A 251,244-nucleotide genomic window follows, 5' to 3' on the forward strand; every position below is an offset into this window, starting at 1 on the left:
AAGTGCGAAAAGTGGTTTTTCCACACTAATACAAGTGCAAAAGTGGTTTCCTGCACCAACACAAGTGCGAAAAGTGGTTTTTCAACACTAACACAAGTGCGAAAAGTGGTTTTTCAACACTAACACAAGTGCGAAAAGTGGTTTTTCCACACTAATACAAGTGCAAAAGTGGTTTCCTGCACCAACACAAGTGCGAAAAGTGGTTTTTCAACACTAACACAAGTGCGAAAAGTGGTTTTTCAACACTAACACAAGTGCGAAAAGTGGTTTTTCAACACTACCACAAGTGCAAAAAGTGTTTTTTCCACACTAATACAAGTGCAAAAGTGGTCTCCTGCACCAACACAAGTGCGAAAAGTGGTTTTTCAACACTAACACAAGTGCGAAAAGTGGTTTTTCAACACTATCACAAGTGCAAAAAGTGTTTTTTCCACACTAATACAAGTGCAAAAGTGGTTTCCTGCACCAACACAAGTGGGAAAAGTGGATTTTCAACACTAACACAAGTGCGAAATGTGGGTTTTCAACACTAACACAAGTGCGAAAAGTGGTTTCCTTCACCAACACCAGTGCGAAAAGTGGTTTTTCAACACTAACACAAGTGCGAAAAGTGGTTTTTCCACACTAATACAAGTGCAAAAGTGGTTTCCTGCTCCAACACAAGTGCGAAAAGTGGTTTTTCAACACTAACACAAGTGCGAAAAGTGGTTTTTCAACACTAACACAAGTGCGAAAAGTGGTTTTTCCACACTAATACAAGTGCAAAAGTGGTTTCCTGCACCAACACGAGTGCGAAAAGTGGTTTTTCAACACTAACACAAGTGCAAAAAGTCTTTTTTCAACACTATCACAAGTGCAAAAAGTGTTTTTTCCACAATAATACAAGTGCAAAAGTGTTTCCTGCACCAACAGAAGTGCGAAAAGTGGTTTTTCAACACTAACACAAGTGCGAAAAGTGGTTTTTCAACACTAACACAAGTGCAAAAAGTGGTTTTTCCACACTAATACAAGTGCAAAAGTGGTTTCCTGCACCAACACAAGTGCGAAAAGTGGTTTTTCAACACTAACACAAGTGCGAAAAGTGGTTTTTCAACACTAACACAAGTGCGAAAAGTGGTTTTTCAACACTAACACAAGTGCGAAAAGTGGTTTTTCAACACTAACACAAGTGCGAAAAGTGGTTTTTCCACACTAATACAAGTGCAAAAGTGGTTTCCTGCACCAACACAAGTGCGAAAAGTGGTTTTTCAACACTAACACAAGTGCGAAAAGTGGTTTTTCAACACTATCACAAGTGCAAAAAGTGTTTTTTCAACACTATCACAAGTGCAAAAAGTGTTTTTTCCACACTAATACAAGTGCAAAAGTGGTTTCCTGCACCAACAGAAGTGCGAAAAGTGGTTTTTCAACACTAACACAAGTGCAAAAAGTGGTTTTTCAACACTAACACAAGTGCGAAAAGTGGTTTTTCCACACTAATACAAGTGCAAAAGTGGTTTCCTGCACCAACACAAGTGCGAAAAGTGGTTTTTCAACACTAACACAAGTGCGAAAAGTGGTTTTTCAACACTAACACAAGTGCGAAAAGTGGTTTTTCAACAATATCACAAGTGCAAAAAGTGTTTTTCCACACTAATACAAGTGCAAAAGTGGTTCCCTGCACCAACACAAGTGCGAAAAGTGGTTTTTCAACACTAACACAAGTGCGAAAAGTGGTTTTTCAACACTATCACAAGTGCAAAAAGTGTTTTTGCCACACTAATACAAGTGCAAAAGTGGGTTCCTGCACCAACACAAGTGCGAAAAGTTGTTTTTCAACACTAACACAAGTGCGAAAAGTGGTTTTTCAACACTAACACAAGTGCGAAAAGTGGTTTTTCAACACTAACACAAGTGCGAAAAGTGGTTTTTCCACACTAATACTAGTGCAAAAGTGGTTTCCTGCACCAACACAAGTGCGAAAAGTGGTTTTTCAACACGAACACAAGTGCGAAAAGTGGTTTTTCAACACTAACACAAGTGTGAAAAGTGGTTTTTCAACACTATCACAATTGCAAAAAGTGTTTTTTCCACACTAATACAAGTGCAAAAGTGGTTTCCTGCACCAACACAAGTGCGAAAAGTGGTTTTTCAACACTAACACAAGTGCGAAAAGTGGTTTTTCAACACTATCACAAGTGCAAAAAGTGTTTTTTCCACACTAATACAAGTGCAAAAGTGGTTTCCTGCACCAACACAAGTGCGAAAAGTGGTTTTTCAACACTAACACAAGTGCGAAAAGTGGTTTTTCAACACTATCACAAGTGCAAAAAGTGATTTTTCCACACTAATACAAGTGCAAAAGTGGTTTCCTGCACCAACACAAGTGCGAAAAGTGGTTGTTCAACACTAACACAAGTGCGAAAAGTGGTTTTTCAACACTATCACAAGTGCAAAAAGTGTTTTTTCCACACTAATACAAGTGCAAAAGTGGTTTCCTGCACCAACAGAAGTGCGAAAAGTGGTTTTTCAACACTAACACAAGTGCGAAAAGTGGTTTTTCAACACTAACACAAGTGCGAAAAGTGGTTTTTCCACACTAATACAAGTGCAAAAGTGGTTTCCTGCACCAACACAAGTGCGAAAAGTGGTTTTTCAACACGAACACAAGTGCGAAAAGTGGTTTTTCAACACTAACACAAGTGCGAAAAGTGGTTTTTCAACACTAACACAAGTGCGAAAAGTGGTTTTTCAACACTAACACAAGTGCGAAAAGTGGTTTTTCCACACTAATACAAGTGCAAAAGTGGTTTCCTGCACAAACACAAGTGCGAAAAGTGGTTTTTCAACACTAACACAAGTGCGAAAAGTGGTTTTTCAACACTATCACAAGTGCAAAAAGTGTTTTTTCAACACTATCACAAGTGCAAAAAGTGTTTTTTCCACACTAATACAAGTGCAAAAGTGGTTTCCTGCACCAACAGAAGTGCGAAAAGTGGTTTTTCAACACTAACACAAGTGCGAAAAGTGGTTTTTCAACACTAACAGAAGTGCGAAAAGTGGTTTTTCCACACTAATACAAGTGCAAAAGTGGTTTCCTGCACCAACACAAGTGCGAAAAGTGGTTTTTCAACACTAACACAAGTGCGAAAAGTGGTTTTTCAACACTAACACAAGTGCGAAAAGTGGTTTTTCAACAATATCATAAGTGCAAAAAGTGTTTTTCCACACTAATACAAGTGCAAAAGTGGTTCCCTGCACCAACACAAGTGCGAAAAGTGGTTTTTCAACACTAACACAAGTGCGAAAAGTGGTTTTTCAACACTATCACAAGTGCAAAAAGTGTTTTTGCCACACTAATACAAGTGCAAAAGTGGGTTCCTGCACCAACACAAGTGCGAAAAGTGGTTTTTCAACACGAACACAAGTGCGAAAAGTGGTTTTTCAACACTAACACAAGTGCGAAAAGTGGTTTTTCAACACTATCACAAGTGCAAAAAGTGATTTTTCCACACTAATACAAGTGCAAAAGTGGTTTCCTGCACCAACACAAGTGGGAAAAGTGGATTTCAACACTAACACAAGTGCGAAAAGTGGTTTTTCAACACTATCACAAGTGCAAAAAGTGTTTTTTCCACACTAATACAAGTGCAAAAGTGGTTTCCTGCACCAACACAAGTGGGAAAAGTGGATTTCAACACTAACACAAGTGCGAAAAGTGGGTTTTCAACACTAACACAAGTGCGAAAAGTGGTTTCCTTCACCAACACCAGTGCGAAAAGTGGTTTTTCAACACTAACACAAGTGCGAAAAGTGGTTTTTCCACACTAATACAAGTGCAAAAGTGGTTTCCTGCACCAACACAAGTGCGAAAAGTGGTTTTTCAACACTAACACAAGTGCGAAAAGTGGTTTTTCAACACTACCACAAGTGCAAAAAGTGTTTTTCCACACTAATACAAGTGCAAAAGTGGTCTCCTGCACCAACACAAGTGCGAAAAGTGGTTTTTCAACACTAACACAAGTGCGAAAAGTGGTTTTTCAACACTATCACAAGTGCAAAAAGTGTTTTTTCCACACTAATACAAGTGCAAAAGTGGTTTCCTGCACCAACACAAGTGGGAAAATTGGATTTTCAACACTAACACAAGTGCGAAATGTGGGTTTTCAACACTAACACAAGTGCGAAAAGTGGTTTCCTTCACCAACACCAGTGCGAAAAGTGGTTTTTCAACACTAACACAAGTGCGAAAAGTGGTTTTTCCACACTAATACAAGTGCAAAAGTGGTTTCCTTCTCCAACACAAGTGCGAAAAGTGGTTTTTCAACACTAACACAAGTGCGAAAAGTGGTTTTTCAACACTAACACAAGTGCGAAAAGTGGTTTTTCCACACTAATACAAGTGCAAAAGTGGTTTCCTGCACCAACACAAGTGCGAAAAGTGGTTTTTCAACACTAACACAAGTGCAAAAAGTCTTTTTTCAACACTATCACAAGTGCAAAAAGTGTTTTTTCCACAATAATACAAGTGCAAAAGTGGTTTCCTGCACCAACAGAAGTGCGAAAAGTGGTTTTTCAACACTAACACAAGTGCGAAAAGTGGTTTTTCAACACTAACACAAGTGCAAAAAGTGGTTTTTCCACACTAATACAAGTGCAAAAGTGGTTTCCTGCACCAACACAAGTGCGAAAAGTGGTTTTTCAACACTAACACAAGTGCGAAAAGTGGTTTCCTTCACCAACACCAGTGCGAAAAGTGGTTTTTCAACACTAACACAAGTGCGAAAAGTGGTTTTTCCACACTAATACAAGTGCAAAAGTGGTTTCCTTCTCCAACACAAGTGCGAAAAGTGGTTTTTCAACACTAACACAAGTGCGAAAAGTGGTTTTTCAACACTAACACAAGTGCGAAAAGTGGTTTTTCCACACTAATACAAGTGCAAAAGTGGTTTCCTGCACCAACACAAGTGCGAAAAGTGGTTTTTCAACACTAACACAAGTGCAAAAAGTCTTTTTTCAACACTATCACAAGTGCAAAAAGTGTTTTTTCCACAATAATACAAGTGCAAAAGTGGTTTCCTGCACCAACAGAAGTGCGAAAAGTGGTTTTTCAACACTAACACAAGTGCGAAAAGTGGTTTTTCAACACTAACACAAGTGCAAAAAGTGGTTTTTCCACACTAATACAAGTGCAAAAGTGGTTTCCTGCACCAACACAAGTGCGAAAAGTGGTTTTTCAACACTAACACAAGTGCGAAAAGTGGTTTTTCCACACTAATACAAGTGCAAAAGTGGTTTCCTTCTCCAACACAAGTGCGAAAAGTGGTTTTTCAACACTAACACAAGTGCGAAAAGTGGTTTTTCAACACTAACACAAGTGCGAAAAGTGGTTTTTCCACACTAATACAAGTGCAAAAGTGGTTTCCTGCACCAACACAAGTGCGAAAAGTGGTTTTTCAACACTAACACAAGTGCGAAAAGTGGTTTTTCAACACTAACACAAGTGCGAAAAGTGGTTTTTCCACACTAATACAAGTGCAAAAGTGGTTTCCTGCACCAACACAAGTGCGAAAAGTGGTTTTTCTACACTAACACAAGTGCGAAAAGTGGTTTTTCAACACTAACACAAGTGCGAAAAGTGGTTTTTCAACACTACCACAAGTGCAAAAAGTGTTTTTTCCACACTAATACAAGTGCAAAAGTGGTCTCCTGCACCAACACAAGTGCGAAAAGTGGTTTTTCAACACTAACACAAGTGCGAAAAGTGGTTTTTCAACACTATCACAAGTGCAAAAAGTGTTTTTTCCACACTAATACAAGTGCAAAAGTGGTTTCCTGCACCAACACAAGTGGGAAAAGTGGATTTTCAACACTAACACAAGTGCGAAATGTGGGTTTTCAACACTAACACAAGTGCGAAAAGTGGTTTCCTTCACAAACACCAGTGCGAAAAGTGGTTTTTCAACACTAACACAAGTGCGAAAAGTGGTTTTTCCACACTAATACAAGTGCAAAAGTGGTTTCCTGCTCCAACACAAGTGCGAAAAGTGGTTTTTCAACACTAACACAAGTGCGAAAAGTGGTTTTTCAACACTAACACAAGTGCGAAAAGTGGTTTTTCCACACTAATACAAGTGCAAAAGTGGTTTCCTGCACCAACACGAGTGCGAAAAGTGGTTTTTCAACACTAACACAAGTGCAAAAAGTCTTTTTTCAACACTATCACAAGTGCAAAAAGTGTTTTTTCCACAATAATACAAGTGCAAAAGTGTTTCCTGCACCAACAGAAGTGCGAAAAGTGGTTTTTCAACACTAACACACGTGCGAAAAGTGGTTTTTCAACACTAACACAAGTGCAAAAAGTGGTTTTTCCACACTAATACAAGTGCAAAAGTGGTTTCCTGCACCAACACAAGTGCGAAAAGTGGTTTTTCAACACTAACACAAGTGCGAAAAGTGGTTTTTCAACACTAACACAAGTGCGAAAAGTGGTTTTTCAACACTAACACAAGTGCGAAAAGTGGTTTTTCAACACTAACACAAGTGCGAAAAGTGGTTTTTCCACACTAATACAAGTGCAAAAGTGGTTTCCTGCACCAACACAAGTGCGAAAAGTGGTTTTTCAACACTAACACAAGTGCGAAAAGTGGTTTTTCAACACTATCACAAGTGCAAAAAGTGTTTTTTCAACACTATCACAAGTGCAAAAAGTGTTTTTTCCACACTAATACAAGTGCAAAAGTGGTTTCCTGCACCAACAGAAGTGCGAAAAGTGGTTTTTCAACACTAACACAAGTGCAAAAAGTGGTTTTTCAACACTAACACAAGTGCGAAAAGTGGTTTTTCCACACTAATACAAGTGCAAAAGTGGTTTCCTGCACCAACACAAGTGCGAAAAGTGGTTTTTCAACACTAACACAAGTGCGAAAAGTGGTTTTTCAACACTAACACAAGTGCGAAAAGTGGTTTTTCAACAATATCACAAGTGCAAAAAGTGTTTTTCCACACTAATACAAGTGCAAAAGTGGTTCCCTGCACCAACACAAGTGCGAAAAGTGGTTTTTCAACACTAACACAAGTGCGAAAAGTGGTTTTTCAACACTATCACAAGTGCAAAAAGTGTTTTTGCCACACTAATACAAGTGCAAAAGTGGGTTCCTGCACCAACACAAGTGCGAAAAGTTGTTTTTCAACACTAACACAAGTGCGAAAAGTGGTTTTTCAACACTAACACAAGTGCGAAAAGTGGTTTTTCAACACTAACACAAGTGCGAAAAGTGGTTTTTCCACACTAATACTAGTGCAAAAGTGGTTTCCTGCACCAACACAAGTGCGAAAAGTGGTTTTTCAACACGAACACAAGTGCGAAAAGTGGTTTTTCAACACTAACACAAGTGTGAAAAGTGGTTTTTCAACACTATCACAATTGCAAAAAGTGTTTTTTCCACACTAATACAAGTGCAAAAGTGGTTTCCTGCACCAACACAAGTGCGAAAAGTGGTTTTTCAACACTAACACAAGTGCGAAAAGTGGTTTTTCAACACTATCACAAGTGCAAAAAGTGTTTTTTCCACACTAATACAAGTGCAAAAGTGGTTTCCTGCACCAACACAAGTGCGAAAAGTGGTTTTTCAACACTAACACAAGTGCGAAAAGTGGTTTTTCAACACTATCACAAGTGCAAAAAGTGATTTTTCCACACTAATACAAGTGCAAAAGTGGTTTCCTGCACCAACACAAGTGCGAAAAGTGGTTGTTCAACACTAACACAAGTGCGAAAAGTGGTTTTTCAACACTATCACAAGTGCAAAAAGTGTTTTTTCCACACTAATACAAGTGCAAAAGTGGTTTCCTGCACCAACAGAAGTGCGAAAAGTGGTTTTTCAACACTAACACAAGTGCGAAAAGTGGTTTTTCAACACTAACACAAGTGCGAAAAGTGGTTTTTCCACACTAATACAAGTGCAAAAGTGGTTTCCTGCACCAACACAAGTGCGAAAAGTGGTTTTTCAACACGAACACAAGTGCGAAAAGTGGTTTTTCAACACTAACACAAGTGCGAAAAGTGGTTTTTCAACACTAACACAAGTGCGAAAAGTGGTTTTTCAACACTAACACAAGTGCGAAAAGTGGTTTTTCCACACTAATACAAGTGCAAAAGTGGTTTCCTGCACAAACACAAGTGCGAAAAGTGGTTTTTCAACACTAACACAAGTGCGAAAAGTGGTTTTTCAACACTATCACAAGTGCAAAAAGTGTTTTTTCAACACTATCACAAGTGCAAAAAGTGTTTTTTCCACACTAATACAAGTGCAAAAGTGGTTTCCTGCACCAACAGAAGTGCGAAAAGTGGTTTTTCAACACTAACACAAGTGCGAAAAGTGGTTTTTCAACACTAACAGAAGTGCGAAAAGTGGTTTTTCCACACTAATACAAGTGCAAAAGTGGTTTCCTGCACCAACACAAGTGCGAAAAGTGGTTTTTCAACACTAACACAAGTGCGAAAAGTGGTTTTTCAACACTAACACAAGTGCGAAAAGTGGTTTTTCAACAATATCATAAGTGCAAAAAGTGTTTTTCCACACTAATACAAGTGCAAAAGTGGTTCCCTGCACCAACACAAGTGCGAAAAGTGGTTTTTCAACACTAACACAAGTGCGAAAAGTGGTTTTTCAACACTATCACAAGTGCAAAAAGTGTTTTTGCCACACTAATACAAGTGCAAAAGTGGGTTCCTGCACCAACACAAGTGCGAAAAGTGGTTTTTCAACACGAACACAAGTGCGAAAAGTGGTTTTTCAACACTAACACAAGTGCGAAAAGTGGTTTTTCAACACTATCACAAGTGCAAAAAGTGATTTTTCCACACTAATACAAGTGCAAAAGTGGTTTCCTGCACCAACACAAGTGGGAAAAGTGGATTTCAACACTAACACAAGTGCGAAAAGTGGTTTTTCAACACTATCACAAGTGCAAAAAGTGTTTTTTCCACACTAATACAAGTGCAAAAGTGGTTTCCTGCACCAACACAAGTGGGAAAAGTGGATTTCAACACTAACACAAGTGCGAAAAGTGGGTTTTCAACACTAACACAAGTGCGAAAAGTGGTTTCCTTCACCAACACCAGTGCGAAAAGTGGTTTTTCAACACTAACACAAGTGCGAAAAGTGGTTTTTCCACACTAATACAAGTGCAAAAGTGGTTTCCTGCACCAACACAAGTGCGAAAAGTGGTTTTTCAACACTAACACAAGTGCGAAAAGTGGTTTTTCAACACTACCACAAGTGCAAAAAGTGTTTTTCCACACTAATACAAGTGCAAAAGTGGTCTCCTGCACCAACACAAGTGCGAAAAGTGGTTTTTCAACACTAACACAAGTGCGAAAAGTGGTTTTTCAACACTATCACAAGTGCAAAAAGTGTTTTTTCCACACTAATACAAGTGCAAAAGTGGTTTCCTGCACCAACACAAGTGGGAAAATTGGATTTTCAACACTAACACAAGTGCGAAATGTGGGTTTTCAACACTAACACAAGTGCGAAAAGTGGTTTCCTTCACCAACACCAGTGCGAAAAGTGGTTTTTCAACACTAACACAAGTGCGAAAAGTGGTTTTTCCACACTAATACAAGTGCAAAAGTGGTTTCCTTCTCCAACACAAGTGCGAAAAGTGGTTTTTCAACACTAACACAAGTGCGAAAAGTGGTTTTTCAACACTAACAGAAGTGCGAAAAGTGGTTTTTCCACACTAATACAAGTGCAAAAGTGGTTTCCTGCACCAACACAAGTGCGAAAAGTGGTTTTTCAACACTAACACAAGTGCAAAAAGTCTTTTTTCAACACTATCACAAGTGCAAAAAGTGTTTTTTCCACAATAATACAAGTGCAAAAGTGGTTTCCTGCACCAACAGAAGTGCGAAAAGTGGTTTTTCAACACTAACACAAGTGCGAAAAGTGGTTTTTCAACACTAACACAAGTGCAAAAAGTGGTTTTTCCACACTAATACAAGTGCAAAAGTGGTTTCCTGCACCAACACAAGTGCGAAAAGTGGTTTTTCAACACTAACACAAGTGCGAAAAGTGGTTTTTCAACACGAACACAAGTGCGAAAAGTGGTTTTTCAACACTAACACAAGTGCGAAAAGTGGTTTTTCAACACTAACACAAGTGCGAAAAGTGGTTTTTCCACACTAATACAAGTGCAAAAGTGGTTTCCTGCACCAACACAAGTGCGAAAAGTGGTTTTTCAACACTAACACAAGTGCGAAAAGTGGTTTTTCAACACTATCACAAGTGCAAAAAGTGTTTTTTCAACACTATCACAAGTGCAAAAAGTGTTTTTTCCACACTAATACAAGTGCAAAAGTGGTTTCCTGCACCAACAGAAGTGCGAAAAGTGGTTTTTCAACACTAACACAAGTGCGAGAAGTGGTTTTTCAACACTATCACAAGTGCAAAAAGTGTTTTTTCCACACTAATACAAGTGCAAAAGTGGTTTCCTGCACCAACACAAGTGCGAAAAGTGGTTTTTCAACACTAACACAAGTGCGAAAAGTGGTTTTTCAACACTATCACAAGTGCAAAAAGTGTTTTTTCCACACTAATACAAGTGCAAAAGTGGTTTCCTGCACCAACACAAGTGCGAAAAGTGGTTTTTCAACACTAACACAAGTGCGAAAAGTGGTTTTTCAACACTATCACAAGTGCAAAATGTGATTTTTCCACACTAATACAAGTGCAAAAGTGGTTTCCTGCACCAACACAAGTGCGAAAATGGTTGTTCAACACTAACACAAGTGCGAAAGGTGGTTTTTCAACACTATCACAAGTGCAAAAAGTGTTTTTTCCACACTAATACAAGTGCAAAAGTGGTTTCCTGCACCAACACAAGTGGGAAAAGTGGATTTCAACACTAACACAAGTGCGAAAAGTGGGTTTTCAACACTAACACAAGTGCGAAAAGTGGTTTCCTTCACCAACACCAGTGCGAAAAGTGGTTTTTCAACACTAACACAAGTGCGAAAAGTGGTTTTTCCACACTAATACAAGTGCAAAAGTGGTTTCCTGCACCAACACAAGTGCGAAAAGTGGTTTTTCAACACTAACACAAGTGCGAAAAGTGGTTTTTCAACACTACCACAAGTGCAAAAAGTGTTTTTTCCACACTAATACAAGTGCAAAAGTGGTCTCCTGCACCAACACAAGTGCGAAAAGTGGTTTTTCAACACTAACACAAGTGCGAAAAGTGGTTTTTCAACACTATCACAAGTGCAAAAAGTGTTTTTTCCACACTAATACAAGTGCAAAAGTGGTTTCCTGCACCAACACAAGTGGGAAAAGTGGATTTTCAACACTAACACAAGTGCGAAATGTGGGTTTTCAACACTAACACAAGTGCGAAAAGTGGTTTCCTTCACCAACACCAGTGCGAAAAGTGGTTTTTCAACACTAACACAAGTGCGAAAAGTGGTTTTTCCACACTAATACAAGTGCAAAAGTGGTTTCCTGCTCCAACACAAGTGCGAAAAGTGGTTTTTCAACACTAACACAAGTGCGAAAAGTGGTTTTTCAACACTAACACAAGTGCGAAAAGTGGTTTTTCCACACTAATACAAGTGCAAAAGTGGTTTCCTGCACCAACACAAGTGCGAAAAGTGGTTTTTCAACACTAACACAAGTGCAAAAAGTCTTTTTTCAACACTATCACAAGTGCAAAAAGTGTTTTTTCCACAATAATACAAGTGCAAAAGTGGTTTCCTGCACCAACAGAAGTGCGAAAAGTGGTTTTTCAACACTAACACAAGTGCGAAAAGTGGTTTTTCAACACTAACACAAGTGCAAAAAGTGGTTTTTCCACACTAATACAAGTGCAAAAGTGATTTCCTGCACCAACACAAGTGCGAAAAGTGGTTTTTCAACACTAACACAAGTGCGAAAAGTGGTTTTTCAACACTAACACAAGTGCGAAAAGTGGTTTTTCAACACTAACACAAGTGCGAAAAGTGGTTTTTCAACACTAACACAAGTGCGAAAAGTGGTTTTTCCACACTAATACAAGTGCAAAAGTGGTTTCCTGCACCAACACAAGTGCGAAAAGTGGTTTTTCAACACTAACACAAGTGCGAAAAGTGGTTTTTCCACACTAATACAAGTGCAAAAGTGGTTTCCTTCTCCAACACAAGTGCGAAAAGTGGTTTTTCAACACTAACACAAGTGCGAAAAGTGGTTTTTCAACACTAACACAAGTGCGAAAAGTGGTTTTTCCACACTAATACAAGTGCAAAAGTGGTTTCCTGCACCAACACAAGTGCGAAAAGTGGTTTTTCAACACTAACACAAGTGCGAAAAGTGGTTTTTCAACACTAACACAAGTGCGAAAAGTGGTTTTTCCACACTAATACAAGTGCAAAAGTGGTTTCCTGCACCAACACAAGTGCGAAAAGTGGTTTTTCAACACTAACACAAGTGCGAAAAGTGGTTTTTCAACACTAACACAAGTGCGAAAAGTGGTTTTTCAACACTACCACAAGTGCAAAAAGTGTTTTTTCCACACTAATACAAGTGCAAAAGTGGTCTCCTGCACCAACACAAGTGCGAAAAGTGGTTTTTCAACACTAACACAAGTGCGAAAAGTGGTTTTTCAACACTATCACAAGTGCAAAAAGTGTTTTTTCCACACTAATACAAGTGCAAAAGTGGTTTCCTGCACCAACACAAGTGGGAAAAGTGGATTTTCAACACTAACACAAGTGCGAAATGTGGGTTTTCAACACTAACACAAGTGCGAAAAGTGGTTTCCTTCACCAACACCAGTGCGAAAAGTGGTTTTTCAACACTAACACAAGTGCGAAAAGTGGTTTTTCCACACTAATACAAGTGCAAAAGTGGTTTCCTGCTCCAACACAAGTGCGAAAAGTGGTTTTTCAACACTAACACAAGTGCGAAAAGTGGTTTTTCAACACTAACACAAGTGCGAAAAGTGGTTTTTCCACACTAATACAAGTGCAAAAGTGGTTTCCTGCACCAACACGAGTGCGAAAAGTGGTTTTTCAACACTAACACAAGTGTAAAAAGTCTTTTTTCAACACTATCACAAGTGCAAAAAGTGTTTTTTCCACAATAATACAAGTGCAAAAGTGTTTCCTGCACCAACAGAAGTGCGAAAAGTGGTTTTTCAACACTAACACAAGTGCGAAAAGTGGTTTTTCAACACTAACACAAGTGCAAAAAGTGGTTTTTCCACACTAATACAAGTGCAAAAGTGGTTTCCTGCACCAACACAAGTGCGAAAAGTGGTTTTTCAACACTAACACAAGTGCGAAAAGTGGTTTTTCAACACTAACACAAGTGCGAAAAGTGGTTTTTCAACACTAACACAAGTGCGAAAAGTGGTTTTTCAACACTAACACAAGTGCGAAAAGTGGTTTTTCCACACTAATACAAGTGCAAAAGTGGTTTCCTGCACCAACACAAGTGCGAAAAGTGGTTTTTCAACACTAACACAAGTGCGAAAAGTGGTTTTTCAACACTATCACAAGTGCAAAAAGTGTTTTTTCAACACTATCACAAGTGCAAAAAGTGTTTTTTCCACACTAATACAAGTGCAAAAGTGGTTTCCTGCACCAACAGAAGTGCGAAAAGTGGTTTTTCAACACTAACACAAGTGCAAAAAGTGGTTTTTCAACACTAACACAAGTGCGAAAAGTGGTTTTTCCACACTAATACAAGTGCAAAAGTGGTTTCCTGCACCAACACAAGTGCGAAAAGTGGTTTTTCAACACTAACACAAGTGCGAAAAGTGGTTTTTCAACACTAACACAAGTGCGAAAAGTGGTTTTTCAACAATATCACAAGTGCAAAAAGTGTTTTTTCCACACTAATACAAGTGCAAAAGTGGTTTCCTGCACCAACACAAGTGGGAAAAGTGGATTTTCAACACTAACACAAGTGCGAAATGTGGGTTTTCAACACTAACACAAGTGCGAAAAGTGGTTTCCTTCACCAACACCAGTGCGAAAAGTGGTTTTTCAACACTAACACAAGTGCGAAAAGTGGTTTTTCCACACTAATACAAGTGCAAAAGTGGTTTCCTGCTCCAACACAAGTGCGAAAAGTGGTTTTTCAACACTAACACAAGTGCGAAAAGTGGTTTTTCAACACTAACACAAGTGCGAAAAGTGGTTTTTCCACACTAATACAAGTGCAAAAGTGGTTTCCTGCACCAACACAAGTGCGAAAAGTGGTTTTTCAACACTAACACAAGTGCAAAAAGTCTTTTTTCGACACTATCACAAGTGCAAAAAGTGTTTTTTCCACACTAATACAAGTGCAAAAGTGGTTTCCTGCACCAACAGAAGTGCGAAAAGTGGTTTTTCAACACTAACACAAGTGCAAAAAGTCTTTTTTCGACACTATCACAAGTGCAAAAAGTGTTTTTTCCACACTAATACAAGTGCAAAAGTGGTTTCCTGCACCAACAGAAGTGCGAAAAGTGGTTTTTCAACACTAACACAAGTGCGAAAAGTGGTTTTTCAACACTAACACAAGTGCGAAAAGTGGTTTTTCCACACTAATACAAGTGCAAAAGTGGTTTCCTGCACCAACACAAGTGCGAAAAGTGGTTTTTCAACACGAACACAAGTGCGAAAAGTGGTTTTTCAACACTAACACAAGTGCGAAAAGTGGTTTTTCAACACTAACACAAGTGCGAAAAGTGGTTTTTCAACACTAACACAAGTGCGAAAAGTGGTTTTTCCACACTAATACAAGTGCAAAAGTGGTTTCCTGCACAAACACAAGTGCGAAAAGTGGTTTTTCAACACTAACACAAGTGCGAAAAGTGGTTTTTCAACACTATCACAAGTGCAAAAAGTGTTTTTTCAACACTATCACAAGTGCAAAAAGTGTTTTTTCCACACTAATACAAGTGCAAAAGTGGTTTCCTGCACCAACAGAAGTGCGAAAAGTGGTTTTTCAACACTAACACAAGTGCGAAAAGTGGTTTTTCAACACTAACAGAAGTGCGAAAAGTGGTTTTTCCACACTAATACAAGTGCAAAAGTGGTTTCCTGCACCAACACAAGTGCGAAAAGTGGTTTTTCAACACTAACACAAGTGCGAAAAGTGGTTTTTCAACACTAACACAAGTGCGAAAAGTGGTTTTTCAACAATATCATAAGTGCAAAAAGTGTTTTTCCACACTAATACAAGTGCAAAAGTGGTTCCCTGCACCAACACAAGTGCGAAAAGTGGTTTTTCAACACTAACACAAGTGCGAAAAGTGGTTTTTCAACACTATCACAAGTGCAAAAAGTGTTTTTGCCACACTAATACAAGTGCAAAAGTGGGTTCCTGCACCAACACAAGTGCGAAAAGTGGTTTTTCAACACTAACACAAGTGCGAAAAGTGGTTTTTCAACACTAACACAAGTGCGAAAAGTGGTTTTTCAACACTAACACAAGTGCGAAAAGTGGTTTTTCCACACTAATACAAGTGCAAAAGTGGTTTCCTGCACCAACACAAGTGCGAAAAGTGGTTTTTCAACACGAACACAAGTGCGAAAAGTGGTTTTTCAACACTAACACAAGTGCGAAAAGTGGTTTTTCAACACTATCACAATTGCAAAAAGTGTTTTTTCCACACTAATACAAGTGCAAAGTGGTTTCCTGCACCAACACAAGTGCGAAAAGTGGTTTTTCAACACTAACACAAGTGCGAAAAGTGGTTTTTCAACACTATCACAATGGCAAAAAGTGTTTTTTCCACACTAATACAAGTGCAAAAGTGGTTTCCTGCACCAACACAAGTGCGAAAAGTGGATTTTCAACACTAACACAAGTGCGAAAAGTGGTTTTTCAACACTAACACAAGTGCGAAAAGTGGTTTTTCAACACTATCACAAGTGCAAAAAGTGATTTTTCCACACTAATACAAGTGCAAAAGTGGTTTCCTGCACCAACACAAGTGGGAAAAGTGGATTTCAACACTAACACAAGTGCGAAAAGTGGTTTTTCAACACTATCACAAGTGCAAAAAGTGTTTTTTCCACACTAATACAAGTGCAAAAGTGGTTTCCTGCACCAACACAAGTGGGAAAAGTGGATTTCAACACTAACACAAGTGCGAAAAGTGGGTTTTCAACACTAACACAAGTGCGAAAAGTGGTTTCCTTCACCAACACCAGTGCGAAAAGTGGTTTTTCAACACTAACACAAGTGCGAAAAGTGGTTTTTCCACACTAATACAAGTGCAAAAGTGGTTTCCTGCACCAACACAAGTGCGAAAAGTGGTTTTTCAACACTAACACAAGTGCGAAAAGTGGTTTTTCAACACTACCACAAGTGCAAAAAGTGTTTTTCCACACTAATACAAGTGCAAAAGTGGTCTCCTGCACCAACACAAGTGCGAAAAGTGGTTTTTCAACACTAACACAAGTGCGAAAAGTGGTTTTTCAACACTATCACAAGTGCAAAAAGTGTTTTTTCCACACTAATACAAGTGCAAAAGTGGTTTCCTGCACCAACACAAGTGGGAAAATTGGATTTTCAACACTAACACAAGTGCGAAATGTGGGTTTTCAACACTAACACAAGTGCGAAAAGTGGTTTCCTTCACCAACACCAGTGCGAAAAGTGGTTTTTCAACACTAACACAAGTGCGAAAAGTGGTTTTTCCACACTAATACAAGTGCAAAAGTGGTTTCCTTCTCCAACACAAGTGCGAAAAGTGGTTTTTCAACACTAACACAAGTGCGAAAAGTGGTTTTTCAACACTAACACAAGTGCGAAAAGTGGTTTTTCCACACTAATACAAGTGCAAAAGTGGTTTCCTGCACCAACACAAGTGCGAAAAGTGGTTTTTCAACACTAACACAAGTGCAAAAAGTCTTTTTTCAACACTATCACAAGTGCAAAAAGTGTTTTTTCCACAATAATACAAGTGCAAAAGTGGTTTCCTGCACCAACAGAAGTGCGAAAAGTGGTTTTTCAACACTAACACAAGTGCGAAAAGTGGTTTTTCAACACTAACACAAGTGCAAAAAGTGGTTTTTCCACACTAATACAAGTGCAAAAGTGGTTTCCTGCACCAACACAAGTGCGAAAAGTGGTTTTTCAACACTAACACAAGTGCGAAAAGTGGTTTTTCAACACGAACACAAGTGCGAAAAGTGGTTTTTCAACACTAACACAAGTGCGAAAAGTGGTTTTTCAACACTAACACAAGTGCGAAAAGTGGTTTTTCCACACTAATACAAGTGCAAAAGTGGTTTCCTGCACCAACACAAGTGCGAAAAGTGGTTTTTCAACACGAACACAAGTGCGAAAAGTGGTTTTTCAACACTAACACAAGTGCGAAAAGTGGTTTTTCAACACTATCACAAGTGCAAAAAGTGTTTTTTCAACACTATCACAAGTGCAAAAAGTGTTTTTTCCACACTAATACAAGTGCAAAAGTGGTTTCCTGCACCAACAGAAGTGCGAAAAGTGGTTTTTCAACACTAACACAAGTGCGAAAAGTGGTTTTTCAACACTATCACAAGTGCAAAAAGTGTTTTTTCCACACTAATACAAGTGCAAAAGTGGTTTCCTGCACCAACACAAGTGCGAAAAGTGGTTTTTCAACACTAACAAGTGCGAAAAGTGGTTTTTCAACACTATCACAAGTGCAAAAAGTGTTTTTTCCACACTAATACAAGTGCAAAAGTGGTTTCCTGCACCAACACAAGTGCGAAAAGTGGTTTTTCAACACTAACACAAGTGCGAAAAGTGGTTTTTCAACACTATCACAAGTGCAAAATGTGATTTTTCCACACTAATACAAGTGCAAAAGTGGTTTCCTGCACCAACACAAGTGCGAAAATGGTTGTTCAACACTAACACAAGTGCGAAAGGTGGTTTTTCAACACTATCACAAGTGCAAAAAGTGTTTTTTCCACACTAATACAAGTGCAAAAGTGGTTTCCTGCACCAACACAAGTGGGAAAAGTGGATTTCAACACTAACACAAGTGCGAAAAGTGGGTTTTCAACACTAACACAAGTGCGAAAAGTGGTTTCCTTCACCAACACCAGTGCGAAAAGTGGTTTTTCAACACTAACACAAGTGCGAAAAGTGGTTTTTCCACACTAATACAAGTGCAAAAGTGGTTTCCTGCACCAACACAAGTGCGAAAAGTGGTTTTTCAACACTAACACAAGTGCGAAAAGTGGTTTTTCAACACTACCACAAGTGCAAAAAGTGTTTTTTCCACACTAATACAAGTGCAAAAGTGGTCTCCTGCACCAACACAAGTGCGAAAAGTGGTTTTTCAACACTAACACAAGTGCGAAAAGTGGTTTTTCAACACTAACACAAGTGCGAAAAGTGGTTTTTCCACACTAATACAAGTGCAAAAGTGGTTTCCTGCACCAACACAAGTGCGAAAAGTGGTTTTTCAACACTAACACAAGTGCAAAAAGTCTTTTTTCAACACTATCACAAGTGCAAAAAGTGTTTTTTCCACAATAATACAAGTGCAAAAGTGGTTTCCTGCACCAACAGAAGTGCGAAAAGTGGTTTTTCAACACTAACACAAGTGCGAAAAGTGGTTTTTCAACACTAACACAAGTGCAAAAAGTGGTTTTTCCACACTAATACAAGTGCAAAAGTGGTTTCCTGCACCAACACAAGTGCGAAAAGTGGTTTTTCAACACTAACACAAGTGCGAAAAGTGGTTTTTCAACACGAACACAAGTGCGAAAAGTGGTTTTTCAACACTAACACAAGTGCGAAAAGTGGTTTTTCAACACTAACACAAGTGCGAAAAGTGGTTTTTCCACACTAATACAAGTGCAAAAGTGGTTTCCTGCACCAACACAAGTGCGAAAAGTGGTTTTTCAACACTAACACAAGTGCGAAAAGTGGTTTTTCAACACTATCACAAGTGCAAAAAGTGTTTTTTTCAACACTATCACAAGTGCAAAAAGTGTTTTTTCCACACTAATACAAGTGCAAAAGTGGTTTCCTGCACCAACAGAAGTGCGAAAAGTGGTTTTTCAACACTAACACAAGTGCGAAAAGTGGTTTTTCAACACTATCACAAGTGCAAAAAGTGTTTTTTCCACACTAATACAAGTGCAAAAGTGGTTTCCTGCACCAACACAAGTGCGAAAAGTGGTTTTTCAACACTAACAAGTGCGAAAAGTGGTTTTTCAACACTATCACAAGTGCAAAAAGTGTTTTTTCCACACTAATACAAGTGCAAAAGTGGTTTCCTGCACCAACACAAGTGCGAAAAGTGGTTTTTCAACACTAACACAAGTGCGAAAAGTGGTTTTTCAACACTATCACAAGTGCAAAATGTGATTTTTCCACACTAATACAAGTGCAAAAGTGGTTTCCTGCACCAACACAAGTGCGAAAATGGTTGTTCAACACTAACACAAGTGCGAAAGGTGGTTTTTCAACACTATCACAAGTGCAAAAAGTGTTTTTTCCACACTAATACAAGTGCAAAAGTGGTTTCCTGCACCAACACAAGTGGGAAAAGTGGATTTCAACACTAACACAAGTGCGAAAAGTGGGTTTTCAACACTAACACAAGTGCGAAAAGTGGTTTCCTTCACCAACACCAGTGCGAAAAGTGGTTTTTCAACACTAACACAAGTGCGAAAAGTGGTTTTTCCACACTAATACAAGTGCAAAAGTGGTTTCCTGCACCAACACAAGTGCGAAAAGTGGTTTTTCAACACTAACACAAGTGCGAAAAGTGGTTTTTCAACACTACCACAAGTGCAAAAAGTGTTTTTTCCACACTAATACAAGTGCAAAAGTGGTCTCCTGCACCAACACAAGTGCGAAAAGTGGTTTTTCAACACTAACACAAGTGCGAAAAGTGGTTTTTCAACACTATCACAAGTGCAAAAAGTGTTTTTTCCACACTAATACAAGTGCAAAAGTGGTTTCCTGCACCAACACAAGTGGGAAAAGTGGATTTTCAACACTAACACAAGTGCGAAATGTGGGTTTTCAACACTAACACAAGTGCGAAAAGTGGTTTCCTTCACCAACACCAGTGCGAAAAGTGGTTTTTCAACACTAACACAAGTGCGAAAAGTGGTTTTTCCACACTAATACAAGTGCAAAAGTGGTTTCCTGCTCCAACACAAGTGCGAAAAGTGGTTTTTCAACACTAACACAAGTGCGAAAAGTGGTTTTTCAACACTAACACAAGTGCGAAAAGTGGTTTTTCCACACTAATACAAGTGCAAAAGTGGTTTCCTGCACCAACACAAGTGCGAAAAGTGGTTTTTCAACACTAACACAAGTGCAAAAAGTCTTTTTTCAACACTATCACAAGTGCAAAAAGTGTTTTTTCCACAATAATACAAGTGCAAAAGTGGTTTCCTGCACCAACAGAAGTGCGAAAAGTGGTTTTTCAACACTAACACAAGTGCGAAAAGTGGTTTTTCAACACTAACACAAGTGCAAAAAGTGGTTTTTCCACACTAATACAAGTGCAAAAGTGATTTCCTGCACCAACACAAGTGCGAAAAGTGGTTTTTCAACACTAACACAAGTGCGAAAAGTGGTTTTTCAACACTAACACAAGTGCGAAAAGTGGTTTTTCAACACTAACACAAGTGCGAAAAGTGGTTTTTCAACACTAACACAAGTGCGAAAAGTGGTTTTTCCACACTAATACAAGTGCAAAAGTGGTTTCCTGCACCAACACAAGTGCGAAAAGTGGTTTTTCAACACTAACACAAGTGCGAAAAGTGGTTTTTCCACACTAATACAAGTGCAAAAGTGGTTTCCTTCTCCAACACAAGTGCGAAAAGTGGTTTTTCAACACTAACACAAGTGCGAAAAGTGGTTTTTCAACACTAACACAAGTGCGAAAAGTGGTTTTTCCACACTAATACAAGTGCAAAAGTGGTTTCCTGCACCAACACAAGTGCGAAAAGTGGTTTTTCAACACTAACACAAGTGCGAAAAGTGGTTTTTCAACACTAACACAAGTGCGAAAAGTGGTTTTTCCACACTAATACAAGTGCAAAAGTGGTTTCCTGCACCAACACAAGTGCGAAAAGTGGTTTTTCAACACTAACACAAGTGCGAAAAGTGGTTTTTCAACACTAACACAAGTGCGAAAAGTGGTTTTTCAACACTACCACAAGTGCAAAAAGTGTTTTTTCCACACTAATACAAGTGCAAAAGTGGTCTCCTGCACCAACACAAGTGCGAAAAGTGGTTTTTCAACACTAACACAAGTGCGAAAAGTGGTTTTTCAACACTATCACAAGTGCAAAAAGTGTTTTTTCCACACTAATACAAGTGCAAAAGTGGTTTCCTGCACCAACACAAGTGGGAAAAGTGGATTTTCAACACTAACACAAGTGCGAAATGTGGGTTTTCAACACTAACACAAGTGCGAAAAGTGGTTTCCTTCACCAACACCAGTGCGAAAAGTGGTTTTTCAACACTAACACAAGTGCGAAAAGTGGTTTTTCCACACTAATACAAGTGCAAAAGTGGTTTCCTGCTCCAACACAAGTGCGAAAAGTGGTTTTTCAACACTAACACAAGTGCGAAAAGTGGTTTTTCAACACTAACACAAGTGCGAAAAGTGGTTTTTCAACACTAACACAAGTGCGAAAAGTGGTTTTTCAACACTAACACAAGTGCGAAAAGTGGTTTTTCCACACTAATACAAGTGCAAAAGTGGTTTCCTGCACCAACACAAGTGCGAAAAGTGGTTTTTCAACACTAACACAAGTGCGAAAAGTGGTTTTTCAACACTATCACAAGTGCAAAAAGTGTTTTTTCAACACTATCACAAGTGCAAAAAGTGTTTTTTCCACACTAATACAAGTGCAAAAGTGGTTTCCTGCACCAACAGAAGTGCGAAAAGTGGTTTTTCAACACTAACACAAGTGCAAAAAGTGGTTTTTCAGCACTAACACAAGTGCGAAAAGTGGTTTTTCCACACTAATACAAGTGCAAAAGTGGTTTCCTGCACCAACACAAGTGCGAAAAGTGGTTTTTCAACACTAACACAAGTGCGAAAAGTGGTTTTTCAACACTAACACAAGTGCGAAAAGTGGTTTTTCAACAATATCACAAGTGCAAAAAGTGTTTTTCCACACTAATACAAGTGCAAAAGTGGTTCCCTGCACCAACACAAGTGCGAAAAGTGGTTTTTCAACACTAACACAAGTGCGAAAAGTGGTTTTTCAACACTATCACAAGTGCAAAAAGTGTTTTTGCCACACTAATACAAGTGCAAAAGTGGGTTCCTGCACCAACACAAGTGCGAAAAGTTGTTTTTCAACACTAACACAAGTGCGAAAAGTGGTTTTTCAACACTAACACAAGTGCGAAAAGTGGTTTTTCAACACTAACACAAGTGCGAAAAGTGGTTTTTCCACACTAATACTAGTGCAAAAGTGGTTTCCTGCACCAACACAAGTGCGAAAAGTGGTTTTTCAACACGAACACAAGTGCGAAAAGTGGTTTTTCAACACTAACACAAGTGTGAAAAGTGGTTTTTCAACACTATCACAATTGCAAAAAGTGTTTTTTCCACACTAATACAAGTGCAAAAGTGGTTTCCTGCACCAACACAAGTGCGAAAAGTGGTTTTTCAACACTAACACAAGTGCGAAAAGTGGTTTTTCAACACTATCACAAGTGCAAAAAGTGTTTTTTCCACACTAATACAAGTGCAAAAGTGGTTTCCTGCACCAACACAAGTGCGAAAAGTGGTTTTTCAACACTAACACAAGTGCGAAAAGTGGTTTTTCAACACTATCACAAGTGCAAAAAGTGATTTTTCCACACTAATACAAGTGCAAAAGTGGTTTCCTGCACCAACACAAGTGCGAAAAGTGGTTGTTCAACACTAACACAAGTGCGAAAAGTGGTTTTTCAACACTATCACAAGTGCAAAAAGTGTTTTTTCCACACTAATACAAGTGCAAAAGTGGTTTCCTGCACCAACACAAGTGGGAAAAGTGGATTTCAACACTAACACAAGTGCGAAAAGTGGGTTTTCAACACTAACACAAGTGCGAAAAGTGGTTTCCTTCACCAACACCAGTGCGAAAAGTGGTTTTTCAACACTAACACAAGTGCGAAAAGTGGTTTTTCCACACTAATACAAGTGCAAAAGTGGTTTCCTGCACCAACACAAGTGCGAAAAGTGGTTTTTCAACACTAACACAAGTGCGAAAAGTGGTTTTTCAACACTAACACAAGTGCGAAAAGTGGTTTTTCCACACTAATACAAGTGCAATAGTGGTTTCCTGCACCAACACAAGTGCGAAAAGTGGTTTTTCAACACTAACACAAGTGCGAAAAGTGGTTTTTCAACACTAACACAAGTGCGAAAAGTGGTTTTTCAACACTACCACAAGTTCAAAAAGTGTTTTTTCCACACTAATACAAGTGCAAAAGTGGTCTCCTGCACCAACACAAGTGCGAAAAGTGGTTTTTCAACACTAACACAAGTGCGAAAAGTGGTTTTTCAACACTATCACAAGTGCAAAAAGTGTTTTTTCCACACTAATACAAGTGCAAAAGTGGTTTCCTGCACCAACACAAGTGGGAAAAGTGGATTTTCAACACTAACACAAGTGCGAAATGTGGGTTTTCAACACTATCACAAGTGCAAAAAGTGATTTTTCCACACTAATACAAGTGCAAAAGTGGTTTCCTGCACCAACACAAATGCGAAAAGTGGTTGTTCAACACTAACACAAGTGCGAAAAGTGGTTTTTCAACACTATCACAAGTGCAAAAAGTGTTTTTTCCACACTAATACAAGTGCAAAAGTGGTTTCCTGCACCAACACAAGTGGGAAAAGTGGATTTCAACACTAACACGAGTGCGAAAAGTGGGTTTTCAACACTAACACAAGTGCGAAAAGTGGTTTCCTTCACCAACACCAGTGCGAAAAGTGGTTTTTCAACACTAACACAAGTGCGAAAAGTGGTTTTTCCACACTAATACAAGTGCAAAAGTGGTTTCCTGCACCAACACAAGTGCGAAAAGTGGTTTTTCAACACTAACACAAGTGCGAAAAGTGGTTTTTCAACACTAACACAAGTGCGAAAAGTGGTTTTTCCACACTAATACAAGTGCAAAAGTGGTTTCCTGCACCAACAGAAGTGCGAAAAGTGGTTTTTCAACACTAACACAAGTGCGAAAAGTGGTTTTTCAACACTAACACAAGTGCGAAAAGTGGTTTTTCAACACTACCACAAGTGCAAAAAGTGTTTTTTCCACACTAATACAAGTGCAAAAGTGGTCTCCTGCACCAACACAAGTGCGAAAAGTGGTTTTTCAACACTAACACAAGTGCGAAAATTGGTTTTTCAACACTATCACAAGTGCAAAAAGTGTTTTTTCCACACTAATACAAGTGCAAAAGTGGTTTCCTGCACCAACACAAGTGGGAAAAGTGGATTTTCAACACTAACACAAGTGCGAAATGTGGGTTTTCAACACTATCACAAGTGCAAAAAGTGATTTTTCCACACTAATACAAGTGCAAAAGTGGTTTCCTGCACCAACACAAGTGCGAAAAGTGGTTGTTCAACACTAACACAAGTGCGAAAAGTGGTTTTTCAACACTATCACAAGTGCAAAAAGTGTTTTTTCCACACTAATACAAGTGCAAAAGTGGTTTCCTGCACCAACACAAGTGGGAAAAGTGGATTTCAACACTAACACAAGTGCGAAAAGTGGGTTTTCAACACTAACACAAGTGCGAAAAGTGGTTTCCTTCACCAACACCAGTGCGAAAAGTGGTTTTTCAACACTAACACAAGTGCGAAAAGTGGTTTTTCCACACTAATACAAGTGCAAAAGTGGTTTCCTGCACCAACACAAGTGCGAAAAGTGGTTTTTCAACACTAACACAAGTGCGAAAAGTGGTTTTTCAACACTAACACAAGTGCGAAAAGTGGTTTTTCCACACTAATACAAGTGCAAAAGTGGTTTCCTGCACCAACAGAAGTGCGAAAAGTGGTTTTTCAACACTAACACAAGTGCGAAAAGTGGTTTTTCAACACTAACACAAGTGCGAAAAGTGGTTTTTCAACACTACCACAAGTGCAAAAAGTGTTTTTTCCACACTAATACAAGTGCAAAAGTGGTCTCCTGCACCAACACAAGTGCGAAAAGTGGTTTTTCAACACTAACACAAGTGCGAAAAGTGGTTTTTCAACACTATCACAAGTGCAAAAAGTGTTTTTTCCACACTAATACAAGTGCAAAAGTGGTTTCCTGCACCAACACAAGTGGGAAAAGTGGATTTTCAACACTAACACAAGTGCGAAATGTGGGTTTTCAACACTATCACAAGTGCAAAAAGTGATTTTTCCACACTAATACAAGTGCAAAAGTGGTTTCCTGCACCAACACAAGTGCGAAAAGTGGTTGTTCAACTCTAACACAAGTGCGAAAAGTGGTTTTTCAACACTATCACAAGTGCAAAAAGTGTTTTTTCCACACTAATACAAGTGCAAAAGTGGTTTCCTGCACCAACACAAGTGGGAAAAGTGGATTTCAACACTAACACAAGTGCGAAAAGTGGGTTTTCAACACTAACACAAGTGCGAAAAGTGGTTTCCTTCACCAACACCAGTGCGAAAAGTGGTTTTTCAACACTAACACAAGTGCGAAAAGTGGTTTTTCCACACTAATACAAGTGCAAAAGTGGTTTCCTGCACCAACACAAGTGCGAAAAGTGGTTTTTCAACACTAACACAAGTGCGAAAAGTGGTTTTTCAACACTAACACAAGTGCGAAAAGTGGTTTTTCCACACTAATACAAGTGCAAAAGTGGTTTCCTGCACCAACAGAAGTGCGAAAAGTGGTTTTTCAACACTAACACAAGTGCGAAAAGTGGTTTTTCAACACTAACACAAGTGCGAAAAGTGGTTTTTCAACACTACCACAAGTGCAAAAAGTGTTTTTTCCACACTAATACAAGTGCAAAAGTGGTCTCCTGCACCAACACAAGTGCGAAAAGTGGTTTTTCAACACTAACACAAGTGCGAAAAGTGGTTTTTCAACACTATCACAAGTGCAAAAAGTGTTTTTTCCACACTAATACAAGTGCAAAAGTGGTTTCCTGCACCAACACAAGTGGGAAAAGTGGATTTTCAACACTAACACAAGTGCGAAATGTGGGTTTTCAACACTAACACAAGTGCGAAAAGTGGTTTCCTTCACCAACACCAGTGCGAAAAGTGGTTTTTCAACACTAACACAAGTGCGAAAAGTGGTTTTTCCACACTAATACAAGTGCAAAAGTGGTTTCCTGCTCCAACACAAGTGCGAAAAGTAGTTTTTCAACACTAACACAAGTGCGAAAAGTGGTTTTTCAACACTAACACAAGTGCAAAAAGTGGTTTTTCCACACTAATACAAGTGCAAAAGTGGTTTCCTGCACCAACACAAGTGCGAAAAGTGGTTTTTCAACACTAACACAAGTGCAAAAAGTCTTTTTTCAACACTATCACAAGTGCAAAAAGTGTTTTTTCCACAATAATACAAGTGCAAAAGTGGTTTCCTGCACCAACAGAAGTGCAAAAAGTGGTTTTTCAACACTAACACAAGTGCGAAAAGTGGTTTTTCAACACTAACACAAGTGCAAAAAGTGTTTTTTCCACACTAATACAAGTGCAAAAGTGGTTTCCTGCACCAACACAAGTGCGAAAAGTGGTTTTTCAACACTAACACAAGTGCGAAAAGTGGTTTTTCAACACTAACACAAGTGCGAAAAGTGGTTTTTCAACACTAACACAAGTGCGAAAAGTGGTTTTTCAACACTAACACAAGTGCGAAAAGTGGTTTTTCCACACTAATACAAGTGCAAAAGTGGTTTCCTGCACCAAACAAGTGCGAAAAGTGGTTTTTCAACACTAACACAAGTGCGAAAAGTGGTTTTTCAACACTATCACAAGTGCAAAAAGTGTTTTTTCAACACTATCACAAGTGCAAAAAGTGTTTTTTCCACACTAATACAAGTGCAAAAGTGGTTTCCTGCACCAACAGAAGTGCGAAAAGTGGTTTTTCAACACTAACACAAGTGCGAAAAGTGGTTTTTCAACACTAACACAAGTGCGAAAAGTGGTTTTTCCACAATAATACAAGTGCAAAAGTGGTTTCCTGCACCAACACAAGTGCGAAAAGTGGTTTTTCAACACTAACACAAGTGCGAAAAGTGGTTTTTCAACACTAACACAAGTGCGAAATGTGGTTTTTCAACAATATCACAAGTGCAAAAAGTGTTTTTCCACACTAATACAAGTGCAAAAGTGGTTCCCTGCACCAACACAAGTGCGAAAAGTGGTTTTTCAACACTAACACAAGTGCGAAAAGTGGTTTTTCAACACTATCACAAGTGCAAAAAGTGTTTTTCCACACTAATACAAGTGCAAAAGTGGTTTCCTGCTCCAACACAAGTGCGAAAAGTAGTTTTTCAACACTAACACAAGTGCGAAAAGTGGTTTTTCAACACTAACACAAGTGCGAAAAGTGGTTTTTCCACACTAATACAAGTGCAAAAGTGGGTTCCTGCACCAACACAAGTGCGAAAAGTGGTTTTTCAACACTAACACAAGTGCGAAAAGTGGTTTTTCAACACTAACACAAGTGCGAAAAGTGGTTTTTCCACACTAATACTAGTGCAAAAGTGGTTTCCTGCACCAACACAAGTGCGAAAAGTGGTTTTTCAACACGAACACAAGTGCGAAAAGTGGTTTTTCAACACTAACACAAGTGTGAAAAGTGGTTTTTCAACACTATCACAATTGCAAAAAGTGTTTTTTCCACACTAATACAAGTGCAAAAGTGGTTTCCTGCACCAACACAAGTGCGAAAAGTGGTTTTTCAACACTAACACAAGTGCGAAAAGTGGTTTTTCAACACTATCACAAGTGCAAAAAGTGTTTTTTCCACACTAATACAAGTGCAAAAGTGGTTTCCTGCACCAACACAAGTGCGAAAAGTGGTTTTTCAACACTAACACAAGTGCGAAAAGTGGTTTTTCAACACTATCACAAGTGCAAAAAGTGATTTTTCCACACTAATACAAGTGCAAAAGTGGTTTCCTGCACCAACACAAGTGCGAAAAGTGGTTGTTCAACACTAACACAAGTGCGAAAAGTGGTTTTTCAACACTATCACAAGTGCAAAAAGTGTTTTTTCCACACTAATACAAGTGCAAAAGTGGTTTCCTGCACCAACACAAGTGGGAAAAGTGGATTTCAACACTAACACAAGTGCGAAAAGTGGGTTTTCAACACTAACACAAGTGCGAAAAGTGGTTTCCTTCACCAACACCAGTGCGAAAAGTGGTTTTTCAACACTAACACAAGTGCGAAAAGTGGTTTTTCCACACTAATACAAGTGCAAAAGTGATTTCCTGCACCAACACAAGTGCGAAAAGTGGTTTTTCAACACTAACACAAGTGCGAAAAGTGGTTTTTCAACACTTACACAAGTGCGAAAAGTGGTTTTTCCACACTAATACAAGCGCAAAAGTGGTTTCCTGCACCAACACAAGTGCGAAAAGTGGTTTTTCAACACTAACACAAGTGCGAAAAGTGGTTTTTCAACACTAACACAAGTGCGAAAAGTGGTTTTTCAACACTACCACAAGTGCAAAAAGTGTTTTTTCCACACTAATACAAGTGCAAAAGTGGTCTCCTGCACCAACACAAGTGCGAAAAGTGGTTTTTCAACACTAACACAAGTGCGAAAAGTGGTTTTTCAACACTATCACAAGTGCAAAAAGTGTTTTTTCCACACTAATACAAGTGCAAAAGTGGTTTCCTGCACCAACACAAGTGGGAAAAGTGGATTTTCAACACTAACACAAGTGCGAAATGTGGGTTTTCAACACTAACACAAGTGCGAAAAGTGGTTTCCTTCACCAACACCAGTGCGAAAAGTGGTTTTTCAACACTAACACAAGTGCGAAAAGTGGTTTTTCCACACTAATACAAGTGCAAAAGTGGTTTCCTGCTCCAACACAAGTGCGAAAAGTGGTTTTTCAACACTAACACAAGTGCGAAAAGTGGTTTTTCAACACTAACACAAGTGCGAAAAGTGGTTTTTCCACACTAATACAAGTGCAAAAGTGGTTTCCTGCACCAACACAAGTGCGAAAAGTGGTTTTTCAACACTAACACAAGTGCAAAAAGTCTTTTTTCAACACTATCACAAGTGCAAAAAGTGTTTTTTCCACAATAATACAAGTGCAAAAGTGGTTTCCTGCACCAACAGAAGTGCGAAAAGTGGTTTTTCAACACTAACACAAGTGCGAAAAGTGGTTTTTCAACACTAACACAAGTGCAAAAAGTGGTTTTTCCACACTAATACAAGTGCAAAAGTGGTTTCCTGCACCAACACAAGTGCGAAAAGTGGTTTTTCAACACTAACACAAGTGCGAAAAGTGGTTTTTCAACACTAACACAAGTGCGAAAAGTGGTTTTTCAACACTAACACAGGTGCGAAAAGTGGTTTTTCAACACTAACACAAGTGCGAAAAGTGGTTTTTCCACACTAATACAAGTGCAAAAGTGGTTTCCTGCACCAACACAAGTGCGAAAAGTGGTTTTTCAACAATAACACAAGTGCGAAAAGTGGTTTTTCAACAATTTCACAAGTGCAAAAAGTGTTTTTTCAACACTATCACAAGTGCAAAAAGTGTTTTTTCCACACTAATACAAGTGCAAAAGTGGTTTCCTGCACCAACAGAAGTGCGAAAAGTGGTTTTTCAACACTAACACAAGTGCGAAAAGTGGTTTTTCAACACTAACACAAGTGCGAAAAGTGGTTTTTCCACACTAATACAAGTGCAAAAGTGGTTTCCTGCACCAACACAAGTGCGAAAAGTGGTTTTTCAACACTAACACAAGTGCGAAAAGTGGTTTTTCAACACTAACACAAGTGCGAAAAGTGGTTTTTCAACAATATCACAAGTGCAAAAAGTGTTTTTGCCACACTAATACAAGTGCAAAAGTGGGTTCCTGCACCAACACAAGTGCGAAAAGTGGTTTTTCAACACTAACACAAGTGCGAAAAGTGGTTTTTCCAACACTATCACAAGTGCAAAAAGGGTTTTTGCCACACTAATACAAGTGCAAAAGTGGGTTCCTGCACCAACACAAGTGCGAAAAGTGGTTTTTCAACACTAACACAAGTGCGAAAAGTGGTTTTTCAACACTAACACAAGTGCGAAAAGTGGTTTTTCAACACTAACACAAGTGTGAAAAGTGGTTTTTTCCACACTAATACTAGTGCAAAAGTGGTTTCCTGCACCAACACAAGTGCGAAAAGTGGTTTTTCAACACGAACACAAGTGCGAAAAGTGGTTTTTCAACACTAACACAAGTGCGAAAAGTGGTTTTTCAACACTATCACAAGTGCAAAAAGTGTTTTTTCCACACTAATACAAGTGCAAAAGTGGTTTCCTGCACCAACACAAGTGCGAAAAGTGGTTTTTCAACACTAACACAAGTGCGAAAAGTGGTTTTTCAACACTATCACAAGTGAAAAAAGTGATTTTTCCACACTAATACAAGTGCAAAAGTGGTTTCCTGCACCAACACAAGTGCGAAAAGTGGTTGTTCAACACTAACACAAGTGCGAAAAGTGGTTTTTCAACACTATCACAAGTGCAAAAAGTGTTTTTTCCACACTAATACAAGTGCAAAAGTGGTTTCCTGCACCAACACAAGTGGGAAAAGTGGATTTTCAACACTAACACAAGTGCGAAAAGTGGGTTTTCAACACTAACACAAGTGCGAAAAGTGGTTTCCTTCACCAACACCAGTGCGAAAAGTGGTTTTTCAACACTAACACAAGTGCGAAAAGTGGTTTTTCCACACTAATACAAGTGCAAAAGTGGTTTTCTGCACCAACACAAGTGCGAAAAGTGGTTTTTCAACACTAACACAAGTGCGAAAAGTGGTTTTTCAACACTAACACAAGTGCGAAAAGTGGTTTTTCCACACTAATACAAGTGCAAAAGTGGTTTCCTGCACCAACACAAGTGCGAAAAGTGGTTTTTCAACACTAACACAGGTGCAAAAAGTGTTTTTTCAACACTATCACAAGTGCAAAAAGTGTTTTTTCCACACTAATACAAGTGCAAAGGTGGTTTCCTGCACCAACACAAGTGCGAAAAGTGGTTTTTCAACACTAACACAAGTGCGAAAAGTGGTTTTTCAACACTATCACAAGTGCAAAAAGTGTTTTTGCCACACTAATACAAGTGCAAAAGTGGGTTCCTGCACCAACACAAGTGCGAAAAGTGGTTTTTCAACACTAACACAAGTGCGAAAAGTGGTTTTTCAACACTAACACAAGTGCGAAAAGTGGTTTTTCCACACTAATACTAGTGCAAAAGTGGTTTCCTGCACCAACACAAGTGCGAAAAGTGGTTTTTCAACACGAACACAAGTGCGAAAAGTGGTTTTTCAACACTAACACAAGTGTGAAAAGTGGTTTTTCAACACTATCACAATTGCAAAAAGTGTTTTTTCCACACTAATACAAGTGCAAAAGTGGTTTCCTGCACCAACACAAGTGCGAAAAGTGGTTTTTCAACACTAACACAAGTGCGAAAAGTGGTTTTTCAACACTATCACAAGTGCAAAAAGTGTTTTTTCCACACTAATACAAGTGCAAAAGTGGTTTCCTGCACCAACACAAGTGCGAAAAGTGGTTTTTCAACACTAACACAAGTGCGAAAAGTGGTTTTTCAACACTATCACAAGTGCAAAAAGTGATTTTTCCACACTAATACAAGTGCAAAAGTGGTTTCCTGCACCAACACAAGTGCGAAAAGTGGTTGTTCAACACTAACACAAGTGCGAAAAGTGGTTTTTCAACACTATCACAAGTGCAAAAAGTGTTTTTTCCACACTAATACAAGTGCAAAAGTGGTTTCCTGCACCAACACAAGTGGGAAAAGTGGATTTCAACACTAACACAAGTGCGAAAAGTGGGTTTTCAACACTAACACAAGTGCGAAAAGTGGTTTCCTTCACCAACACCAGTGCGAAAAGTGGTTTTTCAACACTAACACAAGTGCGAAAAGTGGTTTTTCCACACTAATACAAGTGCAAAAGTGATTTCCTGCACCAACACAAGTGCGAAAAGTGGTTTTTCAACACTAACACAAGTGCGAAAAGTGGTTTTTCAACACTTACACAAGTGCGAAAAGTGGTTTTTCCACACTAATACAAGCGCAAAAGTGGTTTCCTGCACCAACACAAGTGCGAAAAGTGGTTTTTCAACACTAACACAAGTGCGAAAAGTGGTTTTTCAACACTAACACAAGTGCGAAAAGTGGTTTTTCAACACTACCACAAGTGCAAAAAGTGTTTTTTCCACACTAATACAAGTGCAAAAGTGGTCTCCTGCACCAACACAAGTGCGAAAAGTGGTTTTTCAACACTAACACAAGTGCGAAAAGTGGTTTTTCAACACTATCACAAGTGCAAAAAGTGTTTTTTCCACACTAATACAAGTGCAAAAGTGGTTTCCTGCACCAACACAAGTGGGAAAAGTGGATTTTCAACACTAACACAAGTGCGAAATGTGGGTTTTCAACACTAACACAAGTGCGAAAAGTGGTTTCCTTCACCAACACCAGTGCGAAAAGTGGTTTTTCAACACTAACACAAGTGCGAAAAGTGGTTTTTCCACACTAATACAAGTGCAAAAGTGGTTTCCTGCTCCAACACAAGTGCGAAAAGTGGTTTTTCAACACTAACACAAGTGCGAAAAGTGGTTTTTCAACACTAACACAAGTGCGAAAAGTGGTTTTTCCACACTAATACAAGTGCAAAAGTGGTTTCCTGCACCAACACAAGTGCGAAAAGTGGTTTTTCAACACTAACACAAGTGCAAAAAGTCTTTTTTCAACACTATCACAAGTGCAAAAAGTGTTTTTTCCACAATAATACGAGTGCAAAAGTGGTTTCCTGCACCAACAGAAGTGCGAAAAGTGGTTTTTCAACACTAACACAAGTGCGAAAAGTGGTTTTTCAACACTAACACAAGTGCAAAAAGTGGTTTTTCCACACTAATACAAGTGCAAAAGTGGTTTCCTGCACCAACACAAGTGCGAAAAGTGGTTTTTCAACACTAACACAAGTGCGAAAAGTGGTTTTTCAACACTAACACAAGTGCGAAAAGTGGTTTTTCAACACTAACACAGGTGCGAAAAGTGGTTTTTCAACACTAACACAAGTGCGAAAAGTGGTTTTTCCACACTAATACAAGTGCAAAAGTGGTTTCCTGCACCAACACAAGTGCGAAAAGTGGTTTTTCAACAATAACACAAGTGCGAAAAGTGGTTTTTCAACAATTTCACAAGTGCAAAAAGTGTTTTTTCAACACTATCACAAGTGCAAAAAGTGTTTTTTCCACACTAATACAAGTGCAAAAGTGGTTTCCTGCACCAACAGAAGTGCGAAAAGTGGTTTTTCAACACTAACACAAGTGCGAAAAGTGGTTTTTCAACACTAACACAAGTGCGAAAAGTGGTTTTTCCACACTAATACAAGTGCAAAAGTGGTTTCCTGCACCAACACAAGTGCGAAAAGTGGTTTTTCAACACTAACACAAGTGCGAAAAGTGGTTTTTCAACACTAACACAAGTGCGAAAAGTGGTTTTTCAACAATATCACAAGTGCAAAAAGTGTTTTTGCCACACTAATACAAGTGCAAAAGTGGGTTCCTGCACCAACACAAGTGCGAAAAGTGGTTTTTCAACACTAACACAAGTGCGAAAAGTGGTTTTTCCAACACTATCACAAGTGCAAAAAGTGTTTTTGCCACACTAATACAAGTGCAAAAGTGGGTTCCTGCACCAACACAAGTGCGAAAAGTGGTTTTTCAACACTAACACAAGTGCGAAAAGTGGTTTTTCAACACTAACACAAGTGCGAAAAGTGGTTTTTCAACACTAACACAAGTGCGAAAAGTGGTTTTTTCCACACTAATACTAGTGCAAAAGTGGTTTCCTGCACCAACACAAGTGCGAAAAGTGGTTTTTCAACACGAACACAAGTGCGAAAAGTGGTTTTTCAACACTAACACAAGTGCGAAAAGTGGTTTTTCAACACTATCACAAGTGCAAAAAGTGTTTTTTCCACACTAATACAAGTGCAAAAGTGGTTTCCTGCACCAACACAAGTGCGAAAAGTGGTTTTTCAACACTAACACAAGTGCGAAAAGTGGTTTTTCAACACTATCACAAGTGCAAAAAGTGATTTTTCCACACTAATACAAGTGCAAAAGTGGTTTCCTGCACCAACACAAGTGCGAAAAGTGGTTGTTCAACACTAACACAAGTGCGAAAAGTGGTTTTTCAACACTATCACAAGTGCAAAAAGTGTTTTTTCCACACTAATACAAGTGCAAAAGTGGTTTCCTGCACCAACACAAGTGGGAAAAGTGGATTTTCAACACTAACACAAGTGCGAAAAGTGGGTTTTCAACACTAACACAAGTGCGAAAAGTGGTTTCCTTCACCAACACCAGTGCGAAAAGTGGTTTTTCAACACTAACACAAGTGCGAAAAGTGGTTTTTCCACACTAATACAAGTGCAAAAGTGGTTTTCTGCACCAACACAAGTGCGAAAAGTGGTTTTTCAACACTAACACAAGTGCGAAAAGTGGTTTTTCAACACTAACACAAGTGCGAAAAGTGGTTTTTCCACACTAATACAAGTGCAAAAGTGGTTTCCTGCACCAACACAAGTGCGAAAAGTGGTTTTTCAACACTAACACAGGTGCAAAAAGTGTTTTTTCAACACTATCACAAGTGCAAAAAGTGTTTTTTCCACACTAATACAAGTGCAAAGGTGGTTTCCTGCACCAACACAAGTGCGAAAAGTGGTTTTTCAACACTAACACAAGTGCGAAAAGTGGTTTTTCAACACTAACACAAGTGCAAAAAGTGGTTTTTCCACACTAATACAAGTGCAAAAGTGGTTTCCTGCACCAACACAAGTGTGAAAAGTGGTTTTTCAACACTAACACAAGTGCGAAAAGCGGTTTTTCAACACTATCACAAGCGCAAAAAGTGTTTTTTCCACACTAATACAAGTGCAAAAGTGGTTTCCTGCACCAACACAAGTGCGAAAAGTGGTTTTTCAACACTAACACAAGTGCGAAAAGTGGTTTTTCAACACCAACACAAGTGCGAAAAGTGGTTTTTCCACACTAATAAAAGTGCGAAAAGTGTTTTTTCCACACTAATACAAGTGCAAAAATGGTTTCCTGCACCAACACAAGTGCGAAAAGTGGTTTTTCAACACCAACATAAGTGCAAAAAGTGGTTTTTCAACACTAACACAAGTGCGAAAAGTGGTTTTTCAACACTAACCCAAGTGCGAAAAGTGGTTTTTCCACACTAATACAAGTGCAAAAGTGGTTTCCTGCACCAACACAAGTGCGAAAAGTGGTTTTTCAACACTAACACAAGTGCGAAAAGTGGTTTTTCAACACTAACACAAGTGCGAAAAGTGGTTTTTCAACACTAACACAAGTGCAAAAGTGGTTTTTCAACACTAATACAAGTGCAAAAGTGGTTTCCTGCACCAACACAAGTGCGAAACGTGGTTTTTCAACACTAACACAAGTGCGAAAAGTGATTTTTCAACACTATCACAAGTGCAAAAAGTGGTTTCCTGCACCAACACAAGTGTGAAAAGTGGTTTTTCAACACTAACACAAGTGCGAAAAGCGGTTTTTCAACACTATCACAAGCGCAAAAAGTGTTTTTTCCACACTAATACAAGTGCAAAAGTGGTTTCCTGCACCAACACAAGTGCGAAAAGTGGTTTTTCAACACTAACACAAGTGCGAAAAGTGTTTTTTCAACACCAACACAAGTGCGAAAAGTGGTTTTTCCACACTAATAAAAGTGCGAAAAGTGTTTTTTCCACACTAATACAAGTGCAAAAGTGGTTTCCTGCACCAACACAAGTGCGAAAAGTGGTTTTTCAACACCAACATAAGTGCAAAAAGTGGTTTTTCAACACTAACACAAGTGCGAAAAGTGGTTTTTCAACACTAACCCAAGTGCGAAAAGTGGTTTTTCCACACTAATACAAGTGCAAAAGTGGTTTCCTGCACCAACACAAGTGCGAAAAGTGGTTTTTCAACACTAACACAAGTGCGAAAAGTGGTTTTTCAACACTAACACAAGTGCGAAAAGTGGTTTTTCAACACTAACACAAGTGCAAAAGTGGTTTTTCAACACTAATACAAGTGCAAAAGTGGTTTCCTGCACCAACACAAGTGCGAAACGTGGTTTTTCAACACTAACACAAGTGCGAAAAGTGATTTTTCAACACTATCACAAGTGCAAAAAGTGGTTTCCTTCACTAACAAAAGTGCGAAAAGTGGTTTTCAACACTAACACAAGTGCGAAAAGTGGTTTTTCAACACTAACACAAGTGCGAAAAGTGGTTTTTCCACACTAATACAAGTGCAAAAGTGGTTTCCTGCACCAACACAAGTGTGAAAAGTGGATTTTCAACACTAACACAAGTGCGAAAAGTGGTTTTTCAACACTAACACAAGTGCGAAAAGTGGTTTTTCAACACTATCACAAGTGCAAAAATTGTTTTTTCCACACTAATACAAGTGCAAATGTGGTTTCCTGCACCAACACAAGTGCGAAAAGTGGTTTTTCAACACTAACACAAGTGCGAAATGTGGTTTTTCAACACTAACACAAGTGCGAAAAGTGGTTTTTCAACACTATCACAAGTGCAAAAAGTATTTTTTCCACACTAATACAAGTGCAAAAATGGTTTCCTGCACCAACACAAGTGCGAAAAGTGGGTTTTCAACACTAACACAAGTGCGAAAAGTGGTTTTTCAACACTATCACAAGTGCAAAAAGTGTTTTTTCCACACTAATACAAGTGCAAAAGTGGTTTCCTGCATCAACACAAGTGCGAAAAGGGGATTTTCAACACTAACACAGGTGCGAAAAGTGGGTTTTCATCACTAACACAAGTGCGAAAAGTGGTTTCGTTCACTAACACAATTGCGAAAAGTGGTTTTTCAACACTAACACAAGTGCGAAAAGTGGTTTTTCAACACTAACACAAGTGCGAAAAGTGGTTTTTCCACACTAATACAAGTGCAAAAGTGGTTTCCTGCACCAACACAAGTGCGAAAAGTGGTTTTTCAACACTAACACAAGTGCGAAAAGTGGTTTTTCAACACTAACACAAGTGCGAAAAGTGGTTTTTCAACACTATCACAAGTGCAAAAAGTGGTTTTTCCACACTAATACAAGTGCAAAAGTGGTTTACTGCACCAACACAAGTGCGAAAAGTGGTTTTTCAACACTAACACAAGTGCGAAAAGTGGTTTTTCAACACTATCACAAGTGCAAAAAGTGTTTTTTCCACACTAATACAAGTGCAAAAGTGGTTTCCTGCATCAACACAAGTGCGAAAAGGGGATTTTCAACACTAACACAGGTGCAAAAAGTGGGTTTTCATCACTAACACAAGTGCGAAAAGTGGTTTCCTTCACTAACACAAGTGCGAAAAGTGGTTTTTCAACACTAACACAAGTGCGAAAAGTGGTTTTTCAACACTAACACAAGTGCGAAAAGTGGTTTTTCCACACTAATACAAGTGCAAAAGTGGTTTCCTGCACCAACACAAGTGCGAAAAGTGGATTTTCAACACTAACACAAGTGCGAAAAGTGGGTTTTCAACACTAACAAGAGTTCGAAAAGTGGTTTCCTTCACTAACACAAGTGCGAAAAGTGGTTTTTCAACACTAACACAAGTGCGAAAAGAGGTTTTTCAACACTAACACAAGTGCGAAAAGTGGTTTTTCCCCACTAATACAAGTGCAAAAGTGGTTTCCTGCACCAACACAAGTGCGAAAAGTGGTTTTTCAACACTAACACAAGTGCGAAAAGTGGTTTTTCAACACTAACACAAGTGCGAAAAGTGGTTTTTCAACACTATCACAAGTGCAAAAAGTGTTTTTTCCACACTAATACAAGTGCAAAAGTGGTCTCCTGCACCAACACAAGTGCGAAAAGTGGTTTTTCAACACTAACACAAGTGCGAAAAGTGGTTTTTCAACACTATCACAAGTGCAAAAAGTGTTTTTTCCACACTAATACAAGTGCAAATGTGGTTTCCTGCACCAACACAAGTGGGAAAAGTGGATTTTCAACACTAACACAAGTGCGAAATGTGGGTTTTCAACACTAACACAAGTGCGAAAAGTGGTTTCCTTCACCAACACCAGTGCGAAAAGTGGTTTTTCAACACTAACTCAAGTGTGAAAAGTGGTTTTTCCACACTAATACAAGTGCAAAAGTGGTTTCCTGCTCCAACACAAGTGCGAAAAGTGGTTTTTCAACACTAACACAAGTGCGAAAAGTGGTTTTTCAACACTAACACAAGTGCGAAAAGTGGTTTTTCCACACTAATACAAGTGCAAAAGTGGTTTCCTGCACCAACACAAGTGCGAAAAGTGGTTTTTCAACACTAACACAAGTGCGAAAAGTGGTTTTTCAACACTAACACAAGTGCGAAAAGTTTGTCTTTCAACACTAGCACAAGTGCGAAAAGTGGTTTTTCAACACTAACACAAGTGCGAAAAGTGGTTTTTCCACACTAATACAAGTGCAAAAGTGGTTTCCTGCACCAACACAAGTGCGAAAAGTGGTTTTTCAACACTAACACAAGTGCGAAAAGTGGTTTTTCAACACTATCACAAGTGCAAAAAGTGTTTTTTCAACACTATCACAAGTGCAAAAAGTGTTTTTTCCACACTAATACAAGTGCAAAAGTGGTTTCCTGCACCAACAGAAGTGCGAAAAGTGGTTTTTCAACACTAACACAAGTGCGAAAAGTGGTTTTTCAACACTAACACAAGTGCGAAAAGTGGTTTTTCAACACTAACACAAGTGCGAAAAGTGGTTTTTCAACACTATCACAAGTGCAAAAAGTGTTTTTTCCACACTAATACAAGTGCAAAAGTGGTTTCCTGCATCAACACAAGTGCGAAATGGGGATTTTCAACACTAACACAGGTGCGAAAAGTGGGTTTTCATCACTAACACAAGTGCGAAAAGTGGTTTCCTTCACTAACACGAGTGCGAAAAGTGGTTTTTCAACACCAACACAAGTGCGAAAAGTGGTTTTTTCCACACTAATACAAGTGCAAAAGTGGTTTCCTGCACCAACACAAGTGCGAAAAGTGTTTTTTCAACACTAGCACAAGTGCGAAAAGTGGTTTTTCAACACTATCACAAGTGCAAAAAGTGTTTTTTCCACACTAATACAAGTGCGAAAAGTGGTTTTTCAACACTAACACAAGTGCGAAAAGTGGTTTTTCAACACTAACACAAGTGCGAAAAGTGGTTTTTCCACACTAATACAAGTGCAAAAGTGGTTTCCTGCACCAACACAAGTGCGAAAAGTGGTTTTTCAACACTAACACAAGTGCGAAAAGTGGTTTTTCAACACTAACACAAGTGCGAAAAGTGGTTTTTCAACACTAACACAAGTGCAAAAGTGGTTTTTCCACACTAATACAAGTGCAAAAGTGGTTTCCTGCACCAACACAAGTGCGAAAAGTGGATTTTCAACACTAACACAAGTGCGAAAAGTGGGTTTTCAACACTAACAAGAGTGCGAAAAGTGGTTTTCTTCACTAACACAAGTGCGAAAAGTGGTTTAACAACACTAACACAAGTGCGAAAAGAGGTTTTTCAACACTAACACAAGTGCGAAAAGTGGTTTTTCCACACTAATACAAGTGCAAAAGTGGTTTCCTGCACCAACACAAGTGCGAAAAGTGGTTTTTCAACACTAACACAAGTGCGAAAAGTGGTTTTTCAACACTAACACAAGTGCGAAAAGTGGTTTTTCAACACTATCACAAGTGCAAAAAGTGTTTTTTCCACACTAATACAAGTGCAAAAGTGGTCTCCTGCACCAACACAAGTGCGAAAAGTGGTTTTTCAACACTAACACAAGTGCGAAAAGTGGTTTTTCAACACTATCACAAGTGCAAAAAGTGTTTTTTCCACACTAATACAAGTGCAAAAGTGGTTTCCTGCACCAACACAAGTGGGAAAACTGGATTTTCAACACTAATACAAGTGCGAAATGTGGGTTTTCAACACTAACACAAGTGCGAAAAGTGGTTTCCTTCACCAACACCAGTGCGAAAAGTGGTTTTTCAACACTAACACAAGTGCGAAAAGTGGTTTTTCCACACTAATACAAGTGCAAAAGTGGTTTCCTGCTCCAACACAAGTGCGAAAAGTGGTTTTTCAACACTAACACAAGTGCGAAAAGTGGTTTTTCAACACTAACACAAGTGCGAAAAGTGGTTTTTCCACACTAATACAAGTGCAAAAGTGGTTTCCTGCACCAACACAAGTGCGAAAAGTGGTTTTTCAACACTAACACAAGTGCAAAAAGTCTTTTTTCAACACTATCACAAGTGCAAAAAGTGTTTTTTCCATACTAATACAAGTGCAAAAGTGGTTTCCTGCACCAACAGAAGTGCGACAAGTGGTTTTTCAACACTAACACAAGTGCGAAAAGTGGTTTTTCAACACTAACACAAGTGCGAAAAGTGGTTTTTCCACACTAATACAAGTGCAAAAGTGGTTTCCTGCACCAACACAAGTGCGAAAAGTGGTTTTTCAACACTAACAATAGTGCGAAAAGTGGTTTTTCAACACTAACACAAGTGCGAAAAGTGGTTTTTCAACAATATCACAAGTGCAAAAAGTGTTTTTCCACACTAATACAAGTGCAAAAGTGGTTTCCTGCACCAACACAAGTGCGAAAAGTGGTTTTTCAACACTAACACAAGTGCGAAAAGTGGTTTTTCAACACTAACACAAGTGCGAAAAGTGGTTTTTCAACACTAGCACAAGTGCGAAAAGTGGTTTTTCCACACTAATACAAGTGCAAAAGTGGTTTCCTGCTCCAACACAAGTGCGAAAAGTGGTTTTTCAACACTAGCACAAGTGCGAAAAGTGGTTTTTCAACACTAACACAAGTGCAAAAGTGGTTTCCTGCACCAACACAAGTGGGAAAACTGGATTTTCAACACTAATACAAGTGCGAAATGTGGGTTTTCAACACTAACACAAGTGCGAAAAGTGGTTTCCTTCACCAACACCAGTGCGAAAAGTGGTTTTTCAACACTAACACAAGTGCGAAAAGTGGTTTTTCCACACTAATACAAGTGCAAAAGTGGTTTCCTGCTCCAACACAAGTGCGAAAAGTGGTTTTTCAACACTAACACAAGTGCGAAAAGTGGTTTTTCAACACTAACACAAGTGCGAAAAGTGGTTTTTCCACACTAATACAAGTGCAAAAGTGGTTTCCTGCACCAACACAAGTGCGAAAAGTGGTTTTTCAACACTAACACAAGTGCAAAAAGTCTTTTTTCAACACTATCACAAGTGCAAAAAGTGTTTTTTCCACACTAATACAAGTGCAAAAGTGGTTTCCTGCACCAACAGAAGTGCGACAAGTGGTTTTTCAACACTAACACAAGTGCGAAAAGTGGTTTTTCAACACTAACACAAGTGCGAAAAGTGGTTTTTCCACACTAATACAAGTGCAAAAGTGGTTTCCTGCACCAACACAAGTGCGAAAAGTGGTTTTTCAACACTAACAATAGTGCGAAAAGTGGTTTTTCAACACCAACACAAGTGCGAAAAGTGGTTTTTCAACAATATCACAAGTGCAAAAAGTGTTTTTCCACACTAATACAAGTGCAAAAGTGGTTTCCTGCACCAACACAAGTGCGAAAAGTGGTTTTTCAACACTAACACAAGTGCGAAAAGTGGTTTTTCAACACTAACACAAGTGCGAAAAGTGGTTTTTCAACACTAGCACAAGTGCGAAAAGTGGTTTTTCAACACTAACACAAGTGCGAAAAGTGGTTTTTCCACACTAATACAAGTGCAAAAGTGGTTTCCTGCACCAACACAAGTGCGAAAAGTGGTTTTTCAACACTAACACAAGTGCGAAAAGTGGTTTTTCAACACTATCACAAGTGCAAAAAGTGTTTTTTCAACACTATCACAAGTGCAAAAAGTGTTTTTTCCACACTAATACAAGTGCAAAAGTGGTTTCCTGCACCAACAGAAGTGCGAAAAGTGGTTTTTCAACACTAACACAAGTGCGAAAAGTGGTTTTTCAACACTAACACAAGTGCGAAAAGTGGTTTTTCCACACTAATACAAGTGCAAAAGTGGTTTCCTGCACCAACACAAGTGCGAAAAGTGGTTTTTCAACACTAACACAAGTGCGAAAAGTGGTTTTTCAACACTAACACAAGTGCGAAAAGTGGTTTTTCAACAATATCACAAGTGCAAAAAGTGTTTTTCCACACTAATACAAGTGCAAAAGTGGTTCCCTGCACCAACACAAGTGCGAAAAGTGGTTTTTCAACACTAACACAAGTGCGAAAAGTGGTTTTTCAACACTATCACAAGTGCAAAAAGTGTTTTTGCCACACTAATACAAGTGCAAAAGTGGGTTCCTGCACCAACACAAGTGCGAAAAGTGGTTTTTCAACACTAACACAAGTGCAAAAAGTGGTTTTTCAACACTAACACAAGTGCGAAAAGTGGTTTTTCAACACTAACACAAGTGCGAAAAGTGGTTTTTCCACACTAATACAAGTGCAAAAGTGGTTTCCTGCACCAACACAAGTGCGAAACGTGGTTTTTCAACACTAACACAAGTGCGAAAAGTGATTTTTCAACACTATCACAAGTGCAAAAAGTGGTTTCCTTCACTAACAAAAGTGCGAAAAGTGGTTTTTCAACACTAACACAAGTGCGAAAAGTGGTTTTTCAACACTAACACAAGTGCGAAAAGTGGTTTTTCCACACTAATACAAGTGCAAAAGTGGTTTCCTGCACCAACACAAGTGTGAAAAGTGGATTTTCAACACTAACACAAGTGCGAAAAGTGGTTTTTCAACACTAACACAAGTGCGAAAAGTGGTTTTTCAACACTATCACACAAAAATTGTTTTTTCCACACTAATACAAGTGCAAAAGTGGTTTCCTGCACCAACACAAGTGCGAAAAGTGGTTTTTCAACACTAACACAAGTGCGAAATGTGGTTTTTCAACACTAACACAAGTGCGAAAAGTGGTTTTTCAACACTATCACAAGTGCAAAAAGTATTTTTTCCACACTAATACAAGTGCAAAAATGGTTTCCTGCACCAACACAAGTGCGAAAAGTGGGTTTTCAACACTAACACAAGTGCGAAAAGTGGTTTTTCAACACTATCACAAGTGCAAAAAGTGTTTTTTCCACACTAATACAAGTGCAAAAGTGGTTTCCTGCTCCAACACAAGTGCGAAAAGTGGTTTTTCAACACTAACACAAGTGCGAAAAGTGGTTTTTCAACACTAACACAAGTGCGAAAAGTGGTTTTTCCACACTAATACAAGTGCAAAAGTGGTTTCCTGCACCAACACAAGTGCGAAAAGTGGTTTTTCAACACTAACACAAGTGCAAAAAGTCTTTTTTCAACACTATCACAAGTGCAAAAAGTGTTTTTTCCACACTAATACAAGTGCAAAAGTGGTTTCCTGCACCAACAGAAGTGCGACACGTGGTTTTTCAACACTAACACAAGTGCGAAAAGTGGTTTTTCAACACTAACACAAGTGCGAAAAGTGGTTTTTCCACACTAATACAAGTGCAAAAGTGGTTTCCTGCACCAACACAAGTGCGAAAAGTGGTTTTTCAACACTAACAATAGTGCGAAAAGTGGTTTTTCAACACCAACACAAGTGCGAAAAGTGGTTTTTCAACAATATCACAAGTGCAAAAAGTGTTTTTCCACACTAATACAAGTGCAAAAGTGGTTTCCTGCACCAACACAAGTGCGAAAAGTGGTTTTTCAACACTAACACAAGTGCGAAAAGTGGTTTTTCAACACTAACACAAGTGCGAAAAGTGGTTTTTCAACACTAGCACAAGTGCGAAAAGTGGTTTTTCAACACTAACACAAGTGCGAAAAGTGGTTTTTCCACACTAATACAAGTGCAAAAGTGGTTTCCTGCACCAACACAAGTGCGAAAAGTGGTTTTTCAACACTAACACAAGTGCGAAAAGTGGTTTTTCAACACTATCACAAGTGCAAAAAGTGTTTTTTCAACACTATCACAAGTGCAAAAAGTGTTTTTTCCACACTAATACAAGTGCAAAAGTGGTTTCCTGCACCAACAGAAGTGCGAAAAGTGGTTTTTCAACACTAACACAAGTGCGAAAAGTGGTTTTTCAACACTAACACAAGTGCGAAAAGTGGTTTTTCCACACTAATACAAGTGCAAAAGTGGTTTCCTGCACCAACACAAGTGCGAAAAGTGGTTTTTCAACACTAACACAAGTGCGAAAAGTGGTTTTTCAACACTAACACAAGTGCGAAAAGTGGTTTTTCAACAATATCACAAGTGCAAAAAGTGTTTTTCCACACTAATACAAGTGCAAAAGTGGTTCCCTGCACCAACACAAGTGCGAAAAGTGGTTTTTCAACACTAACACAAGTGCGAAAAGTGGTTTTTCAACACTAACACAAGTGCGAAAAGTGGTTTTTCAACACTAACACAAGTGCGAAAAGTGGTTTTTCCACACTAATACAAGTGCAAAAGTGGTTTCCTGCACCAACACAAGTGCGAAACGTGGTTTTTCAACACTAACACAAGTGCGAAAAGTGATTTTTCAACACTATCACAAGTGCAAAAAGTGGTTTCCTTCACTAACAAAAGTGCGAAAAGTGGTTTTTCAACACTAACACAAGTGCGAAAAGTGGTTTTTCAACACTAACACAAGTGCGAAAAGTGGTTTTTCCACACTAATACAAGTGCAAAAGTGGTTTCCTGCACCAACACAAGTGTGAAAAGTGGATTTTCAACACTAACACAAGTGCGAAAAGTGGTTTTTCAACACTAACACAAGTGCGAAAAGTGGTTTTTCAACACTATCACACAAAAATTGTTTTTTCCACACTAATACAAGTGCAAAAGTGGTTTCCTGCACCAACACAAGTGCGAAAAGTGGTTTTTCAACACTAACACAAGTGCGAAATGTGGTTTTTCAACACTAACACAAGTACGAAAAGTGGTTTTTCAACACTAACACAAGTGCGAAAAGTGGTTTTTCCACACTAATACAAGTGCAAAAGTGGTTTCCTGCACCAACACAAGTGCGAAAAGTGGTTTTTCAACACTAACAATAGTGCGAAAAGTGGTTTTTCAACACCAACACAAGTGCGAAAAGTGGTTTTTCAACAATATCACAAGTGCAAAAAGTGTTTTTCCACACTAATACAAGTGCAAAAGTGGTTTCCTGCACCAACACAAGTGCGAAAAGTGGTTTTTCAACACTAACACAAGTGCGAAAAGTGGTTTTTCAACACTAACACAAGTGCGAAAAGTGGTTTTTCAACACTAGCACAAGTGCGAAAAGTGGTTTTTCAACACTAACACAAGTGCGAAAAGTGGTTTTTCCACACTAATACAAGTGCAAAAGTGGTTTCCTGCACCAACACAAGTGCGAAAAGTGGTTTTTCAACACTAACACAAGTGCGAAAAGTGGTTTTTCAACACTAACACAAGTGCGAAAAGTGGTTTTTCAACACTAGCACAAGTGCGAAAAGTGGTTTTTCAACACTAACACAAGTGCGAAAATTGTTTTTTCCACACTAATACAAGTGCAAAAGTGGTTTCCTGCACCAACACAAGTGCGAAAAGTGGTTTTTCAACACTAACACAAGTGCGAAATGTGGTTTTTCAACACTAACACAAGTACGAAAAGTGGTTTTTCAACACTAACACAAGTGCGAAAAGTGGTTTTTCCACACTAATACAAGTGCAAAAGTGGTTTCCTGCACCAACACAAGTGCGAAAAGTGGTTTTTCAACACTAACAATAGTGCGAAAAGTGGTTTTTCAACACCAACACAAGTGCGAAAAGTGGTTTTTCAACAATATCACAAGTGCAAAAAGTGTTTTTCCACACTAATACAAGTGCAAAAGTGGTTTCCTGCACCAACACAAGTGCGAAAAGTGGTTTTTCAACACTAACACAAGTGCGAAAAGTGGTTTTTCAACACTAACACAAGTGCGAAAAGTGGTTTTTCAACACTAGCACAAGTGCGAAAAGTGGTTTTTCAACACTAACACAAGTGCGAAAAGTGGTTTTTCCACACTAATACAAGTGCAAAAGTGGTTTCCTGCACCAACACAAGTGCGAAAAGTGGTTTTTCAACACTAACACAAGTGCGAAAAGTGGTTTTTCAACACTATCACAAGTGCAAAAAGTGTTTTTTCAACACTATCACAAGTGCAAAAAGTGTTTTTTCCACACTAATACAAGTGCAAAAGTGGTTTCCTGCACCAACAGAAGTGCGAAAAGTGGTTTTTCAACACTAACACAAGTGCGAAAAGTGGTTTTTCAACACTAACACAAGTGCGAAAAGTGGTTTTCCACACTAATACAAGTGCAAAAGTGGTTTCCTGCACCAACACAAGTGCGAAAAGTGGTTTTTCAACACTAACACAAGTGCGAAAAGTGGTTTTTCAACACTAACACAAGTGCGAAAAGTGGTTTTTCAACAATATCACAAGTGCAAAAAGTGTTTTTCCACACTAATACAAGTGCAAAAGTGGTTCCCTGCACCAACACAAGTGCGAAAAGTGGTTTTTCAACACTAACACAAGTGCGAAAAGTGGTTTTTCAACACTATCACAAGTGCAAAAAGTGTTTTTGCCACACTAATACAAGTGCAAAAGTGGGTTCCTGCACCAACACAAGTGCGAAAAGTGGTTTTTCAACACTAACACAAGTGCAAAAAGTGGTTTTTCAACACTAACACAAGTGCGAAAAGTGGTTTTTCAACACTAACACAAGTGCGAAAAGTGGTTTTTCCACACTAATACAAGTGCAAAAGTGGTTTCCTGCACCAACACAAGTGCGAAACGTGGTTTTTCAACACTAACACAAGTGCGAAAAGTGATTTTTCAACACTATCACAAGTGCAAAAAGTGGTTTCCTTCACTAACAAAAGTGCGAAAAGTGGTTTTTCAACACTAACACAAGTGCGAAAAGTGGTTTTTCAACACTAACACAAGTGCGAAAAGTGGTTTTTCCACACTAATACAAGTGCAAAAGTGGTTTCCTGCACCAACACAAGTGTGAAAAGTGGATTTTCAACACTAACACAAGTGCGAAAAGTGGTTTTTCAACACTAACACAAGTGCGAAAAGTGGTTTTTCAACACTATCACACAAAAATTGTTTTTTCCACACTAATACAAGTGCAAAAGTGGTTTCCTGCACCAACACAAGTGCGAAAAGTGGTTTTTCAACACTAACACAAGTGCGAAATGTGGTTTTTCAACACTAACACAAGTGCGAAAAGTGGTTTTTCAACACTATCACAAGTGCAAAAAGTATTTTTTCCACACTAATACAAGTGCAAAAATGGTTTCCTGCACCAACACAAGTGCGAAAAGTGGGTTTTCAACACTAACACAAGTGCGAAAAGTGGTTTTTCAACACTATCACAAGTGCAAAAAGTGTTTTTTCCACACTAATACAAGTGCAAAAGTGGTTTCCTGCTCCAACACAAGTGCGAAAAGTGGTTTTTCAACACTAACACAAGTGCGAAAAGTGGTTTTTCAACACTAACACAAGTGCGAAAAGTGGTTTTTCCACACTAATACAAGTGCAAAAGTGGTTTCCTGCACCAACACAAGTGCGAAAAGTGGTTTTTCAACACTAACACAAGTGCAAAAAGTCTTTTTTCAACACTTTCACAAGTGCAAAAAGTGTTTTTTCCACACTAATACAAGTGCAAAAGTGGTTTCCTGCACCAACAGAAGTGCGACAAGTGGTTTTTCAACACTAACACAAGTGCGAAAAGTGGTTTTTCAACACTAACACAAGTGCGAAAAGTGGTTTTTCCACACTAATACAAGTGCAAAAGTGGTTTCCTGCACCAACACAAGTGCGAAAAGTGGTTTTTCAACACTAACAATAGTGCGAAAAGTGGTTTTTCAACACCAACACAAGTGCGAAAAGTGGTTTTTCAACAATATCACAAGTGCAAAAAGTGTTTTTCCACACTAATACAAGTGCAAAAGTGGTTTCCTGCACCAACACAAGTGCGAAAAGTGGTTTTTCAACACTAACACAAGTGCGAAAAGTGGTTTTTCAACACTAACACAAGTGCGAAAAGTGGTTTTTCAACACTAGCACAAGTGCGAAAAGTGGTTTTTCAACACTAACACAAGTGCGAAAAGTGGTTTTTCCACACTAATACAAGTGCAAAAGTGGTTTCCTGCACCAACACAAGTGCGAAAAGTGGTTTTTCAACACTAACACAAGTGCGAAAAGTGGTTTTTCAACACTATCACAAGTGCAAAAAGTGTTTTTTCAACACTATCACAAGTGCAAAAAGTGTTTTTTCCACACTAATACAAGTGCAAAAGTGGTTTCCTGCACCAACAGAAGTGCGAAAAGTGGTTTTTCAACACTAACACAAGTGCGAAAAGTGGTTTTTCAACACTAACACAAGTGCGAAAAGTGGTTTTTCCACACTAATACAAGTGCAAAAGTGGTTTCCTGCACCAACACAAGTGCGAAAAGTGGTTTTTCAACACTAACACAAGTGCGAAAAGTGGTTTTTCAACACTAACACAAGTGCGAAAAGTGGTTTTTCAACAATATCACAAGTGCAAAAAGTGTTTTTCCACACTAATACAAGTGCAAAAGTGGTTCCCTGCACCAACACAAGTGCGAAAAGTGGTTTTTCAACACTAACACAAGTGCGAAAAGTGGTTTTTCAACACTAACACAAGTGCGAAAAGTGGTTTTTCAACACTAACACAAGTGCGAAAAGTGGTTTTTCCACACTAATACAAGTGCAAAAGTGGTTTCCTGCACCAACACAAGTGCGAAACGTGGTTTTTCAACACTAACACAAGTGCGAAAAGTGATTTTTCAACACTATCACAAGTGCAAAAAGTGGTTTCCTTCACTAACAAAAGTGCGAAAAGTGGTTTTTCAACACTAACACAAGTGCGAAAAGTGGTTTTTCAACACTAACACAAGTGCGAAAAGTGGTTTTTCCACACTAATACAAGTGCAAAAGTGGTTTCCTGCACCAACACAAGTGTGAAAAGTGGATTTTCAACACTAACACAAGTGCGAAAAGTGGTTTTTCAACACTAACACAAGTGCGAAAAGTGGTTTTTCAACACTATCACAAGTGCAAAAAGTGTTTTTTCCACACTAATACAAGTGCAAAAGTGGTTTCCTGCATCAATACAAGTGCGAAAAGGGGATTTTCAACACTAACACAGGTGCGAAAAGTGGGTTTTCATCACTAACACAAGTGCGAAAAGTGGTTTCCTTCACTAACACAATTGCGAAAAGTGGTTTTTCAACACTAACACAAGTGCGAAAAGTGGATTTTCAACACTAACACAAGTGCGAAAAGTGGGTTTTCAACACTAACAAGAGTTCGAAAAGTGGTTTCCTTCACTAACACAAGTGCGAAAAGTGGTTTTTCAACACTAACACAAGTGCGAAAAGAGGTTTTTCAACACTAACACAAGTGCGAAAAGTGGTTTTTCCCCACTAATACAAGTGCAAAAGTGGTTTCCTGCACCAACACAAGTGCGAAAAGTGGTTTTTCAACACTAACACAAGTGCGAAAAGTGGTTTTTCAACACTAACACAAGTGCGAAAAGTGGTTTTTCAACACTATCACAAGTGCAAAAAGTGTTTTTTCCACACTAATACAAGTGCAAAAGTGGTCTCCTGCACCAACACAAGTGCGAAAAGTGGTTTTTCAACACTAACACAAGTGCGAAAAGTGGTTTTTCAACACTATCACAAGTGCAAAAAGTGTTTTTTCCACACTAATACAAGTGCAAAAGTGGTTTCCTGCACCAACACAAGTGGGAAAAGTGGATTTTCAACACTAACACAAGTGCGAAATGTGGGTTTTCAACACTAACACAAGTGCGAAAAGTGGTTTCCTTCACCAACACCAGTGCGAAAAGTGGTTTTTCAACACTAACACAAGTGCGAAAAGTGGTTTTTCCACACTAATACAAGTGCAAAAGTGGTTTCCTGCTCCAACACAAGTGCGAAAAGTGGTTTTTCAACACTAACACAAGTGCGAAAAGTGGTTTTTCAACACTAACACAAGTGCGAAAAGTGGTTTTTCCACACTAATACAAGTGCAAAAGTGGTTTCCTGCACCAACACAAGTGCGAAAAGTGGTTTTTCAACACTAACACAAGTGCGAAAAGTGGTTTTTCAACACTAACACAAGTGCGAAAAGTGGTTTTTCAACACTAGCACAAGTGCGAAAAGTGGTTTTTCAACACTAACACAAGTGCGAAAAGTGGTTTTTCCACACTAATACAAGTGCAAAAGTGGTTTCCTGCACCAACACAAGTGCGAAAAGTGGTTTTTCAACACTAACACAAGTGCGAAAGTGGTTTTTCAACACTATCACAAGTGCAAAAAGTGTTTTTTCAACACTATCACAAGTGCAAAAAGTGTTTTTTCCACACTAATACAAGTGCAAAAGTGGTTTCCTGCACCAACAGAAGTGCGAAAAGTGGTTTTTCAACACTAACACAAGTGCGAAAAGTGGTTTTTCAACACTAACACAAGTGCGAAAAGTGGTTTTTCAACACTAACACAAGTGCGAAAAGTGGTTTTTCAACACTATCACAAGTGCAAAAAGTGTTTTTTCCACACTAATACAAGTGCGAAATGGGGATTTTCAACACTAACACAGGTGCGAAAAGTGGGTTTTCATCACTAACACAAGTGCGAAAAGTGGTTTCCTTCACTAACACAAGTGCGAAAAGTGGTTTTTCAACACTAACACAAGTGCGAAAAGTGGTTTTTCAACACTAACACAAGTGCGAAAAGTGGTTTTTTCCACACTAATACAAGTGCAAAAGTGGTTTCCTGCACCAACACAAGTGCGAAAAGTGTTTTTTCAACACTAGCACAAGTGCGAAAAGTGGTTTTTCAACACTATCACAAGTGCAAAAAGTGTTTTTTCCACACTAATACAAGTGCGAAAAGTGGTTTTTCAACACTAACACAGTGCGAAAAGTGGTTTTTCAACACTAACACAAGTGCGAAAAGTGGTTTTTCCACACTAATACAAGTGCAAAAGTGGTTTCCTGCACCAACACAAGTGCGAAAAGTGGTTTTTCAACACTAACACAAGTGCGAAAAGTGGTTTTTCAACACTAACACAAGTGCGAAAAGTGGTTTTTCAACACTAACACAAGTGCGAAAGTGGTTTTTCCACACTAATACAAGTGCAAAAGTGGTTTCCTGCACCAACACAAGTGCGAAAAGTGGATTTTCAACACTAACACAAGTGCGAAAAGTGGGTTTTCAACACTAACAAGAGTGCAAAAAGTGGTTTTCTTCACTAACACAAGTGCGAAAAGTGGTTTTTCAACACTAACACAAGTGCGAAAAGAGGTTTTTCAACACTAACACAAGTGCGAAAAGTGGTTTTTCCACACTAATACAAGTGCAAAAGTGGTTTCCTGCACCAACACAAGTGCGAAAAGTGGTTTTTCAACACTAACACAAGTGCGAAAAGTGGTTTTTCAACACTAACACAAGTGCGAAAAGTGGTTTTTCAACACTATCACAAGTGCAAAAAGTGTTTTTTCCACACTAATACAAGTGCAAAAGTGGTCTCCTGCACCAACACAAGTGCGAAAAGTGGTTTTTCAACACTAACACAAGTGCGAAAAGTGGTTTTTCAACACTATCACAAGTGCAAAAAGTGTTTTTTCCACACTAATACAAGTGCAAAAGTGGTTTCCTGCACCAACACAAGTGGGAAAACTGGATTTTCAACACTAATACAAGTGCGAAATGTGGGTTTTCAACACTAACACAAGTGCGAAAAGTGGTTTCCTTCACCAACACCAGTGCGAAAAGTGGTTTTTCAACACTAACACAAGTGCGAAAAGTGGTTTTTCCACACTAATACAAGTGCAAAAGTGGTTTCCTGCTCCAACACAAGTGCGAAAAGTGGTTTTTCAACACTAACACAAGTGCAAAAAGTGGTTTTTCAACACTAACACAAGTGCGAAAAGTGGTTTTTCCACACTAATACAAGTGCAAAAGTGGTTTCCTGCACCAACACAAGTGCGAAAAGTGGTTTTTCAACACTAACACAAGTGCAAAAAGTCTTTTTTCAACACTATCACAAGTGCAAAAAGTGTTTTTTCCACACTAATACAAGTGCAAAAGTGGTTTCCTGCACCAACAGAAGTGCGACAAGTGGTTTTTCAACACTAACACAAGTGCGAAAAGTGGTTTTTCAACACTAACACAAGTGCGAAAAGTGGTTTTTCCACACTAATACAAGTGCAAAAGTGGTTTCCTGCACCAACACAAGTGCGAAAAGTGGTTTTTCAACACTAACAATAGTGCGAAAAGTGGTTTTTCAACACTAACACAAGTGCGAAAAGTGGTTTTTCAACAATATCACAAGTGCAAAAAGTGTTTTTCCACACTAATACAAGTGCAAAAGTGGTTTCCTGCACCAACACAAGTGCGAAAAGTGGTTTTTCAACACTAACACAAGTGCGAAAAGTGGTTTTTCAACACTAACACAAGTGCGAAAAGTGGTTTTTCAACACTAGCACAAGTGCGAAAAGTGGTTTTTCCACACTAATACAAGTGCAAAAGTGGTTTCCTGCTCCAACACAAGTGCGAAAAGTGGTTTTTCAACACTAGCACAAGTGCGAAAAGTGGTTTTTCAACACTAACACAAGTGCAAAAGTGGTTTCCTGCACCAACACAAGTGGGAAAACTGGATTTTCAACACTAATACAAGTGCGAAATGTGGGTTTTCAACACTAACACAAGTGCGAAAAGTGGTTTCCTTCACCAACACCAGTGCGAAAAGTGGTTTTTCAACACTAACACAAGTGCGAAAAGTGGTTTTTCCACACTAATACAAGTGCAAAAGTGGTTTCCTGCTCCAACACAAGTGCGAAAAGTGGTTTTTCAACACTAACACAAGTGCGAAAAGTGGTTTTTCAACACTAACACAAGTGCGAAAAGTGGTTTTTCCACACTAATACAAGTGCAAAAGTGGTTTCCTGCACCAACACAAGTGCGAAAAGTGGTTTTTCAACACTAACACAAGTGCAAAAAGTCTTTTTTCAACACTATCACAAGTGCAAAAAGTGTTTTTTCCACACTAATACAAGTGCAAAAGTGGTTTCCTGCACCAACAGAAGTGCGACAAGTGGTTTTTCAACACTAACACAAGTGCGAAAAGTGGTTTTTCAACACTAACACAAGTGCGAAAAGTGGTTTTTCCACACTAATACAAGTGCAAAAGTGGTTTCCTGCACCAACACAAGTGCGAAAAGTGGTTTTTCAACACTAACAATAGTGCGAAAAGTGGTTTTTCAACACTAACACAAGTGCGAAAAGAGGTTTTTCAACACTAACACAAGTGCGAAAAGTGGTTTTTCCACACTAATACAAGTGCAAAAGTGGTTTCCTGCACCAACACAAGTGCGAAAAGTGGTTTTTCAACACTAACACAAGTGCGAAAAGTGGTTTTTCAACACTAACACAAGTGCGAAAAGTGGTTTTTCAACACTATCACAAGTGCAAAAAGTGTTTTTTCCACACTAATACAAGTGCAAAAGTGGTCTCCTGCACCAACACAAGTGCGAAAAGTGGTTTTTCAACACTAACACAAGTGCGAAAAGTGGTTTTTCAACACTATCACAAGTGCAAAAAGTGTTTTTTCCACACTAATACAAGTGCAAAAGTGGTTTCCTGCACCAACACAAGTGGGAAAACTGGATTTTCAACACTAATACAAGTGCGAAATGTGGGTTTTCAACACTAACACAAGTGCGAAAAGTGGTTTCCTTCACCAACACCAGTGCGAAAAGTGGTTTTTCAACACTAACACAAGTGCGAAAAGTGGTTTTTCCACACTAATACAAGTGCAAAAGTGGTTTCCTGCTCCAACACAAGTGCGAAAAGTGGTTTTTCAACACTAACACAAGTGCGAAAAGTGGTTTTTCAACACTAACACAAGTGCGAAAAGTGGTTTTTCCACACTAATACAAGTGCAAAAGTGGTTTCCTGCACCAACACAAGTGCGAAAAGTGGTTTTTCAACACTAACACAAGTGCAAAAAGTCTTTTTTCAACACTATCACAAGTGCAAAAAGTGTTTTTTCCACACTAATACAAGTGCAAAAGTGGTTTCCTGCACCAACAGAAGTGCGACAAGTGGTTTTTCAACACTAACACAAGTGCGAAAAGTGGTTTTTCAACACTAACACAAGTGCGAAAAGTGGTTTTTCCACACTAATACAAGTGCAAAAGTGGTTTCCTGCACCAACACAAGTGCGAAAAGTGGTTTTTCAACACTAACAATAGTGCGAAAAGTGGTTTTTCAACACTAACACAAGTGCGAAAAGTGGTTTTTCAACAATATCACAAGTGCAAAAAGTGTTTTTCCACACTAATACAAGTGCAAAAGTGGTTTCCTGCACCAACACAAGTGCGAAAAGTGGTTTTTCAACACTAACACAAGTGCGAAAAGTGGTTTTTCAACACTAACACAAGTGCGAAAAGTGGTTTTTCAACACTAGCACAAGTGCGAAAAGTGGTTTTTCCACACTAATACAAGTGCAAAAGTGGTTTCCTGCTCCAACACAAGTGCGAAAAGTGGTTTTTCAACACTAGCACAAGTGCGAAAAGTGGTTTTTCAACACTAACACAAGTGCAAAAGTGGTTTCCTGCACCAACACAAGTGGGAAAACTGGATTTTCAACACTAATACAAGTGCGAAATGTGGGTTTTCAACACTAACACAAGTGCGAAAAGTGGTTTCCTTCACCAACACCAGTGCGAAAAGTGGTTTTTCAACACTAACACAAGTGCGAAAAGTGGTTTTTCCACACTAATACAAGTGCAAAAGTGGTTTCCTGCTCCAACACAAGTGCGAAAAGTGGTTTTTCAACACTAACACAAGTGCGAAAAGTGGTTTTTCAACACTAACACAAGTGCGAAAAGTGGTTTTTCCACACTAATACAAGTGCAAAAGTGGTTTCCTGCACCAACACAAGTGCGAAAAGTGGTTTTTCAACACTAACACAAGTGCAAAAAGTCTTTTTTCAACACTATCACAAGTGCAAAAAGTGTTTTTTCCACACTAATACAAATGCAAAAGTGGTTTCCTGCACCAACAGAAGTGCGACAAGTGGTTTTTCAACACTAACACAAGTGCGAAAAGTGGTTTTTCAACACTAACACAAGTGCGAAAAGTGGTTTTTCCACACTAATACAAGTGCAAAAGTGGTTTCCTGCACCAACACAAGTGCGAAAAGTGGTTTTTCAACACTAACAATAGTGCGAAAAGTGGTTTTTCAACACTAACACAAGTGCGAAAAGTGGTTTTTCAACAATATCACAAGTGCAAAAAGTGTTTTTCCACACTAATACAAGTGCAAAAGTGGTTTCCTGCACCAACACAAGTGCGAAAAGTGGTTTTTCAACACTAACACAAGTGCGAAAAGTGGTTTTTCAACACTAACACAAGTGCGAAAAGTGGTTTTTCAACACGAGCACAAGTGCGAAAAGTGGTTTTTCAACACTAACACAAGTGCGAAAAGTGGTTTTTCCACACTAATACAAGTGCAAAAGTGGTTTCCTGCACCAACACAAGTGCGAAAAGTGGTTTTTCAACACTAACACAAGTGCGAAAAGTGGTTTTTCAACACTATCACAAGTGCAAAAAGTGTTTTTTCAACACTATCACAAGTGCAAAAAGTGTTTTTTCCACACTAATACAAGTGCAAAAGTGGTTTCCTGCACCAACAGAAGTGCGAAAAGTGGTTTTTCAACACTAACACAAGTGCGAAAAGTGGTTTTTCAACACTAACACAAGTGCGAAAAGTGGTTTTTCCACACTAATACAAGTGCAAAAGTGGTTTCCTGCACCAACACAAGTGCGAAAAGTGGTTTTTCAACACTAACACAAGTGCGAAAAGTGGTTTTTCAACACTAACACAAGTGCGAAAAGTGGTTTTTCAACAATATCACAAGTGCAAAAAGTGTTTTTCCACACTAATACAAGTGCAAAAGTGGTTCCCTGCACCAACACAAGTGCGAAAAGTGGTTTTTCAACACTAACACAAGTGCGAAAAGTGGTTTTTCAACACTATCACAAGTGCAAAAAGTGTTTTTGCCACACTAATACAAGTGCAAAAGTGGGTTCCTGCACCAACACAAGTGCGAAAAGTGGTTTTTCAACACTAACACAAGTGCGAAAAGTGGTTTTTCAACACTAACACAAGTGCGAAAAGTGGTTTTTCAACACTAACACAAGTGCGAAAAGTGGTTTTTCAACACTAACACAAGTGCGAAAAGTGGTTTTTCAACACTATCACAAGTGCAAAAAGTGTTTTTTCCACACTAATACAAGTGCAAAAGTGGTTTCCTGCATCAACACAAGTGCGAAATGGGGATTTTCAATACTAACACAGGTGCGAAAAGTGGGTTTTCATCACTAACACAAGTGCGAAAAGTGGTTTCCTTCACTAACACGAGTGCGAAAAGTGGTTTTTCAACACCAACACAAGTGCGAAAAGTGGTTTTTCAACACTAACACAAGTGCGAAAAGTGGTTTTTTCCACACTAATACAAGTGCAAAAGTGGTTTCCTGCACCAACACAAGTGCGAAAAGTGTTTTTTCAACACTAGCACAAGTGCGAAAAGTGGTTTTTCAACACTATCACAAGTGCAAAAAGTGTTTTTTCCACACTAATACAAGTGCGAAAAGTGGTTTTTCAACACTAACACAAGTGCGAAAAGTGGTTTTTCAACACTAACACAAGTGCGAAAAGTGGTTTTTCCACACTAATACAAGTGCAAAAGTGGTTTCCTGCACCAACACAAGTGCGAAAAGTGGTTTTTCAACACTAACACAAGTGCGAAAAGTGGTTTTTCAACACTAACACAAGTGCGAAAAGTGGTTTTTCAACACTAACACAAGTGCGAAAGTGGTTTTTCCACACTAATACAAGTGCAAAAGTGGTTTCCTGCACCAACACAAGTGCGAAAAGTGGATTTTCAACACTAACACAAGTGCGAAAAGTGGGTTTTCAACACTAACAAGAGTGCGAAAAGTGGTTTTCTTCACTAACACAAGTGCGAAAAGTGGTTTTTCAACACTAACACAAGTGCGAAAAGAGGTTTTTCAACACTAACACAAGTGCGAAAAGTGGTTTTTCCACACTAATACAAGTGCAAAAGTGGTTTCCTGCACCAACACAAGTGCGAAAAGTGGTTTTTCAACACTAACACAAGTGCGAAAAGTGGTTTTTCAACACTAACACAAGTGCGAAAAGTGGTTTTTCAACACTATCACAAGTGCAAAAAGTGTTTTTTCCACACTAATACAAGTGCAAAAGTGGTCTCCTGCACCAACACAAGTGCGAAAAGTGGTTTTTCAACACTAACACAAGTGCGAAAAGTGGTTTTTCAACACTATCACAAGTGCAAAAAGTGTTTTTTCCACACTAATACAAGTGCAAAAGTGGTTTCCTGCACCAACACAAGTGGGAAAACTGGATTTTCAACACTAATACAAGTGCGAAATGTGGGTTTTCAACACTAACACAAGTGCGAAAAGTGGTTTCCTTCACCAACACCAGTGCGAAAAGTGGTTTTTCAACACTAACACAAGTGCGAAAAGTGGTTTTTCCACACTAATACAAGTGCAAAAGTGGTTTCCTGCTCCAACACAAGTGCGAAAAGTGGTTTTTCAACACTAACACAAGTGCGAAAAGTGGTTTTTCAACACTAACACAAGTGCGAAAAGTGGTTTTTCCACACTAATACAAGTGCAAAAGTGGTTTCCTGCACCAACACAAGTGCGAAAAGTGGTTTTTCAACACTAACACAAGTGCAAAAAGTCTTTTTTCAACACTATCACAAGTGCAAAAAGTGTTTTTTCCATACTAATACAAGTGCAAAAGTGGTTTCCTGCACCAACAGAAGTGCGACAAGTGGTTTTTCAACACTAACACAAGTGCGAAAAGTGGTTTTTCAACACTAACACAAGTGCGAAAAGTGGTTTTTCCACACTAATACAAGTGCAAAAGTGGTTTCCTGCACCAACACAAGTGCGAAAAGTGGTTTTTCAACACTAACAATAGTGCGAAAAGTGGTTTTTCAACACTAACACAAGTGCGAAAAGTGGTTTTTCAACAATATCACAAGTGCAAAAAGTGTTTTTCCACACTAATACAAGTGCAAAAGTGGTTTCCTGCAACAACACAAGTGCGAAAAGTGGTTTTTCAACACTAACACAAGTGCGAAAAGTGGTTTTTCAACACTAACACAAGTGCGAAAAGTGGTTTTTCAACACTAGCACAAGTGCGAAAAGTGGTTTTTCCACACTAATACAAGTGCAAAAGTGGTTTCCTGCTCCAACACAAGTGCGAAAAGTGGTTTTTCAACACTAGCACAAGTGCGAAAAGTGGTTTTTCAACACTAACACAAGTGCAAAAGTGGTTTCCTGCACCAACACAAGTGGGAAAACTGGATTTTCAACACTAATACAAGTGCGAAATGTGGGTTTTCAACACTAACACAAGTGCGAAAAGTGGTTTCCTTCACCAACACAAGTGCGAAAAGTGGTTTTTCAACACTAACACAAGTGCGAAAAGTGGTTTTTCAACACTATCACAAGTGCAAAAAGTGTTTTTTCCACACTAATACAAGTGCAAAAGTGGTTTCCTGCACCAACAGAAGTGCGAAAAGTGGTTTTTCAACACTAACACAAGTGCGAAAAGTAGTTTTTCAACACTAACACAAGTGCGAAAAGTGGTTTTTCCACACTAATACAAGTGCAAAAGTGGTTTCCTGCACCAACACAAGTGCGAAAAGTGGTTTTTCAACACTAACACAAGTGCGAAAAGTGGTTTTTCAACACTAACACAAGTGCGAAAAGTGGTTTTTCAACAATATCACAAGTGCAAAAAGTGTTTTTCCACACTAATACAAGTGCAAAAGTGGTTCCCTGCACCAACACAAGTGCGAAAAGTGGTTTTTCAACACTAACACAAGTGCGAAAAGTGGTTTTTCAACACTATCACAAGTGCAAAAAGTGTTTTTGCCACACTAATACAAGTGCAAAAGTGGGTTCCTGCACCAACACAAGTGCGAAAAGTGGTTTTTCAACACTAACACAAGTGCGAAAAGTGGTTTTTCAACACTAACACAAGTGCGAAAAGTGGTTTTTCAACACTAACACAAGTGCGAAAAGTGGTTTTTCCACACTAATACAAGTGCAAAAGTGGTTTCCTGCACCAACACAAGTGCGAAACGTGGTTTTTCAACACTAACACAAGTGCGAAAAGTGATTTTTCAACACTATCACAAGTGCAAAAAGTGGTTTCCTTCACTAACAAAAGTGCGAAAAGTGGTTTTTCAACACTAACACAAGTGCGAAAAGTGGTTTTTCAACACTAACACAAGTGCGAAAAGTGGTTTTTCCACACTAATACAAGTGCAAAAGTGGTTTCCTGCACCAACACAAGTGTGAAAAGTGGATTTTCAACACTAACACAAGTGCGAAAAGTGGTTTTTCAACACTAACACAAGTGCGAAAAGTGGTTTTTCAACACTATCACACAAAAATTGTTTTTTCCACACTAATACAAGTGCAAAAGTGGTTTCCTGCACCAACACAAGTGCGAAAAGTGGTTTTTCAACACTAACACAAGTGCGAAATGTGGTTTTTCAACACTAACACAAGTGCGAAAAGTGGTTTTTCAACACTATCACAAGTGCAAAAAGTATTTTTTCCACACTAATACAAGTGCAAAAATGGTTTCCTGCACCAACACAAGTGCGAAAAGTGGGTTTTCAACACTAACACAAGTGCGAAAAGTGGTTTTTCAACACTATCACAAGTGCAAAAAGTGTTTTTTCCACACTAATACAAGTGCAAAAGTGGTTTCCTGCATCAATACAAGTGCGAAAAGGGGATTTTCAACACTAACACAGGTGCGAAAAGTGGGTTTTCATCACTAACACAAGTGCGAAAAGTGGTTTCCTTCACTAACACAATTGCGAAAAGTGGTTTTTCAACACTAACACAAGTGCGAAAAGTGGATTTTCAACACTAACACAAGTGCGAAAAGTGGGTTTTCAACACTAACAAGAGTTCGAAAAGTGGTTTCCTTCACTAACACAAGTGCGAAAAGTGGTTTTTCAACACTAACACAAGTGCGAAAAGAGGTTTTTCAACACTAACACAAGTGCGAAAAGTGGTTTTTCCCCACTAATACAAGTGCAAAAGTGGTTTCCTGCACCAACACAAGTGCGAAAAGTGGTTTTTCAACACTAACACAAGTGCGAAAAGTGGTTTTTCAACACTAACACAAGTGCGAAAAGTGGTTTTTCAACACTATCACAAGTGCAAAAAGTGTTTTTTCCACACTAATACAAGTGCAAAAGTGGTCTCCTGCACCAACACAAGTGCGAAAAGTGGTTTTTCAACACTAACACAAGTGCGAAAAGTGGTTTTTCAACACTATCACAAGTGCAAAAAGTGTTTTTTCCACACTAATACAAGTGCAAAAGTGGTTTCCTGCACCAACACAAGTGGGAAAAGTGGATTTTCAACACTAACACAAGTGCGAAATGTGGGTTTTCAACACTAACACAAGTGCGAAAAGTGGTTTCCTTCACCAACACCAGTGCGAAAAGTGGTTTTTCAACACTAACACAAGTGTGAAAAGTGGTTTTTCCACACTAATACAAGTGCAAAAGTGGTTTCCTGCTCCAACACAAGTGCGAAAAGTGGTTTTTCAACACTAACACAAGTGCGAAAAGTGGTTTTTCAACACTAACACAAGTGCGAAAAGTGGTTTTTCCACACTAATACAAGTGCAAAAGTGGTTTCCTGCACCAACACAAGTGCGAAAAGTGGTTTTTCAACACTAACACAAGTGCGAAAAGTGGTTTTTCAACACTAACACAAGTGCGAAAAGTGGTTTTTCAACACTAGCACAAGTGCGAAAAGTGGTTTTTCAACACTAACACAAGTGCGAAAAGTGGTTTTTCCACACTAATACAAGTGCAAAAGTGGTTTCCTGCACCAACACAAGTGCGAAAAGTGGTTTTTCAACACTAACACAAGTGCGAAAAGTGGTTTTTCAACACTATCACAAGTGCAAAAAGTGTTTTTTCAACACTATCACAAGTGCAAAAAGTGTTTTTTCCACACTAATACAAGTGCAAAAATGGTTTCCTGCACCAACAGAAGTGCGAAAAGTGGTTTTTCAACACTAACACAAGTGCGAAAAGTGGTTTTTCAACACTAACACAAGTGCGAAAAGTGGTTTTTCAACACTAACACAAGTGCAAAAAGTGGTTTTTCAACACTATCACAAGTGCAAAAAGTGTTTTTTCCACACTAATACAAGTGCGAAATGGGGATTTTCAACACTAACACAGGTGCGAAAAGTGGGTTTTCATCACTAACACAAGTGCGAAAAGTGGTTTCCTTCACTAACACAAGTGCGAAAAGTGGTTTTTCAACACTAACACAAGTGCGAAAAGTGGTTTTTCAACACTATCACAAGTGCAAAAAGTGTTTTTTCAACACTAATACAAGTGCGAAATGGGGATTTTCAACACTAACACAGGTGCGAAAAGTGGGTTTTCATCACTAACACAAGTGCGAAAAGTGGTTTCCTTCACTAACACAAGTGCGAAAAGTGGTTTTTCAACACTAACACAAGTGCGAAAAGTGGTTTTTCAACACTAACACAAGTGCGAAAAGTGGTTTTTTCCACACTAATACAAGTGCAAAAGTGGTTTCCTGCACCAACACAAGTGCGAAAAGTGTTTTTTCAACACCAGCACAAGTGCGAAAAGTGGTTTTTCAACACTATCACAAGTGCAAAAAGTGTTTTTTCCACACTAATACAAGTGCGAAAAGTGGTTTTTCAACACTAACACAAGTGCGAAAAGTGGTTTTTCAACACTAACACAAGTGCGAAAAGTGGTTTTTCCACACTAATACAAGTGCAAAAGTGGTTTCCTGCACCAACACAAGTGCGAAAAGTGGTTTTTCAACACTAACACAAGTGCGAAAAGTGGTTTTTCAACACTAACACAAGTGCGAAAAGTGGTTTTTCAACACTAACACAAGTGCGAAAGTGGTTTTTCCACACTAATACAAGTGCAAAAGTGGTTTCCTGCACCAACACAAGTGCGAAAAGTGGATTTTCAACACTAACACAAGTGCGAAAAGTGGGTTTTCAACACTAACAAGAGTGCAAAAAGTGGTTTTCTTCACTAACACAAGTGCGAAAAGTGGTTTTTCCACACTAATACAAGTGCAAAAGTGGTTTCCTGTACCAACACAAGTGCGAAAAGTGTTTTTTCCACACTAATACAAGTGCAAAAGTGGTTTCCTGTACCAACACAAGTGCGAAAAGTGGGTTTTCAACACTAACACAAGTGCGAAAAGTGGTTTTTCAACACTATCACAAGTGCAAAAAGTGTTTTTTCCAAACTAATACAAGTGCAAAAGTGGTTTCCTGCATCAACACAAGTGCGAAAAGGGAATTTTCAACACTAACACAGGTGCGAAAAGTGGGTTTTCATCACTAACACAAGTGCAAAAAGTTGTTTCCTTCACTAACACAAGTGCGAAAAGTGGTTTTTCAACACTAACACAAGTGCAAAAAGTGGTTTTTCAACACTTACACAAGTGCGAAAAGTGGTTTTTCCACACTAATACAAGTGCAAAAGTGGTTTCCTGCACCAACACAAGTGCGAAAATTGCTTTTTCAACACTAACACAAGTGCGAAAAGTGGTTTTTCAACACTATCACAAGTGCAAAAAGTGTTTTTTCCACACTAATACAAGTGCAAAAGTGGTTTCCTGCACCAACACAAGTGCGAAAAGTGGTTTTTCAACACTAACACAAGTGCGAAAAGTGGTTTTTCAACACTATCACAAGTGCAAAAAGTGTTTTTTCCACACTATCACAAGTGGAAAAACTGGTTTTTCAACACTAATACAAGTGCAAAAGTGGTTTCCTGCACCAACACAAGTGCGAAAAGTGGTTTTTCAACACTAACACAAGTGCGAAAAGTGGTTTTTCAACACTATCACAAGTGCAAAAAGTGTTTTTTCCACACTAATACAAGTGCAAAAGTGGTCTTTCAACACTAACATAAGTGCAAAAGTGGTTTCCTGCACCAACACAAGTGCGAAAAGTGGTTTTTCAACACTAACACAAGTGCGAAAAGTGGTTTTTCAACACTATCACAAGTGCAAAAAGTGTTTTTTCCACACTAATACAAGTGCAAAAGTGGTTTCCTGCACCAACACAAGTGCGAAAAGTGGGTTTTCAACACTAACACAAGTGCGAAAAGTGGTTTTTCAACACTATCACAAGTGCAAAAAGTGTTTTTTCCAAACTAATACAAGTGCAAAAGTGGTTTCCTGCATCAACAAAAGTGCGAAAAGGGTATTTTCAACACTAACACAGGTGCGAAAAGTGGGTTTTCATCACTAACACAAGTGCGAAAAGTGGTTTCCTTCAGTAACACAAGTGCGAAAAGTGGTTTTTCAACACTAACACAAGTGCGAAAAGTGGTTTTTCAACACTAACACAAGTGCAAAAAGTGTTTTTTCCACACTAATACAAGTGCAAAAGTGGTTTCCTGCATCAACACAAGTGCGAAAAGGGAATTTTCAACACTAACACAGGTGCGAAAAGTGGGTTTTCATCACTAACACAAGTGCGAAAAGTTGTTTCCTTCACTAACACAAGTGCGAAAAGTGGTTTTTCAACACTAACACAAGTGCGAAAAGTGGTTTTTCAACACTATCACAAGTGGAAAAAGTGTTTTTTCCACACTAATACAAGTGCAAAAGTGGTTTCCTGCACCAACACAAGTGCGAAAAGTGGTTTTTCAACACTAACACAAGTGCGAAAAGTGGTTTTTCAACACTATCACAAGTGCAAAAAGTGTTTTTTCCACACTAATACAAGTGCAAAAGTGGTTTTTCAACACTAACATAAGTGCAAAAGTGGTTTCCTGCACCAACACAAGTGCGAAAAGTGGTTTTTCAACACTAACACAAGTGCGAAAAGTGGTTTTTCAACACTATCACAAGTGAAAAAAGTGTTTTTTCCACACTAATACAAGTGCAAAAGTGGTTTCCTGCACCAACACAAGTGCGAAAAGTGGGTTTTCAACACTAACACAAGTGCGAAAAGTGGTTTTTCAACACTTACACAAGTGCAAAAAGTGTTTTTTCCACACTAATACAAGTGCAAAAGTGGTTTCCTGCACCAACACAAGTGCGAAAAGTGGGTTTTCAACCCTAACACAAGTGCGAAAAGTGGTTTTTCAACACTATCACAAGTGCAAAAAGTGTTTTTTCCACACTAATACAAGTGCAAAAGTGGTTTCCTGCACCAACACAAGTGCGAAAAGTGGATTTTCAACACTATCACAAGTGCAAAAAGTGTTTTTTCCACACTAATACAAGTGCAAAAGTGGTTTCCTGCACCAACACAAGTGCGAAAAGTGGGTTTTCAACACTAACATAAGTGCGAAAAGTGGTTTTTCAACACTATCACAAGTGCAAAAAGTGTTTTTTCCACACTAATACAAGTGCAAAAGTGGTTTCCTGCACCAACACAAGTGCGAAAAGTGTTTTTCAACACTAACACAAGTGCGAAAAGTGGTTTTTCAACACTAACACAAGTGCGAAAAGTGGTTTTGCCACACTAATACAAGTGCAAAAGTGGTTTCCTGCACCAACACAAGTGCGAAAAGTGGTTTTTCAACACTAACACAAGTGCGAAAAGTGGTTTTTCAACACTAACACAAGTGCGAAAAGTGGTTTTTCAACACTAACACAAGTGCGAAAAGTGGTTTTTCCACACTAATACAAGTGCAAAAGTGGTTTCCTGCACCAACACAAGTGCGAAAAGTGGTTTTTCAACACTAACACAGGTGCGAAAAGTGGTTTTTCAACACTATCACAAGTGCAAAAAGTGTTTTTTCCACACTAATACAAGTGCAAAAGTGGTTTCCTGCACCAACACAAGTGCGAAAAGTGGGTTTTCAACACTAACACAAGTGCGAAAAGTGGTTTTTCAACACTATCACAAGTGCAAAAAGTGTTTTTTCAACACTAATACAAGTGCAAAAGTGGTTTCCTGCATCAACACAAGTGCGAAAAGGGAATTTTCAACACTAACACATGTGCGAAAAGTGGGTTTTCATCACTAACACAAGTGCGAAAAGTTGTTTCCTTCACTAACACAAGTGCGAAAAGTGGTTTTTCAACACTAACATAAGTACGAAAAGTGGTTTTTCAACACTAACACAAGTGCGAAAAGTGGTTTTTCCACACTAATACAAGTGCAAAAGTGGTTTCCTGCACCAACACAAGTGCGAAAAGTGTTTTTTCAACAATAACACAAGTGCGAAAAGTGGTTTTTCAACACTATCACAAGTGCAAAAAGTGTTTTTTCCACACTAATACAAGTGCAAAAGTGGTTTCCTGCACCAACACAAGTGCGAAAAGTGGTTTTTCAACACTAACACAAGTGCGAAAAGTGGTTTTTCAACACTATCACAAGTGCAAAAAGTGTTTTTTCCACACTAATACAAGTGCAAAAGTGGTTTCCTGCACCAACACAAGCGCGAAAAGTGGTTTTTCAACACCAACACAAGTGAGAAAAGTGGTTTTTCAACACTATCACAAGTGCAAAAAGTGTTTTTTCCACACTAATACAAGTGCAAAAGTGGTTTCCTGCACCAAAACAAGTGGGAAAAGTGGTTTTTCAACACTAACACAAGTGCGAAAAGTGGTTTTTCCACACTAATACAAGTGCAAAAGTGGTTTCCTGCACCAACACAAGTGCGAAAAGTGGTTTTTGAACACTAACACAAGTGCGAAAAGTGGTTTTTCAACACTATCACAAGTGCAAAAAGTGTTTTTTCCACACTAATACAAGTGCGAAAAGTGGTTTTTCAACACTAACACAAGTGCGAAAAGTGGTTTTTCAACACTAACACAAGTGCGAAAAGTGGTTTTTCCACACTAATACAAGTGCAAAAGTGGTTTCCTGCACCAACACAAGTGCGAAAAGTGGTTTTTCAACACTAACACAAGTGCGAAAAGTGGTTTTTCAACACTAACACAAGTGCGAAAAGTGGTTTTTCAACACTAACACAAGTGCGAAAGTGGTTTTTCCACACTAATACAAGTGCAAAAGTGGTTTCCTGCACCAACACAAGTGCGAAAAGTGGATTTTCAACACTAACACAAGTGCGAAAAGTGGGTTTTCAACACTAACAAGAGTGCAAAAAGTGGTTTTCTTCACTAACACAAGTGCGAAAAGTGGTTTTTCCACACTAATACAAGTGCAAAAGTGGTTTCCTGTACCAACACAAGTGCGAAAAGTGTTTTTTCCACACTAATACAAGTGCAAAAGTGGTTTCCTGTACCAACACAAGTGCGAAAAGTGGGTTTTCAACACTAACACAAGTGCGAAAAGTGGTTTTTCAACACTATCACAAGTGCAAAAAGTGTTTTTTCCAAACTAATACAAGTGCAAAAGTGGTTTCCTGCATCAACACAAGTGCGAAAAGGGAATTTTCAACACTAACACAGGTGCGAAAAGTGGGTTTTCATCACTAACACAAGTGCAAAAAGTTGTTTCCTTCACTAACACAAGTGCGAAAAGTGGTTTTTCAACACTAACACAAGTGCAAAAAGTGGTTTTTCAACACTTACACAAGTGCGAAAAGTGGTTTTTCCACACTAATACAAGTGCAAAAGTGGTTTCCTGCACCAACACAAGTGCGAAAATTGCTTTTTCAACACTAACACAAGTGCGAAAAGTGGTTTTTCAACACTATCACAAGTGCAAAAAGTGTTTTTTCCACACTAATACAAGTGCAAAAGTGGTTTCCTGCACCAACACAAGTGCGAAAAGTGGTTTTTCAACACTAACACAAGTGCGAAAAGTGGTTTTTCAACACTATCACAAGTGCAAAAAGTGTTTTTTCCACACTATCACAAGTGGAAAAACTGGTTTTTCAACACTAATACAAGTGCAAAAGTGGTTTCCTGCACCAACACAAGTGCGAAAAGTGGTTTTTCAACACTAACACAAGTGCGAAAAGTGGTTTTTCAACACTATCACAAGTGCAAAAAGTGTTTTTTCCACACTAATACAAGTGCAAAAGTGGTCTTTCAACACTAACATAAGTGCAAAAGTGGTTTCCTGCACCAACACAAGTGCGAAAAGTGGTTTTTCAACACTAACACAAGTGCGAAAAGTGGTTTTTCAACACTATCACAAGTGCAAAAAGTGTTTTTTCCACACTAATACAAGTGCAAAAGTGGTTTCCTGCACCAACACAAGTGCGAAAAGTGGGTTTTCAACACTAACACAAGTGCGAAAAGTGGTTTTTCAACACTATCACAAGTGCAAAAAGTGTTTTTTCCAAACTAATACAAGTGCAAAAGTGGTTTCCTGCATCAACAAAAGTGCGAAAAGGGTATTTTCAACACTAACACAGGTGCGAAAAGTGGGTTTTCATCACTAACACAAGTGCGAAAAGTGGTTTCCTTCAGTAACACAAGTGCGAAAAGTGGTTTTTCAACACTAACACAAGTGCGAAAAGTGGTTTTTCAACACTAACACAAGTGCAAAAAGTGTTTTTTCCACACTAATACAAGTGCAAAAGTGGTTTCCTGCATCAACACAAGTGCGAAAAGGGAATTTTCAACACTAACACAGGTGCGAAAAGTGGGTTTTCATCACTAACACAAGTGCGAAAAGTTGTTTCCTTCACTAACACAAGTGCGAAAAGTGGTTTTTCAACACTAACACAAGTGCGAAAAGTGGTTTTTCAACACTATCACAAGTGGAAAAAGTGTTTTTTCCACACTAATACAAGTGCAAAAGTGGTTTCCTGCACCAACACAAGTGCGAAAAGTGGTTTTTCAACACTAACACAAGTGCGAAAAGTGGTTTTTCAACACTATCACAAGTGCAAAAAGTGTTTTTTCCACACTAATACAAGTGCAAAAGTGGTTTTTCAACACTAACATAAGTGCAAAAGTGGTTTCCTGCACCAACACAAGTGCGAAAAGTGGTTTTTCAACACTAACACAAGTGCGAAAAGTGGTTTTTCAACACTATCACAAGTGCAAAAAGTGTTTTTTCCACACTAATACAAGTGCAAAAGTGGTTTCCTGCACCAACACAAGTGCGAAAAGTGGTTTTTCAACACTTACACAAGTGCAAAAAGTGTTTTTTCCACACTAATACAAGTGCAAAAGTGGTTTCCTGCACCAACACAAGTGCGAAAAGTGGGTTTTCAACCCTAACACAAGTGCGAAAAGTGGTTTTTCAACACTATCACAAGTGCAAAAAGTGTTTTTTCCACACTAATACAAGTGCAAAAGTGGTTTCCTGCACCAACACAAGTGCGAAAAGTGGATTTTCAACACTATCACAAGTGCAAAAAGTGTTTTTTCCACACTAATACAAGTGCAAAAGTGGTTTCCTGCACCAACACAAGTGCGAAAAGTGGGTTTTCAACACTAACATAAGTGCGAAAAGTGGTTTTTCAACACTATCACAAGTGCAAAAAGTGTTTTTTCCACACTAATACAAGTGCAAAAGTGGTTTCCTGCACCAACACAAGTGCGAAAAGTGTTTTTCAACACTAACACAAGTGCGAAAAGTGGTTTTTCAACACTAACACAAGTGCGAAAAGTGGTTTTGCCACACTAATACAAGTGCAAAAGTGGTTTCCTGCACCAACACAAGTGCGAAAAGTGGTTTTTCAACACTAACACAGGTGCGAAAAGTGGTTTTTCAACACTATCACAAGTGCAAAAAGTGTTTTTTCCACACTAATACAAGTGCAAAAGTGGTTTCCTGCACCAACACAAGTGCGAAAAGTGGGTTTTCAACACTAACACAAGTGCGAAAAGTGGTTTTTCAACACTATCACAAGTGCAAAAAGTGTTTTTTCAACACTAATACAAGTGCAAAAGTGGTTTCCTGCATCAACACAAGTGCGAAAAGGGAATTTTCAACACTAACACATGTGCGAAAAGTGGGTTTTCATCACTAACACAAGTGCGAAAAGTTGTTTCCTTCACTAACACAAGTGCGAAAAGTGGTTTTTCAACACTAACATAAGTACGAAAAGTGGTTTTTCAACACTAACACAAGTGCGAAAAGTGGTTTTTCCACACTAATACAAGTGCAAAAGTGGTTTCCTGCACCAACACAAGTGCGAAAAGTGTTTTTTCAACAATAACACAAGTGCGAAAAGTGGTTTTTCAACACTATCACAAGTGCAAAAAGTGTTTTTTCCACACTAATACAAGTGCAAAAGTGGTTTCCTGCACCAACACAAGTGCGAAAAGTGGTTTTTCAACACTAACACAAGTGCGAAAAGTGGTTTTTCAACACTATCACAAGTGCAAAAAGTGTTTTTTCCACACTAATACAAGTGCAAAAGTGGTTTCCTGCACCAACACAAGCGCGAAAAGTGGTTTTTCAACACCAACACAAGTGAGAAAAGTGGTTTTTCAACACTATCACAAGTGCAAAAAGTGTTTTTTCCACACTAATACAAGTGCAAAAGTGGTTTCCTGCACCAAAACAAGTGGGAAAAGTGGTTTTTCAACACTAACACAAGTGCGAAAAGTGGTTTTTCCACACTAATACAAGTGCAAAAGTGGTTTCCTGCACCAACACAAGTGCGAAAAGTGGTTTTTGAACACTAACACAAGTGCGAAAAGTGGTTTTTCAACACTATCACAAGTGCAAAAAGTGTTTTTTCCACACTAATACAAGTGCAAAAGTGGTTTCCTGCACCAACACAAGTGCGAAAAGTGGTTTTTCCACACTAATACAAGTGCAAAAGTGGTTTCCTGTACCAACACAAGTGCGAAAAGTGTTTTTTCCACACTAATACAAGTGCAAAAGTGGTTTCCTGTACCAACACAAGTGCGAAAAGTGGGTTTTCAACACTAACACAAGTGCGAAAAGTGGTTTTTCAACACTATCACAAGTGCAAAAAGTGTTTTTTCCAAACTAATACAAGTGCAAAAGTGGTTTCCTGCATCAACACAAGTGCGAAAAGGGAATTTTCAACACTAACACAGGTGCGAAAAGTGGGTTTTCATCACTAACACAAGTGCAAAAAGTTGTTTCCTTCACTAACACAAGTGCGAAAAGTGGTTTTTCAACACTAACACAAGTGCAAAAAGTGGTTTTTCAACACTTACACAAGTGCGAAAAGTGGTTTTTCCACACTAATACAAGTGCAAAAGTGGTTTCCTGCACCAACACAAGTGCGAAAATTGTTTTTTCAACACTAACACAAGTGCGAAAAGTGGTTTTTCAACACTATCACAAGTGCAAAAAGTGTTTTTTCCACACTAATACAAGTGCAAAAGTGGTTTCCTGCACCAACACAAGTGCGAAAAGTGGTTTTTCAACACTAACACAAGTGCGAAAAGTGGTTTTTCAACACTATCACAAGTGGAAAAAGTGTTTTTTCCACACTAATACAAGTGCAAAAGTGGTTTCCTGCACCAACACAAGTGCGAAAAGTGGTTTTTCAACACTAACACAAGTGCGAAAAGTGGTTTTTCAACACTATCACAAGTGCAAAAAGTGTTTTTTCCACACTAATACAAGTGCAAAAGTGGTTTTTCAACACTAACATAAGTGCAAAAGTGGTTTCCTGCACCAACACAAGTGCGAAAAGTGGTTTTCCACACTAATACAAGTGCAAAAGTGGTTTCCTGCACCAACACAAGTGCGAAAAGTGGTTTTTCAACACTAACACAAGTGCGAAAAGTGGTTTTTCAACACTAACACAAGTGCGAAAAGTGGTTTTCCACACTAATACAAGTGCAAAAGTGGTTTCCTGCACCAACACAAGTGCGAAAAGTGGTTTTTCAACACTAACACAAGTGCGAAAAGTGGTTTTTCAACACTAACACAAGTGCGAAAAGTGGTTTTTCAACACTATCACAAGTGCAAAAAGTGTTTTTTCCACACTAATACAAGTGCAAAAGTGGTTTCCTGCACCAACACAAGTGCGAAAAGTGGTTTTTCAACACTAACACAAGTGCAAAAAGTGGTTTTTCAACACTATCACAAGTGCAAAAAGTGTTTTTTCCACACTAATACAAGTGCAAAAGTGGGTTCCTGCACCAACAAAAGTGCGAAAAGTGGTTTTTCAACACTAACACAAGTGCGAAAAGTGGTTTTTCAACACTAACACAAGTGCGAAAAGTGGTTTTTCCACACTAATACAAGTGCAAAAGTGGTTTCCTGCACCAACACAAGTGGGAAAAGTGGATTTTCAACACTAACACAAGTGCGAAATGTGGGTTTTCAACACTAACACAAGTGCGAAAAGTGGTTTCCTTCACCAACACCAGTGCGAAAAGTGGTTTTTCAACATGAACACAAGTGCGAAAAGTGGTTTTTCAACACTAACACAAGTGCGAAAAGCGGTTTTTCAACACTAACACAAGTGCAAAAAGTGGTTTTTCCACACTAATACAAGTGCAAAAGTGGTTTCCTGCACCAACACAAGTGCGAAAAATGGTTTTTCAACACTAACACAAGTGCGAAAAGTGGTTTTTCAACACTAACACAAGTGCGAAAAGTGGTTTTTCCACACTAATACAAGTGCAAAAGTGGTTTCCTGCACCAACACAAGTGGAAAAAGTGGTTTTTCAACACTAACACAAGTGCGAAAAGTGGTTTTTCAACAGGAATACAAGTGCAAAAGTGGTTTCCTGCACCAACACAAGTGCGAAAAGTGGTTTTTCAACACTAACACAAGTGCGAAAAGTGGTTTATCAACACTAACACAAGTGCGAAAAGTGGTTTTTCAACACTAACACAAGTGCGAAAAGTGGTTTTTCCACACTAATACAAGTGCAAAAGTGGTTTCCTGCACCAACACAAGTGGAAAAAGTGGTTTTTCAACACTAACACGAGTGCAAAAAGTGGTTTTTCCACAGGAATACAAGTGCAAAAGTGGTTTCCTGCACCAACACAAGTGGAAAAAGTGGTTTTTCAACACTAACACGAGTGCAAAAAGTGGTTTTTCCACAGGAATACAAGTGCAAAAGTGGTTTCCTGCACTAACACAAGTGCGAAAAGTGGTTTTTCAACACTAACACAAGTGCGAAAAGTGGTTTTTCCACACTAATACAAGTGCAAAAGTGGTTTCCTGCACCAACACAAGTGCAAAAAGTGGTTTTTCAACGCTAACACAAGTGCGAAAAGTGGTTTTTCCACACTAATACAAGTGCAAAAGTGGTGTCCTGCACCAACACAAGTGCGAAAAGTGGGTTTTCAACACTAACACAAGTGCGAAAAGTGGTTTTTCAACACTATCACAAGTGCAAAAAGTGTTTTTTCCACACTAATACAAGTGCAAAAGTGGTTTCCTGCACCAACACAAGTGCGAAAAGTGGTTTCCTGCACCAACACAAGTGCGAAAAGTGGTTTTTCAACACTAACACAAGTGCGAAAAGTAGTTTTTCAACACTAACACAAGTGCGAAAAGTAGTTTTTCCACACTAATACAAGTGCAAAAGTGGTTTCCTGCACCAATACAAGTGTGGAAAGTGGTTTTGCAACAAAAGCACAAGTGCAGAATGTGGTTTTGCAAAACTAGCACATGTGTGAAAAGTGGTTTTCAACACTATCACAAGTGAGACAAGTGGTTTTGCAACACTAACACAGGTGCAAAAAGTGCTTTTGAACACTAACAGGAGCCCGAAAAGTGGGTTTGCAACACTAACACAAGTGCAAAAAGTGGTTTTGAACACTAACAGAAGCGCGAAAAGTGGTTTTCAACACCAGCAGAAATGCGAAAAGTGGTTTTCAACACCAGCACAAGTGCGGAAAGTGGTTTTGCAAAACTAGCACATGTGTGAAAAGTGGTTTTCAATGTCAGCACAAGTGTGGAAAGTGTTTTTGAAACACTAACAAAAGTGCGAAAAGTAGTTTTGCAACACTAACACAAGTGCGAAAAGTGATTTTCCAGCACTAACACAAGGGCCAAAGTGGTATTGCAACACGAGCACGAGTGCGGAAAGTGGTTTTCAATGCTAGCACGGGTGTGAAAAGTGGTTTTCCAAAATTAAACCAAATGCGAAATGTGGTTTTCAACACGAGCACGAGTGCTGAAAGTGGTTTTCAACGGCAGCAGAAGTGTGGAAATTAGTTTTGCAACACTAACCCAATTGCTTAAAGTGGTTTTCAACACTAGCACAAGTGCAAAAAGTGGTTTTGAACACTAACCAAAGTGCGAAATGTTGTTTTCAACACCAGCACAAGTGTGGTAAGCGGTTTTGCAAGACAAACACCAGTGCAGAACGTGGTTTTCAACACGAGCGCAAGTGTGGTAAGTGGTTTTGCAACACTAACACATGTGCAAAAAACGGTTTTCAATGCCAGCACAAGTGCGGAAAGTGGTTTTCAACACCAGCGCAGGTGCGGAAATTGGGTTTGCAACACTAGCTCAAGTGTGAAAAGTAGTTTTCAACACCAGCACAAGTGTGGAAAGCGGTTTTGCAACCCAAACACAAGTGCAGAACGTGGTTTTCAACATGAGCGCAAGTGCAAAATGTGGTTTTCAACACTAACACAATTGCAAAAAGTGGTTTTCAACACTAACCAAAGTGCGAAATGTTGTTTTCAACACCAGCACAAGTGCAGAAAGTGGTTTTGCAACACAAGCACAAGTGTAGAACGTGGTTTTCAACACGAGCGCAAGTGTGGAAAGTGGTTTTGCAACACTAACACAAGTGAGACAAGTGGTTTTGAACACTAACAGGAGTGAGAAAAGTGGTTCTCAACACTAGCAGAAATGCGAAAAGTGGTTTTCAACACCAGCACAAGTGCGGAAAGTGGTTTTGCAAAACTAGCACATGTGTAGAACGTGTTTTTCAACACGAGCGCAACTGTGGAACGTGGTTTTGCAACACTACCTCAAGTGCGGAGCGTGGATTTCAATCGAGAGTACAAGTGTGAAAAGTGGTTTTGCAACACTAACACAGGTGAGACAAGTGGTTTTGCTTCACTAACAGAAGTGCAAAAAGTGGTTTTGAACACTAACAGGAGCGCGAAAAGTGGTTTTCAACACTAGCAGAAATGCGAAAAGTGGTTTTCAACACCAGCACAAGTGCGGAAAGTGGTTTTGCAAAACCAGCACATGTGTGAAAAGTGGTTTTCAACACTAACACAATTGCAAAAGGTGGTTTTCAACACTAACCAAAGTGCGAAAAGTTGTTTTCAACTGCGGAAAGTGGATTTCAACACTGGCACAAGTGCGAAAAGTCGTTTTGCAACACTAACAAAAGTGCGAAAAGTCGTTTTGCAACACTAACACAAGTGCAAAAAGTGGTTTTCAAGACGAGCACAAGTGCAAAAAGTGGTTTTCAACACTAACCAAAGTGCAAAAAGTTGTTATCAACACCAGAACAAGTGTGGAAAGTGGTTTTGCAACAAAAGCACAAGTGCAGACCGTGGTTTTCAAATGCTAGCAAAAGTGCGAAAAGTGGTTTTGCAACACCAACACAAGTGAGACAAGTGGTTTTGCAACACTAACACAGGTGCAAAAAGTGCTTTTGAACACTAACAGGAGCCTGAAAAGTGGTTTTTCAACACTAACACAAGTGCAAAAAGTGGTTTTGAACACTAACAGAAGCGCGAAAAGTGGTTTTCAACACTAGCAGAAATGCGAAAAGTGGTTTTCAACACCAGCACAAGTGCGGAAAGTGGTTTTGCAAAACTAGCACATGTGTGAAAAGTGGTTTTCAATGTCAGCACAAGTGTGGAAAGTGTTTTTGAAACACTAACAAAAGTGCGAAAAGTAGTTTTGCAACACTAACACAAGTGCGAAAAGTGGTTTTCCAGCACTAACACAAGGGCGAAAGTGGTATTGCAACACGAGCACGAGTGCAGAAAGTGGTTTTGAAAACCAACACTTGTGCATAAAGTGGTTTTCAATGCTAGCACGGGTGTGAAAAGTGGTTTTCCGTGACATGGCGGTGAGAGCATGCGGTGAGAACATGGCTTGTTGATGTTTTATGAAGGAAAATATGTTTTGAGGGGTCTATGCAGTATTAGGCTGGCCAGAGCATGCGTGTTAATTGAACAAGGACTGGGCACCGAACTGCTATTTCTTGCTTGTTGCCACCACATACTTGAAATTGTGATTGGAGCAGTGTTTGTGAGCTGCATGGGGCCCTCCTCTGGACCAGAGATCTTAATCTTCAAACGATTCCAGGCTCGCTGGGAATTTCTGGATCAGGATAACTTTGATCATGCAACCACAGATGAATTTGTTAGTGAATCCCTTTCTGATATCAAGGATGATGTTCTGCTTTTCGTTGGGAGCCAGCTTGCTGAAATCCAGCCAAGAGATGATTATCTGGAATTATTGGAACTGTCTGTAATCATTCTGGGTGGAGTTCCTGCAAAAGGAGTCCAGTTCATGGCCCCAGAACCCATGCACCATGCCCGTTGGACGTCAAAGGTCATCTATAGCCTGAAGGTTTGGATGTTCAGAAATCAATTCAAACTCACTAGACTAGCAAAGAGCAGAAAGGACTGAGAGACATTGCCATCTTCACCATCCGTATTTACATCAGAGCATGGATGACAGCTCCTCTTGCGGCTTCTGCCCCAAACAGTGATTTGCTTCTTCTAAAATCTCTGGTGCAGTACAAACATGTAAACCAAGCAATTTCGAAGGCAGCAACCATGAAACTAGCAGGCCATCTGTGGTACTTATCAGAGGACCTGATTGGTCTTGCATTTTTTGACAAGAATGTGCCTGCAGCAGTGCAGCAGTGAAACAACAAATGATGCTCGCACTGGAGAATGAAGGACAAGAAGATCCTCCGAAGCGCATCCAAGTTGATCTGGGAAATATTCAGGAAAGTGGTTTGGAAGACTGTTACACAGAAATCCCGCATGCTTTCTGAAAAGATGGACCTTCCTGACAGTTTTCGGGAAGCAGACCCAGAGACTTGGGAAGACCGAGACGATTTTAAAGCAGTGTGTGAGACTGTGAAGGCCATGAAAGTGGTAAATGACCATGCGGAACGAGGAGTTGCACTAATTCAGGAGTTCAGTGGACTGCTGACACACGATTAAGATCAACTTCAGTTCCTGCTGCAGGTTGTAAAGGAACACAGGAAAACATTCCCTGACAGCAACAAGAAGACCCTAAGTGGAAAAGACTGAATAACCAGCTGGTAGATGTGTTTAGAATTTGTATGTACTGTATGTGTAATTTGTGTATTGCGTTATATACCAATTTCACCTGTATAGTGTATAGACTATATATACTGAAATTTCAAGTTTGTTGAGCTACCTCTAAATATTAAAATAGATCCCTAAAACTTCACATAGTGTTTTTATGACCAAAGGAACAATTATGGATGGTGAGAACATTAAAAAGTTGTTACAATTTTTTTCTCATATTATTCTGGACCACCCAAGTACGTATAGGACTTAGGCTTCATGCCTCACCTTTGGACTGCTTCGGACAAATTAAGCCCAGGTTTCTTAATACAGTTGTGTATCGTTTCAGTAGTATCGTTTTCGTAATAGTAATTATAATAATATAGTAAATATGACCATAATACTTTAATCCCAATGTGGTAAATACAAAGTTAATGGATTGAAGTGGTGTATGGTTCATGAATAAATGATAAGTGGTGTGCGGTACCAACAACCACGGAAATAAGGATTTCGCCTCGGTTTTTTGATAGCATGTTATTAACCCAACCATTGTGGGGTATATAGATTACAGTAGATCTTCCCTCAGTTCTGTAAGTAAAACTTTCCTCACGGATGTCGGGATTCCTCCAAATTTCTTCGTTTAATGTTATAAACAGCATTAGCGACTGTTTAAAAAAGCTAATCATGTGTGTTTGTGGTTTATAATATTTTACAAGCCTGGCTATCCCGCTGTTAGACTTTCGGTTTTGTTTTTTCCAAAAAGCATGGGGACAATAACAGTTGAGCCAAATGTGTGTATGTATGTATGTGTGTGTCGTTGGTCGTTATCTCCATTTGCGGGTTTCAGGAGGTGGAACAAAGTCCTTCCAGGACCAAAAGTATCCATCTCCACTTCGGAAAGGGATCACAGTTCACGGGCCAAGCTGTTCAATGTTTTCAGAGTTTTGTTCGAAGCTCTCTTTTCAGGATCGTCACCGAACCCCAGATTTCTTCCAGTTGTAGTTCATCTGTGGTAATATTCCCGGGGACGGTTTATAAAATCTCAGTTAGGTCGTGTGTGTGTGTGTGTGTGTGTGTGTGTGTGTGTGTGTGTGTGTGTGTGTGTGTGTGTGTGTGTGTGTGTGTGTGTGTGTGTGTGTGTGTGTGTGTGTGTGTGTGTGTGTGTGTGTGTGTGTTGTGCACATGTCGAGAGAAACCATACACAAAAGTCATATAACTGACCTCAAGCTCATCTAGTTCAGTGTAATCACTCGATCACATAAAACGCTTGTTATCAAATAACATGGTATTACTTTTTTTTATTAGAAAAATATATACAAGCTCAGAATGCACCAATCAAAATCTGTTTACAGATGTGCAAGTGCTGCAGTTTGCTAGCAAACCTCCATACCATAGCACAAAATACAGCATATACAGGAAATGGACCTTAAAAAGTCAGAAAATAACGATTATTTCATTGCCTCCCCCCTGCCTCTAAGAGAGCACATAAACCTCCTCACTTCCAAACCCACCCGCACTGTATCAATGCACTAAGACTCACGTCCGACTGCGATTCTGCTTGCGGTAGTTAGAAAATGGTCAGATAATATTAATCGCAGGAATATTGTGTCGTCGTATACAAGCCAATGCATATACTTCATGGACATTCAAAAGCGATACGATTGAACAAAATCCTTCAAAACAGCAGGGCAAATTAGTAGGTCGGATGGGTTCACAAAAGGACAGTTACGTGTACTCGGTATACATCACACAAAAAAATAAATTCATAGAAACAGCTGAGGAATGAAAAGCAAGATAATTATTTTGCTGATCCAAAACCATCCATATCCATAAAGTACCCAATTATAGTCAAAATGAAATGTAAGTACATGTACTACTCAATACAAGTTAGAGATCACAGGACAAACTGTACTATACATATGACCTGCTGAAATAATACATTAAGAATCAATAATAATGGATTTGTGCCTGCAACTTGAACAAGAATGAGGAAGTGACGAGTGAGCGGTCACAACAAAGTAATCGACGTATCAAATATCACAAACTGTTCAAACGCAGCGGTACAACTTACCCGCTGGTGTCGAGGCAGACAGGACAATAAACCCAGACAGGAATGTTCACAAAGCTTTGAAACGATGCCCTGACGACCAGGACATTTTCGACAAAATTAGATGGCAACATGACCAAGCTGAAATATGAATGCATTTCAAATTGCTAACACTGCGTTCGTAACGTTAAAAAATATTTGTACAACTTTTTACCCCCAAAATTCCAGAAGGCAATGACAGATAATTCCAGTGTTTTAGCTTCTCAGCTGCCATGAGGAAGGAGTGAGCAACTGTTGTAAAGATTATTACACTTTTACAAAAGGCCCACAACGAAATGTCCAGAAAGTTGTGCTTTAGAAGTGAAATTGGATGTAGTGCACAGAGCAGATGAGGGGGATCAACTAAGTTGATGTGCACGTGCAATGTTGTACAACAATTCGACCGGAAAAACGAGACCCAAATTCATTGTGTTCGATCCCTCGGCCTAGTAGTGCAAACATGAAATAGCACAACATCAACAAAATGTAGGTGAAAACGATACAATGCTATACCAACATTGTCGATTTTCGTATCGACTTTATCTTTGTGGAGTCAATCACGGTCGGGTCACTGGAGGTTAACGGCGTGTGGTTCTCTATTACGGGCTTCAGAATGATTGGGCTTACAATAGCTGAAAGCAAGAATAATTAAGAATAAATCAAGACTCTCTATTCACATTCACTCCTCTTTTCTCCCACCTCTGGAACAAACTCCCTCCCTCTCTTCAATCCCACTCCTCCCTCCAGGTCTTTAAAACAGCTGTTCAAACCAAAACCCATCCAAAACCTTGATCCAACTCCATCCTCCCCCATCCAAAACCTTGATCTTTTCTACCCCTGTTAATTCACCCCAGATCCACTTTTCTGAAATAACGACTTCTTTCCTAGAAGTCCTATCAGTGTCCTTGTGTTTTATACCTCTCCCACACCCACACCCTTCCCATGCCTCCTCCCCCAAAGCCCTCTCCCTCCCTCAGATCTCCCGATGTCCCTGCTCTCAAATGTTGTACTTGTGTGCTTCCCCCTCTCTACCCATCTTGTCTCCCGCTCAGTTTATTATGTCTTATGCGTCCATCTGTTTTTTTTGTCATTAATGTTAGCTCTTACATGAGCCTCGATGTTGTATCCAAAAAATTTTTTTAAGATTAGTCCCAAGTGGAACAGATGCTCATCCCCAGATGAAGGGCGGCCATAGTTGGGGTGCATTCGGTGATAAAGTAAATTTTCAGTTTAATCCAATGGAGAATTATGGGCCCATGCGGGCTGAAAGGCCTGATAACACAATTGTATTCACGCAGTGAAAACTATGTGGGATGAGCCGGTCCTAAATTGATGAAAATGTTGCATTTGTTTTCGTCCAGTGGTGTTTTGAACATCTCATCATCATCACGCCATTTTCAAGTTTCATAAGAAACTGCCAAGAAACATGGGAATAGTAGTAATTGTTTCAGAGTTCTCAAGACTTATTTTCAAAATAATCCATCGTATAACATGGGAGTTTGCCACGATAACTTCATAATTGGCTATCCATGGCCTAAACTTCTCAGTGTTTGATGGGATTCGATCTATAGAAATGCAGTGCGGAACCTGCCGATGATGATCGTAGTGAGTATCACATCTGTGGACAGAATTGTTTCGAGCTGATGTTGGAATATTAGCGAGTTCAAATCAGGGAATGAAGGCTTCTTCCATATTCAATGATTGGAGTGTCTCAAGTTATTATGAAATACATACAATGAATCACATACCAATGTATTAATCCAGTCTTTTGTTAGTAACTGCTAACAATGGTTGATTATAAATCTGAACAAGATGAATCACTCAAGTGAGTCAAAATCTGCTTGTTCGCTCGTTATCATTGTATGTGATCTTTATGTAATTACATTTTAAGTTAATTTTCTCACCAACTGGTAGGAAACTGAAAAAGGGCTGCATTAGTTTTTATGCATCAACGTCAAGAATCACCATGCCTAGTTTCAAAACGATCTGGGGGTCCACCTCGGAGGAGTAGGGAAAAAACGAAAAATTGTTAACGGACCAACTGGCTTACTGACTGCCTGCCTGACTGAAGGACATTGTTGTGGTTTTACGAACTCGTCGACTATGTCGTCGACGCGCTAAAGACAAAAATATGGATACTCATGAAGAGACTTCTTTAAAAAGGGAGAAGGAAGATTCAAAGGACAACGTTTCTTAAAGAGAACAGCGAATGGATGAAAATTACAAGGAATACGAATCCTTGAACAGACGAGTGACAAACTTGCGTCAGCAAAGAAGACAACAATGGATTTTCGAAAACAGGGGTTGAGAAAGGGCAAATTTACCACTATGGGTAACGAGGTGAGGCTGAGGTTTTGGGCATTACCCTTCGTCAAAGCAAAACAGTGAAGTGCGCAGTCAAGGTAGGATCACAGAAGTCAAGGGGAGGCTGAGACGTCAAGGGAGGGGGTGATACTCCAAAGGTCAGGTGGTACTAGGAAGGGAAGGTCAGATGTCGCATACACTAGATCTAGTGTGGGGGTGAAAGTCCAGGGTCACAATGAGAATTCAACATGAAAGGAATATAGGAAAGACCTCTAAGATTCCACACAAGGACAACAGTTTTATTTCTTCTTCTTTTAAATCTTCTTACCCTTTCTACAATTTATTAATTAATTAATACTTAATTAATAATTTACTTTGTTTGTTTACCATTTAGTTCCCTTTCTCCCACATTCATTTCACTAGCAGAATACCCGCTATATGGGCAACCCTGTACCAAGCATGCATCAAAGCTCTTCTGACACACCCCTTTATTTGGGTGGAGTATAGGCAACAGATCACTGCCTCAATCATCCCAAAAATAAAAAAAATAACCTGGGTTACGTACATGAAGGAAAAACATGCGGACTGCTTGCATGTGCATATACAATACGTTGTGGTTATATAGCTCAGATAATTTCAATTGCACTGGGCCATAGGCTAACACCAGAAGTCTGAAGCCTGAGGCCTTACTTTTGTAACCTTCAGACACCAGAAGTCTGAAGCCTGAGGCCTACACGCACTGTCGCCTTCACAAGGCCCATTGGCTCCAACCTTTCAATATTTGATGATCCTTTTAACAGTTGCTTAGGTTGTTTTACATTGAATGGAATGGAAAACAAAAAGGGAGGGCATGGCAATTGTGAGTATGACCCTTCTGAAGAAGTCTTAGGCTTACCAAAATGGCGGACGTGTGATTTTTGTCTAGGTTCCAATTGTTTTTGGAGTCAGGACAGCTGCCAAACCAATGGGTATAGAGTGGACATACATATATACATACGTACATGCAAACACTTGCTCTATTATATATAGATTGTGCAAACTCCCTGTAACCCTTGACACCTCACCCTGGATCTCGTGTCATCGATCTGTAATGTCACACCTCCCTTACCAATCGTGCCACCTGACCCTTGATGTCTCATCCCCTCATCCATTTGTTTAGGTCGTTTCTACCTTCATCGATAATCCTTCCTCGACCCGAACTTTAGTATTTTACTCCGACAAACAGTAATGACCGAAACGCCGGCCTCACCTCGTTTCCCACAACAAAAACTTGTGCTCTCTCTCAATTCCTGTTTGGTGGAAATCAATTGTTATGGATAAAAATCAGAATATTGATGCTCAATAATGCTTGACCCAAGGTCAAAACAACAAAGTTCAGAGTAGAAACAGGTCCAAGCCCCAAATCATGAAAACAACTTGTAACTACATGAACACACCATATATTCCAACTATTAACAGCTCCCGGAAAAATCTGCTACAGCTTGTTCTCTACATCATGCAAATACCCAAGTGCCTTCCTCTCAGTTCCAACACATTTACTTTATCAATCCTTAAACTTTTGCACACTTCTGCTGAGCAAATACCAACTCATAACATGGGGATGCCTTTTTCGTTTTTAAACATAGTATACCACAAGGAGAGTCCCTCTAGAACATGTTGATTAAAACAAACAAACAAGCAAGAGAATCACTGGCCTTATGCAAAAGTGGTAACACCTCATCATGGTCAGCAAGCAACTCCATTATTCATTAGTGTTTTTGAACAAAATAGATCACCTATTTTATTTGCTATTTGTAAGGATGTACACCTTTTAAGGCAGTCACGGCTTGTGCAGGCACATTGCAGAAACTATTTCACAAAGTATGTCCATGAAAGATTATATTTGGTGCAAAGATCAAGACAACTCCAAGGTCTTATTATTCTGGCTTTTTGCACTTATTATACTGGTGAAGGAAGATACTGACAGATTTATTACGCAATGCTGAAGTCTTTCCTGACAGATCTTTAGATGGACTTTGCAAAGCACAAACATCGAAATGGTCAACTACTGGGCCACAAAACACGTCTTGAGTCATTATCGTGATTTTAAGGAAGAAGATGCGCTGGGTTCCCAGAGGCTCATTGGTGCAAGGGAACCGATTCCACACAGTGACAATGGCCCAATGAAGAGTTGGTCTGAACCTCCAGAATGTGCAAAATATGAAGTGCCATCAATGATCACCACCGATGAAATCCCGATAATGACCACAAGACACCTCGGGCCAGTTATTGTGGACATCTTCCACTCAGGTGTCAATTTAATGACGAATGAAGCACGTCATCGTCTCCAGCATAGTGTGCTTCTTGTCATCCACAGAGTACTCCATGACTCCGAAAGGGAAGGCCTGAAGCGATGAGGACGGTGCAAGAATTTTCCTCCAAGTGCGCCTCCAAGTTAGATGCTTCGGGAAGGTGCAGGGGTCAATTATCGGATGCAACACGGAGAACAAAAGGTTTACTGCAAGAAACTCGGCCTTGCAGGCCAACTAGTTAAAAACAACTCGTCAACAGGGACTTGTGAGAAGTTGCGAACATTGGTTTTGTAGTGATGAGAGGGGAGACCAGCTACCCCAAAAGCAGGTTAAAAACTGCTTGGCACAGATTTTAAAAATTACAAGCATATTTATAGAGAATGGTGGATGACAATTGATGCAACAAATATTCAGAGAGAGAAAAAAAACGGAGAAAATTCCATTGCCAAAAGTTCCTGTTAGCGGTACCCTGCAGATTGAAAGAATACAAATGGTTGATGAAAATGGCCCGTCATCACCAGTGCAAGGAGGTTGCCCCAGCGAATGCCATTGGGGAATCGGACGTGGGCGCATACCCAGAAGCCATGAGGCGAATACGAGCCTGGTCGACGACATCGAGCAGGCTCTTAGCATCCATGGCAAGGGCATGAGCAGCTGTTAGCATCTGCTTCTTGTATTCTTTCTGGAGGGTGGTCATCGCATACTGTTGGCTCAGCTTCATCTTGCTGATGAGCTCAGCTAGGTCAGAGTTCAGAACTTTTTGTGCCATCTCCACCTAGTGTTCGAGAACAAATAACGATGAGTTTAAATCTCGTAAATATTAAACACTCCCTTTGCCTTTTTCTTTAAATCTCTTTTTGTGAGTGGTTCATAAGTTCCGCTGGTGTACAAATCATTGGCCAATGAGATTCATTTACATGAGCTGATAAATGGCCGATGAGGCTGCTTAAATCAATGGCCCACACCATTTGACAGGTGACTAAGCAGAGCATTGTGAACTTTCTTAGATAATTCGGAACGATGCAATAATTTCAAGTGCAAGCGACTTTAGCTTCACGAAGAGAAACATATTCATTATTCATGAACTTGTGTTTTCAGGACATATGAAGAGCTGAAAACTGCCATCTTATGCAGCAATATCAGTGCTCTCTTCACCACATAAATAATAATGCAGTTCAGTACAAAATGGCCCAATCCCATAAGCTCAATTTCAGCCTGGCTCTCTCAGCTTCTGAATACACAATGCAAACAAGGTTAGAGTGGCAAATTTTTCCCGGTTCAGGAACACCAAATCCCTGTTTCAGGCTTCAATGAGCTCCATGATGTAAATACTGAAGAATGAGAGGGTAAGGAAAAAGCAAGCTTACCTCTCGGTGACAAGTCTTGGGAAGTGAGGAGATTGTTTCGTCCACACTGGCAAGTAGTGTGCGCAGAGATAGCCCGACATCCTGTCCCACAGCCAGGACCAGCGCAAAGGAGAAGAATGTACAAGGGAACGTTACTGAAGGTTGGGATTGGGATGCATAAAATAAGAGGACACAAAAGGAACAGGAGAACTCACCTTGACCATGGCCACATACTGATCAGGAACTGCAGCTTGGACCTTCGCAGACATCTCCAGGACGGCCTTCACGAGTAATGTCACATTGTCGTACACATGGTCGTTGGTACGATCTAGCTCTGCCGTAGGCAGAGGTTGGATTTCAGTGGGCACGACCTGCAATCACACATTACAACATAAACAAAAGCCCCCATCGCCAAGGTTGTGCAAACTATCTTTGTTTTTTGAAACAAACGCTCAAGCCTAGTCACCTTTGGCCCTCCATTTTGTGCCTCTTGAAGGTTGGTTCTAATTCCGATACCAGGGAGCACGCCAGGGCGCGGAGGTTTCCGAGGAGGAGCAGGAAGCTCTGGAAGGGCCAGCAGAAAGTGGTGTTTGAAGAGCTTTCAAATTAAGAAAATGATTAAGTCACAAAATTTTAAATTTAAACTATATTAAGCCAAGACAACAAAAAAATATGTACTACAACAAGAGGAACAAAAAAGCTTTCTGATTTTATGAAGGACATGCCATTATGATGTGCACACAATGACCCTACGCTATTTCAATCACAAGTCACAGTGATCACATGGTAGTTTATCATGTCCTAAGTTAATGCTTATCATGTCCTAAGTTATTGTGTGGCATCATTCAACAAGCCATTTGGCCACGGCTCGGTTTTCAAGTGGTTAGGCCAAACCTTCCACGATAAAGAGTGAACTCAAATACAGGTTTCGTGAGCGCAAATCAAATGCATCAGACATAAATGACAAACATGCACAGAAGATTTATTTGAGATTTTTCAAATTTCTTATTTATATTTGTATTAATTTTGAAGAAAATACTCTCAGAGATTTTGTGTTTGTGAAACTGATATTACCTTACACGAAAACATGGCAGTGAATGCTGCCATCATGTGCCCACTTTTAAGTGACGACCCATGATCACGCGCGCACGCACACACACACACACACACACACACACACACACACACACACACACACACACACACACACCTCAAAGAGGAAACTTGTAACAGCTTTTAAAATATCAAATCTCACCAGCTTTTTCAATTGGTTGGTACAATGGTTGGCTGTGGTTCTGAGGAACACAGAACAATGTCATGGAAAAGCTGCACAGGGAATGGAAACAAGTACAGTGTGTGCAAACAGCTGCTTTTTGATGAATAGGCTACGAAGTAGATTTGAGGCCTAATGTGAACATGATTTGTGGTATCAAGTAAGGTTGTAGCAGGAAGATAATAAATATACAGTGTAACAAGGAAGTTGTCCGAGGCAGAAGCCCAATGAAACAAACAAAAAAAAAACCCCCCAAGGGAACGAAGGAAAGACCATAAATTTATTATCAGACTTACGGTGGAAAAAATCCCATCTGTTGCACCATCATCGTTCCTAATGGACCGGGCCTCAGGTTTCTGCCACAGTCACAACAGACAAGGCGAGTGCATGACACGGTTTATACTTGTTTAGCATTTTAATGGCGATTAATTTGACCCATTGGTCCGGTCCGTCACTCGTTTGTGTGCTTCCTACCACCGCCAACAGATGGTACTATCAATACAACAACAACAACAGGCATTTTAAGCCCATTTTCCCTGCAAGAGCGGGGGTTAGCCTTGCGGTCCCCATGACAATCTTCTACATTTTGCCCTATTTTCTGCATCTCCCCTTGTTAACCCCCTTGCCCGCATTTCTTCTTCGACCATCTTTAGCCAAGTCTTTCTCGGTCTTCACCGTCCTCTACTTCCTTCTACATTCATTTCCATCACTCTTCTCAACCAGTCACTTTCATCCTTCCTCAACACATGGCCAAACCATCTCAAACTGTTTCTCTTCACAGCATCCATCACAGGCTCTATTCCCATCATCTTTCGCAATTCATCATTTGTTTTCCTCTCTCTCAACGATACTCCACACATCCACCGAACCATTCACATTTCCACCCTTTCCAGCCTTCGTTGCTGCTCTACGTTCATTACCCATGTCTCACTCCCATAAATCATAACACGTCTCACACATGCAGCATACACCTTTCCCTTCAGCTTCAATGACACTCCCCTCCTCGTCAGCACGCCACTCAGTTCCCGAAACTTCTTCCATGCACATCTCACTCGAGCAACCGTTGCCGGTTGATAGATGGTACTATCAATGCTATGTAATTTAGCCCCCCCCCCCCCCCACGAGTCTCGATGTCTGCATTAAAAAATAATCACGAAAAGAAACATTCGTGCAGAAATGAAAAATATTCAACGTAACACAAAGATAAAGAAAACAAAGCAAAGAAGCAATTGCATCATTAGATCTAAAACACCATAATGTTTTATGGGCTTTGGGTAAGTGGCACCCGCACACACCATGAATATCTCTTTTTGCTCCAACCACTTCTCATCAGCAGCCATCTCCTGCTGTTGCTGCTGCATCCGTTGCTCCATGAGCAACAGGGCCTGAGTACAGCCGTCCACAGCCTGCACGGCACAACAGGAAGGGTGCCATTTCAGCGACACCATTTCTCTGCAGATAGTCTTATTCTTCATCAGAGTATCAGTCCCCAATGTCTACCCATAACATCTCCCCTTCACGTGTACTGTTCCAAATGTTTATCCTCCATATCCGACAATAACAGAATGCAGTTCCTTTATCGTACCACACTTTTACCCAAAGGTGCAATCAGCATAAAGCAAAAAAATTAAATAACCATGAAATAAAAAAGGGAAAATGAATAAAATGTTTTTAGTTAACCTTTTATGTCTGTTATTTAATGCACAACAATAAAATGTCATTATCAATTGATGATACCTCTCCCATGGACAGTATTGGTGTGTCTGTGTGGGGCGGTACCCAAGGTTCAGCTCCAAGGCCTGCACCATGGTGCATCGTAGAGTGCTGGCCAGGTGGAACAATTACCTGTAGATACATCAATACACAACAACAATTTTAAAAACTCACTAATCATCGAAGTTTGTTCATATACAAAACTACATGTACAATTGAGACCATTGGAGAAGGAATGTACAGCTTTGTGATGAAGGAAAACTGAGGTGCATTACTGGGAAACCACAATGACATTCAACGGTTCTGAGAAATTGAGAGGAACACTTACAAAGTTCACGTGTTCTGCATCAGATGCTATCACACAAAGACAAAATTGAATTTTCAAAAGGAATCCACCCCAAAAAAAATAATAGAACAGCACTCTTTGACATCACGATGTTAACCAATATGCCTCTGCCCACATTATTACATCATTATACATACTTGTACCAAGTTTGACTGAGTTCCCTTCAGCCATTCTTAAGTTATCGGGGTAATGAAAACCCATTACAGACTCTGAACTTTGACCTATTGACCCCAAAATTAAATCAGTTAATCTTTGCATCATAATACGGAGTTGTACCAACATTGGACAAAATCACATCACTGGCTCACAAGTTATCGCAGTAACAGGATTTTTACCGAACATGACCTCTGACATTTTACCACATGACCCAGTTTTGACTCAGTTCATCTTTACATCGTTACACATATCTGTACCAAGTTTGACTTAGATCCCTTCAGCTGTTCTCAAGTTATCGCAGCAACGAAAATCTATCATGGATGGACGGACGGACGAACAGCTGGACGGACAATCCCAAAACATAATGCCTCCAGCGACTTCGTCAGCATAGGCATAAAAAAAAGAGGAGGAGGGAGTGGGGAAGAGGAAACATAAACATAACAGGCAAACATTGTTGAACTAGAACGACACTCGCTAGAGATCATACCTCCGCCCAGCTAAACAGTTTAGGTTTTGTATCCCTCTGATAGGCCTTTATTTTATTAACATTAACAAAAAAAATCTTTATTAATAACACAGGGGAAGGGTCTAGCCCAAAAACCAAGAGGGGCCAGTGGGTGGAAAAGCAAAGAAAGAAGATGGGGAAACAATCAGGATGGAGGTGCTCGGGTTGTTATCCTGAGTTTTGAGTGTGGTCTTGTTTCCAACCAATCGATCTCCTTGGTCATCCACTGGAAGAGCTTCAGTCTCTTAAATATTGAACTTGTAGGTCTCACCATTAGCCATGACATTTCCTGCACCAATCACATAGCAAAGTTGCCCCCAAAGCCATCCACAGACCATGCATCCTAAATCGATCCAAGGCTTTCTATGGAAAACCAGAACTACTCCCAGTTTCAATGGAGTACTGCTCTCAGCTATAGGCTGGTACCCCACCATCACATCCATCTCTCCTACATTTTGTGCAAGAGAACGCTCTCAAAATTATTGGAATCTCACACGACTATGCCGAAGCACAGGGTCTGTTGCTTTCACTTTGCCATGTACATCTTCTGAAAAATGAGCAAGGTGGCACATCGTTAAATATATGCCGGCAATGTAAAGACAAACTCGACTCGTCCGCAGCACATCCTGTCATTGTTGAAGGTTCCTTTCCTCTTCTTTCATATCGCGATTGTTGATGCTAAACAGATGTTCAGAGTAGAATGGCAATCGGAAAGCCCACCTGCTATGGACTTTTTCACAAAAGTTAATGAAAAACAAACATCTCATTCATTCAAGCTACTTTAGCATGCACCTGTGTAAATCTTAAAGGCAAAGCAAATGAAAGGAAATAGCTCTCTCATGACAATGAGAAAAAAAAATTGATGATCACATCCTCCCCATCCCACTTCCTCCACCGCTGCCCCCAAAGTACCCATCCAAGCCATAGAGCATGTTATCATAGCAACGACAGAGCTTAAATAGGCATCCGAGGCCTGTAGGGAACATTGCTATTTCAGCAGCACTGCGTAAAAATGTTCATTACTCTACTGTCAGAAGCAGGACAGAGGAAACACCACAAAATAAGATTTCTGCTGCTGAATTAGGACGAAGAAAGAAGCAAGAGTGAGAATTGCTTTGCAATACATTTCCCCTACCGATGTGATATTTTCTTAATCTAAAAAGAGCATTGCTCAGTCGAAAATTAATGAAACTTTCCATGGACAAATTTCAGCACAATTTTGAACTTACCTGAGGTGAAGATGCAGTATCCTAACGGAAAAGGTCCTCAAAATTATGGGTGCACAAAACTACACAACACAGAGGATTACCATACACACAAAGTTATGGTCTGATTAATTATTTCGAAAAAGATATAATCCTTCTGTCGCTGTCTCTCTCTCTGTCTCTGTCTCTCTCTTTCGCCCCTGCTGGACGTTGGTGAGTCGTGCATGGGTGTGGCAATCATGGCAGCTGTGTGTGTTGAGCTGTGAGTACTGTATTGTGTTGGTGGTCTTTACTATCCCCATTCCACTCCCTTTGTGTCTTGTATGTGTTTGTGGTGGAGATTTCCCCGTGTTTTCCTTTCTTAGACGAGACAGAGAGACAGAGAGACAGAGAGACAGAGATACAGAGAGACAGACAGAGACAGACAGACAGAGAGACAGACAGACAGAGAGACAGACAGACAGACAGACAGAGAGACAGACAGACAGAGAGAGACAGACAGACAGAGAGACAGACAGACAGAGAGACAGACAGACAGAGAGACAGACAGACAGAGAGACAGACAGACAGACAGAGAGACAGACAGACAGAGAGAGACAGACAGACAGAGAGACAGACAGACAGAGACAGACAGACAGAGAGACAGACAGACAGAGACAGACAGACAGAGAGAGACAGACAGACAGAGACAGACAGACAGAGAGACAGACAGAGAGACAGACAGAGAGACAGACAGACAGAGAGACAGACAGACAGAGACAGACAGACAGACAGAGAGACAGACAGAGAGACAGACAGAGACAGACAGAGAGACAGACAGAGAGAGAGAGACAGACAGAGAGACAGAGACAGAGACAGAAACAGAGACAGAGAGAGAGAGAGAGAGAGAGAGAGAGAGAGAGAAGCTATTTGGAGGCATTGGCAGGAGGCCTTTCCCCATTCTGGGCTGCGGTTATCGCTATAAAATTTGGTTTCGTTTTTTTTGTCTCTCTCTGTCGTTAATCCTGCATCTTGCTGGAGTATAGACGTTTCACTTTAAATCATATTTACTTTCTTTCGTTTGGTTTAATTATTATTACTTTTTCCTTTTTTCCTTTTTTCAAATCTCCTCAACCCGAGTTGTTAGGGTAAAATGGAATTCCTTTGTTTTAGTCATGGCGACGACTCGTTAGCAGCAAGACGCTGCGTTCGAATCGTTAACCCATAAACATGATCTAGTTAGTTTCCCTCCTGAAGGGATTCCGACCGAAGAGATCATTTTGGCGGTTGGAGAGGTTATCGGAATTAAACATGTACGTATGAACCAGAACGTCGTGGTTTTCGTTGCGGATGAGCATCTAGTTCACCATGTCGTGAGTACCGGGTTAACTACAGCGAGTGGTCACTTTGTTATGGCCTCCCCGATGGATGTCCCGGCAATGAAAATAATCGTTTCAAATTGTCCTCCCTTCGTGTCCGATAAAAAACGTGTCTGTTTTGTCTCGATTTGGTACAATTGTTTCGAGAATCTCGATGATCCCCCTCGGGTGCCGCCATGAAAAAGCGAAGCACGTGACGAACTTTCGATGGCAGCTTTACATGGTTCTTCCAGACCGTGGGGATGATACAGGTTTAAAGGTTTCATTTAAGATTAAAATTGATGACCGTGATTATCAAATGTACGCTTCATCAGCGACCTTCACATGTTTTCTTTGTGGGGCTTTTGGGCATTTAAAGAGATTTTGTCCGAAAGCTGCTTGTTCGAAGTGTGGGGCATCAGGACACGTTGATCAAGATTGTAAAACGGTTAACAACCCACTACCTCGTGTGGCGGAGGAGGTGACATCCAGTGTCTCCAATGTTTCCGCTGACACTGTGTCCTTGCAGAGTGAGGAGGGTAAAGAGGATTTTGTGACTGTGTCAAAAAAACGTAGAGCCTCCACTCCTCGTGGCTCCACAAGTGCCCCCAAAGTAGTTGTACTGGATACGAGTGGTGCAGTAGCCGAGAAACCTCAAGGTAGTGAGAAAAAAGATGGATTACCTTCCAATGATGGAATTTTAATCCAAAGTGCACAAGGTGGTACGGTTCCATCAAATAGTTGTACAAATGAAGGGTCTATTATTGTTGATGAGACGTTGGTTGAATGTAAGGAGATATCACCACCACCATCATAATCATCATCATCACCACCACCACCACCACCACCACCACTGCCTGAGCCTCAACAAAATAGTGCGTCAATCCTTCCCAATGTTTCCACTGCAACAAATGATCAGAATACAGTTTGTGTGGCCCTGACAGAGGTGCCCGACGTAGTTGTACAAGATGGTGGTGTAACAGCTCCATCTCATGTCGAAGTAGACCTCCCCAGGCCCCCCCCCCCCACCCCCCCCAGACCCAAGACCGGTCTATAAATGAGTTGGTAAAGGTCCAAACTGAAATTTACGAACCTGGTGGAATGCTATCTGGGCTGTCTGCTTCAGATGATGACATGGAGGTGCCTGAGCCGTCACAGTCGTCATCTGAGCAGTTACAAATACCCCCTGAGATTATTGTGACCTTTCTGAATGAGACATTTCGGCAGCGAAATGTCTCGATTCAAAAAAATTTCCTGACTTGCTTTCCTTCATGCAGACTGCAAAGTGTATATGTAGAAATTCCAAAGATTTTGAAGTAACAAAAGCACAAATTCATCGACTGAGGAAATTCATTACAAAAGCAAGGTTGGAATTGTCTCAACAGCAGCTAAACCCCCCTTGATAAGGCATGAAAAGGAAGGAAGTGCTTTTTGGCAACTTAAACATGAATGGTGGTGGAGCTAACCATTTACGTCAACTCCAAGTTAAAAACTTATTGTTTCAGAAACATATCGACATATGTTTATTGCAGGAAACACACAGAACAGAGACTTCACAGCCTGACTGGCTTCGCCTTAATACTGGGCAGTGCTTCTTTCGCAATATGTCCCCTGTTTCTGCGGGAATTGCTTTCTTGCTTGGTCCAAGGTTTGTTCCTGACTCTTGTAATTTTAATGAAATAGTTATAGGACACTTAACATCCTTAGAGTTGGTCTATCAAGGATTTCACCTCACCTTACTCATATCAATGTATATGCTCCTAGTAGCAGCTTAGCTCGTAAAGATTTTTTCACACGTCTGGCCAATTACCTTCACACAGTAGCCTTTGATCATTGTATCTGTATTGGAGGAGATTTTAATCGTGACACGTGAATGGTGTGGTATCGCACGTGACAAAGCCGAATGCCTCAACTCTGTGTTTGCCTCAAAATCTTTAGTCCCAAACCCATCTCTCTCTGTTCCCACCTTTCCCAGTCGAACCCAACTGCTCCTGGACTCTGTGTCCTTCTCTCCTGACAAGGTGGAGGAGTTTTTGTCTAACCTCGACTCTGATTCTGCAACTGGACCAGACGGCATCAGCCCACGGGTCCTAAAATCCTGCTCTGCCGCTCTATCTCACCCTCTCTCTGTTCTTTTCACCCTATCTTTTGCTCAAGGTCATCTGCCAGCATCCTGGAAATCAGCAAACATTACCGCTTTACACAAAAAGGTGCAAAAACAGATCCTTGCAATTACAGACCAATCAGCCTGCTCCCAATTATCAGCAAAGTCATGGAATCCATCATTGCTTCGGATATGAAATCTTTCCTCTTCTCCAATGGCTTGATCTCTGATCATCAATTTGGTTTCAGACCAGGTCACTCTACTCTGGACATGCTGCTTCTGCTGTCTCAACAATGGATGGAGGTCCTCAATGCCAAACAGGAAATCAGAGCTGTCTCCCTTGACATATCACGTGCCTTCGATGCGGTCTGGCACCCAGCTCTGCTCACCAAACTCTCCTCCTATGGTATCCATGGAAATCTCCATGCATGGCTTGCGGACTTCCTCTCTGGTCGTAGTCAACGTGTGGCCCTGAATGGATTTCTCTCATCTCCCCTTCCTGTTCAGGCTGGAGTTCCCCAAGGCAGTGTGCTGGGCCCTGTGCTTTTTCTGGTCTTTATCAATGATCTCTCCGACTCTCTGGAAAATCCTCTCTATCTCTTTGCTGATGACTCCACTCTCTGCCGCTCCATTCCTCTTCCCTCAGATTGGCAGTCTGCAGCCTCCTCACTCTCTGAAGACCTGGACAAAATCACAGACTGGTCAAACAAGTGGAACATGTCTTTCAATCCTGACAAATCTCACACTCTTACTATGTCTCTCCGAAAAGATCGACTGCACAACCCTCCCATCTACTTTCTCAACCATCCTCTCCAAGAAGTTCTGTCGCTCAAGCTTTTTGGGTCTCACTATCTGCCATGATCTTTCTTGGGAAAACCACATTTCCAAGCTGGCCTCCAAAGCCAGTCCACTGGGCATCCTCCGTCGTGCGAAGTCCTTCCTAGGCACACCTGAGCTCCTCACCACATACAAGGCTTTCATCCGCAGCTCAATGGAATACTGTTCTCCCCTATGGGCTGGTGCTCCTGCCTCACACCTAGCTCGGCTTCACGCTGTTGAAACCAAAGCTTTCAGAATCATTGGAATCTCCCGCGATTAAGCTATCTCTGAGGGCCTTTCACTCACTCACCGCAGGCAGGTAGGTGGTCTTTCTGTCTTCTACCGACTCCTCTCCGGCCTTGCTCCCCCAGCTCTCTCTGTGCTCTGTCCCCGAAATATTCCTACAGGTCGCACAAGATCTGCCAGCAACCCTCTGATGGTTAAACTGCCAAAATCTCGGCTCTCTGCTCACCTTCACCCTTTCATTCCTCTTTTTTCCCGCCTCTGGAACAAACTCCCACACTCCCTTCAATCCCACTCCTCCCTCCAGGTCTTTAAAACAGCTGTTCACAACCATCTCTTATCTTCCCCCATCCAAAACCTTGATCTTTTCTACCCCCACTAATTCACCCCAGATCCACCTTGTTTGAAATTCCAACTTCTTTCCTGGAAGTCCTGGCAGTGTCCATATATTTTATACCTCTCCCAACCCCCCCCCCCCCCCTTCCCATGCCTCCCCCCCCCCAAAGCCCTCTCCCTCCCACAGATCTCTCGATGTCTCCATGTCTCTCGGTCCCTGCTCTCAAATGTTGCGTTTGTGTCCTTCCCCCTCTCTCCCCATCTTGTCTACCGCTCCCGATGTTATTTGTTATACGTGTCGGTTTGTCTTTCTGTGTGATTAATGTTCGCTCTTTCACGAGCCTCGATCTTGTATACAAAAAAAAAAAAAAAAAAAAAAATTGCCCCTTTGAACCGAGTTTAGATAGAAACACACCAGAACCACATCCAGAATCTCATAAAGATATAATGAATTGTTTTTCATCACATGGTCTACTTGACACATGGCGTATACAGCACCCTAAAACATCTCAGTACACATGGTGCCGTTGTGCCAGTGGGTTAATAACACTTGCAAGGCTTGATAGATGGTATATTAAATCCACTTTTAGAAACGTACTGGTGTGTTGTAATCATTTCCCTTCTAGTTTCTCTGATCACCACCTGGTAGTGCTTGGTCTATCCTTTTCTCAGTCAATTCGTAAAAGTGCATATTGGACTTTCAATACCAGCCTGTTGGAGGATTCCTGTTTTAACGATGCTTTTCGTAGTTTTTGGGAAACACTCATCCAAAGAAAACCTTGTTACTCTTCTGTTCAGTTATGGTGGGATAACGTGAAAGCCCAAATTCGCATTTTTTGTCAATATTTTAAGTCCTTTTCCACAAGCAAGAGTAAGATTGCTGTTTCTCTCTTAGAAACTGAAATGTTACACTTAGAGGAAGACCTGGCTAAGTCTCAAAATGGCAGGAAACTTCAGTTATTACTGGAGAAAAAAGCTTATTTAAGAGAATTGATTCATGAAAAAGTAATAGGGATGTCAGTTAGACTCAGAATCCAAAATGTGAAGTTCTCCGACACCCAAAAATAAAAGTTTTTTCCAGTTAGAAGGGGTTAAGAAGTCCCAAAGGCAAATGTTTTCCTTGTTAGATGCTAACGGGAATATTACACAAAATGAAAGTGATGTTAAGTTGCTTATGAAAAGGTTTTTTTCTGGTTTATTTGCGGAGAAAGCTGTGTGTAAAAATATGGTTGATGATATGACGAATTACCTGCCTTCGTTGAGGTGTGACCAGTGTCAAGGTCTTGAAGAGCCGTTTACTTTGGAGGAGCTCAGCACAGCTCTGCATAGGTTTGAACACGGAAAAGCCCCTGGGATTGACGGCCTTCCAGTGGAAATTTTTGCAGCGTTTTGGGACATTTTAGGTCCAGAAGTACTGCTGGTGCTACAAGAAAGCTTACGCTCTGGCATACTACCCCTCAGCTGTAGAAGAGCAGTGGTATGCCTTCTCACAAAAGGTGGTGATCTCCGTCGGATAGAGAACTGGCCCATCTCATTAATGTGTTCTGACTACAAACTTTTTTCCAAACTGTTGGCCAATCGGCTAAAGGTTGCCATTGGCACTGTTGTTTATCCTGATCAGTTACAGCATTCTGGGAAGATCAATCTCTGATAATGTCTTTTTAATTAGAGACTTGATTGACTATGGCCTTGAGGAGGAAGAGGGGCTTGGGTTGATTTTCCTAGACGTTGAAAAGGCTTTTGATAGCATTGATCACACTTACATGTTTCATGTTCTGCAAAAGTTTGGTTTTGGTGAAAAGTTTATAGGTTTTGTGCAATTGTTATACAACAATATATTTAATTTGTGCAAAATAAATAATCGTCTTTGTTTACCCATTCAGGTTCAGAGGGGGGTTCGGCAAGGCTGTCCTTTGTCAGGGTTGCTGTTTAGCCTTTCTCTTGAGCCACTACTCATAAGTCTCAGAGCCTCTTTCCGGCTTTGTGCCTTCTCTCGAAGAGAACCACATCATGGAATCAGCATATGCTGATGATGTCTGTGTAATCATTAAGAATGATAAGGACCTAACTATTCTTGTTGAGTCCTTACACATGTTTCTTCTTGCTTCATGTTTGCAGTGCAATTGGCAAAAGAGCAAGCTTTGTGGGGGTCCTCAGCTCACGGTATATCGGTAGGCTTCCTTTCACCCCCCCCTCCCCCCCCCCCCCCCCCCTCAGTCCCTTCCGAAAGACATAAGTTGGACAAGAGAAGGGGTTAAATACCGAGGTGTTTATCTTGGACCCAATCAGTACTCCCATATTAACTGGGAAGGAGTGGTAGAACAAGCAACCAAGTGGCTCAACAAATGGAAAAGGTTCCTTCCACAAATGTCCTTTAGAGGCCGAATACTGATTATTAGCACCTTGGTCGCCTCTGTCATGTGGCATAAATTTATTTCTTTGCAGCCACCAGAGGGCTTCCTTAAGGCTATTCAACAGACACTGGATAATTTTTTTGGGGGAGATTACCACTTGTTGCTGTTGGACGTACATTGCCACCCCTTGCCTGATGGTGGCCAAGGGCTCATTGACGTAAAGTGTCGGCTGATGGCGTTTTGGCTGAAGTCAATACAACGTCTGCTCAATGTTGAAAAAACGAATATTGAGGCAAGCTGGAATGCTCAGCTACGGCCTTGAGACATTTTTGATCGAATCCCAAAAAGTTGATGTGTCCCACCTTCCTCTGTTCTACCAGAGCTTGTTGAATACTTAGCAAGCCATAGTGGTAAGCCACCAAAAGGAGTCCTATGATGTTAAAATGTTTGCAGGAGAACCTATATTCCCCAACCCACTCTTTCCCCAGGTTCCCAAGAGCCGTTGCTTTGCCCAAAACTTCATTTCAGGTGGCATCAGAAATGTTTGGCATCTTCGTGACTCAGCAAATTGTGATTGGAGATCTGCTAAGGAAGTCGCTGAGATTACTGGTACCAGATCAATGAGAGCTGTAGGTCAGGTACTTGTCGAAGTCATTCGTACATCCTTTAGACTTGGGTAGCAGTGGAGTACTGGGGTTAAATGGGCATCCCATAATCCTTCGCTTCCTAACTTACTTGTTGCTTTCACCGGTTCTACTTTGTCCCCAGTCAGTACTGGCTCTTGTTTATTTCGTAGCCTTGAGATTAAATCTATTTACCAGTTCTGTCTTTCATTGATTAATGTAAACACCTCTGCAGCAGGAGTTATGAGATGGAAAGCTCTTTTACCTAATGGCCCCCCTTCTGAACCTGAATGGAAATCGATGTATGGTACACCCATATCAAAAAGGTCGGGTGATTTACAATGGAGACTGGCTCACGGGGTATTGCAAACGAACACTTTTGTAAACCGTTTGGATGCCATGGTATTGGTGATCTGTCCCTTTTGTAATAATATTGAAGATTTGTTTCATGGGTATGTTGATTGCATACCATTGTGTCCTCTTTTTCTTTTACTGAACAATGTGTTTGGTCAAGTTAATGTTCCTTTTTCTCTCCGGTTGTTTATTTTTGGACTTGGAGTCACTTCAGAAAAGGAAAAATTGTTAATGTTTTAAAATTATGTATTGCCAGAGGAGAAACTGGCCATCTACTTGTCGAGAAAAGCAAAAATTAAGGGCAAGCCACCCGAGCAATGTAACGTGATCCTGCACTTCCAATCCCTGGTCTTAACTCTGTTAAAACTGGATTTAAGTATTATAGTAGCAATGCAAATATTAAGGCTTTTGTTGAAACATGCTGTGTGGGAAAAATATGTGGAGTAAATGAAAATGTATTAGAGATTTACATGTAGGTGTTTCCTTGTCTTTGCAATCTCTTGTTTTGGAATGTAGTACATCACATTGATTGTTTCTCCTTTTATTTGATTTTCTATGACTTTTGTTGTATTCTCTTGAAAACTGTTTTTTTTGGTTTATTCTTGTTGATGCTTGTTTTTGTAGTTTTATAATAAAAAGACTTAAAAGTCTCTGTCTGTCTGTCTCTGCCTGTCTGTCTGTCTCTGTCTGTCTGTCTCTGTCTGTCTGTCTGTGTCTGTCTGTCTCCCTCTGTCTGTCTCCCTCTGTCTGTCTCTGTCTCTCACCCTCTCCCTCTCTATGTCTGTCTTTCTTTGTACCTTCTGCATGGCCACATTTTGTAAGTTACAAACTCCAAACTCAAGGGTACAAATACAACTTTGTGTGGGAGGTAACACAGCCATTGTGGCCACGGCCTCACGCTGGGGTGTGGGGGAGGGTGTAAATTATCGATGCAAATGTGTACTGTATAGCACCACCTAGTGGTGGTGGCAGAGGGTATTACAATTCCCTTCTTAACCTGGGCAACACTAAGGTTAAAGCACCCTTTGCACGGGTAAATTTGCCATCCTTACCTTCCTCCCCCCGCCCCCCCCCCCAAACGTAAGGGCATGTCAAAGCCCCCCACTCAAAAGATGCATATGCAGTACATCACCCCCCCCCCACCCCTCCCTCTCCCCTCACCTTCTGCCTCCCCTCCTTCTTCCCCCTTCACCACCCTTTGCCCTTCCCCTCCCCCCCCCCCCCATCACCTTCCCCCCCCCCCCCCCCCATCACCTTCCCCCACCATATTCTATCAGCGAGGGACGTCATGACTAATTGGTCCATCAGCAAAGCGATGGGCAGGCTCTTCTAGTACATAATACAGTCCAAGAAACGAGACTTTCCCTGTGGAGGATTAGTGGTGACGGAAGCAATAATTTTTCAATGAAATACACAGCTATACGTAGTCACACACACACACACACACACACACACACACACACACACACACACACACACACACACACACAATTAATTGTACAGTATCGGTTGTTCCTAAACTTAAATAATTTAAAGGATTGTTGTAAATTCCTGACAAGGAATTGGGTGTTAACTATGTTAACAAGGAAAGGTTAATGTTAATTCCTGACAAGGTGGAAAAGTTTCTGTCAACCCTCGACTCTGATTCTGCAACTGGACCTGACGGCATCAGCCCACGGCTCCTAAAATCCTGTTCTTCCGCTCTTTCTCTCCCTCTCTCTCTGTTCTCTTCACCCTCTCTTTTGCTCAAGGTCATCTGCCATCTGCCTGGAAATCAGCCAACATCACCGCTTTACACAAAAAAGGTGCAAAAACAGATCCTAGCAACTGCAGACCAATCAGCCTTCTCCCAATTATCAGCAAAGTCATGGAATCCATCATTGCTTCGGATATGAAATCTTTCCTCTTCTCCAATGGCTTGATCTCTGATCATCAATTTGGTTTCAGACCAGGTCACTCTACTCTGGACATGTTGCTTCTGCTGTCTCAACAATGGATGGAGGTACTCAATGCCAAACAGGAAATTAGAGCTGTCTCCCTCGACATATCACGTGCCTTCGATACGGTCTGGCACCTCACTCTGCTCACCAAACTCTCCTCCTTTGGTATCCATGGAAATCTCCACGCATGGCTGGCGGACTTCCTCTTTAGTCATAGTCAACGTGTGGCCCTGAATGGGTTTCTCTCATTTCCTCTTCCTGTTCAGGCTGGAGTTCCCCAAGGCAGTGTTCTGGGCTCTGTGCTTTTCTGGTCTTCATCAATGATCTCACCGACTCTCTTGAAAATCCTCTCAATCTCTTTGCTGATGACTCCACTCTCTGCCGCTCCATTCCTCATGCCTCAGATCGGCAGTCTGCAGCCTCCTCACTCTCTGCAGACCTGGACAAAATCACTGACTGGGCAAACAAGTGGAACATGTCTTTCAATCCTGACAAATCTCACACTCTTACGATGTCTCTCCGAAAGGACCGACTGGACCACCCTCCCATCCACTTTCTGAATAATCCTCAACAAAGAAGTTCTGTCACTTAAACTTTTGGGTCTCACTATCTGCCATGATCTTTCCTGGGAAAACCACATTTCAAATCTGGCCTCCAAAGCCAGTCGCCGACTGGGCATCCTCCGTCATGCGAAGTCCTTCCTTGGCACACCTGAGCTCCTCACCACATACAAGGCTTTCATCCGCAGCTCAATAGAATACTGCTCTCCCCTCTGGGCTGGTGCTCCTGCCTCACACCTAGCTCGTCTTCACGCTGTTGAAACCAAAGCGTTCAGAATCATTGGAATCTCCCGTGATGAAGCTACCTCCGAGGGCCTTTCACTTACTCACCACGGGCAGGTTGGTGGTCTTTCTGTCTTCTACGGACTCCTCTCCGGACTTGCTCCTCCAGCTCTCTCTGGGCTCTGTCCCACAAATATTCCTACAGGTCGCACAAGATCTGCCTGCAACCCTCTTATGGTTAAACTGCCAAAATCAAGACTCTCTGCTCACCTTCACTCCTTCATTCCTCTTTTCTCCCGCCTCTGGAACAAACTCCCTCACTCTCTCAATCCCACTCCTCCCTCCAGGTCTTCAAAACAGCTGTTCATCACCATCTCTTATCTTCACCCATCCAAAACTTTGATCTTTTCTACCCCGGCTAATTTCACCCGAAATCCACTTTTTTGAAATACCAACTTCTTTCCTGGAAGTCCTTGGTATCCTTATGTTTATAGTTCTCCCACCCCCCCCCCCCCTTCCCACGCCGCCTCCCCCCAAGCCCCCTCCCTCCCACACATTTCCGATGTCCCTGCTCTCAAATGTTGTGTTTATGTGCTTCCCCTTCTCTCCCCATCTTGTCTACCGCTCCCCTTTTTATATACTTTGTTTGTTTGTCTGTTTGATTTGTTTGTGTGATAAATGTTAGCTCTTTCACGAGCCTCGATTATGTATACAACAACAACAAAAAAAAATGATGTTAATTTCACAACATCCCATATTCAACTTTATTTAAATTGTAAACCTCAAACATAGTTTCTCCACCTAAAGCAAGGACCTTAACCTGTAAGCAATTGACTCGTTTCCCGACTGTATGGATCATCAGCTGGGCACCGTTCTTCCTCGAGGTTTCGATCCTTTCAGCCCAGGACCTCTCCAAACGGCGGATCCACAACCTTGATCATGGATCCACATCAATTGATGGTAAATCAGTAGATCCACAACCTCAGTTGCATCCAGGCAGCCAGTCAACCCATCAATGCAACATCACTGATTCCAACTTTACTCACAAGAGGATTTAATGTATTATCATACATTTATAACTTTCCTGACACACTCGATAATATGATAATATCATTAAATCATGCACATCTTACCTTAAATACATCAATCTACGAACCAGCACGACCACACCACCTACCTCTCGATCAAACTGTATTTCGAATGTTCAAACTGTCACCTATAACGGTTTTTTGCATGCTGCCGTATCCTAGCAACCACTGATTCCTAGCAACATTGATTTGTAGTATATATAATTATTATATTCTACTGTATTTACATAAAAATCTCATGAATAATATTTTTAATATTCGTATTGTATTTTACTAATTCGATTTGGTGCCTTTTTGTGATATTAAAGAAAACTTGTTTTAATCGACCAACTGTAGCTCCCTGCGCTCACATACGTCTGACTCGTAATTTATTGACCAGTTCAGAGCTGTGTGCGGTTGCTCTTACAGTCCGAATTATTTCACCTGCAACCGTACCATAAAATAGCTTTTTGGGAATGTTGCTGTCTAAGAAAGGCATTCGGACAATGTGGAATGGAAATGCATCTCGTTTATCAAATAATTTGGTGTGAAATTTATTATTATGGATATCAATTTGTAATTCTAAAACGGAAACTGAAGTGGAAGTTTGGTTTTCCTTTTTTAATTCAAGTTCTTTTGGATATATGTCATCATGAAGCTGCTCAAATATAAATCCATCATTAATTGCCAACAAATCATCAATAAACCTGAAGATGTTTCTGCATCTTCGTGCAGTTGTTAATTTATTCCTGCACATGTTCTGGACCCAATCAAACTTGTACATGTGCAGAAACAAATTTGCAAAGAAAGGGGCCGGATCTGAACCCATGGGTATGCCCACTGTCTGCTGGAGTATCTTGTTGCCAAATGTAAAGAAACTGTTGTTTAGTAGAAATCGAATACTTTCTATGAGTTTACTTTTTGAAAAACTGCATGAATATTGATTATCCTTTAGACCAGTGTGCTCTGTTTTGATAGACATTAATGTATACTTTATTACCTCCTGCAAATGCTTTATCTATTGCTCTGTCCAATGCGGTTACTAGCTTGTCATGTGGAATGTTTGTGTACAATGTGGAAAAATCAAAGGTTGAAAGACATTTTGCCTTACCCTTGTTGTTAATGTTAAGGATACTGTCGATTACCGGTTTGGAATTGTCAATGATCCAGAATTTCTTAATACCAGAATAAAACTTCACTTTTTCATGGTAGTTTTTTTCACATTTATAGATTAGTTTCATTGCCGCTGTTATACTGCCCGAAAAAGGTTTCAAACTACATTCTCTACTTGCGATGATGAACCTCTCCTCTCCGATGATGAACCGATGATAAATGAATTAAACTCTTCCAAGGGAGTTTGTGCATTTTTGGAATCCAGTAAATGAATGGTAATTTATGGTGTTTATCCGGAACTAACAGTCTTCTCACCGTTGAGTGATTTGTATGGTGTTGTATCAAGTCTGTTTCGTTATCGTTACTTATTTTGTAGGTCTTTGAAATTCCCGTGTCTAGGCCCAATTCTTCCAAAAGTTTTTGAATATAGAATGTTTTACATACAAATGCAATATTATTATTTGCTTTGTCAATTGGAACAATAACATATTGTGCTTGAAGCTGCCTTAAGCAATCACGTGTCTCTGGATTGTTTAAAATTGCCTTCGGATTATTGATTCGAACTTTTCTTTTCAAATCAACAACTCTCCTTTTCACATGTTTCTCTACCTCCTCCAACCATAAAGCCATTTGTGTGTTTGGTACTTTATGTTTATCAATTTGTTCTTTCATCCATTCACCCAGTCCCATCATTGTAAGTTCCATTGCTTTATTCCAGTTTATTATTTTATTTTCTCTATAATTTGGTCCTTTTGTAAGTAATGCACGTAATCTTTTATCTTTCACTATTCTGAGGTCACCTGTGATGACGTGTTTATGATGTGGATCTTTGAATGCGGAATGTTCACACCTACAATGATGTGTGTTATTTAACCATTCCTCTATGGCTAGAGATTGTACAGTGTCCTTGTAGTTTAAGATCTTTCCCCGAATTGAATTTCCCAAAGTGTACACAACTCTTGGTCGCTCTCTCTGTTGTATTGTTTCTGGAAGTTTACTCCACAGTTCCTTATGTTGAAGTATTTTCTCGATATTTACCATTTCCACCCCTTTGTTATCAAACATAATTTTGATGATATCATTGTCTTTTCTACGATTCACTTTTTTAGGTTTCTCTTTGGACATTTTATGATCAATCATGTCTAGAATTGCTTCCATGTGTTGGATTGGGAGTTCCTCTTGATCGTCCTCTTCCATTAACCTGTTCACGATTTGCCAAACTTCTTTCAGTTTTTGTTTTTTTAAGGTATTGATCTTAATTCTGCTGCTGTTAAGTAATGTGCAGATATTTGATTTGTTAAGATCTAACCATTCATTTACAATTTGTTGTGGTGTGTCTATAATTGGACATTTATGTCCATAGTTATGTACTCTGTGTCTCTGAGAGTCTCGTGGTAAGGTGTTAAACACAGAGGCGATGATGTTTTGTCCATTTTGCTGTGTATATGTGTCATTAATTCTTTCATTTAATACATAAGGGTAAGCAGTTCTTAATTCTTTAATCCAGAAAAGTTCTCTACGCTTACGTAATTGTGTGATTGTATACACACACACACACACACACACACACACACACACACACACACACACACACACACACACACACACACACACACACACACACACACAACCTCGGGCTTAAAACCAAAATTACGTACAAAATATCCATGGGATCGTTTGTTCATTCCATTTTCTAAAATCACTGGATGCTCATCTATGGGACGGCCGTTTAACATCCATCCAAGGGACGGCACACACATCGATGAATCATGCTGCCTGTGAAACCCTGAGTGACCAGTGATTCTAACTGTCGCTAAACAGCTGAGAGGCGAGTGTGCATAACTACAGGCCATCTCAGTCAGCCCAATCATACAACTCAACTCAGCACCCCACTTTATTATGCCATACACTGACACTTTAATTATGCTATTCACACCAGCCAAACAAATGAAGCTTTTTGTGCATAATTTTGGTTTTAACCAGACATTTCGCATGAGAAAACACAGCCCTTTATCTTGTCGGTGTATAATGCCGCATTCGGTGCCGAAGATTTTTAAAAAAACATCGGTACAGTAAACTTTAATTATTACAACAACCCTTTCTCAAGATATTCATTTTAATGTCAATTGGTTATTTACCGCAGATGTATTTGAAAAGAGGGGCTCTAGTAAGTATGGAGGCCCCCGCTCCCTGGGGGGCCCCCGCTCTAGTAGGGAAAATGGCCTTTAAAATGCATGTTGTTGTTTGTATTTGAAAAGAGCCAATTGTTGGCCTTTGACAAACAAACTGTGCCAGCTGCTGGAAATACGGACACCACGTATCTCCAGTGGCGTGTTCAGTTACCAAGCAGCTTGCTGGAGCTTGCCAAGCCAGCCGTTCATCATCAGTTTTGAATGGAGTACCTGCTTCAGAGCATAAGCCACTTGGCGAGCGATCTACAAGAAACTTGCTAACTGACCACAACCCCGGTCATGTGGAGAGGAAAGCTGGCTTGCGGGGTACACCCGTGTGCGGGTTATATGTACCTGAAAATTTACGAGAGCACGTTTTTCCCCAGGTGCAGGGTATACCAGAGATTGGGTTATTTGCATGAAAATACAGTATATTCAAAGAAGGAGCATTTCAGTATTCTTGCACGAAGTGGCACTGTAAAGTTTACGTGGTGAAAAAGGTAAACTACTAAGAACTGAAACAGTATGGAGTGCATGAATAGGAAGGTAGAGTGTAAAAAGAAAGCTTAACTGAATGAATAGTAGAGAGACTGGATGGTTAGTTGAAGGGTTGATGTATACGAGACCAATATCTAACTGTGTCATGTAACCTCATGCTTGTGGGAAGAAACAAAAAAGGTTAAGCAAAACAAGTACCATAAATAAAAAGACGGATAAGACAACAGATCAGATAACGGAAGAAATCCGCAGCACCAACGCACATGCTCTACATTTTTAGTATACACAGTCAGACCATCACCTGATAGTGATTTGGATGTGGAGACATGGGACTGCCATGGGGTATGTCCACAATCCTTGTGCCTGGATAGGCAGGCCGACTTGGCTGCAACAGAAAGAGAGCAACAAAGAAGAGTTCAAAACCACCACAAAATAAACAATGACCAAAAAGAGCAAAACATTTGGACAGCAGATGACACCGGGGGTGGGAAGGGAGGGGGCTTCCTCACCTTTGGCGGTGCTTCATCAATTGTCTGGGAACTCCACGGGCCACTGATCATCCGCCGGTGGTCCCTCTTCTGTCGGTCCTCCTGTTGGTTCTTCTCATCCTCGTAGATATCACTGCAATAAAGTCAATGTCCATAAATTGTACTGCACAAGACCCCAGTGCAGTAGAAGAACGTTAGAGACCAAAGCTGAAATTGGAAAAACAATATAGCCTATTTTACTCCAGGGGGTCCCAGGATTACCCACCCAAAATTTCGTTGCGATCGGTTCAGCCGTTTTTGCAGTACATGGGAACGGACGGCCGGACAGACAGTTGGACATTTGGTGAATTATAGTAAGATAAAGCTTTGGTGAAAATTTGATGACAATAGCTCAGAAGGTTGAAAAAAATAAAAATAATGGACTGCACACAACACAACACAACACTACACAACACAACACACACACAAACAAATAAAACCCGATCTCCTGGTGTGCATGGCTAATTATGAGAGAAGAATGTAGAAACAGCATATTGCTGGAATCACACCTGAGCTGCTGTTTTAATTCAGAGAAGCGTGGCCGCTTGTTGAGGTCATATGACCAAGTCTTAGTCATGATGCTGTACAAGGTAGGGGGGCAGTTCTGTGGCATGGGTAATCGCTCGCCAGTTTCTATCCGTCCAATGACATCGTTATTCTTCACTCCTTGAAAAGGCTTTACACCAAACATGAGGATCTCCCACATGCAGACACCTAAAACAGCACAAAAAAGATCGTACCCATGATCATTTAATGGAACTGCTCTTTAATCATACAAAAGGCACATTTCCAAGATTCACCAATTATGCTTAAATAACAATTAACATGGTTCTCGAAAAGGACAGAATCATATAGAGACAGAAGAATGTGATGATGAGTGGGGAAAGAGAATAAGTAATACCGAATGGAAGAGGATGTACTTATGAAGTGTACAATTGTTTTTTTAACTCCACAGTATCCTGCAGCTGAACAAAAACACAAGTGAGGTGAGAACACCAACACAACCCACCAAACATCCAGACATCACTGGCAGATGTGAACTTCCGAAAGTTAATCGACTCAGGAGCCATCCATTTGATGGGGAGTTTCCCTTTCGAGGCTGCAAAGGTGAATACAGGTAATTGAAGGTGACCAGCAACTTTAGACATTTTTTCAACGGGAAAGCATGTGGATATGGAAAGGAAGACAAGCACGACCAAAATATAGGCCATGCCATCGATATTTCGACCCAAATTTTAAATGATTATCCATTTACTACATTTCCTATATTTCAAAGCCAGGAAGCGACATACCAGTAAAGATACCAATAACATGAAGGAATAAAGTCTAAAACAATCCATTATGTGCTACTAGCAACGGTACCCGCCCTATGGGCTGGGCTCCAATTGGGAAGCCCAAATGAAAAGGCAAAATATCAGAAATTGAAGGCTTTTTATTTTATTTTAAACGATTCATATAAACATCCGTTGAATCATATCACACGCAAATCATCAAAATCTAAACAGTATCTTTAGAATTTCAATAAAAGCCACATCACTGTTCATATCGGTAAATATTATTCCATCGTGTTTCAAATCGTGATCAATACACTATGATCGTGATGATCGTGATCGTGAATCGTGATCGATAATAGTGTTCACAATCGCTATGTCGTATGTACTCCCGATACGTGTACCAAATTCCCAATACGTGTAACTGTACCAAATCAACAGTTAAAAGGATTTTGAGCCAATAGCTGTTACGGCCTTGGCAAGATCGATGGAGACAGCGATCTGTTAGCGTATTCACCGCCCAAATAGCTATGTGGAATTCTCTCATGTAGAGATTAAACGTTACGGCTGTTACGGCCTTGGCAAGATCGATGGAGACAGCATATATTATACTTTTAATGAAGGACACTGTCTCAAGCCCCAGTCCCCATCACGGATGGGGCTCAGCGGTTTACCCGAGCCCGACGGCGAAGGGCAAGGGCAAGGTACACGCTGGCCCGTCAAGTGTAGCGCGCGTGTGGCCCGAAGGGCATTAAACGTTCATTAAACATTAAACGTTCATTAAAGGATTACGAAACGAAAAACATTACGAAATTACGTTCACACCGTCACGTCAAACACTACCATGAACACATACATCGTCACAATGAGAACATCGTCACAATGGACGTTATGCGAACGTGAATGCTATGCGGGAGTCCAAACCTGAGAATACTGGAGACCAAAGCTGAAATTGGGAAAACTAAATAGCCTATTTTACTCCTGGAGATCCCAGGATTACCCACACAAAATATCGTTTCGATCGGTTGAGCCGTTTTTGCGGTACCTTCGAACAGATGGACAGACATTTGGTGAATTATAGTAAGATAATCATGATGAAAGTGCAGACCTTTGTAGTATGTGTCGTCCTCCATGTGCCTGGACAACCCAAAATCAGCAAGCTTGACACAAGTTGCTGAAGACACCAGTACATTCCTGGCAGCAATGTCCCTGTAAATAAAAAGAGCCAAAAGTGTTGGACAATGTCGTACACAAAGAACATGAGGCACAAAAGTCGCACAAACTGTGTCGCACAAACAGTATGAAAAAAAGTTTGCAAAATATGTGTTCATAGCAAAGTTAAAACGCAGCAAGGAAGCAAAACTGTGCCGAGAACTAGAAATTCTCTCAAATGCAAGGAAGGTAATAAAACTTCATGACAATCATATCATATTCCAGACAACTCTGCAAATAATGACTCGGCTTCCAAGAATAGTGCATGCAGGTCTGGGCATGCCAAGATGAGTTGCAATATGAAGAGGTGATGGGCAATTTGGTTAATTAGTCGTTTAAAAAAAAAAATTCTTCCCTAATATCATACATCTGCTCCATTGCAAATATTGAAGTTGGTACCAGTCAACAAAGGCAAATGATAAAACTTAAGCTATAAGATTGCCGAAACAGGAGGAGGCAACCAAAGTCTGTATTGCATGTACAGTGACTTCAGAAAGTATTCTTCACACCCCTTGACTTTTTCACATTTTGTTGCGTTAGCCTAAATTTAAAATGGATTTAAATGAGATTTTTTTTGTCACTGATCTATACATAATACCCCATAATGTCAAAGTGGAATATTGTGTTTACAATTTTTTAACAAAGTAATTAAAAATGAAATACAGAAATATCTAATTTACATTGGTATTCAACCCATGAGTAAATACTTCGAATAAGTGCCTTTGGCAGCGATTACAGCTTTGAGTCTTCTTGGGTATGTCTGTGTCAGATTGCATATCTGGATTTGGGAAGTTTTTCCCATTCTTCCTTCCAGATTTGCTCAAGCTCTGTCACGTTGGATGGGGAGCATTGGTGAACAGTAATCTTCAAGTCTTTCCACAGATTCTCAATTGGATTAAAGTCTTGGCTTTGGCTGGGCCACTGAAGGACTTTCACGTACTTGTTCTGAAGCCATTCCAGTGTTCTTGGGGTCATTGTCCTGTTGGAATGTAAATATTCACTGCAGTCTAAGGTCTTTTGCACTCTGAAACATATTCTCCTCAAGGATTTACTAGCATTTGGCTCCATTCATCGTTCCCTCTATCCTTACAAGTCTCCCAGTCACTGCTGCTGAAAAGCATCCCTATAGCATGATGCTGCTACCACCCTGCTTCATGGAAAGGATGGTGTTAAATGGGTGATGAGCTGTGCTCGGTTTTGGCCAGATGTAGCGCTTTGCATTCAGGCCAAACATTTTGATTTTCATCTCATCAGATCACAGAATATTTTGCCTCATGCTCTCAGAGTCTTTCACTTGCCTTTTTGGAAACTCCAGGCATGCTGTCATGTGCCTTTTTTTCTCTCAGGAGTGGCTTCCGTCTGGCCATTCTCCCATAAAGCCTAGATTTGTAAAGGACTGCAGAGACCGTTGTCCTTCCTGCAGGTTCTCCCATCTCAGCCAAGGAACTCTGTAGTTCTGTCAGTGGTCATTGCGTTCTTGGTCACCTCCCTGACTGGACCTTCTTGCCCAGTTTCTGAGTTTGGTTGGACGGCCAGCTCTAGGAAGAGACTGGGTAGTTCGATGTTCTTTCCATTTCCTAATGATGGGCATCTGTGCTCTTGGGAACTTTCAACACTCCAGAAATTGTTTTATACCCTTTCCCAGATATATGTCTCCTCACTATCTCAGAGATCTACAGACAGTTTATTAGACTTCATGGTAGAGTTTCTGCTCTGACATGCACTGTCAACTGTGGGAACTTATATAGAAAGGTGTGTTGCTTTCTAAATAATGCGCAATCAATTGAATTGGCCACAGGTGGACTCCATTTAAATTGTAGACACATCTCAAGGATGATCAAAGGAAATTGGATGCACCTGAGCTCAATTTGAAGTATCATAGCAAAAGGGTTGAATACTTATTGACTCAAGACATTACATCATTCATTTTTAATCAATTTGTAAATAATTCTAAATAAAAAATGTAAATTATAAAAAACAAAATTGTAAATAATTTGACATAATGTGGTATTATGTATAGATTAATGACCAAACAAATCCCAGTTTAATCCATTTTAAATGCAGGCTGTAACACAACAAAAATGTGAAAAAAGTCAGAGGTGTGAATACTTTCTGAAGGCACTGTGTTTCGTGAAGATCGGAGTAAAATTGCAACCTTCAGGCGATTGATATACAGCCAAAAACAAAACAGAAATAGAGAGATAGAAAGACAAACAGGGACAGACAAACAGAGACAGACCAAACCAACCAATATACAGACTTGGCATTTAATATGGAATATTTTTTTTCTCTTGACTTGGGTTTACTTTCTTAACTCAGTATATCAATCTGGTGAGTTTCTTTTACACTATGGTGATTTATTTGTTAAAATAACCATGTCACTGATTGTCTGTCGCAGCAAGAAGTCAACAACAGGATTATATCACAGGTGGCATGGCAAAATGTACGGACAGGTGCATTTGATGATTGGCTTCACAGTCGGGTATACAAGGGTTGTTGCGTTCTGTATTAGTGGAAAACAACTGCTGCACGTCTCCAAAAGTTATTGCCGCTTCCTCTGGAGATGGTCCGTCAACTCGACAATGCTGTTTGTCATGGAGTGGTGGCTTTACGAAATTACGGCATGAAACAGCATGCTATTGCTCGGCAGTATGGCATCGCTCAAGGTCAGGTGTCAAAGATCCTGAAACGAAATGCTCAGAGGGGTGTCCCTACTCCAATACTGAGGCCAGGACGTCCCCGCAGAACCACAAGGAGGGATGATCGCCAGCTGCACCGGTTAGTCCGCAATGGCCGTACCAAGTCAGCTAATCGGCTTAGGTCTGAGTGGCAGCAACTGACAAATGTGACTGTATCCAGAAGGCTAGTCAACCAACGACTGGTTCAAGCAGGCTATCGTGCCAGGCATCCCCTGAGAAAGCCACGCCTGACCAGACAACACCGCCAGCGCCGATTGCAGTGGGCCAGAGAGCACCGTCAATGGCAGCCAGGACACTGGAATCACGTGATCTTCAGTGACGAGTCTAGATTTCTGGTCTATCGTCAAGATGGCCGCGTCGAGTGTGCAGACAAGTGCATGAAGCCTACAACAAAGATTGTATAGTGCCACGAGTCCAAGCTGGAGGTGGTGGGGTGACCGTTTGGGCTGCTTTTCATGCAGGGGGCAAAACTGACCTGGTTGTTCTGAATGGAAACCTGAACCAGTTCAAGTACAGGGCCATTCTGGAAGAAACATTGCTTCCATTTGCTCGTGCAGCCTTTCGAGGAAACATTGTCTTCCAAGATGACAATGCACGGCGTCATCGTGCTCGCATGATCCAACACTTTCTTGCTGACCGTGGTGTCGTGCATATGGAGTGGCCTGCCATTTCCCCGGATATGAATCCGATAGAGAACTTGTGGGCAGAATTAACGCGTCAAATCGACCACTTGGACCAGCAGCCGACCTCTGTGCGTGAATTGCAGCAGGCTATTGTCACTGCATGGCGAGCGATTCCTGTCCAAACCTTGGCAAATCTCGTGAACAGCATGCCTCAACGTGTACGTGCTCTCCTGAATGCTCGTGGGGGTTACACGAAGTACTGAACTGTAATTTTACTGTCCGTAATCCCAGTCGTAATTTAACTTTTGTTTTTGTTATAAAAATGTTTGGGTAATGTGCAAAATAAAGAGATACTTCTGGAAAACGTACAGAAGTTGAACACAGTACTGTCCATGAATTGACTTCGATATCAGTTCACATCACTTTGAAGGATCAATTTATTTGTTTCGAAATGTCAAATGTGGTTTTTGTTTCTTTTAAAGGTCACATTAACAAAATCTAGAATAATTTCAACATAATTCCAATGAACTTTTGGTTGTAAGACATCTTGAAAAGTAAGTGCACCCCCACAAAAAAAATATTCCATATTAAATGCCAAGTCTGTAGTTAGTTGCGAATCTTCGAGTTGGCAAGTAACGAACAGACCCAAATGTAATACCCTCTTCTTTTGTGAGGGTAACAATCCCGTGGTGTTGGGCTTGAGGCATCACCCACCATAATACACCAACCTCATTCAGCATAATACACCAACATCATCCAGCATGGCGAATGTGTAACTAATGTCTACTTTCAACTAAGACTAATGTAATAAAAGGGGAAGTTTTGAGTAAATGTGGATGCCATAAGCAGAATTGTAAGACTGTTAATTACGCCATTGAAGTTTGGTGACAATGGGCGAAAGTTGTGAAAGATGAGATAGAATATGGATAGAAAGACAGACAGATAGACACCGTCATATCATTCCTACAGATGTCAACATAAAAGTAGATATAATTAGTGGTGTAATGCTTTGCTCTACACTTTATTTTGGCATGTCTTGGGAGTATTGTGAGAATTGAGCTTAGTAATCAATTTGAGTCGCACACTCAACTACCATTTCTATTTTGTTACATCTACTTGCACTGATAAAAAGACCTGCCTATATTGCAATGGGTCTATAAAAGCCTGATTTAAATTCAATATGAACTAATATTTGAGACTGTCTCGGATGTAAATTCGAAATCACCCCACTCTCTTCTTTTGCATCGAGTGACATCAATCTGAATAAGGTTACCACCTGATCAGGTTCTCTAAAACAGTATGAATTACATGCTTGCTTCTATTCTTGTACCATAGTAAGTTTGATAACAACATGTGCCATAACAGTGCTACATTAAACATTGGCTGGTGGGGTAGCCCAGGAGGTATGCACACTGTCCCTCAGGTTCGAATCTCAGCCCAGTTATAAAGTCATCCTGAGGTTTCGCAAGCAGGGAAAGGCATCGATGCAAGCGCTGTCTATCGGAAAGACATTAAGCCGGAGGATCAGTCCGGCAGCACTAGTCGTTGGTTGACTTTAAAGATCTAATGGTGTGCTTCACGGAGAGTCGGCAAATTATCTCCGGCACCCTGAACAAATTAAAAATTCCTGCCTGGACTGTGGGTAACAAGTGGTATGGCCTTCTTGAAGGTCTTTGACACCAAGTTACGTTTGGTTGCTATCGTAGTGTGGTTGCTTTCTGGTTCAGCAGCAGCTTCTGCACTATAAACAAATCCACCAGGTAGTTTGCATGCTTCATGCAAACGGCCATCATCGACAACGATGGGTATAACCAATTACATGAACCAGGCAGAATGGACCAACACCAGAGCAAAACAAAGTGTGTATAAGAAGCAAAACATTTTAAATATTCCTGTAATAAATAAATAACGAAATAGAATGTTTGATAATTAAATAAAAGGAACATTTATTTGGTAAACTTCTTTGAGATTTTTTCCCAAGGTTCCTGTGCAATAGCTGCAAAAAATTGTGTCCAAGAAGTGGTGAAAACAAGTTTATGTGAAATTATTGGCAAATTGGAGCAGTTTCTGAAAGAGAAAGTAAGAATTCAGAAAGTATTCACAGAATGCCAATGCTGTGCGAGAAGGAAATGGCTGTCATGGTCGCACGTGGTGTTGAAATTTGCGCAATTAAGTCCCCAACACCCTTGACTGTTGTACACCGCTCCTTTCCTATGCCATCTCCAGGCATTGCAAATCGTCATTGCTGGGCACCAAAGGGGGCTCGGCAGTGACGCACGCTGAAAGGGAGTACTCAGTTTTCACTCTGGTTGTTTGTTTGTTTGTTTTCTTTCTTGTTTGTTTGTCTGGGCGATATCTCAGCCATCCTTTGAGCTAGGAAGCTGAAATTTCGGCACAATAGTGAGCAAGTCCTTTGTCAAAAACGGTATTTTTTGTTTTTTGAATAATCAATTAATTGTGGAGTTATTTAATTATTAGCGATTAATTAAGTACTTATTTAATTAATCAAATGTCCTTTCTCTTCTGACCATTAACTCAGGCACCTTTTGAGTTAGGAAGCTGATATTTGGACATGAGTGACCAAGTGATGTGGCTATCAAGGATATTTTTGATTTATTAGTTAATCAATTAATCAATTAATCGATTAATTATTTAATTATTCGATTAATTACTAAAAAAAAATAAAAAATTTAGTTACAGATTCTGATGAAATGGTGGTGGTTTATGTGTCCTGTGACCGAATTGATTAATAATTTATTTTTTTAATGATTATTATTTATTTATTTTCATTATTAATCATTTATTTATTTTCTTTCTCATTTGGCCAATATCTCAGGCACCTTTTGAGCTGGGAAGCTAATATTTGGACATGACAGTGACCAAGTGATGTGGCTATTGAGGATATTTTTGATTTATTGATCAATCATTTAATGGATTAATCGAGTAATTATTTATTGATTAATCAATTAATTATTTAATTTTTCATTAATGACATTTGATTAAATTTCTAAAAGATACATCTTCGGATGAAGCACTAGTGGTTTAGTTATGCTATTAGCCAATTGATTAAGAAAATATTTTGTGATAATCTTTTATTGATTTTAATTATACAATTAATCAATCAATTAGTGTACACCTCTCCCTCGCAATGCAGCCTCTATGAGCTGCACTGCGGTATTGATGGGCGCCGGAGGCGCCCCGGCAATGCCGCGCTGTAGGATATTTAATTATTTGGCATGGGGGCGGTGTACTTTGAATGTATCTGTACTTGTTTGTTGTACACCGCACCTTTCCTATGCCATCTCCAGGCATTGCAAATCGTCATTGCCGGTCTCCGAAGGGGGCTCGGCAGTGACGCACGCTGAAAGGGAGTACTCAGTTTTCACTCTGGTTGTTTGTTTGTTTTCTTTCTTTCTTTCTTGTTTGTTTGTTTGTTTGTCCGGACGATATCTCAGCCATCCTTTGAGCTAGGAAGCTGAAATTTCGGCACAATAGTGAGCAAGTCCTTTGTCAAAAACGATATTTTGGGTTTTTTGATTAATCAATAAATTGAGGAGTTATTTAATTATTAGCGATTAATTAAGTACTTCTTTAATTAATCAAATTTCCTTTCTCTTCTGACCATTAACTCAGGCACCTTTTGAGTTAGGAAGCTGATATTTGGACATGCCAATGACCAGGTGATTTGGCTGCAAAGGCTATTTTTGATTTATTAATGAATCAATTAATCAATTAATCGATTAATTATGAAATTATTCGATTAATTACTGAAAAAAAAAAATTTAAGTTACAGATTCTGATGAAATGGTGGTGGTTTATGTGTTCTCTGACCGAATTGATTAATAATTTTATTTTTTTATGATTATTATTTATTTATTTTCATTATTAATCATTTATTTATTTTCTTTCTCATTTGGCCAATATCTCAGGCACCTTTTGAGCTCGGAAGCTAATATTTGGACATGACAGTGACCAAGTGATGTGGCTATCAAGGATATTTTGATTTATTGATTAATCATTTAATCGATTAATTATTTATTGATTAATTGATTAATATTATTGATTAATCAATTAATTTTTTAATTTTTTATTATTGACTTATTTAATTAAATTTCTAAAAGATACATCTTCGGATGAAGCACTTGTGGTTTAGTTATGCTATTAGCCAGTTGATTAAGAAAATATTTTGTGATAATCTTTTATTGATTTTAATTATACAATTAATCAATCAATTAGCGTACACCTCTCCCTCCCAATGCAGTCTCTATGAGGTGCACTGCCGGAGGCGCCCCGGCAATGCCGCGCTGTAGGATATTTAATTATTTGGCATGGGGGCGGTGTACTTTGAATGTATCTGTACTTGCTTGTTTTCTTGGTTGTCCGGGCGATATGTCAGCCATCCTTTGAGCTAGGAAGCTGAAATTTCGGCACAATAGTGAGCAAGTACTTTTTCAAAAACAGTATTTTTGGTTTTTTGATTAATCAATTAATTGATGAGTTATTTAATTATTAGCGATTAATTAAGTACTTATACATTTCCTTTCTCTTCTGGCCATTATCTCAGGCACCTTTTGAGTTAGGAAGATGATATTTGGACATGCCAATGACTAAGTGATTTAGCTGCAAAGGCTATTTTTTATTTATTGATTAATCAATTAATCAATTAGTTATTTAATTATTCGATTCATGACTTAAAAATGTTGTTGTTTTTAAGTTACAGATTCTGATGAAATGGTGGTGGTTTGTTTATGTGTTATATTAGCGAATTGATTAATTATTTCATTTTTTTATGATTATTATTTATTTATTTTCATTATCATTTATTTATTTATTTTCTTTCTCATTTGGGCAATATCACAGGCACCTTTTGAGCTAGGAAGCTAATATTTGGACATGACAGTGACCAAGTGATGTGGCTGTAAAGGGTATTTTTGATTTATTGATTAATCAATTAATCGATTCATTATTTATTGATTAATCAATTAATTAATTATTTATTTTTATTAATGCCTTATCTATCTATAATTCCACTAATCTCTGTCTGTGTGTGTGTGTGTGTGTGTGTATGCGACCGCTGTTTCTCGACAACTACCGGTCCGATATACTTGAAACTTGCCAGGTATATTGCTGGGGACCCGAGGATGTGCCTTTTCAAGGTTTCATATTAATCGGACAAGTAGTTACCGAGCTATGTCCAAAAAACGATTCAACCAATCAGAGAGCAGCGAGCTATCACGTGTGCCGAACGTGCCGAACAGACTCTGCCTCGGACGGCACATTTGAGAGCGTATTCATTTATTTCACGTTGGCAAACTATGTTGGCGTTAAACTATGTTTTAAAACTAATTAAAACTACTTTGCGATTCATCGTAACTGCGATTCGTAACTGCCGTTCGCTTTGGCTTTGCGAATGGACCAAACCATTTCATGTAAATAGAGGGGGGGGGTTGTCACTGTACTCGCAAGCCGTTCGCTTTGGACCAAACCATTTCATGTAAATAGAGGGGGGGGATATAATTTTAGATATCTATCTATAATTCCAGTAATCTCTGTGTGTATGTATGTATGTATGTATGTATGTATGTATGTATGTATGTATGTATGTATGTATGTTTGTCTGTGACCGCTGTTTCTCGACAACTACCGGTCCGATATACTTTAAACTTGCCAGGTATATTGCTGGGGACCCGAGGATGTGCCTTTTCAAGGTCTCATATTAATCGGAGAAGTAGTTACCGAGCTATGTCCAAAAAACGATTCAACCAATCAGAGAGCAGCGAGCTATCACGTGTGCCGAACGTGGCGAACAGACTCTGCCTCGGACGGCACATTTGAGAGCGTATTCATTTATTTCACGTTGGAAAACTATGTTGCCGTTAAACTATGTTTTAAAACTAATTAAAACTAATTTGCGATTCATTCGCTTTCCTGCGCGTTTGTGCACGCGATGGTGATTTCTTTACCAAACTCCGCAAGCCGTTCGCTTTGGACCAAACCATTTCATGTAAATAGAGGGGGGGATTGTCACCGTACTCGCAAGCCGTTCGCTTTGGACCAAACCATTTCATGTAAATAGAGGGGGGGGATTGTCAACGTACTCGCAAGCCGTTCGCTTTGGACCAAACCATTTCATGTAAATAGAGGGGGGGGATTGTCACCGTACTCGCAAGCCGTTCGCTTTGGCTTTGCGAATGGACCAAACCATTTCATGTAAATAGAGGGGGGGGGGGATATAATTTTAGATATATATATAGTACGGGCATGCCCTAGTTGAATTAAATTTCTAAAAGATACATTTTCGGATGAAGCACTCGTGGTTTAGTTATGCTATTACCCAATTGATTAAGAATATATTTTATGATAATATTTTCTTGATTTTAATTATGCAATTAATATATCAATTATTGCGCACCTCTCCCTCCAAATACAGTCTCTATGAGCTGCACGACGGTATTGCCCGGCGCCAGAGGCGCCCCGGCAATGCCGCGCTGGAGGATATATATAATAACAGCGTAAGGACTCGACTTTGTTATCCCTTTTACGCTGCACCCAGTGACCCGATGCCCACGGCACTAATGGATTTACGATCAACGAACCGCGCTCTTTGTTTATCACGTACAGCCATACTCGAAAAATCTGAATTAGCCGACGTTGGGGCCCAAAAGCATCCGATTAACTGCCGATACGACGCCATCTTACGATGCCATCGTATTGGCGTCTGCTGGGCAAAGGCGAAGCAAGCCGTCCGCTGATTGGACAGGCGAAGGCGAAAGCAAGCCGTCCACTGAGTGGACAATCCAGAGCATGCATTTGTGCTGATGTCGGCGATCATTGTTCATATACGCACTCTTCATTCTCATCTTTCTTCCTAACTCTTACTCGGACAAGCAAATCCCCTATGCCATCCATAATGGTACACTCTATCCATACACCACATCCTCCCTTCCGTGGATGTTCCACGGGTTTCGGCTCGTATTTAATTATTTCGCATGGGGGCAGTGTACTTTGAATGCATCTTTACTTGTTTCACATTTTGTTGTGTTGGAGCCTGATTTTAAAATGGATTAAAATTTAGATTTTTTTTTTCACCGATTTACACATTATACCCCATAATGTCCAAGTGGAAATTTTTTCTTTTAGAAGTTGTTGCAAAATAATTAGAAATGAAATCCAGAAATATCTAATTACCCTGGACTCACGAAGAAAAAAGCGGGGTTAAGCAATCGGTTGCGTGCACACGTACCTATGAGGTTCCTGCAATTTAGACATCCCCAGCAGGCCGGTAACGTCCTCAGGTGTTAGTTGACTGTTTTGACAAGCCATTTTCCAATCATTAGAATGTTGCAAATGATTGAGCGTGACACTCACCGTCAGATCGACAGGGATATTGGTGAAGAGTGAAACCACATCAAAAGATACCATTTTCTCATCTTCATTGATTCTAACCTCTCTTATCCTTATGACAAATAGTACTGTGCGTAGTTTGCCAATTTCCTGGTGTCTGTGTGTGATACAGACACATGTGTCGCTGTCGCTCGTACTGCTGCCAAGATCCACAAAGAAAATGTCCCTCTGAGACCCATTGTGTCCTTTGTTGATGCTCCATCTTACCGACTGTCAGGTTACATAACACGCATCATTGGCAGACTTGTGGGAAAGGCCGATAAAATAGTAAAGAACAGTGGTGAATGTCGTAAAAATAATTTCTCGTATCCGGATCGGGATTCGGATCTTCACCAAAATCAAAACATTTCGTCCTTCTCACACACCAAACCTGTCCACAAAATTTAGCCAGAATCCGGCCATAACCTATTGAAATGTCATGCTATACAGTTTTTAGCCCTGTCACTCAGTGTTGAAGAATCACATTAAAAAAATTATAGTATGCGGATCCGTAACCGGATCTTCACCAAAACCTAATCAATTCATCCGTGTCACACACATAACCTGCCCACCAATTTTCATCCAAATCTGTCCACATTTTTTGGAGATATGCTACATACAAACAGACAGACAGGTGAAAACATAACCTCCGTCCACCTTCGGTGAGGCGGAGCTAATAATAAACTATTCTGGACTAAACATTATTTTTCCAGCATCTCCATGGATAGATGATAAATTTTAACTGTTTCATCAGATATAATTATTAGACGTCAGAACTAGCTCCATCGGGCCAAATTAAACCAGATCTTGTCACATGGACTAGGATAATAATTAACATTAAACTGACAACGATACATACAATGCTTACTGTGTATTGTTTCACAGGCGATATAATACACAAATAAACTTGTGGAAGAATAAACACCGACAGCAAAAACAATAATCTATATCCCAGAGAAAAAAAATCATAATTATGACTTCCTCTCTGACTTGCTAGGAAGTTATTTATTCCTCTTTGCCTGCATTCTCAGAACACAATATAGTAACAGTATTTATTTGACCTTAGTCAAACATAATAGCTTACATAATAGACCTTATGGCTTTATTATTATTGTTCAGCTGAAAGAAATGTTTAGTTATTTTGTTTGAATGAGTTGTCCTGCTGCACATCACGTGAACTTGTGACCAGGTTGGTTTGGCAGCATGACAAATGATTGTAGCAGCTCTCATGCTGTGAGCATGTGAGGCGATACCATTATGGTTCTTTGAAGTTTTCACCAGCATGTGGGGGTGGTGGTCAGGTCTTAAAAAAAAAAAGTTCCTCTTGATCATTGCTAATAATTGGTTTTACACAAAAAACTACATTCAGGGTTAATATTTGTCAAGGTTATTAAACTTCCGGGGGTGTAGACTTGAGCTATGAACACCTGTCAATTGACGATGGTTTTCTCCTGTTAGACAGACAAAAGTGCCTGTCCCGGACAGTTGGACAACAATTAATGTTAAGCCCTGCTAACACAAAATTAACAAAACAAATTCAGACAAATACCGGGAGAGTTACAGTCGTGGCCAAAAATATTGGCACCCTTGCACTTTTTTCAAAAAATGCACCATTTCTTCCAAAAAATTGTGAGATAAAAACATATTTTGGTATCCACAAATGTATTTCTTTGGTTTGCAGTGGAACAAAACAAAAAAGCTGAAAAAATTACTAAATCTCAGCTTATTCCACACAGAAATCCTAAAATGGCCCAGACAATATTATTGGCACCTTCTAGAAGTTGTTAGAAATAATTAGATTTCTAGCAGGTGATTCTCCTTTACTTTGGAATTGAACTCACCTGTGGTGAGTTGCAGGTGCCTGCAATATAAAAATCACTCATTCAACCAGTTTGAATAGAGAAAAGGAGTCATTCTGCTGTTTTGTGGCACTGTATGAGCATGGAAAAAGGAAAGAAAACGAGAGAATTGTCTGAGGAGGTCAGACACAAGATTGTAGCCAAGCATGGACAATCTCAAGGCTGCAAGTCCATCTCCAGAGAACTTGGTGTTCCTGTGTCCACTGTACGCAATGTTATGGGGAAGCTTAAGGCCCATGGCACTGTAGCCTGTAGCCAACCTCCCAGGACCTGACCGCAAGAGATAACTTGATCGAAGATTGCAGCGAAGGATTGTTCGATTGGTGGAGAAAGCACCTCAATCAACTGCCAAACAGATTCAAGCTGACCTTCAGACACAAGGTATGACAGTTTCAACTCGCACTCGCACTTTTTGGTAAAGCACCTCATCTCTATGTTTACAGAAAACAAAATGAAGCCTTCAACGAAAAGAACACCTTCCCTACAGTCAAACATGGAGGAGGTTCAGTGATGTTTGGGGTTGCTGTGCTGCCTCTGGCACTGGGTGCCTTGAATGTGTGCATCGCATCATGAAATCAGAAGATTAACAAGGCATTTTGGAGCGCAATGTTCAACCCAGTGTCAGAAAGCTGGTCTCCATCGAAGGCCATGGGTCTTGCAGCAGGACAATGACCCAAAACACACTTAGAAAAAGCACCCAGGAATGGTTCAAGACAAAACGCTGGACTGTTCTGAAGTGGCCAGCAATGAGTCCAGATCTAAATCCCATTGAACACCTGTGGGGAGATCTAAAAACAGCATTTGGGAGAAGGCACCCTTCAAATTTGGGAGAACTGGAGCAGTTTGCACAAGAAGAGTGGGCCAAACTCCCATTAGAGAGGTGTAGGAAGCTCATTCATGGCTATAGGAAGTGCTTGACTGCAGTTGTTTTGTCCAAAGGCTGTGCCACCAAATATTAAGTCCAGGGTGTCAATCATTTTGTCAATGCCATTTCTTTTTATTTTCTGATATAAAAGGATATCTTTAGTTCTGGATCAAAAACAACGCTTCTGTAATATTAACAGTGAAATAAAAAATTGTGGAGACCAAATAATTTTGTCAATTTCAACTTCTTTTTAGAGAAAATTGTGCGATATTTGAAACAAGTGCAATGGTGCCAATATTTTTGGCCACGACTATTTATCGCAACAATGCAATGCCCACCCACCTGTGAACGATCTTTTTACTCTCCAGGTACGAGAGGGCAGTGCTCAAATGGTACATGTACAAAATGAGCGTTGCTAGGTCCAGCGTGTATTGATTTGCTTGAAGGTACGAGCGCAGCTGCATGGATGAGAATGAGAAAGCAATCATGAGTACAATATACTTCACTGACATCCTTTGCAAACGGAGTGTCTCAGCAAGAAAATTTACCATAACCAACTTGAAGGGAAACCAAATTCCAAATTCAATAACCGAGTATTCCTAGATTACATTGACATAAACAACAGTGAGAATTGCTTTACAATACGTGTCCCCTACCAATGTGATATTTTCTAAGTACAAAAAGGGCAGAACTCTGAAAAATTTACCAAATTCCATGAAACTCCAACATGTTCTGTAGCTTATCATAATAAAGCCATGTAGCAAGTTTCAGTTGAATATGTTAAAACCAAGCGATATGTAAAAAAAAAAAAAAAAAAGGTCTGAAAAACCACAGGTGGGAAGGACAGACGGACAGATGGACCGATAGAGAGCAAACCTATAATCCCCTCCAGTGAAACTGGTAGGGAACTAATAAATAACCCACAAAGCACAGCGAATGCAACTTGGTAATGTCCCAGCAATATGGGACTTTTGGAATGGCATAATCAATCCCAGAATGCTCGGTGCGCATTACTACTGCGCCTGTGCAGAGACCCTGAGAAATGGCGGTGTCCGGGGCGAAATAAAGTATTTCAATATGTACGAGATAAGGGTTGTAAACTAAAATTGTTCACAAAGCTTCTTAAAGAAGCTGGAAATACTTGGGAAAGTACCCGAGTGAAATGGCTGTGCCTCTGCACAACGGAAGACTTGGAGAACTTTCTCAGCTCGATAAACGGACAGCTGCTTGTACTGCAAACTCCTGATCACGTGGGCCGGTGAAAGGCCCGAGTGGACGGGCATGTGCTGCACAAACCCCCCGACGGATCACCACCAATGAATGGACTGTGTATTTGGATTAGGTGCGTCTGAACACCCATGGGAAGGACATATCTGGGGCTTGTGAATGTACAGGTTAAGTGTAAAATGATGATATTTACTATTAATCCTGTTGTGCGGAAGCTACGGGACCTGTGAGTGCTGTTATAAATATATTGTTTGGTTGTGGGGCTACAATAAAAATTATATTAGATTTTTGCATTTATTGCTAAAAAGAGAAGTGTGTGTGTGTGTGTGTGTGTGTGTGTGTGTGTGTGTGTGTGTGTGTGTGTGTGTGTGTGTGTGTGTGTGTGTGTGTGTGTGTGTGTGTGTGTGTGTGTGTGTGTGTGTGTGTTATATACACTGCGACTGCTGGTTTGTATTAACAGGAAATGGTACAAGCCCAACTGCCCTCATCCACTGATATTTCTCATATTCCTATATTTCCACGAGTCCGATTTGCATTCAGGAACAGAACAATTATGATTCAGCATTTTGAAATTGCCACTCTTTCAACTGAATGTTTAAAAATTATGGTTAAAAGACTATCTGAATTACGGATTTCATGTTAGCAACGGCAGGTTAAAAGTGCCCAGCGAGCAGAACTGAGGCATTGCGAACACACATACACGTGCATAAGGCCTTGATTAACATTCATACATCATTTCGAAAGACCCATACTTCTGTGGCGGCAACCAGGTCTTGCTTCTGTGGATTCCTGAATGGCTGTGAAACATGTGTGTCACATGTATTTTCACAGTAAATGAGGGAAAGACGTGGATGCTCCCTGCCCACCCCTTCCCCACATAAATGACTCGGGAATTCACTCAGTTGCATTGACTGGGCATATTCTTTTTCATCAAAGGATACAAAATGAAAATTCAATAATGGTCAAATATAGTGATTAATTCAGTTTTGGAGTTTGAGTTTAAGTTTGCTTCGTTTCCCGACAGGTGAAAACTTTCTGGACTGTAGATGCAAAGACGTATGCTATAATAAACTGCGCATTGTAAATCTTTCGTCGAGTTCATGGACAAAATAAATAAATAAATAACACCCATTCTTATCATGATGCATCACAATGGACAATGAAGTCCAAACATGTATAATTATGCTACTGTGCTAATCATTAACAAAGTAATCATAGTTTTAGTACAACTGATTACAAAGCAAACCCTTTAGACAAGCAAGCAGCGGGTTCTCACTGCTATCTCCCTCACCATGCAAACACACTCTCTGGCCTTGCTAACAATAGCTACTCTAGTCCCAAACGGTGCATTGGGCCATAATTACGTGAACATTAAGAGGTTGTACAAAGCCATTAATTTTCTGATTCACATCATTTTTTGAGAATCTTACAAGAAAGGGGGGCGTGAAACTTGCTAGTGGGGCATAATTCAGAGAAGACAATGGCGATGTACGCTGTGCAAATGCTTTTATAAGTACGGGCTCTCTCAGGATAGAGATAAATAGGACAATCGAGAAAGGTGCTGACTCATGCCCTTATGTTTCTCTTCTAAGAAGTCACAGTTGTTTTGTGATTTGATGTGATTTGATCAAAGAAATCTTGGCATGTTCTCAATATATGTTGATATGAACATTCTGTTCATTTTCTGGCAGTTTTAGTTTTTTTAATATTAGTATTAGAATTTATTGTTTTGGGTATTAATGTTTGATTTTATAACGAATGACCTCTGACTTCAAGATCAAAAACTGATTGTCAATTTCCCTCAAAATTTGCATACGTGCACAGGGTACACATGAGCAGGTCATGGGCCTAAAACACATTTGGCCCGCTATCCCCACACCCTTCTACGAACACAAGGGCGGGGCGACAATGCCTATGTTAGTTACGGTGCATATTAATATTTGTGTAGCTTTGTTGGTACTTAAAAAACAAAAAGAAAGGATGACTTATTGTTCTACAGTCTGTCATTTACTATGGTTAATTACTTTCTATCCATTGTGAGTGTCAACTGTTTCTGCTTCTTGGTCACAGCTGCTGTTGATCTGAATTGAGACCACCTAACCTGTTAAAGTTGCTTCTTCCTCTCAACCTGATTTTCTTGAGTGCTCTGTGCCTGCCTACTCTTTTGATGTGCTTTCTAACTCTGCTCGGCACGTATTGCGATCAACATGTCTGTGTGGTGTTTGTCGGAAGAATAACTCGATAATACGAGCAGCTATAACCACCAAATGTATTGTACACAAAGACACGATTATCCAATACTCACGTGCTGGCCAATAGCTGAGGCATGAGTAAATATAGTCCTGGACTAAATTGATTTCTTTCTTTCTTTTCTTGTGAGCTCAAAGTTAAACTCATCCGTGACATTCACATTATGAAGCTCTGTATCAAATATGGCGATTCTAGCTGCCCTCTTGGCCCAGTTATTCTGCCGACAAACAGACAAACCCACAGAAAGGATGATCGCAATACTCACGAGAGCCCAACCTACGGTCACGGCATGAGGAATTACCCAATCAGAAAGTTTAGAGCCTGCAAATTCAAAATTACAAATAACGCTATAATTTCTTCTTTGGACTTTTCCTACATTTCTGGCCCAGTTTACAAAATGTAGATCATTGTTATGGTAGTTTTGACAATTATTTTGTCAAATTGTTATGGTATATGTCAAATTAGACAATTTGACAATTTCCACACAACAAACTGTAATATGATCCAGCTAAAATTGTAGTCACCAATGACGTTTTTGGCACAAATTCGGCAACTTGACAGCTATTTAATAATCAGCAAAATCTCTATAATGTGATCAGCTGTAAAAAAAGGGTGAGATACACAGAATTGAACGGTATTGAAGGACCTCCATAAGCATCGATGCAAACAGTATAGTGACATAATCTGCGAAGCTGGCTGAATACAGAAGTCACTCGTACTACGTTAGGAGTCATAACATGAGTGCACATGTAAGTTTAATGTTATTATGGACACTACCGGATGCATCACAGCTTTGCATGAGATTTACCACTGTGCAGCGTTTACATCAAAATATTCTCAAACAATGGATGCCAATACAAGATTCCATTCATTGATTCACAACTTTCTTAAGTGGCACAGTCTCACTGGCAACAGCAGCTTTGAAGCGTCCTCTTGGCTATTGGTTCACGAGTTATCAGAGTGACCACTATATTTGTCATGGGTGTGTGTCTGTGTGTCTGTGTGTCTGTCTGTCCGCAGCATAATTACCCGATGATATCATCCGATCTTATCAGCCCTGGTGTTGGGCTAGCGGCTAGGGTGCCGGCTTAGGATCCTAGGATCCTGGGTTTGAATCCCGGTCGATCGCTGAATTAACGCCAGGGGGGTTGACTCAGCCTGTCATCCTTCCGAGGTCGGCTAATTGAGTACCAGTTCACTGGTAATTCCCTGTTTGTCGTTAAAAGGCGGCAAAAAGGGTTGGCGTCAGGAAGGGCATCCGGCCGTAAAACATTGCTTCAAAAAGGGGGACCGAAAAACAACAACAACCACGGTTCCCGAAAAAGGCCAACCCTCGCTTTGCGGGGAAAAATGGCCTCTAAAAATGGTTTTTTTTTTTATCCGATCTTAATGAAACTTGGGTGGGAGGTTGATATCATGATCTTGTTGTGTCCTGCCTAGAGTGGGTGTATTGCGCCCATTGTGGGCGGAGCCACGCCCGAAAAAGATGTCTTTTTAGGGGGTAATCGAGTTCAAGCTACATCCTCTCTGAGGGGTTTGGTGGAATCTGACAGGGGTTTCGGTATTTGGTTAGGCCAATGTCATGTGTCTAGCACCACAGAGCTCGATTTTGCATTTTCGCCCCAAGGTCAAGGTCACATGGTCACGAAATTTGGAAAAGTCGATTTTTTTATGGTTTTATTACATTGTTCGCTTCCTGAAAGGGTGAAATGTCGTACATGATCTTATATTATCACATACATCATGAAATACGAGTTTTCCAACAAATTTCAGAATCTTCGACCTTTGACCTTTGAAGGTCACAAAGGTTAAATTTTCAAAGTTGTCGGAATCGAACCTAATTTTCGGTATTGTGTAGCTAACTATCCTCATAACTGATTATACATTCTTTTCTATCATTTCAAGGTCAGTAACCTTCGTTTTGAAATTTCCGGCCCAGCACCACACACAATTACGTACAGCTGGCTCTTAAAGGCCTGCACACGCAGCGCATTGGGGCCCTTTGTAAATAGGCATGTACACCGCATGTCGGGGGCCGACACCTGCCACGTGGGCCCCCGACCCCCCAGTCCGGGCCTGTTTTGGTTATAGTCCGTCCTTTGTCATTGAATACCGCTCGCTCGTGAACCATCGTCGTCTCCTGACTTGTTTCTTCTTAAAAATACACTTGAACCAATTTCATAAAACCATTAACATACAAATGTGTATGTATTCTGGCCTTTTCCAAAATTGGAATGAGATCTCTCAAAACACAACACCACCCAATTCAACGTGAACAAATTCAGCATTTTAAGCATCATTCTTGGACATGTTTTTGCCTTCAAGCTTAATCCAAAAAACAGGTCTGCTTCAACGTAACCTTCTACCATGACATCAGAATATGCAGGACACCAATAAGTAAAAGTTAGCACAATGCTTAATTTGAATAATAAAGCGCCATCATTTACATCCAACGAAATCAAAATACAGTGCATACTTTGCCCAAGTTTGGTCAAAATGCTATCACGTGGTTCACAAGTTATCATGGGAACAGAATTTTACCTAATAGGACCTCTGACCTTTGACTTCTTGGCCCCATAAACTAATCAGTTCATCTTTGCATCATTATACAAACTTGTACCAAGTTTTACTTAGATCTCTTCAACCGTTCTTAAGTTATCGCGGTAATCAAAACCTATTACAGACTATGGCCTTTGGCATTGGACTTTGTGACCCCAAAAACAAATTATTTCATACTTGCATCATAATACATACTTGTACCAACTTTGGTCAAAATCCCATCACTGGTTCACAAGTTATTGTGGTACCAGGATTTTTACCTAGCATGATTTCTGACCTTGGACCTCACGACCCCAAAATCGAATCAGTTAATCTTTACATCATTATACAAACCTGTACCAAGTTTGACTTAGATCCCTTTGGCCTTTCTTAAGTTATCACGGTAACAAAAGCCTATCACAGATGGATGGGCGGACAACCCGTAAACATAATGCCTCCAGCGACTTTGTCACGGAGGCATAAAAATTATCACTCTTTACTTTTAGCATATTTCAACCTCTTATCCCATAATCTAATCAGTTCTCTTTATGTCATTATACATACTAGTACCACGTTTGACTTAGTTCTCTTCAGCCATTCCTAAGTTATTGCGGTAATGAAAACCTATTATAGACTATGACCTCCGACCTTTGACTTCTTCACTCCAAAAACAAATCAGTACATATTTGTATCATAATATATACTTGTACCAACTTTGGTCAAAGTCACATCACTGGTTCAGAAAGTTATCACAGTAACAGGATTTTTACCGAACATGACCTCTGACTTTCGACCTCATGACCCCAAAATCTAATCAGTTAATCTTTACATCATGATACATACCTGTACTAAGTTTGACTTCAGCCGTTCTCAAGTTATCACGGTAACGAAAACCTATCAGGGACGCACGGACGGACAGCCGGACAGACAACCCAAAAACATAATGCCTCCAGCGACATAGTCAAAAAAGCCAATATTTATCTTTCTTCAATTGCATTTTAAAATCCAAACTGTTCAAAGCATTAATTCCTCATCAATTGTATAAAATCAGTATTTTGTAAAGATGAAAATCATAAAATGGACAAACTTATCAATCGATTAATTAAATAATACCACACGAAACCACCCACCTCTCCAAATGTGCACAACTCCATCACGATCCATATGGGTGGCTCCGATATGACTCCGATCAGCTTCACAATGTGGGGATGATCAAACTGCCGCATTGTTGCTGCACATAATATATTTCTAAGGTTTATGCCAAAAAAAGCACTGATTTTAAAGCCATAACCAAAAACTACAAGAAGAGGAAGAGGAACAAAGGATGATTTGAAATAATATTCACTATTTGCTCAAAAACTCACAGGCCTCCTGTAGGAATTTATCCCGGACACTATCTGAGTAACTCTGCTTGCATGTCTTCACGGCCACAGGCATGTAGGGATCTTCCTGCAGAGGGTGTGGTGAATCACTCCATGAGCAATGTCTTGTCTGTTAAAGCACCACACTCACTATGGCTCGTATAAAAATTTTGATCAGACGGAGGATTTTGCAAGGTCTGCCCTTTATGTCATTATAAAGCAAACAATGACCAGCGCATCAACTTGAAAAGAAGCGCATTGATAAATTATGACCAGATCAATCCATAGACACAATCAGTCAATCACTCTTGACATAACACAGGAAAAAGCCATTAGAATTGTATTTTTAATTCATTGAACTTTCAGCCGGCTGAAAAGTTAATAGAATCCCAATCGACATCAACCATGCTGACCACAACAAGATGAGCATTATAATTACTAGTCAAAAAGCCCGTTAAAAATGACGGGTTGGAACAGTTTATCCGACGGTACAGCCTCGTGAGCGTGCCAAATCTGAAACCTGAGCCTTACAAATTTTTGGGTCCTCTGGGTCTTTTGGGTCCTCAGAGGATTGGAGGGGGGGGGGGAGTCTTGCTTGCATGTCTTCATGGCCACAGGCATGTAGGGATCTTCCTGCAGAGGGTGTGGTGAATCTTCCAGGATTGGAGGGGGTGGGGAGGGAGTCTTTTGAGTTCTCTGGGTCCTTTCGATTAAGTATTTCAGTTACAATTGTGGGTGGTGTCAGGTCAGCTGTCCAACCAATGAGTGAGGAGCAGACATACATACATGCATACATACATACACACACATACATACATACATACATAATCACAAACACTTGCTTCATTATATATAGATGTAAAAACATTTTTTTTCCTCGTTAACAAATATGCCAATCAGGAGCGAAACATACATTGCTCATATATGTTCCCTTATGAACGTCACCAAACTGTCCCTCCCCGATGCACTGGCCCAGCTCAACAGTGTCTCTTGCAATCTCATAGTCTGCTGAAATGGGAATAGGTGGATGGAATAGAGAGAGGGAAGGGAGGGGATGGTTGGGAGGAATAGAAAAAAAACAGGTTTGGCACATAAGGTGGTCTCAAGCAGAGATGGCAGAAAACAAAAGGAAATACAAATTTCCAAAAATCCCAAGATATTTCGCATCACAGACATCCAATATATTCAAACATGCAGATTCAAATAAGAAGGACCAATGGGCCTGGACGATGAAATCACAATTTCCATATAGCATTATTGCGGTGCTCTACAATGCAAAAATAAAACACAAAAATGACAGCAACCACCATAGTGGAGCAGCTAATGAGGACGAAAGCTCGAACACATGTGCACATGAAATGGAGATGCATGCACCAAGCAGCAAGCTCAAATTTTACATTGCTGTTGTACCTTCAAATGCTCCAATGATTTCTGGAGTGCCATTAAGAGAAATGGCAAAAACAAAATCGTTAAAACTCGGCATGAAATAAAACATTTTTTAAACCTTTCCCAACTTCACCAAACATCTGTTTAAGGAACACTCAAGACGAATCAATCTCTAACTATAACGGCACTCAGTAGAGCGCATACCTCCACCAGGTTGAACAGTTTGCATTTTGTATACCAATGATAGGCTGGATCTGCATACGGACGTGAACCAAAATCGAATAGACTTGTTCTTGTCAACTACCCAACTCATCCACATAGTTTTGTCATAACTCGTCCACAACCTTTCGAAATATTGTGCTATATATCCTTTTTGGCATTCATTGGCGAAGAATCACTTTTAAAAAAAATTCAACTCTCATATCCGGATTCAGATCTTCACATGATTGGAAATAAGATAATTGGTCTGTAGTTAAGGGGATCTGTATTTGCACATTTTTAGGCCATCTCATCTCAAAACGCAAAGAGACGCATTTATTAAATGAGTAGTGACGTCCAGATGTCCGTCCGTGAGCCCGTCCAGTCATCTGTTAACTTTTTGCAATTTTTTTCTACTCCTCCCTTATCACCTGGCTGATTGGTCTGAAACTTGACACTTGAATACAAGACAGTAGCCCGCACAATTGTTCCGGTTTAGATGTTTCGATTTCGAATCATGGGGGCTTCCAGGGTGGAGGTGGGATTACACCCTGAAACTTTGGATCCCTACTCTTCCCTTATTTACCAAATGATTGCTCTGAAGCCCAATACAGCCCTTCTACTTCATGGTCCGCATAATCGCTCAGTCTTAGATATTTCGATTTCGGATCAGAGGGGCTCCCAGGGGTGTCCCCACTAAAAACAGCAGAGGTCAGAACTACAACTTCAAGAGACAACTGTCAGCTCATTGGGGCTACTTTTTATGTAATACTGTGATGTTGGCTGATTTCCAAGCAGATGGAAGATGACCCGTGGTAAATGACAAGGTGAAAAGAGCAGAGAGAGAAAGATCAAGAGCAGCAGAGCAGGTTTTTAGGACAAATGAGCTGATGCCATCCGTTCCAGTTGCAAAGTTAAGAGTCGAGTGCTGCCAGATGATTTTACACCTTCTCCGGTGCAAAAGACACAGAATTCAGGAACAGTTGGGTATCACTTGGAAGGGTGGGGACAAAGGGGTTAGGGGCACAAGATTTTGAAGCACACAGAGTATTGAGGCATTCAGCCTTGTCATGAGCAGTCTTCAAAGTGAAGGAAGAGATGGAAGGGGAGCATACACAAGAGACAGACATGTCAACGTACCATCAGATTTTAGAGATATCGTGTTACATATCGTTTTAGTGCTATCACTCAATCATTTTTGGATCCGGATCTTCACCAAAATCTAAGCATTTCATCCTTGTCAAACACCCAACCTGTCCACCAAGTTTCGTCCAAATCCGTCCACAACGTTTTGAGATATCCTGCTCACAGACAGACAAACAAACAAGGTGAAAACGTAACCTCTGTCCACCTTCAGTGGCGGAGGTAAAAGACTATTCTGTCTTATTCATTCAAAAATAGCTCGCTGCGAAAGCAAAAGCCTTGAACAACAAGCATTCTGAGTATTGCGCTGCAATACATGTCCCCTACCGGCAGTCTGTCGTCCGGAAAACTGTTGGGGAAATTACCAAGGGTTATTTACCCACAGGTTCTGAATCGCTCCCAATCACTAATTACCTCAGGACGGGCTCACCTGTGATTCGCACTCGGGACTTCGATTTATACACCTTGCAGACAGGTCAGCAGAAGCACGAGAAAATAAGTCGTCGATAAAGAACCTTTCGAGTCGCTAAATATCAGTAATTTATTATATTTTCCGGTTCACGATCAATGATCGATGTGTATATACAGTCACGTGAAAAAGTAAGTACACCCCATGTAAAGTTTTTACTTTTTCAACATACAGCTATTTTATCTTCATTTCAACAATATTGATAGATAAAGGTGATATAATGTAACAAATATCATGAAACATTTACATTTTGTAGTCCATTGTATAATTTCAATAAACATAAATGCAAATTTCGCATGTGGAAAAAGTAAGTACACCCCTACATTTCTCATTTCTTCAAACACCTAAAATTAAAATCAGGTGCACCAGCTCAGGTGCAAATGATTAGAACATCATTAGAGAGGATCTTGGAGGAACCTGTCTTATTTAAACCTCAGACATTTAGTTTGGTTTGCTCTTTGTTGTTGAAATGTGCGGCGTCACCATGCCGAGATCAAAATAACTTTCTGAGGCCTTCAGAAAGAAGGTTATAGATGCCTACGAGTCTGGTAAGGGATTTTAAAAGATCTCCAAACAATTTGAAATCAATCATTCGACTGTCCGGAAGATCATCTACAAGTGGAGAAGATTCCAAACAACTGCCAACTTGTTCAGACCAGGCCGCCCCAGCAAGTTCAGCCCGAGAGCAGACCGCAAGATGCTGAAAGAAGTCTCCAAGAACCCCAGAATGTCATCACGGGACCTACAGGTAGCTCTTGCCACTGCTGATGTCAAAGTGCATGAGTCTACCATTAGAAAGAGGCTGCAAAAATTTGATCTACATGGGAGGTGTGCCAGGAGGAAACCTTTGCTGTCCAGAAAGAACATCAGGGCAAGACTAAAGTTTGCCAATGAACACCTAGGCAAAGACCAGCACTTCTGGAACAATGTGCTCTGGACAGATGAGTCAAAGGTAGAGGTATTTGGCCACAATACCAGAAGACATGTTTGGCGAAAACCAAAGACAGCATTTGACCACAAGAACCTGATACCAACTGTAAAGCATGGTGGTGGAAATATTATGGTTTGGGGCAGCTTTGCTGCATCATGGCCTGGGCAGCTCACCATCATAGAATCCACTATGAATTCTTCATTGTACCAGAGGGTGCTTGAGGATAATGTGAGGCCATCTGTCGGAAAGTTGAAGCTCAACAGAAGGTGGACCTTGCAACATGACAATGACCCTAAACATACCAGTAAATCCACCAAGGAATGGCTGAAAAGAAAGAAATGGAGGGTTCTGGAATGGCCAAGTCAAAGTCCGGATCTAAATCCCATCGAGATGTTGTGGGGGGATTTGAAACGAGCTGTGCATGCAAGAAACCCCTCAAACATCGCACAGCTGAAATAATTTTGCATGGTGGAGTGAGCAAAAATTTCTCCCAATCGATGTCAGAGACTGGTAGACAGTTACAAGAAACGCCTACTTGAGGTTGTTTCTGCCAAAGGTGCCATTTGTCACACAATGGACTACAAAATGTAAATGTTTCATGATATTTGTTATATTATATCACCTTTATCTAACAATATTGTGAAATGAAGATCAAATAGCTGTATGTTGAAATATGTTGAAAAAGTCAAAACTTTACATGGGGTGTACTTACTTTTTCACGTGACTGATATGTTGCTCGGCTTGGCTCTGCCCCTCCCGAAAGCACGCGCTGTGTCGCGCTTTTGACGTTCGCAGACGAGGCTGAGGGCGCGCAGTGCGGCTTGAGGAGAACTCGAGAATAAACAAGAGATATCCATTTTTTAAATATTTTCGTTTAATTAACGATATCTGCCGAACCACGTGCCCTATCGCAAATTCCAAAAGGACATTTTAGTAGGCTGACATGCTGAACAGATCTGTGAAGTTTCCCCTCGATTGGATCAAAAATGACGGAGGAGCTCGGTTTTAAAGGTTCATGCTTAAAAACGTCATAACTCTGAAACCATGTGACGCATGACGTCATGCTCACTGACTTTTTTGTTCGTCATGGGCATGCGATTCTGCCTGCAAAGTTTGGCCTCAATCTGTTCAGCCGTTGCAGAGAAAAAGGGGTTTTCGTGTTTTCACAAAAACAATATGGCGGCCGAACCACATGACCTGTGACGTCATAATTACCATTAAAATATTCTACAGACCGAGTGCCCCCTACAGTGAAAATTTGAACTCAATCGTTCCTATTATTCGTGAGAAATTGTTTTTTAAAGGAAATTAAAACTTAAAATGGCACCGAGTTAAGGATCATCAGAATTATCAGAATTCCCAAAGTTCAAAGTGCCATAACTTTGTCAAAAATGATCGAAACGTCGTGAAGTTCGAACTTGATATGTAACTTATCATGAGGAAACGATATGCCAAGTTTGAAATCATTAGCATTAAGCATTTAGAAAAAAAGTCCGGAAAACTGGTCTTTGCGTGACAGACTGACAGACTGACGGACGGACAGATGGACGGACGGACAGACGGACAGACGGGCGGACGGGCGGACAGACGGAGGGATGGCGTGCAAACCTATAGTCCCCTCCGCTGTACACCGGTAGGGGACTAATAACTAGAATGGCACTCGGTAGAGTGCTCAGCCTCGCATCGCTCACTCATTCATTCTGAACAAAAATAGCTTCTGAACACGCACCCTATTAACATCATGAACCCACTGCTATTATGGTGCGTATACCCATATCATCCATGCACCCTATTATGTCACAGTTTCTTGGCATGGGTTCTGATGCCATAAATATATTTTTTCACTCACATCGCGTCGTAGACCAGATATATGATGTTTCAGATTTTTCTGATAAGGATGTCAAATCAACCAATTATGGCTGGAATACCACTTCACTGATGGCATCAATGTTATCATCATATATACCCCATGGAGAGTTGATTTGTCATGAGGCAGTTTCAGAGATGTCCAATTTTTTTTTTTTTTCATAAAATCCAATATGGATGCCATACCATGTGACCTATGACCACGTGAACCACGTGCCCTATCAAGTTATCACTAAAACATTCTCCATGGGGAATCGTTCCTTTTTTAAGTTTTGCTTTGGCCGGACAAGCGGTTGCAGAGATTTTTTTAAGTCAGAGGAAAAAAAAAAGAAACACACACACACACACACACACACACACACACACACACACACACACACACACACACACACACACACACACACACACACACACACACACACACACACACACACACACACACACACACACACACACACACACACACACACACACACACACACACACACACACACACACACACACACACACACACACACACACACACACACACACACACACACACACACACACACACACACACACACACACACACACACACACACACACACACACACACACACACTTGCAAAACAGTCTCGCAACCGATTTGTAGTGACACCAATAATCCAAACAAGGGGAATCTTTCATAAAATAAATAAAAATAAACTTCATAGAGAGGTGTCAACAGAACATGCCTTGATAAAAGTAGACGGTCATAAAGGCCAGGGCATCCAGAAGTACAATTCATCCACTGACAATAAAACTGTTTAAAATCAGTAAATCACAACAAACTGTTAAAATCAGTCACTGGACTCACTAGAAGGCATGTTGCACACATCATCATCGTCGACGATCTCCGCATAGTCGTCTGTGTCTGCAGCCAAACCATGTCGTTTGGTTGATAGAGAAAAAAAGAGAAAGGGTTAAACGATCCATTGATTATGAAATTCAACTCGATCTTGCAGGTTAAACATTACTTTAAATTTAAAGCACAACAGTTATACAGGCTCTCCATTTCTTCGACAGAGGAGTCAAAGTATCATGGAGGTATAAAAAGGTTTTAACACCAGTTGGATCTATTTCGTGCGGCCTTTGCAGTAAGCAATGCTACTTATAGAAATTCACACCTTCCCCATTGGAGATGCTATAATAATCAGTCTGTGTGTTAGCCAGTGAGTGTGCTAGTGTGTGAGCCCACATACAGATCTACTCTCATATAGATCGTTCATTTTCAGATATACTATGATCTATATACAAATATGGTTCTGCACTGATGCTCAGTCTTGTTTCACAAGCTTCCCTCGGCAACCACGACTTGGTCAACCATAAGTGCACACTTTGAAAATATCATTTTGCTGTGCAGCTGCAAAGCTCGAGAAGGATGTACACTGTACAGAGCACCACATAACTCCAAAATAATTCATCTCGAGTGCAGGGCCTCTTTACGATCGTGGAATGGTCACGGTCACCGTCGGTCTATTCTCGATATTTCAATGCCGTTTTGTCTACCTTCAAAGTGACGATACTTCTTTTACTGCAGGCAGCCAGAAGATTATGATAATAATAACAATAATAATAATAGGGATATCCTCTTTATTGGATTTTTTTCATTAAAACACTTTGTTTTACAACATCTGTTTTATGTTGATTTGCAACATCTGTATTCTGTAAATTCAGACGTACTAATAAAACAACTCCAGAGAGCATACATAAATAAATAATAAATAATATGTTCATGCTCACTTAATCTACTGGAAACACCCGCTCACTCCAGGAGCACTTGAAAGTAGTTTCCCCCAACCTTACGTGTGTGTGGGTAGTGGGGGAGAGCGGGTAGTTGCACTGAGTACTAACCAACAACACGCATGCAAAATTTGGTGGAGATCGGGTGACAATCGTAGGTCTTACACCCCACCCCCCTCAAGGGGGGGGGGGGGGGGGAGGGGCTGGCGGGAGGAAGAAGCGAGGGGTATTTTTCTTCATTGTGCCCATGATGTAACCCTGGGTACAACCGAAACTTTGGTGGAAATCGGGCCAGCCCCGTTTTTTCCTGTGATTTTCAGATGTGTGTATACATACATTCAGATAATTGCCTTATTTAATACTAGGAGGGATACCTGGTGCTGCCCGATGCTGTTCTAATCTCGTTGGGTTTTTGAAGCAAGAATTTTTTGTTTGTTTTTTTGTGGAGCGTAAAACACATCCCTACATCCACAAAGGAACGTGGTCAGGTATTATTTGATATTACCTTTCAAATTGCTACAAAGGCTTGGGGCATTATAGAGCGATTTTTTTTTTTAACTCAAAAAATCCGACTTTCATTTTCCCAAACTTTTTTTTTTGCTGAAAACACTCCACGCACTTTGTGATGAACCACTGAAAGTTTGACGAAGATCCATTTCGCCATCTCGGAGAAATATGGCTACACACAGACAGACAAAGAAGTGATAGCAGGATTACCTGGGACCAACAATATAGTTTTGTTGTTGGGTTTTTAATTTTTTTTCCTGTTACAGGGTGTGCTGGGGCACAGTGGAACAAAATCACCAACCAATTAGATGGCTGTATTGATTGAAATCAGGAGGCATGACAACCAAAAACCCTCAGTTTAGTGACATATTTTGAACTTTGACCTGCAAAATCCCCAAAATGTCTAATCCAATATCTTTCACAGCATTCCTGTAAGAGCCCGTTTACAGCACCTTTGTGCCAACTCTAAACTTTATACACTCAAATGCAATGGAATGGCAAGGCAAAATTTTGATTTTGTGTTTCACATTTGTCCCCTTAAAGTTGGAACAGGAACCGCACAAGTGGGAAAAAAATGAAAAAGGGGTCGAGATATAATGCACTACGGCACCTCCTTGCCCAATTGAAAATGATGGGTTCATAAGTTAAGTGATGGTCAGCAAATGAAGGAAAGAAAAATCGGGAAAACAATCTGCCTTCAATTCCTGGAAGGGAGGACACATGATTACAAATACAGTGCACTATGAAAGGAAACATTGAGACGGCGGTTTGAAAGAACAGTTCATTCTCCAGAGCACAATCCTGCATCACATGATAATTCATGTGGGCCAGTGCGACACTCTTGGTACAATACGTCATTTGGAGAACATGCCAAGGAAAAACATCCACAGAAACTTATGGGTAGCAAAAGCCTCTCTCCAACTCTCTCCATCTCCCTCTCCCCCTCTCCACTTTTTCCCCCCTCCTGCTCTTTCTCTCCACCCACGCACACTCTCCTCTACACCTCCCCAATATTGTTTTTCACCATAAGTGTGTGAGCCTCCATCCCAACCCATCTCCTCCACTTGAAATAGCTTGGAGAGAAAAGATTTCAAACCTAGAAAACATCAGGTTGCATCAGATAAAGCATGGCGCTCACACGTCCCTTGAGCAGCAGAAGAGGTGTTTAATTTGGACAGGCACGAAACACACCTTGTGTGCTTCACATCCATTTGAAAAGTGATGCAAGAGCAATTGGGGTCCTCCTGCATTAGCGCAAAGCACTCCTCGCGAACAAAGACGCCAAATGACACACTCGTAGAACAGTCCCTTCGGCAATATAAATGGGGGGATTGTTTCTCTGGATTCTTTTGGAGAAACTGCCCTCAAGCAGCGTTTAAACGTTACACAATGTAATGATTCACCAGTGGCAACACCATGAAACAGAACACACTCTAGACCGGAGCTTCCTGGCCTACGCTTATCAATATTCTCCTTAACTAGAAGTAAATAATACAACCCAAACTAAACAATGGCACAGAGAAAAAAAACCCTTTCCATTTCCTGATCCAAGATGGCAATGTGTTAAATTGCACAACATTTTCAATCTCTGTGGTATTAGAGATGGTGGGGAGCAGGGGTTATGGGAGGAAGGACTGAGGTGGAACAGGGGATGTGGTTTGAAAGAAAATACAAGAGAGGGAGAATGCAAAGACTTGGTCTTGAAAAAACATGAAGTTAAATCCACATACGCAGTGCAACCTTCGAGCAACGCGGAGCACACAATGACATCACGATGCATGCAACAGTTCAGGCACACTTTACCGTCACTCGTGCTGCTGGCTTCGTTCCATGTAAGCAAGGAATGTAGCAAGACATAAGGACTGGTTACAAAACGGCTTCGGATGGAAAGACAACGATGCAACATATAGGGTACGACACTGGAGTTACCGGATCGCATGACGTCTTCCAATCCGCCTTGTGCACACATGCATGTTTGCAACTCAAATCAAACGTAAATAAAAGAGCCCTTGGTCAAAAAGTTTGCATTAAAGGTTTAGAAGAAAAGGAAAGCACCCACTTCAAACCAAAATGTTAGTTTGTCTCACAAACATGAAACAAAGGAGACTTTTAGACTTTTATCAGCAGGCCAGTGCGCACATGGGTACCCTTTGGTTCTGCTTGGGAACAGCTGAGAAAAGGAAGTAAGGAGCATCTGCTTGCCTTAGCCCACAAGAGGCAAACTGGGGGTCCTATGAAAAACAAAGTGGTATAAAAAGCGAGGGTTTGAGGCACCACGAGGGGAATAAACCCAGGGGCTCGGAAAATGGTTCAAACATAAAGTCCCAGAAGGCGTATTGGGGTAAGAGCATCACGTGGTTCGTCACGTTTATCCAAAACGAGGGGCTCTGTACATACCTGGCATGGCCATCTTCTTGCTCGCTCCAGAATTGACTGCATTGTTCTGTGCCCTACGTACAAGCATGACATAAGAAACCGGTAGCCCTGCTCAGATCAACCAACATGGGGAAAAAAACCCCCATAAAGTGCCACAAATAGGCAACCTGTCCTCATTACAGGCGAATGCACTGTACAAAACACACGAGCAATCATTCTTAAACAAATAGCTCTGCATGTCACTTTGCAGGCCTAAAACGAACTATCGATTTCCAAAGAAAGACAAGGAACCAAGCTGGAAAAAGCCTGGTTTCTATCAAACACAAGAATAAATACCCTGGAACTACCCCCGACCCAAGTCCAGCCCCAAAACAATCACATTTGTAGGACAATTTCAAAGCAGCAAACATGTGGAGCTTTGGCTTTTATTTTATCGGGAGAAAGAAAATCCAAGTGTCAACCGTAAAGCCAAAAACCACATCTCTGGAGTCGAGGATAACTCAAAGAAAACCCGAATAGCACAAGAGCTTATAGATCTCTGTGTACATAGAAAGTCAGCGATGACAAGATTAAAAAATAGAACGCCACTCAGTCGAGCGCATAGTCCCGCCGTGGGTCAAGTTGGAATAGTACGATTTCACAAAAGTTTGAGGGATTAGTTCAGTGACAACACAAGACAAGACAACACAAGACAGACACTGCACAGATATATATATATTTAGAATATATAGAAGATAATGTTAAAAAAAAAACAAGGCAATTTCACTTACATTTTCAGATTAAGCATTCAATTCTATATAAGTGAGTGTATTTTGAGGCATGTGTGACTTCAAATAAAATTGTAAGCCAGAAAAACGTCCGTTTCATTCCTTAGGGATACAACATGTAAAACTGGCCCAAACGTGAAAACAAAACTCACTCATTTTAAGTCGTACAAGCTAATGCGACCACTCATTCTTCTGGGAAGAATCCCGTGCACATGCTGGTCACACTTATAACTCACCTAAGTCTTTATAAGTTCATCAAATACTGACACCGCGATTGACATTCGCTGAGGTAAATGTTGATATCTCTTCTGAGGTAAAAAAAAAAAGAAAAAGTTTTAAAGCTTATACGTATCAAACGATACATTTTATGAAACGGGGAAACCAAATAAACACTTTGGTGGTTTTAAAATGACAGAATATGTCTATTAGGAAAAAAAAAAAAAGAAGAACCTTGAAGACGACGCTGCTAAACAATACCAACAATACTAAAACAATACTAACAATACTAAACAATACTAACAATACTAAAACAAACAATACTAAACAATCTAACGCATAACCACGAGTTTAAACTACATTTACAACAAATATGAAAACTATTTTCATATCACAATGTTAAATATAGAATATATAGAAGATAATGTTAAAAAAAAATGAGCCCCATCTTCCAATGGTAAAAAATCCTTCAAAATAATTCATCTATCCGGAATAATATCCTGAGCTTCACCAAAAACTAATCATTTCTTCCTTATCCCAAGGGCAATCATCCCACCAACTTTCATCCGAATCCGTTGAGAACTTTTCCAGATATCTTGTTCACGAACACACACACACACACACACACACACACACACACACACACACACACACACACACACACACACACACACACACACACACACTCGAATGCATTACTCCCTGGCGGGAGTAATAAAGCAGCACTCTTCGGATGACATTGACCGATATGCCTCCGCCGACGTTATTACATCATTATATATACATGTACCAAGTTTCATTTAAATCCAATTAGCTGATCTCAAGCATTACATTTTTACCTGACATGACCTTTGATGCACAAATCTAAATCGGTTCATCTTTTCATAATAATATACTTATACCAGGTTTCGTCAAAATCCCATCACTGGTTCACACATTAGCTCGGTAACATAATTGTATCTAACGGGACCTCTGACCTTTGACCTCTTGACCTCATAATCTCATCAGTTCATCTTTTCATCATTATACATACTTGTACCAAGTTTGACTTAGATCCCTTCAGCCGTTCTCAAGTTATTACGGTGGATAGATGGACAGCTGGACGGACAACCTGAAAACATAACCCCTCCTCCGACGGCATAGAAACAATTAAAATGAAACTATAACGGTACTCGATAGAGCACATACCTCCGCTAGGCTGAACAGGTTACGTTTTCATCTCACCAATAGGCTGGATCTGGATCCGGACATGAACCAAAATCAAAGCGACTTGTTCTTGTCACACACCCAACCTTTCCAACAAATTTTGACCAAACCCGTCCATAACCCTTTGAGATGTCCTTCTACACAATCGGCTTTAACCCAATCATTCAAAGGTGAAGAATTACTTTGAAAAATTCTCATATCGAGATCCATATTCGGATCTTCAACATCAAAACGATTGGTCCTCGGAACACTCCCAACCTGTCCACCAAGTTATTGTCCGAATCCGTCCATAACTTTTTGAGATGTCCTGTTCACAAACAGACAAACAGGGGTGAAAACATAACCTCTGCCCACCTTCGGTGTCGGATGTAAATAAACGCAATACCACAGTCCCTCTACAAAGCAAAATACAACCGTGTTCAGTAGGACAGCTAAGTGAGTGGTGAGCTCACCGATGAATCATCGAGACGGATTCTGGGCGTTTTATTCCTGAATCAAATCAAATTAAAACCACCATCTAGTACATTACCTACACACCTCCCACCCTCGACCCCCAATGGACCCCACCAATGGCCTCAGGAACCTCAGTTGGGAGCCACTGGCCTCTAACATCTTACTAACTTAAGGAATAGTAGGCTTACGGGGTTGGGAAGGCTAGGACCTTGAAAGCAGATCTGAAATATCCCTGTTTACAACGATGACAGGATAAACCGCTCACCTCATTTTGATCCTCTTAGCTTAAACTGCTTCTGGTGAGTATAGTGGACTCCAAACTGCAGATCAAACCACATCAGATCAATTGCTCAAGCGGAATGTTTTTTTTTTGCCAAGCAATAGCTACTCCGTGTCGAACAACAACGTCAAAAGAAAAAGTGAAAACCTTGACAAGTATACAAAGAGTTTGAGATCTCCGCACGAGAATATGCAACCGAGATGACTCGAGCAGGAAAATCACACAGAGGCACCGACATAACTACAAATGCAAAACGAGGAAATATTACCAGGTCATGACAAATTCACATTCATAATGATCAGACAAAGAGTCAAAAAAAAAAAAAGAGCCTCAAAACCTAAGAGTAAAAGGAATTCCAGAAATGCCAGGCATCACAGCGAGTATAGTGGATTGCAGGTAATGGCACTTACTTTGGAATGGAAGGGAGTGCTCTCTCAACCTCTGCGGAGAAACAAAAGCACAGTTTTCGACGCATGCTATTCAAAATGAAGAAAGATTGTGCAATAATGACCAACAAAAGATAATATCTGCACCGCATGCCACATCACTGAAGCTCGGTGAAATGCCTCAATGGCTCGGTGAAAGGCACAGCAATGCAAAACGCTGGACAGGGGGTTGGCCAATCAGTGCTTGTTACACAATGAGCAATCCAATAGAGGTGTGTGTAAACACCCGCTTCAAAAAAAGAAAAAAGAAAACACGTAACACCCAGACAACGGCCAATTACATATATATTGAGAAATGTGTCATTCAGGTCAAACTGAAGATTATGTAACCGTTTATAATCACAGAAATTTGTCAAAATGCAAAAAACCACCTTGAGCTGCTTGGTGATAAAACATCTGATAACATTACTAAAAGGAAACAGCACTTTGAAGGGATAACTTGAACAATTTCCAAATTTGGTTTTTCTGTGGACATGTTTACTGGTTAACAGTCATTTCAGTCTGTTGATACAAGAGAGAGATTCTGCTGCAAAAACTGCGGGAACACTCAAATTCCTTTATAGGGTCATTTTTAAAATTAAATATGCACAGTGAGTAGAGTTTGGGGAAGGCAGGAGAGTGGGATAAATTGAGGTAAATTAAAAAAATAATTAAATGAGAAAAGGAAAAGAAGAAAGGTGATGGGAGAAAGAAAGGGAGTAGGGAAGCGTAAGGGGAGTGTGGAGAGAGGAGAAATATGTTTGGGAAAATATAGGACTAAAGGAAGGGAGGGGCAGAGATGTAAAGAGAAGATAGGGAGGAATGGCGAGAGTAGAGAAATTCCACCACATTTGCATATATAACAAGTTATAGGAACCCTACTGCCAAACCCAAAAGTGAAACTTCCATAGGAGAGGTAGGTGTTCATTCACAATTGCTTAGACACAAGACAACTATGCCGTATGAAAATAACAAAAACAAAAACAAAACAATGAAACCACCCAACCAGGTATATAAAACAATTTTGGGCAAAGCATTACAATATCTATATTTAAAATGTATACAAAATGTAAACAACAAAACGACATCAAGCATACAAATGACTCAAAAAAAAAAGCAAACTTGTAACAGACACAGAATAAAAAATAAATAAATAAAAGAGCTCAATAGGAAAGTAATTTTTTGAGTTCCCATCATTTGAAATTATACACCGGTACAGACACAGACACACACACACACACACACACACACACACACACACACACACACACACACACACACACACACACACACACACACACACACACACACACACACACACACACACACACACACACACACACACACACACACACACACACACACACACACGATATTTTGAGAGCTGGAAGGGCTACGTTCCACTTTCTGAAACCCACTTATGGAGATGACAACCAACGGCACACACTCTGATGCAATGCACTATCACCGTACCTTTCTGTGGACGAACGATAGAGGAGGTGGTGGTATCGTGTGCAAGACGGCAATAGCCATCGATCAGGTCGGCCATGTTCTCTGCGATGGTTAGAGACGAAGTCGTTATTGTCAGGAGCTGCAAAGGCAAGTGGTTATGCTGCAGCAATCGAGGAGTAATCGTTGCAGCCTAGCAATATTTTACTCACACACACACACACACGAGCCTTTTTGACCTATAACCGGTGAAAGCCTGTTCATGTTCCCACTTGAACCATTTGGCCCATTATTCGGGGAACCCCCAATTCAAATCCCCAATACTATATGGGGTTGTCCGTTGCATTCTAATGTCAAGTCAATTAATTTGAAGGTAAACCGATGTCGAGAATTGTCTTTCTGAATGGGACATTCCACAAAAACCACAAAAAGTTCCTTCACGATATCACTGTAAAACAAAAGGTAGTACAAAGCTTTTCCTTGTACTTTATCCACCAGACTTGGCATAGTGGTTAGCACGTCACTCTGAGTCTGGTAGGTGGGCAGTTTGACTGGACCATCCCATATCTGGATATTCCTGTGCCAAGTAATAAATGAAGGAAATTACAAGAACAACAAAAAAGAAATAGAAAAACAAGCACATCATAGTTAAACTATTCCTGTTTCTGGTGTTTGTTCCCCCTCCATCGGCCCTTACCTCAAACGGCCACACAGCTGACTCCGCACGCGAAAAAGCTGGAGGCCACAACTCTGTGTTTGCCTCAAAATATTGTGTCCCAAACCCATCCCTCTCTGTACCCACCGTACCCAGTCATACCCAGCTGCTCTTGGACTCCGTGTCCTTCTCTCCTGACAAGGTGGAGAAGTTTCTGTCAATCCTCGACTCTGATTCTACAACTAGAACAGACTGCATCAGCCCACGGGTCTTAAAATCCTGCTCTGCCGCTCTTTCACTCCCTCTCTCTGTTCTCTTCACCCTCTCTTTTGCTCAAGGTCATCTGCCATCAGCTTGGAAATCAGCTAACATCACCGCTTTACATAAAAAATGTGCAAAAACAGATCCTTGCAACGACAGACCAATCAGCCTTCTCCCAATTATTATCAGCAAAGTCATGGAATCCATCATTGCTTTGGATATCAAATCTTTCCTCTTCGCCAATGGCTTGATCTCTGATCATCAATTTGGTTTCAGACCAGGTCACTCTACTCTGGGCATGCTGCTTCTGCTGTCTCAACAATGGATGGAGGTCCTCAATGCCAAACAGGAAATTAGAGCTGTCTCCCTTGACATATCATGTGCCTTCGATGTGGTCTGTCACCCCGCTCTGCTCACCAAACTCTACGCCTATGGTATCCATGGAAATCTCCATGCATGGCTTGCGGACTTCCTCTCTAGTCGTAGTCAAGGTGTGGCCCTGAATGGGTTTCTCTCATCTCCCCCTTCCTGTTCAGGCTGGAGTTCCCCAAGGCAGTGTGCTGGGCCCTGTGCTTTTTATGGTCTTCATCAATGATCTCTCTGACTCTATTGAAAATCCTCTCTATCTCTTTGCTGATGACTCCACTCTCTGATGCTCCATTCCTCACCCCTCAGATCGGCAGTCTGCAGCCTCCTCACTCTCTGCAGAACTGGACAAAATCACAGACTGGTCAAACAAGTGGAACATGTCTTTCAATCCTGACAAATCTCACACTCTTACGATGTCTCTCCGAAAAGACCGACTGGACAACCCTCCCATCCACTTTCTGAATTATCCTCTCCAAGAAGTTCTGTCACTCAAGCTTTTGGGTCTCACTATCTGCCATGATCTTTCCTGGGAAAACCACATTTCCAATCTGGCCTCCAAATCCAGTCGCCGACTGGGCATCCTCCGTCGTGCCAAGTCCTTCCTTGGCACACCTGAGCTCCTCACCACATACAAGGCTTTCATCCACAGCTCAATGGAATACTGTTCTCCCCTATGGGCTGGTGCTCCTGCCTCACACTGAGCTCGGCTTCACGCTGTTGAAACCAAAGCTTTCAGAATCATTGGAATCTCCCGCGAAGAAGCTAACTCCGAGGGCCTTTCACTTACTCACCGCAGGCAGGTTGGTGGTCTTTCTGTCTTCTATGGACTCCTCTCTGGCCTTGCTACCCCAGCTCTCTCTGGATTCTGTCCCCAAAATATTCCTACAGGTCGCACAAGATCTGCCAGCAACCCTCTCATGGTTAAACTGCCAAAATCAAGACTCTCTGCTCACCTTCACTCCATCATTCCTCTTTTCTCTCGCCTCTGGAACAAACTCCCTCACTCTCTTCACTCCCACTCCTCCCTCCAGGTCTTTTAAACAGTTGTTCACCACCATCTCTTATCTACCCCCATCCAAAACCTTGATCTTTTCTAGCCCCGCTAATTCACCCCAGATCCACTTTTTTGAAATACCAACTTCTTTCCTGGAAGCCCTTGCAGTGTCCTTGTGTTATATACTTCTACCCCCCCCCCCCCCCCACCCCCACATCCATTCCCACGCCTCCTCCCCCCAAATCTCCCGATGTCCTTGCTCTCAAATGTTGCGTTTGGGTGCTTCCCCATCTCTCCCCATCTTGTCTATCGCTCCCCTTATTATATGTTTTATGTGTCCGTTTGATTTATTTTTTTTGTGTGATTAATGTTCGCTCTTTCACGAGCCTCGATCTTATATACAAAAAAAAACAAAAAAAAAACAAAAAAAAACGAGGGTAGTTATTATTCAATCTGTAATATTTAACATGTGCATAACCGAAGTTCATACAACGAGGAGTTTTCCTTTCAACAAACATAAGTCACAGTTAAATAACATGATAGATGATTCGACACAAAAGTGGAGAAGTGAACAAGCGGGAACTTGGCAGACAAACATGGGGTGTGGGGGACGGGGGTTGGTGGTGGGTGAGAAGAAGATGTGCGGAAACAGGAGACGACATGAGATGGCTATGAGCTACAAACCAACTTTAAACCAATGAGGACATTTTATGATAATGACAAATCATAATCCAGAAAAGATGTTACTAAACGTGCAAAAGTAGACACACAGATTTATGTGTGCATGGTACCTAATGGCAAGGAAAGAGCTGGGATCCCAGAGGCAATGGGTTAAAATCTGGCTGAAGGAACAAAAAAGGAAGGAAAGTATAAGACGAGCTTTCATACTCAGGTTCCCTTACTTTCCTTTTAAAATCTAAGGCTGAAGGCAGCGGTATTAACGATTTGGATGAACACGTCGTGCCAAGTCAACACATAGTCCTCGTCTCTTTTAGTCAACACAGTCCGTATGTCTGTCTGTAATAATCCTTCCCAACGATTGGTTGGACAGCTGCACTGACTCGGGCCACAATTGTAACTTCAATGCGTATTTGAGATGCTTCACAAAGAAAATAATTAATTTACGATAATTTAATAACACAATTGGGCTCCTCATAATCACTTGCTAAAAAATTACATGGATAGGCAAACGAACGACCGTAATAAACCATGACCTGTCAGACATCCACTTACTCTTTCAATCACACTTTCCGTGAACTCACTAATGGCATAAAGAGTTAATTATTCCACTATTTCAATGAGGTGATGAATACAGTGCATTCAGAAAGAATTCAGAACCCTTCACTTTTTTCACATTTTGTTATGTTGCAGCCTTATGCTGAAATCATTTAAATTCATTTTTTCCCTCATCAATCTATACTCAATACCCAATAATGACAAAGAGAAAACAGGATTTTAGAAAGTTTTGCAAATTTATTAAAAAGAAAAAAACTGAAATATCACATCGACATAAGTATTCATACCCTTTGCTATGACACTTGAAATTTAGCTCAGGTGCCTCCCATTTCTCTTGATCATCTATGAGATGTTTTAACACCTTGATTGGAGTCCACCTGTGGTAAATTCAATTGATTGGACATGATTTGGAAAGGCACACACCTGTCTATATAAGGTCTCACAGCTGACAATGCATATCAGAGCAAAAACCAAGCCATGAGGTCGAAGGAACTGTCTGCAGAGCTCAGAGACAGGACTGTGTCGAGGCACAGATTTGGGGAAGCCTTCAAAAAAAAATCTCTGCTGCATTGAAGGTTCCCAACAGCACAGTGGCCTCCATAATTCTTAAATGGAAGAAGATTGGAACAACCAGGACTCTTCCTAGAGCTGGCCGCCGGCCAAACTGAGCAATCGGGAGAGAAGGGCCTTGGTAAGAGAGGTGACCAAGAACCCGATGGTCACTCTGGCTGAGCTCCAGAGATCCTGTGTGGAGATGGGAGAAACTTCCAGAAGGACAACCATTACTGCAACACCACCGATCTGGGCTTCATGGCAGAGTGGTCAGACGGAAGCCTCTCCTCAATGAAAGACACATGAAGCCCGCAAAAAAGCACCTAAAGGACTCTCAGACTGTGAGAAACAAGATTCTGTGGTCTGATGAAACCAAGATTGAACTGTTTGGCTTCCGTCTGTGTGTGTGTGTGTGTGTGTGTGTATATATATATAAACATATTTCTGTCAGTTGATTGTTTGCCATTTGTGTTACAGTGTACAAGAAGGTAGAAATAAATGAATGACCGTTTATCTAACCATTTATTCTTTGGAAAATTATTCGGGCGCAGGCCCAGAAATCGGGCCCAGAATTCGGGCACGGGCGCTACTTTTGATTCACCCTGCATATATATATATATACATATACAGTCACGTGAAAAAGTAAGTACACCCCATGTAAAGTTTTGACTTTTTCAACATATTTCAACATACAGCTATTTGATCTTCATTTCAACAATATTGATAGATAAAGGTGATATAATATAACAAATATCATGAAACATTTACATTTTGTAGTCCATTGTATAATTTAAATAAACATAAATGCAAATTTCGCATGTGGAAAAAGTAAGTACACCCCGACATTTATCACTACTTCAAATACCCAAAATTAGAATCAGGTGCACCAGCTCAGGTGCAAATGATTAGAACATCATTAGAGAGGATCTTGGAGGAACCCGTCTTATTTAAACCTCAGACATTTAGTTTGGTTTGCTCTGTTGTTAAAGTGTGCGGCGTCACAATGCCTAGATCAAAAGAGCTCTCTGAGGCCTTCAGAAAGAAGGTTATTGATGCCTACGAGTCTGGGAAGGGATTTAAAAAGATCTCCAAACAATATGAAATCAATCATTCGACTGTCCGGAAGATCATCTACAAGTGGAGAAGATTCCAAACAACTGCCAACTTGTTCAGGCCAGGCCGCCCCAGCAAGTTCAGCCCGAGAGCAGACCTCAAGATGCTGAAAGAGTCTCTAAGAACCCCAGACTGTCATCACGGGACCTACAGGTAGCTCTTGCCACTGTTGATGTCAAAGTGCACGAGTCTACCATTAGAAAGAGGCTGCACAAATTTGATTTACATGGGAGGTGTGCCAGGAGGAAACCTTTGCGGTCCAGAAAGAACATCAGGGCAAGACTAAAGTTTGCCAATGAACACCTAGGCAAAGACCAGCACTTCTGGAACAATGTGCTCTGGACAGATGAGTCAAAGGTAGAGCTATTTGGCCACAGTACCAGAAGACATGTTTGGCAAAAACCAAAGACAGCATTTGACCACAAGAACCTGATACCAACTGTAAAGCATGGTGGTGGAAATATTATGGTTTGGGGCAGCTTTGCTGCATCAGGGCCTGGGCAGCTCACCATCAGAGAATCTACTATGAATTCTTCATTGTACCAGAGGGTGCTTGAGGATAATGTCAGGCCATCTGTTGGAAAGTTGAAGCTCAACCGAAGGTGGACCTTGCATTTTGACAATGACCCGAAACATACCAGTAAATCCACCAAGGAATGGCTGAAACGAAAGAAATGGAGGGTTCTGGAATGGCCAAGTCAAAGCCAGGATCGAAATCCCATCGAGGGGTTGTGGGGGGAATTGAAACGAGCTGTGCATGCAAGAAACCCCTCAAATCGCACAGCTGAAAGAATTCTGCATGGAGGAGTGGTCAAAAATTTCTCCCAGTCGATGTCAGAGACTGGTAGACAGTTATAAGAAACGCTTACTTGAGGTTGTTTCTGCCAAAGGGGGCAATACCACCTATTAGAGCCAAGGGTGTACTTACTTTTTCCACATGCAAAATTTGCATTTATGTTTATTTAAATTATACAATGGACTACAAAATGTAAATGTTTCATGATATTTGTTATATTAAATCACCTTTATCTATCAATATTGTTGAAATGAAGATCAAATAGCTGTATGTTGAAATATGTTGAAAAAGTCAAAACTTTACATGGGGTGTACTTACTTTTTCACGTGACTGTATGTATATATATATATATATATATATATATATATATATATATATATATATATATATATATATATATATATATATATACATAAACATACATAAACAAACACGCAAACTAAACTGAATACAATTCATGTAACACAAGAGAAACAAGACAAAAACACATGAAACCCTGTGGTTTTAGGAATTTTGCGGTGCAGAGTTGAAGGTCGTCAGTTGGTCATCTTTGGTCAGATTATAAAACAAAATATTCTACATATGTGTACTCTTGTAGCGACCCATGGGTCCCCCAAAGCTCGAGACCAGCAACAGAATCTCCTGGCCCAAGCCGGTGACGTAACCGGCGGCCAAACCGCGGCGCCGAGGTTATAATCCTTTGCACCTGTCGGTCACATGACCACCAAAGCGTGCCTCGCCTGAGAGGCGTGGCTTTGGTTCTGATGTATGCTTTTTGGTTTGGATATATATTGTTACAGACGCGGTGGTGGATGTTGGTTCACCGAGCGGTTTGGTATGACCGCGCCTGCACGTTTACCCGATTATACTCGAACGTTGCCGAGTCGCGCTACGCTGAATCAATGAAGGAAAAGGACACAACGGCTGGGACTAAAATGACACGACACCAAGGGTTCAGTTCTCAAGACCTCCGGAGGAGGTTATATTAGGGCGGAAGGTTAGATTACAGGAATGAGAGGGACAGCATAGAAAGACAGGCACTTAGACACACTTATCTTATTCCCTGACAGACGACAGATAAACAGGACAAAACTGACTCACACGGGGATTGATGGCAAGGAAAGGCAGAATCGATGGCTCCAGGTGCACCTGGGCTCAGGGCAGGATCGACCCGGTCCGGTCTAGAGATGCGGGGAGGTCGCAGCGCTCGGATGTGGTGATTGTCTTCTCAAGCTGGGGGCGCATCTCTCGTCACATCCGGTAAGTCGCTGCGTATCCGGCGGGGAGTGACACGCCCTCGGCTCGTTAGCTCCGCCCCAGATGGAATCGGCCCGTTGCTTCTCATTGGGTGCGTGCGGGGGGGGATACCTGCTCCGCCCTTGACGAGGGGCTGACAGGGAGCCCCTTCGTGGTAACCCCGTCGGAGCGCATGGTCAATGGCGGCTAACCGAGCCGGTGTGAGGACGCACACTCCCCCGCGCCGCGCCGTTGTTGTAGTTGTTGTAGTTGTTGTTGTAGTTGTTGTAGTTTCATGGGGAAGATGGGAGGAGGTATGGGAAGGTCCTAAACTCACTACTGGTGCCATATAATCACATTCTGGTGCAACGAAGAGTCAGAATTAATGGAAACGAGTCCTTAACTGACATAGACTAAGAATAACTAGCAAGATGTCCGAAAGTTGTCTACGTGAGATGCGGTGGACCTGGGCACGACATTTAATGGGGGAAAAAGGGGAAGGTCGGTTCTACAGAGTGTTATTTACAGGCAATGGGACTAGGGAATGGGGGATTGGGGATAGTTGGGGAGTATTGGGGAAATAGGGGAGTATTTACAAGCGGATATGGAGGCCAAATTCCATATTCGCAACATTGCACCCTTCTCTACCCTCGGGGCGTCCCGACCCGATAAATTTTTACCTATTTTAGTGTGGCACTCAGATGTAGTTCCCTCTACGATTAACTCTACCCTGAGTGCGACAGTTTTACAGATATTCACAAATGAGTAAATATGTCCCCCTGCGACGTTGCACCCTTCTCCTCTCAGAAACACACCCACAGGATAACCGAATCGCGGAAAGAATTCGCAAACTAAACATACAGCCGGTAGGGAGCATTATTTACAAGACTACGCTGCTATTTACACTACGATCCAGGACCTGTTTTTGGAGGAACACATGCAGATGTTCTGCATAGAGAGAGCACGCATGCCAGCATCGATACACCAACCCACGAGTGCTCTGTGGCCTACGGCCTTTAATAATGTGCAGAGCACCCCTTCCAAGCATCAAAAGCACCACCCCATCACACAGTGAGCACCATCCGGTGCACCAATAAAGTGTTTATAAATCACCGGTGGTGTCGCAGCCGGCCGATGTTCTGCCGCTGGTCTTGCCTTCGTGTGGTGCACTTGGTGTTCTTGCCTCTTTCCAAAAAATAAAGAAAGGCGCCAACCGCGTCCATTTCTCTATTGTGGCCATCAGGGGGCCAACTGTTAGTGGTTCACCTTATATGGCATAGGTGCCACGTTGACCCATAGGTCCATCCATGGGTGGTGCTTGGCCGCATAAGAACTGCGGTCCATGGTGGGTGGCCACAAACATTGCGGTCCATATGGTGTATCGATCCCGGCAGCAAGCAGCGAAAGTGCAGGCCCACAACTGCGAAGCCAGCACCTCTCTCTCCTCTCTCTCGGCCCCAAAGCCAGATCCTCGGAGGTGGGAGACAAAAGAAGCAGACAAGTGAGTAAGGTGGTAAGGGCGCAAAAGTGCACGCAATGCAAGGTAATGCACACTGGGGGCACATGGGAACCAGGTGAGACAGGTACGTTCCTACCGTACGCCCCCCCCCACCAGGTAACCTACATGGCCCCTCCCTTACCCCTTACTGTATCCACAAAACACAACACTACCCATAAACATCTACTTTACAAATCAACAAACATCCCTACTGTCTTCCCCGTTCCTCCCATAAACCAAATTCGTCTTCTCTCCCTCCTAACCAATCAAATTTGCCATTTTCAACTTTCATCAAAATTTGCCATCTCCAACTCAACATCATAATTTGCCATTACCAATTCATCATCAGTCCCTCCTAGGGAGGGAGAGATGGAATCACCCCAATGTCTCATCCACGTCGTGATGCGTCTCACCAATCCAACAGCAGTCCTTACTTCCTGCAACAGAACAAAGAAAACACAGGTGTGGAGTCATCATCATCATCACCACAGGTAAGTGGCTGCGTATGGTGCGACAGGTTCATCAATCCTAACTATTTCCTAAATGACTTTAACAACTTTACACTACCCGGGGTCTTTCTCCGGCCAAACCATTGGCCCTCTTACACTATGGGTTCTAAAAACCAATTCCCATTGGCCAAACTGTGGTGCTTTTCAATTTGGGGTCTCACTCCCCCGATTCATCTCCCGGTGCCCTCGCACAATTTCTGGGCTGTGGCGTGTACCTCTCCCAGCGGGTCTACCCACCTGCACACCTCCACCACTGCAGTTGCCTCCGAGCTTACCTGCTCCTTACCCTAACCTAACTACTTGGGGAAGGCCCTCTGGCGCTCTCCCCACTCGGTGCCCTCTCTGGCACTGGGCTGCCCGATCCACACCCGGGATCCTCAGGCACCCACTCACAACTACCGGCTCCCAGAGCCCACCTGCGGCCTCACCTGGCCGACATCCTCACAGTGGTGGAGTGCCCAACCAACTACACACACTAACAGGCTACACGCCCAGCCATTTCCACAACACTAATGCACCCATCCACAATACCATTCTGCAATCGCACCACAAATGCCAATATCCAACCACAATTTACCTATACCCTCTACCTAACACTTACACTACCCGCCCCGGGTACTCGTGAAAGGGGTCCACTCTTCCCCCATCCACACCTTCGCACCATGCACACCACTCCGTACCACTTACTCCAACTCTCTCCACACACCTGTACCTGCACACCTGTGCTCTCACACCTGGTGCCACCTGCACCCTTCTCTCCCCAAGCGCATTCGCGCTGATCCACACACTCACTACTCATACACTGCTCCACACACCTGTCCAGTTGCACACCTGTGCAATCACACCTGTTCAATTCTCACCCAGCATCATCTCATCTAACTACTCCCCTCTGAAACTTGCGCTTCCCAGTCGTCCCTTTAAACTATTGCGCTCCCACGTCATTATCATCCACACTAATCTACCTGCGTCCCCACTACAGGTATCAGTCACTAACTAACCTTAGCGTTACCTAATGTCATCTTCTAGGGCCCTATCAATATAACCTAACCCACCCGGGCTAGTTTTCACTGCCATACACCCCATAAACTATAGCGCATTTGCCCCACCCATGGGCAGGGCGGCAGGGATGCCAGCCTTACCCACCGGGCCCATCGCTCACTACCAATTTTGCACATCAAATTTCAACAAATTAAAAATTTGCCAATCACTGCCCATCATCTGCCAATCATTACTGCCAATCCTTTGCCAATCATCAAATTTTGTTTTTCTCTAATTTTGGGTCCAAAACACTAACCTCATCACCCAGTCTACTTACTACTGCCTCTCGGTGCGCCAATTCCTGTCCAAAGCCAGGCTTCGTAAAGCCAAGCCATGAATGCGGGTTGTTCTGTGCCAGCGGCTGGATGCGTCCGGCACTCGGTGCAGGGACGGGGGCTTACCCGGGCCGAGATCCCACGCACCATCTCGGCGTGGAGCCATCCAATGTCCCGATCTCGACCTGCCGGACTGCCTCAACAAAAAGTGGTCGCCATGACGACCCTTTCTATCGGGCTGCCCGCTCCGCCTAGTGGAGCACGGACGCGGCCGTTCAAAGCGAGGCCCAGCACGCACCGAGGGCCCGATTCGGCTATAAGTCGTTCTAAACTCTACCCCGTCTAACGTCGATGCTTCACCTGGACGCTTACACCCCGCAGCCCGTTCCTTGCTCACACATCCAGCCGTGCCCATGCTCCTCGTACCTTTCCTTACACACCCAGGTACACCCATTCCACTCACAGCCTTGGTCACACACCTGACCACCGAACACTTTGGCACACATTCGTTGCTCGCACACCTCACCAATACACCGCTTCGCGCCCCCTCCTCGGTCACCTCCTCTGTGACAATCACAGGTGTGCCCTCATTCGCACACCCAACCACGTGCCTCACCACCAACTCCAGCGTGCATTCCCACTCACGCTCTACCATTCCAGGTGTGCATCCTTCCATCCCAGGTGTACATCCTCGCTCACCTGTCACAACCAACTCACTCTCCTTGTCACTCTCACTACTCTCACCTCCATTCTTGACCGCGCACTCACCCTTACTCTTGACAGCGCACTCTTTCCTCATGCACCTGTCCGTCACACACCTTTCTCGCGCACACTCTCCCGTTACACCCTCTGTAACACTCACCACAGGTGGACACTCTTCCTTACTTCTGACAGCGCACTCTTTCCTCATGCACCTGTCCATCACACACCTTTCTCGCGCACACTCTCCCGTCACACCCTCTGTAACACTCACCACACCACGCTTCCATGTGCTCCCTCGCACACGTGCTACGACCGACTCACTCTCGCCAGCACCCTCACTCCTTGGCACGCACTTTTTCCTCACACACCCCAGAGTCTGACTTTCTCGCACACCTCCTTTTTCGCACACCAGACCTGTCGCACACTTCACCAACGGCCTCTCACGAACACCCGGGTCTATCTCGACCCCCAAGCTTATTAAATCCCCTGGCGCATCATACGCACGACCATATTGGTCACCACTTACACCGGGTCCTCTTCCTCTTCGCTTCTCCTCCATCACCTGCGAATCCCTCATCCGGTTAATGAGCACATCATCACGATCCGAACACAGACTTTGGACCAATTCTTTTACTTCCTCCTTTATCTCTTTCTTATCCTCTCTCCGTCGCTTCTTAATTTCGCTCATCCCTTCTTTCTTCCACTTCTTCTAATTTCTGCTTCACCTCCTTCATCTCTTCGTGCGCCCCTTTAAGTTCTTCCTCTAACTCCACTTTATTTTTTTCTATGTGCTCCTTACAGTGCCTCACCTCCTCGCGCACTCCTCCGACCTCCTCACTCACTCCTCTTCTGATCTCCTCTCCCATCACTTGCATCTCCTGCCCAGATGCCACCCTCATCTGCTCCATTTCCTCCCTGTGAGCATCCAGTTTGGTTTCTACCCCCATTCTGACCCCCTCTATCTGCTGCCCCATTTGGTTAACTTCCCTTTCCGCTTGGTCCCTCATGTCCCTCAATTTGCCTTCCATCCTGTTTTCTAACCCCTCTAACCCCTTTTGCATCCCTTCCATTTGATTCTCCTGGGCAGCCATTCTATTTTCTACCCCCGTTAACCCATTTCTCACCTCTTTTATCCCGTTGTCTAACCACTCAAAATTATTGTCTAACTTCCCAAATTTCTTGTCTAACTCCTTAAAATTATTGTCTAACCCCTCAAAATTATTGTCTAACTTCCCAAATTTCTTGTCTAACTCCTTAAAATTATTGTCTAACCCCTCACCGGTACCCCTCGCTTCGTCCCTCATTACCCCCATTTGGTTTCCCATTATCCCCATTTGGTTTCCCATTCGCTCACTCTGAGCCCTCATTTCCTCCCTCATTTCCTCGCTATTCTGGGCCATAAGGGCCTTCATTTGTATAAAAAAAAGGCTTTCTAATCCACCAGGGGCGCTGCCACGGTCGCGGGCGCGGTGACCAGCGAGGCGCCATTTTGCGCTCCCACAATGTCGGGCACAACGACGCTATTTTGTGCGTCTGCTACCCTCGCTGCTTCGCTCTCCTCCTGTCCCTCAATTTGGTCCTGGACCGACCCTGCCTCACTCTCCCCTACCGGACCCCAGCTGTCTTGATCCGCCATAGCGCGACTTTCAAAATTCGGGTTTTTATTTTCGTAAAACAAATTCAAATTTCGCCGTTATAATTTCGAGCGGGAAACGCGCTCCGGGTCGAATTCTACCTCTCCAACACCAATTGTTACCCTAGTGGTACAATTGGTGTTCCAAAATTTGGGCCTAATAAATTTAGTCCCGGGTCCGAATTCCACTCCTCGACACCAATTGTTACAGACGCGGTGGTGGATGTTGGTTCACCGAGCGGTTTGGTATGACCGCGCCTGCACGTTTACCCGATTATACTCGAACGTTGCCGAGTCGCGCTACGCTGAATCAATGAAGGAAAAGGACACAACGGCTGGGACTAAAATGACACGACACCAAGGGTTCAGTTCTCAAGACCTCCGGAGGAGGTTATATTAGGGCGGAAGGTTAGATTACAGGAATGAGAGGGACAGCATAGAAAGACAGGCACTTAGACACACTTATCTTATTCCCTGACAGACGACAGATAAACAGGACAAAACTGACTCACACGGGGATTGATGGCAAGGAAAGGCAGAATCGATGGCTCCAGGTGCACCTGGGCTCAGGGCAGGATCGACCCGGTCCGGTCTAGAGATGCGGGGAGGTCGCAGCGCTCGGATGTGGTGATTGTCTTCTCAAGCTGGGGGCGCATCTCTCGTCACATCCGGTAAGTCGCTGCGTATCCGGCGGGGAGTGACACGCCCTCGGCTCGTTAGCTCCGCCCCAGATGGAATCGGCCCGTTGCTTCTCATTGGGTGCGTGCGGGGGGGGTTACCTGCTCCGCCCTTGACGAGGGGCTGACAGGGAGCCCCTTCGTAGTAACCCCGTCGGAGCGCATGGTCAATGGCGGCAAACCGAGCCGGTGTGAGGACGCACACTGCCCCGCGCCGCGCCGTTGTTGTAGTTGTTGTTGTAGTTGTTGTAGTTTCATGGGGAAGATGGGAGGAGGTATGGGAAGGTCCTAAACTCACTACTGGTGCCATATAATCACATTCTGGTGCAACGAAGAGTCAGAATTAATGGAAACGAGTCCTTAACTGACATAGACTAAGAATAACTAGCAAGATGTCCGAAAGTTGTCTACGTGAGATGCGGTGGACCTGGGCACGACATTTAATGGGGGAAAAAGGGGAAGGTCGGTTCTACAGAGTGTTATTTACAGGCAATGGGACTAGGGAATGGGGGATTGGGGATAGTTGGGGAGTATTGGGGAAATAGGGGAGTATTTACAAGCGGATATGGAGGCCAAATTCCATATTCGCAACAATATATATATGCGAACCTGATAAACGGGTTTTCAGTGTTCCCGAGATGATTATTCAATAAACATCTTCTCGGACGAATTTGTGTCTTGTCCGTCACTTCGTCCGTCTCAAGCAGGAGCGCTGCTCCTTCACTGGTGACCCCGAGTTTACGACACGCGATGGACACGGCAGTGTCCCTCAAACTGCCCACTTTCTGGGAAGCACATGCCGCCATCTGGTTCGCTCAGGCGGACTCCCAGTTCGCCCTGCGTGGCATTACGGAGGACACCACGAAATACCATTACGTGGTCGCCGCGCTCGGCTCCGTGACCGCCGCCCGCTGCCTGAGCCTCCTCCAGAGCCCGCCCGCTGACGGCAAGTACGACGCCATCAAGGCACTTCTTCTGGGCGCTTTCGCCCTCTCCCCGGCTGAACGCGCACGACGCCTGCTCGACCTTCCTGAGCTCGGCGATACGCGCCCGTCCGAACGTATGGACTACATACTCGTGTTGCTCGGCGAGCATCCCTCGGATTTCCTTTTCCAAGAGCTTTTTCTCCGCCAGCTCCCGGCCCAGGTCCGGGTCGCCCTGGCAAGCACGACCATCACGAACCCCCGCGACCTCGCCAGGGAGGCCGACAAGATCGATTCGGCAAGCCAGCTCGTCGGAGCGGCGAGCCAGCTCGTCGGGGTGGCTGCCGGGAGCCCGCCCGCCGCCCAGTCGGCACCCGCGGCGCAGTTTCCCACCCACCCGCCCGACGCCCGCAACGCAGCTTCCTTCCCGGAGGCCGCCGGGCCAGCGCGACTGGCAGCGGCGACGCCGCGTCGCCCGGTCCCGACGCGTCGACCGGAGCCCCCGCCAGACCCGGCCTGGTGTTATTTCCACGCCGGGTTCCGGCGGCAGGCCCGATCATGTCGACCCCCGTGCACGTTCGGCAAGTCGGGAAACGGTCGGGCCGGCGCTCACTACCAGCCATGAGCACCGGCCGTTCCGGAAACCTGCTATTCATCGCGGACCAAGCGTCGGGGCGGCGTTTTCTCTGCGACACCGGCGCTCAGCTGAGCGTCATTCCCGCTTCGGCGGAGGACAGGCGGGCCGCCATTTGCGGCCCCTCCTTAATCGCGGCCAACGGCTCCGCCATCCACACCTTCGGCCCACGCACCGTCGCCCTCCGCTTCGGCAGCCAACTCTTTCACTGGGAGTTCGTGACGGCGGACGTCCCCATGGCTTTGCTCGGGCCCGATTTCCTTTGCGCCCATGGGCTGCTGGTCGACGTTAAACGTCGGCGTCTCGTCAACGCCGAAACTTTCAGCTCGCTGGCATGCGCCTTGAGCCGTTCCTCGCCCACCGAGCTTTCCTGCGTCCTCCCGTTGGCAGACGACTTCGCGCGTCTACTCGCTGAGTTCCCGGCCCTCACGCGACCGACGTTTTCGGCCGTCGCGGTGCGTCACGGCATCGAGCATCACATTCCCACTACGGGCCCGCCGGTGAACGCCCGAGCTCGCCGTCTCGACCCAGCCAAACTCGCCGTCGCCAAGGCCGAGTTTGCCGCGCTGGAGCGCCTCGGCATCGTGCGGCGCTCCGACAGCGCCTGGGCCTCGCCGCTGCACATCGTCCCGAAGCCGGGGGGCGATGGCGGCCATGCGGTGACTACCGCCACCTCAACGACGCCACTACCCCCGACAGGTACCCCGTCCCGCACATCCAGGATTTTTCCGCCCGGTTGGCGGGGCGGACCATTTTTTCAAAAGTGGACCTGATTTGGGGGTACCACCAGGTGCCCGTCCGCCCGGCCGACATCCCGAAGACGGCCGTTATTACACCTTTCGGCCTCTTCGAATTCCTCCGGATGCCCTTCGGCCTCAAAAACGCGGCACAGGCGTTCCAGCGCCTGATGGATGGCGTGCTGCGCGACTTGCCGTTCCTCTTTACCTACCTGGACTACATCCTCGTCGCCAGCACGTCCAAAGCCGAGCACCTCCTCCACCTCCGGACGCTGTTCGGCCGCCTCAGCGAGCACGGCTTGATCGTCAACCCGGCCAAATGTCACTTTGGTGCGGCGACGATCGACTTTTTGGGCCACCACATCACCCGGAACGGTGCCATACCGCTACCGGCCAAAGTCGAGGCCATCGCCGCTTTCCCGCGCCCCCGCTCCGTCAAGGCGCTGCAGGAGTTCCTCGGGATGGTGAACTTTTACCACCGCTTCGTGCCCGAGCTGCGCAACTCATGCGGCCCTTGTACACCGCCCTCCGCGGCCAGCCTGCGAAGCGCGACGTCGTCTGGTCCACGGACATGGACGCTGCTTTCACAGGCGCGAAACGGGCCCTCGCCAACGCCACGCTGCTGGCCCACCCGGAACTCCATGCTCCCATCGCCCTCACCACGGACGCCTCCGACTACGCCGTGGGCGCGGTTCATGAGCAATGGGTAAACGGGGCCTGGCAGCCGCTCGCGTTCTTCAGCCGGCAACTCCTGCCCAACGAGTTGAATTACAGCACTTTCGACCGCGAGCTCCTCGGGCTGTACCTGGCCGTCCGCCATTTTCGCCACCTCCTGGAGGGCCGCCCGTTCATGGCCTTTGTCGACCACAAGCCATTGATTTTCGCCATGGCCAAGGTCACGGAGCCGTGGTCGGCCCGCCAGCAGCGCCACCTCTCCGCCGTGTCGGAATACACCACGGACATCCGGCACGTAGCCGGAAAGGACAACGCCGTGGCCGACTGCCTTTCTCGAGCCAGCGCCAACGCCGTCCACCTCGGCGTCGATTTCGCCTTGATGGCGACGGACCAGGCCACCGACGGCACGGTGCAGGCGCTCCGGGTGGCGGACAAGGGCCTCCGCTTGGCTGACGTCCCCTTCGCGGACACGGTCCTGCTTTGTGACGTCTCCCAAGGCCGACCTCGCCCCGTTGTGCCGGTCACCTGGCGGCGTCGCATTTTTGCTTCGCTCCACGGCCTCTCACACCCGGGCCGGAAGGCGTCCCAGAGGCTGGTGTCAGCACGTTTCGTCTGGCACGGGTTGCGACGGGACGTCCGCGACTGGGCCAATGCCTGCACACCCTGCCAGCAGGCCAAGGTCCACCGTCACACCCAGGCTCCGCTGGCTCCTTTCACCATGCCCGAGCGACGTTTCGACCACGTCCACGTGGACCTGGTGGGTCCCCTGCCCCCATCGCAGGGGTTCACCCACCTGCTTACCATGGTGGACAGGACCACCAGGTGGCCGGAGGCCGTGCCCCTCGCCTCCACCACCACCGCCGACGTGGCCCAGGCGTTCATCGCCACCTGGGTCGCACGTTTCGGCGCACCGGCGGACATCTCGTCGGACCGCGGCCCACAGTTCACGTCCGAACTGTGGGGCGCGGTCGCCCGCACGTTGGGCATTACCCTGCACCGCACCACGGCCTACCACCCCCAGGCCAACGGGTTGTGCGAGCGGTTCCACCGCTCCATGAAGGCCGCACTCATGGCCGGCCTCCAGGACGACGGCTGGGCCGACCGGCTCCCGTGGGTCCTTTTGGGCCTCCGCACGGCTCCAAAGGAGGACCTCCAGGCGTCCACCGCCGAGCTGGTGTACGGCCAGGCCCTCCGCGTCCCGGGCGAGTTCGTGCCCGACGCCACCAGCCCCTGGTCCCCCGCGCGCCAGCGCACGGACTTCCAGGAGGCCGCCCAACGTTTCGCCACGGCGACCCCCAATCCTACGTCCCCCCAGCACTCCGCACGGCGGAGTACGTCTTTGTGCGCCACGACGTGCACTGGGGGCCGCTCCGGCCACCATACGACGGACCCTTCCGGGTCCTACGACGGGACAACAAGTCCTTCGTCGTCAGCATCGGCGGCCGGGCGGACCGGATTTCGGTGGACCGCCTCAGGCCGGCCCACATGGACGTCGGCCAGCCGCCACGGCTGGCTCTCCCACCGCGGCGCGGCCGCCCCCCATCCACTGCACCCCCCGTCCGGCCACCCGCCACCACACCGGACCCCCCCCCCCCCCCCCCCCCGCGACGAGCCAGGGGTTGTTTCGGTCGGGTCATCCGGACCCCCCTCAGGTTGACCTTCCTGGACCAAGTCGATTCTGGGGGGGCGTGTGTAGCGACCCATGGGTCCCCCAAAGCTCGAGACCAGCAACAGAATCTCCTGGCCCAAGCCGGTGACGTAACCGGCGGCCAAACCGCGACGCCGAGGTTATAATCCTTTGCACCTGTCGGTCACATGACCACCAAAGCGTGCCTCGCCTGAGAGGCGTGGCTTTGGTTCTGATGTATGCTTTTTGGTTTGGATATATATATGCGAACCCGATAAACGGGTTTTCAGTGTTCCCGAGATGATTATTCAATAAACATCTTCTCGGACGAGTTTGTGTCTTGTCCGTCACTTCGTCCGTCTCAAGCAGGAGCGCTGCTCCTTCACTCTCATGTATTGTCTTTGCGTCAAGGTTTAACAAAATCGGACAATGCAAGCTCAATAAATGGTTGGGGACACGCTTAAATAGCAAAATGGCCGTCAGTTGACCATCTTGGATCTGATCTCGAAAATAAATGACGTGCATATCGAACCCATCATTCTTTATCTGTATGCCAAGTTTGAACAACATCAGTAAATGCATGTCCAAGAAATGGTTTAGGACGTGTTCAATATCAGGTTTTTTTTACAAGTAAAATGGCCGCCAGTCGGGCATCTTTGATCGCATCGCGAAACAAAATGATGTGCTTATATATACGGTTATGCGTTGTCTTTGTGCAAAGTATGAACAAAATTGGTCAATACATCTCCAAGATATGGTTGCAACACATGGACGGATAAAATCCAATCCATAATTTCCCATTTTGGACTAACTCCAATGGGGGCTAATAACATTAATATATTTTTTAATGCTGACAGAATCATAAATTAACATTCAAATAGAATCACAACCTTGTGAAAATGTCATTTGCTACCAGTGCGACAATGAAGAAGAGGGGAGGGGGAGAATGGAGGGATTGTGTGAAGAATTAAATTAAAAGGAAATAAATAAATACCTCTTCCGTTACTTTGCAAAGAAAAATAAGGCAAAAAGCTCAAATCATAAATAACTAGAACGGCACTCTCCAGAGCACATACCTCCACCAGGCTGAACAGTTTATGTTTTGTATCCCAATGATGGGCCGGATCTGTATTCAGACTTTTTTTTTTTTTTTTTTTGTATACTGAATCGAGGCTCGTGAAAGAGCTAACATTTATTTCACAAACAAATCAACCAGACAAACAAAATATACAAAAAGAGGGAGCGGAAGACAAGATGGGGAGAGAAGGGGAAGCACACAACCACAACATTTGAGAGCAGGGAGAAGTGTGGGAGGGAGAGGGCTTGGGGGCAGGAGGCGTGGGATGGGGAGGGGGGGGTAAGGGCAAGGAACCAAAATCTAATCGGCTTGGTCTTCTCACCCAACCAACTAGTCCATCAACTTTATTCATAACTCATCCATAACTTTTTTTAAATATCATGTTATATATCGCTTTTCGCCCGATCTCTCAATGATGAAGAATCACTTAAAAATTAAATAATTCTCATATCCGAATCCATATTCAGATCTTCACCAAAATCCAATCGATTAGTCTTTGTCACACACCCAACCTGTCCACCAAGTTTCATCCAAATCCATCCACAACTTTTTGAGATATCTTGCTATGTATTGTTTTTGGCCCTTTCTCCCAATGGTGAAGAATCACTTAAAAAATTCTTCTAGCCGGATCCGAATCCGAATCTTCACTAAAATCTAATCATTTCTTCCTTGTCACATACACTACCTCTCTGCCAAATTTCACCCAAATCCGTCCAAAACTTATTGAGATATCTTGTTTACAAACAAACAGACAAACAGACAGGGGTGAAAACTTAACCTCCATCCACCTTCGGTGGCGGAGGTAAATATGCAATTAGGTGTCTTTCTGTCTGGCCGCAATACCTTCGGTCGGTCGTCACTTATCTAGTCTAAACCAAAATTGCCAGAGGAACAAGGGTCACATGACAGGTTGTAGCAACTTAATTTGCTCCACTGCCCAAGGGTTTTCCGTCTTGGACGAACTCCGTGTTCGGTGTATAAATAGCTTATTGTTGCATGTCGTGGGGCACACCGACTGGAAGTAAAAATTATAACCACAATCTATCAGTCAATTCCGTCCAACATATGATTACCTCTTTAAACAGTTGCAACTGTTGTTTATCACGTGACAAATAAATGTGAAGGCAACCCGGCGTCTTTTAAGCTTTTTTTTTTAATGCTCATCGCACACTTCCCCTTCTCACCCCCCCCCCCCCCCCCCCCCTCCCCTCCCCGCTCTCGTCCCACCGCACCCCCACATACTAACGGACCCAAGCCGTCATGACTTGCTTGGCCTTTAGGTAGACCACTAGCTAGGCTGCCTTGATCTTTAGCTAATAAAGGTGCTCAGATGAGTCTACCAATGAATGATTTATGTCTGCCCAATTTTTTTAGGTCATCAGATTATATGTGGCTTGTATATGGATTGTTTATAATATATCTTGTGGCCTCATATGTGATTTTTCCAAGCCATTGCTTCAAGTGTAACGTACGATATTGCCCCCAACACCCTTATTGAAGAGCTGCATTCGCAGCTTGCAAGCTCAAGTATACTCGTACTGCTAAGATTCAGGACAGGCAAGGTGAAATAGAGAGGGAGCCAGGAAGTATGCGATATCGAATTCACCGCAGGATTACTATGAAGACAAACCTCCGAAGCCCCTGCTATGCGAAGTTGCAGAACTCCTTTCTTGTCTCGCTCATCAGATTGCGAGTACTGTATGGACTTCACCTGGTTAAAGTCAGCCAAGTGAGTTGGCTGCAGGAATAGAACGACAGGTTGTCAAAAGGTCACGATGATGTTATTACAAACATAATAAATGCTTCTTGTACAAGAGTGATTCAAATTGGACCCAATACTCATGCTTACAAGTCAGAGTGAGTGTGTTGCCTCTGTATGTATGAGACAAATTAAGAAAAAATTGAGGGAATTTCTCAAGAGTGTTGGCAACCAGAACTCATGGTCATGCATTTCCTGCTTCGATGAATGTGCTGAAAATTTAGAGTGGCAGCGATACGGGATTTTTTTAAAGCGCGGAACAGTGAAGAACTATGAAAACATTTTGGTTACCAAAAGCAGGAAGCCCATTGAAATATGGAGTTGATTGGGCTCGGTAGTATACCGATTGTTGTCTGTCAAACACATATGCATTAATGAGCACCTTGAGGTGAAAGACTTTTGATTAATGATGCTATTCAAGACCAATTTCTACCACTGGTTAAATATGTCCAACAGAATTTTATACACTCGAGGTCTGGGGAATTTTCCATTCTGATAGGACAAATGCACCATCTGCATACAAGTACAAAATATAACATGTAAACAAAGTCCAAGTCAAATTTGAACCACCCTCACGTGTGCATGATACTTGGATACTATGATACTCCTCGGAGGTGGATACTTTGAGACCAGGTAGATCTCCATTCCATCTCCTGGTTTGGAAACCAAAAGCTTGGAGATGGTTATATGTAAAACTCGACAAGTACTAGAATTGGAGTGTGAAATATCCCCATGTGTGGGGATAGCATGCAAAAACAACTTACATGCGTGCGTGCGTACACACACACACACACACAAACACACACGACTGACCGAGGAGCCCTTATCTGTCAGATAACTGATTCCTTCCTCGGGGCCAATGGCCAGCTCCACCGAAATACTCCAGCCGCTCTGCACAGCAAAGGACAAAACAGCATCATCCAAATCATCCCCATACTATCATAGCGCTTTCTTTGGATTTGGAATAATGCAGCCGTCATCAAGAGTGACTTCTTACCCCAAGGCCACATTTGTAATGCTCCTGGTCGAAGTGACTAGTGAAAGAAAATATCTCAAAAAACCTCATCATGCATTGCTCCTCCGTGTATCCGGCATACTGGCGGAAAGTCTGGTGGATCATCCTCCGCAGTGATTTTGACTGGAGGGGAATAAAAACACCAAAGCATTCATAAGAGAAATTCCATTACTGGTGAACAGAGTTTATTTTCATTTACATACAGGGTCTAACGTTGATGGAGCTTATAAATGGTTCACATACAAGATAAGTGACATAGGCTTCCCCTTCGCTCCCACCTTTTGTTCATATGTGTGTTGTACCGTCCACCAAACAGTGATGACTCCATCTACATCTCGCTGTTTGATAATATGGACCAACTTCTATCTACCCATCCCAACTCTCTCTTCCTCATATGTGGTGATTTCAATTGTTACCTAAACCTAAACCTAAACCACCTAAACGGTGGTTTATACAAGATAAGTGACATAAGGAGAAGCGATTGTACTTTGCAAGAGGAAATTACCAAATTAACACAGTTTACAAGATTTGAACCGAGGGTCGCAGCATTGCGATTTGAAATGTGCAGATGGGAACAGCAAACCAAGTTTTACGCAGATGCTCAGGTTAACAGACAAAGCCAAACAGAGCTTTGTTTCACGCTTTGGAAACCAAAAGCTTGGAGATGGTTATATGTAAAACTCGACAAGTACTAGAATTGGAGTGTGAAAGGCAGCTTGTGATAGCAACAGGATACGTTTTGTAGTAAAGCTGGCTGCAGTAGCTTTCTTTTGAGGAGAGATCATCTATATTCTAATCTCAGCTGCACCTACCCACATCCTTAAATAACCACACACGTGGTGGTATCACCATTGGGAACTGAACTTGATGAGGCAACAGCAAGCATACGATTCATCGAGCTATCCTGCCACTGTTATGGAGACTCATATTGGTGCCTTAGAGATGCCTCAAAAAATTGGACCTTGTGTCAACTCACCAGACTCTGTGGCCTAATCGTTAGAGTGTTCACTCTGGGTCTGGGAGTTCGGTGGTTTGATTTTGACCCTGGCTGAGTCACACCAAAGACGTTAAAAATAGTACATGCTGCTTCCTTGCTTGAAAGGTTAAGCTTTTGTAAGGTTATGAGCATAGACAATCTCCATTGGTTGGTCAACATCTCCATAGCCATTCTCAGAGAACAGCCTCAGCGACGGCAAGTCTGGTAGTTCCACTCAGGAAAACTGACAGGGAATGCTAAAGCACACATTGCACTCAGGACTGGTCTCCTATATCTACCACCCATGATGTTAACTCAGCCTGGGAATTCTTCCACAGAAACATGTTCTCCTTAATGCAAAGATGAATCACATATAGTCTTCAGTTATCATACCCCTCCTCCCAACCATGGTACACTGAACATTGTGGTGAGGCAGATACCTCAAACAACCTGTCTTCTCCTCCTGGAAGGAAAATCCAGCTGAAGGAAACCTCAGATCATTCCACAAACCTCATAACAAGTGTTTGTCCACCTCAGGAAAGCCAGAAAACAACAACTGACCAATCTCGGATTTGAATTTTCAAACTTGTCTCCCTCCATTAAAATCTGATGGTGTATTCTTAAGTCTGTCTATCTGGAGTATGCAACCCCTCCATCCATTCCCTCACTTCAAATGGCACCACGGCAGACTTCACTCATGAAAAGGCCGAATGCCTCATTTCTGTGTTTGCTTCCAAATCTTGTGTCTCTCACCCCTCACTCCATGCCCACCTACACAGGCTCACCCAACTGCTCTAAGACTCTGTGTAGTTTGCACTATAGAAGGTGGAGATGTTAATTGCATCCCGCGACTCTGCATCTGCAACCAGTCCAGATGGCATCAGCTCACATGTCCTTAAACACTTCCTCTGCTGCTCATGCACATATTTTGCTCTGTTCATGGTATCTTTTGCCCTAGGTCATCCTCCATCTGCTTGGAAGTCAGTCAACATCACCGCATTACATAAACAAGGTAGAAAAACAGACCCACTTACCTACAAACCTATCAGCTTGCTTCCAATCATCAGTAAGGTAATGGAATCCATCATCGCGATAGACATCATATCCTTCCTTGCCTGCAACAGCCAGATCTCTGAATCATTTTGGATTCAGACCATGTCGCCCTACCATGGATATGCTGCCTCAGCTGTCCCAACAATGGATGTAGGCCCTCAATGTTCAAAGTCACATGTGAGATCAGGGTGGTTTCTTCAGACATATATCGAGCATTCGACAGTCTGGCACCCCACCCTGCTCTCCAAATTCTCTGCCTTTGGCATCAAAGTCCATCTCTACATTTAGCTTACTGACTTCCTCCCTTCTCATAGCCAACATATGGCTCTCAACCGTATCCTTTTATCTCCTCCCCCCTGTCAAGGCTGGAGTGCGCAGTGTTCTGGACCCAGTCCTATTACTGATCTTCATCAATAATCTCTCTGACTCTGGAAAATTCTCTTTATTTCCTACTTGATGACTCCACCCACTGCTGTAACATCCACCATCCTTAAGATAGGCAGGCAGCAGCCTCTTCCCTCTCTGCAGAGCTTGATAGAATCACAAACTGGTCAAACACTTAGAATAAGTCGTTCAATCCTGAGAAATCCCACACACTTACTGGCTCTCCTCAAAACAATAGTCTGGCAAACTCTCACATCTACTTTTTTTTGTATACAAGATAAAGGCTCGTGTAAGAGCTAACATTCATCACAAAAAACAAACTGACACATAAAACATATGATAAAGGGAGCGGGAGACAAGATGGGGAGAGAGATGGAGCACACAAGTACAACAGTAGAGAACGGGGACATCGGGAGATCTGTAGGAGGGAGAGGGCTTGAGGGGGGAGAGGCATGGGAAGGGGGAGGGGGGGGTGGGAGAAGTATAAAACACATAGACACTGCTAGGACTTCCAGGAAAGAAGTCGTTATTTCAAAAGAAGTGGACCTGGGGTGAATTAACGGGGGTAGAAAAGATCAGGGTTTTGGATCGGGAAAGATAAGAGATGGTGGCGAACAGCTGTTTTAAAGACCTGGCGGGAGGAGTGGGATTGAAGAGAGTGAGGGAGTTTGTTCCAAAGGCGGGAGAACAGAGGAATGAAAGAGTGAAGGTGAGCAGAAAGTCTTGATTTTGGCAGTTTCACCATAAGAGGGTTTCTGGCAGATCTCGTGCGACCTGTAGGAATATTTGGGGGACAGAGCACAGACAGAGCTGGGGGAGCTAGGCCGGAGAAGAGTCAGTAGAAGACAAAGACCACCAACCTGCCTGCAGTGAGGGAGGTGCTTTATTAACTTTCCTCTTGAAGAAGTTCAATCACTCAAACTTTTGGGCCCCACTATCAGCCATAACCTTTCTTGGTCAAACTACAACACTAAGTTGGCCTCCAAAGCCATTCACCGACAATGCATCCTTTGTCGTGCAAACACCTTCCTTGGTACACCTGGACTATTTTATCAAACATCAAGGCTTTCATCCACAGCTTGATGGAGTACTGCTCTCCCCTCTAGGCTGGCGACCCAGCCTCACACCTTGTTCAGGTTGGTGCTGTGGAAACCAAGGCTTTCAAGATCATTGCAATCTCCCACAATAAAGGTGAGTCTAAAGGTGGAACTATCACTTTCACATCGCAGACAGGTCAGTGATCTCTCTGTCTTCTTCTGCCTCCTCTCTGGTCATGCACTCTCTGCTCTTTCTGTGCAATTACCCCCTTCTCGTAAAACTCCAAAAATCCAGATTCACAGCATCTCCAGTCATTCATTCATTTTTTTCCTCCCGCCTATGGAATCGACTTCCACATTCTCTTCAACCTCATTCTTTCCTCCAGGTTTTTAAGATGACTGACGGACCGCTATCTTAGATTATCCCCAAAACAAAACCATGATCTTGTCTACCCCCAAGATTACCTCTATCCAACTTTTCTGTTTTACCTTCCTGGGAGTTTGCTTCTGTATCCACCTTGGCGACCCTCTCCCCTCAAATCCATCCCTTATCTTCGAAGTCTTCTGTATTTTGTACATCAACTATACTGTTGTGTGTTTTCCCCTATCCTTCTGCTGTTCATTTTGTTTGACTGCATCCTGATCCATTTTACAGTCTAGCTTCTTCACTAGCATCGATTCCAGAAAATAAAAAAACAGACCAAAACTATGGGCTTCAGACAGAGCAATTTATATATATATACAGGGCTGGGAGGTGTGACGATTTTCAGAAAACTCGTACACAGTTCTTTTTAGTCGAATTTCAATTTTTTTTTTTTTTAAAGACTACATATATAATGCCATTTAATACACTGTAACAAAGACACTTAAAAAATGTAATTCATGTTTGAATTGGGTATAACAATGCAAGTGAGGGGTCTAGCGCATGCGTGATGGCTGTTGGTTACTCGTTGTTAGGTGCCATTTCAGTAGCCATGGAGCTGTGGACGATTGAACATCGCGTCTTTGTTGTTGAGACGTTTATTCAAACGGGTAGTTCGGTGGTGCTTACACAGCGCAGATTTCATACTCACTTCAATGTTGGTCGACGTGGCACCGTTCCGTCTCGAAACACAATATTGAAGTGGGTAAAAAACTTCAGGACAACTGGATCTGTGAGGCCGGGAGCAGCTCGGGGAGGTGATCGAACCGTTAAGACCCCGGAAAACATCGAAAGGGTTCGACAAGCTGTGGAGGCCAGCCCTCGTCGGTCAGCGGTATGGCACGATCGCGCTCTACGGATGCTCTACGGCCTTATTTTTTCAAGGAAGGCGGACAGACTGTGACAGTCAACTCACAACGTTATGTTACGATGTTGCGCGAGTTCTTACTGCCTGAATTGAGACGACGTCGCATTGACCTCCCTACAGTTTGGTTTCAGCAAGATGGGGCTACTTGCCATACCTCAAGAGAATCAATGGCCTTATTAAGAGAACATTTTACAGGGCACCTCATTTCAATCCGTGGGGATGTGGAGTGGCCCCCTCGATCGCCCGATCTTTCACCCTGTGACTATTTTTTATGGGGTTACCTGAAAGCTAAGGTTTACATTGAAAAACCACGCACTCTTGAGACCCTTTCAGATGCCATCACCAGAGAAATTCGAGCTATTCCACTTGCCATGGTTGAAAGGTCTATGGACAAGTTTTCCGTGCGTCTGCAAGAATGCTTGGACAAGAACGGCCGCCATTTAGATGATGTCATTTTTCAAACATGAATTACATTTTTTAAATGTCTTTGTTACAGTGTATTACATGGCATTATATATGTAGTCTTTAAAAAAAATAAAAATTGAAATTCGACTAAAAATAACTGTGTACGCGTTTTCTGAAAATCGTCACACGTCCCTGACGGACCCTGTATATATGTGTATATATATATATATATATATATATTGTTGCGGATATGAGGACTGTATTTTTTTTATTGTGTGCTTTATTATTATTATTATTGTTTATTCTGCGCCCCCTGCCTCCGGAGCTGTGTAAAGGTGAAAGGGCATCCCATAATTAGTCCACAAGCATACACGTCAGCCAATAATAGAATACCCCTGTTCGATAGTTATATCTTATTCTGTGTTTTAGAGTAAGGCTGTGTCTCCCATTAATTGAAGTACTCCATTGCACCAGTGAAAGAGAATAGATCCCCTTTCATTCCCATCCCCAAAATCTCCATTTCCTTTCACATCCCCTTTCGTCATTGCCAAGCCTCGATTGCCAATTACATCCCCTCCAAAACCACCATTGAACATGTGCTCGGGTCGGGGAAGAGGGGCGTGCCCGCCCGTCGTCATCAAGGGCGGAGCCAGAGGGTCGCGTGACCAACCAGGGCCGAGGTGAGCACACCGATGGGCGTGTCCTGAAGGCCGGCGGCTTGATCGCCGGAGGCGCTATAAAGGCGCGCGCGCAAGAAGCGTGGGGTGGTCGGTGAGGAGTCGGTGGTGAGGAGTCGGTGGTGAGGAGTGAGTGGACCCAAGAAAGAGAAAGAGTGGTTGGACCAAGAAAGAGAAAGAGTGGTTGGACCAAGAGAGAAAGAGTGGTTGGACAGGGAGACGTGCAAGAGTGTTGTTGAGTTGAGGGTTTGGACCAGACGAGTCAGACGAGCCCTGGCGAAGCAAGCGGCGGCCACAGCAGCAACAACACCCAACAGCCGCTTGGGGCCTGGACGGCGGTTTTGAGCAGGGCCGCGAAGGAACGGCGGCTGCTAAACGCGCCGATCGTGCTGCAGGACCCCTTTGGACCTTCCTCTCCCTCCAGCCATCCACCTCCTGCCTTTCCACCCTTCTTGTGTACGTGAGTTTGTTTTGTTTGTTCTGTCCCTGGGTTAATTAAGTCTGTATAAGCTAGTATTTGCACTGTGTCACCTGCGTCTTATGTGTTGTAAATAAACGTGACTGCTTTTCTTTTTTTGCTTGTGTGTATAATAAATCCAATTACTCTTCTGTCCGTCTTCTCGTTTTATTCCTTTTCCTCTTTGCATTTCGTCATTTTAGTCCTTTCCAGATTGGGCAGCTGCGGTGCGATACAGCCAAAGTTCTGGGTGAATCGGGGAACAACTGTTCGGTCACGGGGCCTTCGCTCGGCAAACAACATCCTAAACCGCGATCAGTAACAATATATATATATATATATATATATATATATATATATATATATATATATATATATATATATATATATACATACAGACCAAAACTGTGGTGCTGCTTAACAGCGGCAAGAACTGGGAGACTTGTAAGTACAGAGGGAACAATGAATGGAGCCAAATACAGGCAAATCATTGAGGAGAACCTGCTTCAGAGTGTAGAACACCTTGGACTGTGGCGAAGATTTACGTTCCAACAGGGCAATGACCCCAAGCATACAGCTAAAGCAACACTGGAATGGCTTCAGAACAAGAATGTGAAAGTCCTTGAGTGGCCCAGCCAAAGCCCAGACTTGAATCCCAATGGGAATATGTGAAAAGACTTGGAGATTGTTGTTCACCAATGCTCCCCCATCCAAATTGACATAGCTTGAGCAAATGTGCAAAGAACTCCCTAATTCCAGATGTTCAAAGATTATACAGACACACCCAAGAAGACTTGAAGCTGTAATCACTGCCAAAGGGGCTTCTATGAAGTATTGACTAAAGGGGTTGAATACTTATGCAAATTAAATATTTCTGTATTCCATTTTTTATTATTTTGTAAAGATTTCTAAAAAGAGAATTCCACTTTTGACATTATGGGATATTATGTGTAGATCAGTGGCAACTATAACGACACTCTTCGTTCGACGTCACAACGTCGACCGGTATGCCTCCACCAACATTACTACATACTTGGAGCACGTTTGATTTAAATCCATTCTGCTGTTCTCAAGTATCACATTTTTACCTGACATGACCTCTGACCTCACCAAAATTACAAAATCACCTCACTCCTCACTTATGATGCCAAAATATAATCAGTTCATCTTTGCATCATAATATATACTTACACCAAGTTTGGTCAAAATCCCATCACTGGTTCACAAGTTAGAACAGTAACAGAAATTTTACTTAACGGGACCTCTGACCTTTGACCTAGTGGTCCCATAATCTAATCAGTTCATGTTTACATCATTATACATACCTGTACCAAGTTTGATTTAAATCCCTAGAGCCATTCTCAAGTTATCGTGGTAAGAAAACCTATCAGGGACACACGGACGGACGCATGCATAAACGGACGGACAGCCGGACGGACAACCCAAAAACATAATGCCTCCAGCGATATAGTCAAAAAAGCCAACATTTATCTTTCTCCAATTGCATTTAAACATTCAAGCCGTTCTTAAATTATCGCGATAACAAAATAATTGTAACCTAACATGGCATTTGATCTTTGACCTCTTGACTCCAAAATTGAATCAATTTATCTTTGCGTCATAATATATAATTATACCACTTTGGTGAAAATCCCATGACTAGTTCACAAGTTAGCTCGGTAACATAATTTTTACCTAACAGGACGTCTGACATTTGACCTTTGACCCCAAAATCTAATCAGTTGATCTTTACATCATTATACATACCTGTACCAAGTTTGAATGAGATCCCTTCATCCATTCCCAAGTTATAAACCTATTACGGACTTTGACCTTTTGACCCCAAAATCAAATCAGTTAATCTTTGCATCATAATATATACTTGTACCAACTTTAGTCAGAATCCCTTCACTGGTTCACAAGTTATTGCGGTAACAGGATTTTAACCTAACATGACCTCTGACCTTTGGCCTTTGACCTCGTGATCCCAAAATCTAATCAGTTCATCTTTGCCTCACTATACATACAGACACCAAGTTTGACTAAGATCACTTCAGCCATTCTCAAGTTATCACAGTAATGAAAACCTAGCGCGAACAGACGGACAACCCGAAAACATAATGCCTCTGGAAACTTTGTCGGCGGAGGCATTAAAAAATCTCAATTTCATCCATTTTTAATTCAGGCTGTAGCACATCAAAATGTGAGAAAAAGTCAAGGGGTGTGGATACTTTCTGAAGGCACTGTAAAAGCTCCTCCACAAGTAGTACATCACCGTTAAAATAAAATATAATAAAAATACCTTGCTCACCCAGCGACTCTAACTTACCTTGACGTAGTCAAGCAGCTGCTTGGGGAAAAACCTGAGAAGTCCCATGTCCTTTCTGCAGGTAATGGGGATTTAAGGAAATGTGGACAATGCAAAGATATCAACAGCAAAATGGAGAAAGGAAACACCCAAAGAGAATAAAAATGTAAAGCAGCGTGCCTCATCTCCTTATCATCTAGGAGAAATAAAAAAATGTAAACAGGAAGAGTGTCTGTGCTGAGAGCATTCATTTTGACAGACAATGAAACAGAATAGTGAACTCACTCCAGCAGCTCAAAGTTGGATTTCTTGTCCAATGCCATTTGGGGCATCTCCCGGTAACAACGTCTGGTGAAATAAACCACATGAAAGACAAGGTCGGTCGATGTTCCTCATTCCATAACATGCCTTTCTTAATGCCATGATGGCATCCTAAATCCTTGCCCTCAACAGCATCGGCTTCCTCTCCACCTAGCACTCACTCCTGACCAGTTGATTTCCTTTATTTTATTACCCCACGCACATGAAGCAAAAAGCAGCGTTAAGCAATTATTGGTTCACTTAAGTCAGTCTGTCTGTCTACCAACATTTAGTTTATGATCTAGGAACAACCTCATTTCAACTGAATGTTATATTTTGAACATGTAGATTAGCAGTACAATATATTGATTACCAGATTAGTTATTAGAACATGAATCAGAAAAAGAATCTGTAGATTAGCAGTACAATATATTGATTACCAGATTAGTTATTAGAACATGAATCAGAAAAAGAATCTGTAGATTAGCAGTACAATATATTGATTACCAGATTAGTTATTAGAACATGAATCAGAAAAAGAATCTGTAGATTAGCAGTACTTCTGCTCTGAATTTATCCTGATCCATGAGGTTTTTTTTTTTGCCCTGTCTGCCTTCCTCGCAAACAAAATTGAAAATCATTCCAAACAGGAAACTTGCTGTTTTTAAGGCCTTTATAAAGGACACGTACAACAAGCACGAATAACTAATATAACATGTTAAACTCGAACGGCACTCGGTAGAGCGCATACCTCCGCCAGGCTGAACAGTTTATGTTTTGTATCCCACTGATAGGCCGGATCTGTATTTGGACCTGGACCAAAATCGAAACGGCTTGTTCTTGTCACCTACCCAACTGAACCACCTTGTTTTGTCAAAACTCGTCCACAACTTTTAGAAATATCGTGCAATATATCGTTTTTGACCTAATCTCTCAATGGTGAAGAATTTCTTGGAAAAGTTTAAAATTCTCGTATCTGGATCCTGATCTTCACCAAAATTGAATTTGTCCTTGTCCCACACCCAAACTGTCCACCAAATTTGTCCGAATCCATCCATAATCTTTTGAGATATCCTGCTCACATACAGACAAACAGGCAAGCAGACAGACAGGGATAAAAATCTAACCTCCATCCACCTTCAGCGATGGCGTTAATACGGTGGTGTATAAAGTGCTGCATCAACATTGGTAAACTTCAGGAACTTTTTTTTTTCTACGCCCTTTAAAAATTCTTATTTTTATTCCAATTGAATTATATACTTGAATATTGTCGAACACAAATTGCCTTTTTATGACTGAAAACCCTTCCATTTAGCAGTACTTGGGCAAAATATTACAGCATTTTACGTCGCAACAACCAATCAAATTTGCCGTTCGTAGACCCGGCCCATGTCCCCGTTTCTCAAGACAGCACAGGGTAAGTAAGGTGTTCCATGAACTCCCTAGTTTTATTTGTGTTTCCTTCATCAATGTTTTAATTCCCTCCCCCTCCCCCTTTTCCACTCATCTTTGTGCATTAACCCGAGTACTTCTATCCATGTCATTCCTCCCACCACCTCCTTAAAGAAACCAAACAGATCCTTGGCTCAACAGAAGTGAAATGACAATGAACGTGTAAATGTTACAAATACACCAAGGTTAGATTTTGCCAAAGCATCATCACCTGATCTCCAGGCATCCAAGCTGCAAAGCAGTGTCCTGATCGACCCTTTCTGCGAATTCGTTCATATAGTCATGACGCACCTGGAAAGCATTAGAGGCCGACAGAAAGTCAGGTTGTCCAAGCAAGACCCTTCCCTCTCACCGGCATCACCATTAAAATACGCAATCATAACAATTAAATAAAACTTCAGATGTCAACAATACCTGGTGGTAAAGATATGCAAATGTTGCCTTATCCTGGCTGAAAACATCGAGATGAGACTTGGGGAAGTAGCGCATCCTGAGTTCATATCTGCATAAAAATAAGAACCTGTTTCTCTCCCTTGATGGTGACAGCATATTGAAGCGAGTGGATTATTTGCAATTCAATATTCTGAAAATCCTAAACAATATAAAGGATGACAAAACAAATTAAATTAATGAGAAAAATAAGAAAAAGCAGCAAGAAACTGGAAAAAGTTTTCACCTCCAGTCCTCAGGTGGATGCCAGCTTTCATATTTCTCTCGCACTGAGGCCACCGTGTAATCATGATGCAACCAGTGGAGCTCGTCTGAATGCGTGTGCACCAGGCGTATTCCGTAATTCACCTCAAACTGGGGGTTGATTGCCCCCACCAGGGAATGCACGATACTCTGCAACGAGTATGTCGCATGCAACACTAAATAGGTAACTGCACGTGTGTATTTTTATCAACAACCACCACAAAGGGTTTCCATGTAGGTAACATACCTATATGCTAAAGTAACTGCACCAAGTAGATGTAACAAAAACACCAAGTGTGTATCAGTTCAGCATTCAAACACAAGAACAGGTAAATTCATTAAAGTGCCACCCCCAACCCCATCCCACCCTCACACACCTCCCCCTCAAAATGACCTTCGTCCAACTGAGAATGATCCACAATTGAGCAAGTTAATCGCTTGCATGCATACAAGAAATGAGCCAGTGTGGGCCAAGTATAACAAACAAAAGGAAGTCCCGAACTCACCTTGATATCTGTGTTGTCTCGATAGCGGACTTGTTTGTATTTGCTCGTGGGATCCACGTTGTCGGAATAAGTGTATATCTTCAACAGGCGCTCGCTGCCGTGCGGGGAGCGTGACTGTGCCTGCCTGCCCATTGCTCCCTCGCCACGTCCCACCTCCAGGAAGGCGCTTGCCATTTCCTGGGACTACCACACCATGCTAACCTGCAAGTTCACAAGTATGTGCAAAATCACATTCCAAGCATTCAAACACATGACCAGGCAGGTGGGCATGTCAGGATTGCTAATCCACCTTTCCTCGCTCAACTGACTGGCTGAAATACAAATCTCCGCCTCCTCTCTTCCTCTCTTCCAGCTCAAACACACCCTATTTTCCTCCTCCCTCATCCACCATCTGAAGTCACCACGATTGAGGCTTCAATTAAAATCGAGCAATACGAGGGGCCTCATCGAATCCATCAATAACGGTCAGTCATTCCCACCTCATTTTGTCCTCCACTCCAATTCATCACCCAAAATTTTACCGTAATATTTTTCGCTTCTCATTAACCCTGTCCTTTTCAATCAAGCTGCATCTCAACTACTCTCATTGATATTATTTGCTTGCACTTTTCTCTTGTCCATCTTTTGTACTCCCTTTATCAGTTTGTCATTCATTTCTTCCACAAGCCTTGCATTGTACAATAAAAACACTTCAATTTTAAAAGACACGTGACCAAATGAAGCACCAAGTGCTATTACTTTGCACTTTTAACCTTGAGCACTACTTTCCTTCAGTGGCGTTACTTGTACTTTATGATTTGGAGTTGAGAAAAACCCTTTACCTTCCATGTGCAGGCTCACATTCAAGTTTATAAACTTTCTAATGAAGCAATGGTGTATTCAAGGAAACATCCTCAGTCTGTTTTAAATGTAGCTCAAAGTTATGAGTTTTTTTATTAATTAGTACACTTACTGGTTTTAGTCATAAAAACCATATGATAACACAATATAATCAACTTGGACAGGCCAACACAGTAGTTCCCAACCTGATGGGGTAGCACTCCAGGTTAAGATATACCAGGGATTATTTCATCAATTTAACAACAAATTAGAGCAATGCGACTGTGTTGCCAATATGCCTCCGCAAAGTCCGCATAGTCCCACAACAGGTAGATGCCCTCGTTGACTGTCCTAAAAATAAACAAGTTTTATTTTAATCCCTTCAGTTGTTTTCACATATCACATTTTCACCAGTCATGACAGGTTTCAAATCGATCGGTGAAGCGGTTTCAGAGAAGGGATTTTTTTTAACCCTTTGAGTACGGATGACGTCCAGTGCCGCAACCTGCAAAAACGTTTTGTGTACGGATGACGTTACTACACGTCATCGACTATACCTATAAATAGATCGTCAGTACGTGGTTGCATTCCCGTACCAAAATGACAAATTAATCCCGTACCGGGGGTATTTTTAACCCAAAAAAATCCCGTACTCAAAGGTTTCATATTGGCTTTCTATATATGGCTGCCACACCACGTGACATATGACCTTTAAAATGTATACTCTGCATATGTATGGGTAGGGGATCACGTTTGTGAAGTTTCGTGTTGATCGGATAAGGTTCCTTTTTCTATCCAAGATGGCTGCCAAACCACGTGACCTACGACATCATCATTTTCAAACTACAGCGTGGCCCCGTTATAACGTGATCATTGAGGTCTATAAAATGTCATCGCGAAAAAAGCGGGGTCGCGCTAAATTGGGGTTCAAGAAAATCAGCGTTCAAACTGACCCAATGTTTACCTAACATCCTAAAACAACAAATAAAAACATTCAAAAATATTAGCAATCATCATTTACAGTTTATTTCTTAAAAAAGTGATCGAGTGTTCCTTGCTTGAACGTAGCATGTCTCGGGCTGCGAGCGAAATCTGGAATGCTTCTGAATGAATGAATGAATGAATGAATGATCGTTTTAAGGCCATTTTCCCCGCTAGAGCGGGGGTTAGCCTTGCGGGCCCCATGACAATCATGGTTCCCTGTTTGAGGCAATGTTTTTATGGCCGGATGCCCTTCCTGACGCCAACCCTTGGTCGCCTCTTACGATGCGCAGGGATACGGTGTACCTATTCTAAATCGGGGTACACACCGTGATCATTCATATCAAATGCGATGCCACCACAAAGTCAGTCACCGGAAATAACCTAACATCACAAATAATTTGAAGGAACAACTCGAGGTTAGGTAGGAGGGGTGGTGAGGTTGTAATTGAGTGCAAAAGACTTGTGATTAGACTTCTGAGTCGAATCTAAAAGTCTAAGTCTAAAAAGACTTCTGAGTTGGAGGATTTTTATGTGGTCCACCTCCTGGGTCTCCAGCCAACGGAGGCTAGCCTCGAAATGTTCAATGGCTTCAGACACTTTTGGGGGTGGGGGTGGAGGCTCTTCATCATCATCTTCTTGTGGCTCGAGAACCGGTACACTTGCCTTCGCCGGTGCTATAGTTACGTTACGGACGATCTCGTCGTCCGTCAGGTGCTCATATGTTGGGCATTCGTCGTCGGCAGAGTGCCACTGGTGTAGCTCTTCTTTGCTCCATTCAGACAGCTTCTCTGCCTCACGCACATCTTCCTCTGCGAAGCCGTACAAATCTGGCTCGTCATCATCTTCCGTGGTGGATTGGCATGATGAAAAGGCCCCAGACCCTTCTCCCAGCATTTCTCTACACATGACGGGCTGATTGCTGCCCAGGCCTTCCAACCTAGGTGGCAAACTTCCTTCACGTTCAGGCTTTTCAGATAGGCTTCAAGCGTCGTTGAGTCGTCTACAATTCTACGAATTAATTCCCGCCTGTAATTCTGCTTGAACACCGAGATGATCCCCTGATCTAGGGGCTGGATCTTGGATGTAGTGTTCTTGGGGAGGTAAGAAACTCGGATCTTTCCGTCACGGCTTATTAGGTTGGCAGCTGGCGGATGAGCGGGACAGTTATCAAGGAAAAGAAGAGCTTTGGGTTCTAGCTTTTGCTTACGCAAATGAGCGCGGACGGCAGGGACAAAAGTTTTGTGAAACCAATCCTCAGAGATGACACTTGTCATCCAAGCATTGCTGCTGTGCGTGTACTCGAACGGTAACGACTTCATGTTGACATGGTGGAAACAGCGGGGCGAGCGAGATTTGCCAATCATGAGCGGTTTTAACTTATGTGTTCCAGTCTTGTTTACACAAAACAACAACGTCACGCGATCTTTGCGTTGTTTGAGCCCCTCACGTTGGTGGGCGTCATCTTTGCTAGCCAGTGTTCGGTCTGGGATCAACTTGTAGCAGATGCCTGTTTGGTCACAGTTGTACACTTGTTCTTCCACGTAGCCACCTTCTTCTAAGAGAGTTTTTAGTTCAGCCGGGTATTCGCTGGCGGCGGCACTGTCGGCTGAGCGAATTTCTCCTGACACAAACACTTGAGAAATCCCGTGACGGCGTTTAAACCGGTCTAGCCATCCATTGCTAGCTTTGAACTGTGAGGTTTCTCTGTTGATCTGCTTGTCAAACTTCTCGGCTTGAGCTTTGAGAATAGGACCGGAAATTGGAAGGCCTTCTGAGCGAGCTTGAACGAACCACTCATACAGGGAGTCATCGTGGCTGACATCTTTGGCTGTCTTCAGGCGTTTGGCTTTTAGTCCTGCTTCTTCTTCAACTTTGCAAAGCGACGCAAGTAACTTTTCTTCTTGAGATTTCCAGCCACGAAGTGTTGATTCCGGTATCCCGAGGTCTCGTGCAACTTGAGTTTGACTTTTAGTCTTGATCGCGTCAAGTGTGTGAAGCTTATCTTTCACAGAAAAAGATTTTCTTTTTCTAGCAGTTTGTTCCATTTCCGGAAAGAAGTTCCGGAAAGAGCAAAAAAAAAAAAGGTCCAATGACTCATCGCATTAAAATGGGGCGTGTAAAATCAGGGTTTCACTGTATATGCAACAGTGGTGTTAGATGATATTTGTAAAATTTTGCATGGATAGGGTAAGCGGTTTCAGAGATATAATTATTTGATATTTTCCTTCAATCCTACATGGCCGCCACACAATGTGACCAATGATGTTTTCATGATCACCTTTTAATAGTCATGCCTAGTCAATGAAACATGTAAAGTTTTGAGTCAATCAATTTGGTGGTTTGGGAGAAGATGTTTTTATGAGGTTTTAGGTTAAATCCAATATCGCTGCCAAACCATGTGACATATGATGTCATCAATTTAATATTTCAATAGATCATGTGCATGCAATTTCAGATTTTTAGGATAAGGAATGTGATTAAAACATTTTTGGCAGGTATACAACTTCACCTATGATGTCATCATTGCCATGTTTTTGTTCTGCATTGGGAGTACTTGACAATGTGCCAAGTTTCAAATTTTTCCATTCAGTTGTTTCCGATAAATATATATAATTGCGGAAATGGGGAAACATTGCAACAACATTTGCAGAACAGCAACAACAACAATTGTGGAACAGCAACAACATATTTTTAATTATCTGTGTTTAATCCAAGATGGACGCCATACCACGTGACCTATGACGTCACAATTATCACAAAAATATTCTGCATGGGTGACCAATAAAGTGTTTCAATCATTTGCATTCCAAGTGTGTATCATGTTTGAACACAAAGTGAATTGAAAAAGTATTATTTGTGGACTTCCTGGATCTCCTAGAGGAAGCACTGAAGAAGTGGACTGAGGAGGCATTTAAGAACCATGGATAGACAAGCCTGGAGAAGATGGAGGTAAGTAATGTAAGTTGGGTAGCAGTGAGAGAAATTGAGCAGCAAGATATGGCAGGTAAATAGATTTGTGTACCAAGGTAGAATGGTGTCTGGTGACGGTAGTTTGGAGGCAGAGGTAAGGAGGAGGATACAAGTGGGTGTGAATTAATGGAGGAAATTGGAGGGTTTGAAGGCAAGTTGAAAGGCTTGATGTCGTGTGTAATGCCAGCATACCGACATATATGGCCTGTAGATGGTGGCACTGACAGAGCAGCAACAACAGAGGCTGCGGGTCTGCAAGAACAACTGCATCCGGATTGGAAGAGTGAAGAGGTTGGAGTGAAGAAGGATGGATGGAACTGAGGCAGGAGATCAGATGGCAGATGGGCTTGATAGGAAGATTGATAAAGAGGCCGAAGTGGATAGGGCACCTGGTACGGATGGAGGAAGATTGACTTCCAATAAGAGCGGATGTGTCGAAAGAGCGAGGCAGGAGAAAAATGGGCTAGACCATGGCAGAGATGGGAGGATTGTGTGAATTGGGATGTCAGCAAGGTGGATGAAGAGTGGAGAGAGTTGGCAGGTGATATAGGGCAGAGGATGAATATTATGGATAGAGAAGAATAACAGAAACTCAATACCAGTCGGACTCACACCATATCATACAGAGAGATTTTGAGCAAGAAATATAAATATCTGTCGAACAAAAAACAAGTTTCTTGCAAGATCAAAACCAAGCAATAAGCAAGCAATTATCAGTTTTATTTCAGGAGAAAGAATAACAAAATAAAAAGCTGGGAAAAACAGAACGAGAAACGCATTAAACAATTAATGCCGAGATGCCATAAGTTAGTGGTACAAATATTAGTCTCACTTTAACTAAAATACTACATCCAGTTCCACCCAAATATGGATCTCATCGTTGAACTGGGACAGAAAGTCTCCAAAAAGCCTGGAGATGTGAAAGCAAATGCAAATTAGGTTAAAATAAATTAAACAATACCATAGAAAGAGGGTACAGAAATTTGAAAGCATGGCATAGAGAGTTCACTTCCTCCTCCTAACCCCCGTACTGCTCCACCCCCACCCGCAAAGCAGTTACAATGGTGTAGAGCATGATGGGCAGTCTCATGTGAGCCAGCTGTAAAAACCAAGTTTCGCAATGTGTTCCCCTTGCATGAGACCTTTCCATCTCTCAATGGCAACTGACCCCCTCTTCCACGGCCCTCCCCTCCCACCCAGGACGCTCCACCGCAAGAAGTCTTGCACCAGAAAAAAAAAAAAAAGGAAACACGATCTACTTTCGGAGCAAGTGTCCCATCCCTAGGTGATAAACAATGTGTACAACCAACCACTTCCTCCACAGACGGCCACAAAACAAGCCAGCTACGTTTCTCAAAAGGAAGACGTTTAGAAAATGCACGAGGCAGAAAAGGTGCCTATTCCACAAAAAAAAAGTTGTAAGAGCCAAACACAAATGCTTTCAAGAACAAGAACGACACTCAGTAGAGAGCATACCTCCACCTGGTTCGCCATATCACTCAATGGTGAAAAATCACTTTTAAAATTATACAAGCTGGATCCAGATCCGGATCTTCACCAAAATTGAATCGATTTTTTCTTGTCACACACATAACACAACCTGTCCAACGAGTTTCGTCCAAATCCAACGAGATATCCTGCTATGTATCGTTTTTGGCCCTTTCTCCCAATGGTGAAGAATCACTTAATAAAATTAATAATCCTCACATCCGAATCCATATTCAGATCTTCACCAAAATCGAATATATTTGGCCTTGTCAGACACCCAACCTGTCCACCACGTTTCGTCAAAATCCGTCCACAACGTTTTGGGATATCCTGCTATGTATCGTTTTTGGCCAAATCGCCCAATGGTAAAGAATCACTTTAAAAATTCTAGTAGCCGGATCCGAAAACGGATCTTCACCAAAATCTAATTATTTCGTCCTTGTCACATACACTACATCTCTGCCAAATTTCGTCCGAATCCGTCCACAACTTTTTGAGATACTTTGTTCACAAACAAACTGACAGACAAACAGACAGAGAGGGGTGAAAACATAACCACCATCCATCCACCTTTGGTGGCGGATAGAATAAACGTATTCAGTCAAATCTTTGGCATTGCCAAAAGTCATCATATATATTTCTGAAATGAAAGTAAACATGATATTGGAGAAACAAGTGCCATAACAAGTGAAAATGCACCCCAACAAGTGAAAATTCACCATAACAAGTGAAAATGCACCATAACAGGTGAAAATGCACCATACCAGGTGAAAATGCACCATAACAGGTGAAAATTCACCATAAGTGAAAATGCACCCGAACAGGTGAAAATGCACCATAACAAGTGAAAATTCACCCTGAATGAATGAATGAATATAATGAATTATATAATGCACCATAACAAGTGAAAATTCACCCTAACAAGTGAAAATTCACCATAACAGGTGAAAATGCACCATAACAGGTGAAAATGCACCATAACAGGTGAAAATTCACCATAACAGGTGAAAATGCACCATAACAGGTGAAAATTCACCATAACAGGTGAAAATGCACCATAACAAGGGAAAATTCACCATAACAGGTGAAAATTCAAAATAACAGGTGAAAATTCACCATAACAGGTGAAAATTCAAAATAACAGGTGAAAATTCACCATAACAGGTGAAAATTCACCATAACAGGTGAAAATGCACCATAACAGGTGAAAATGCACCATAACAGGTGAAAATTCACCATAACAGGTGAACATGCACCATAACAGGTGAACATGCACCATAACAGGTGAACATGCACCATAACAGGTGAACATGCACCATAACAGGTGAAAATGCACCATAACAGGTGAAAATGCACCATAACACGTGAAAATGCACCATAACACGTGAAAATGCACCATAACAGGTGAAAATGCACCATAACAGGTGAAAATGCACCATAACAGGTGAAAATGCACCATAACACGTGAAAATGCACCATAACACGTGAAAATGCACCATAACACGTGAAAATGCACCATAACACGTGAAAATGCACCATAACACGTGAAAATGCACCATAACACGTGAAAATGCACCATAACACGTGAAAATGCACCATAACACGTGAAAATGCACCATAACACGTGAAAATGCACCATAACACGTGAAAATGCACCATAACACGTGAAAATGCACCATAACACGTGAAAATGCACCATAACACGTGAAAATGCACCATAACACGTGAAAATGCACCATAACACGTGAAAATGCACCATAACACGTGAAAATGCACCATAACACGTGAAAATGCACCATAACACGTGAAAATGCACCATAACACGTGAAAATGCACCATAACACGTGAAAATGCACCATAACACGTGAAAATGCACCATAACACGTGAAAATGCACCATAACACGTGAAAATGCACCATAACACGTGAAAATGCACCATAACACGTGAAAATGCACCATAACACGTGAAAATGCACCATAACACGTGAAAATGCACCATAACACGTGAAAATGCACCATAACACGTGAAAATGCACCATAACACGTGAAAATGCACCATAACACGTGAAAATGCACCATAACACGTGAAAATGCACCATAACACGTGAAAATGCACCATAACACGTGAAAATGCACCATAACACGTGAAAATGCACCATAACACGTGAAAATGCACCATAACACGTGAAAATGCACCATAACACGTGAAAATGCACCATAACACGTGAAAATGCACCATAACACGTGAAAATGCACCATAACACGTGAAAATGCACCATAACACGTGAAAATGCACCATAACACGTGAAAATGCACCATAACACGTGAAAATGCACCATAACACGTGAAAATGCACCATAACACGTGAAAATGCACCATAACACGTGAAAATGCACCATAACACGTGAAAATGCACCATAACACGTGAAAATGCACCATAACACGTGAAAATGCACCATAACACGTGAAAATGCACCATAACACGTGAAAATGCAACATAACACGTGAAAATCCACCATAACAGGTGAAAATCCACCATAACAGGTGAAAATCCACCATAACAGGTGAAAATCCACCATAACAGGTGAAAATCCACCATAACAGGTGAAAATCCACCATAACAGGTGAAAATCCACCATAACAGGTCAAAATTCACCATAACAGGTGAAAATGCACCCTAACAAGTGAAAATTCACCATAGCAAGTGAAAATGCACCATAACAAGTGAACATTCACCATAACAAGTAAAAATGCACCATAACAAGTGAACATTCACCATAACAAGTAAAAATGCACCATTACAAGTGAAAATTCACCCTAATAAGTGAAAATTCACCATAACAGGTGAAAATGCACCATAACAAGTGAAAATGCACCGTAACAAGTGAAAATGCACCATAACAAGTGAAAATGCACCATAACAGGTGAAAATGCACCATACCAGGTGAAAATGCACCATACCAGCTGAAAATTCACCATAAGTGAAAATGCACCCTAACAAGTGAAAATTCACCACAAGTGAAAATGCACCCTAACAGGTGAAAATGCACCATAACAAGTGAAAATTCACCCTGAATGAATGAATGAATATAATGAATGATATAATGCACCATAACAAGTGAAAATTCACCATAACAAGTGAAAATTCACCCTAACAAGTGAAAATTCACCATAACAGGTGAAAATTCACCCTAACAAGTGAAAATTCACCATAACAGGTGAAAATTCACCATAACAGGTGAAAATTCACCGTAACAAGTGAAAATTCACCATAGCAGGTGAAAATTCACCATAACAAGTGAAAATTCACCATAACAGGTGAAAATTCACCATAACAAGTGAAAATTCACCATAACAGGTGAAAATTCACCATAACAGGTGCAAATTCACCATAACAGGTGCAAATGCACCATAACAGGTGAAAATGCACCATAACAGGTGAAAATTCACCATAACAGGTGAAAATGCACCATAACAGGTGAAAATGCACCATAACAGGTGAAAATTCACCATAACAGGTGAAAATTCACCATAACAGGTGAAAATTCACCATAACAGGTGAAAATGAAACATAACAGGTGAAAATGAAACATAACAGGTGAAAATGCACCATAACACGTGAAAATGCACCATAACACGTGAAAATGCACCATAACAGGTGAAAATGCACCATAACACGTGAAAATGCACCATAACACGTGAAAATGCACCATAACACGTGAAAATGATAACACGTGAAAATTCACCATAACAGGTCAAAATTCACCATAACAGGTGAAAATTCACCACAACAGGTGAAAATGCACCCTAACAAGTGAAAATTCACGATAGCAAGTGAAAATGCACCATAACAAGTGAACATTCACCATAACAAGTAAAAATGCACCATTACAAGTGAAAATTCACCCTAATAAGTGAAAATTCACCATAAAAGGTGAAAATGCACCATAACAGGTGAAAATACACCATAACAGGTGAAAATGCACCATAACAGGTGAAAATGCACCATAACAAGTGAAAATGCACCCTAATAAGTGAAAATGCACCCTAACAAGTGAAAATTCACCATAACAGGTGAAAATGCACCATAACAGGTGAAAATGCACCATAACAGGTGAAAATGCACCATAACAGGTGAAAATGCACCATAACAGGTGAAAATGCACCATAACAGGTGAAAATGCACCATAACAGGTGAAAATGCACCATAACAGGTGAAAATGCACCATAACAGGTGAAAATGCACCATAACAGGTGAAAATGCACCGTAACAGGTGAAAATGCACCATAACAAGTGAAAATTCACCCTAACAAGTGAAAATGCACCCTAACAAGTGAAAATTCACTAAGGGTGAAAATGCACCCTAACAAGTGAAAATTCACCAAGGGTGAAAATGCACCCTAACAAGTGAAAATTCACCATAAGTGAAAATGCACCCTAACAGGTGAAAATGCACCATAACAAGTGAAAATTCACCCTGAATGAATGAATGAATATAATGAATTATATAATGCACCATAAGTGAAAATTCACCATAACAGGTGAAAATTCACCATAACAAGTGAAAATCCACCATAGCAGGTGAAAATTCACCATAGCAGGTGAAAATTCACCATAACAAGTGAAAATCCATCATAACAGGTGAAAATTCACCATAAGTGAAAATTCACCATAACAGGTGAAAATTCACCATAACAGGTGAAAATGCACCATAACAGGTGAAAATTCACCATAACAGGTGAAAATTCACCATAACAGGTGAAAATTCACCATAACAGGTGAAAATTCACCATAGCAGGTGAAAATTCACCATAACAGGTGAAAATGCACCATTAACAGGCGAAAATGCACCATAACAGGTGAAAATGCACCATAACAGGTGAAAATGCACCATAACAGGTGAAAATGCACCATAACAGGTGAAAATGCACCATAACAGGTGAAAATGCACCATAACAGGTGAAAATGCACCATAACAGGTGAAAATGCACCATAACAGGTGAAAATGCACCATAACAGGTGAAAATGCACCATAACAGGTGAAAATGCACCATAACAGGTGAAAATGCACCATAACAGGTGAAAATGCACCATAACAGGTGAAAATGCACCATAACAGGTGAAAATGCACCATAACAGGTGAAAATGCACCATAACAGGTGAAAATGCACCATAACAGGTGAAAATGCACCATAACAGGTGAAAATGCACCATAACAAGTGAAAATTCAAGATAAGTGAAAAAGCACCATAACAAGTGAAAATTCACCCTAACAAGTGAAAATGCACCATAACAAGTGAAAATTCACCCTAATAAGTGAAAATTCACCATAACAGGTGAAAATGCACCATAACAAGTGAAAATGCACCGTAACAAGTGAAAATGCACCATAACAAGTGAAAATGCACCATAACAGGTGAAAATGCACCATACCAGGTGAAAATGCACCATACCAGCTGAAAATTCACCATAAGTGAAAATGCACCCTAACAAGTGAAAATTCACCACAAGTGAAAATGCACCCTAACAGGTGAAAATGCACCATAACAAGTGAAAATTCACCCTGAATGAATGAATGAATATAATGAATGTGAAAATTCACCATAACAAGTGAAAATTCACCCTAACAAGTGAAAATTCACCATAACAGGTGAAAATTCACCCTAACAAGTGAAAATTCACCATAACAGGTGAAAATTCACCATAACAGGTGAAAATTCACCGTAACAAGTGAAAATTCACCATAGCAGGTGAAAATTCACCATAACAAGTGAAAATTCACCATAACAGGTGAAAATTCACCATAACAAGTGAAAATTCACCATAACAGGTGAAAATTCACCATAACAGGTGAAAATTCACCATAACAGGTGAAAATGCACCATAACAGGTGAAAATTCACCATAACAGGTGAAAATGCACCATAACAGGTGAAAATTCACCATAACAGGTGAAAATTCACCATAACAGGTGAAAATGAAACATAACAGGTGAAAATGAAACATAACACGTGAAAATGCACCATAACAGGTGAAAATGCACCATAACAGGTGAAAATGCACCATAACAGGTGAAAATGCACCATAACACGTGAAAATGCACCATAACACGTGAAAATGCACCATAACACGTGAAAATGCACCATAACACGTGAAAATGCACCATAACACGTGAAAATGCACCATAACACGTGAAAATGATAACACGTGAAAATTCACCATAACAGGTCAAAATTCACCATAACAGGTCAAAATTCACCATAACAGGTGAAAATTCACCACAACAGGTGAAAATGCACCCTAACAAGTGAAAATTCACGATAGCAAGTGAAAATGCACCATAACAAGTGAACATTCACCATAACAAGTAAAAATGCACCATTACAAGTGAAAATTCACCCTAATAAGTGAAAATTCACCATAAAAGGTGAAAATGCACCATAACAGGTGAAAATACACCATAACAGGTGAAAATGCACCATAACAGGTGAAAATGCACCATAACAAGTGAAAATGCACCCTAATAAGTGAAAATGCACCCTAATAAGTGAAAATGCACCCTAATAAGTGAAAATTCACCATAACAGGTGAAAATGCACCATAACAGGTGAAAATGCACCATAACAGGTGAAAATGCACCATAACAGGTGAAAATGCACCATAACAGGTGAAAATGCACCATAACAGGTGAAAATGCACCATAACAGGTGAAAATGCACCATAACAGGTGAAAATGCACCATAACAGGTGAAAATGCACCATAACAAGTGAAAATTCACCCTAACAAGTGAAAATGCACCCTAACAAGTGAAAATTCACTAAGGGTGAAAATGCACCCTAACAAGTGAAAATTCACCAAGGGTGAAAATGCACCCTAACAAGTGAAAATTCACCATAAGTGAAAATGCACCCCTAACAGGTGAAAATGCACCATAACAAGTGAAAATTCACCCTGAATGAATGAATGAATATAATGAATTATATAATGCACCATAAGTGAAAATTCACCATAACAGGTGAAAATTCACCATAACAGGTGAAAATTCACCATAACAAGTGAAAATCCACCATAGCAGGTGAAAATTCACCATAGCAGGTGAAAATTCACCATAACAAGTGAAAATCCATCATAACAGGTGAAAATTCACCATAACAAGTGAAAATCCATCATAACAGGTGAAAATTCACCATAAGTGAAAATTCACCATAACAGGTGAAAATGCACCATAACAGGTGAAAATTCACCATAACAGGTGAAAATTCACCATAACAGGTGAAAATTCACCATAACAGGTGAAAATTCACCATAACAGGTGAAAATTCACCATAACAGGTGAAAATGCACCATTAACAGGCGAAAATGCACCATAACAGGTGAAAATGCACCATAACAGGTGAAAATGCACCATAACAGGTGAAAATGCACCATAACAGGTGAAAATGCACCATAACAGGTGAAAATGCACCATAACAGGTGAAAATGCACCATAACAGGTGAAAATGCACCATAACAGGTGAAAATGCACCATAACAGGTGAAAATGCACCATAACAGGTGAAAATGCACCATAACAGGTGAAAATGCACCATAACAAGTGAAAATTCAAGATAAGTGAAAAAGCACCATAACAAGTGAAAATTCACCCTAACAAGTGAAAATGCACCATAACAAGTGAAAATTCACCCTAATAAGTGAAAATTCACCATAACAGGTGAAAATGCACCATAACAGGTGAAAATGCACCATAACAGGTAAAAATGCACCATAACAGGTGAAAATGCACCATAACAGGTGAAAATTCACCATAACAGGTGAACATGCACCATAACAGGTGAACATGCACCATAACAGGTGAACATGCACCATAACAGGTGAACATGCACCATAACAGGTGAAAATGCACCATAACAGGTGAAAATGCACCATAACAGGTGAAAATGCACCATACCAGGTGAAAATGCACCATAACAAGTGAAAATTCACCCTAACAAGTGAAAATGCACCCTAACAAGTGAAAATTCACTAAGGGTGAAAATGCACCCTAACAAGTGAAAATTCACCAAGGGTGAAAATGCACCCTAACAAGTGAAAATTCACCATAAGTGAAAATGCACCCTAACAAGTGAAAATTCACCATAACAAGTGAAAATGCACCATAAAAGGGGAAAATGCACCATAACAAGTGAAAATTCACCCCAACAGGTGAAAATGCACCATAAAAGGGGGAAATGCACCATAACAGGTGAAAATTCACCATAACAGGGGAAAATGCACCATAACAGGTGAAAATGCACCATAACAGGTGAAAATGCACCATAACAGGTGAAAATGCACCATAACAGGTGAAAATTCACCATAACAGGTGAAAATGCACCCTAACAAGTGAAAATTCACCATAACAAGTGAAAATGCACCATAAAAGGGGAAAATGCACCATAACAGGTGAAAATTCACCCCAACAGGTGAAAATGCACCATAAAAGGGGAAAATGCACCATAACAGATGAAAATGCACCATAACAGGTGAAAATGCACAATAACAGGTGATCATTCACCATAACGAGTGAAAATTCGCCATAACAAGTGAAAATTCACCATAACACGTGAAAATTCACCATAACACGTGAAAATTCACCACAACAAGTGAAAATTCACCATAACAAGTGACAATTCACCATAACAAGCGACAATTCACCATAAGTGACAATTCACCATAACAAGTGACAATTCACCATAACAAGTGACAATTCACCACAAGTGACAATTCACCTTAACAAGTGAAAATTCATCATAACAAGTGAAAATTCATCATAACAAGTGAGTGCCACAATAAATTAGTGGCGGTGAAGCAACAGACATGATGCAAAACATGTCTGCATGGAGAAGGAAACTCCAAGGAGAAAAAAACTTGAAAATTAGGAGTAGGATTGTGGGTGTAGTGTTGGCGGGAGGGTTAACGAGGGCAGAAAAGATCACGGTTTTGGATTGGGGACGATCTAAGATGGAGGTGAACAGCTGAAGACCTGGAGGGAAGTGAGATTGAAGAGGATGTGGAAGTTGATTCCACAGGTGGGAAAAGGGAGGAGCAAATGAGTGGACGTGAGTATTGATCCTGGATTTAGGTAGTTTTAATAGTTTTATATTTAAATTTTTATATATAAATTTTATATTTATAGCTATACCGCTGAAGAAATTCCCACTTGTAGGGTAGAGCAAGAATTTGAAATTTGTTCCGAGTGCCGGCAAAACATCGCTTACTCTTTGCAAAAAACCTCCCAACCTCCATCACCTAGTGCTGGCAGATGGGACACCCAGTTTAAAGGACAGCGCACACACACCTTGATGGCTCATTCTGCCTGCGAAACACTAAGATGACAGCTTTTTAGCTGGATCAGGATGTGAACCCAAGCTAGACAACTGCGAGGCGAATGTGTAGGTTGGAGCTAAAATGAATAATTTGACCAGAGTAGCAACACACAATGACCTTTTCTTTTCAACATGGGATCTTTAACATCGGATTAACGAGCCAGCTTAACGTTCCCTTAATAGACAGCGTACCAATTGTGAACCAAGATGACAAGTTCATTGTGGGGCCGGGAATTAAACCCATACTAAATAACCAAAATCGGTTCCCACGTTCTATAACAGCACGATGTTGTTCTCGTACCAATCCCAAACGTTCATATCCATACCCAGTAAATACAATTATGTTGAATTTCCGAATATTTTCTCATGAAGGAAACCATGTCCTGCCTTTGGGAGTTCACCTGACAAAATGCACGCGATAGTTGATATATACCTGCAAGCGTGTTTGGTGTGTGTGTGTGTGTGTGTGTGTGTGTGTGTGTGTGTGTGTGTGTGTGTGTGTGTGTGTGTGTGTGTGTGTGTGTGTGTGTGTGAAAATGATTGTATGTGAGAGAGAGAATGAGTGTGTGTGAGAGAGAGAATGGGTGTGTGAGAGAGAGAGAATGGGTGTGTGAGAGAGAATGAGTGTGTGTGAGAGAGGATACGAGTGTGTGTGAGAGAGAGAACGAGTGTGTATAAGAGAGAGAACGGGTGTGTGAGAGAGAGAATGAGTATTTGTGAGAGAGAGAGAGAGAGAGAGAGAGAGAGAGAGAGTGGGTGTGTGAGAGAGAGAATGAGTATTTGTATGAGAGAGAGAGAGAGAGTGGGTGTATGAGAGAGAGAGAGTGGGTGTATGAGAGAGAGAGAGAGAGTGTGGGTGTATGAGAGAGAGAGAGAGAGAGAGAGAGAGAGTGGGTGTATGTGAGAGAGAGAGAGAGAGAGTGGGTGTATGTGAGAGAGAGAGAGAGAGAGAGAGAGAGTGGGTGTATGTGAGAGAGAGAGAGAGAGAGAGAGTGGGTGTATGTGAGAGAGAGAGAGAGAGAGAGAGAGAGAGAGAGAGAGTGGGTGTATGTGAGAGAGAGAGAGAGAGAGAGAGAGAGTGGGTGTATGTGAGAGAGAGAGAGAGAGTGGGTGTGTGAGAGAGAATGTGTGTGTGTGTGAGAGGATACGAGTGTGTGTGAGAGAGAGAACGAGTGTGTATAAGAGAGAGAACGGGTGTGTGAGAGAGAGAATGAGTATTTGTGAGAGAGAGAGAGAGAGAGAGAGAGAGAGAGTGGGTGTGTGAGAGAGAGAATGAGTATTTGTATGAGAGAGAGAGAGAGAGTGGGTGTATGAGAGAGAGAGAGTGGGTGTATGAGAGAGAGAGAGAGAGAGTGGGTGTATGAGAGAGAGAGAGAGAGAGAGAGAGAGTGGGTGTATGTGAGAGAGAGAGAGAGAGAGAGAGAGTGGGTGTATGTGAGAGAGAGAGAGAGAGAGAGTGGGTGTATGTGTGAGAGAGAGAGAGAGAGAGAGAGAGAGTGGGTGTATGTGAGAGAGAGAGAGAGAGAGAGAGAGAGTGGGTGTATGTGAGAGAGAGAGAGAGAGAGAGAGAGAGAGTGGGTGTATGTGAGAGAGAGAGAGAGAGTGGGTGTATGTGAGAGAGAGAGAGAGAGAGAGAGAGAGAGAGTGGGTGTATGTGAGAGAGAGAGAGAGAGAGAGAGTGAGAGAGTGAGAGAGTGAGAGAGTGAGAGAGTGTGAGAGTGAGAGAGTGAGAGAGTGAGAGAGAGAGAGAGAGAGAGTGGGTGTGTAAGAGAGATAATGAGTATTTCTGAGAGAGTGTGAGTGTGTGTGCGAGAGAGCGTGACTGTGTGCGAGAGAGTGTGTGTGTGTGTGTGTGCGAGAGAGTGTGAGTGTGTGTGCGAGAGAGTGTGAGTGTGTGTGTGCGAGAGAGTGTGAGTGTGTGTGTGTGAGATATGTGTGAGGGAATGTGAGAGAGTGTGAGGTAGTATGAGGTAGTATGAGGGAGTGGGTGTGAGAGAGTGGGAGAAATGCTCTTTCACAAGTCAACTAAGAGCTTGATGAGCCTGTGCTTGGTAGGCCAATCAAAACCTTCTTAGGCCTCGAAACTGTTTTGAGTGATTAAAAGCAGACGAGTGTGTGCGCGAGAGAGAGTGTGTGTGCGAGAGAGTGTGTTTGTGCGAGAGAGTGTGTGTGCAAGAGAGAGAGTGTGTGTGCAAGAGAGAGAGTGTGTGTGCAAGAGAGAGAGTGTGTGTGTGTGTGTGTGAGAGAGAGAGAGAGAGAGAGAGAGAGAGAGAGAGAGAGAGAGTATGTGTGCGAGAGAGAGTGTGAGTGAGTGTGTGTGAGATATGTGTGAGGGAATGTGAGGGAGTGTGAGGTAGTATGAGGTAGTATGAGGGAGTGGGTGTGAGAGAATGGGAGATATGCTCTTTCACAAGTCAACTAAGAGCTTGATGAGCCTGTGCTTGGTAGGCCAATCCAAGCCTTCTTAGGCCTCGAAACTGTTTTGAGTGATTAAAAGCAGACAATACCACCACATGTAGCGCCACGCACCAAATCACACGGGTTTCCTGAAGAAAAGTGCACTCACTTTGTGGAGTTAACTCTCGATTATTTCGCTGACAACAAACACCATTTCAATCATTTACAAGAGCTAACGATCATCGGCTGAAGGTTCAACCTTCAGCCGATCTATTTGATGCCTCATCTTGACTCGGCCAAAATCTCAATTGTACCGTTGCCCCGACGCCTCGACGCAGCATTGCATAGGATATATGAATATTGTTTATATATGAACACTGTGCAAATGAAGCACGACCGTATACTAATTAATTTGAAAGTCAAATTAACCATTTTGTAATAATCATTAATTAAACTAGCAGAGTACCCGCCCTACTGGGGACCCTATGGGCATTCTTGTCCCAAGCAAACAAAACATTTTCTGCCATCTCTTATTGGAGGATACTTTCTGCTGATACAACTGATTTGACTAGGATTTCTTGATTATTTCCTTTGGTAATATTGCTGGATCACTGTTCAACTTAGGTGGCCTTGGTTTTCGAGGCATCTCAATTTTCCAGAAAGAACAAACATCAACCGTCACCCAAGCTAACAACACCCGCGACCAAACCACACTCACCTCTTCCCCCATCTCCTCAAAATCCCTCTTCAACCGTCACCCGAGCTAACAATACCCATGACAACCCCCCCCCCCCCCCCTCCCTTCAAAATTCCCCTTCAACCGTCACCCTAACAATAACCATGACCAAACCACAATCACCTCTTCCCCCCTCATCCCGCCTCCACCATCTCCTCAAAATCCCTCTTCAACCGTCACCCGAGCTCGCAATACCCACGACAACCCCACATCTCCCCCCACCCTCTCCTCAAAATCCCCCTTCAATCGTCACCCGAGCTAGCAATACCCACGACAACTCCACATCTCCCCCCACCCTCTCCTCAAAATCCCCCTTCAATCGTCACCCGAGCTAGCAATACTCACAACAACCCCACATCTCCCCTCACCATATCCTCAAAATCCCCCTTGAACCGTCACCCTAGCTAACAATGCCCATGACAACGCTACACCTACCCCCCACCATCCCCTCCGCCGTCTCCTCAAAATCCCCCTTCAACCGTCACCCGAGCTAACAATACCCATGGCAACCCTACACCCCCCCCCCCCACCCTCCCCTCCACCATCTCCTCAAAACCCCCCTTCAATCGTCACCTGAGCTAGCAATACCCACGACAACCCCACATCTCCCCACCATCTCCTCAAAATCCCCCTTCAACCGTCACCCGAGATAGCAATACCCACAACAACCCCGCATCTCCCCCCACCCCCACCCTCCCCTCAAAATCACCCTTCAACCGTCACCCTACCTAACACCCCCTTCCCCCCCCCCTCCACCATCTCCTCAAGAATACCCATGACAACCCCAAACCTCCCTCCCCCCCCCCCCCCCCACCACCCTCTCCTCCACCATATCCTCAAAATCCCCCTTCGACCGTCACCCTAGCTAACAATACCCACGACAACCCCACAACACCCTCTTTCCTCTCCTCCACCATCCTCTCACAATCCCCTATAAACCATCACCCTAGCTAACTAGTTGGTATTCATAGAATACTTACGCTGCGCAGTCAACTTGTTGTTAGGCAACTCTTCTGTTTTTGAACATTCTTTTTCTTTGATCCAATATGGCTGCCAGACCACGTGAGCGATGACATCATAAATTTATATTCTCAAAAATTGTTGTTCAGATCACGCTCAATACATTTCAAACTGACCAGACTAAATGTTGTTCCTGTCAAATTATGACGTCATAATTATGGCACCAATGACGTGATCATATGGATGACCAACAACACCTATTCCCCATATGGAGTTCTTTACAATGAGCCATGCTCCAATTTTTTCCATGCAGCGGTTTTGGAGATATAGAGGTGCAACATTTTTCGTTTTTTCCAAGATGGCACTTGTACCGCATGACCGATGACGTCATGATTATCATTAAAATATTCTACATGAGGCGTTCCTTTGGTGAAAATTGTGCCCATCACACCAAGAGTTGCTGAGAAAAAAAATTCACAATGATCGGATAAGTGTTGGACTTGTCGAATTATGACATCATAACGAAGGCACTGATGACATCATCATTAACATATCTTATTCTCCAAGGGGAGTACTTGAGAATGAGCCATGTTTCAATTTTTTTCCCATGGAGCGGTTTCGGAGATATAGAGGGGCAACTTTTTTCGATTTTTTGCAAGATGGCGTCTGTACCACGTGACCTATGACGTTATAATTATCATTTAACCATGACCTTTTAACCATTAATTGTCAATTGTCTGTTTGTGCTTCCCCTTCTCTCCCCATCTTGTCTTCCGCTCCCTCTTTTTATATATTTTGTTTGTCTGGTTGATTTGTTTGTGAAGTAAATGTCAGCTCTCCGATTCAGTATACAAAAAATAATAATAATAATAATTTAAAAATTATACAGGATGAGCTGCACATATTCTGAAAATTTCGTGTCCATCGCTCTAACAATTGCAGTGGAATTTTTGTTTTATTCATACTGAACAGATCAAGCATTGTACTTGTCGAATCATGAAGTCATAATTAAGGCACCGATGACATCACTATCAACATATCTTATTCCCCATGGTGAGTACTTCACAATGAGCCATGTTTCAATTTTTCCATTGAGCGGTTTGGGAGATATAGAGGTGTAACGTTTTTCAAGATGGTGTCCGTACCACGTGACCTATGACGTCATAATGATGAATAAAAAAATTATACAGGCGGAGGCGCTTCTATGGTAATCTTTCGTGTCAATCGGACCAATGGTTGCCGAGAAAAAGGATTTTTAAAATGCAGACACGTACTGCACACGGCACACGGTCGCACCTGAATGCTTAGCCCCACTTTTTGCTTAGCGAGCGCAGGGTAACAATACTCATGACCATCCCACACAATCTCTCTGTTCAAATTAGGTGGACTTGGGTTTTGAGGCATCCCAATTTCCCCCAAAAAAACAAACAAACCATCAACCGAGATCTTTGGATCTCGCGAGATCTCGGAGACGGTGGGAGGGATTTTCGAAGCTCCACACGGTCTCCACGTTTTTCGAAGTTAAGTCTGTTCACAATTGTATTTTGTCGAAACTGTATTTATCTTTCGGTGTGTGAAGTTATTGTGTGCAACTTTGGTTGTTTCTCGGTGTTTATCTTTCATAAATTGATCGTCTGTTTGCCGTGTCGCGAGCAAGGCCTTTGCCGCATCGCGAACGATTTGAAATCGAAGTTAAGTGATTGTTCCCATTTGTATTTTCGTTAAAACTGTATTTATTTATGGTGTTGTACGTATATTGTGTCCCGACGAAGATTTTTCGGTGCAAATCTTTCATACCTGTATTGAAAATCGTGTTAATTCGTGTCGTGTCTTGAGGCCTTGTACAGTGTACACTGTACAACCTTGAGGCTTTGTTTTTCTCTCAGCGGTCCGTCGTTTGTGATCCAATAACTTTCGTTCTCTGTATTCCCAGTCTTTTCACCCATAGCCTACTTCCTTGTGTAAATCTCAACTCAAAAAAAAATAATAATAATAATTTCCTTCTCTGTTCTCATTCGTTTTTTCATTCTTATTCGTTCGTATTCGTTCGTTCGTTCTTCGACCACGTGTTTCTCCCCCATTTACCCAGATAGTTTTCACTCATTCAATACTAGTTGTGATGATGGGCACAACCAGATAATCTCCACCTTCAATGTTTACACTTTCCCCTCAAGTTATGTATTCCGTCATATTTTATAACACCTTTTTCTTCTTCTTTAAAAGGCTGCTTTCGACTTGCTCACCAAATCAATTCATCCCCAAAAAAATATCCATCTCCTATAGTGCCTTTTTTCTGCATTCCCTAAACTCTCCTGCACTCCATCCTCCATCCAGCGTCCTTAAACGTATTTTTAACTCAAAGGTCACAAGAAACTCATTTTGCAATAAATGTTCGTTTCCCATAAATCGTACACTTTCAAAAATCCAATCTCACCCCTCCCCTCCAAATCTTCCCCATAACCCCTCCCCTCCAAATCTTCCCCATCACCCCTCCCCTCCAAATCTTCCCCATCACCCATCCCTTTCAAATCTCCCCCCTTGCCCCCTCCCTCCTAAACTACCCCCTCACCCCTCCCCGCCAAGACGCCCCCTCGCCCCTCCCCTCCTAGACTCCTGCCTCACCCCTCCCCTCCAAATCTCCCCCATATCCCATCCCTTTCAAATCCCTCCCCTTGTCCCTTCCCTCCCAAACTCCCCCCTCCCCTTCAAATCTCCCCACCCTCATTGCTTCTCAATTTCCCCCCTCACTCCCCCTCCTCAAAGCGTCCTCCCCGCTTCTTCCCCCTTCAAACTCTCACCTCCATCTCCCCCAACCTTCTGCCTCGCTCTTCCCCCTCCTCAAATAACACCTCATTGTGGCTCACCCAATCACCATCAAACCTTTTGTCCGCCCCATCCTTCCCTTTCTCCGAGCTATTCTGAAATCTCTGACACACCTTCAACAGCTCTCCCTACCTCTTCCACCTCTTCCACATCTTACCCTACCCCTCCTCCCCCCTGTTCTGTATCTGATGCTCCCCCTTCCTCTTCATTAACGGTATGGACCTCAAACATCCGGGGCCTTCGTTCAAACTTAACTGATCTCTCCATACAGGTTGCTTCTGTCAAACCAGACGTGATCTGCTTAACAGAAACTTTCCTCCTTTATGATGTCTCTGATTCCATAGTATCTCCCCCGGGCTACTCCCTCCTCCGGTATGATAGACCTGAGCCTCGTCCTGGAGGCGGGGTTGCTATCTTTATCAAAAACTCTCTTCCTCACTCGCCCTGCACTGCACTCTCTCCACCTCACCCCCAGGAATACCTCTGGCTACGGCTTCCCCTTCGCTCCCACCTCTTGTTCATATGTGTGTTGTACCGTCCACCAAACAGTGATGACTCCATCTACATCTCGCTGTCTGATGATATGGACCAACTTCTATCTACTCATCCCAACTCTCTCTTCCTCATATGTGGTGATTTCAACTGTCATCATGCCAGTTGGCTGGGTGTGGGTACCTCTCTCACCAGCCATGGCTCCTCAGCAAAGGACTTCTGCGACTCACTGGGACTGACACAATCTGTCAATTTCCCGACCCGGATCTCAGTCAACGGAACATCTTCTCTTCTAGACTTGGTTATGACTAACTTCCCTGAAAATGTCTGCTGCTCTTCTTCTGCTCCGATCGGATCATCTGATCATGTCCTTGTTAAAGTGGACATCTCTCTGACCATCCTCAGGGAGCCTGCTCAGCGTCGACGAGTCTGGCATTTCACTCAGGCCAACTGGCACGGTCTTCAAGCAGCCATCAATCATCTGGACTGGTCTCCCATCTCTACCACCTCTGACATCAACTCATCCTGGGAATTCTTCCAAAGTAAATTGCTCTCTCTCATGCACAGATTTATCCCATCCCGTCTTCAGTTGTCATACCCTTCCTCCCGTCCATGGTACACGGAATCTTGTGGTGAGGCCGTTGCCCAGAAACAACTTGCCTTCGTCTCCTGGAAAGCAAATCCAACGGAAGGAAATCTCATTTCCTTTCACAAAGCCCGAAACAAGTGTGTGTCCACCCTCAGGAGAGCCAGGAAACAATATCTCTCCGTTCTCAAGACCGAACTCTCTTATCTGTCTCCCTCTTCCAAATCCTGGTGGCGTCTGGTCAAATCCGTTTCTGGTGTTTGTTCCCCCTCCATCCCCTCCCTTACCTCAAACGGCTACACAGCTGACTCCGCACGTGAAAAAGCTGAATGCCTCAACTCTGTGTTTGCCTCTAAATCTTGCGTCCCAAACCCATCCCTCTCTGTACCCACCATACCCAGTCGTACCCTGCTGCTCCTGGACTCCGTGTCCTTTCCTCCTGACAAGGTGGAAAAGTTTCTGTCAACCCTCGACTCTGATTCTGCAACTGGACCCGACGGCATCAGCCCACGGGTCCTAAAATCCTGCTCTGCTGCTCTATCTCACCCTCTCTCTGTTCTCTTCACCCTCTCTTTTGCTCAAGGTAAACTGCCATCTGCTTGGAAATCAGCCAACATCACCGCTTTGCACAAAAAAGGTGCAAAAACAGATCCTAGCAACTACAGACCAATCAGCCTTCTCCCAATTATCAGCAAAGTCATGGAATCCATCATTGCTTCGGATATGAAATCTTTCCTCTTCTCCAATGGCTTGATCTCTGATCATCAATTTGGTTTCAGACCAGGTCACTCTACTCTGGACATGCTGCTTCTGCTGTCTCAACAATGGATGGAGGTCCTCAATGCCAAACAGGAAATTAGAGCTGTCTCCCTCGACATATCACGTGCCTTCGACACGGTCTGGCACCCCGCTCTGCTCACCAAACTCTCCTCCTTTGGTATCCATGGAAATCTCCACGCATGGCTGGCGGACTTCCTCTATAGTCGTCGTCAACGTGTGGCCCTGAATGGGTTTCTCTCATCTCCTCTTCCTGTTCAGGCTGGAGTTCCCCAAGGCAGTGTTCTGGGCCCCGTGCTTTTTCTGGTCTTCATCAATGATCTCTCTGACTCTCTCGAAAATCCTCTCTATCTCTTTGCTGATGACTCCACTCTCTGCGGCTCCATTCCTCTTCCCTCAGATCGGCAGTGTGCTGCCTCCTCACTCTCTGAAGACCTGGACAAAATCACAGACTGGTCAAACAAGTGGAACATGTCTTTCAATCCTGACAAATCTCACACTCTTACTATGTCTCTCCGAAAAGATCGACTGGACAACCCTCCCATCTACTTTCTCAACAATCCTCTCCAAGAAGTTCTGTCGCTCAAGATTTTGGGTCTCACTATCTGCCATGATCTTTCTTGGGAAAACCACATTTCCAAGCTGGCCTCCAAAGCCAGTCGCCGACTGGGCATCCTCCGTCGTGTGAAGTCCTTCCTCGGCACACCTGAGCTCCTCACCACATACAAGGCTTTCATCCGCAGCTCAATGGAATACTGTTCTCCCCTATGGGCCGGTGCTCCTGCCTCACACCTAGCTCGGCTTCACGCTGTTGAAACCAAAGCTTTCAGAATTATTGGAATCTCCCGCGATGAAGCTATCTCTGAGGGCCTTTCACTCACTCACCGCAGGCAGGTAGGTGGTCTTTCTGTCTTCTACCGACTCCTCTCCGGCCTTGCACCCCCAGCTCTCTCTGTGCTCTGTCCCCCAAATATTCCTACAGGTCGCACAAGATCTGCCAGCAACCCTCTGATGGTTAAACTGCCGAAATCTCGGCTCTCTGCTGACCTTCACTCTTTCATTCCTCTTTTCTCCCGCCTCTGGAACAAACTCCCTCACTCCCTTCAATCCCACTCCTCCCTCCAGGTCTTTAAAACAGCTGTTCACCACCATCTCTTATCTTCCCCCATCCAAAACCTTGATCTTTTCTACCCCCGCTAATTCACCCCAGATCCACCTTGTTTGAAATTCCAACTTCTTTCCTGGAAGTCCTGGCAGTGTCCATATGTTTTATACCTCTCCCACCGCCCCCTTCCCATGCCCCCCCCCCCCCAAAGCCCTCGCCCTCTCTCAGATCTCTCGATGTCTCCATGTCTCTCGGTCCCTGCTCTCAAATGTTGTGTTTTGTGTCCTTCCCCCTCTCTCCCCATCTTGTCTACCGCTCCCGATGTTATATGTTTTATGTGTCGGTTTGTCTTTCTGTGTGATTAATGTTCGCTCTTTCACGAGCCTCGATCTTGTATACAAAAAAAAAACAAAAAACATCACCCGAGCTAATAGTCCCCACGACCAACCTGTACCCTCTCTCTCCCCCCCCCCGCCCCCCCTGCCCTCACAATCCCCCTACAACTGTCACCGTAACTAACAATACCCACAACCAACCCACACACCCCGCCCCCTCCAACATCCCCAATCATTATCGGAATCCGAGCAGCTCAGAATGCACTGTCTCTATGTACTGTCGCCAGCAGGATCACAGTGAGTTCACAATGTGATGTCATTGGCAAACTCGAAAATCAACACTCTAGGGCTTTTTTCAGCACTTTGTGATTCACAAATGAAATAAAATCCCCTTCAAATTAGACTGCAATTGTCAATGGTTTTCAGAAGAAAGAAAATTTGCATTTGGGTTCCCCTTTAAGTGTCTTTTGGGTCTTCGGTGTCTTTTCAGCCTTTTGGGTCTTTTCGGTCTTCAGGATGTTTGGTGTCTTTTCAGTCTTTGGGGTCTTTTGGGTGTTTTGGTCTTCAGGGTCTTTAAGGGTATTTGGGGTCCATTTGGTGTTCGGGGTCTTTTGGGTCTTTTAGGGTCTTCAGGATATTTTGTGTCTTTGGGTCTTTTCAATATTTTAGGTCTTCGGGGTCTTTGGGATCTTTTCGGTGTTAGGGGTTTTTATGGTCTTTTGGTTTTTTTTTAGGGTCTTCAGGATATTCTGGGTCTTCGGGGTTTTTTGGGATCTTTTCAGTATTTGGGTATTTTCAGTCTTTGGGGGTCTTTTAGGTCTTTGGGGTATTTTGGGTCTTTGGGGTATTTTAGGTATTTTCAGTCTTTGGGGTATTTTAGGTATTTGGGGTCTTTTAGGTATTTTGGGGATTTTCAGTCTTTGGGGTCTTTTAGGTCTTCGGGGCCATTTGGGTCTTTTCAGTGTTTGGGGTCTTCTGGGTCTTTTGGGTATTTGGGCTATTTTCAGTATTTTAGGTCTCCTAGGTCTTTGGGGCCTTTTGGGTCTTTTCGGTGTTTGGGGTCTTCTGGGTCTTCAGGGTCTTTTCGGTGTTCAGGACCTTTTGGGTCTTTTCAGTATTTTAGGTCTTTGGGGTATTTTGTGTCTTTGGGGTGTTTTGGGTCTTTTCAGTCTTTGGGATATTCGGGGTCTTTGGGGTATTTAGGGTCCTTGGGGTATTTTGGGTCCTGGGGGGGGGGGTGGAGGAAGGGGGTCTTTTGGGTCCTCTGGGTATTTTTAGTTTAAGTATTTCAGGTTACATTTGAGGGTGGAGTCAGGTCAGCTGTCCAACCAATGGGTGAAGTGTGGACATACATCCATACATATGCCCCATTATATACAGATATTCCTGAGGCGATTACAAATTTGATGGTTTATTGTAATTGGACTGTTGTGGCACTGCGATAATTGTCCTCTTCATGATCAAACTCCATGAAGAGCATCACTGAAAACTCAAAGGCTTGTATTCAAGAATAGGGGCGTGGGGATGGAGGGTGCCCCCTTACCTTTAAGGAAGGATTCAAGGAAAATAATAAGAAATATTCATATATTCCTCAACTTAAGGATGTCCTGAAGAGAATTTTTAAGGAAACACTTAAGTAAATCCTCAAATTTTTCCTTACGGGTGGAACGTTATCATGTGCTTGTTAAAGTGGCCATCTCTCTGGCCATTCTCAGAGAGCCTCCTCAGCGCTGACGAGTCTGGCATTTCACTCAGGCTGACTGGCACGGTCCGCAAGCAGCCATCAATCATCTGGACTGGTCTCCCATCTCTACTGCCTCTGACATCAATTCTTCCTGGGAATTCTTCCAAAGCAAACTGCTCTCTCTCATGCACAGATTTATCCCATCTCGTCTTCAGTTGTCTTACCCTTCCTCCCATCCATGGTACACTGAATCTTGTGGTGAGGCAGTTGCCCTGAAACAACTTGCCTCTTGTAAGGCTAATCCAACTGAAGGCAATCTCAGTGCCTTCCACCAAGCTCGGAACAAGTGTGTGTCTACCCTCAGGAGTGCCAGGAAGCACTATCTCTCCACTCAAGATTGAACTCTCAAACCTGTCTCCTTCCTCCAAATCCTGGTGGCGTCTGGTCAAATCCGTTTCTGGTGTTTGTTCCCCCTCCATCCCCTCCCTTACCTCAGATGGCTACACAGTTGACACCGCATGTGACAAAGCCGAATGCCTCAACTCTGTGTTTGCCTCAAAATCTTGTGTCCCAAACCCATCTCTCTCTGTTCCCACCTTTCCCAGTCGAACCCAACTGCTCCTGGACTCTGTGTCCTTCTCTCCTGACAAGGTGGAGAAGTTTTTGTCAAACCTCGACTCTGATTCTGCAACTGGACTAGACGGCATCAGTCCACGGGTCCTAAAATCCTGCTCTGCCACTCGATCTCACCCTCTCTCTGTTCTTTTCACCCTCTCTTTTGCTCAAGGTCATCTGCCAGCATCTTGGAAATCAGCAAACATCACCGCTTTACACAAAAAAGGTGCAAAAAACAGATCCATGCAACCACAGACCAATCAGCCTGCTCCCAATTATCAGCAAAGTCATGGAATCCATCATTGCTTCGGATATCAAATCCTTCCTCTTCTCCAATGGCTTGATCTCTGATCATCAATTTGGATTCAGACCAGGTCATTCTACTCTGGGCATGTTGCTTCTGCTGTCTCAATAATGGATGGAGGTCCTCAATGCCAAACAGGAAATCAGAGCTGTCTCCCTTGACATATCACGGGCCTTCCATACGGTCTGGCACCCAGCTCTGCTCAACAAACTCTCCTCCTATGGTATCCATGGAAAATCACCACTCATGGCTTGGGGACCTCCTCTCTGGTCGTAGGCAACGTGTGGCCCTAAATGGATTTCTCTCATCTCCCCTTCCTGTTCTGGCTGGAGTTCCCCCCCCCCCCCCCCCCCCCCCAGTAGTGTTCTGGGCCCTGTGCTATTTCTGGTCTTCATCAATGATCTCTGACTCTCTGGAAAATCCTCTCTAACTCTTTGCTGATGACTTGACTATCTGCTGCTCCATTCCTCATCCCTCAGATTGGCAGTCTGCAGCCTCCTCACTCTCTGCAGACCTGGACAAAATCACAGACTGGTCAAACAAGTGGAACATGTCTTTCAATCCTGACAAATCTCACACTCTTACTATGTCTCTCTGAAAAGACCGACTGGAAAACCCTCCAATCTACTTTCTCAACAATCCTCTCCAAGAAGTTCTGTCGCTCAAGCTTTTGGGTCTCACTATCTGCCATGATCTTTCTTGGGAAAGCCACATTTCCAAGCTGGCCTCCAAAGCCAGTCGCCGACTGGGCATCCTCCGTCGTGCGAAGTCCTTCCTTGGCACACCTGAATTCCTCACCACATACAAGGCTTTCATCCGCAGCTCAATGGAATACTGCTCTCCCCTCTGGGCTGGTGCTCCTGCCTCACACCTAGCTCGGCTTCACGCTGTTGAAACCAAAGCTTTCAGAATCATTGGAATCTCCTGCGATGAAGCGAACTCCGAGGGCCTTTCACTCACTCACCGCAGGCAGGTTGGTGGTCTTTCTGTCTTCTACCGACTCCTCTCCGGCCTTGCTCCCCTAGCTCTCTCTGTGCTCTGTCCCCCTAATATTCCTACAGGTCACACAAGATCTGCCAGCAACCCTCTTATGGTTAAACTGCCAAAATATAGGCTCTCTGCTCACCTTCACTCTTTCATTCCCCTTTTCTCCCACCTCTGGAACAAACTCCCCCACTCCCTTCAATCCCACTCCTCCCTCCAGGTCTTTAAAACAGCTGTTCACCACCATCTCTTATCTTCCCCCATCCAAAACCTTGATCTTTTCTACCCCCGCTAATTCACCCCAGATACACTTTTTTTGAAATTCCAACTTCTTTCCTGGAAGTCCATGCAGTGTTCATATGTTTTATACCTCTCCCACCTCCCCCCAAGCCCTCCCCCTCCCACATTTCTCTCGATGTCCCTGCTCTCAAATGTTGTGTTTGTGTCCTTCCCCCTCTCTCCCCATCTTGTCTACCGCTCCCCTTTTTTTGTGCGATTGTTAGCTCTTTCACGAGCCTCGATCTTGTATACAAAAAATAATAATAATAATAATAATAACATGCCACCGGACGAATGTCCTCACTGAACAGAAAAACGAGCATTGAATTGACAACAGAACTGCAAGAAGGCTCAGGTGTCATTGTCCATCCATTAACTACAAATATCACTTTTGAAATCAAGACTTGGACTTAGAGGATGTGTTGCAGTGAAAATAAAAAACACCTATGTTAAGAAAGGGGAATAAGAAAGTATAAAATATGTACAAGAACACAGAAATTGGACTACAGAACCAGAGTCAAAGGTTCTTTGGCCAGACTAGTCAAAGTTTCAGTTATTTCAATCGAATCAAAGACGGTATGTTTAAAGACAACGAAAAACTGAAATTTAAAAAGAGCCTTGTTTGAAACCAACAATTAAGCACAGAGGATGTTCAATTCAAGTTTTGGAGAAGTATCCCCAAGTGGTGATGGAAAATTGTTGAAAATTGATGGTACAGAATATTGACTGCAGAAAGATACAGAAATTATAATCTACCATGCTACCCAGAGTAATGCAAGACTTATTGGTCCAAACTTCATCTTACAGCAATATAATAATCCTAAATACTCAGCTGGAGCAATTAAAACTTATCTGCAAACAAAAGAAGAAGATGGAGTCCTTCAACACATAGAATGGCCCGCTCAAGGCCCAGATCTCAATATTAGTTAAAGCTGTCTCGTGTATGTGACCATTTGAACAAAGAAAAGGGAAAAAAAACAATACGAACAACTTTGGATGGTCTTGGGAGAAGCATGGAACACCATTCCATAAGTTTATAACAAAATTATGTGGCAGGTGTTCCTGGAAGAAGAAGTTATTGAGCTTCTAAAAGTAGAAAATGTGCCGCCTGTCGACATGCAGATGGTTCTCATCCAGCATGACAATGCACAGCTTCACACAAGTGCACAAACGACTGAAACAATTGGTCGCCTCGGTTTCACCACCTTACAGTACCCGTCATACAGCCCCGACTTGGCTCCATCCGATTTTTATCTCCTCTTCAAAATTAAGGAACACCTTCGTGGAAACCATTTTCATCCGCCGGTGATACACAGGTCGCTGTGAAGGTCTGATTAAGTCGGCAGGATGCACAGTTATACTGTGGCGGTGTCACAAAACGACTTGAACGTATGCATAAATGTGCTGACTGACAGTGGTGAGCATATTATATGCATCAAGGCATCATGCATACATGGAGCAAGTTGCTTGTATCAAAACTGGCGCTACTCCGAGTGGACGACAGAACACCTCAAGGATATGATAATTACCTTCCACACGGTCAATGTCTCACAAAGCAAACCGACAAGTTGTACAATACTGAAAGTTAGCAACCGGACCCGGCAGAAACCAGTAGTAACCTGCTGTGAACACGAAAACCTCAAAGAGCATTTCTTGGGTAAATTCACAAGGCTTTCAAGTGAAATAACACATGAAAAAAAATAAAACTCACTGATAGGCCGGATCTGCATCTGGACCGTAACCAAAATCGAATCTCTCAATGGTGAAGAATCGCATTAAAGACATTATTGTACCCAGATCCAGAACTTCACCAACATCCAATCAGTTCATCCTTGGCAGACACGAACCATATTCACTGAGTTTCTTCCAAATCCATCCACAACCTTTTTTTAGATATTGTGACAGTACAGTACAGTACATATATATATATATATATATATATATATATATATATATATATATATATATATATATATATATATATATATATATATATATACACATATATATACATACATATATATATATATAGATAGATAGATAGATAGAGAGAGAGATATATATATATATATATATATATATATATATATATATATATATATATATATATATACATACATATATATATATATATATATATATATATATATATATATATATATATATACACATATATATATATATATATATATATATATACACATATATATATATATATATATATATATATACACATATATATATATATATATATATATACACATATATATATATATATATATATATATATATATATATATATATATATATATATATATATATATATATATATACACATATATATATATATATATATATATATATATATATATATATATATATATATATATATATACACATATATATATATACACATATATATATATATATACACATATATATATATATATACACATATATATATATATATACACATATATATATATATACACATATATATATATATATATATATATATATATATATATATATATATATATATATATATATATATATATATATATATATATATATATATACACACACATATATATATATATATACATAGTGCATTCAGAAAGTATTCAGACCCCTTTACTTTTTTCACATTTTGTTATGTTGCAGCCTTATGCTGAAATCGTTTCAATTCATTTTTCCCCTCATCAATCTACACTCAATACCCCATAATGACAAAGAGAAAACAGGATTTTAGAAAGTTTTGCAAGTTTATTAAAAATAAAAAACTGAAATATCACATTGACATAAGTATTCAGACCCTTTGCTACGACACTTGAAATTTAGTTCAGGTGCCTCTCATTTCTCTTGATAATCTTTGAGATGTTTCTACACCTCGATTGGAGTCCACCTGTAGTAAATTCAATTGATTGGACATGATTTAGAAAGGCACACACCTGTCTATATAAGGTCTCACAGCTGACAATGCATATCAGAGCAAAAACCAAACCATGAGGTCGAAGGAACTGCCAGCAGAGCTCAGAGACAGGATTGTGTCGAGGCACAAATCTGGGGAAGTCTACAAAAAATTTTCTGCTGCATTGAAGGTTCCCAAGAGCACAGTGGCCTCCATAATTCTTAAATGGAAGACGTTTGGAACAACCAGGACTCTTACTAAAGCTGGCCGCCCGGGCAAACTGAGCAATCGGGGGAGAAGGGCCTTGGTAAGAGAGGTGACCAAGAACCCGATAGTCACTCTGGCTGAGCTCCAGAGATCCTGTGTGGAGATGGGAGAAACTTACAGAAGGACAACAATCACTGCAACACTCTACCGATCTGGGATTTATGGCAGAGTGGCCAGACGGAAGCCTATCCTCAGTGAAAGACACATGAAAGCCCGCTTGGAGTTTGCAAAAAAAGGACCTAAAGGACTCTCAGACTGAGAAACAAGATTCTGTGGTCTGATGAAACCAAGATTGAACTGTTTGGCTTCATCGCATATGTAATGAAATTGTACCTAAGTGGAACCCCGGTGTGATGCTCTCGGTAACCACTGAGAGGCGTCTATAAGAACACGGACGACCGTTGCTCCGAGACACTCCTGTGACATTTAATCTACGATATGTAGACTCGGATGGTGCGTATATATAGAGAATCTAGGCTTGCTTGCATTGATCGATATTACTGAACTTTCTTATGATTCCATGGTCCTGATATATATTGCATGATTGTATTTCTACAGGATATTGCCAGAGATCGAATTGTCATTAAGCCTACCTAAAGGACAATGTTTTGGGACTGATTGATTTCCACTTCAATTAATGACAATTCTTCTCGCTGTCCAATCGAGAACAAGAGGCGAACGTGAACGACATGGCGGGACACCGTAGGATTCAGGTGCCGCAATTTGCAGCCGACGCTCAGGCAGCGGATGCGGGCGCGGAGCTGACACATTGGCTGAAAACTTTGGACAATCAATTCAAAGCCCAAGAAAACGCCGTCTCTGATGAAACGAAATTAGAGGTGCTACAAACAAAGGTGCATCATAACGTTTACCGGGCGATCGAACAGTGCGTGATGTTCGATGCAGCCGTGACAGGGCTGAAACGAATCTACATCAAGAACCGAAGCGCGGTTTATTCTCGGCATCTGCTCGCGGTACGAAAGCAACAGCCCACGGAGACTCTAGACCAATTCGCACAAGAACTCCGGCGTCTGATGACCGAGAGCGCACCGGAGGTACGTACACATGAACAAGTGTATGATGATCTTGTACGCGATTCTTTCGTCACGGGAATCAAATCCCCAGTCGTGAGACAACGGCTTCTGGAAGAAGCAGACTTGACGCTCGCTGAAGCCCTTCGGCTGGCTCACATCTATACCCAAGCGAGAGAACAATCCGACGCGTATGACCACTCATACGTCACTGCGGGAACATCTCGGCAAGCTCGAGCTGAGAGAGCAACCGCCGTGGACGCGGATGCAGCCACGGCATCGCTGCCGGAATCGGAGACCCCAGCCGCTCCCGAGGAGGACCCTGATCCGGGCTTGACAGCTGCAGCAGCTGCCGGACCAAAGCCCTGACGTAACGCTACGTGCTATTTTTGCGGGAATCGACAACACCCCAGGTCGGGACATGCCCGGCTCGTGAAGCGGTATGTCATTTGTGCACGAAGATGGCATTTTGCGAAGGTTTGCCGAAAGGCGATGCGGGGCAAACGAACGCGCTCGACAATGAATGTGCTTATCGCCGAGCCAGCAGGCCGAGCGAGGAGCGGGGCGAATCGCCCGACTTTGATGAGAATCGCACCTCCTCGTGGGCCCCTGGCTGTGCGCTCGACCTTGGTGAGGACCAACGCGCCGACTAAACAAGTGGGGCACACATGACAGAACGCGGTGCGACCGTCCTTGGCCGGCATTCTTCCGCGCCCCTGCCAACTGTCCGATTCGGCCACCCGAATGGCTAATGTGGGCTTTGAAACTCCGCACGGGACACGAGCACCATCCGAAGGCTGCTCGGATGAACTACAAACTCCTGCTAAAGCATGGAAACCTCGAGACGGCTTCCAAACCCCGTGTGTGACACGAGCGCCCTCCGGAGGCTGCTCATACAAACGGCAAGCTACTGCGGCATGGAAAACTTTGGCTGGTATTGGATCCACACGCGAAGCGCAACCATCTCGCACGGATGGCTCGATACCTACAGGACCACCTGGCCTGGCTCGGGCTATTATCCCACTTATGATCGAAGGGATTTTTGCAAGTGCTTTAGTTGACACTGGGTCTACTGATAGTTATGTTGATTATCGGTTGGTGCAAAAACATGGATGGCCGATCCTTGGGACCAGACGTCGGATCTTTATGGCCTCTCAAGGGCTAAGGCTCAGCACAAAAGGGGAATGTCGATTGAAGCTTGTGATAAAGGGACGAATGTTTCCGGACGTGCATCTCATGGTCTTAGAAGCCTTATGTGCAGATGTTCTGCTAGGACATGATTTTCTTAAGCGACATGGACGGTTGGAAATGGAATTTGGTGGCACTGATACGCTTGCTGTGTGTGCTCTTGCAGGGATGGAAATTGAGCCGATGTCGCTGTTCCCCAATATGACCACGGACTGCACACCTGTAGCAGTTAAATCGCGACGCGACTCACGAGCTGACGTGCAATTCATTGCGGAGGAAACGGCCCAGCTATTAAAGGAAGGTATCATAGAACCCAGCCGGTCGCCATGGCGGGCCAAAGTCCTGATGGTACGAAGTGAAGCGCATCGCAAACGAATGGTAATCGACCATTCGCAGACGATTAATCGATTTACACAGCTGGATGCCTACCCCCTTCCGGGGATGGACTCCCTGGTTCGATAGGTGGCCCAGTACTCAGTCTATAGCACTCTCGATCTGCATAGTGCGTATCATCAAATCCCCATCTCCGAGGCCGGCCGTGTCTATACCGCGTTTGAATCAGGTCAAAGGTTATACAAGTTCACCTGGCTACCTTTTGGGGTCACGAATGGGGTCATGTGTTTTCAGAGGGCTTTGGACGACCTCATCGCTAAGGAGAACTTGACCGACGTCTTTGTATATCTGGACAATCTTACGGTTTGCGGGCATGACCAGGAACATCATGATGCAAATCTGAAGCGCTTCCTCGAGGTCGCGCAGAGGTATTGCTTAACTATTGTTACGTGGTCCCCTCGGTGAATACCTGGTCTCGGTGACCCCCGGACCGTGAGAGGAACTTCGCCAGAAAGCTGTATTAAATATGCGCTTTCGCCACGCAATCCATATGAATTTCACCCCAGGAGACAACTGACGTTCAAGGATATATTTCAATGGGAACGACCATACAATTGCAATGACACAACCACGGAGATTTTCCCCGAGCAATCAACCATATACAACCATCAACAATTCCCAATTCACAAGCACTTTCCTATGAGTAAGATGGCCATCTTATATACGTGTGTCCCGGTGAGTACTCACGACACCCTTTTGGTCTCGGTCCCGCACAATGTCTCTGGGCCCCTCCTGACCAAGATGATGGTCGCCGTCGCCGCTCTCGGGCGGTTGAACGAACCCCGGGTGGACGTTTTTCCACCGGGCAGGTATCGTACCAGGCACCGAGGCTGCAGCCCCTCGTGGCCACGCGAAGCGGATACGGTAGATCAAGCCAAACCCCACGCCGCTTGCAAGGCGCGTTAGGCCCCAACGTGCGACCCGCACGCGTCTATTTGGACGGTGCCGCGAACGAGGCCAGACGCGGGTTCGATGCACGGCCCCACGTCAACTTGACGTCTCCACCGGGCCGGTACACGTTCCGGTAATTCCTCTCGCCAGACAGGCTTCGGAACGCCGCTGTTTCACGCAGCGCAAGGTCGATCCCACCCTTTGTCGGAGCGGGGCGAGGAAGAATAATACTCGTCCTTTTTTCGTGTCTTTCCTTCTTCCGTTTCCGGTCACTTCCGTTTCCGGCCACTCCCTCAGAAGGGCTCCTGACCCTCCAACCACAACAACTACACAACAACTTAATATACTACACACGGATAAGCAAAGACCTGAATGGTAATTCACATACATTCATATAAATATGTAACACTCCCCCCCCTTCAAGAAAGAAAGTTTGAACCCAGCGAAAACTTTCTTTGCCGGCCCATTTGGAGAAACAAACCAGATCACTCAACCCCCCCCCCACATTATCCGTTCCCCCCGGGCACAGTTATCACTTAAAAATAAAGCAACCAAAATTTCACCACAACCCCTCCAGATTACTCCCTCTGGACTAAGTACCAACAACGACATTGTCCCTGCCAAATCAAACTCCATCTCATGACCCTCTGACTTTGACCGTCAGTTTCTTGGGAATGAAGGTTAAGGGGTTGATCAAAGATCCAAAGTTAAGCAACTCGATAGCACTTTTTCCGGGAGGCCAAGCCGAGTATTCACTACATGGATGCCTTTAGGAACGCGGAGTTCACGGTTAGTCCGTGCAGGAAAGTTCTCTACATGGGCGCCTTGAGGAACGTGGAGTTCACGGTTAGTCCGTGCATGAAAGTTCACTACATGGACGCCTTTAGGAACGGAGTTCACGGTTAATTCGTGTAGGAATCTTGGCTCGGCGGCTCCGCCGCCTTCAGTGCTTCAACTTCTCAGAACTTCCCTAATAATTAGGGTGGGACCACTGGTCCCTGTAGTCCCATGAATAGCGGTCTCCTTCTCGGCCACTACCAAAACTACCGCCCAGTTGTCCTCTCCTGTAGACCTCTCGACGCCTACGAAATGCCTTCCCTACTGTTATGGTCCGACCCTCCAAATCCTTGCCATTCCAATTCTTCTCTGCCTCTCTGGCGTCTTTTGTGCTGGCAAACGTGACAAAGCCGAACCCTCTTGACTGTTGCGTTTCCCAGTCTCTTACCAACCGCACTTCCACCAGCGGCCCATATCTGTTGAAGACAGAGGTCAGAACTTCTTCCTCTGTTTTGAAGTTCAGTCCCCCTACAAATAACTTGGCACTTTTGTCGCCATCCCGAGCTGGTGTGATGTTATTTTCCCTGCTGGGCTCTTTACCAACCCTCAGGTTACCATAAACTTGACCCCCGGCCAAATCATTCCCGATAACCACAGATACACCCTCTACAGGAAGCGTGGCTTGTAAACCGACGGTGACCGGTCCTGACACCAAATCGGACTCCAACTGGATGACCTGAAGGGGAGCACTAACACCGCCCCCGATCCCCTGTAAACGAACACTATCCCCCGTTGCCGTCTCCTCGGACCATGGCAAAATGCCTTCAAGCATTAAAGATTGATGGGCCCCTGTGTCCCTCAATATCCTAACCGGTCTCCGGTTAGTCGAGGCTCCATCCAGTGACACAAACCCCTCTGAAATAAATGGTTGGTAACCCTTTTGATGGCGATTTCTTACGCTAGCCATCGCATTCGGAGTTGTAATAGTCGGACTCCGCTCTGGGTTGTCCCTTTTCATGAGGTAACAACTGGACATCAAGTGTCCAGGTTTCTTGCAAAACGCGCAAGTAGGCCCGGAGGAAAACCCCGGGGTCTGCCTCGGGCCCCCCGAACTATAAGTTTGTCTTGGGCCCGCATCCCTCTGATTTCGAACCGGTGGGGTATCATAGTTGTCCCCATAATCATCTCGAGGCCGCCGCCATGTATGGTCGTTCTCCGCACCTGCTGTTCCCCACCTCCCCTGCGGAGATCTAGGCGAGGAGTTAGGTTCGTGGACCCCTATTCGGTGGGTTAAGGCATAATCATCTGCCATGGTGGCTGCGTCCCACAACTTTGGTACCTTCTTTTCCTGCAGGTACACTTTGATGTCCTCGTGGACACACTGCTGGAATTCCTCCACCAGGATCAAGTCCCGCAATGTCTCGAAGTCTTTCCCGACTCCTTTTGACTCACACCACCGATCAAACATGTTTTCTTTCACTCTGGCAAACTCCACATGGGTCTCACTCTCCCTCTTCCTGGCATTCCTGAATTTTTGCCTGTAAGCTTCCGGAACCAACTCATAGGCCTTGAGGATGTGCTTCTTCAGTACCTCATAATCTGCACATTGGTCCATTGGTAGCGCCGAATAAATTTCCTGAGCTTTCCCCACCAGCACACTTTGCACGAGTATGGTCCATGCCTCCTCCGGCCAGTTTAATTGTCGAGCCACTTTCTCAAAGTGTGGAAAAAATTTCGCGACTTCTTTTTCACTGAACGGTGGAACCAGCCTCACATGTCTGCCCACATCCCAGGTTTTCTGGTTAGGTGTCGACCCCGTCAGCAAGGGTGGTGCCTCTCCCCGTTCTCTCATTAACTCCAGCTCCTTGACTTTGATTTCTTGCTGAAGCTCCATGTCACGTTCCTTTAATTCCCTTTCCGCTTTTCTCTCCTCTGCTTCGAGGTCCCTTGCAGCTCTCCTTTCCTCTGCTTGTTCCTTTTCTCTTCTTTCCTGGAGTTCTCTTTCCACTCTCCTTTCCTCGGTTCTTTCTTGTGCTGTTTTCTCTTCCAACCTTTCCTGGAGTTCTCGTTCCACTCTCCTTTCCTCTGCTTTTTTGTCTTCTAACCTTTCCTGGAGTTCTCGTTCCACTCTCCTTTCCTCTGCTTGTTTCTCTTCTCTCCTCGCTTCTGCTTTCCTTTCTTCTTCTTTTAACCTTTCCTGGAGTTCTCGTTCCACTCTCCTTTCCTCCGCTTGTTTCTCTTCCCTCCTCTCTTCTGCTTTCCTTTCTTCTTCTTTAATCCGTTCCTGGCTCCGTAATTGCAACTCCAGTTTCCGGAGCTCAACGTCTTCTGGTTCTTCGGGTAGCCACTCCCAGGCTAACTCGTCCCATGTTCCTAATCCCACCATAGATTGTATCACCGTGGCCTGCAATTCTGCCTTCCTCAAATTAGTTCGGACCTCCAAGTTAAAATGTTTGGCCAATTTCAAGAGGTCCGACTTTAGCAACGCTCGGAACTGTGCCTCACTCGGGGTTACCCCAAAGTTCTGTGCCACAAACGCCATGGTGCCTATCGTTAACACCTGTTAACCTTCACCCAAGACTTTACCCCAATTTCTCAAAAAAAAATTACCAATTAATAATTAATTAATAATTTTTAATTAATAAAAAATTATTATTTTATTATTTTATACAATTTTAAATCCCGGACGTAGACCCAATTGCGAAACCGCAAATCGTAATTTGGACGAGCCCCCAATTCTGTTACGTGGTCCCCTCGGTGAATACCTGGTCTCGGTGACCCCCGGACCGTGAGAGGAACTTCGCCAGAAAGCTGTATTAAATATGCGCTTTCGCCACGCAATCCATATGAATTTCACCCCAGGAGACAACTGACGTTCAAGGATATATTTCAATGGGAACGACCATACAATTGCAATGACACAACCACGGAGATTTTCCCCGAGCAATCAACCATATACAACCATCAACAATTCCCAATTCACAAGCACTTTCCTATGAGTAAGATGGCCATCTTATATACGTGTGTCCCGGTGAGTACTCACGACACCCTTTTGGTCTCGGTCCCGCACAATGTCTCTGGGCCCCTCCTGACCAAGATGATGGTCGCCGTCGCCGCTCTCGGGCGGTTGAACGAACCCCGGGTGGACGTTTTTCCACCGGGCAGGTATCGTACCAGGCACCGAGGCTGCAGCCCCTCGTGGCCACGCGAAGCGGATACGGTAGATCAAGCCAAACCCCACGCCGCTTGCAAGGCGCGTTAGGCCCCAACGTGCGACCCGCACGCGTCTATTTGGACGGTGCCGCGAACGAGGCCAGACGCGGGTTCGATGCACGGCCCCACGTCAACTTGACGTCTCCACCGGGCCGGTACACGTTCCGGTAATTCCTCTCGCCAGACAGGCTTCGGAACGCCGCTGTTTCACGCAGCGCAAGGTCGATCCCACCCTTTGTCGGAGCGGGGCGAGGAAGAATAATACTCGTCCTTTTTTCCTCGTGTCTTTTCTTCTTCCGTTTCCGGTCACTTCCGTTTCCGGCCACTCCCTCAGAAGGGCTCCTGACCCTCCAACCACAACAACTACACAACAACTTAATATACTACACACGGATAAGCAAAGACCTGAATGGTAATTCACATACATTCATATAAATATGTAACACTATGAATGAGGCTAAATGTCGATACTCCGCGCGCACGATAGATCTTCTGGGGTACACCGTGACCCACGGCTCGGTTGCTCCGGATAAGGAGCGTCTGCGACCCTTGCTCGACATGGCCCCGCCCTGCGATCGTGCGTTGCTGAAGCGTGCTCTCGGGCTGTTCGCCCATTACTCTAAGCGGGTGCAAAATTTCTCTGCGAAACTCCGCCCACTTGTGGACTGCGAAGCGTTCCCCATGAGCCTTGAGGCCAAGGCTGCTTTTCATGGTCTTAAGTCCGACATCGCTGGAGCCGCTGTGGCGACGATTGACGATACCAAATCGTTCGTTTTGGAAAGTGATGCCTCGGATCATGCGATAGCAGCGACTCTCTCCCAGGGGGTCGCCCGGTGGCTTTCTTTTCGCGAACTCTCACCTCCGCTGAGCAGAGACATTCGTCTGTCGAAAAGGAAGCGTACGCGATCGTCGATTCGATTAGGCGTTGGCGTCCCTATTTGCTCGGACGATGCTTCCAAATCATCACGGACCAACAGAGCGTTGCGTTTATGTACGACACTCTGCATGCTCAACGCATTAAGAATGCGAAAATCACTCGCTGGCGCATCGAACTCGCCGATTTCTGCTACACAATCAAATATCGCCCGGGGAGGGATAACCTGGTGGCCGACGCCTTATCGCGGCCGGCAACGTGTGCGGGCCTCATATCTTTGGAGGGTCTGCGCGCTTTGCACGACACCCTGTGTCATCCTGGGGTGGAGCGTTTCACTCATTTTGTACGATGTCGTAATATGCCATACTCGGTTGAGGACATTCGCCAGGTCTGTCGCGACTGTACTGTATGTGCTGAACTTAAGCCGCGTTTTTATAACCCTCCGATGGGGACGCTGGTCAGAGCTACTAGGCCGTGGGAGCAATTAGCGATCGATTTCAAAGGGCCGCTGCCGGTATCGAGTAACACTCGCTATCTGCTCACTATCATTGATGAGTACTCGCGATTCCCTTTCACGTGTGCAGACATGACGGCCGCCACGGTTATACGATGTCTGCAGAACTTGTTTTCTATGTTCGGGAACCCGGCCTATGTGCATACCGATCGAGGAGCGGTGTTCCTGTCCCAGGAAGTGAGGAGCTTCTTAGTTCAGCATAATGTCGCTTCTAGCTATACCACCCCGTATAGACCGCAGGCGAATGGGCAGGTCGAACGCTTCAATGGGATCATATGGAGGGCCGTCATGCTAAGCCTGCGGTCCCTCGGCCGGGGCCTGGATAAATGGGCTTGGTCGTTACCTGCGGCTCTGAACTCAATCAGGGCTTTACTATGTACGGCCACCAACCAGACTCCTCACGAACGGATGTTTCACCATCCAAGGAGCTCGGGGAGTATCCGATCTTTACCTAGTTGGCTTGCCTAGCCGGGGCCGGCCTACCTCAAACGCACGGTTCGCATGAGCAAGTATGACCCACTAGTGGATAAGGTGCAGGTACTCCAGGCTAATCCCGAGCATGCTCGCGTGATGATGGCGGATGGACGCGAGTCCACTGTCTCCGTACGCCACCTGGCCCCTTGCGGGGCCATCGACCCATGCGGGGATATCGACGAACCAATTTACGAGTCTATGGACTCTTCGGTGGCTCCACCGATGGAGCATCTACCGACCTTCCCGTCGCCAAACACACCCTTGCCTGTAGGCACTGTGGTGCCCCCTCCGTCGCCTGCCTCAGGCGGCTACTCCGATGCGGGGGACTCCGGGCTTGGGGATGTAGTACCCGGTAGTTTCCAGACCCGTGCTGGCAGGGAAATCCACCGCCCTGATCACTACGGATGGGCCGACTGACAGGGACTGACATCGCTACACTACTAATGCTGCTGCATGCTTGATTCCTGCCTAGCGGGAGTGTAGTTCTAACGGCAGGGAGAATGTAATGAAATTGTACCTAAGTGGAACCCAGGTGTGATGCTCTAAGTAACCACTGAGAGGCGTCTATAAGAACACGGACGACCGTTGCTCCGAGACACTCCTGTGACATTTAATCTACGATATGTAGACTCGGATGGTGCGTATATATAGAAAATCTAGGCTTGCTTGCATTGATCAATATTACTGAACTTTCTTACGATTCCATGGTCCTGATATATATTGCATGATTGTATTTCTACAGGATATTGCCAGAGATCGAATTGTCATTAAACCTACCTAAAGGACAATGTCGTGGGACTGATTGATTTCCACTACAATAGCGTCCTTCCCGGCGCGGCGTTAGGTAGGGTTTGCTAGGCGTAGGGGTTCGCTGCTACCTAAGTACCAACGCCGGCCGGAAACGAGGGAATAACTCCCGCTCGAACAACGGATATGTTGGAAAATGCCGAGCGGTTAGCAATCCGCGATCCGAGCTGTTAACAATGAGACTAAACCCGATTCTGAGCGGTTCCTAATCGTGCCACAGGTACTCAATTGAGAAAAGACGAAAGCGAAGGGCTTAAGATGAAACCAGAAAGAACAGGTGAATTTATTACAAACAAAAAAAGGAAAGGAAAGAATGTACAAGAAAGGAAGAAGAAGAAGAAGCAGGACACAGGGCAGTCTTAAAGCAGTCTTATTCTATACCGCATACACACATACACACTCACACGGGGATTGTAGCTGGTGGGTGGTCAGGTAGAGGGTCCGGTGATGGGGTCCAGGCTCCAGTCGACTCCGGTCCAGCGGGCGACACCCCGCAGGCAGCTCCGCGTATAGTTGGACGCGAGCGGACCTTACATATAGCGGGGGGGGAGGCTGGTGTCCTTCGTACGTACTACCTGTACGTTCGCGCCAAATGCTCTCTCTCTCCAAGTCCTCTTAATCAGCACCAGCGAGTGAGTCCTTTCGCAAATGTGCGCTCCGTATCAGTTCTCAAATCCTTCTTCATAAGCACGTCTCCAACAAGTCCGTTTGCAATGCACTCTCAAGACCAAGTCCAACCAGCGCTCTCTCATCAAAAGAAGTCCCTTCGCATGAGCGCCGCCGAACAAGTCCTTCGCGCAGTCCATAAAAGGGCTTTGCGTTCGCGCTTATATCACGCGAGCCGCGATCACTCCACGCTCCACAAAGCCACGCCTGCCAGCGATGTTCCTTCAGCCCTGGTTGGCTGGTGAGGGCTTACCAGCCACGCCTTTGATGAAGTGGCCACACCTTCTTCTTGCCGGCCCGCCCCCTTTTTCCTTGGGCCTGACCGCATGGTTTATGGCGGCGCTTGAGCGAGCGCTAACAAAGGCACGTAACAGAATTGGGAGAACCATGAGGCACCAACTGGAGGGGCGCGTAATGGCGTCGCTTGGAGAGGGAGGTCACAAAATGGACGGAATGGGCCTAATCTTATTTGATTAACGCAACGCAGATTCAACTATTGCAAACACGGCCTTATCTAAAACACATAATAATGAAATAACTGAGTTCCTATGGTGGCCTACGTGTTGCTTGTGGACTAACTAGGGGTGCTACCTTTAACCTTTAATGTCATATTTACAAGACTTCCATATTTACACAAGTGTGGGTTCTAAAACCGCAACAATATATATAGTTACGGTTCTCCACCACCCTTCTTACCCTTACCAAGGGGGGATTAATCCCCTTGTCCTTTCTGGGCTTGTCGGAACCGAGAGACTTGAAACGCCTCTTCCGGACAAAACGCAAGGTAGGGTTTTGGGACCAAGTCTCGCTCGTACCTAAATCCCTGCGCTGCCACGGAAGCGAGGAAGCAAGCCTCGCACGAGCCACGTGTGATTTGGGTACGCCGAGCGGATTGAGTACCACGTGGTCTGTACAGTCTTAGTAGTGGAACCCGATTCGAGCGGTTTTATTCGTACCACGCTTAGTCAATGAGGAAATCACGAGGACGATCGAATGGAAAAGGAGGAACACGGGTTTAATTATTATTCCCACACGTATGTACAATGATCAGGACGCAGAGACAGAGAAGCACTTAGTCAGTCTTATCTTACTTCCCAGACTCGGGCTGGGAAACACTCACACAGGGAATTGCAGATGGGTAGATGTTCCAGCCAAACGCGTCGACGTGGTCGTCCAGGAACGGCCCCGTCCAGCTCTCCACGGTCCCAGCATGTCCCGCGAAGATGGCAGCAGGCGGTGGAAGGAACCTCGTAGCGCATCTCCCGAACAAAAGCAGCCGATGAGGTATAACGGAAAGTGCGCGTCTCTCAGCACAGCCGGCGGTTACACAGCCGTTATCACTCGCGTGACTTAATGCACTGTACGCGGCTCGGCCTCCAGCTCAACTGATCGTCACTTTATAATCGCGCGTATTCCGGTTCATGCGCGTCTTTCTTCACCGGCGTATCTCTCAAAGTTATTTGACGCTCTCAACTCCTGCTCGTCAAAGATTCCTCCTGGTTGGTCAGTGCGTGCGAGTCCTTTGTTCAACGAGAGTCCTCCCACGCCAGTCCTCCTGGGGGCTTTGCGCGATAGGTTATATAGATATGCCCCGAACCTTCTTGAACCCTCTCGAACCTTCCAACCACGCCCTGTGACGCAGTGCTGCCGCCACAACCTCTGAGCCCTGATTGGCGGCTCGTGCTGACCGTCAGCTCCTCTGCCGCCCTCATTCGGCTCCGCCCCGACCCTCCTAAGCCTGCCTCGTGTTAATTCGCCCAAAATGAACCAAAGTCAGCGCAAAGGGGCATGAGGCTTGGGAGGCTGGAGAGTCAGTAGAAGTAGGACCTAACTAACATAGGAAAAGGACTAAGCTCACAAATACTAGGAAATAACTACACTATCGTGAGGCTACATGTTGCTTGTGTGACTAACTATGAGGGGGAAATTTTAACCTTTATTATACTGACTGTACAAAACTCAAAACCGCAATATATTATATATATATATATATATATATATATATATATATATATATATATATATATATATTGTTGCGGATATGGGACTTGGCCTCAATATCCGCTTGTAAATACTCCCCTATTTCCCCAATACTCCCCAACTATCCCCAATCCCCCATTCCCTAGTCCCATTGCCTGTAAATAACACTCTGTAGAACCGACCTTCCCCTTTTTCCCCCATTAAATGTCGTGCCCAGGTCCACCGCATCTCACGTAGACAACTTTCGGACATCTTGCTAGTTATTCTTAGTCTATGTCAGTTAAGGACTCGTTTCCATTAATTCTGACTCTTCGTTGCACCAGAATGTGATTATATGGCACCAGTAGTGAGTTTAGGACCTTCCCATACCTCCTCCCATCTTCTTCCCCAAACAACAACTACAACAACAACTACAACAACAACTACAACAACAACTACAACAACTACAACAACGGCGCGGCGCGGGGGGAGTGTGCGTCCTCACACCGGCTCGGTTAGCCGCCATTGACCATGCGCTCCGACGGGGTTACCACGAAGGGGCTCCTTGTCAGCCCCTCGTCAAGGGCGGAGCCGGTAACCCCCCCGCACGCACCCAATGAGAAGCAACGGGCCGATTCCATCTGGGGCGGAGCTAACGAGCCGAGGGCGTGTCACTCCCCGCCGGATATACGCGGCCACTTACCGGACGTGACGTCAGATGCGCCCCCGACTGAAGAAGACAAGTCGCGACCTTCCAGCGCTGAGAGCGACCTCCCCGCATCATTGGACCGGACCGGGTCGATTTGTCCTTGAGCCAAGAGTGCACCTTGAGCCATCGATACCCGCTTTCCTTGCCATCAATCCCCGTGTGAGTCAGTTTTTGTCCTGTTTATCTGTCGTCTGTCGGGGCTATTATAAGAGTGTGTCTAAGTGCCTGCCTTTCTATGCTGTCCCTCTTGTCGTTGTAATCTGACCTTCCGCCCTAATATAACCTCCTCCGGAGGTCTTGAGAACTGAACCCTTGGTGTCGTGTCATTTGAATCCCAGCCGTTGTGTCCTTTTCCTTCATTGACCTAGCATAGCGCGACTCGGACAAGGTTCGAGTATAATCGGGTAACTTGTGCGGACACGGCGGCCATTCCGCTCGGCCCACCATAACATCAAAGTCGTGTCTGTAACAATTGGTGTCAGGAGTGTCGGATTCGGACCTGGGACTAAATTTATTAGGCCCAAATTTTGGAACACCAATTGTTCCACTAGGGTAACAATTGGTGTTGGGGAGGTAGAATTCGATCCGGAGCGCGTTTCCCGCTCGAAATTATAACGGCGAAATTTGAATTTGTTTTACGAAAATAAAAACCCGAATTTTGAAAGTCGCGCTATGGCAGACCAAGTCGGCTGGGTTCCGTTAGAGGAGAGTGAGGCAGGGTCGGTCCAGGACCAAATTGAGGGACGTGAGGAGAGCGAAGCAGCGAGGGTAGCAGACGCACAAAATGGCGCCTCGCTGGTCACGGCGACCGCGACCGTGGCAGCGCCCCTGGTGGATTCGAACCTTTTCCTCCTGCAAATGAGGGCCCTTATGGAACAAATGGGGAACCGGATGGCTGCTCAGAGTGAGCGATTGGAGGGCCAAATGGGGGTAATGGGAAACCAAATGGGGGTAATGAGGGACGAAGCGAGGGGTACCAGTGAGGGGTTAGACAATAATTTTAAGGAGTTAGACAAGAAATTAGGGAAGTTAGACAATAATTTTAAGGAGTTAGACAAGGAATTTGGGAAGTTAGACAATAATTTTGAGGGGTTAGACAACGGGATAAAAGAGGTGAAAAATGGGTTAATGGGGGTAGAAAATAGAATGGCTGCCCAGGAGAATCAGATAGAAGGAGTGAAAAATGGGTTAGAGGGGTTAGAAAACAGGATGGAAGGCAAATTGAGGGACATGAGGGACCAAGCGGAAAGGGAAGTTAACCAAATGGGGCAGCAGATAGAGGGGGTCAGAATGGGGGTAGAAACCAAACTGGATGCTCACAGGGAGGAAATGGAGCAGATGAGGGTGGCATCTGGGCAGGAGATGCAAGTGATGGGAGAGGAGATCAGAAGAGGAGTGAGTGAGGAGGTCGGAGGAGTGCGCGAGGAGGTGAGGCACTGTAAGGAGCACATGGAGAAGGAGGTGAGAAAGGGGACTGTAAAGTTACAAGGGGGCATAGAGGACCTGACGCAGGAGGTGGAGCAGCTGACGGTGGGACAGACGGAGTTAGTGGAGCAGGTTCAAAGGAACACTGCGGTATTAGGAGGTTTAAAAGCGACACAGAAAGAACTAAAAGATGACTTGATAGCGACGAAGAGGGAATGTCAGATGGTACGTGAGGGACTGACAACGAGGTTGGACGAGGTGATAGAGGTATAGTCTAGTAGGAAGACTAGGTCCCCCTGCACCCCCCGGAGATATACTTCTAATCAGTGTTTCTAGATTGGAAAAAATGTGTAGAAAATGACTAGCTATGGCCCCAAGCTGAAAAAATGTCCCACATACCATTTTTATGCAAATTACTGCTGCAAATTTTATGCAAAATTATGCAAATTTTATGCAAATTTTTGATGAGGAGTAGAGTTGAGGGGTCTTTGAGGGCTTCATCGAGGTGCTCTCGGTTGCAAGACTGGGTCATTCTGAGAAGCACAGCAGGGTCAGAGATCATGATGTTCTCCTCAGTGAATCTCTCCATCAACAGCCTCTCCATTGCCTCACACACTGTTTTGAGGCAAAAGAGGGACTTTGCGTAGGCCTTTCCACTGAGAACACCTTTGAGAGATCCACTTGTTACTAGTTGTGCCTCAAAGAGAATCTCTGCATATCCAGAACCACGCATCTTGTGTCCAGTGAGCATCCCGATGTAGTTCATGGATGTGTGGAAGGGTCCAATCGTTACTACATGACTAGCAAATTCATTTGGCCAGCGCCAGATGATGGGAAGGGCTTTCATGCAGACACCCAGATCAAATGTATTCAGGACCCATCTCTGACCCACCTCAGCAGTTGCTGCCTCGGAACGCTTCAGTAGCTCACGAACAACTGCGTTGTCTGTGATCGGTCTGTGCCTGGTGCCTGCATGGCATGGCAATGGACTGCAGCCTGTGCCTGGGCTAGGGGGTTTCACCTCTGCAACTGGTTCTCCCCCACCCAGCAAATCAACAGTCGACTACTGCACGCCTATCCACCAACCGATCACAGACAACGCAGTTGTTCGTGAGCTACTGAAGCGTTCCGAGGCAGCAACTGCTGAGGTGGGTCAGAGATGGGTCCTGAATACATTTGATCTGGGTGTCTGCATGAAAGCCCTTCCCATCATCTGGCGCTGGCCAAATGAATTTGCTAGTCATGTAGTAACGATTGGACCCTTCCACACATCCATGAACTACATCGGGATGCTCACTGGACACAAGATGCGTGGTTCTGGATATGCAGAGATTCTCTTTGAGGCACAACTAGTAACAAGTGGATCTCTCAAAGGTGTTCTCAGTGGAAAGGCCTACGCAAAGTCCCTCTTTTGCCTCAAAACAGTGTGTGAGGCAATGGAGAGGCTGTTGATGGAGAGATTCACTGAGGAGGAGAACATCATGATCTCTGACCCTGCTGTGCTTCTCAGAATGACCCAGTCTTGCAACCGAGAGCACCTCGATGAAGCCCTCAAAGACCCCTCAACTCTACTCATCAAAAATTTGCATAAAATTTGCATAATTTTGCATAAAATTTGCAGCAGTAATTTGCATAAAAATGGTATGTGGGACATTTTTTCAGCTTGGGGCCATAGCTAGTCATTTTCTACACATTTTTTCCAATCTAGAAACACTGATTAGAAGTATATCTCCGGGGGGTGCAGGGGGACCTAGTCTTCCTACTAGACTAGTAATGGAGACGAAGGACCGGCAGGTGAGGACGCACATGGAAACGGTCAAGGTAGCCTTGGAGGACGAGCTTGAGGAGACGTACCGGGGAATAAAAGAGGTGAAGCAGAAATTAGAAGAAGTGGAAGAAGGGATGAGCGAAATTAAGAAGCGACGGAGAGGGGATAAGAAAGAGATAAAAGAGGAGATAAAAGAATTGGTCCAAAGTCTGTGTTTGGATCGTGATGTGCTCATTAACCGGATGAGGGATTCGCAGGTGATGGAGGAGAAGCGAAGAGGAAGAGGACCCGGTGTAGGTGGTGACCAATATGGTCGTGCGTATGATGCGCCAGGGGATTTAAGAAGCTTGGGGGTCGAGATGGACCCGGGTGTTCGTGAGAGGCCGTTGGTGAAGTGTGCGACAGGTCTGGTGTGCGAAAAAGGAGGTGTGCGAGAAAGTCCGACTCTGGGGTGTGTGAGGAAAAAGTGCGTGCCAAGGAGTGAGGGTGCTGGCGAGAGTGAGTCGGTCGTAGCGCGTGTGCGAGGGGGCACATGGAAGCGCGGTGTGGTAAGTGTTACAGAGGGTGTGACGGGAGAGTGTGCGCGAGAAAGGTGTGTGACGGACAGGTGCATGGGGAAAGAGTGCGCTGTCAGGAGTAAGGGTGAGTGTGTTGTCAAGAATGGAGGTGAGAGTAGTGAGAGTGACAAGGAGAGTGAGTTGGTTGTGACAGGTGAGCGAGGATGTACACCTGGGATGGAAGGATGCACACCTGGAATGGTAGAGCGTGAGTGGGAATGCACGCTGGAGTTGGTGGTGAGGCACGTGGTTGGGTGTGCGAATGAGAGCACACCTGTGATTGTCACAGAGGAGGTGACAGAGGAGGGGGCGCGAAGAGGTGTGTTGGTGAGGTGTGCGACCAACGAATGTGTGCCAAAGTGTTCGGTGGTCAGGTGTGTGACCAAGGCTGTGAGTGGAATGAGGGTACCTGGGTGTGTAAGGAAAGGTACGAGGAGCATGGGCACGGCTGGATGTGTGAGCAAGGAACGGGCTGCGGGGTGTAAGCGTCCAGGTGAAGCATCGACGGTAACCAGGTTAGAGGTTAGGTCGACTTTTAGCCGAAGCGGGCCCTCGGTGCGTGCCGGGCCTCGCTTTGAACGGCCGCGTCCGTGCTCCACGAGGCGGAGCTGGCAGCCCGATAGAAAGGGTCGTCATGGCGACCACTTTTTGGTGAGACGTGCCGGCAGGTCGAGAGCGGGACATTGGATGGCTCCGTGCCGAGATGGTGCGTGGGATCTCGGCACGGGTAAGCCCCCGTCCCTGCACCGAGTGCCGGACGCGTCCAGCCGCTGGCACAGAACAACCCGCATTCATGGCTTGGCTTTACGAAGCCGGGCTTTGGACAGGAATTGGCGCACCGAGAGGCATTAGTGAGTAGACTGGGTGATGAGGTTAGTGTTTTGGACCCAAAATTAGAGAAAAACAAAATTTGATGATTGGCAAAGGATTGGCAGTAGTGATTGGCAGATGATGGGTAGTGATTGGCAAATTTTTGATTTGTGGAAATTTGATGTGCAAAATTGGTAGTGAGCGATGGGCCCGGTGGGTAAGGGTGGCATCCCTGCCACCCTTCCCATGTGGGGCAAATGCGCAATAGCTTATGGGGTGTATGGCAGTGAAAACTAGCCCGGGTGGGTTAGGTTATATTGATAGGGCCCTAGAAGATGACATTAGGTAACGTTAAGTTTAGTTAGTGACTGATACCTGTAGTGGGGACGCAGGTAGATTAGTGTGGATTATAATGACGAGGGAGCGCAATAGTTAAAGGGACGACTGGGAAGCGCAAGTTTCAGAAGGGAGTAGTTAGCTGAGATGATGCCGTGTGTGTGAGAATGGAACAGGTGTGATTGCACAGGTGTGCAACTGGACAGGTGTGTGGAGCAGTGTGTGAGTAATGAGTGTTGTGGATCAGCGCGAATGCGCTTGGGGAGAGAAGGGTGCAGGTGGCACCAGGTGTGAGAGCACAGTTGTGCAGGTACAGGTGTGTGGAGAGAGTTGGAGTAAGTGGTACGGAGTGGTGTGCATGGTGCGAAGGTGTGGATGGGCGAAGAGTGGACCCCTTTCACGAGTACCCGGGGCGGGTAGTGTAAGTGTTAGGTAGAGGGTATAGGTAAATTGTGGTTGGATATTGGCATTTGTGGTGCGGTTGCAGAATGGTGTTGTGAATGGGTGCATTAGTGTTGTGGAAATGGCTGGGCGTGTAGCCTGTTAGTGTGTGTAGTTGGTTGGGCACTCCACCACTGTGAGGATGTCGGCCAGGTGAGGCCGCAGGTGGGCTCTGGGAGCCGGTAGAGTTGTGGATGGGGCCCGAGGATCCGGAGGACGGACCCGGGTAGCCCAGTGCCAGAGAGGGCACCGAGTGGGGAGAGCGCCAGAGGGCCTTCCCCAGGTAGTTAGGTTAGGGTGAGGAGCAGGTAAGCTCGGAGGCAACTGCAGTGGTGGGGGTGTGCAGGTGGGTAGACCGGCTGGGAAAGCTACACGTCGCAGCCCAGAAATTGTGCGAGGGCACCGGGAGAGGAATCGGGGGAGTGAGACCCCAAATTGAAAAGCACCACAGTTTGGTCAATGGGAATTGGTTTTTAGAACCTATAGTGTAAGAGGGCCAATGGTTTGGCCGGAGAAAGACCCCGGGTAATGTAAAGTTGTTAAAGTCATTTAGGAAATAGTTAGGATTGATGAACCTGTCGCACCATACGCAGCCACTTGCCTGAGGTGAGGATGATGACTCCACACCTGTGTTTTCTTTGTTTTGTGCAGGAAATGAGAATTGCTGTGTGGATTGGTGAGACGCATCACGACGTGGATGAGACATTGGGGTGATTCCATCTCTCCCTCCCTAGGAGGGACTGATGATGAATTGGTAATGGCAAATTTTGATGTTGAGTTGGAGATGGCAAATTGTGATGAGAGTTGAAAATGGCAAATTTGATTGGTTAGGAGGGAGAGAAGACGAATTTGGTATATGGGAGGAACGGGGAAGACAGTAGGGATGTTTGTTGATTTGTAAAATAGATGTTTATGGGTAGTGTTGTGTTTTGTGGATACAGTAAGGGGTAAGGGAGGGGCCATGTAGGTTACCTGGTGGGGGGGGGGGGCGTACGGTAGGAACGTACCTGTCTCACCTGGTTCCCATGTGCCCCCAGTGTGCATTACCTTATATTGCGTGCACTTTTGCGCCCTTACCACCTTACTCACTTGTCTGCTTCTTTTGTCTCCCACCTCCGAGGATCTGGCTTTGGGGCAGAGAGAGAGGAGAGAGAGGTGCTGGATCCGCAGTTGTGGGCCTGCACTTTCGCTGCTTGCTGCCTGGATCGATACACCATATGGACCGCAATGTTTGTGGCCACCCACAATGGACCGCAGTTCTTTTGCGGCCAAGCACCACCCATGGATGGACCTATGGGTCAACGTGGCACCTATGCCATACAAGGTGAACCACTAACAGTTGGCCCCCTGATGGCCACAATAGAGAAATGGACGCGGTTGGCGCCTTTCTTTATTTTTTTGAAAGAGGCAAGAGACACCTGCAGGGTTAGGGGTTGTTGAATTATTTTTATTCATTGAACAATGGTGACTGCACCGGATGGTGCTGACTGTACATGATGGGGTGGTGCTTTTGGTGCTTGGAAGGGGTGCTCTGCACATTATTAATGGCCGTAAGGCCACAGAGCACTCGTGGGTTGGTGTATCGATGCTGGCATGCGTGCTCTCTCTATGCATAACATCTGCATGTGTTCCTCCAAAAACAGGTCCTGGATCGTAGTGTAAATATCAGCGTAGTCTTGTAAATAATGCTCCCTACCGGCTGTATGTTTAGTTTGCGAATTCTTTCCGGATTCGGTTATCCTGTGGGTGTGTTTCTGTGAGGAGAAGGGTGCAACGTCGCAGGGGGACATATTTACTCATTTGTGAATATCTGTAAAACTGTCGCACTCAGGGTAGAGTTAATAGTAGAGGGAACTACATCTGAGTGCCACACTAAAATAGGTAAAAATTTATCGGGTCGGGACGCCCCGAGGGTAGAGAAGGGTGCAATGTTGCGGATATGGGACTTGGCCTCAATATCCGCTTGTAAATACTCCCCTATTTCCCCAATACTCCCCAACTATCCCCAATCCCCCATTCCCTAGTCCCATTGCCTGTAAATAACACTCTGTAGAACCGACCTTCCCCTTTTTCCCCCATTAAATGTCGTGCCCAGGTCCACCGCATCTCACGTAGACAACTTTCGGACATCTTGCTAGTTATTCTTAGTCTATGTCAGTTAAGGACTCGTTTCCATTAATTCTGACTCTTCGTTGCACCAGAATGTGATTATATGGCACCAGTAGTGAGTTTAGGACCTTCCCATACCTCCTCCCATCTTCTTCCCCAAACAACAACTACAACAACAACAACAACTACAACAACAACTACAACAACTACAACAACGGCGCGGCGCGGGGGGAGTGTGCGTCCTCACACCGGCTCGGTTAGCCGCCATTGACCATGCGCTCCGACGGGGTTACCACGAAGGGGCTCCTTGTCAGCCCCTCGTCAAGGGCGGAGCCGGTAACCCCCCCGCACGCACCCAATGAGAAGCAACGGGCCGATTCCATCTGGGGCGGAGCTAACGAGCCGAGGGCGTGTCACTCCCCGCCGGATATACGCGGCCACTTACCGGACGTGACGTCAGATGCGCCCCCGACTGAAGAAGACAAGTCGCGACCTTCCAGCGCTGAGAGCGACCTCCCCGCATCATTGGACCGGACCGGGTCGATTTGTCCTTGAGCCAAGAGTGCACCTTGAGCCATCGATACCCGCTTTCCTTGCCATCAATCCCCGTGTGAGTCAGTTTTTGTCCTGTTTATCTGTCGTCTGTCGGGGCTATTATAAGAGTGTGTCTAAGTGCCTGCCTTTCTATGCTGTCCCTCTTGTCGTTGTAATCTGACCTTCCGCCCTAATATAACCTCCTCCGGAGGTCTTGAGAACTGAACCCTTGGTGTCGTGTCATTTGAATCCCAGCCGTTGTGTCCTTTTCCTTCATTGACCTAGCATAGCGCGACTCGGACAAGGTTCGAGTATAATCGGGTAACTTGTGCGGACACGGCGGCCATTCCGCTCGGCCCACCATAACATCAAAGTCGTGTCTGTAACAATATATATATATATATATATATATATATATACATATATATATATACATATACATATACATATATATATATACATATACATATATACATATACATATATACATATACATATATATATATATATATATATATATATATATATATATATATATATATATATATATATATTGTTACGGAAACGGGACGACGGCGCCCCCCTTGCCAAGGGGGGTTAGCCCCTTGTCCTTTATACTGACTGTCGCCGATCCTGAGGGTATGACGTCACGCCCGGTCAGCGCTGGGTAGGGTATTAGGCCTATCCGTCCTATGACCTAAGTACCAGCGCCTTCCGGTATGCAAGGAGATACCCCCGCTCGGACCGCAGTGTAATTATGGATCACACTGAGCGAAGCGAGCTGCGGAATCCGAGCCGTTTAACAAAGACTAACCCGATTATAAACGTTGGCCGAAATCGCACCACAGGAACTCAATGGGGGAAATCACAAAGACGATCGGATGGGAAAGAAGGAACCAAAGGTAAGAAATAACAGGATTTATTATTATTTACACAAGACTAAAGGAAGAAAAGAAATCAAAGTAATATACAGGAAAATGGAAGAATCAGAAGGACACAGAGCAATTCCTAGCTTATCTACACAGGCTTAACTTATACCCAGGGACAAGACACACAAAACAAACTCACGTACACAAAAGGATGGAATGGCAGGGATGGTATGGGAGGGCAGAGGAGGGTCCAGGCAGATGGTAGGCGTCGAGGTCCGGCTCCAAGCTCGCGCTTCGGTCCACGCTTTTGGGGTCGAGGCGAAACCCGGCACACAGCTCCGCTCCAGGCTGGCAGCGAGGAGCCGGCAGCTCCACGTATTCAGTTTCACACCGGCAGCTTTCTCACTCGTCCTCCGCCTCCTGCGTCTCCGACGCTCCCTTAATACTCCACAGAATCTGCCTCTGGTCCAGCGCACCTCCCTAAAAAACCTCTCAGCTTCTCCTCAACTCCTCCTCAATTGAACTCTCAGCTCCTCCTCAACTGGACTCTCAGCTCCTCCTCAACTGGACTGATGTGGGGGCTCCGCGCGACGGGTTATATAACCACGGTCCATTGAACTTTCGCGAACCTCCTCGATCGTTCTCTCTCCGCCCTCTCAGGCCAAACCCCTCATGCTTGGTTGGTTGATCGGGGGCTGGCTCACTCCTCCTTCTGATGACGAGGTGGGGCCACACCCTTCTTCTCCGAGTTGACCACGGCGTAATGGAGGCAAATGCAGTTGGCAATAATGTGGTTGGCAATGATGCAGTTGGAAATGCGGTTGGCAATGACGTTTTGGGGAATTAAAAGGGGGATCTATCTTATTTCATTTGGTGCAATGCAGAGTCAACTAATGGAAAACAGAGCCTTAAACTGACATAGAATAAAGAGATAACTATTGAGGGAAGCCTATGATTGGCTACGTGCTTGTACATGGACTAGCTAAGGTGCACTTATTTCAATTAACAGCCAATTAAGGGGGAATGTACATAGGGGGTTATTAGGGATTTTAATACTAAATTTACAAAGTGAAGGTTCTAAAAACCGTAACAATATATATATATATATTGTTGCGGATTTGAGAATCCTGTTTGTAAATTTGCCCCTCTAATAATTCTTGTAAATACCTCCGTTTTGTGTGTAAAGGTCAAAGGTCGTCCCCTTAGCTAGTCCATGTACAAGCACGTAGGCCATCATAGATCTCTCTATAGTTATTTCTTATTCTATGTTAGTTTAAGGCTCTGTCTCCCATTAATTGACACTGCATTGCACCGAATTGAAATAAGATAGGATCCCTCCGACACCCCCATGGCCTCCTGAAAAGCGCCAGTACGGCGGCGTTTGCCACTACTGCTTTGGGCGGTTTTCTTCACCCCAAGACTCCATTGAACACGAGGTCATCTCGGAGCAGAAGGTGGGAGGAGTCAGCCAAGCGCCAGGAACAAGGCGCGGCTTTGCCAACGCCTCCTCAAGGGGCGGGATCGGTGAGCCCTCGCGACAAATCAAGGCCGAGGTGAGCTCACCGATGGGCGTTTCCAACAGGCCGGCGGCTTGATCGCCACGCGCCTCATAAAAGGGGGTGGGGAAGGACTGCGGAGTCAGATGCGAGAGATGCGGCAGATGAGTCAGATAAGCGAGAGACCTCCGATGAGCTTTGAGTCCACCACAGCTTTGAATCCACCGCAGCTTTGACCACCGCAGCTTTGAGCTTTGACGGCAGTTTCGACCGCGGCCGCGAAGCAACGCCGCCGTGCGAACACGATTGAAGAGGGTCGGCAGCTGCTCACCTCGAGCCGCGCCGTCACACCAACCGGACCCGCATCCTTCCCGCCCTGTGATCCCACCTTCTCGTCCGTCCAGCCATCCACCTCCTGCCATTCATTTCTGCTTCATTCCCCGTGTAAGTCTGACTGTCGTCTGTCCTTTGTGTTGTCCCTGGGAATAAGTAAGACTGTATAGGTAAGTAGAATTGCACTGTGTCTTCTTCTTCTTCTGTAAATTGCTTTCGTATTTTTCCTTCTTCCTTGGTTTCTTTGGTCTTGTAAATATTAGTAATAAATCCCTGTTCTTCCTACCTTTGCCTTCTTTCCTTCACATCCGTTTCGTTTTAGTGATTTCTCGATTGAACACCTGTGGCACGATTTGGCCAATGTTTAGGATCGGGGTTAGTGAATTTGCTAATGACTCGAACTTCGGGTTGCTAAAAACCGCTCGGCAACTAGACCATCTAAAACCATGGTTCGAGCGTGAGTCCCTCCCCTGCTTCGCGGTCAGGAGTGGCACTCAGGTCCTTGGGACTTTTCGTAGACCAAATACCCTGGCTGCTCCCGACTGAAAGGAGCGTTGGGACCCCCAGGACTCAAGTCGGGCAGTCGCGGACAAGGGGATTAATCCCCCCCCCCCCCCCCCTTGGTAAGGGGAAAAGGGGCCGACGTTGAGATCCGTAAGAATATATATATATGTATGTATATATATATATGGCACTATCTCTCAATGGTGAAGAATCACCTAAAATTATTGAATCCAGATCTTCACCCAAATCGAATCAATTCGTCCTCGTCACACACCAAGCCTGTCCACCATATTTCATCCGAATCCATCCACAACTTTGCGATATAGTACTATCTATCGGTTTTAGCCCTGTCTTTCAATGGTGAAGAAACACTTTAAAAATTCAAGTATCTGGATCCAGATCTTCACCAAAATCAAATCAATTCATCCTTGTCACACACCCAACGACTTATCCACCAAATGTCATCCGAATCTGTCCATACCTTTTTGAGATATCCTGCCCACAGACAGAGATCGACAAACAGACAGGGGTGAAAATATAACCTCCGTCCACCTTCGGTAGCGGAGGTAATAAAGACCTCCCCGGAAAGCTACAATCCATATCAAGGCGGCCTGATGTTGGCTCCACTGTCGGTGGAGATAATAGCAGGAAATGCATGAGGTGGAAAAAAATGTCATATCCTTGCTTTCCATACTCAAAATGAAAATAGATGAGCTCATTTGGATGATTGTCAATTTGATACATGTGTCTGCATATATCAGACTACAATGACATGCAGCAGGTTAGTTGTACAAGATGGAGAAAATGAAAAAGGGCAAGCCATTTGGAAAAGGAGAAATTATGAACTCGCATCTCTGCGAATATAAAAATACGATGTTTGGAGTCCATCCGTTTGCCCGTCCTGTTTCCTACCGACCACCTCCCCCTCATTCTCCTCCTCCTCCACCCCTTCCCCTTCCCCTTTTCCTTCTCTTCTCTCTTTCTTTCTCTCTTTCTCGCTCTCTTCCAGCTTCACGCATATTCACCAAACTTTGCAAGAATAATTATTAACAATGTCTTACAGTTCTGCTTACGGAATCCAAATACATTTATTCCATTAAGTTCAATGGAATGTAACCTTTTCCCCAAGGTGTTTTCCAATGTTCGTCATTCCAGGGGGCATCGCTTTGAGCTCCTCACAAAATTGTTATTATGGCCATCACCTCCTATCAAATCCCTAACCATTCCACCACCCAACCTTCACTGTTACATGAGCTATGTGGACAGTGCTTCTGGCCCCATTCAGTCACGTGGTGGTTGGTGGTGGTTGTTGTTGTCTGCCACTTCCATTCTATCAAAACCCATATCACACCATCATCAATGATTGATGGTTATAATCAGCTAGTTGTTTATATTTTTATGTTATTTTTGAGGCAGGTTGCTGGAGACAACTTGGAAAGTTTTCAAAATTCTTGCTTGAGATGTACAAGGTATGTAGGCTATATAAATCTGAAAAAGACATGTATCCAAAAGTGTAACTTTTTTAATGATTAACAATTAAAATGTATATGTATGATATCCAAGAATCTCTGATGCTCCCTCACAGTCAGGAATCTCCGACACTCCCTCACAGTCAGGAAACTCCGACACTCCCTCAGTCAGGAAACTCCGACACTCCTTCACAGTCAGGAAACCCTGACACTCCCTCACAGTCAGGAAACTCCGACACTCCCTCAGTCAGGAAACTCCGACACTCCCTCAGTCAGGAAACTCCGACACTCCCTCACAGTCAGGAATCTCCGACACTCCCTCACAGTCAGGAATCTCCGACACTCCCTCACAGTCAGGAATCTCCGACACTCCCTCACAGTCAGGAATCTCCGATGCTCCCTCACCGTCAGGAATCTCCGACGCTCCATCACCGTCAGGAATCTCCGACGCTCCGTCACAGTCAGGAATCTCCGACACACCATCACAGTCAAGAATCTCCCTCACTCCCTCACAGTCAGGCATCTCCCAGGCTACCTCACAGTAAGAAATGGCCCACACTACCTCACAGTCAGGAATCTCCCATGTTCCCTCACAGTCAGGAATCTCCCACAGTCAGGAATCTCCCATGCTCGCTCACAGTCAGGAATCTCCCACACTCCCTCACAGTCAGGAATCTCCCATGCTCCCTCACAGTCAGGAATCTCCCAGTCAGGAATCTCCCACACTCCCTCACCGTCAGGAATCTCCGACGCTCCATCACAGTGAGGAATCTCCGACGCTCCATCACAGTCAGGAATCTCCGACACACCATCACAGTCAAGAATCTCCCTCGCTCCCTCACAGTCAGGCATCTCCCAGGCTACCTCACAGTAAGAAATGGCCCACACTACCTCACAGTCAGGAATCTCCCATGTTCCCTCACAGTCAGGAATCTCCCACAGTCAGGAATCTCCCATGCTCGCTCACAGTCAGGAATCTCCCACACTCCCTCACAGTCAGGAATCTCCCATGCTCCCTCACAGTCAGGAATCTCCCAGTCAGGAATCTCCCACACTCCCTCACCGTCAGGAATCTCCGACGCTCCATCACAGTGAGGAATCTCCGACGCTCCATCACAGTCAGGAATCTCCGACACACCATCACAGTCAAGAATCTCCCTCGCTCCCTCACAGTCAGGCATCTCCCAGGCTACCTCACAGTAAGAAATGGCCCACACTACCTCACAGTCAGGAATCTCCCATGTTCCCTCACAGTCAGGAATCTCCCACAGTCAGGAATCTACCACAGTCAGGAATCTCCCACAGTCAGGAATCTCCCACAGTCAGGAATCTCCCACAGTCAGGAATCTCCCACACTCCCTCACAGTCAGGAATCTCCCATGCTCCCTCACAGTCAGGAATCTCCCACACTCCCTCACAGTCAGGAATCTCCCACACTCCCTCACAGTCAGGAATCTCCCATGCTCCCTCACAGTCAGGAATCTCCCACAGTCAGGAATCTCCCATGCTCCCTCAGTTAGGAATCCCTCACTGTCCCTCAGTCAGGAATCCCCCATGTTCCCTCAGTCGGGGATCTCTCACTCTCCCTCACAGTCAGGAATCCCCCATGTTCCCTCAAAGTTAGGTATGTAGCCCTGCTCCCCTTCCTCCGCCCCCCAACCCCCCCCCCCCCACCCCCAACAGTATCCACCCCGCCCTTCACCTCCCACTGAATGCACCATGCCTCCACTGTGTGCACTCCCCATCCCACACAGTATCCACCACACTCCCTAGATTCTAAGTTGTTAAGCACTACTCAAGACAGCCCCACCACACTCTCACCCTCAATTCTAACTTGTTCTAACTAACATCAAGGAGCACTATTCAAAACAGGAAAGTCCAAAGGTGGAATTTCAAGATAAGGTCTTCAAGGAGCTTCTTGGCACTCTTTGCAAAGGCATGGTAGAATTAATTAATCCCAAATGCAGTGCCCTCAATTATTGCACAGCAAGCCAGCCAATTAGTGGAGAGTAATAGAGAACGCAAACAAATACAAACAACGAACAAAACCACAAGATCCCCGAGTTTCACCAGTGAACAATAACTCAAAACAATTTTAAGAAAGAAGACAAGGCACAGGAAACAAGCCTTGCCTATCAGGGTGCAGCACAGAAGAGGTCACATGTCAGGACAAAGAAAAGTTTAACCGCAAAGAGCATTTTCCTTGAAATGTGTGCAAAGAACATGCAGTTCAGTCTTTTCACTTATATCATAGGGGAGGAGGAAGGGTAATAAATACATCAGCAAAACAGGAACTTAAAAGCCCAGAGGTCAGAAGTACACAAAATAAATAAAAATAAACAAAAGATGGTAATAAGCATAAAGCTGGTAGAATTCATGAGAATATCAGTACAGTAGTGACCTTAGTATTCTAGTGAGTAGGGTTAGGCTCTCTACAATGTACCGAGCCGAGTTGTGTACTGTTTGCTTGCTACAAAGGGGAAAATGTTTATTTATTTTTCTGACTTACAGATTGAGGCATATTGAATAGTGAAGGGACAAAGTTTCAAAAAAAAACACCACACACTGACAGTGGGGCAAGATCTGGATAATAAGGGAATGAATGAATAGGAAAAGCGGAGAGATAGAGAGGATAGTGGAGAGAAAGAGAGAGAGAGGATAGTAGAGAGAGAGAGAGAGAGAGAGAGGATGGTAGAGAGAGAGAGAGATGATAGTGGAGAGAAAGACAGATGATGGAGAGAAAGACAGATGATGGAGAGAAAGACAGATGATGGAGAGAAAGAGAGGATAGTAGAGAGAAAGAGAGAGAGGATAGTAGAGAGAAAGACAGATGATGGAGAGAAAGACAGATGATGGAGAGAAAGAGAGGATAGTAGAGAGAAAGAGAGAGAGGATAGTAGAGAGAAAGAGAGAGAGGATAGTAGAGAGAAAGAGAAAGAGGATAGTGGAGAGAAAGAGAAAGAGGATAGTGGAGAGAAAGACAGATGATGGAGAGAAAGACAGATGATGGAGAGAAAGAGAGGATAGTAGAGAGAAAGAGAGAGAGGATAGTAGAGAGAAAGAGAGAGAGGATAGTAGAGAGAAAGAGAGAGAGGATAGTGGAGAGAAAGACAGATGATGGAGAGAAAGACAGATGATGGAGAGAAAGAGAGGATAGTAGAGAGAAAGAGAGAGAGGATAGTAGAGAGAAAGAGAGAGAGGATAGTAGAGAGAAAGAGAGATAGGGTGGTGGAGAGAGAGAGAGATGATAGTGGAGAGAAAGAGAAAGAGAAAGGGAAAGGGAAAGGGAAAGGGAAAGGGAAAGGGTAAGGGAGAGAGAGAGAGAGAGAGAGGATAGTGAAGAGAAAGAGAGAGATGGTAGTGGAAAGTGGTGCAGAGAAAGAGAGAAGGTCATGGAGAGAGAGAGATGGTAGTGGAGAGTGGTGCAGAGAGAGAGATGGTAGTGCAGCGAGAGCGATGGTAGTGGAGAGTGGTGCAGAGAGAGAGAGAGAGAGAGAGAGAGAGGGTGGTGGAGAGTGGTGCAGAGAAAGAGAGAGAGGGTGGTGGAGAGTGGTGCAGAGAGGGAGAGAGATGGTGGTGCAGAGAGAGATGGTGGTGCAGGGAGAGAGATGGTGGTGCAGAGAGAGAGATGGTGGTGCAGAGAGAGAGATGGTGGTGCAGAGAGAGAGATGGTGGTGCAGAGAGAGAGATGGTGGTGCAGAGAGAGAGATGGTGGTGCAGAGAGAGAGATGGTGGTGCAGAGAGAGATGGTGGTGCAGAGAGAGAGATGGTGGTGCAGAGAGAGATGGTGGTGCAGAGAGAGCGATGGTAGTGGAGAGTGGTGCAGAGAGAGAGAGAGAGAGGGTGGTGGAGAGTGGTGCAGAGAGAGAGAGGGTGGTGGAGAGTGGTGCAGACAGGGAGAGAGATGGTGGTGCAGAGAGAGAGATGGTGGTGCAGAGAGAGAGATGGTGGTGCAGAGAGAGAGATGGTGGTGCAGAGAGAGAGATGGTGGTGCAGAGAGAGAGATGGTGGTGCAGAGAGAGAGATGGTGGTGCAGAGAGAGAGATGGTGGTGCAGAGAGAGATGGTGGTGCAGAGAGAGAGATGGTGGTGCAGAGAGAGAGATGGTGGTGCAGAGAGAGAGATGGTGGTGCAGAGAGAGAGATGGTGGTGCAGAGAGAGAGATGGCGGTGCAGAGAGAGAGATGGTGGTGCAGAGAGAGAGATGGTGGTGCAGAGAGAGATGGTGGTGCAGAGAGAGATGGTGGTGCAGAGAGAGAGATGGTGGTGCAGAGAGAGAGATGGTGGTGCAGAGAGAGAGATGGTGGTGCAGAGAGAGAGATGGTGGTGCAGAGAGAGAGATGGTGGTGCAGAGAGAGAGATGGTGGTGCAGAGAGAGAGATGGTGGTGCAGAGAGAGAGATGATAGTGCAGAGAGAGAGATGGTGGTGCAGAGAGAGAGATGGTGGTGCAGAGAGAGATGGTGGTGCAGAGAGAGAGATGGTGGTGCAAAGAGAGATATATGGTGGTGCAGAGAGAGAGATGGTGGTGCAGAGAGAGATGGTGGTGCAGAATGAGATGGTGGTGCAGAATGAGATGGTGGTGCAGAGAGAGATGGTGGTGCAGAGAGAGAGATGGTGGTGCAGAGAGAGATATATGGTGGTGCAGAGAGAGAGATGGTGGTGCAGAGAGAGATGGTGGTGCAGAATGAGATGGTGGTGCAGAGAGAGATGGTGGTGCAGAGAGAGATGGTGGTGCAGAGAGAGATGGTGGTGAAGAGAGAGAGGGTGGTAGCGAGTGAGGGAAACACAGCAACCTGTAAGAAGGTTTGTTAGGAATGGTTAATGGGGATAATGAAGATCACGGGTAAGAAAGGGAGACCACATTGACATTAGATGGCGGGTGCACTGCCTGCTCGAAGTCCTGGAGGGAAATGTGGCACAGCAGATCCTCCAGAAGACGGTTTCAGGGGCTATTAGGACATACATGGGAGAGGAGGGGGGGTTAAGAGGTTTGTGACAATGTAAAAGGTCTTCAACTACATTAGAGCAAGAAAATCATGTACACAATAGAGTACACACCTGTCATTTCAAGGGGTTTTTAACAACCAAAATAAAATGGCAAACAACGATGAAATAAACAAAACAAATTGAACCACAGATTATGGCAACTACAGCATCATGGAAGGAACACCAGACACGGTGGAGTTGATGGTTTGAGAATTTCCATTGTTAGACAATGCACTGGAAGAACAAAGGGAAACAATGATGACATTTAAACACCGGCAGCAATGCCCCCCGGGCACCTTTCATGCGAACAAACATTTCGCACGAATCCCAAGACAATTTTTTTATTTTTAAATTGCCAAAAGCCTCATTTATTTATTTCCTTCATTCACAGAAGGAACAAACCATATTCGAGCAATGAAAGAATGTTTTCTCGTACACCGACAAACTTCAGTTGTAGTGACGTCATCTGAGTCTGGAAACTTTTTTTTTTAAGTAAATAGTTGTAAACTTCAACATTTATGGTTTTACAAGTTCCATATTAGCTTTTCTAACAAGCTCTTGAGCATCCAACAACCTTGCAAACCGATATATTAGACTTTCACTTCACTCTTTCGTCATTGCAGGTCCAAAACAGCACCGATGACGTCATATCTTATGAGAAACTTGAATGAAGCGGTAATTGGATTTGCCATTCGTGTTTTTCACAGATAATTCGACAAGTTCAATGTATTCGATCATAACCTCAAAACAACGACTGCAGGTTCGTCACCACTCAAAATCTGAAGGAATTGCCTCATCCCACCACAACACAAACTCTTCCCGATCCTTCCCTTCCTTCCTCAAACTGCACAAGCAACCATTCCAGCGCATTCCCCTCGATCGTGTCCCCATCCTTCCCTTCCCTATCGACCCCTCTGACAACCCCGCAGAAAGAAACTCTCCTTACTGTGCACAGATAGGCAGCAAGAACAGCTCACTCTCAAAACGCCGTCACGATCTTGTCGTCACGGTGCCGAGCACTTCAGATGCGTACTGATCGTGCTGAGAAAATGGAGCAACAAGTACGGACGCTGAGCTGAGCGCACACAAACGTCTCCACACGAGCGAGATGGCGCCCGCAATGAGCATGTGAATTGTGAATCCTCGATTCCTCGTCGTGAATTCACCGCTTCTTCTGGGCACTTTCCGTGATGATTGGATAAAGCCCGTTGCTTCGTGTCTATCCGTCGCTTCGGCTCGGCACTTTCCGTGGTGATTGGACAAAGCCCGTTGCTTCGCGTCTATCCGTCGCTTCGGCTCGGCACTTTCCGTGGTGATTGGACAAAGCCCGTTGCTTCGCGTCTACCCGTCGCTTCGGCTCGGCACTTTCCGTGGTGATTCGACACAGTTGGCTCCACAATTCACCTCACGTCATTTCGCAAATTATACAGTTGCCATGGCAATATCCGTATGCATTTAATTCCAGCTTTCCGTACAGACTGTGCTTTATATAAAAGTACGACACGTGACCTGTGTATTGTACACCGCTCCTTTCCTATGCCATCTCTAGGTGCTGCATGACGTCATTACTGGGCACCGAAGGGGGCCTGGCAATGATACGCGCTGAAAGGGAGTACTCAGTTTTCACTCGTTTCTTATTACATGCAAAATCGAAGATTTTTCAAGTATATTGATTGGTCTTGTGCGTTATTCGGTCTGTTTGTTTGTCTGTCTGTATGTCAGTCGCCTTCAGTCACAATTTGTAACCGATCTTCACGAAACTTCACCAAGTTGTACAGGTCGGCGGCCGCCTTTGATTTTGAGGTCACCTGGAGGTCAAATTTCTAAAATCGCCATTTTAAATCCGATTGACTTGAAAATTGAACAGCATTTCCACATTGTCACTAAATTGGGAAACCAAGTACTTTTGAGATCAAAATTAGCGGATATAATTAGCGGATAAAACATTCCATTGCAGTAAGTCAGAATAACGAGAGAAACGTCTGAGGTTGCAGAGCTACAGATGCTGCCGTTGCCAGGCGCACACGAATACGAACATGGCGGTGCACACAGCATTATGGGATAAGTCTGAAAACCCTCCATAAGACGACACTCAGGGTGGTTAATGCATGGAAAGGTGGTGGCAGCAGACATTGGATGGATTCAAACTAGAATCGGATAGGTACCTTGAGGCTGTGGGGATAGGCAAGCACGGGCTTGATGAGCCTAGTGGCTTTCTGCGTTTAAGTTCCAAGGCGATTTGATTAATAAAAAAGAATTGACGGATTCGGACGAAACTTAAGCAGTGTGACAAGGACGAATCGATTCGAATGCAGGTCTATCATTTATGTATATACAATGCTCAGCAGGGGTTGAGGTATGCACTAGTGTCCTCACTTTGCTCTGTTATCATCACCATGACGAAGTAGTGTACAGTAGGGCTTAATCATTAAAACTGGTGCTCCATGACCATTGAATCTCCTATCGCTTGCCAAGCGAGCCATTCCATACAACTATACACTTTAACGAGCACGACAAGCTGATTGGTAATGCAACACACCCATCTAACTCGAAGATTCCCAAGTTGTAATAAAAAATCTTCTCAAATGGCTTGATCTCTGATCATCAATTTGGTTTCAGACCAGGTCACTCTACTCTGGACATGCTGCTTCTGCTGTCTCAACAATGGATGGAGGTCCTCAATGCCAAACAGGAAATTAGAGCTGTCTCCCTTGACATATCACGTGCCTTCGATACGGTCTGGCACCCTGCTCTGCTCACCAAACTCTCCTCCTTTGGTATCCATGGAAATCTCCACGCATGGCTGGTGGACTTCCTCTCCAGTCGTAATCAACTTGTGGCCCTGAATGGGTTTCTCTCATCTCCTCTTCCTGTTCAGGCTGGAGTTCCCCAAGGCAGTGTTCTGGGCCCTGTGCTTTTTCTGGTCTTCATCAATGATCTCTCTGACTCTCTTGAAAATCCTCTCTATCTCTTTGCTGATGACTCCACTCTCTGCCGCTCCATTCCTCATCCTTCAGATCGGCAGTCTGCAGCCTCCTCACTCTCTGCAGACCTGGACAAAATCACAGACTGGGCAAACAAGTGGAACATGTCTTTCAATCCTGACAAATCTCTCTTACGATGTCTCTCCGAAAAGACCGACTGGACAACCCTCCCATCTACTTTCTGAATAATCCTCTCCAAGAAGTTCTGTCACTCAAGGTTTTGGGTCTCACTATCTGCCATGATCTTTCCTGGGAAAACCACATTTCCAAGCTGGCCTCCAAAGCCAGTCGCCAACTGGGCATCCTCCGTCGTGCGGTCCTTCCTTGGCACACCTGAGCTCCTCACCACATACAAGGCTTTCATCCGCAGCTCAATGGAGTACTGCTCTCCCCTCTGGGCTGGTGCCCCTGCCTCACACCTAGCTCGTCTTCACGCTTTGAAACCAAAGCGTTCAGAATCATTGGAATCTCCCACGATGACGCTATCTCCGAGGGCCTTTCACTCTCACCGCAGGCAGGTTGGTGGTCTTTCCGCCTTCTACCGACTCCTCTCCGGCCTAGCCCCCCCCAGCCCTGTCTGTGCTGTCCCCCAAATATTCCTGCAGGTCGCACAAGATCTGCCCACAACCCTCTTACGGTTAAACTGCCAAAATCAAGACTCTCTGCTCACCTTCACTCCTCTTTTCTCCCACCTCTGGAACAGACTCCCTCACTCTCTTCACCCACTCCTCCCTCCAGGTTTTTAAAACAGCTGTTCACCACCATCTCTTTATCTTCCCCCATCCAAAACCTTGATCTTTCTACCCCTGCTAATTTCATCCCAAATCCACTTTTTTGAAATACCAACTTCTTTCCTGGAAGTCCTTGGTGTCCTTGCGTTTTATACCTATCCTGGTTTTATACCCCAAGCCCTCTCCCTCCCACACATCTCCCAATGTCCCTGCTCTCAAATGTTGTTTGTGGTTCCTCCCCTTCTCTCCCCATCTGGTCTGCCACGCCCCTTTTGATATACTTTGCTTGCTTGTTTGTTTGATGTTAGCTTTCACGAGCCTCGATTCTGTATACAAAAAAAAAAAAAAAGAAATCGTGGTAAGGAAAAAAAAAAAAGTTCCTTCGTCGATTGTTACTCATCCTGAATTTCATGCAGTTCCACAACATCGACCATGTGGGAAGACAAAGGAAATCTGGGAATTCATGTCACTATAATCTTAGAAACTACAAGCTTGACACGTGACGTCATACCAGGCAAGGTGCTGAAGGAGCGCTCCTCTTCTCCCACAAAGCCCTTCCAACCTTGTTAAGGTTATTTTTTTTCCTGCCATTCTCAATGATGCCCTCTCCCCGTCCTTTCAAGAAAATGTACATTCACCAAAATACCAAACAAGGAAACAAAAGCATCCGTGCTTCATATCGGGATGTTTATTAATTTTGCGTCACAAATGCCATACTCCAGTTTTTCCTCCTGCGATGTTTCCACTGCATCAAAACCAAAAACACCATAATTGCAACCAGGAAGTCACAAACACTTCTAAACAAAAAAACTTTGCATGATGGTCGGAATTTAAAGAAAAGCCGTCTGCAAACAAAGCATTCGATGAGAAAGCACGTTCATTTCTTTGTGGCTTTTGTGGCAGACTTGGTCAGCTTGGGATCTTTATCCTTCTTGCTGACGGCCTTGATGACGCCAACAGCCACGGTCTGCCTCATGTCACGAACAGCGAAGCGACCTGAAAAACGAAGGAAGGAAACAAATAAGCAACCAGACTGAAAAATAATGATGCAACCGACGTCGAATCCTACGGTCACTTACCGAGAGGTGGAAACTCGGAGAAGGACTCCACACACATGGGCTTTGAGGGAATCATCAACACAATGGCCGCATCTCCAGACTTGATTTTTGAGGGGTTGTCCTCCAGCTTTTTGCCAGAACGGCGATCGATCTTCTCCTGAAGCTCGGAGAACTTGCAGGCGATGTGGGCGGTGTGGCAATCCAGCACCGGCGTGTAACCGGCACCAATCTCACCAGGATGGTTCAGAACAATCACCTGACAACCCAATGGGAAATAAACTCCATTCACAAATTCATGTACAGGAATTCCTTCGACTTCAAAAGTTTTTCAGAAAGTACACACCTGGGCTGTAAATGTGCTGCATTCCTGCGGGGGGTTATGCTTGCTGTTTCCAACGACGAATCCACGACGCACTTCCCTTACGGAGACGTTCTTTATGTTGAAGCCCACATTATCACCAGGCACGGCCTCCAACAACGCCTCGTGGTGCATCTCCACAGACTTCACTTCCGTGCTCAAGCCCACAGGAGCAAACGTGACCACCATGCCAGGCTTCAATATGCCGGTCTCAACACGGCCCACGGGCACGGTTCCGATGCCTGGAGGAAAGAACGGTCAAATTTAAAAATTTAAAAAAATAAATTTAAAAAAGCAACAAACAATCATTTGCAAAAACTCATCTCATCTACCCACCTCCAATTTTGTACACATCTTGCAGAGGCAAACGCAGGGCCTTATCGGTTGGGCGGGATGGTGGTACGATGGCGTCGAGGGACTGCAGGAGGGTGAAACCATTGGTTGTCCCTTCCTTGCGGTCCACTTTCCAGCCTTTAAACCACACCATCTGCAACAGAAATGTTGGACATCATTTAGAGAACAAGCTTTGAAAGCCACTTGTAGCCAACAAAGAAAACATACCCAAACAATTGTTGTTTTTTGTATACAAGATCGAGGCTCGTGTAAGAGCCAACATTAATCACAAAAAGACAAACTGCCACATGAAGCATGTGATAAAGGGAGCGGGAGACAAGATGGGGAGAGAGAGGGAAGCGCACAAGTACAACATTTGAGAGCAGGGACTTCGGGACATCTGTGGGAGAGAGGGAAGCGCACAAGTACAACATTTGAGAGCAGGGACTTCGGGACATCTGTGGGAGAGAGGGAAGCACACAAGTACAACATTTGAAAGCAGGGAGATCTGCAGGAGGGATAGGGAAGCACACAAGTACAACATTTGAGAGCAGGGAGATCTGCAGGAGGGAGAGGGAAGCACACAAGTACATTTGAGAGCACGGCCATCGAGAGATCTGTGGGAGAGAGAGAGGGAAGCACACAAGTACAACATTTGAGAGCAGGGAGATCTGCGGGAGGGAGAGGGAAGCACACAAGTACAACATTTGAGAGCACGGAGATCTGCGGGAGGGAGAAGGAAGCACACAAGTACAACATTTGTGAGCAGGGAGATCTGCGGGAGGGAGAGGGAAGCACACAAGTACAACATTTGTGAGCAGGGAGATCTGCAGGAGGGAGAGGGAAGCACACAAGTACAACATTCACAAGTACAACATTTGTGAGCAGGGAGATCTGCGGGAGGGAGAGGGAAGCACACAAGTACATTTGAGAGCAGGGACATCAGGAGATCTGTGGGAGAGAAAGGGAAGCACACAAGTACAACATTTGAGAGCAGGGACATCAGGAGATCTGTGGGAGAGACAGGGAAGCACACAAGTACAACATTTGAGAGCAGGGACATCAGGAGATCTGTGGGAGGTAGAGGGCTTGGGGGGGAGGAGGTATGAGAAGGCGGGGGGGGAGGGGAAGTATAAAACACATGGACACTGGCTGGAACTTCGAGGAAAGAAAAAAGCCGGTATTTTTTAAAAAAAAGAAAAAACTAAGTGGTTCTGGGGTGAATTAGCGGGGGTAGGAGAGATCAAGGTTTTGGATGGGGAAAGATACGAGATGGTGGTGAACAGCTGTTTTAAAGACCTGGAGGGATGAGTGGGATTGAAGAGAGGGAGGGAGTGAGGGAGTTTTTGTTCCAGAGGCGGGAATCTTATGAAACATTCCCAAATGGTGAAAACATTCACAAATCTTAGAACGTACATTCTTGCTTTGCTCCAGCATGTTGTCCCCGTGCCAGCCTGAAATGGGCACGAAGGCGACGGTTGCTGGGTTATAACCAATTTTCTTGATGTAGCTGGACACCTCCTTCACTATTTCATTGAAACGGGGCTCGCTGTAAGGTGGCTCGGTCGAGTCCATCTTGTTCACGCAGACGATCAGCTGCTTGACACCGAGCGTGTAAGCCAGCAGCGCATGCTCACGGGTCTGTCCGTTTTTCGATATACCGGCTTCAAACTCTCCCGTGCCAGCGGCCACGATCAGCACAGCACAGTCGGCCTAGGAGAGCAAAATAAACACGGCCATTGACGTCACATTCAACGTCCACCTGCACCGTTTGTTAACAATAACATTCAGTAAAGCAAAAGGTACCTGAGACGTTCCAGTGATCATGTTCTTGATGAAATCTCTGTGACCAGGAGCATCAATAATGGTTACACAATATTTGGTCGTCTCAAACTTCCACAGGGAGATGTCAATGGTGATGCCACGCTCACGCTCGGCCTTCAGCTTGTCGAGCACCCAGGCATATTTGAACGAACCCTTTCCCATCTGCAGAAGAAAACATTCACCTTGAGCACTCGACCAGGAAACAATAAATGAAGATAGGGTGTTGATCAGGTAATTGTGTTTACACAAGTGGTACACTGTTTACTCGATGGTACCTCAGCAGCTTCCTTCTCGAACTTTTCGATGGTGCGCTTGTCGATTCCACCACATTTGTAGATAAGATGGCCAGTGCTTGTGGACTTCCCAGAGTCGACATGGCCAATGACGACGATGTTGATGTGAGTCTTTTCCTTGGGCATGTTGGCAGTGCTGGAGGCTCAAGTTGCCAGCAAGTGTGACCGCTTTGGGGAAAAGGTGGGGGGGGGGAGGGGGGGAGGAGAAACGAGGATAAACCCCCCCAAAAAAATTTACTTCTAATATTTAAACTCATCAAAAACCAAAAAAAAACAAACAAAAAAAAACGTTTAATTCAAACATTTAAACTCATCATGCCTGGGTGGACTTCAATTACAATCGTCAAATTACAATCAAGCAAATTCAAGAACATGCACAAAGAGCCACAACGGAAGCAATCTCAGCGTGTACGAGTCACCAGTCGCACGTGTGAGTCGTTAGCACAGGGTTCGGACACGAGTAAATGGATGTTGAACAACTACGTGGTCACAAAATGGCGGCAAATAGCGTGCAACGTGGAACGCACTGCAGCGCCACCGCTCGGAGCTTCTGGCTCCGTTCAAACGACTTTCACACCAAAGCTGTTAACACGCAGGTGGCATGGAGACCAAGAGGGACTTTCATTCGATTAAAGGACGTCGGCGTGACAAGCGAAGGAGATCATAATGTCGAACATAAAAACCACACCCTGCATCACCATGCAAGCTACTCGTTGGGCCTCTCGCTACCCATGCGTTAGTATTTGATCCAAAAACGCGATTAATGTTCGAAAACTTCATGGTCCACTTGAAAACCAAGCGAGGTTAACACCGAGCAGGCAGATCGGGACTGACCCGGCACAGAACCGCACAGCATGGCGGCAGAGGAAACACACAATGGCATTGGAGAAATCCACCTTCAAACGAATACACCAAACGATTTATAGATACATACGAGAAAAACCTCACGAGCAATATCATGAAGACCATTAGGGTAAAGACATCAAACTAGCGGAAAAAAAAATTGGTAAAACGTAAGTCATGGCGGCAACGACAGAGAACACTGAGGGACGCACATTGCTTTGTACACACGAACCCACGGCAAGAACGCTCCGAATTGCAAGTAAATTCAGGAAAAGGATGTCTAGCGAACACGTTCGATTGAATACGGAGCAGGCAGATGAAATATTTCCACAAAGATGGCGAAGGATTCGCCCAGAAACGAGACACACTCACCAAAACGGGTAAAGAAAGAGGGAGAAGAAGCTGCCTCACGTGATTTATAGGGAAAAGGGGAGGTGTTCCGGTGATTAAGAATTTCCGGCTCCCTTACCCACACCTTCCCCCTTGGTGATTCTGAAAGTACCAACTTTAAATTATACTACATACTGTACCTTACAATTACTACATTAAACACTGGTATTTTGTGAAGTAGCTCGATTTTAATTCCATTTCGATTCC

The 251,244-nt window shown here is 43.0% G+C and overlaps 2 protein-coding genes across 12 annotated transcripts; both read right to left on the reverse strand.

Moving 5' to 3' along the window:
- Positions 1 to 82,620: 82,620 nt before the first annotated feature.
- On the reverse strand, positions 82,621 to 243,368 carry PTK2 (protein tyrosine kinase 2). Of its 7 annotated transcripts, none has more exons than XM_068108145.2 (31): positions 243,170 to 243,368; positions 178,211 to 178,411; positions 177,688 to 177,854; positions 177,426 to 177,513; positions 177,223 to 177,302; positions 175,545 to 175,607; positions 175,281 to 175,335; positions 166,656 to 166,796; positions 166,472 to 166,549; positions 165,530 to 165,637; positions 144,706 to 144,823; positions 143,218 to 143,248; positions 139,907 to 139,959; positions 136,077 to 136,133; positions 130,159 to 130,250; positions 129,249 to 129,333; positions 129,015 to 129,115; positions 122,212 to 122,327; positions 108,337 to 108,437; positions 106,967 to 107,056; positions 106,467 to 106,671; positions 105,940 to 106,051; positions 105,732 to 105,815; positions 87,502 to 87,609; positions 87,060 to 87,170; positions 86,061 to 86,120; positions 85,747 to 85,786; positions 84,958 to 85,055; positions 84,707 to 84,862; positions 84,513 to 84,593; positions 82,621 to 83,920 (listed from the first exon to the last, which is right to left on the reverse strand). In XM_068108145.2, exons 2-31 carry the CDS (start codon positions 178,382 to 178,384, stop codon positions 83,660 to 83,662), a joined length of 3,114 nt encoding a protein of 1,037 aa, XP_067964246.1. In that variant the 5' UTR covers positions 178,385 to 178,411; positions 243,170 to 243,368; the 3' UTR covers positions 82,621 to 83,659. The 7 variants fall into 7 exon arrangements, with proteins under 7 accessions (XP_067964246.1, XP_067964243.1, XP_067964245.1 ...); XM_068108142.2 differs by having other exon boundaries at positions 130,159 to 130,253; XM_068108144.2 differs by having other exon boundaries at positions 130,159 to 130,253; positions 243,201 to 243,278.
- Positions 243,369 to 246,608: 3,240 nt separating this feature from the next.
- LOC137421767 (elongation factor 1-alpha, somatic form-like) lies at positions 246,609 to 251,141 on the reverse strand. 5 transcript variants are annotated; one of them, XM_078768749.1, is made up of 8 exons: positions 251,020 to 251,141; positions 249,787 to 249,972; positions 249,494 to 249,673; positions 249,104 to 249,400; positions 247,691 to 247,841; positions 247,340 to 247,596; positions 247,018 to 247,252; positions 246,609 to 246,934 (listed from the first exon to the last, which is right to left on the reverse strand). In XM_078768749.1, the coding sequence occupies exons 2-8, from the start codon at positions 249,928 to 249,930 to the stop codon at positions 246,816 to 246,818; spliced, it is 1,383 nt and encodes a 460-aa protein (XP_078624875.1). In that variant the 5' UTR covers positions 249,931 to 249,972; positions 251,020 to 251,141; the 3' UTR covers positions 246,609 to 246,815. The 5 variants fall into 5 exon arrangements, with proteins under 5 accessions (XP_078624875.1, XP_078624874.1, XP_078624877.1 ...); XM_078768748.1 differs by having other exon boundaries at positions 250,860 to 251,079; XM_078768751.1 differs by having other exon boundaries at positions 250,880 to 251,029.
- Positions 251,142 to 251,244: the final 103 nt, after the last annotated feature.

The sequence above is a fragment of the Myxine glutinosa genome, unplaced genomic scaffold, assembly GCF_964187855.1.
Source record: "Myxine glutinosa unplaced genomic scaffold, kmMyxGlut1.1 SCAFFOLD_338, whole genome shotgun sequence".
Lineage (NCBI taxonomy): Eukaryota > Metazoa > Chordata > Myxini > Myxiniformes > Myxinidae > Myxine > Myxine glutinosa.

What these genes read in the sequence shown, in the direction of transcription:
- LOC137421767 (XM_078768749.1), bottom strand. Translation starts at nt 249,930, where the DNA reads ATGCCCAAGGAAAAGACTCACATCAACATCGTCGTCATTGGCCATGTC. An exon ending in TCGAGAAGGAAGCTGCTGAG is followed by an intron (nt 249,674 to 249,786) that starts GTACCATCGAGT and finishes TTTCTTCTGCAG; the next exon opens with ATGGGAAAGGGTTCGTTCAA. An exon ending in AGATGTGTACAAAATTGGAG is followed by an intron (nt 247,597 to 247,690) that starts GTGGGTAGATGA and finishes TCTTTCCTCCAG; the next exon opens with GCATCGGAACCGTGCCCGTG.
- PTK2 (XM_068108142.2), bottom strand. Translation starts at nt 178,384, where the DNA reads ATGGCAAGCGCCTTCCTGGAGGTGGGACGTGGCGAGGGAGCAATGGGC. An exon ending in ATTACAAATGTGGCCTTGGG is followed by an intron (nt 166,550 to 166,655) that starts GTAAGAAGTCAC and finishes TTTGCTGTGCAG; the next exon opens with AGCGGCTGGAGTATTTCGGT. An exon ending in GCATAGCAGGGGCTTCGGAG is followed by an intron (nt 144,824 to 165,529) that starts GTTTGTCTTCAT and finishes TTGCCTTTGCAG; the next exon opens with CTCCTGACAATAACGACTTC.